Raw genomic sequence first — 286,933 nt, forward strand, 5'->3', positions numbered from 1 at the left:
ATAATTGAAAATATTTTACAATGGATTTATTTCCAGTTGGGTCTAAATCCTCCAGCAAACTCCAAATTTATTACGTCTGTCGTGTGTAAAATACCTTCTTTATACCTCATATCAGCTTCCTTTCAAACCAGATGGTACTTAGACTTTATGGCATACTACATTATAGTCACTTACCATCATACATATTGTGTTCTTCCATGGCTCTAAATGTTAAAGGACACCTTTTTGCCCTATTTGAAAGGAGGGAGAGAGTAAAAAACACATGTATTAGCAAAATTGCTGTCATTTACTTCATTACATCAAGGCTGAAATAACCAATCCATTATAAGGGAGATAATATATCATACATTATTTGCTTCTTGCTGTGGCAAGCCACTGGCTCAGCACATATAGTCTTATGGATTTGTGGAAACTACGTGGAAAACTGTAATGAATGTGCAGTTGTGATGAGCAAAATTAATGCTAATATTTACTGCTCTACACAACTGCTATATATCAACAGCTTCCCCCTCCCTCCCTTCCTATTTGCCCCCCTCTGTACATGCAGGCAAATGTTCCAGCTATTTAATTTCCATCCCAGCTATCACTCAGTAGCTTGTCAGCAGGGGCTCCAACCCTTTAGAGGACAGAAATGGAACAGGGGCCTGAGGGACCTTGGTTTGCCATGCCACTGTGACTTCCTCTTTAGCTGCTGTTGTGCCTGGGTGTGAAAAGAAGCTCCAGAAAGATGCTGCCTGCAAACTTCTCGCTCCACAAAACAGTTTAATCAAAATGTTTTGGGTCATGTGGAGGATGTCTGGCTGTGCAAAGCAACAGTGAAATTTGGCATCAAATGTTTTGAACTAACGTAACAACACCTTATACTGGTGTACATATATTATACTTCTCATTTTTGTATCCAGAAAGACATTAAAAAGTATATTTTATTGATAGATAGATAGATAGATAGATAGATAGATAGACAGACATACAGACAAATAGATATGGTATTATATTCTTTCAAAGCCACCTGGTTGCAACACACCATAATAAGACCCTTTATTTAAGTCCCTGCTCTGCTGATGTCAAGGTCAGAGTGAGGCATAAGCAGTCTGGATCAGCTGTGTCCTGCCCCACTTTGAGTGGGGACACAACAGGCTCTGTCCTTGCACTCCCAGGAGCTGTGGACGGCCCTTCTGCTACTTCATAAGAGAGTTCCTTTGGCAACTCCTGGAAAGGCAGAGATGGGCAGGGCAGCGTGACTAATGTCAAGACTTTCCATGTGTTCCCTGGTGTTCTTTCCATGCTACCTTTAGGTTCCTTTTGAAGTAAAGCAGAAATATCCACATGTCCAAACCTGGCTCTTCACAGTCACCTGTCTATCGATGCAACGGGGCATGCTTGAGCCTTAGTGCTTACAGTTTCTGAACTCATTAAATACATGTTCAGGAAGAGGATCCATAAAATTAATTTACCCGGAATGATGCATCAGTAGTCCCTATGGTGCAGACATCAGCCCCGTACTCTTATTTTTGCAGTGTGGACAGCAAGAGCACACTCCAGGATTAGTTCAGCTACTTCACATGCACATCCCAGGCAGTTGAGCCTGTGCTAAATCACCTGTCCTTGGGAAAGTCAGGGAGAAACACCGGTCACCTGGCCACCAGTGTAATTTGTTTCACATGTAGTACAACAAAATCATTGCTACTATTGCAGTGCACCATTATTTTCAGGGTCTGAAATGTTTTTCTGATCAAATTCTGTGGTTTTCCTGAATGCTGAGTTGCAGATGGTTTATTACTACCACTATCCTATTATTTTTAAATAATAATGCTGTATGCTCACTGGAAGTCGGGGTGGCAAACCTCCTATTAATTTGTCTCTCCACTTTTCAGCATTCCCATGTCACCCACTTTAGCTTAATGGGTGTTGTGTGATGCACCTTGGGGAGCAAAACCCCATAAACATGCAAACACTGTAACCTATTTCTAAAGAGGAGCAGCTGCACTATTACACTTGATTTCTCAAAACAGCCAGAAGATAATAGGTCCATATTTGCCCTGAGCTCTGTTTCTGTAACCCCTGTAAATTCAGTGCATTGCAGGTGCCTCACGGATAGGCAGATCCTTGTCTTGTTTTGCCCTGATCATTTTCAGAGCACTGGAGTGAGATTGAACCTGACTGGAAGCCTGGTGACACAGGTGGACTATGCAGGCTTTTTGTCTTAGAAGCATGAAGCAAAAATGACAGAGCAGGTACCTGGGTCCTTGAGAAATAGCTGTCATTTGCCCACAGCACTTGCCCTTCATCACCATAAAAAAATGTATTTCAGCATCTCAGTGATGCTTCCTTCTGGTGATCAAGATATGGGCATTTGTGTCTCAGCATTTCTGTATTTGATGGGAGTGCTTGAGAAGGAGCAAAACAAGTCATTTATGGCTCACTGGAGCAGTGACTGGTTGCAGCTTTTTTACAGTGTGACAACTGAATAATAGCATGTTTTCACATGGTGGCTCTGCGTGATGTCCTCAGCATCTTCATGCTATACTAGAGATTCCCTGTCCCAGGGAATGACATGTGAAACAGGGTAGTTATATGGTGTTTCATAACCACTGCCTTTGGCTAAGGATGTGCATGCAGTTAGGCTGGTCAGAAGGTTTTTAAGTACAAATAATTTTTAGCTAAAAAGGGACTAGAGGTAAACCAGCTTTTTCTTTCTTTTTGTATTTGTCTTGTGTATCTCACATGCAACAAAACAAGGTTTGTAAGCACCCGACTCAAATTCGTCTCTGAACTTTCTAATGTGAGCATCTGGAGCTGTGGGACTTACTTCTAGTGGCTCGGAGTCATAAAAATCTCATTTGATCCTATCAAAGCTGCAGAAGGCAAATATGGGTACAAGTGTTCCTCGGAGAATGCCTGGATAACTACAATATCCCTGCAATGCCTAACATGGAGCAGGCTCCTCATCTTACCAACGTGTCTCAATGTGAAAGGCATAAATATATCAGATGATGATAAAACCCCTGGGCAGGCTTTGTGAATGTGGTTCTGGCTGTGGTCTGGACTTCAAGGTTCAGCTTGAAAGATGTGGTTGCCAAAGCAGACAGTGAGCGAGGATCTAGGGAAAGTCTTACACATGTTCCTGATAGTTATCATGGCAAGGTTCCAGTCCGTGAGACATAAGGAACAGATTCAAATTTCCCTAAATAGCCTGTGATTTTCTGATGCTAAGAGCAAAAATGTCTCTTCTAGGAAAGAAGAAAGCCACAGTCCCACTCAGGAGCATGTAGGCTCTTCCAAAGCTAATTTATGATGAAGGTGTGGGAATTGTTAATTACTTCTGTGGAAACAAAACCACTGTTCCTGCTTCAGATCCATTCCTTCTTCCAGGCTCTTCCCCAGTTTTCACTTGTTCCTAATTTTCTCAAGAAATTTCCTTGAGGGGTAGCAATGTACCTTTCAGGCTGGGCTCAGTCTAAAGGTGAATATTTTGAGAACTCTCAGCAGAAGCAGCCTGGCTGTTTTTATGATATGTGGGTGCGAAGAGAAACCAGCTGTTCCTATTTGTTCCAGTTGCAGCTTCTCTGACCTCATAACTCAAGAAGAGCTGACGCTAGGAAATTTGAACCCAGCTTGTTTTATAGACCTTGGTGATGAAGGAGAAAACAGTTCGTGTCTGAAGAAAATCAATTCAATATTTCTAGAGTTGGGAGCAATTAGAATTGAAGGCCAAATTTTGCTTTGAAGTACTGCAGCACAGCCCTCCTGAAATGCCAGTCTGAGGCCAGAGCTCATCCTGGCACAGTTTGTACATATTGATGAAAATTTTAATTTTTCCTAAAATGTTAAACAGAGGTTGAAGGGAGGAATGTCAGATTTATTCTGCATGAAAGGCCCAGTTTCAGCTGTGATGCCAAACTCTGGGCCAAAGTATAAATAATGTTCATTCAGCAAGGAGTAAATATTTCAGCCATGTCAATGGGAGGTTTGTGCAATGATCAGAAAGAGGATTTTGCCATATACAAGCAATTAGCTTTTTCAGATAACATTTATTTATTCTGAACGTAGTTTTTACATCCAGTATTGCTCGCTAAGAAAACATGCCATCTTCCATTCTTACTTTATTCTGTTCCCTTTTTTCCTTCCTCTGTCTTTCTCTCTACTGCCTGTCTTGGACTACCTTCTTTGTTCTTCCTTCTTCCTTTCCTTCCTTAGAGCAATACTCTAAGGCTGCTGTCTGCAGAGTATCTTACCCATTCCAAGGAGTAATGAAGAGTTAATGCTGGCATTCAAGTGCCATTTTGGGGCTCTGACTCAACATGCTTGTAGCAGTAGAGAGAGACAAACTTTCAATTTTTTAGAAACCCAGAACACAGGTATGGATAATATCAAAATATTGAGGGATCAGTCACATAAGCCATTGAGTAAGTTTGAATCAGCCTTTGATTTGGGTTTTTCATTGGGTAACTTCTGTTGTTTCTGTCAAGATGAGCACCTGCATGAAATTCCACAGAAAATTCCATGAGATCTGCCCCTTCATCTTCAAATAAGCTTCTTGACCTAAGAAAAACCACTGTTGACTGCAAATCATTAAAAGGGAACAGACATCCCTTCAAATCCCTTAAACCCATAACATATTTACAGAAAGTGGATTTTTTCCAGCTACTGCCTTTATTGAATTGTCACATGATGTATCAGGCAAACTGCAAATGAACAGCTGCTATTAAATCAAGTCTTTCTACTCCTAAACTATCAGAAGACACCTCCACAAATGACCCAGCCATCCCCTGACACCTCATGACAAAATTCTCTGCTTAGTCTGACAGAGGTGTCCCTCAGCAAAGCCCTCCAGGTCTAGCTGGAGTCAATTTGTCAGCTAGGGCTCTGTTCCACCCGGTTCAAAAGGATTTTACCTCTTGTGGTTTGGAGGCAGAGCACTCCATTCTTACACCTCAGCTGAGTGTCAGTTATCATAACATATATTTGCTGTTAAGTAAATGTGATTGTGTCTTTACCTTGCATTAGGAGGCATCTTTTAAAATTGATTTTATATTCATAAGCTGCATGCCATGTGTACATGGTAGAAGATTCTGACTTATGTGGAGATAATGCCTCCAAATGAGTAACTTTGCTCAGGGACTGTAATAGAGACTGACAAGGAGACTCAAATGCCTGGATTTTTATCTCCTCTCTTAATGGAGATGATGCTGTGTGGACACTTCAGACCCACCTCAGGATGCTCCATCTGATTCACAGTACTGCCTTCCTTGGGCAGCCTGTGTCAGTAGCATTTTCTAACTTCCAGCAGATGAAAGACCTTGATATGTACACTGGAAAAGGAGGTAATACCAAAACTACAATAGATTGCATTTCTTTTCCAATTTGTTTATTGATAAAAACATGAACAAAAGATAAACATGAAATATAAATGTGTGTTAATTATAACTGGCACTGGTATGCCCAGACTTATTCCCTCACAACTGCTGCTGTAACAGCTATGCATGCGCCTGTGGGTGCATAGGGGCTGCCGAGAAAGCTCTTCAGCGTAATCATACACACATCACAAAAAAACATGTAAATGCATCCCATAGGAATGGGTTTGCATAGCTGCCACCAGCAGCTCCGAGTCTGTGAGTTTGGTTATGTTCATACCTGTGAACAAATGAATGAATGAATGGGTGAGTTGTTTGGGTTTTTTTAAACAGAGATTACAGTTATTTTGTCTTATCGTCTAAAAATACTGTTCCCTTTCTGCCATCCACTTGTGTCCTCCCTTTCCTTTCTTCCCTCTTGCAACCAGCTCATTTGTTTGAGGCCAGTGGCAGCACATTCTCAGGAGGGAAGTGTAGGGAAGAACATGCACTGACATGATCCTGTTAATGGACTGTGCCACCAAGATAAGACTGGAGCTCTGGAGGGGTTGGTCTGCACTGCTGGCTCTCAGGGCATGGTAATGATGGAGTGCTCCTGGCCTTGCAGCTGTCCAGCTGCAGAGCCAGCCCCTGGATGGCTCCAGCTTGGCAGTGTTCTTTGGGTTTCATTAGGGCCATACAACTCACATGAGCTCAGGGTCGGGTCTGTTGTTCTACAGAGCCTTCAAGACAGCTGAGAATGTGAGTTGCCTGGGCCAGGATCTGAAAATGAAGGGTTAGGTAGGACCTGCTCATCCCACATGCCCTGCTTGGAAAGCTAAATTAACCACTTCCATCCATCCATTCATCCATCCATGGAGAGCTGTGGCTTGAGAGCTGTGTTCAACTCGCTCTTTACCTCTTGGGAATAATTAACACCCTCTAGAGCTAAATAGCCTTCTTGGAATCACACAGGAAAAGTTTTAGCCTGCTGTAGAAAGAGATTTGAATCTTCATGAAAACTTAAAGGATTTTAAAGAATAATTTCTGCTGCAACCTGCTGGTTTCATCCCAGCTCGGCTTTCCCTGTGACTTTGTCCCATATGGGCTGCATGGCAGCAAGTGGGAAAGCCCTGATGCAATGTGCAACTGGTGCCAGAGCTTGTGATGCCCTCCATTTTTCACCAGACAGCTGTTTGGGAGCAACAAAGGGAGCAAGATTTAAAATGTTTCCCTTTCAGTGAGCAGTGAGGCACAGCAGCTCTCTGCGAAGTGACAGCCTGCCCTTGGGCACATGTCTTTCTCTGCCATTCCAGAAACAGTGGCAGAGCTCTCCAGCTGCACCCTCTCCCCTTCCTCCCCATCCCTCTCCTAGACTCACATCAAGCTCCATCTCAGGCAGCAAGACAGAGCTGTTCAGATAATTCAGTGCTACACAGACAGTCCTCATATCAGAAGGGTTTTGTTGAGGGAGGCCGTGCTCTTCCTGTGCCTCCAGAGATGCTGTATAGGTGACTGGGCAGTAAAGAATCAGCTAAAGTCTCCTGCTCAGATAAGAGCTTGGTGTCAGATGTTTTGCTTTCCACTAACTCCATATTAAAAAGTAAATCTCTCTTCTGTTTTCAGGGATCATTTTTAAACTAGTTTTTAAGTACTGTCATCATATACCCCTTTTAATCATTCTCTGCCAAGAGCACCTGCTCCAGAGGTGAAAGGGTGTTTCTGTCCAGCTGCTCCCAAGACCCCAAGTGAGTGAGCAGAGACTGCCCTGCCTCTGTTTCAATTCAGGGTTGGGCATTACACTGCTCCTTCTCCTCCTTGTCTTCTGGAAATATCACCTCTGGACTGACTCCAAACCTGAAATGTTTTAGCACTGTTAAATAATTATTGTGAGTTATATGTCTCTTAAAACCATGGGTTTATTAGGGAACCATAATTTTGGTCTGTGCCCTAGGTACATTCTTTCCTTCTACCCTCTTTCAGTCCTTTCTAAACTATTCCACATACATTTTTAACGTGTGCCAAAGATTTCACATAGGAAAACAGGGAAAGTTTGGAAACAGCACTGGATAAGTTAGGTAATATGATGTAATTTCAGGGAATAAGTCTGGATATTTTTTTCCTCCTGCATGGTACGTGCCACGTAGCTTGGAAGATCGGTTAGTGCCTTGGACACGTGCATGGTAGCTTGATGATTTTTCAAGGGATATGCTGAAAAAATGAAGTTAGCCAAGCCTGAACCCAGTGCAAAGAGTTACATAGACTTTGAACTTCAGTTAGTAACTAAACCCAAAGATGAATCTGACTGTAGAAATTAAAAATATGTCAGAAAAAAAGCCTGTAAAGCGCCCAAGGCGCTCCTGATAAATATGGAACATTTGTGTCTTACAAAATGTATTTTTTCATATTTACCAGTGTATGGATTTGTAGTGTTCAAAGCCCAAACAGTGAATGTTCTGTGATGGATGCACAATAAAACAGGACTAATTGGAAGCATTAATATAGACAGAGGCAGAAGCTGACATGGACCTCTGAGTAAGAGATGCTTTATATTGCTATAGCAAGTACAAAGTGCTTGCTTGTAATTTGCAAGTTCAAATCACACCACCTTCACAAACAAATCTTTGCAAACTGTTGCTGTGTCATTTTTTCCTCTTTTTGTTTTATGACATGTCTGGTAAATATCTTGGACCCAAGGTCATCTTCAGGAAATAGTTGTAATGCAATAGAAATATTGCTGAAGGTGCTGCTGTGTTTCTGGCAATGTAATTGACAGTGAGTGAGCATGCAGGAGCAGCTCCCAGCAGGGACACTTTGGAATAAATATACAATAAGGACGCACAGAGGAATGGTAATGTATTTCCATGAAGAGCTGTATTCTGTACATTCCCCCAAAGCTCTTCTGTGGTTTAGGCCTGTGAGAACAGAGGTACATGTCAATTTTGCTGCTCCCCCTGCTTTGTCTGCCTGCTCCCACCCTAGTCCCAGTTCAGTAAAGAGTGATCATGCATGACACTTCTGGCACGTGGGTGATGCCACGAGCATCAGATGGAAGCAGCTCTCACTTCAGTGCCTTTCTGAGGCAGCGCTCAAAACAAGAAGTCAGATTCTGATTGCATGAAGATACAGCCTTAGGCAGGTTTCTTGTTATCTTAGGGATTTCAGCCACTAACCTTGGTTCACACCAGATCACTTGTTTTTAGCCACTACATACATAGTGGCTAAAATAACTTACACATATATAAGCTACTATTTGTGAGTAATCTTGGGCTCAGCAGCTGTTTTACATGTCTTTGGTATGCAAGTACTTGAGTTTTATTTAAATCTCCTATTTGACTGAAACACTGATTTCCAACGAACAAGGTAAGGGGGAAGTTAAGCACCTCAGCACCCAAATGAGGTTGTGCTAAGCTTCAGATGGTCCACCCAGCACCCAGGTTTGAAGAGAACAAAAGATGAGCCTTTCCACTCCTTTGACTACTTCTTGCAATTTTTAATTGCCCTTAATCTTCATATTATTTCTTACTCCTAATTTGGTCACTGGTCTTCAACTCCCAACTGTGTTTTACTTCTTCAGGTCCATTTAGTGTTTCCTCTGCTCTCCTCTGAGAGTCATTTGTATGTTGAATAATCTTCTTAATTGCACAGGAGCAGTCCTGCATTTATGCTGCTCCAGCAGAAGCCACCATCAATCCCAGGGGAGTTTTCCTGAGACTGCTCTCTATGGTCCTGGAAATCGTACCTCAAGCAAGCCTTCTGTTATTTATTTCCATCCAGTCCTTTGAACTCATACTGACAGGGCTGAAACACTGCACTTAAAATTATGTCTTTTGTATAATGCTTCTTGATATTCATATTCCTTCCTCTTGGTATCCTGACCTTTGCTAAGGCTACTGCTAATATAGTCTCTAAGCCACGGTAGTTAATGCTAATGCAAGGACTAACTAATGTTCTCCTGCAGCTTTAACACTGATGTACCACACTTAGTGCTCTGTCTCCAAAACAGAATTATGTCCTGATACTGCACTTTACTGTGGGAGTGATTTTGCAGTTCGTGTACAATGACAGCTGAGAATGCTTTAAAAGAGAGAGAGGGAGAAAATGTAATAAAGCAAAAGTGTGACAAGGCACTTATGTCAGTATTGTCATTGCATTTCATGGGTATGTAATATCAGGGTGCCACACAGCTCTTCCAGCACCTGTCTGGTGAGGACTCAGAGTGTTGTTTAATTGTGCTTGAACAGGATGTTCTTTGTTTGTCAACATCTCCACTGTGCCCTAGTTTCAAAATTATGTTTTGCATATTAATAAATTAAGTCCAGACCAAGGAAAGCCTGGAAAAGAGCAGTGTAGGCAGTAAAAACGTGTTATTATCTATTTCAGAGATGAATTTGTCTTTCCAAACTCACCTCTGGGTATGTTTGCATTCACACTGTTTCTAAGGAAACAACTCACAGCCGTGTTGGAATTTTGTTGCCGATGTGCCAGCAAATCTCAAGCCCTCTCTGAGGCCCAAGCAGTCACACATATTAAGGGCAGTGCATTGAAGCCAGGTGCTACCACTGAGGTAGGCACTGACACTACCAGAAATCGAATGTCCCTGTTCCATGACTGGCATTTCTACATTTCCACCAGAAAAAGAATCAATAGCCTTCAAGAGCAGAGCAGCTGGGTCACGGGGCAGAGGCACATCTACCCTGTAAAGCATTAGGACAAGCACTTCAGGGCTTAGCTGTTGCCGTGCTTTCTCAGCATGGGACACCCATGTACTGTAAAGGCAGAGGTGTCTGAGCACATGGTGCTCTCCATAGCCACCCAAGGTTGCTGCACAGCTCTGCACAACCACTGTGCTCTTGGAGGGGCGATGGTGCAGGGGAGAGATAGGAGAGCAGCCGCCGTCTATTTTGCCTTCTGATGCCAGCTCACATCAGCAGTAGCTGAAAAATAAGCACTGTGCTTTGGGAACTGTGTTATAGCCTGACTGAAATGAAATTAGGCTCCCAGTGTAGTTTCTGGAGGGGGAAGGAGAGAGATAAGATGTCCACGTCATATCACCAACAACATAACTGATATTAACGAAGCAGAAGTCAAGGATGAATGAGCACTGAGGCTGAGCTAACTTTCACATCACAAGAAGATCCCTGAAGGGCTGTGTGCTGACAGGGCAACATGGAAAAGCTGGTACACTTAATCTCTTCACAAGGGCTGTTCTGTGAATAATCAGAAGTTGTTAGGGTTGTCAGTCCAATTTTCTTCCAAAATAGAATTAAGTGTGGAGGTGATGACATTTCAGAAATGGGTAAAGTAAATTCTTTCCTGAGTAAAAATAGAGGCAGGTGTAACTGGAAAGGAGAGACAAATAAAATATCTTACCTGTAAAGTTCTGTGTGAATAATGCTGCAGTAGGGGGCCTGTACATGACTGTTGCTATAATTTCCAACAGTTATTCTACGCTGATGGTGTCAAGTGCCAGCCCATCATGTGTAAGGCAGGATCACTTTAGTCCACTATGAACACTTAAATCCTTGAATTTAAATGATGCTTCAGACATGCAATATATTCCTGTGAAAAGACAAGACCAACACATGTTCAAAATTTTATTCCAAAGCAGCACACACGTAGCTGGTAGTGGATCTTTTATTTCTTTTTAATGCAAATGGAGATGTAAAAAGAGGCTATCCACACAGAAAAGTGAAACTTTTTACTTTGTTGTATAACTGCATTTATGCTGAATTGGAAATACAAATTGCAGAAGTGAATGAACTGCACAGTTGATAGAGCAGATTTTTATAAAGTGAGATCCACTTCCTAACTTCATTTGTATTTCCATTTGAATTACTCATCCCCTGACTAATCAAATACTCTGTGTCACCATGTCATCACACCCTTCTCTTCCTTGTGTATGATATTGCATATCTCCACCTCTTGAATCAAATTCAGAAGCAGTAACACTGAGTGAAATACAGGCAGTGGAGTCCTGCTCTCATTAGCAGAAATTATATCCAGCTCCTGCTGTGACCTTACTTATAAGTACATATGATTTACTACATTGGCTTGAACCATCATTCCTTCCAGACCAATACCCAGCTCCAAAGCAGGGCAAAAAAATCCATATCTTGATATCTGTGCAATCTTGCAGTTCACCTAATAGAGCAAAAGCCCCATTCTTTATTTCTGCAGCCAGCAGCTGATATTTTCAAGATGGGAATTTGATCTTCCCCTTCTATCTTTTTATGTCCTAAAGCAACATACAACTCTTGACATTCTGGAGTTCCAGGCATGCACCTCTGTTTTTTTCCTGGGCAGGGGCTTTGCTGACCCCCTCTGGCCATAAGCAGAGCTCCGTGGAGAGTGGCTCCCAGAGCATCCATGTGGCTCAGTGTGGATCAACCATGATGAGCATCCAGATTATTCTGAAATCAGCTTTAGCTGAAGCCAGGTTCTATTCAAGACTGTGAAGAGGCAATGCAAATATTTGTCCCAGAAGCCAAAGGAAAGCTGTCTGTAGGAAGGACGAATAGAAATGAAAAGTAAGAGCTCACTTCTTTCCCTAGTAACCTTACATCCACTCCAGAGGCCTTTCTAGCCTGTATAATCCAGCAGATAATAAAATCAGATAATAAAAACAGCATGTTACAGCCTTTCAGGCTGATTTATGTGCAACCTTACATTCTTGTGCTGTTCGCACAGGAGAAAATCTGGACATGGTAACTTTCACTCCCTGTTGTATCCCAAGTCCATCTTGGGAATAATTTTCATTTACATCTGACCCTTTGTATCCCCAAACTGGTCCCCAGTCCCCCATACCAGAAATGCTGACTCCCTTGATCCCATGCTGGTTTGCTTCTCACTTGCCTGAATGATAAACCAGGACTGTACATAATTTGTACAACCTGTCCCCTGCCCATTTACTCACTCTGAGGCAGTGTCCCTTTTCCTTCAACTGGAAATGATAAAAAAATCAGAATAAAGCTTTCCTCCTGGTAAATATAGTATTTACTTTCTAATTGTGTCTTACCTGCTCACATAACAAATCAGTGCAAGCTTCTCATTACCAGCTCTCATTGGAGATCAAGCACAAGGATAACCAGGCACTTGGAAATAATAATGTGTTTGAAGGGGGCATAAGTAATAAATCATTCAAATTACTTTCAGTGAACAGATGAAATGACAGAAACACCTTCAGGGTTTATAGAAGTTAGTCAGCCTGCGCATAACTACAGCATCCCTCCTGGCTGTAATATCAGTGTTTCTGTACCTGCAGTTGGAGAATTAAAGCACAGCTTTTGCAAGTAGAGGAGAAGGAAGTTCTGCACTGTTAAAGCAGAGGGATCCACAAGTGTGATGTTCTGCTCTTCCTCACCAGTTGTCATACAGTATGTTACAGTATTTGAAATCAGTCATGCATCAGGAGTTAGTGGGAAAGATAAACATAGGGTGGATAAAGGATAGATACACAGGGTCTGTTCCTTTAAATGTTGCCTTAGAAAAGACAGGTTGAAATGATTGTACTGTACCTGAGTCCAGAATAAGCATCCTTGATTGAAAGGCAAGTCAGTGTAAATTACTTAGAGCTGAAGGCTTAGTCCTAAAGAGATTAGGTTTGGAAAAGACATATCTTCTGGTGCTGGAATCAAATGGCTTGGACCTGGTTGCCTCCAACAGCAAGTGGAAGGATTTTGAAAGGAGTTCATCAGGCCCAAAAGCTCTGTGTTTTTTGGAAAAAGGCAAATGCATGAAGAAGTGGCTCCTACTTCCTCATGCTACCCACTACTTTCCAGTTCAGCAGGCACCAGACATCTTGCCTTGCAGGGGCCAGGAGCAGCGGATCCATAGTGTGCTGTTTCTTTGAGAGGCATCAGCACCAGTTTCAGCTGAATTAGTGTTTGCCCACTTACCCTCTAATATATGAAAGAAAAATGCTTCTTAATGCATTACCATGGAAAAACTGTCAGGCCCTGTTCTAGTCCACTCTTTGCCACCAATGTCGTGTTGTTCTGTAGAGCTTTTTGTTCACTTGGTGTTTGGTAAAAACTGATTCTGAATGTCCAAAGTAGTGGGATTTCATCTCCTGGAAAGTATCACAATACAGGGACTATATTTCACCTTTTCAAATATCGCTTTTATTTATCCCTTTGTGGTTTGCTTTATGATGATGCAATCTGAATAGGTAGAAGGATATGAGGTGGGATTCCTCTCACCTACTTTTCATCACCTGAAGGATGGACATCAAGTTAGAACTCATCATCCTCAATGTGACCTCTTTTGCTAATGCAGGAGAGGTGCCTCTCTGAGATACTGGTCAGCTCCTGGATGAAGTGAATTGCCTGCCAGAGCCATAGCTACCTTTGACAAAGCATGTAACTTTTATATATGTGAAGTTCCTCACTGTTTGGGGTGCTTTCAGAAATCTTTTTAGGATGGCTTTGAATCCTCCTATGGACACCCTGGCTTGAGTTAGCATCAGTGACACCAACTACATACTCTCTTTGGCAAGGTCCTATTTTAAGCTTTTCATCAGAGGCCACAGCTATTTGTGTCATTGTCAAAACTCTTCAAAAGGTCTGGTGACATCGATGGTAGGTCTCTTAGAAGCCAAAGGTTCTGCAGTAACATAAATAGGATCAGCAGCACTAAGTGCAGGTGAAAGAAAAGCCAGCTGCACATCCTTTCTGTCTCCCTTGGCAACAACATCCTGCCAACAAAAACTGCTGCCAAGTCAAGGCTGGAAAGGATGTGCATTTGCAAAGCTGGAGCTGGACAAGCTTTGTGTGAGGGGGGGAGCTGTCAGACCAAGGAACACTTATGTGCTTTTAAAATTATTTTTGGTTTGTTCCATGTGTTTTTGGACAAGGGAATGTGCAGAGACTCTGTCCTTATGAAGAGTTTTCATCTGAAATTCAAAATGACAGTCTCTGCAGTTTTGGACCATATGTTTCCATCCATGACAGCATGCAGGGAAGAAATCTGTGGTGAATTACTACTTACAGATGTGGCAAATCCCCCAGTAGAGGTTAAAATACATGGCATGGTTCTCTTGTTACGCCAGCTGCAGTTTCATGCTAAATCATTGTTTCAGCAGTAAGCTCTTAATCAGCCCCAAGTTCTATAAACTGCTAAGCAAGCTGATACTTTTAAGGACTTTTTTTATATATAATACACTAAATATCTTCATTTAGAAAACCCTTCAGACTGGAAACTTAAGGGCAAAAAGTGAACTGCAAATGGCTGGGAGAAAAGGAACATCATCACAGAAGCACAGAAATAAAAAGCAGACCTAAGATTTTTATTATTCATACCCTGGTTTTCCACATCCTTCATGAAATTATCATGCCTGTGAAGACAGACTTTGTGTAACTGTGGGTGAAATATGCTTGTGATACATGCACCTGCCTACTCTCCTGGTAGAGAATTTTGTCCCCAAAAATCAGCTGTCAGAGCCCCCATAGCTGCTAGTGCTGCCAGATCTCAACCCTGTTGTCACATCATCATTTCTTACAGATTTGGCCACAGTGTCAGAAAAGAAGTCTAGTGGCAGCACGCTTATTTCCGAGGCCTGAAAAAAAATTAGGATGTTCTCACCTGGTGTGGTAAGAGAGAAGAAAGAACTGGCTTTTATCTCTAGAATAATATTAGGAATTAATTTTGTGAGGAGCCCATGTAACAAACTGCTTGGGCTGTTGCAGCACCCTTGGATGCAACAGGAACTCTGAATCAAGAAGCTCCAACTTCTTGCCTTCATAACATTTTCCTGTGCCATTTGAGGGATTGGTATTTTGCTGCCCAGGACATATTTTTGTGCTCTCCAGGCAGCATGTTCTTCCAGACACCCAGCTATGCCAAAGAGACAGAGAGAGACTTTAAAAAAAAAATAAAAAAAAAATAAAATAGGAGAAATGGAAGAAGGGAGGCAGGATTATGGCTTCAGTAGTCACAGAATCTGTGGACTTCTTTATGGCCCATTCACCACTCAGAAGTTTAGAAATAAAATACAGAGTGTGCATTTTGATGCCAGGGAAGGAGAAGGAGAGAGGGTGGTCACTATTTCATTCCCTGTATTTTCCTCTGACAGGAATATTAATATCATTAGAGATAATTGAATAAGTGGAAAGTCTGGTGGAGGTGCAGAAGCAGGAGGTAGATCTGTAAAATCTATCCACATGCAAAAAGCTAAGCACTGCTCTGGAGGGAGGGCACTCTGCCTTGAAATAGGGACTGAACAGCCTCACAAGGGTATGCAGCTGGGGTGCTTGTTGCTGTTTTGTTCCCGGAAAACGAGAACTGCCAGCAATCCTCTGGCATCTGAATAGACTCGTGTCAGACAAACTGTATCTGGACTTGATGGGAAACCAAGCTGGAATACCAAACAGCCCTTCGATCTGCTGGCAGAGAGGGGGACTGGCTCAGTGAGTAATCTTTCCTTGCAGTTGCAAAGGTACTCCATAAAGGAGTGAGCCCTCTCGCTGCACAGCCCTGCAAGACACGCCTGCCTGGGCTGTCTCTGTCCTCATTCCTTCAAACCAGTTCCAACAATAACAGCAACTCCTGCGTGCAGCTGCCTCATTAGAGAGATGTATTTTTCCTTTTTCCACTGAGGGATGAAGCTTCCAAATCCTTGTGATGTGAGCAGGTGAGGATGTCTGCTGACAAGTCCAAATGATATTTTCAGGTAAGTGCTTACCTTGAAAGAGCAGCTAGAGTCAGGCTCTTTATTACCCTTTTCTCAGTAATTACTGCTGCCCTTATTGTCAGTAAGCCTTTTCACAAGCTTGAACAGCTCCAATATCCATATGTATTTAGCTGAGTAGGGGATCTAAATAATTTCTAAAGCACCTATCCCTGTAGTATCTGTGAGTCTCTAGTGCAGTGTGAGAACGAATTGGGAACTGCTTGCTCTGTGACTACTCTACACTGTTCTTTTTGTATCACCCATTGTCTAACTCTCTGGAGGGCCAGAAATTGATTTTGATTCACAGGCTCACCCTCTCAAAGTCTGTGGTGTAAGTGCATTTTAAAGCAGTATTAGTGGTCTGCAATGTTTTTGTATCTTTAAAGGACCGTGACTTCTTGCCACATGAAAACCATAACTGCTGTTGCTGTTGTTGCACAGGGAGTGTCAGCAAGAGCTGCTTAATTTGTGTTTGTACATGTGGTTTACAGAGCTTCTGTTGATGCTGTTTGATGTTACTGTAAATAGAGCTGTTACTCTGTGTGCCTCATTCCTTGCATTTTACCAAATGCTTGTGTGCTGAAGTTCAGGTTGATCTCTCATCTAATATCAGGAAAAATAGACAATAACTTGTCAGTTAATATCTGGGACTTCTGGCATGACAGATAGACTTTCAGGGAAGAGAAATTTTCTATGCAGAGTAACCTACTTTTTCTTCCCTCTCTTCTGCAACCAATCATGGAGATTAAATTTGCTTAACTCTTTGTTTGTACAAAGGCTGCTTTATTGTGAGTGAGAATTGTATTGCTTAGACAGACTACAAAGACATGACTGTAACAGAAGTAATAATACACACTTTGTACACAGTTTCCATCTTTTAAAGATTCATTTTGCTCCCTGTAACATTTTAGGTTTGTTGAGAGACACATGAGAAGTTATTAGTGTTGAGAAGAAAGCTTTTGTTGCAACAATAACATCATTGTTGCTTTGAAGAGGTTTTGCACAATCTTCTCTCGCTATTAGTAAGTCAGGACAGGAGCATGGAGAGGCTTCAGCATCCTGCACTGTGGCCACGTACACCCAAGCCCTGGGTCTGTAGATAATGGGTCCTTTGTAGGACAGCTCCCGTTGCTTTCCTTGCCCACGGCAGGCTGAAATAATGAGTCCAGCAGTAGGTCTCTGCACAGAAAGCTCTTCCTGACTTCCTAGAGCAAAAATGTTTGCCAAGTACTGCTCAAGCTGGCTCTGTTTGTCTTGCTGGAAGGTCCAAGGTAGCAGAGGCCAGAAGGGGTCAAACACCAGGCTGAGCTGGTTGTGCATGTTCATCTGCCGTAGAAAATGTAAATGTGCAGCTCAAAAGTTTCCACTGTATCTCTGGCAATTAGGACTTGATCCAAAGCTCGCTAAAGTCATTGGGAACCTTTCCATGGGCTTTAGAACAGGAGTTACATAAGTCTTTATTGTTTAAAAGGGGTGCCCCAGGGAGGTTGAACGCATGAGCTGACTCGACAGCCACATGCCTGCTCTGCCATGTCATGCAAAAAGGCTGTTCTCGAAGTGCCCATGAAGTGTCCCATGCAGCACCAGGCAGTGTTAACTCCTGAGTGAAACTTTCTAATGCTGTCCTGTGCCAGGACACTGGCTCCTAGTGGAGCCTCCCAAAGTCCAGAGATACAAGGAACATAAGCTGCTGAGGCCTGAATTGCTTATTTTTTATGTTAAGGAGGGACACAGTTCTGCCACTTCTGTGCAAATAAAAGGGTCACAAGGAATTTTCTAAGTGGTAGAACCCTAAGGATTTCATAGTTTAGGAAAGTGAAGTACTCCTAACCCCAGACTTTTCTGAGACTCACTGTAGACATAAACCGTAGTTTTTTTAAAACATTGGTGTAAAGGAACTACTTCATTTCCTCCACATACACAACTGTGCACACCATTTCTGAGCTCCTCATGTGAGTGTTCAGTGGGAAGAAGCACTGCAGGGAGATCCTGTTGAAATTTGAGCCATTTCACCATGTTGTCAGGAAGGAGTTATAATGGCTAAATGCACATCAGCACCCTCTGTGTACATTCTGCTGTCACTCTGCTGTGTTTCATCCTTGAGTTAATTCCTTATATACTTAATATACCCTTCCTGGTGCACTGTGCACTGTGCAAGACCACAGTTCACACCACAGAGATGTCAGGTCAATCAGCCTTCTTATTAGGGTTGAATGGATTTAATGTACCCATAAAATAAGGTTCCAAAAGTGTGAATTGGAGGTATAGCATTTAAAAGACAAACCAGTTTGACCTGTTCTGACCCTGTATCTTAGAAACGGCCCCTTATGAAAAAACTTAATGGTGTGCACTGACCTTTGAAAATATTATTTGCTATAAGTGCTTGCATCAGTCTGTATTATTATTATGCTAGCAGATCGTAAGGACTGCCAGCCCTTACTCCAAGGGGCTCATGCTCTAAGCAAAATCAGCTCTAAGATTCTTAGCCAGCCAAAAAAAAAAAAAAAGGATTTTAGCAAAGACTGCAGGACTGCACTTTAAACTAAACAAGAGCATTTGCTATCTCACCTGGGATATCAAAATTTGGCCAGGAGAACTTGATAGCAACCAGAAGGCTACCTTTCAGTGGAAGTGGAATTGAAGGTAAACTGAGGCACCAGGGAACATCTGGCATTGTACCCACCATGATCCTTCACTTAGTACGGGTGCATTTGTGAAGCACAGACAGAGGGAAGAGAAGGAAAGAACATCACAGGTGCTGGATAAGTCCATTTCTGTGACAAATGCCTCCTGCACCTTAGTACAGAATTTCAGAATATCATTTTCCTAGGCTTAAGCCGAAGTTGCCAATAAGGGCAGTCCAGTGTCAGGGAATTCAGTAAGAGCCCTGCTTTGTGAGACTTTGCATATCCTCAGTGATAGAAAAGTAAAAAGTGGGAGCTCTGGGCAATCAAGTCACTGCAAGTCCAGACAGAGTATGCTTGGGTGATGATGCAGAGCATCTAAAAATACCAATTCCAGCTTTACTTTTGTTTTCTGGCAAATTAATTCTACTTAAGAGGGCCAACAGAACCCACTGTGAAGTCCTTATCACCAGCTGTTTCTCTCTAAGTGTACAGCACTGGCTATTTTTACAATGATCTGCTAAGCTGAATATTTTTCCAGTAGTTAGGGGCACAGATTAGCTCTTGTGGTTGCTGAAGGAATTACTGTGGTCCATCCAACCAGCAGAAAAAAATGTCCTAAAATGCTGTAGCTTATAGGGCCACAGTGGCTCTGCAGAGACAGTTAAAGCAAGAGTGGCAGATGAGCAAAACTGGACTGCCACAACGTGAGATGGCCAAATGTCATGGGAGTTATTGTTTATTGTCAGATAAATTACTTTTGTTGTAGTATTTCCTATAAATATTTATTCATTCTTTGCCAGCCACCTAAAGGTACGAGCTAAATGTATCTGGTTTCCCATGCCTGATGTGTGGTGACCTGCTACCACAACAGACTGCCCCAGAGACACTATAAATCTTTATAGGAACAGGACTTAGATTTATCAGTATTTTAAGAAGTGGAGATGGTTATTTAGGTGGGTTTTCAGGAAAAGATCAGGTTTTCCAACCCCAGGCACAATATGCAGAAAAGCTGACAACTTCTTTAGTCCTTCAGGAATATCCTGGAGAAAACTATTAATCCAGTAGTGATGGGGTTTTTTTTGTATGTGAGGTGTGAGAGAAGGCAGTTACACAAAGATCATCCAAAAATTCTAACAAGCAATACAACTGTTACAATCCAGTATCTCATAATATCTGCCAATGCACTTTATCTTGTGTGCTCAGAACAGCAGGCCCAAAGTTTCCTGGATCATTATCTCCACACACCAAATCCAAAATAAATCGTCATCCTTTCCTCTTTGAATTTGTTCTGTGGCAGCAACTTGTCTTGGCATGAAATATTAGCCATATGGACACGAGAATATCTGCTTTGACCTTGACCTCAGAACAAGCACTGCCAAAAATGTGAGGATAACTCCTGCCTTTTATTTCCAAGAGTGATGCTCCATGGGTACAGCCTTTATGTTCTCCTCGTTGCGTCTCAGTGTACAGAATTCATGGGTTTTAATTTGAATAGGTGTTCTGCTGAGAGCATATTGTCTGTGGCTGGCTAGGAACTTGGAAGTAGTATCCCAGACAATGGTTTATTTGGCAGAGATATTTATTCCAGAAATTGAAAAAAAAGAAAGGAGAGCTAATTTTAGCATCAGGCAAGGAAGTGGAAAGTGTATTACTTGTAACTGGCTCTAACCATGTTATTTAGTCAGTGTTTTCATCTTCTAGATACTCTTCAAAGTAACAGGAGGCTGCTGGGGGCAAGATGAGCTGCATTTTTTGGTTGCAGAGCTCTGTGCTTCTCTGCCTCAGAAATGATGGGTAGTGGTCAAAGTAGAGAATTTAAGAGGAACAGATAGTGTTCGCTTGGTGAGTTTCTGCTACATGTGATCATGAATGGGTGTGAACAATACTCAGGATTCAGAATAAGCACATTTCACCACATTTACATTTGCCCAACATGAAACAGGATCAGGGCCAGCAGACACATAATCAGAGATCTTCTTTCACTTTCCTGAGTTCCTGTCTTCCTTTGGCCCATAACAGACATTCCCAAATAGTGTGGAACTAAATGGCATAACAACACTCATGGAGAAAGCTGGCCAACTAAGAAGGGTGGAGCAGGGGGCAGGAAGACACTCCACAGTCCTGGCTGGAAGTTGATCGTCACCCAGTTTGGAGTCCTGCAGTTTTGACAAACTCATCTCCCTGATTTGTTAAGACTGTGACATTTTTCACCTCGACTCTGCTGGTTGAAATTCACACTAGCACAGTGTTAATGGTGCCATCTGATGATGCTCAGTGGACTGTACAAAATGGATTTATTCCATGTGCTTCCTAGTGGGCAGAGATCCACATTACACTCGACAGCTTCAACATATGGAAATGGTGACATGTGATTGATGTGGTCCCTGCAGGTCACGCTAACTCACAGCGTATTAGCCCTGCATCCTGGGGAGGCTTATGGTACTGCAGCTGCCCACCTCCATTATCTGAACTAGGAATAAATGAAAGAATTGATGTTCCCAGTGGTGTGAATCTGGCACCTCATGAAATTAATGTGCAGTGCTGAGGGAGGTGGGAGGCAAAATTCACACAATCCAACCTCACAGCACATGTGAGCACAGAACAGGTTACAACCAAACCTCGGTTATGGGTGTGAAGGGTGGTTGTGTTAGATCACAATAATCACAATGTTTTTTAAAATGTCTGGAATAGCTGTGTTTTCTTGTTAATTTTTGACATTTGCCATGACTAGGTTTTCCAAAGTCTCTAAGTAAAGCACAGCATGTTATAACCCAGGTAGCCCTCTCATCAGACATCCCTTCTTGACCTAATTTTCAGCAAGGCCTAAGCAGCTGCTCTTTCAAAAAACAGATTGCTTAATGGCAGCCAAGAATGGAGGCAGCCAAATTGAGGATTTTACAGCCAAAGGAGTGAGCAGACTAAGGTTTCCCATAATGATATGGACATTCATCTGGACACCTCCTGGCTGCGATGAAAATGAGGACGTCTGTTGTTTCTGCCCCTGAAATATAGGATGCCTTTTAGCTTCTCCAGAGAAATTACCTGTCTGTGGCATTTTAAAGCTTCACATGAGTTGATACTGCAATCTCCTCTCTCTGCCACAGAAATTCCCTGTAACCTTGCTTATTGCTCTCATGGCCATGGGGTCACCACAGCTTCTGCAGATTTGTCTTTCCCTTCGTACTTTTGCAGAGAAGCAAACAAAGTTGGATTCTAACTCTTCTGTCCTTCTGCAGAATATGGAAGGTATTCCTTCCTGCCAGGCACACAAGCCATGCTGTCCTCATCCACCAGTTCCTCCCCAATATCTCACCCTCTTTCTGTGTTTTTTTTCTCAGGTGTTCTACTGATCTTGGCACTGACAGAAGAGCTGGTGTTTTCTGCTCAGGTACTGTCTCCCACTGTCTCCTCCTCTCAGGGCTTCCCGATGAATACTACAACTATCACAGCCATGGGAACAACACCTCACCACAAAGACCACCACAGGGCAGAGCCCCTTCCCACGTCTGCTCAAGCCATGTCCCACACCATCAGCCTGGTGGAGGAAGCCCCTTCCACCGGGAAAGAGAAAGAGAGTGGCCCTCGCATCGGCGAAAAGGAAACTTACCATTTGTACAACAAGAGTGCTTTGTACTCAGGACAGTCTCGCCCCAAGGGGAAAATATTCCAGGTTTTCAAAGGCAACTTCTCAGAGTCGACAGAGCCTTACCTAAAGACGACCCTGCACTCTCCCTTCCCTACCCTGAGGAGCCCTTTCACAGACCACCCGTTTCAGTCCCAGACCACAGCATCCAGTGATCCAAATGGAGTGGGGCTGGCAAGAACTACACACTCAGACCCTTCTCCCCACCACACCTCGGGAAGCCGTAGGGAAGCAGAGCGAGGGGATGGGACTGAGGCAGTAGTACAGGAGGCAGATTTTGCCACCACAACTGCTGGACCATCAACTGATCCTGAAGCAGTGTCGGTGCCTTTTAAACCCACACGCTATGGCGTGTGGGATATGCTGAGCAAAAACAACTCTTGGGTAACCTTGAATCTCAGTACAAATGTCCCTTTGTTTGCTGGCTCTGGATCTGCTACAGCAGCAGCTGGTCACTCAGTTCAGACCAGTTTTGACGTCAGTATCTCGTCCCCAGCAGTGGGAGACCTGGAGGGACTCACTCCAACGCAGCACGGCGCGGTGACCAATGCCATGGCACCAGGCAGTGCTCTCTCCTCAGTGCCTGCCACGAGGCTGTCCAGCTCTACTTCCACAGCTGGCTCCACTGCCACTGGGAACTTCCTGAATAGACTGGTTCCTGCCGGGACCTGGAAACCAGGTGTGCAAGGAAACATCTCCCATGTCACTGAGGGGGACAAGCCCCAGCACAGAGCAACCATCTGTCTCAGCAAGATGGACATTGCCTGGATCATTCTGGCTATCAGCGTCCCTATATCCTCATGTTGTAAGTTAATTGCCACTTTATTTTGCTTTCTCTTTCTTTAAGATTCAAATTTCAGCCCATGATTCAAGGACTAGCTGGAGACCTACCTAACACAGGCAGGTCATCTTGGAAGGATGAGATGCACAGGCATCACATTCACTGACCAAAGTGTTAGCATGACTAAAATGTTACAGTCAAAGCATACTTGCTCTATTGCTATTAAAAATCTTACAGGATGTCTCCCCATTTGAGGGTGTAACACTAGCCTGAACAACTCTACAACGTGAAGCAGCTTTGTGCCAAGATGTTTAAGACAGTGACCAAAAGTTGATCAAGGACAATGACTCTTATCTCAGAACTAGTATTTGCCACCCTGAAATTGGATTTTAAAAGCTCGCTGCTAACCCAAAGGATTAATAACATTTGTAATGACTAATAATTCAGGAAACACCAGTTTTCCAGCTCAATAAAATACTTCATTGCAGGCAGCGCATGAACTGTCAGATTTAAAGATCTGATAACCAAAATGCTGTTTTCCTCAATTTTGATTCCAATTTACAGTTGCCAAGGGAAGAGAAGGATTTGGAAGCCTTGGCCTTCAGACACTGCTGGAATCAGCCACCTGCAGGACCAGGGCAGGTTGAGTTTCCAGAGCTGGCTCAGAGTCTTGTTGTTTGACAAGTTTTTGTTACAGAAAACACACTAGAAATTATGAGCAAGCTTGTGAGTGTGTGCCAGGATGTCCCGTGCCTAGCTGGGTTGTATCAGCTATCAGAACATGTTGGTGGGACAACATATTCTCTGGAGTCTCACTGTCATGGGGTGTGATTATTCTGATCTATCTGGAGTGAAACAAAACCAAACATTTCCCAGCCTGTGCTCCCTGAGGAAACATAAAGGGGTAGCAGCCAACAATACTAGTATTAATGCTGTTGTTTACAGCTGTGAGCTGTACTGAGGACAAGGCCAGATGAGCTGCCTGAGCCAATCTCATACACAGCTTACTTCAGCCAAAAAGGACAGTGCTGCTCTCTCCTGCTCTTTCTGAGGTGCAGACACCTGATCCTGCCCCTCTCCTTCTGCCTGGATCTGACTTGTCACCTCCCTGAGGCACTTTCAGATTGTTAAAGTGGCCAAAAAATATTCATTTTTCTCTTTGGTCCTTTCTGTCCACTCAGTGAGCTGAATCAGCTCCCCAGAGTCAGATGAGCATGAGACCCAGAAAAGATGAGGCTGCAGGAATGCAAACCTGGAGAGGGGACCATACTAATCCTTTTAGCAGCTGCAGATTATTGGATTGGGTCAGCATATGTATTAGATTCACACCTATGGGATCAATTCTGCTATTGCCAATGTGGTTAAAAACCACAAGTGAGAACAAAGCTTAAGGTTAAAAGATGGACAATCAAAGAGAAACCAAAGCAGAATTTGCATATGCATTTCTGTGTAAGATGGAGAGAAGAAACTGGGACTTGCAAGCACATGGTCAGAAGCAGCAGTATTTGATGATTTGATAAACTATGCCTTATCTGCCCATCAATAGAACTACGGGATCAAAGAAATTCTTCTAAGAATTACATTTTGGTCCAATATCCAGAAAGAAATCTGAGCTTGATTGAAAGCATCTAAATACAAAATAACAAGTATAAAACCATACAACACAAGCATGGGAAGCATAGCCAGTGGGCAAATTGGTCTGTGTGGACAGAGTGATATATATGAAGTAAATAATAGTAACAATAACAATAGTAATAATAATATGAGAAATCTGACAGCAGGAGTACTAGCCCAGTATTCATTAAATAGAGGTGTTAGTGCTTTTCTTCTTTTCATTTGTGACATAATGGTACGTGTTCATGTGACTCTGCCTATTCTGGTTCTTGTATTCATAAGCTACATTTTTTTTAAAAAGTCAGATGCTCTTTTGAAAGTTATCTGTCTCAGCTCTAATACAACTGAGTGTTTAAACGATTCAAGTATTTAAGCCCTGCTTTCAAGAGCAGTTTCCTGAGCAAGGCCTTCACTGGGACTCTCCTTTTAAAATCCGGTGATCCTCGGATGCATTTCAGAGTTTAAATGAATGGCAGGCAGGCATTTAAATGGTATTTTTTAGTACCTAGGCAGTGGATTTGATCCCTGGGTCTCGCTGTTGAAGGCGTGCCGCACGCCGGAGGGATGCTTTGCTGTGCGTTGGGTGCGCGGTGCGGGCTGTCGAAGGGGACTGCCGCCACCTCCCGGGCACTGGCATGTGCTCCTCTCCTATGGCCTAGGGCGGGCTGACGCCGGGAGAAGGATGAAGAACAGATATTTGGGGTTCATGTCATCTTCAAACGGGGAAGGAGTTTTCCGAGGGAGGCTCTCATAGTTGTGGGCACACGGATTGAAAGAAAAAAAAATTGTCGTGCTCCTGCCTTGGGATGCTGAAAGGCTGTAGAGGCACAATCCCATGTTTCTAAATATCTGAGCTGCCTTAGGAGGGATCGAGCCATGGAGGAAGTCACTGAGGACCTCTGTCACGGGAGGTTGCAGCTGTAGGCTGGTGGCTCTGTGCTCAGGCTGGCACCTCAGGACTAGGCAGAAAGAAGGCATAGAAGTTAGCCATGCACCCTTGAAAGACATGGAAAGAGGTGAGGCAACCCAGAGCTGCAACCCACAAGGCTGCAGAGCTGCAAGAATCCAATTAACTCAGCTGCCTTGTCCTGCTAATGAGGGGTGCCCCTGAGCCTGTGCCAGCTCGCTGACCTCCGGGCTGTTTTTCCAGAGCCTTTGGCAGAGCTGTGCAGTGACCAGTGCATCTCTCCTCTGCCAGGAGCCCTTGTGTCTTTTCATATAATCTCTCCTCTCTGCAAGGAGTTACATGGAGGCTGAAAAAGCCTTCTTTCACAGCCTGTGCTACCCAAAAATCCTTGGAAGAGAAAACACATCACGATACTGCAGAGTTGTCTCTGTCCCTCTCTGATCCCTACATCCTGCTTGCTGTTACACCTTCTAGTAACAGACACCTGTTAAATGAAAACCTGTGGGCATTTAAGCTTCTATAGCAGGGGAAGTGACTTGCTAGAGAGCAACAGGAGCCTTTGATTCCTCATCCCCACTGAAAGACGTACTTGGGATGTTTAAATTCTTCTCACAGGGGACAGACTTTGCTGGAGTTTCCTTTCAGGCCCATTTCTGCTGTGGGGATTTTCACCAAAGAGAAGGAAGCAGCAGAGTGTTTGCTCAGCATCACTCTGCTCTGACATCTTAGCCCCACTGAGGACTGGCAAGTCCCACCAGCCATGCTGGTGGCACTTGAGCTCAGAGGATGTAGCACAAGCCTGAATATCTGTGCCTCAGGAACTTGCCTGCTTAAATAAGAACTGGGATTTAGCCTTCCACCCTTACAATACATGCTTCTTTACAAATGAACAGATTTCTGAGTCCTGCTGAAATCCCTGAAAGTGCTAGCCAGAAGAGTAATGCTTTGAGTAGGAATGCACAAGCCATGTCTGCTGCATGAACCTAGGGAAATCATTTCACCTTTTGGCAGCTCAGTTTCATGATATAAATAATGAGGGTAATATTGCTAATGCCATGGGAGGGCTGCAAAAATGAAGGATTCTGTATCATTCCCTTCCCAGAATGGCAAAATCATATATAGCAGTGATGTCATTATTTTCTTCATGTCACAGTTTGAGTTGGTTTTGCAGTGTCCTTCAGGCAGCCTTGAACATTTTTGTGCACATGCTGTTGTACATGTGTAGGTGCCTCTCTCTGCAATACAGAACATGACACAATATGAGCTCATTTTAAAACCCACCATTCCAGTCCTTGGGCTCCTGGTCCTTGCATCACTGTAACTACAGAATGACACAATAAAATGTGGAAGAACAGGAACTTGCACAAAAGTCAACTCATCCAGTCAGTTTTGCTGACACGGGAGAACACAAGAGGAAGGCTGAGCCTCTGAACACCTGCATCAGCAGAACTCAAAGAATATGTGAAGAATTGCCTTGGGCCTAAGCTCACTTAGCACACATTTCATGCACTGGAACACTTTCCAAAACTACCTCACTCACCTTCTCCATCACAAAACCTGTGCTTGCTTCCTGGTCTGAAGTGAGAGAAATCCCAAGCCCTGGGCCTAATCCCCAGCTGTGAACTCAGGCTGAGCTGGAGCGACTCCTGTCTCCAGGTGTTAGCAGCTGTAGTCAATAACCAAATCCATCCTGATACTTTTTCACAGCCAAGTATGTGCTGCTGCATATAGGAAACCAGGGAAATTGAAAGAAATACGGAAAAAGCACTTCTGGTCATTGAGAGAAGGGTTCTTTAAACTTAGTTTATGTTGCCATCTTCAGCCGTAGGGAGAAGTAAATGAAGATCCTTCACCCTGAATATTGCATGACTTTTAAGTGCTTAAAATTTCAGGTCTATTAACACCGTGTTTTGTGTAGCAGCTGGAAAGTAGGGGAAGGGAGTGCGCAGCCATGTAAGATTGGTAAAATATTTTAGTGAGCTGAAGGGAAAGACTGTCCAAAAACTGAAGGGAACAGTTATGATCTCATTACACTGCATTAATGAAGCTGGTATTGAATGTGGTATATAATCATAATGGGTTATATTAAAAAAAAACCCAGAAGATTAGAAAAGAGCCATGGAATGATTTAGGAGTGGAGAAATGCAACATAATTCCACTTGTGCCATGATGTAACACAAGAAGAGGCCAAAGCCTACTTGAGAGAGTATTTTGACAACGTAGTGAAAGTTTTTAATAAAAAAGGCAAAAGAGCATGGAGGAAGTGACGGTTGAAGGTGAAGGTATTTACACATGAGTAATGTAAACACATCCCCACAATGGAAATTAAACATTGAAACAAAATTTGTGGGAATGGGATAGGTATCTGGTCACTCTGTATCCTTAAATAATGATGAGTGTTTTCCTATGAGATGTGCTGAATCTTATAAATACAGATTATTTTAAAGGTAGCAGATGAAAATCTCCTAGTCTGCAGGGGCTATGTGGGTGATGGTGGTGATGGACATGTTCCCACCAGCCTAAAATCTTGTAAATCTATGAGAATCTTGTTTCTACCATTTGTGGGATGTTTTATGTGTTGTTTCATAGGTGAGGAAACAGATAATGCAGATGTAACTTGCCCTATGGCCAAAGAATGTCCAGTGCCAGAACTGGAGCTCATCACCAGCTCAGCCCTTGAACATGTGAAAAGATAGGAGTTAGAAATGCTTCCAAAAATCTCTGAACCTCCAGAGACCCCTGATATTTCCTAACACAGTGTCATACATACAAGGGGCTTCAGGCTGACACAGGGACAACACTGACATGTCCTTCTTATCGCTATTGACTTGAACATGGAGCAGGCAAAGGGAAGTGCGTTGAGCTTTTCTGACTCCCAGAAAGCTACCAGAGGATTCCTTGAAAACCACGGAAGAGTTAACCACATAATATACCAGGATAGATAAGCAATGTGCTGCAGCTACAAGTTCTTTCTTCAGCTCTGTTGTTGTCATTACTGCCATTTGTGCCTTCCAAACCATCTCTGCTCCCTGTGTATTTCATCCACTTAATGTGGTCTCCCTGGCCATCAGAGTTGTCTGTCCAGAAGAGTTTTTCTGTAATACAGGTAATTTAATAATGGGAATGAAAGGATATCTAGGAATACTGGTAAAGCTGTACCCTGGTCCTAGTGTTGTTCTGGAACTGGGAGGTGCTGTGTTGGCTACATTAATTTCACTAAAAGACGCCCAAAATGTGGCATGTTACATGGTAGATGTGGTACTTAATGCCATAGTTTAGTGGTGGATCTGGCAGAATTAAGTTAATGGTTGGACTCAACATTCCTAAAGGTATTTTCCAACCTAAGTGATTCTATGATTCTGTGAAAAAGGCAGTTCATATGAGATGAAGAGGGAATAGCCCCATTCCAGCCCTGCTGTCCTCACTCACCCTCTTAAATGAGATCTCTTCTGCTTTGAATTGGGGCAGCTTAGGTAGACATCCTTCTGCTAAAATACATATTTCTTGAAGCTCAGGAACCCATTTTCCATGCTCTTACATCCATATTTTTGTATTTGCACCACGGTTGGAGGCCAAGAGTGTAATTAAGAGAGGGAGAATTACTGCTGTATGTACCTGCACATGGCAAGGCGATTTCCTGCTGGAAGAAGCTGAGCTCTCTCTCAACTCAGTATCACCGGCTTGCCAGCCCCTAAATCCCAAATCCAATACTTCTCTGTCAGCAGCCACAGCATTTTATAAGCTGTATAACCTCAGACTTTCAAAAAAATACTTGCACAGAGTTTACTGGGGTTCTCATGTCCTCAGGTGCCTACAGAAATGCTCTGTGCCTTAGGGATGGATCTCTTGTTGCTGGAGCACTGAAAAGCTCCAAGGACTGTTGGCTCTCACCATCAGTGGTGGGGACTAAATGCAAGTCCTGCATCACTTCCTAATCTTCCCAAGCCTGCAGGCTGGGCTGGGACACAGAGAGAGCAGCAGCCGAAGTAGGGATAAAAGGTGCAGCCCTTCAGGAGGACAAGCATTTCCCCAGGCAGGGAGAGCAGTTCTGGGGGGCCATGAGGTGCAGCAGCAGGATTCAGACTATTGGGCTGTCAGCAAATGAAGTTGTTAGTGACAGAACTGCCTGAGCTGCAACACCTTGTTGTTGTTGTTTGGTTTTTTTTCTTAGTAGTTTATTCTCATTTTTTAGATAGAGCTCTAACCATTCACTTCTGTGTTGCTGTTTTTCTGCGGTAGATGGGATAAGAAATTAGACCCATGGCACATGGGTAGCTGCACTCTTTGTCAAAACATATATAGCAGCAGTGATCTCTCTGCAGTCTTTTCTTTCCTTGAGTTATTGTTCTAATATGTAATTTTACCTGTAGCTGAGGAAATAATACATTTTTCTGCTTTGTGAATATTTTCTCTCTTCTACCATGAGTGATACAGAAATTATAGAGAGAATTTACAACAGGGCATTTCCTATTTCACAAGTAAAAATCAAAGTGCATGTGCAGTTACCTGTCTGTATGAATCCAGTAGATTACAAACCCAACTGGTCAATGAATTCCAGAGGTGTAAGGGAAGCAGACAGAGCTCACACATTACAGCTCTGAGCAAACGCTTGCACATGCCCCAGCTTGTGCCTGAGTGAGAGCTAGTGGGAGCAGTAATTCTGTTGCTCTGGGTTTACCTGTCTCTCTTAAAGTTGCCAGGATTACCCATCTGAATCACAAGAGACGAATAAACTGAAAGCAATTCCAGAAAATAACACTCAGCCAGCTTTGTGTTTAGCTGCCTTCTGGGAGAGAATTACCTGGGTATTTCCAGGGCCCAGAGATGCCTGTGGCCCTGAGACCAAATAGGCTCTTGAGCATCAGGAGTTTCACTTGCTGGTCACTTTGTCTTGCCTAACTGCTCTACTTTAAATTCAGATATTTCAGATTGTAAAAGCTTAAGTGTCCTCTGCAGGTGAGAAAAAAAACCACTCTCAGACATTACCCAATGACCAGGGAAGTGTGGAGGAACAGGTTACCCTTATCAGTAGATTCCACATCCCACAGCTGATGGACACAGGCATGGAAACCCCAGATCTGGCATTAACACTGTCCTGGAAGTATAAGGTGTGTGAGACAGGTGCCACAGGGGATCTCCATGCCACCCTACTCCTGTCTCATCCTACTCAGGAACCCATCTGTTCTCTGGCTGGTTGCTGATGTGTTGGAACATGGTCATAAACCAAAATCCAAGTTACGAATGGCAGGCAACAAAGCCAGGGATCAGTGGCACTTCAGGACAGAAGCTTTTGTTATTGAAGACATGCAGCTGAAGGCACTGCAGGCATTTACGGATTTGCTCTTTGGCCTAGGACAGGTATCTCACTGCCCACTTGCTAATGTCCTCGTCACTGCAGCCTCTGAACACACCAGATGCAGAAAAGATCCCCACAGAAGCATAGTCCCTGAGGAATGCCATCTCCTCTAGAGGGTCTGTAAATCCCTGCTTAGATATTAAAATGCCATCAGTTACAGCAACAAAACTTTTCATTAATCAGGCAGCCACATCTTGAAGATTATACACTCATATCAAAAAGAAAGTAAAAAACGGCATATTCTGCCAAGCCCAAAGCCTCATCTGCTTGGCCCAGATTCTGACAAAATTGTGTGGAGTTTGTTAACAGAGAGCTAGGACTGGCTGAGACTGAAGTGTATAAGTGCAGGTCACCAGCCCTCTCCTTAAGTAACATAAAGTACAAATCCATGGTCCTGATGAGTCCTTATTGAAAGGAAATAACCAGATTTTTCACATTTGTATTGACAGCAGTTCTGCTGACAGTCTGCTGCATGAGAAGGAAGAAGAAGACATCTAACCCAGAGAACAATCTGAGCTATTGGAATAACGCTATTACCATGGACTACTTCAACAGGCATGCTGTAGAGTTACCAAGAGAGATCCAGTCACTGGAGACTTCAGAGGTACCTTGCTTGCAGAACTGGTGTCTGAAAACTGTAACTGAAGCCATGCTGGGAGGAGGGGAGAGGAAGTCATATTAATGAAGCCTTGGATTCCCTACACATGTTAGGGGAACAGCTTTTAGGGGAGGACTCACTCCTACACATGTATTAGATGGGATAAACATGTCAGCAAAACTGGATTGCCATCCTCTATCCAGCCACTGCAGATGTGTTCCATATTGCAGCATGGTGATGTGCATTAACCACCTCTAGGTGAATTTGCTCCTGGGTTTCTCTTCCTTGTGAACCTGCAGCCAATGTCAAGCCATACCATGATGGCTTAAGGCGAGCACTTTGGGCTGGCTCATTACTGACAGTCAGTTTACTGTGTATGTGCCACAAAGCATAAAAAAAAGGAGGCTGGTGGGAGTTAGTAACACAAAGAAATTTTGTACGTTTGTGTCTCAGGGGCTGCCAGTAACTTCTCAAATACCAATTCAGGGAATGAGTGTTCCCACTACAAAAATAATCAGAACATCAGTATATGGGGTTGTGTGATGGTGATGTACGCTCATCAGCCTTTACTTAAAAGGATCTGACTGGTTCAGTGGGATTATTCACACATGGGCAGGTGATCCTACAGATAGAAATATATTCCCTGGTGTCAGAAAGAGAGAATAATTCAGTTTAGTTCAAAGGTATTTAAAACCTAGAAGCAGTGGAGAGTCTGAGTTTATGCTGAAGTGATTTTCAGATCAGCTAGCTGACTAGCTCATGGGACTAAATAAAATAAAAAAAAGTTTAGAAAGGAACCCCTGAGATGTGATTAGACAGTCAGAGGCACTTCATTAACCCCATTTTGCTGGTAATTATGTTGCTCAAGCCAAGGCAGGACCTGGTCTAGCTTGCCCTGAATCAAATGTCAGACCTATTCACATACAGGATGGTCTTCAGAAGTTGAGTCATTTAAACCTGATCAGAGCATGACTGAACTGGGGCATGCCCGGGTGGCTTGGACTCATATATGTGGTTTTCTAACCTTAAAAAAGAAGTTGAAAATGCATCTTTGAGGAGTCAAGCCCAGCTCAGAGACAGGAAACACTTGCAATGAGTCAATAAAGTGAAAAAAACCCCAAGAAATGTGAAAGCTCCAAAGGGATTGGAAGTTTGTCGCAGCTGACTTGTGGGTCCCCAGGCTGAGAAAGAATCAGCAGACCCTCTGAGGAGCGTTTCACTCACAGCTCCTCCTGCCTGACAAAGGGAGAAACCAGCTCACCAAACGTGGCTCTCCAGAATCACAGCCCACAACATTCAGGCACCTTTGGGGCATTGGGAGGAGTGCCCTTTGTGCTCGTGGAGGGTGAAAGGTGTGAAGTGCTCAATCTGCTGCTCTGTTTTTCCCCTAGGACCACCTGTCCGAGCCGCGCTCTCCAGCCAATGGCGACTATCGCGACAGCGGGATGGTCCTGGTGAACCCCTTCTGTCAGGAAACGCTGTTCGTGGGACATGAGCAAGTCTCCGAAATATGACCCTGCAGCTGCCCCCGTACTGCGGTTTCATCTCTACTGTCTCCAAATTATAAATAAATATATATATATATTATAAATATAACCTTTGTGTAACCCTGAATTACAAGAAATGTTTTCAGCTTTTCTTTTGTCCCTCAGAATTGTCAGCCCCTTTTTTATAAGTGTGGTAAAACTTTGCAGAACAAACTGTGGCTTTATAAAATAAAGGTATTTCTAAGCAAAACACTGTCAGGTGGAATGTTCACTTTGCTCTCATTTACAAACTGCTAAATATGCATGGGCTGGAAAAATACTGAGTGAGGCTGCTCTGGGTGCAGGCAGCATGTGGTGAGTACAGCATCCTGCACCCTGCTCAGCTCAGCATAAGCATTTCTGCTCAGTGACTGTCCCTCCTTCTCCTTCAGAATGACTTCAGTCACTCCTTTCCTTCAGGCTGCTAAGCTAGAATGCAAACCAGACAGGACCAGCTTAGTTGCCAGAAGCAGTCTGTACAGCTCCTGTGCCAGTCTTGAATCATTTCTGTGACTCCAGTGCTGCCCGAGCACTAACTGGATGAGCCCTTTACTGTCCCACTTCCCGTCTGAGCTCCACAACTCTTCTATACAACCAAGGACAAGAATGGCCCTTTTTTCCTGGATAAGTGTTTTAGCCACACTATACATTGGACTCACAGCTGCTACGCTTCAGCCCAATAAGCCTAGAATTATTTCCTGAAGATCAAACAGCCTCAAAAGAGGGCATGTGGAGTGCTCCCTTCAAAGAAACAGAAAATTCCTTTGAATTTATCAAAAATCTTGTGATCTGGTTACTACGGACTGCCATCAATTGAATACTATGGCTTTGACCACATTGCCACTTCCCCACTGTTTTATTTGAGTGTTTATACTGCTGGTGCCACTGAATAAAGTTTCCTCATGCCCTCTTCTCTCTTTCCTTTCCCCCTTAGTAGGAAAAAGCAGCATTTCAGAGCAAAATGGCAATTCTGTCCTACCCTCTTAAGTGCTAGATTGCAGGCTCTAATAATGTTAGGGGAACAGTAAGGGTGAATGAAGCTTAAATGACGGATTAAAAATAGGTTGCTACAAGGCGAGACTAATATGGAACATGGAATGACTTGGCCCAAAACGATGCTCTCTCTTTGAGTAACCCAGAACTGTTACTGTGGGACCAATTCTCAGTTTGGCTTCTGAAATTGCTGCTTTTATCGTTCAGCAAGTGAAATGCCCCCTGTCCTCTGAAGTCTTGTCCTCCTTCTCCCCACCTCTGGCCACCAGTTCTGTTAGACAATTTTCTGCTTTCACTCCTCACTTCATCAGGAGCAGGCTGTGAGGGGCAGCTTAGCCCCTGCTCCAGCTGGCTGCTCCCTGCCACCGGCTGCTCGGGTTTAATGCTTGGCTGCATGAAAGTGAAGTTTCAGCAGCACAAGGTTAGTGCAGCATCATTAACCATATGCCTTGTTCAAGGTAAGCCACAGCTGGTACTAAAAAAGAGACAGCAGTGGCACATCTAGTCCTGCTATTCCCACTTCCCAGCAGTGTTCCAGTGGCTGCTGTTGGTCAGAGCAACATGACAACTTTACTAAATGATGGCTGGAGTTTGACCCAGACTTGGCTCAGGGAGCCATAGAGGCCTTGTTACTCCTCCTTTCTCCCCATCCCACACATGCACTTCTGCTGTGCCAAGGAACAAACCTGAATGTGGACTGCAGGCTTCCAGAAACTGGAAGATTGTAATGTTACAGGGACTCTCCTGGATATTTGTTTCTCTGCTCATCAGAGTAATGCAGGGCTTTCTCATGAAGTGATGGGGCAGGCAGGATGACAAGGCTGTGTATGGACATGGATGGGCACTTTGGGAATATATTTTTTCACTGCGGGATAAATGCTATGCATTTGTGATCCTCATGATCACTAAACAGCCTCCTAGAAACCACTGTTTGATAGGAGAGTAAAAATTCCCCGAGGGTATTGCCAAGAGCAAAAACAATCCCACAAGGATCTTTGTTTTTATTTCAGGAGGGAGGTGGACAGAGGGAACAGGGTTACAGAAAACTGAATTCAGTTCTTTGAAAAAAAAGACCGTATTATTACACTTGTTTTCTGTACATGGTATTACTTCCGCAAGGGAGATTCTCTAATTTGACACAGAGCAACTACACTGAAAATACTGTGTAAGAAACACTGGAGGGTGCTTCTCATTTAACCAGCACACCTTGGTAATCTAAAGGCAGATACCTAAACTAGCCAAAAGTATTTGCAAAGCTGAGAGATGCTGCACTGTTCCCAATCTTCACACAACCTGGAAATGGTGACCTGACTGTAAGCAGCCTTGCAATTCTCAAACTTAACAAAACAAGTGAAACAAGCTCCAGCCATCAACCCAGCAAGCCAGGATTAGGCACCAGTAGAAGACAGGGATTTCTGATTGTATCCTGTCTCGCCAAAGACTCACCACTGCCCCTGCACAAACCTACACTGCATTAGGGCAATGCCCAACATCAGCACATTACAATCGTGCCTACAAAGATGTGCACACGGTGATTCTACACTGGAACACCATCCTGGCTGTGAAGTATCCCTGTGGGTAGGTAGAAAAAGCCAGACCTAACATTGTACTGTGAAGGATCACACTGAATGAAACACATCCTACTTATTGCCTATAAACTACCCACCTGATCACTAGTAGCTAAAGAATAGTGACATGAAAGGCAGAGCAGGGAAAATCTCCCCCTTTCCCTGCAATAAGTCTCTAGGATTGCTTTACCCTTTTCCTTCAATTCACAGTTACAGTCACAGTCTCACTTTGTCACCATGTTACTCAGGCAAAGAAGTGAAACAGGCCCTTCTTGAACAGACAAAGTGCAGTTGATGATGTGAAGTTAAACTGACTGAGAAGGGGTGGACATGAGGGTGCTTGTTCTTCTAAAATCTGCTGGGATTGGGCAAATATGCCTTGGGTGGGTGGTGAAGCCAAATTGCAGAGAAATCCAGAAGCTGCAGCAGACTCAAGGGAGCATTTGATGCTGTGCAGTGGCAAAAGGCTGGCTTGGTTGGCCATGTACAGTTGTGGCCCAGTTGACCCCACGGAGGTTTGGGTTTTGCTAAGTTAGAAAATGTCTTTTGACGACATTTACTGTCTGCTGAAGTAGACTATGTCTGGAGCAAGCACTGATTTGAGAAGCCAACGCATTTGCAATGTATAACTGGATACCTGTGGCTGTAAGGGTAGGAAATCATCCGGGAGTCAGCGTAGAAAACACTGCTGGTATTTTAAAACGTACGTTGTACTGAATCCCCGTCCCGCTCTCCCCGTAAACACCATTGTGCTTTTCATCTGTCACATTTGCAGCAGCAGCAGCACGGAGATTTCCCCTGAAATGGGACTGCTGACCCAGCAGCCGCCGGACAATGTGCTCCCAGGCAGCACAAAGCCCCCCTTCCAGAAAGCCGTCGCACAAAGCCGAAATCCCGCGCGAGCCCCAACCTGCTGGGCTCGGCACATCCCTGCCGCCAGAGCGGGGCGAGGCGGCCGGGCTGAGCGGCGGTGCTCGGCAGGCTGGAGCGACAACATGCCCTTGCCGAGGCGCCGGTCGTCCTTCCTGGGGCAGCAGCCCTCTACCTCCACGGCGGAGAGCTCGGGGCCGCCCGGCCGCCGGGTGAGCGTCGGAGGTGGAGGGAGCCTGTCCAGACCCCCCGGCGTCTACGTGGGCACCGTCCCCACCGGCGGCGTCAGCAGCCTGGGCACCCGAGTGTCCCGTAGAGCCCTGGGCATCAGCAGCGTCTTCCTCCAGGGTCTCCGCAGCTCCGCCGCCGCCGTGTCCCTGGCCCCGGGGCTGGATAAGGGCAGGGCTCTCTCCTACGAAAGCCTGAATGGCTGCTTGGTGGAGTACATCGAGAAGGTGCGAGCTCTCGAGCAGGTCAACCAGGAGCTGGAGGAGCACATCAGAGTCTACCTGGACAAGAAGGCGGCCAGCGTGGGCAGCTGGGGAGCGCTGCGGGAGAACTGGGAGGCGATTTACCACCAGGTGAGCGCCGAAGCGCTGCCGGCAGCCGGGGAAGCGGAGGGAGGGACAGAGGGACAGAGGGACAGAGCTGCGAGGGCATCAGCAGCTCCGGGCGGCCGGGGACCAGGCTGCTCGTCAACGCCGTCTGATTGCAAGGCGCGGTGCCCTAGACAGAGGGTGTAAAATCTATCTTCATGATAATTAGCATTATCATGCCTATTAAGCAGAATTGTCTCAGGCGTCGTGCGCATGGGAGAGATTGAAATGCACCCCAAGGCACCGGAGACTGGGCTGATTAGAATGGGTGGGGTTTTTTTCCCTTCCCCCCCCCCCCCCCCCTTTATTTCTTTTAAATCTGAGGTTATTACACTGAGTATCAAAATTATTAAAAGAAACCTGCTAGGACTGAATTAGGTTATCTCTCAACATGATATGGTTACAAGTAAACGTTTTTTTTAATCAGCAATTCAGATTTTTACTTTATTCCCTTGTCAGCTTAATAACGTTTTCAAAAGCTCTATTTATTTAAAAATAATAATTACATGGCTACAAATGAGTGACTCCCTTCCTTTCGTTTGCCATCACCCCACCATCCCTTACTCACACCTTCTCCATACAGCACGAATGTTTATTGTGGGGGTGCAAAATGGTGTCTGCATTGACCTCATGGACAAGAAGGAGTTCCTTTTGCTGGACAGCAAGGCCTTGCAGGCTGATGGCCTGCTTGCAGCAGGCACAGGGCTCTGGTTGCTGAGGTATTGGGGCACCACACAAGTCTGGCTTCCCAGCTCCCAGCCAGTGGGAGCAGTCAGTATTCCAAAGAACTGGAGTGTGGCATCTCGAACACCTCTTCCCAGCAGCGCTTGTGCAGGCACAGAAGATACCATCACTGCGTCTTCAGAAAGCCTTAAAGTCAACTTTAAGTTGCCTGGGACAATTGTGTGTTTTAACTTGGGCTGGCCAGTCTTCTGCATTTTTAGGGCAGGTCTTCTCCCAGAAGGCTACAAACACTTCTTGAACTCTGAATGTGTTGGCATAAGGTGTTGTACAAAAACCGTGTCAGCAGAAACACTCAGTTAAGCACCAGCTTTTAAAGTTGCTACCTTTTATTATTTGTAAATTACTTTATTACTTCCTAAGGGAGCAGCTGCTGAAGTAAAGGAGTGCTCTGAATTCGGGGTACAAAAAGCCATCTGCTTGAACCTATTGTCTCACTGGAGAAGATGGGGACTTTGATAGGGGATAGGAAATTAATCCTTGGCAGCCACCATCCTGTGTTCTCCAAACCAGTGTCCCATTTCATAGCTGTAGACTTCACCTGTAAATCCTATTGGGATTTATGGTTAAGAACAAAAATATGGGACCACAGGTATTTTAGGAAGGACTGTTTGATTTTTCATTAGAATAAACCCCCAACATTACAGTGCAGATGAACCTGCTCATGTAATATTTTTTCATCCATATTGCTTTTCCTTTCTTTGTAGGCATCCTTGCCTCTACCTCTTTTTTTGTGAGCAAATAAGAGCATCTCATAATGAAATCTAGCCTATCAGGCTCTTCCTATATGAAAATCTGAAAAATAAAGCCATATAGTAATAGCATTTGTGAGCATCATAGAAGAGAAAAAGACTAGCATCATCTGTATCTATTTAAACTATCAAAACACATCAGAGAACACATAAAATTTTCTGAATTGCTTCAATTAAATCAATAAAATAGGCATCACTTAGTGGGTTTTGTCTTTCACGGATGTAATCCAAGCTGTTATGTACAATTCTGATTAATAGATTTCTTTGCTTTTTTTAAGCATTTAACCAAAAATGAAAGTAGGACCCTATCCAGCCCAAACACCAATTAACTGAATCATCCTGGGGCTAATTGGCAAAATTATGCCAGCATCAACATCAAAACCATCACATTTATTAAAATCATGTCAAAATCAGTTGCTGCAGAAACAGCTGAAATCATGCAAAGTCTGCACCCTCCTGCCACAACACATCCCAAATGGAAAAGTAAAAGACATTCAGGAGCAAGGTGTAGCAGAAATGAGAGACACCTGGCAGACACCTTCCCAGATGTAATTTTTGTAAATATATTCAGATTTTCTGCAGATGTCCACATCCACCTTGATTTCTTAAAGCATAGCATACCCCATTTTCAGCTTCTTGTAAAATCTGAGCACTCATTTTGACTCCTGGCCAGGCCCATGGGTCCAGCAGAGAGAGAGGTGCCCAGCAGCTGTAAAACCCCTTGGTGCCATTCGCATAAAGCAGCTATGAAAGTCTGGGGGGTAAAAAAACCCTCAAGCAGGCACCTGGTTTAGCACAAGCACCCACAATAGGAACAGTTTTTGAACAAGAAGCAGCAAAGAAAAATGCAGAGTTGGGAGGGAGTGTAAGCAGGAGCCCTTTCTTCTTGCCCTGCTAATGAGAAGACAAGGACAAGGCCACAAAGGACTCTCCTGGTCTCAGAATCACAAATGTGACAGGCTCATCTCTGCTGTGGCACAGGAGGGACCCCAGCAGACCTGAAGTCCTGTTTTCCTCCTGTCCTTCCTGGGATGTGCTCCACCATCTCAAATTTTGGGCAGTTGCATTGCCAGCAAAAACAGCTTGGTGCCAGCATATATCCCGAACACAGAGCTAAGGGAAAAAATATGTCAGCGAGTGACTCAGAGGGTGTGTGTGAGTGCAGGGTCCCTCAGGGAAAACCGCTCATGTTTCCTTGCAATTGTCAGAGCTCTGGCTGCAGCGGGGGATCACTGGCGGAGCTGAGTGATGGAAAGCCACTATCCAGCTCACAGGGTTAATTATCTGCCTGAGCAATTGGCTTTTAACAGAGCAGGTGGACACACACTAATGGGGATAGGCAAAAAGTGAGAAGAATTTTGCAGGAGAAGAGGGAAATGAGAAATCCTTGCCACAAGGAATTCATGTGACAGAATTACAATGCCATGACAGAAATACAAATTTTATCCTGTACATACTCTTCTTCTCCAGGCTTCATCCTTGTCTTCCTGGGGAAAATTCCATCTCTAATCAAATGTGTCTCTTCTGCAGAATAAGAGACTGTTTGCAATGGCAATTCCTTCCCAGGGAACAGAGCAACACCTGGGAGAAGTGGATGCTTGAAAAAATCTGAATGAGTTTACAGAGAGAAGAGGGTAGCTCAGCCTTCATGACTGTTCAATTACAGCTGCATGGGAGACACAGAGATTTATTTTATCTATGAGATGACACATAGTGCAGTTCAGATCACAGGAGTAAACACAAAAGCAGAAGAAGGAATCAACATCCTGGACCAATTTTATCACTGCTGTTACTGATCATGACATCCTGTTCTTGGTTGGGAGCATTTGAAAGACCTCTAGAGTTTTTCTATAGAGCTACTTTAATTTGTACTTGGCCTTTCTATCAGCATTTAATCAGTGTGAATATTAAGCCTGGAGAATACACAGGTCTAACAGCCTGAGAAACTGACATTTGGACTCGCACCCACTAATTTATTTGCTGCAGGGTCAGAAAAGCTGCTGAGTGTTACTTGTGACACACTCTAGCACAACACTGTGCGTGATCAGTGTCTGTAAATAGGTGAAATAGCACTCTGCTACTCATCTAAGGGTTAAACAAATTCACACAAAATGGCACAAAGCTTGATTAACTGCCCTACAGAGGATGGCAGTGAATTAGTTTCAATTATGTTCTCTCAGCCACCTCCAACAGCATAAATTTGGGCTGCCTTTACAGACAGCTCTGAGAGGGTGTGAGGTTTTCTCCTTGTGCTTGGGCAATATTACAGTTTTACAGATAATTTCTTTAAGAGCTATCTCCTGCTTTGAGAACCAGGCATTCTTTGATGCAGTCCTGTGTACTTTTAAAATATTTGATGCATACATGAAGTCGACTTTCCCTGGATGCACCAGGAATCAGCAAAGGAGCCATCAATATCAGTCTCTCTACAGGTATAATCTTTCCTGAGGCAATGTAACAAATGCTGCTCTTGCCGCTTTTGAGGTTTCCTCCTTCAGGCTCTGAGAAAGAGTTTGACATGGAAAGCATGACCAAGACCATTAAGAGTTTATTGCTTGGCAGTAGGCTGCAGGCTTATAGCCTGATTTTAGTAGTGAATTAAAACGTTTTGGAGGCAATGGTCTGGTATCAACTATTTCCTTGCATGAGTGGAAGGAAAGACTAGATTGACATCTTCTGATCTTTCCCCATGGAGGCATTTGCTTTACTGGAGTGAACTTAAAAGCCAGAGAAGTTTCCATTACATGAATAATTAAACCATGAGATTCATTATCACAGGCCACACCTGAGGCCATGAATTTAGTAGCAGTCAGAAAGGATTCAGACGTTTGTAAGAATAGCAAAAGTATACAAAACTACAGATAAAACACAGCTAAGCATTTGAAAGGCATAGTAAATCTTGCCCAGCCAAAGTTGGCTAAATCTCTGTTAGAAATCAGAAATTGCTAGTCACCAGGGATAAGGAGTAAATTCTCCCTGTAAATGTGTATATCACTTCACACTTTATCAAGTGTGGCATCTGCCCACTCCCTTGAAGCAGCTGTTTTATCCTTGATGCCAATTGTAACCCAGCAAATGGGCCAGCATGTTCATGCAGATTTTGATGAGACTTTTCTTCCAAAGAATTAATATTGCATTTTCATGTCCATAAAATCACAATGAAATCAAAGAAAGTTGTTGCTGCTTTGTAGTTAAGGTGTTTAATACCATGAATATTCACTGTTAATTCAAGAGCTGAAAAAAATCGTGATCAAAATGTGTATGTGCATCACAGAACCAGTTGTTGAAAGAAAACATGTGACTGAAAGAAGCTACTATTAGCAACAATATTTGCATTTTTTAACTCTTTCTATTTTGGCTCTTTGAATGCCACATGAGCATCAGTGACTTAAGCCTCCCAGAAGCTCTGTGAGGCAGGACAGTACTGCCTTCTGCTTTACAAGCAGAGGAGGCAATGTCTAAGTGCTTGCAGCATTGCAAGGCCTCTCATTCCCAATGGACACAAAGAAGGGTGTTTCCTAAACTGCTGCATCATGTGTTTTAGTACGTGTGTCAGCAAAGTGGCTACAAATCTCTCACTAATTCTGTGTGTTTGCATCCAGCTGTTGATTAATAGGAGAATTAAATCAAACAAAAGAGCCACTAGATGGAAGACTTAGATCTCTTCTTCTGGAGCCTAGAAAAGGGCTTTCACAGCTCATGCAAATCAGAGGGAATCTCTCAGGAAACATGGTGTGTACCATGTTAGATGGTGTTAGAAACTACTGTCTAATTACTTACTCTTCAAGTTCACTATCTGATTTAAAGGGTACACTGGTGTTTTCCAGGAGGGCTGAAAAGTTGACACCTGCTGGTTTCCACTGCAAGTCATCCCTGAAGTCTTTCAAACATTAGTTTGGGGTGTTTTTTATGCCTTTTTTACTTACATGGCAGAGTTCAGGGTTTTGTGTAGTTTTGGAAAGCCCTGGACTTTCTCACTGAGCTCTTGGCTTTAGCTGTTGGTCTATGAAGAGCAGAGTTGGGGTATTGACTGAATCCTCAGGAGTACAGTAAAGACATCCACTATGGGGCAGGTAAACGTCACCTCAAATGCCTCAAGAAATCCACAAAACCACTAATGAAAAACACTTTTAAAAAACAGTCTGTCTCCATATAGATGCAGAAATCCAGGCAGCAGCAGTTCACCAGCTATTGGCTGCTGCCTTTGTTGAAGCTCAAAAAGCCCTTTCACACTGGATTCAGCCTCTATTCATGTTTGCTGTTAACATGCGTCTGAGTGACACTGTGCAGCTCACAGTATTTAATGTTACTTTTGCTTGCAGGATGTTCCCAACTCACTCAGAGACATAAATTTTTGTCAGACTTTAGGTCAGATGTTGTAACTGTGTGATCCCTGCCAGAGGCAAATGGGTTTGTTTCAACAGAGCAGGGCAAATCACAAGGCAGCATTTCTGCTCCTTGGTTGAGTCAGGGAAAAAAAAGAAAGCTTCTGTGAAGATTTACATATGTATGAGTTGTCAGGAAGACAAAATAACTTTGGTAGGAAAAAAGAAAATAAAGAAAAATAAAAAGGTAGAAAAATCAAGCAATCAAGACTTCAGAGCTTTTGTCAATTAAGTCCCTCTAATTCTCTGCTGACTAAATACCAATTTTCCACCCTTCAGGAGAAACTCAAGTGTCCTGGTGCAAGGGAACCTGAGGACAGAAGAGCAGCATGTCTCCAGAGTCCCAGCTCTGCTCAGCTGCTCTGAAATGCCACAGATGCTCTGAAACTCCCCAGGGTTTGGGGAGTTAGGATAGTGCTGGTAAAATGGGGCTTTAAAAAAATCAGGGAGAAGGAAATAAGGGGTAGAACAATGAAGAGCAGCCAGTTCTGTATGCAAATGAGCACAAGAATTCTACTGTATTTATGTGCTGCACAGCAGGGCTGGCTGGTGTGTAGTGAGGGACCATCTCGTTGCCCACAACTGTGGCTTTTGTGACTCCTGTGCTTTTGCTGCACTTCCCAATTTTCCCATGCCAAAACTGGGGCTTCACCCCTGAGCAGCAGTATTTACATAACCTCTCTCCTCTGTCCAAGATGCTATTTTCATGAAGTGTGTTAGAACTGGATGTCTGAGATGGCCTATCCCTCTATCATATTTTTTGGAATTGGCCAAGAAATCCCACAGTTATTGAAGAAAAATAGGTTCCCTATGCAATGGGAACCAGCCACCAGTCCCAGCCACCTTCCCTGTTTTTTCCTAACTGTAGGTGAGAATTAAGAAAACCACTTTTTAAACTCTTGTTGCTCATCATATTGAAAAGATGTAGAGTGCTTTTAACTTCCTGATCATTATGGACATAATGGATAGTGAAAGAACAGGTTATTTCTCCACATTTCTCCTTATCAGATGCCTTCAGGTATTACATATTTGTTGGTCCAAACTTTTGTAAGACATTTGGAGCAGTAAGCTACTCTCTATGAGGGTAAATGTTAATTACCACCTAGAAATGCTTCAGACTTGCATCCTTCCTCCATTCCATCACCAAGCAGCCTCAGGGCAGGAGGGAACATAGGGCAACAATCCCACTTGAGATCCACTTGAGATAACTTGTCTGGATGCAGCCTTGATGTTTCTACATTGCATGGTGTGTTTCACCTTGGAGGAGAAGAATGTTTTGGGTGATTTGCAGTATTAGTTAGACTTAATTCTCTAAGGAAAGATTTTTCTGCTTCAAGAACTCTGCTGGCCATCTTAAAAACCTGATCTTATTCATAAGGTGATATAGTTTTAACTGCAAATCTTCATGGGTATCTCCTGAAAAGACCAAAGAAATGTTCTGTTTAGCTTTTCCAGAGTGACAGCATGGATCATGGGATGACTGGAACTTCCAGACAGTTACTTGCAAAGGTGATCACTTTAAGCTTGGTACTGAATTCTTCATGTCTTTGGTCACCTCCATAGCTCAGTGCCTGGGCAGTGGCTCCAGGGCAGGCAGTGGTCTTTTTTTCCTTTTTCTCATTTTATATAACCTTCCTGAATCACAACAAGCTGCTAAGTCACAAGCCTCTCAGGTTTACTTACCCCTCAAGTGCCTCTTGGACATTAAGAGATACATCCCAGAGCCATAACAATGATACCACGGTCTGATTTGCACAATCTTTCCAATCAGTGTAATAATCTTTGAAGGCTTCTCAGGTCTCATATCTATCGCAAGAACCTAGAGGATCCCATAGGAGAAGGAAAACGACGCTCTGGGAGCTGAGGAGGGCTTGCAGGCGGCATGAGCAACAAGTACTCCGTGGCTCCCTGAGGAGGACGACTTTGAAGAGGACTGCTGATATGGGAAGTAGAATAGGAACTGCATGAGTGCTGCTTAAATTGTATCTAGAAAATATAAGTGGGACTTAAATGATGAAAATACCTTGAGCGCAGCAATGAATTTTGCCCCTTGCAAAGAGCTGGTGATCAGAATAAATGTATTGCTACAAGAAGATGAGGGCTTAGGAGGAAAGAACAGTTTGAGGACAAATTATGGCCTACTTGCAGAGAATTTGTGAACTTATATGTACAAAAATAATTGATTAAGTTATCTGGAATGAGTCACTTGAACAGCCCTAGGATAAAGGATCATTTTCAGAATCAAAGCTGTACATTTGCTTAAGATATATGTGCTGAAGCTCTTCATTGGTTGAGCTCTGTTGTATCTTTCTTCTAGGTGGGTGAAGCAGTCCTTGAAAATGCTCGTCTTATGCTGCACACCGAGAACATTCAAGCCTGTGCTGAAGATTTTAAAGACAGGTAGTTCTGTTGTGGCACCCAGCTGGCCACTGGCCAGCTGGCCACTTTCTTTAAACTTTGCCTTTGTGAACACTTAATTTGTAGAGGTGTAATGGTAGGGAATAGAATGGGCTTTTTTTTAAAGTTCCATATTCATATTCAACACCTTGATATGGGAGAAAAATAATCACGGTGGTGATATTATTTTGGAAGATTTTGAAGATTCATAGTAACAAAAATGTGCACAAGCAAAATTACCTAAGCTACTCTTAACACAGATATTTATCTTAACTCAGACATTGGTCTTTCACTGAGAAGTCAGTGTTCATTCAAAACTGGGTTGACATTTTATAAATGTGAACTTCCGTGTGCTTTTTAGTTGTCATTTTCAGTACTTCAGTACCAAACCCAAGTATTTTTGGAAGTAACAATCATTCTGCTACAAAGAATGCCGCAAAGCAAAAACTGCACCACTACAGACATCAGGGTTGAAATGTTAGACAAGAAAACAGAAATGGGCTGTGCTGATTTTCTTTTTTTTACTGAACAAAATAAGTAATAAAAGAAGATTTTAAACACTGGCAAACTACTTTTTCTATTGTCTTTTTGTTTGAAAAACCTGATAGTAATGTGCATGAATGCATGAAGCTCTTAAGATTTTAGTCAGGAAACATGATCCTTCTAGCTTTTTTTGCTCATAATGGTCTCATTTATTTACAAATAGATTTTTGCAAGCTCTGACACAAAAAACCTACTTCAAACTAATTGAATTCTATATCTTATGGTTTTTATCATCCCTTAAACTTCTTTTTCTCTCTCTCTGGCATTATTTTATTTAATCATAAAACCAAAACGTGTTAATCATTCTTAAGTTTGTCTTTTATTTCATTAAGGTACAACTCTGAGATACTCATTTGGCTTCACATCCAGCAAGTTACAATCATATTTTATGTAGTTTCACGAAAGTACTGTTTAGAAGTGTCAGCCGACTTGGACAAGCAGTCTGCATAAGAAAAACAATGTTGAATCAATCTACTGCATAGTGAAAGCTCCTGGGATCAGCTGCCACTCTCCCAAGCTTTAAACTCCAGCAATGAAGGTGGCAATCAAGAAGCAAAGGGTTTATGAAGCAGGCTCCCAACAGTTCCCAACTAACCTGCCAGCCCCTCCTATCTAGCCTTCTTGGCCACCAGGTCCCCACGTTGGACAGGTTTGGCACAAATGTCTCCCACCCAAGGAGATTCACAATGAAATCTACATTTTCAGTGGAAAGCCTAAACCAAAAAGGTACAAACAGGAGCAATGCAGCAAGCAGTGTTGTGGAATAGAAACCGTTTTCCAAAATTTCCCTGCCATTACAGCCATGGTTTGGAAATAAGCTGTTTGTCAGCAATTCTAGCTGAAAAACCAACCACAGAAATTTCCAATTTATTTTGATACTACTGGGATTTGATCTTGGGGATGGGCCAGGGCCCTGGAACATTGACCAGACTTCCATCAGCAGGTCTGTTAGAAGTAATTCTTGATGATGGTTTTTATTTTAACCATTGCCCTAAAAGGTTTTTATGTAGACAAGTGACTAGGTATTCTCATTTTACAGCCATGACAACTGAAAAAAAAGCCACCCATGGTGATGCTGAATATAAATATCAGATCTAGCAAGAAACCACGAGCCTCTCCACACTTTTTCTGGAATCCTATCAGGTTGATAACCACCGTAGCACATACTTCTAACTTGGCCTGTTTTCTTACACTCTGAATTAATGACAGGGCACTTCAGGCAGTTAACTTCAAGTATTAAGAGACAAGGTGAAGCAAAGTATACTGTCTGTGTTTCTGTGCCTCTGTCTGGGACACATTCACTAATTAGCAAAAATAGTGTGATTCAATAAAAAAAGACAGTTCTTACTTGCTGAGCTGTGCTGTGTTGAAGTTTGGCTTATTTTTTTTCTCTGCAGGTATGAAAATGAGCAGCCATTCAGAAAGGCAGTGGAAGATGAAATTAATTCCCTATATAAAGTGATTGATGATGCTAATTTAACTAAAATGGACCTGGAGAGTCAGATAGAAAGCATGAAGGAAGAACTAACTTTGCTGTCAAAGAATCATGAAGAAGTAAGTCCAGACTCAGGACACTGCAAAGCCAATGTGTGCCTGTTTCATCTGGTTGGTATCATACATCTAGTGCAAAGCAAACATTAAAAACTCCACCTGCTGTATCTGGGTGGGGAGATTTTCCTGAAACCTACTCCTCTTTCTTCCTTCTCTTTTAACTTAGAGGACTAACCCCTGAGACACTGTTAACTTACATGTAGGTGTTAACCCTTTCTGGTTTGATAAATGTGACATGGAACAGATGCCATTCCTTCATTTCTTGTCAGACACCACATGATGGTCAAGGGGCTGCACAGTCATGTATGTGGGCATCTCAGCATTGAGATCTGATGGAAGGAGAAAGTGCATGTGCAGGGCACCAGCTCTGGTCCTGCAGCGCTAATGTTGAGAATTAACCAGGTTCTTATGAAAATACCCTGCTTGGCTTAGCAAGGTGCTTGGTTCCCAAAATTTAGTCTCTCTTGAGAAGCACAGCACTGAAACGAGTCACAGGGACAATGGCCTGAAGGAGTGGCCATCATCATCAAAGATACTGGCAAAAGCAGGTTTAATATGAGATGTGAAAGTGCAATTTAATTTTGATGGCAAGGTTCATTTTATTACTTACTATATAATGAAGATCACAAAGGAAAATTGGATTAGAATCAATCTAGAATGGTTTACATGGAAATCGGGAATGCAGAGGGTAAAGGTGCTAAACGATAAACATTCAAAAGAGTTAGGGAAGGCCATCATGAGGTTCAGAGCAGACCCCCTTGCTTTCTAAACTTCTGATGGAGATTAGGTGCAGCTGAGTACAAACTTTACCTCAGACTTGGTCAATGGTTTATAGCTAAAGGATTTATCAGCACCCAATCACTGACTAATTTAACATTTACAAAATGACCCAATAGGATTTCCTCTAAGCACAGCAGTAACTTAACTGTAGATCTGGGATACCAATATTCATACTATACTTGCTATGGGGTATTTAAACTAATTCACACATTCACAAGAACAGACATTAATAAGTGTGTAGAAAGGTGCCTGTTAAAAATTTCCCCCAAGTTCAGTGTAATACTCAAGTCAGATGCTTCTGCATCTCTCAACAGGTAAGGGCTGAGCCTTGAGAGTAGTGGGGCTATCTCAGGCCCCACCATCAGCACTTGGCAACAAGTATTGAGTACGGCAAGCTTGTTGTTAGCTCTGAGAGGTGTCCCAGTCAGAGGGAAATTGCTGCTCACAGCCCACTGCAGTCCAGGAGATCTCAAAGGGCCTCACTCAGGACTACTGTTTACAGAGTCCCAAGATGATTGGCTCCAGTCATCTGTCAACCTCCATCCTGGCTGTAATCCAAGGTGGTAATTACTGGAGTTTTCATCAGAAGTCTGGTAACAAAAATATTGTTCCACTTGAGTTATAATTCGGGGAAATAATATTCCAAGGTTAAGCTAGGATAGGTGATTATCTAGTCCCCTTCCTTTCTTAGGCAACAGAAGCTCCTAGGATCAGACAGTGTTTCAAGGGAAGCTTAATTGCCCAGGAGCCATTGACTGATTAAGGCTGAGGTCTCTAAAGAATTCCTGAAATCACAGAGGCTTGAACAGGTGGAGAGGATGCATCACCACAGACAGGCAGCCAGAAGAGAAGTCCATACTATGGAATTTGCAACACTTTCTCACTTACTCACTGCATTCACCAACACTATTTGCATGAGGGAGGTTTACTTCCTTCAGCAGGGATTTCAGGATTGAACACAAATCAGCATCTTTATTCATGGAGACTGGAATATGGAGCTGTTACTAATCCCTCATAAGGGACAGCATGCAACTGTGCTGGTGGCTCAAAAGTAAGATAGAGCTTAAATTGTGATTCAAAGGCTCACAAAACCAAGGTACTATCCTACCTGACATTTCTTACCAGTTGTTCCTCCAATAACAAGATTTCAACAACACTGGCTTGCCAAGGTGAGGTTGATCACCAGTCACCAGCTCCCTACTTGAACCAGTCTAATTTCAAGGCTGGCATTTTGCAGAAAATAACCAGTGGCTTCATCACCAGTGCATGGCAGGAGAAGATGGAAGTTTTTTTAGATAAGAGAGTAAAAAGAAAATAGATAGAAATAACCAAGATCCTCTTCAAACTTCCAAGTAACACAATGAGTGCTGTGAAACCAGAAAAGCTAGTGCTGCTGCTGTTCTCTGTCTGCAGCTATGGCATAATGAGAATACCACCTGTCCATCTTGATCCTCATGTAGCCAGCAAGGAGCACTTTCAGAGTGGAAAGATGCTCTTTTCTTTACCTTTTGGGAGTACCTGAGCATCTGCAGAACCACTTCAGCACAGGCCTGGTTTTCCCATAGCAGCAGCACCAGGGGTAGCTGCTTAAGAGAAGTCACAGAATAAACGCTAGAAGCAACTATTGCTGAGTTCTGGCACAATAAAGGCCCAAGGGATTTCCTGAACTAATTGAAACCTTTCTTTCCACTGGTGCTCCCACTAGCAAATCCATGCCATGTCCTTTTGAAGCATTTTGAGGTTTGCATTCTTGCAGGTTCATAATTCACATAATTTCCATCCATTTTTTCCAGTATTGTCACTGTCAGGGGCCCTTGCTTATAAATGTAATTCCCGGATGCTTTTACACTACGTTTTTTGGTTGTGGGTTGTTTTTTTTTTGTTTGATTATTTGGGTTTTTTGTTCATTTTGGTTTGGTTTGGGTTTGGTTTTTTGTTTGTTTGTTTTGGGTTTTTTGTACCAGTAACACATATAAACAGGTAGATATAAAAGGACTGAAGTGCCAGACAGTTAGGTACATGTAAAAAGCTCATTAATTCTTGTGTACATGAACAACTGATGTGCTACCTTTAGGTGTGCAATTCTAGACCTGCTAATTCTCTATTCGTTACATGCTTTTGGAGCACTTAAATGCAAAGAAGGAACAGAATGCTGCCACAGAGGAGAATCCTCTTCATCTAACATGTACATGCATAAAACACACACTTTTCTCACACAAGCTGCGAGGCTGTAGAGCTCCTGCTGCTTTGCACATTTTGTATCTTCCAGCAGATGCAGACCCATGGTGCTGCATGGTGCAGCAAGGGAAGAGTTTTGATACTCTATAAGTTGTTAGTTCCTTGGCCCAAAGTCCATACTGCAGCTTTATTGGCAATATATGTAGTGATTTTGGGTCCCAGCTGCACAGCGTACACATGTCAAGCACTGGCTGCTGGAGAAACTTGCCACTGTTGAGAGGGCTGCTCCAGGCAATGCCTTGGTACAGGGCTTCAGTCTCCTTCCACCAAGGGGAAAACTCTTCCAGTACCCTTGATCTGCAGGAAGAGACCTCAGGCAGAAGCAAGGCAAATCCACATCTGAAAAAGAAACCCTTCAGTGCACTAAATCATTAATGCAGAGATACCTTTTGGGACCAAACTGAATTACTCTCTCTGTTTGTGGCACCAAAAGAGCTCTTCCTTGAGCTTCTCTGAAGATACTATTCAATTGTCCAGTTCACTTTCTTTATGCTTGTTATTTTTGTTCAAGGATGTGAAGGTATTATACAAGCAGCTTGCTGGATCTCAGCTGGAAGAACTTGATGTTCCCCTGGGAAGTGGCTTGGATGACATTCTGGAAAAAATCAGAATCCACTGGGAGAGAGACATTGAAAAGAATCGTGCTGAGACAGGTGCCCTGCTCCGTACCAAGGTCAGCACTCTCTAACCCACTCCAACATCATACCATATCAAGCAAACACAAATTCTCTCTAATATTTTCCAATATCTTTGAGGGTTGGGTATTTTCTGGGGTTGTTTTGAAACAGAAAAGATGTTAAGAATCTAAAGTATTTTGGTCCAAGTCCAAAGGAGAATGCACTTATAAATATAAAGGCTTCTTGGGATGCACAGAGTTAGACATTGGTGCAAATAGCCTTGTTCATATCACAGGTATCTGTGAGAGCCTTTCAAGGGCTCTGAAATGTTGGCTAAGGAAAACAAACTTAATCAGTTGATACATTCTGTGTAGGATAAGCCACTGTTATTACCCTTCTTACTAGGACTGTTCCTCCACTTAATAATTTACAGGGGTCTATAAATAAGAAGGGCAAAACACATTGTCCTCTGCCCTATAGACTCCTTGTTGGTTTCTCTCCAATATTGTTTGCTTTGGCAGCAGTGGGAAAACTAGATATTAACTTTGAAATGAAAAGTGATGAGAATAGCCATTCCCTTTAAATAGGGATTTTTCTCTCCTGAGACTGTCTGAGACAGCCTTTTAATACAGCTTTTTCTCTGTCATGAAGGATCACTCATTTTCCGAAGTGTCTGGCTGAAGTAAGTATTTTTGCACAACTGAAGCATTAAGTTCAGTGGATTATCCTGAATGTCAGAAGCTATCTCATTCCGAGTTGGCTCTTACAGCAGAGCATGAGAATAAATCAGGAGAACAACGAAGATGGTGAAGGGCCTTGAGGGGAACCCTGGTGAGGAGTGCCTGAGGTCCCTTGGTTTGTTCAGTCTGGAGGAGACTGAGGGGAGACTTCATTGCAGTCTGCAACTTCTTTGTGAGGGGAAAAGGAGGGGCAGGCACTGATCTCTTCTCTGTGGTGACCAGTGACCCGTCACCGAGGGAATGGCCTGAAGTTGTGTCAGGGGATGTTTAGGTTGGATATCAGGAAAAGATTCTTCACCCAGATACTGGAACAGACTCCCCAAGGAAGTGTTCACAGTACCAGCCTGGCAGAGTTCAAGAAGCATTTGGACAATGCTCTCGGGCACATGGGCACTGTTGAGGATGGTGCTATGCAGAGCCAAGAGTTGGACTCGATGACCCTTGTGGGTTCCTTCCAACTCAGCATATTCTGTAATTCTGTGAAATCATAACTGCAGCAGCACTGTGGAAATACTTAGCAAAACCATATAAACATAACCCCCGGTTCCAAGGTAAAGAGCTGCCATGAGAAGGTGTAGGGGGTATCAAAAGCAAACAGTGAGAAAAAAACATCAAAACCAAAAAATATGTTTACAAACACATGTGCAAGCTCTGAGCTAATGTTCAAAATAAAGAAAAAAAAATCACGACAACAGTGATACCAAAAATGATAGAAAACATACCAGAAGGCAAACAGAGGGATTTACCTCAGCGGTCCCATCAAATTTGTGAGAATGCCAGACTTATTAAGCAAAGTTTTCTTAAAGTTAGTCTGTAAGGCCTGATTTTCAGCTCATACAATCCAGAGGAAGTGAGTGACACTAATAAACTACATGAGCCTGGAGAGTGCCTCCATACAAAGCACATGCAGCCCTGAAAAGCCAGGGCATCCTCAGCAGCCTCTTGAGCTTTCCCCAGAAAAATCTGTTCCTGACCCACTGCCAGGTTTCTGCAAAATGAGCTGATGGCACCAAATTCTTCAGTGTTTTCACTTGTCTGTCCCACTTGTTCCTCCTCCTTTTCCTCCTGTGCAAAAACATCCTTTCAACTTCTTTCTTCCTATTTCTTTCATACCTTCAATATCTGGTCTTTTAGCTGGTCAGAGATATCATTTGGAATGAAAATTGACGGCTCCTAGTAACTAGTCTATCATGTCTTTGATACCCAACCTACCCCTACTCAACCATCTTAGCCTAAGCTCTTACTAGTTTCAGTTGTTCCTGTTTGGGTTTGGTTTTTTAATGGAACAAAGTAACAGAATATCACAGATTTCTGGAATGATCAGTTTTGGTTCTGCACAATACATTCTGGTTCTGGTAACACATTCTAGGGAGGTTTTTTCCACAAATAAACCCAGATGATGCAGTTTTGTGTCCTTTATCTCCTACAGACACAGATCGATTCAGATTATTACTATGTGTACAGATGACAAGAATTTAGCTTTTATTAACTAAACTTGTGGTTTTATATCATCTTTTGTGGTTAAGTTGTACCATTTGGTTATCCACACAGTGAAAAACTTGCCCTGACTCTTTTGCGATATCACAGGAGGGAGAGCAGTTCCCTGCACTCCTTTGCTCTTCAATACCAGTTTTTTCAGTGTCTCTGTGAGGTTTTCCTTGGTACTGAATATTTTAATTTCCTTTTTCCTTCACCTACTCTCTAGTGTACCTGTGATGGGCTCAGACCAAGGTGTTTCAAATGATGTCCTAGCAAATGATGACTTAGACATGAAAGTAGTATTTTTTTTATTTTCTGACTAATTACCTTGCCTCATTTGCATTTTCTTGTCACTAGGTTAGCAGTCTTGGCTAGATTTTTCAAGGATATTTGGGCACCAAAACACACCAATTTAAATTCGTACCTGTGGGGTTTTACATGGGCCTTTTTTTAGATGAGTAACCTCAAAACTCAAGCCCATTGGTTTCACCTGTGCACTTTCTTGTCTGTTAGTGGTCAAAATCTTTCCCTGAATTGACACAAGTGATTCAAACCCTTGCAAGACATGCATGCTATTTAATATTTTTCCCTGGAAAGATGCTGTACTTACTGATGTGCTGTTCATTCATATAGTTTGATTCCACACATCCACCCCTGCTCATTGCTAATCTCTATGATTTTCTGTTATCCATAAATCCTTCTAGTTCATGCTTCATTCACAACACAGTAGACCTTGAGGCATCCAGCTATTAAGTTTCTGTCTTAATGGAACTAGATCTTAACTTTCCTCTTCATTTTCAGTCTCTTGACCAGCTGTTGATCCATGGAAATGTTCTGCCCTGAGCACACAATTACACAGCTTTCTCTGCTGTCCTCGTAAAAGGTTCTGAAAAATCTTGTGAATTATGCCAGTTGTTTCTCCCTTTTTTGCTACTTTGCTAAAACTTTACAGAACTCTCAAGAGCTTTTCAAAGTAACTTTCTTTCTTTAGATACCATGCTGGTCAAATCTGGGTGTTGGTGTTCCATTTCTAATCATTCTTTCATTATCTGTATTCCATGAAAAACAGACTAATGAGGGATTCTGCACTCATGCACAATGCTCGGCTTGGAACTTCACAAATATTTGAAATCCACAGATTCCTAGGAAACTCAAGCACCAACATGATAAAGACTTAGGAAGATGATTTCATCCTCCATTAATCCAGTTGTTTGTGGTCACCACATGTATAGTCTTTCCTTTATGGAGCATCTCAGGGATAGGAAAAATGTCCCCAGAAAAGAGGAATTGCCTAGTGAAGGGGACACAACAGACTACTTCTGCATTTCTCCACAGAAGAAACCCCAAATCTGAGACCAAGTGTCATGCTGAGCAGCACCCCACAAATGGACACTTGGGGCTGGTAATCCTGTAAATGAGGGTGGGAAAACCTTGTGTGTCCCAAAAGCTTTAGAGTGCATTCAGTGTCTGCTCACTTGCGGTGTCCTCCTCAATGTTTATGACCTGATGTGGCCATCTCCATCTACTCCATCTGCCTGTTCTATCATTCACACCACTAAGGTGAGGTTAGTAGCTTAAGGTAGCTTCTGGAAGGGTTTCAGTGCCACCTGCAGTGAGGTAGTACTTGTGTCATCAGCAGGATAAATGTGAAAGCCAGGCTTCAGGTAATGGGTGTAGGCTATAAATATAGAAGCTAAAGCACCTCACCTTCCCTGTGTATCTCTTTTAAAAGAGGCATTTGCAGTCCTCGTAGCCTATGAAGGTGCAGACTACACTCTCAACACCATTTAGGAGACACAACTTACTGAAAAGTGGTAGGTCCATGATCACTGATTCACCAGGAATAGTCAGGTAGAATTATGTGTCTCTGAAGCACAAGCCCCAACAAAGGATTTCCAGAAAACACAAGACCTGTGCAATTTGCTGGAAAGGACAGGTTTGGTGCTTGGATTGAAATTCAGCCCTCTGCAACAAAGGTTCTTAATTCTAAATTTCTGTTTAAGACTTAACTGGTATTTAAATGACCTTTTTCCACTGAGGTTATTTCATTCACAATGTACAAGGTTCAGGGTTCACATGGTAGTACAAAAAAACCCCCTATTTTTGGTGCATGGTCCTAGATTTTTTTAAAATTTGATCTTACTTTTAAAATAAAAGAATGCATAATCAGAAAAGTAGAACAGGGTCAAGATGAAGTTCCAGAGTGTGATGGAAGTATTTTGCATAGTTTAATTTTAGCATCAACCACAAGAAATGTAGGTTTTGACTGAAGAACTGTATTTTCTAGAGAGTCCAGAGCTCTGGGCTGAAAAACCTTGATCTCAGCCCTTATTAATCAGTACAGAAATTCTATTTTTACTAAGGTACCTTTTCCTTCACCTATTTTCAAGAAACCTGAACTAAACACATACAAAATCCCCTAAGCCACAAGAGCAGGAAATAGCATAATTAACATATTACTTAATTAACAGAATTTTTCTTATTGACCCCTGTGGTATGACTTGCTGTCTGACTCATAGAATCTGATGTGCAAAATTAAGGTGTGAGTACTTCTGAAGACACACAACTTCTAAAGAAATATCATAGTATGGCTATAAAATTAACAATTACAGCAATGTTTTCTCTTTAGAGATAATTTTAAGCACATAAGTATGAGTTCTGAACAGCTGTTGTTGACATGGATAACATAAATACGCTTATATGCATAAGCCATTTTACATTAAATGACTAGAAAATATGATGATTTTGACACTAAGAAGTATCCAGAATTGTTTAACCACGGGATTTAATACACAGGAATCAAACTTAGAGTCAGAATTGCCACAAACTGTGAAAATATTACTTCCAGTTTGGTATGCAAGGAAGCTAAACCGTAACTTGTGTAGGTTGTGACGACAGTCATGTTCTTTCACCAGCAACAGGCAGATATGATGGCTGCCGTGCGAACCCAGGAGGAAGAGCTGGTGGAGGGCCTCAGAACTGAGTTCCATGAAACTGCCTGCAAAATACAGAGCCTGCAAGCAGAAACTGAATCTTTGAGAACCTTGGTAAGGAATGCTGGGTTTTCAGTGGGTGTAGTCTCTGCAAACTCAACCTTCTGAGGGGAACATTCCTGTCTTGGGATGCAGATTAAGAATGAGTCCCATTTTCCACCAGATACTGTTTCCAGAGAAGCCAGACATTTCTGGGCTCCTCTTGATTGAAATGATGCTCTAAGTGTACCACATTTGACAACCAGGCTCCAAATTTCCATCTTCAGTATATTCATATTCAATCTCACTGAGATTGCTTGGTAGTGTAGTACTAGACACTGTGAGGAATATCTTGTAAAAGTACTTCAACTTTTGTAATGATAATACTTAATATCAAGGTGGCTAAAGAAAGGAATTCTCAAAATATATATAGTCAGTAGAGATATTGGCCAAACCTGAAAAAAAATCACTATGAAGCATATGGAAATTGACTAATTTATTGTCTGCTGTCCTGCCCTTGCAGAAGAGGGGTCTGGAGAATTCTTTATATGATGCCAAGCACTGGCACGACATCGAACTGCAGAACCTAGGCTCTGTCATTTCCAAGCTGGAGGCAGAGATGGGAGAAATCAAAGTAGAAACCGAGCAGCAGCAGAGGGATCGTGAAAATCTGCTGACTAGCAAACAACAGCTGGAGAAAGACATTGCTGCATATCACTGCCTCCTGGATGGAGAGCAAAGCAGGTACTTGTCCTTAAAAGGATGGAGAACATCCTCCCAGGGAATGGGCTGTGAGGTTGCTAGAAGTAGGAGGACTGGACTGCTTCTCATGTTTTATATGGCTGGGTAGTAGATGGTGAGGTTTGAAGAAACTGCCAAAAGGGAAGAACACACCAAATCCCATCAAACAGAGATTCCTAATTTATTGGAGATGGGTGATTTCCAGCACTACCACAAAAGGACATGGTTTGGGAACATGCCATGAGTTTCACTTCTCTGATGGTTTGAGATGTGATATTAAAAAGCTACTACCAGGAGCTACATTAGTGGCTGCAAAGCAGATGTGTTGTTGTTTCTTGATTTGAACACATTATGCCATCCCTCTCTCAATACAGTCCAAATATTATAGCTGTGATCCTGGGAAAACTCCTTTTCTAAGCTTGTAAGATCCCCCTGAAGTCCAAGGATGGAATCTGGAGCAGTGACTGCACCTTTTGTGAAGAAATGTGGTTCCAACTCTTAAGATTTTTTCCTCTGGGAATAACCTGTAAACACGTTTACAGTGGTTGGGTTGCTTGGCTAGGTTTTTCTGAGATCTTTAATCACCCTTAATCATGGAACCTCTGAGAGTCTGATCAACAGATTTTGACTTGCTCTTCTGCTCAGGCCAGGGAGAATTTTAAAAAAATCAAATCTTGCTGAAGCTGAGATTTTACCAGCTGAACTAAGGATATGACTTGGCTGAGCAATTTTCCTGTTTGCAGAAGTGACCAATTTTTATTCTTTTTTCTTTTTTTAGCTGATTATGAAACTCCCAGCCCACAGAAGACCATTGCCATTAAAGCAAAAGATGTCACTGCCAATTATATTCGTGGAAGCTAAAAACCCATCAAAGCAGCCTGCTTTATTCAGTTTGATTCAACAATCAAAGTAGGTTGTAGCTTGAACAACTTTATTAGACCCTCTTCATGTAATTGCTTTGCTTACAGATTTCAATTTACTCATGTTGTTAAAATTATAATAAAAATAAAGAATATCAGGCTTCTGTTTGAGTTTTTTATTTCCTTTCAGCATTTTTCATGATAGCTGAAGGGGGCTGGATTAAGAATATCAGGTCTCCATTTCCCACCAAATAAACTTTTTCTTCTCACAGTACAAATATATGAGGACTGAGCTACCCCTCCCCTGTGCACACAGCACCCACATGGAAATGAGGAGTGTGCTCTGTTGTGTCACAAGACCATCAGCTCAGTAGTGTGAAATCTAATTCAAACAACACCAAAGGAGTTAAGTGCACTGATAACTCAATGTGATTAATTTTGAAAAGTGTAAACCAGTTGAATCACTAATCCCAGCATCCCAACAGTACTTTATAAACACATTTTTAAGTCTAGACTAAACTTCTGAAAAAGCTGAAGGTGCAGGAGAGCAACAGCAGTTCTGGCTACATCAGAGTTACATCCTTTTACTGTATACTGAAAGTCCAAGCCAGGGTATCAGTTCGTGCAAATTTGATACTTTCTTATTTATTTATGTATTTTTATATTTTTATATGGTTGCTCTTTCTTAATATCAACATCCCTCCAAGGCAGGTCGGCCACACTTCTTTTGAATAGGAACACACATAGCATCAACCTGTTGGCTGACCTTAGGTTGTTTCCTGTATTTAGATGACACCATGAGGAAAAAGATTTGCTGTCTTTCACTTTTGACTTTGCTTTATATTTTAAACATTGATAACCTTATTGTATTGCATAATATGGTATGCACAGTATGGTCACATTAAATACCAAGATGGATCTTGCATTTTCAGAGAAACATAATGAACCTTAGCTCCTATCATACAAAATTTTAGGCAGATGGTTGGCTTTCCTTCTCAAGTTTCTGCACAGAGATGAAATTAACCATATGTGTTTGTTGGGTTGGGACTTCACAAGACCAACAGGTACACCAGGTGACAACACAGTTCATTAAATGGACTCAAAGACTACTGAGATACAGCACATATTAGAGAACACAATGGCATACAGCATATACAAGAGGTAGACTTTAGATATTTTGATTTTTAATTGAAACATTAGCTAAGAAAGATACTTAGATTTTAATGATAAAATCAAATACCCTCCAAATCCACTAAACTTGATCCACTGGTGAATTACAGGAATAGGGACACAAATGTTGTCATGCCTTTCCTTGTACATTCCCCCACACACGAAAAATCCTACCTGATGCAGCTGCTTGTTAAATGATCCTTCATTTAATCTGCAAAAAGTCCATCTGGCATGTACCACCTGCAAGATTTTGATAAATACTGGATTAAAAGATTACCCAACAACAATCAAAAAAAAAAAGGCAGATGATGGCAGATTCTGGTTTTTTCTCATATAATGTAGGCTCCTCAGAGCAGCAATAATACCTTCTTATACATCACTGCAGACAGAACCAAGATGAGACTCCATCAAGAACAGTGATGATAAGAGAAAATACACACAAACCGTGATACAAGAAATTAGATGGCACTTGCCCTTGGGTTGGGGCTAACTGCTTGGTGTCTAGGAATGATCACTTTTTGGCATTAACAAAACATAACCTCCCACTCATTCTTGACACAGAAGAGAATAATCTCCCTATGATTTAAAAATGAAGAGGGAATTTAAAAAACATAACAATATACAATCTGGATTCAGATCCATTTGCTATCTTCCAGTGATGCTTCACATATGAAAAACAACTGACTATCCCACTGTGAAGCTATTCTTTATAAATGTCACTCATGGAGATAAACCTGAAGAAATTCTGAGTCTACAGTTCTACTCAGACATGAAATAAAATTTTTTAAATTTTTTTATATGCCATGATCCACTATACTCCATAAAAATTAAATTAGGTTAATACTAAGATGATTATTCATTGGAATGTAAATAGTTTCTTTCAAAATCATCAAGGTATTTCAGTGTGGGGAAGTGTCAGGAAAAGGAGGAAGCATGAAAGCAAAATAATGAACTTCCAGCAGCTTTTCTCTTTATTCTTTGCAAAGACCAAAAACCACAGAAAAGATTATTTTTGCGAACAGTCCATCAGAAGTCAAATGTAGCACATCTGGCCCTTCTAAATCAAAGTGCTTTCATATTAAGCACTGAAGGTCTTGTGAAGAAATCTCTCTGCACTTTTACATAGACTCCTGTGAGTACCCAGCTGGCTGTGCAGCCCCTCCAGTCTACTAAAGGCTTTCACAACTTTTGTAAGCACTAAGGTTCATAAACTGATTCATCTTTATAAACCTGGCAGTTGTTTTATTAAATACAAATTAACATGTTTCCAACTGGTTTTCTTCAGAAAATCAGCACCAGAAAACAGATTTTATTATCTCCCACTGTACTATCTCTCACACCTATATTCCTGTGAAGAAATTTGTGGCATTTGCTGTTATGAACACTCATGATGCAGAGAGCACAGATAATACAATCTAACAGCCAGCTGCTGCACAAAAGGACATCTCTGCTCCCCATCATGTGCTATTGTATTCCCATTGCACCATCTTGTGCTAGCACCAACAGCTGTCTGATGTCTCAGGAGACGGCTCAAGATTCAAGATCAGCAGAAAATTAGCCCTGCAAAATGCTAGAAAACTTTCCTGCCAGTTGATTCCCTGAATCAGGCCACTGCAGGGACAGAAATGTACCAATGGCAGCATAGGGATGGGAGGGGGAGAGCAACTCATCCAGACCGTAAAGCACAGCCACACCCTTGGTGATAGCTAGTCACTAAGTCCGATGAGCTGTGCTATCAAACCATAGGTGTACTTTATACTCCTCCCAGCCAGACACAACTTCTTCTGCACCACAGCCTGAACCCACACTGCTGCATCCTCGGGCCAAGGACAGGATGCCAGCTCGATGTGAGTCCCTGCCTCATTTAAGATTTCACACTAAGAAGCAATATAGCACACCAGCTAGGCACTGGTATTCTAGCCTATCATTCTACTGTTTATATTTTAGTATAAGAACTATTATACTGATTCTGTGGTTAAAAGATTATTTTTAAGGTCACTTTCACTCTGGGATTGTCTAAAATTAAACAGTTTAACAAACCACCAGCCATTGCTGGCACCAGTGCCTGCATTCAGATGCCAATCAGTGGTGGAGAAAAGAGCATGATAAAACTCCCTTCTTGTTTTAGAGGTCTGAAACTACAGCAAACTCTGAGCTGAGAGGAAGGTTAAGCTCCTAAAGAGAAGTGGGCCCACAGTGTGACAAGGACTCCACCAGAATTCTTCTGCAAGCTGCTCTACACCTAAAGGCACCTTCTCCAATTTCCTTAAGCAGGCATCTGCTCAGGAATTACGGAATGTTTGTCTGCTTGTGCTCCACAAATGTCAAAGCAGTTTGCAGTGGTGTCACCTTCATGTCACAGAATGGAGATTACTGGGGACAAAGGAAGATGAAACACTGGGAAACTGGAAATGGAAGTCTGGTCCTAACTCTTGCATCACCCACAACTCACTCCAACTTTTCTTCCTTCAGTTTCTCCAAGCAAACAGTGGCTGCCGCATCAATTTCCCTACATGCAGTAGTGCTTCATGCCTCAGGCTTTATAAAATGCACCAAGATGCACAGGGAGCAGCATCATGGCAGGACTTGCCATCACTACAGAATGGAGAGGAGGCAGCCACTGTATGGGGAGGAGAGAGAGACAAAATCCTCAGAGTCCTGGGGGTAAATCCATACCTGAGCAGAGGCACTCTGAGTGCTGTCTTGCTAAAGGCAGGACATACAGGTCAGTAATGCACAATGCAGCAGGGAGGCATGTGCTGAGCTCATGCTCCTGGCATGGCAACATGGCATTCTGGATATATTCCTTGCATTGCAAACATCACTCCTTCCAGTCCGTGACCGTGAGCTATTCTTCAGCCAAGTGTCCTCTGTGCAAGTACTGAGGGATGTTGAATTTGAGAAAGGAAAAGAAAACCACAAAAAATGACCTTTTTTCTGCATCTAACTTTTTACACAATAAGAATCTTAATAGTAAAAGCTGATGAAATGCATTCACACAGAAATACAAATGCCATGTGTCAAACATTTTCACAATTTTATATAAAACTAGAGGTGGGAGGTAAATCCAAGCATAACTGCATAACTAATGCTTCCTTTAAAGCACCGAGACCTGTCTTTAAATCTGGATCTAAGCCTTCCGAGGCCTAAAACGTTGCTGCTATTTTCCATGATTTCTGCTGAGTCTGTTCCAGATTTAACAGATGAAATGCTTCTTGGTGCGCAGCTCCTGACAGGTATTAAGTTCCTAATCCAGAGCTGGGCATTGCAGCCTTACAGTACTGTGTTTGCAAGAGACAAGTGACGCAGATGCTAAAAGCTGCAAAAAGGCATCAGGTTCACATTCTCTAGCCTGATAATGGGGCTATCCATAATAATACAATGAAAATATTTTATGAGTTGCTGAAATTCAATAAATGATCAGCTTAGAATCAGGGACAGCACTGTGGTTAGCATTATTATTAGGTTATCTACCACAAAAGCTGAGGGACACAAACCACCTGCTTAGTTGCACGGTATTACCAGTGCAGAGCCTGCAATTCCCAGCATGGGGCAGTGCTGGAGGTACGCTGGCTTCCCAGGAAATAAAGAAGCACAAACACAAGGGAATGCAGTGCTTTAACAACAGGAATGTCAAACAATTCCACACCCAACCATTCCCTCTCACACCTTCCATTAGCTGAAGGGGACAGTAGGAAAGGAGCAGAGAAAAATAAGACTTTGCTACCAAATTTGCTCCCTACTTCAATGATTCCTATCACAAATGCAAAGTGTCACTGACCATATGACATTCTTGGTGCTATCAAATAAATTGTTGTGCTTGCAACTTTTAGGTCCCTAGGGCGTGCTCTGTGCAGGCTCCAATCCTCTAAGTATACAGGTAGTAAAAATACAAGGAGGACAGAGGGTGACACATAAAAAGAGAATTGTAACACAAAAGCAGAATGCTTGACTACAGTGACTCAGTCACTCACAGATACAAAACACTTCATGAAGACTTTGTGTATTTATCCTCTTTCTGCAACATCAATGGCACCTTGTCCATTTTTTCAAAGAACCTGAGAAATAAGGATGGAAAACACTAAATAACAGCATTGCCATAGACATAAGTTGAGACTGTCAACCTTCAGAGGGTGGAAAAACTCTTAATTTATATGCTAATACACACATATGTAATTATTTCAAGAGAAAATATGACAAAGCACAAAATTATACTAAATAACTCAAGAATACAAACATGCTGACTTTTATATAACTGTAATACAAACCAATACATATTTGATTCTCATTTGGGTAGTTCTCATTTGGGCTCACACTTTACCAGTAGGAACTTTTATCTCCTTTAGATGGCTGATGAAAGAAGTAAGTAATTGGAAACAGTGTTTCATGTAATTATTTATGACTCATGACAGGCTGAGGACGTTTTTCAAAATGTCCTGCCTCAAAGCTTTTGACGTGTTTTGAAGCCACTGTGAACTTTTGAAACACCCATGTTTTTTTCCAGAGTTAAAGGTCACTACAGTACCCAAAGTAAGAGGTAAGAATCTGCAAACACCAGCTGTGAAGTTTGTTTTACAGCATATACTCCCTAGGCTTCAATACCAGCCAAAAAAACAGCTAGGAAGTTCAGGCCATCACATCCAGACATCCTAGACAGTGTGATGTTTCAAGACTTACTTACTTAACCACACAGACCCAAGATGAAAGCTAAATTACTTCCTTGCATCCTTTGCAATGACAGTGTAAGTTCACAGGCCTTGCTGGGTGGGGGAGGCAATGCCTCTGTCCCTGCTGGGAATGAATGCCACCTCTCCTCAATGGTTGGGAGGAGCTGGGCTAGCCAAGCAGCCGCCTGAGCCTGTGGGACCAGTTGAGGACTGGGGCTGCTCCAGCAGTTCTCTCAGCCTCCTTGGACAGGATCCCAGCAGTGTTGAGGCCAAAGGGGCTGTCCCTGTTTCACTGTGAGGGAAACTGACAGAAAGGGCTTGCACCCAATGTGGAAAGCAGCCAAAGGCTTCCAGAGGAGCTACTGCTAGTCTCAATCACAGAACTGTTAGGATTGGAAGGGACCTCTGGAGATCACCCAGTCCAACCCTGCTGCCAAGTCAGGGTGAACTAGAGCAGGTTACACAGGAACACATCCAGGAAGGGTTTGAATGTCTCCAGAGAGGGAGACTCCACACCCTCCCTGGACAGCCTCTTCAGTGCTCTGTAATCCTCAACGTAAAGAAGCTCTTCCTCATGCTAAAGTGAAATTTCTCATCATTTAATATATGGCCATTGTTCCTTGTCCTGTTACTGGGCACTATGGAAAAGAGCCTGGAATTATCCTCTTGGCACCCGCCTTGGAGACATTTATGTAAATTTATGAGACCACCTCAGTGTCTTTAGATAGAACAGGCTCCGCTCCTGCAGTCTCTCACAAGAGAGATGCGCCAGTCCCCTCATCATCTTTGTGGCCGGCTACTGCCCCTCTCGAGCTCTTGTCCTGCTGAACCCAGAACTGGACACAGCAATCCAGACGCGGCCTCACTAGGGCTGAGCAGAGGGGCAGGATCACCTCCCTGGCCCTGCTGCCCCCACTCTTCCCGATGCGCCGCGGACAAGCACAGCCGCTGCGCAGGTTGCGGGCTCACTCCCACCGTGTCCCACCCACACGGATCCCGACTCTGCCCGCACGCGGATGGGCGAAGCGGAGGGGCCGGCGCGAGCCTGGCCCCGAGCGCGCGCGCACGCGCCGTCCCGCCCAGCTCGGCCAATCCGCGGCCGCTTCGCCGCCGCCTTCCCCGCGCCCGCCGCGCGCGTCCTCTCGCGCCGCAACGTCAGCGCCTTTCGTCCCCTTTTGGACACGCCCCCGAGCAGCCGGCGGCGCTCATTGGCCGCGGCGTGGCGGCGCGTGCGCCGTTAGGGGCGCGGCCCCGCCCCGTCTCCCCTCAGCTCCTCCGCTCCCCGCGGGCCGCGTCAGGCGTGGGGTGCGCGGGCCGCCGGGCGGGCCCGGGCAGCAGCCGCTGCAGCAGCCGCAGCCGGGCGGCCGCGCTCGCCGAGCAGCGGGAGGGCCGCACCGCTCACCTCTTGGCCCGGGCCGCCGCTGCCTTCCTTTCCCTGCCCGGCCGCCGCCATGGCGGAGACCGAGGAGCGAAGCCTGGACGACTTCTTCGCCAAGCGGGACAAGAAGAAGCGGAAGGAGAAGAGCAGCCGAAGTGCCGCTGCCGCCTCCAGTGCTTCCAACGCCGGCTCCAACGCGGCGAGCGCGGCCGCGGGGACCCCGCGACCGACTGAGGGCGGCGGCTCTGGGGCCGCTGCCGCCTCCGGCGCCGCCGGCGGCTCCTCGGCCAAGGCGGCGAGCAAGGTGCGGGCGGGGAAGCCGTGGGTTCCTGCCGGCAGGGGGCGCCGCCGCCGCCCGGCCATGCGGCGCCCGGGGCCGTGCGCGGCTGGCGGCGCTCCCGGCCCCGCCCCGGGGCCGCCGGGTGGGCGCTGCCGCCGCTGCTGCTGGTGGTGGGGTGGGGGGAGCCTTCGCCGGGAGCCCAGGCCCTGAGGGAGTCGAGAAAGCTGGGTCCCTTCCCGCTCCGCAGCTGCGGCTCAGCCCGGCACTCCCTCTCAGGTTTCTGGATATTGCGGCCGGAACCGGAGGCTTGCGTCAGGTGCCACCTGGAGCTGTGCAGCGTGGCATGTGGACCTTGGCGATAAGATTCCCCCAGAGTCCGCCGAGCTCTGTGTCTCGTTGCCAGGCAGGGTTTTGCTGCCAATATTTTTTTTTTTGGTAGTATATTACAGTGCAACGATGAGAATGCAGGATAAGCTTAAATGTCCGTAGTTGAGTTAGTAGCTCTGTGTTTCTTTCTCCGCCCTTGTTTTTCCTGTCCGCATTATAAGCGCTGAAGTAATGAAATTTAAACCGGAAGTAGCCATAAGAGCTCTAATGCTGTATATTTTTTAAGGAATTCTAAGAAATACGCTACTGTTTCCTCCTGATAGTTTTTAAAATGTGGACCTTGACACGTTATGTACCTTTGTTATATATTTGTCTGCTGTAGAAAGGACAAATAGGACCTCAAAAATTACTTGCACCTTTTGTCTCTATTTCTGGTTTGGTTTCTTTTTGCCTCTTGGTATTGTTTTCCTTCGGAAACTTCAGTAGTAATCTGAGGATGCATTCCCTGTCTTGCTGCTTCAAATCGACTCTTTATCTAGCTCTATGATACTGTATTCTCAAAGTATAAAAAGATGGCTTGTCAAAGGGTTTTTGGAAGTTAGATACATTGCTTCCTTCATGCTTACATAGAGGATCGGTGATTTAAAGATAAAATCTTGTGCTAGATTGATTACTAAAACCAGAAGCTGTTACAAGAGTTCTAATGCTGTATATTTCAAAATTAATTTCAAGAAATTCTCTCCTGTTTCCTATGGTTGCTCAGCGTGGGGAGCTTGACACGTGCAGTAGCTTTCTAAGTAGATCAAGGTCAGTGCTAATCTTTCAGCTGCTCTTCTGCTCACTTGCTTGCAAAATATCTGGCTTTGAAGCTAGTACTTGGATTAGAAACAAAAGTCATTAAATGTGAAAGGTATGTTAGCTTGGAAACTAATGTTTCCATGGAGATGAGGATATAAGAAATCCAAGAGATTTTAGAACTGTAAACTTCTGCTCTTCCAGAAGACTGAATCTTCAGCAGACAGTGCAGTTAACATGAGGTCATTTCCTACTTCTGCTGTTACTCTAAAGCCCATCAAAGTTTTTCTGCTGGAGATTGACTGTGTAGAAGATCCCAGCACAGGGCTCTAAAAGCAGCTTTATTCTCAGCAGTTCAATGGGAAGGGGGCTCTACCTTTGGCAGACCCTGCTCGCAAGGTCTTCTCATTTGGAGGAATATAACTGCATTTCATGTAGAGTGTAACAATTAGGTAAACTACTAGTAAGGCTGTGTGTGTCTTAAGGCTGGGACTGGGAACGTGGGAGGACTGCTTATCTGTTCTGGTCCATTTTTGGTCTACGTTAATAATCCCAGAATCTCCTGATGACACATAGGACAAAATTGCCTACACTTAGGTGAGTCCCTCTTTCCCCAGAAAACCTCCCATTTTCAAACCCTCAAGTGGTTCTCTTGAAAGATACACATATTTTGTGTACTAAGATTGCTGTGGTTTTGAAGCTGACCTTTATACTCTTACAAAAACGCAGCTCAGGAAACAAGACTGTAAGTGTGAATGTGAAAAAGTCAAAAAGTCAAGTGCACCATTATTAATTTTTGTCATAAATGCACTGTAAGCTATTCCAAATGCTCTTTTTTTGTCATGGAATAGGTGATGGAAAAGTTAATTTGAAGCTTTGTGTGCATTCGATCTGTTTTAAAAGCCTACTGTTAGCGAAAGGGAGAGGTCTTGCCCTTGTATTGCACTGGTCCTGACTGCACGGTCCTGTTCCATACTTCATGTTGTTCCTTGACCTCCTGATGTGTTTTTGCTGAAGTGATGTGGTTTTATTTCACTTGAATGACTTTTTGCTGGGACATTTCTTAGCTGTTCTAGTGAGTTAAAGTCAGCTCTCAAGTGCATTCCAGGTGACAAGACTAAGTTAGGGGATGAGGGCATACAATCCTTTCCCCTCTTGACAGCAGGGCACACAGTTTGGTTACTCCTGGAATGGTACCTTCACCCTCAGGTTTTTTTGTATTATCTTAGCTCTTCTTTTCTTTGGTTACAGAGAAAGTGGCAACTTATATTTTTCTTTTCTTACAGGAGGAGGATGATTGGAAAGAATTTGAGCAAAAGGAAGAAATTGATTATAGTGGTCTTAGAGTTCAGTCCATGCAAATAAGGTACTACTTTTTCTTCTTTATTTCTTAAGTATAATCCTTACCAATGTATAAAAGGGATCGGTTTTTTCTTCAGAGCTGCTTCCATGGGATCCGGTTAAAGAGAGTTTTGATATGTTTCTGATAGTACACAAGTTTGCTACTGGGTAATTTAACTTTGACTGGTCTCTGCCAATGTTCTCTATATTTTCTAAACTTCTGTTCCTACTCTAGATCTATCTGTTTTGCTTGAGACTCAGGATTTTTTATTGTAAATGCTTAACATTCCCTTCCATGAAGATAGTCAAGTAGGAATTTCTCAGAGTACTGCAGGATAGTAATTCCCACTGAATCATTTGACTGCTGTAAGGGTATCTGGCTCAGTCTACTCAGCGTCTTCAGTTGGGGAGCAAATTCCTGCACCATTGCATTTGTATTTCAAAAAACCAAAAACACCCTTGGTGAAAGTAGTGTCCCATGATAAGATCCCACAGGATTGTGTTTATGAATCTAATCTACGATTCCTTGTTCATTTTCTTCATTAGAGTTCTCCTGTTGTCTGGTGCAAAGTAAGTCTTCTTATGTCTCTCCTGGTCAAGAAAAAATATTTCATCAGGTCAGAAAAAGGTTTTTTTATGACCTCAGTTGTAAACTGAGAATGCCAGATAATCCTCGTTGTCTAGGTATCAATGTTCAAAATAATGATATTTTAAACTCAGCCTACCTGTAACCAGTGCAATAGATGTTTTCTTCACTGTTTGAGCAGGTCTGACACTTCTGAAATTATTTACTTCTTTGGACCACGGCATTCCTCCAATTCCTTTCAGTTAACTAGTCCTTTGGGCCATTTGCATGAATTTGTCCCACAAGCTGTCCATGGCATTGAAGTGTCACAGTGGATATTCATGTCTGATTAGAGAACCAGTGAGCTGCAGCTTCACTTGACTGCTGGTGCTGTTTGAATGAAAAGCCTCTACTTCGGTTTTCCAGACAAAGGCCAGAATTCCAAATACTTTTTGTACTGTGACAGATTTTCAGGCATGTGGAAGTTTCTGCCACAGATTTTTCTAACCATTCAATTAGTGGATTCATGGGAAGAGTGGAGAAGTAAATGGAAGAAAAACCCATTATAAATATCTATCTCTTGGAGGTCTCTTTGATGAAACAAAGACACAGTGTCTGGTGGGGATGGGATGCTCCCTGTGCTTGCTCTGTTGTAGTTAAGTCAGTAGACAATGCTTCTGATCGTCATTTAAAATAAGTTGTTTAGGCCCTTGGGACACCTTACTGTGGATTTTACTGTGTTTGGATGAACAGTGAAAGGCCATTTACAGGTATTTTTTTTCTGTTCTCTGACCCATTACTTAGACAGATCATGATTAGTAGGATTTGATGTATTTTGAACTTCTGAATTCACATGTTTCTGCTGTTGAGATCAGTGTCTTAAATCTTTTCAACAGCCTGTTCCATTTTAGCACATAGCTTTATGTAGTAGCTTTGGCCAGCAAATTTGTTTGGGTGTCTGACTACATCTATGCAAAATAAAATAGTCAAACAAAATACAGGCAAGCTTTTGCTTGGGTCTGTCTTTGAAAAAATCACATTTTTCTGTATTGTGCTTTTTTTTTATTGCCGGCTTTGAAAAAAGGTGTGAGTTTGTTTGTAGATTGTATATTACCCATACATATAAGGGTATTTCTTAGGGGGTTGCAGTTATAGGAAAAGTGAACTCAAGACTTGCTTTCTTTCACCACTACTCCACTATTTCTTCCTCTTGACTAAAGCATTTTATAGAAGCTGGACTTGAAGACCTTTCCTGCTTTATCTTCTCATCCCTTTCAAATGTATGATTATGATAGTAAGAAAAAAGCCTTTCTGCTCAAACTAAGATGCCAGCTTCTTTGATCATTTTGTTCAAGTTGAATTCTTTTTATTCTTTTAAGAGCTTTTATCCTTTTCAGTTGCCAAGTTATGTAGAAGCATGCCATAAATCGTTCAGATGGAATTGCTAGTACAGTGATTACAGGACTACCATAGTCCGATTTAATTTATTATCTTCAGCATGGCAGCCGTGAAATCTTGTCTTATGAGGATTATGTAATCTGTGGCAAGTCTTAAACCTCCATTTGTAAGGTGTTATCAATCATTTCTCTCTTACAGTGAAAAAGATGATGATGAAAGTGAAAAGAGAGAAGAACCTGGTGACAATTGGGAAGAGACTGGTGGTGGTGGTAGTGGTGTAGTAGACAGATCATCTGGTCCTTGGAACAAGTCAGCTCCTGCACCAGCCCCGGTTGTTGAACCGATTGGTAAATTTAACTCAGACTTGTTTTTTTCCAATCAGAAGTGCATCAGGTTGAATTAAGCTGCTCAGTGGGTAGAGCTCAAGGAATGTTTCCTGTTCAGGAACCCTTTAATGAACTAGTGGCTTGTTTGGCATGCCAGCCATCAAGGAAATCTTTATGCCAGGGGATCTGAGGAATAGATCTGTATCTGTCAGATACTTTAAAACAAACATTAAAGGGTTTCTTTATTTCCAGCTTCAAAATGGGGGAAACATCCTGGCTTTGCAGGAGATCCCTCTGTGAAATACGTGTTGGAAGTATTTCTGTTGATGTAAAAATGCTGCTTTAACACTTTAGTGGATGTTTGGCCAGTATCTTATCTATTGTGGCCATTAGTAGCACAATTTTCAAATCTGTTCTTAGAGTGTTGAGAACATGGCATTGCAAAAGATTCTTTTAACTAGGATAGGATTAAGTTTATTAAGTGCAGTTAATTAACATCGGTGAGATCACCGGAGATAAACTACTTAGTCATCCTCCGAGTTCAGAATATTGTTTCCCACTGAGAAATTAATTGGAAAATAGCCTATGTTCTTTCTTGTTTGTAAAGGAGGTAAACCTAATTAGTGTTATTCCATCTTAGATTTTTACCTTAAGTGCAAACTATTTGGCTAGTCCCCTCTGCATCTGGAGGAGTGTTTTAAATAAGATTTGGCACCTCTATAATTATGTGTTTAAGTCTGTTTTAAATGTTTTTAAACTGATGATGATAAATTGCAAATGAGAAACATGAAGTCCTCATTAGTAGTTAGGATTCCCTAAACTCTGTGAGTCAATACACTGGAGCCACATTTCAATTTGATTGACATCATGTGACACCTGATTTCCTGCCTTGTTTAAAATACTTGCTTCCAAAACTTAAAAGATGGAAAAAACATAGTTGTAAGTTTCTTTTTATTGCTTCTTTATGGAGTTTTGTTTGTGTGTTGGTTGGTTTTGGTTCTTTTCAGTTACGAATGCAGGCTTGTTCTCATGTGCGAATCTTGTTCCTTACCCTAGTTACAGAAACTCCAGAACCAGTGCAGACTGGTGGCGTGTACCGGCCGCCCGGTGCCAGGGAAGGTGGGCGGCCACGGAGAGCACAGCAAGGACCACCAGAGATCTACAGTGACACACAGTTCCCCTCACTGCAGTCCACCGCCAAGCTCGTAGACAGTAGAAAGTAAGTGCATTCCACTGATTCCGCAAGAGATTTCTGCCTTCTCTAAGTTCTTGCTTTGTCCTAGTGCTTAAGCCTGAATCTTTCCTTCGAGGAGAGAAATAACTAAGGGATGGTAAATGTCTTTTCTGACTCTATTCATGTGAAAAAACTTTAATTGAATGTAGCCCAGTGAGATAGCCGATAGTCAATTATGTTATCTTTGACAGCTGAAGGATTTCACTGAATATTTCTGCTGCTGACAGCACCTGCTTCTTTCAGACACTAGACTAGCCATGGTGAGGCTCTGTGTTACTTCCTTCAGCAGACAGACGTAGGAAGTCCTGAGCATGCAGCCTTCTTGTTAGCGATATGAAGGTGGTTTAACTGGAGGAGTGGGTTTTAATACAAATCAATACACTTGCTGTCTGAGCTGTGATTTACAGAGATAGCTCCCCCAGTTTTGCTGAAGTGTTTTGTATTTGTGGTGTTAAAGACTTCAGTCTCACCCTATTTTTGAATCCTGATCTTTCTATAACCTTATTCTCAGTAGAAGAGATGGCAAGGCCAATACCTAATTAATTTGGGGGATTTACAGTGTTTTTTGTTACCTTTTTTTTTCTTTTTTTGGGTTTTCTCCCTCCCGCTTCCTATGTTACTGTTTAATACAACTTAGGAGAAGATTTGTTTCCTCTAGGTATTTTTTGGTGTAGCAAAGGAGACATGCTGTTACTGATGTTTTGTGATTTGAATGGTGCGAATTGAACCAACATGAAATTCTGATTGAGTGTTCTAGAACGTTACTTCTGCTTTCTAGAACCTATTTTTCATAAATGCATGTAAATTTACTTTGAGAATGTTAATGCAAACTGTACTGGGTGATGAGCTTATTTTGGGGATAAGGTTTTAAAATATTTGCTTGGGAATGTTTAGGTGTTCTGTTAAACTCTAGATCTTGGTGTTTATTTTGTGTTCATAGTGTTTTTGTTGGGATGGGGTGGAAATGGACTAGAAATTCAGTTCACAAGTTAGTGATATTTACTGATTACATTTATTTTCCCATAGGGATAAAGAAATGGAGAAGAGCTTTGAAGTAGTAAAATACAAAACTAGAGGTAGGGATGAGGTCTCAAAAAACCAAGCACTTAAACTTCAGCTAGACAACCAGTATGCTGTGCTTGGGGATCAGTAGAGCTGCACACACATTACAATTAAGGAATGCTTTTTTGGTAACCCTTCTACTAAGGTAACTAAACTACAGCTAACAGCTATGATGAACATGCCACCTTATTTCTGCTGGATCTACTGCAGCAAGTGCAGACTACTTTGACATAAGTGATTGGTTCTCCTGCACTATGGAAGCGTAATATGTCGCAACTTCTCCATTGGATATGGGGCAAATTAATGTAAATGATTGAACGAGAGTCATCAGTGTGCTTTAATTGCTCAGAAAGATACCTACAGCCAGTGGTCATTTCAAAATCTTTTTATGTTCAGATACTGAGCCTTCGTAAAGGTTGACTACCTCAGACTTGATGCACTCATTGTGGACACCATGTGGATCACAACTTCTGGAAGAGAAGGTTACAGCTGTTTTAGTGGCCATCTGAAACTTGAAACCAGCTCTACTGGATTCCTGTCAGAAATCCTGCAGAAGTCAGCCATTTGGTTCCAATTTGCTATAACAAAGATTTAAGTGACCTTAATGACGAACCTGTTCGTTCCCCTTCTGAGGAATCCTGTCATGTGTAACCATAGCCTACTAGAGACTTACGGAGCGTCCCATACCACTCATACTGTCCAAGTACATCAGAGCTGTAGTTTGTTTACCTTTCTAGAGTGCTGTACAGAAGTTACTGCAAAACAAATTAAAACTCAGTCAATATCACATTTGAGGAATGATGGGTTTGAATGGTTTGTTTACATTAGCCATTTTCAAAGTTGTCTAAGTATTTTTTTTCTATTATCCACAAAAGAAATGCCTGCCTTGTTTCTGATATTGATTTGCAGTATATTTAAGCAGTGGTAAGATGTTGTAGTAAAATAGGATTTATTTTGGTTTTTTGTCATGAAGTTTGTCTTTCTCACCCTAAAGCACTAAGAGTTTTGATTTGACACAGAGGTATCCAGACTCCAGCTACAGTCTTCAGAATTTCTCCTCTAAAAATGAGACTTGTGGCAGTAGCGATACTAGATAAAAACTATCTTCTAGCAAAACCAGTTATTTGTTTGTTGGGAAGTGATGCTTATATGATAAAACCAGTAACTTAATATGCAGAGAGATAACTAAAGCTGGTAATCCTGATTTGTTTGGCTACTTCTGTGAAGCACGCAGCTCTCTGAGGTAGCAATCCTCCAAGTATAACTCATAAATGGTGTTTTTTCACAGTCAGAAAGTTTAGTAATGATGGAAGGCAGTGACTTCTTTAAGTTACATAATTTAGTGGAAGTAGGCAAAATGGCAGTGGTACACTAGGAATATAGGACATTGCCTGTAACTGTTTCAGTGAACCAAACCTGTCAAGTACCAGAAGTATTCTGCTGTAACTGTTTTTCTCTTCTCTGAATTTTTACACCAGAAGCAAAATTAAGTTCAATAGTGGTGTGCTCCTGTGTTGAGGTTTCTCAGAGCAAATGCCAAAAAATAGACCCAACATCCATAAAAGTTGCCAGTGGCAAGAAAAACAAGGGAACAAAACAAAGCTTGCTTATGTGTGTGGGAGTACTGTGTATGTGCAAAAGATAAGGATAGTTCAGGAATCACCCAGCTGGGTTCCCTTTGACTAATTGCTGACTTGCTTTAAATTTACTTCTCTGAGGTCACTGCACATTGTGCTGTTGACTTCAGTGGGGCTGGGGTTTCACCTGGTTCTTTTGTGCACAGACTAAAACTGGCCTTGCCCTTGCAGAGTTAACTGTCTATAAAAAATTCTGCTAGAAGCTGCTATTAAAAAGAGGGCTCAAGAGACTATTCCTAAAGCTGGAGACTTCATTTGGAAACAAAACCCCGCTCAAAGACTGATACCTTGGACTCTGAGCCATGTATCTTCCTTGAAGATCCATTGTTGCCACCAAAAGTGTTGTCACAATTTCTGTGGAATTCATGGTAAATGGACATGTCACTTGATGGGGTAGAGATGTGAAGTCTTAAAATGCTTTTCCTGATGCTCTAAAGAGATTGCGATCACTAATGCACATGAATAGAGTTTTAGTCTTCTGTGTGAAGGGTAGATGAGACTGTCCATTGTACCACCTTTATTTGAGGTTTTTGGGCATGAATTCTGGCAGTTCAAGAAAACCCTGTAAAAGTTTTAAATCAAATAAAATGGAAATATACATGGATTATGGAGTCTAGTGAGTCTTTACGTTTTAGTTTGAGCTCATGACCGTATAACAGCAGAGAAAACAGAGCATTTGGATCTCTTCAGGGATAGGCCATGGAGTGGACAGTTGTCCTTATGGTCAGGTGGGCTCTATTTCAGAGCTTATAGCAGTGCATATCAATAAAAATGTTTATTTATACATAGAAGTTTAGTTTGCTACTTGGCACAGTGTCTTCTTGCTCCCACCATAGAGGACTGGTTTGAGATTGTGAGTTGAGTATGAATGAAGCTTTGATATGTTTTTCACTTCAAAGTACCTCTGCTAAGTTGAAGAATGGGGAAGAAAAATCCAGCCTCTGGATGGCTGCTATCACTGGAGCCCATCGGGTACTGATAAATAAAGGCGTCCCTTTGGGGGCTTCTCTCAAGCATATCATTCCAGTTTCTTTCTGGAGGCATAAGGAAAAAAATCAGAAATGCAGCAGATTTCTGTAGTACGGAATGTTAGTTATAAAAGAAGTGTTTCTTGTGTTAAATATAGCTGCCAGCAACTATGAAAATACTAGTTGTCAGTATCTTGTACCAAATAATTGCTCTGCTTGCCTGAAATTTTGAAAGTCAGTCCTCTGTGGAAGCTCAGTATGCTTTGGAGCCTCTGAAGTCCAGCCTTCTGGTTTGTTGTTGCTTTCATTCGAGGTATGCTAAGAATGTCCTTTTCATTCCTTCAAAATGCTCTTTGAAGGCTGTTTCCATAAATGAAGGGTTGTCAGTTGTAGAAATGAGATTCTTGATGCTGGTCCATATAATGCAGTTGTGTGGTCCCTCAGAGACTCCCTGACCTGTGATATGCTTTTTGGTGGGTTGCTTGTTAATTCCCAATTTAAAGGTTCTGGTTTACTTTCTCTGGCTTACAATAAAATATAGCCATAAAGTTACCAGGTTGCTGGTAGAATGTGGAAATGCCCAATGCTTACTGGGAAAAGAACAGTTTGGGTTTGTTTCTCAGTGATACAGTCTGTATTTAAGGATGTTAAAATGCTAAAAACCAGGTAATTTTCATCAAGTTCGGCTTCCCAAATGCTTACTGTAGGTATCTGGAATCTGTATTTACTTGATGTGATGATAAATGTAGGAGAGGATCCGTTTTGCCCATGCGCATCTCTCCCAGTTTAGCTGTGTCATGTTTAATCTTGCTCACAAATGAAGAGGAATTGACAATTAAAAGTGACTGTCTCCTGTTACTTCAGTTTCGTATTTGTAGCTAGCTTTGCTGGTCATGTCTATAGCAACTTAGATACATTTTTAGTGGTACCAATTGTGCTAGAGGTCAGATACCACAGGGAGTAGGGCTTTTGGCATTTGTCTGCATCTGTTAGCTCTTGCAAACTTGACCACAGCCCATGGCTGAGATTTCTGTGTTGTTCAGGTCAAGTAAACAATATAAATTTGATTGGGCTGCACATCTTTGGAGATTGCTTATCTGAGCTTTTGCAATAGCTGTAACTTTTTGCCTTTCTAATTTCTGCCTGGTTTAGCAGTTTTAAACTTGCTTGTGGTTTTCTGTGAAATACTGTATCTAAAATGGATCAGGCATTAACGGGGCTTCATGTGCTTAAATAAGGTTGCTTACTTACAAGGTAGCAATATTATTTTTTCCAATATTGACATGTTTAGAAATTTATACCTGATTGGCCCAAGAAGCTAAATTACACCAAAACCACCTTGAGTATTATAAAATCTTTATGAAAAACTATGATCCAGGTTTTGTTGCTGGATTGTAACTTAGTTCCCAAATTCTCTCTCCGTCTTTTCAGTTTTTAATGTTACAATTTGTTTTTAATGATAAGTATGGGCTTTTATATAGTTTAAGAAAATAATGTGTACTTAAATTTCCTGCATATGAATTAGGTATGTACAGAGGGGTGAAAATCTGACATATATTTGCAGACAAACTCCAGAAAAAGTTAAAAAGACAGGTTGTCTGTATTGAGGTTAATACGAGAGCCTGCAAGCTCTGGCAGATGGAGGAAGAAATAACAGCAGAAAACAGAAATGAGGAGTCTAAGTCGTAACAATTGTGTATCTAAAGTTTGAATTCTCAAGCGTCACCTGTAGTTCTGCCATGTTCTGTTTGAAGTGAAATAGAGCAGGAAGGAAGATTAATAAGTAAATCAGGGAGAGTGGAAATTATGCAAATAAAACATAGGTGCTGTAAGAAGAGAGGGATTAGGAGAGCTGTTTTCTAAACGCTAGTTTTAAGTGCATAGCCTGAGGCAGGGAGTGGAGTGTCAGATGTTGGATAGTACAAATGCTGTGCATTCAGACACTGCTTGCACAAGTAACAGATTCATCTGACTTAAAATCAGCAAAACCGTTTCAAGTTCAGTACTTAGGGAAAACAGCACGTTTTTTCTTCCTTTCAACAAACTGGTAGAATGTGTTTGGAGAGAAGGTAGAGTTCTGCATTGCTATGAAGCTGATCTGTTGCCTAGGGAGACCTGAGGACAAATTTTAAGATGGCTCAACAATCCTCTTAGGAAATGAATTGTCTATTCAAGAAAATTATTTTTCACTTCTGCATGATTAATGGCTGAGACATTGTTTCAAATAGCTGTGAAGACTTTCTTTATTAAGTGACTTCTAAATGGTACATACATCATGGGTTTATTTTCAGTTGCTTGAGAGTATATGTTGATGCAGCAAGGTTAATGAAGTTCAGTGTTCACTTCAGCGAAGTTCTGCTTAGCCAGAATACAAATTCTAAAAACATACCACAATATTAATGAGTCACCAGGGACAGTAGTGTGTCTGGAATATTAGACTTGGAAGTGTCATCTGAAACAACAGTGTGCACTGAAAAGAAGCCAAGCCTATTTTGTAGCAAGAGCATGGGACCAAGAGAGTGAGATTTGGCCTTGGTTTTCTACTGAGCTGCTATGTTCAAGTAGTTTAGTTTCACTTTGCCTCAGTTTCCCCAGCTGTACCAAAATGACCAACAACCTACCTCACAGGGGTGTTGTGAGGCCAAAGCTGTACTTTATCAAGGGCTGGGGCTGATGGAAGGTTCTACAGAGGACTGAAAATCTCTATTAAAAGATCTCTATATTAGCTTTTATTATACTATTTTAATACTACTTTGGCAAAGGCTTATTTCTATGGAATGTAATACACATCCTATTTAAGTATTATGTAATTTGGCTAATTTTAGTATGTATGGATAAGGAAAAAGTTCAGGCTAAGCACTCAACTGGTATTTCCTCTCTCCAATTATCTGTGCAACCCAAATGGCATATTAATATGAGGCTCTCTGTTTTTATGTGGAACATATTAAAATCAATATTGCTATATTTTGTAAACCCCATGACTGAAATAAAATCCTGCTCACAGTTGATAGCCATTTCTTACATTGTGGCTGTTTTAAAGTTTGTTCAAATCATATGAACCAGAAACATTCACTCCTGATACCAAGTGGTATTTTGTCATAGGAATGTCTTTTTCTTATCCTCTCCACATGTAAACACTTTTTCCTGCTCTTTATTCTTTGTCTTACTTAAGTTGAAGTGGCATGCAGATACAAGGGAAATAGGGAGAGAGAATAATCTTCAAAACTTGTAAAATCTGGTATTAAGGTGAACTGTAGAGGAAGGGAACAAACAAAAGGGAAATAGTTCCCCATGGAGGAGGTTTTATGAAATAAACAAAGGAAAGAAATTATCAAAAACTAGGCATGAGTGGAGTAAGCAGCATAGGTAAGAGGAAGGAATACAGATACAGCAGAGACAGTTACCCTATTTATTATCTCCTGATTTATCAGTTAACTGCAGCTGAAGTAACATGAAGTAGTAACTTACAAATACGCCTTTGTCTGCTTTTGCTGGTGATTTCAAGGTTCATTGCTCAGCTTTTGCAATGAGGCTTCAAGTAGAATAGGAGAACATGATGGTGGCCCGCATGCAGACAAATGAGAGCTATGGTGGGTCCTGGACAGAGATGAGGCCCAGCAGTTACCTTCTCTTACTGATATTTTTATCATTGCAGCACCTCTAAGACAGTTGTTAATGCTCATCAGCAGTGACAGTTCTGTCAGAAATTACTGTTAAACTTCAAGAAACTCTGGCAGTTGCTTCAGAGATATTTACCTAGCTGAATAATAAGCACTAAGAATGACATGGGGCTTGTGGGAATACTTATAATGATGGTAACAAGTGATATTAAGGCCCATATATTGCTATGTGGCTTAAAATGACTTTCAAGTACATATCTTATATAGTGGGAAGGAGAATTGCTTCTAGGATGTGTATCATCTATCCCCCTCTTAACAAATAAACTACCTTACTTTTACTGTGTTTCCAGCTTCAAGGAGCTGCTTATACCATTCTCTTACTGCTTTCCTGCCTGTATTTTTCTAATGTGTCACTTTTTTTTTACGGTGCTGAAGAATCAGCAAATACTCGAGATTATCATCTCTAAGAAAAATAGATACTGTAATATTTTTCTGTATTGTTCTGTCTTTAATACAGCCTAACATCTTATTCGCTTTCTTGACTGCAACTACACAGTGAGCAGATGTCTTCATCAAGCTGCCCATGGTGATGCCTAGATCGTCCCCTTGAAAGATCACAACTAATTCAGACTCATGTCACAACTTCTACCAGAGCATGTATGAGTGGTTTAAAACCTTTCCAGTATTTATTGCCTTGGTTTTTCTTGTTGACAACTCACCTGCCCCTGATTTGCCAAGTTTACAGAGCCATTTAAGAGTATCCTGGCAATCACCATCAACCCACTAACTTCCATGGGGATTGGCTTTTGCCATTTGATGTACTGAAGTCTTCAGTTTCATGTATATAATCCACTCTTCTGGTCAGTGAGTAGCATGGCAAGCTCTTACTAATTTTTGCTCAATCTGATATGTTCTATTCCTTTTCATGTCTCCTGTCTTCTGTATTTAATCTCCATTCTAGCTCAGTTACAGCAATGAAGTCATCATGTTACATCTGTCTGCTTTATTTCAAGTAACTTGCCTACAGAAAACTTATTTAAAATACTGTTATAAGCTTCCTTTTTTAATCAAACCATTTATTCTGTATATCTTTCAGACTATGTACAACCATAGCAAAGTGATTCAAACCATAAAAACTGGCTGATGCAATACAACAAATCTATTGAAAGAAAGGCAAGATCTGTGTATGGCCTCCCAGAGTTTAACTTCACTCGTGTCAATGGAGTTATTTCTGTCACACAAGGTCAGTTTCATTTACGTTTGGTGTGACAGCCAGAATCAAGTACCATTGAACAAGCCCCATAGAAACTTGTTTTAAATTTCTGGGTTATTCTCTTTGTGCCAGAGATGAAGCAGATGCATTACTATTACTTAGTTTCTGATCAGCAACCACAGGTGCTCAGCCATGCTTAATCTAATATACCTGTAGTGGTATTTTACTGGATATTGAAACTGCATTGCAGTATTTGAGATGAAGCAACACTGGAGGGCAGGTTTAGTCTTTGTGGCTTGTTTCATCTCTTCATTCTTATCATCTTGTGCTTTAAAGAGCATGCAGCTGTAAATTATGTTGTCTTTAAGCGCTGACTGCATTTTCCAGTCATGTTATGTTTACAGATAAAAAGGATGTGTCATAAGGGCAGACTCAAGCCTGGTAAGATGTACAGCCTGGCCCTTGAGAGCCGCATTACCTCAGTTATCAGAGTACCGTGTCCTAGAGAGCAGCTGCCTTCCAGTGCTAATGATGATACTGGGTCGAGAGCAATAGACCTTGGATTTTGCATCCACATATCTGTATGTTAGGTGTTCTGTTACAGCAGTATTGTCAAAAAAACAGTTATGGCTGCTGGGAGTTGACTAAATTGGACAAGGAGAGTTGGGATTTATTTTACTTTTTGAGGGTGTGGTGGAAGGGGGAAGAGTGCCAATGAATCTGAGAGTTGTTAGAATGTAATGCTTCATAGCCTCTCCCCTGCCTCTGGAAGCCTCACCTCTGCTGCTACTCACCAAAGCCCTGTCTTGCCACTGTAGCTCTGTAATGTTATTACTAACTGCCCAGTAACCTTCAGGACTGACAAGTTCTTTGACCGTGCACTGTGTCTCTACTCTGGGAATTGGGTAAAAGGCAAAGTGGCTTTGGAAACTGGCATGACAGTGTTTACTAGGTAATGGGCTCGGCTCATTGTTTTTCCTGGAACTCAAAACTCAGCAAAAATCTCTTGATTTGACCTCTCTTTACCCTAGAGTATTCTGTCCTTCTTCTGTTCATCTATGTTATTACCATGCCAAGGATTTCTTAGTCAGGTGCCTGAATTATTTACCACTTTTTAAGAAAGCAGCAGGCAAGAACTCCAGATCTTGAATATGCTGCATTGCTTTTATGAGAGCTGTAGTTTCACAAACATTGCAAAACTGCCTAGCAAGTACATGCAGTCTCCTTGAGGAACTGAAACCTAGAGCCTCAGAGGCTACACAGGAGACAAATTCCTACTGAATACAGTAAAATGGAGGCAGTAGCACTGTTCACAGTACAACACAGCCCAGCTATGGAAAAGAGTAGGGTTGCGTGACTGGTAACGTTCTAGCTTAAACAAAAACTGTCTTGCCTGGACAGCAGGTCCTAACATTGTAAGAGGATCTCTGTGTAAATCAAAAGGAAAAAAACCAAACAAAACTGAATTTGTTTTCAACGATGTACCAGAATGCCTCAGCACCAGACTTAATGTGAAGAAAGGAAGATAACTGTGTGCTCAGTGTAGTGCAAAAGAAAGAATGATAAAATGGTTTGGCTGGGAGCCTATAGAGCACAGCAGAAACTATTTCAGCAAAGTAGAGTTCAATATGAGCTATTTCTGAGAATCCCTGTGTGGCCCCCACAGTTAACACAGGAACCTAATGGTGCCTGTATATTTGTATGTTAATATTCATAACTTAAGTTCAAAACCTAATTATATATATTTTTGTCAATAGATTTTTTTTAACCTGGTTTACCTATCATGGCTTCTGCATATGACAACTTCTAACTGTGCAGTGCACACACCTGTTGTCCTTTTGTCCCATGGTAGAATAATGGTATTCAAACTCTGTAAAGCACTTTCGTGATGTTTCCTGTGACGAAATCTGAAGAAAATAAATTTATCTTAACAGCACCAACTGCATTTTCATCTTCCGAGTTTGTCTTGCTTGTGTTGTGTTTCCCCCATGTGTGGCATACGGACAGAGGTGCGCTGGATGTTCAAGGCCCAGCGCAGAAGAGGAGGTGGCTCTGACTGCTTTCTGCTTCTGTTCCCCCAGCACTCCCTCAATGTCCTGCCTCACCCCTGGCTTTAAACCAGTGTCCACAAGGGCAGAGAACACTGGAGGAGAACATGTAGCACTCAGATCCCAGGTTACTGGTTTCACTTCAGGTTGGTGTGTGCCTTGATTTTAGCTACGCCCCCTTCTGCCCTGCACCATGATTCACAGTAGCTGCAGAAACTGTGTGGCTCCAAGCCTTCTTTTAAAGCTCAAGTTAAATGGGTCAGGGAGTGGGGTTTTATCTATAAAGTGAGAATACCAACACTACCCTTCTACAGCACCTGCTGGAGACTGGGAAGAAAAAGTCACAGGAACCTTAGGTCTTGCCTGATAGTAACAACTCTTTCAAATGCCTGCAATGCAAAGCAGCACTTCAGAGGTAGAATAGTGAAATACAGAGTTAATACACAGTTAATTCAAAATGTGATGTAAGGCATTAACAGCAGCATTATTTTCAGTATGCGGACTTGGAACAAGTTGGAGACAGACGGTTGATGTCCACAAATACCAAAAAACATCAAGCTGTTATGAAAAAAAACCCAAAGCAGGGTGGTAAGACTGTAGTCACTGCAGCTAACACAGCAGTCTTGTCACAGCCAAGCCTCCAGTGATAAGGGCACAGATTTCACTTCTTTCAGAGAATCAAATCCCTCACGTTCATTTGCAATCCTTCCTGACAATTCCTTCAGGTCATCCTGACAGCAGGTTGCAGAGCTCACTGACAGCAGACCCACTGCACTACAGTAAGAAATCAGAAGCACAAAGTAGAGCCTTGCACATAAAGACAAGCTGTTTTCCTGTTCTCTCTCACCTGGAGACCCCACAGCACAGGTGCCTTGTCCCTTCCCCAGGCAGCAAAAAAGTCAGTTCTGCCCAGCCCAGAGTGACTCTCCAGGTTGCACAGGGCTTAAATGCTTGTGGCTCAGTCTTGGATCTGCAACAAATCCTGATGCAAACCCTTTCTAGAAAACAGTATTCTGCAGCTATAAAATAAACATAAAATAGGCCCTGGTCTTCAAAACAAAAAAGAGGTAAATTAAATAGACTTCAGTGTTACATATTTTTCCAGACAACTCTGCTAGTCCTGTGCACCTGGATGCTGTGCTTTTCTGTTCAGACAGGCTGTAGTAATTTCAGCTGCTTAAATACAGCTCTTCAGGTTCCATGGGAACACTTTTGCCCGGACTAACACAGTGCGCTCACTTACATGAAGTTTAGTAAATACAAACCCAGACCCCACTGTTACTGAAAAGGTCAAAGACATTGTCAAATATTGTGGTTGTCTGACTAAGAACATTTCCAGCTGCCAGAAACTGAAGTCTTTGTCTGGCCCTGGTTCCTGTTACAGACTCAAACAGGGAACATGGTCAAGACAAATTTCACCTCTTGGGTAACAGAATTGCTTCTACAGTTGCTGAGCAGATGCATTAGCACATAGGATGGCAGCACCTGCCATCTATAATTTATTACAGCCTCTATTAGAACAAAAATTTACAAGCCAGTTCTTTTTGTCCAGTTTCCCTCCTCCCTTCCAATAAAAAATACCAAAATATGAAAAAATAATGTAAAAATCTAAGTCCATTTCTGCATGGAAAATGCATTGGAATTCTCATCATTTGGTATTTTCCCCCACAACACAGAGAGAGAAGATAAGCAATTTACAAATTATTTCTTAACAACTGTGTCCACAGACAAAATCACTAGTCTAGTGATGGGATAGTTTGGACATGTTGAAGTATGTTTTGGGTGAATTCTTGCCATAGTTTTAGATGCTACTGGTATCCAAAGCATCTCAGGACAAGTTAGAAGTGAAACTCAAAGCTTTTAATTTTTTGGGAAAGAATGAGAAAATATAAATATTTTAAAATGTACAAATTAAGATCAGAGAATATGCTTTAGTGTATTCTGGATCGCTTGACTCGGCTCATTTCTCCCAGTGCTTTTCTTTTCTGGGATAATCCAGTTCCAAGATCCGAGTTATTCTGAAGGCAGGACTCAGCTTCTGGTAGGCTGTAAGACTCCATAGGGGGAGGTGGATCCTTCAGTAAAGAAAGAAAAAAGAGTGGGTCAGCTCAAGAAGAGCAGCTTCTGAGAGAATAGAAACAGCTCATTCGTTGCCTAAACCTGAAAATACAAAACAAACATTACACGCCTACATTTTAAATACGTTTTGTGAGCAGCTCCCTACCCTGTAAGAGATCCCACTGTCAGCAACCAGAACAAGTCATGTCAGAGCATAAATCTGAGGTCTCAGATCAAAGCCCTCAGCACAGGCACTTTGTGGCCACAATTCATGGCAAAGGAGGCCTGACTGGTAGAGCAGCTGTCCCCTGCAGGGGGCTGGGGAGTGTGGCAGGTGGGAAGCCCTGGGTATGCCCACCTGGATGAGGTAGTCAGCGATGTACTCAGGTTTGAGGCAGTTCACTCCCTGGGCTGCTGCCTCTGCCACGTTAACCCTGGAGTCATCTGGCTTCAGCTTACTGAAGTCAGCAAAGAGGTGAGTTGCTTCTTTAAAGAGAGACACAGAATGGCCAGAAAACACCTAGAGACAAAACACGACCCAGGAAAGTTTAGTTGTGTTTCTTCCCCAAGACAAATGCAGTTCATGACCTTTAATTTCACTCATCAAACTAACAGAAACCAGTGGGAAATCAAATACCATTTACAGCTGCATTCTGCACCATTGCATACCTGTCCAAAAGGGTGATCCTTCCCATGAGAACACAGCACAGAAATTCTATCAATTCCCACCAGCAGTACTGACTTGTGTAACCTCAGAAAAGCTGCTCTGCCTGACCACTTGGCAAAGTGAAGATGACAAAGCTTTTTCCTCCCACCCTTTGACCATGTCTCAACTACCCCGCGTAAGCAAATTTTGTTCATTGAGACCTTTTATGCACATGAAAAATGCCCAGCACAGAGTTAAACGGAAATAAAAAAAAAAATAATTAAACAAACATGCATGTATTTCATTATTTTTTTCAACAACTACATACTTTTGCTCCTCCTGACTGAAGAAGGCGCCTGAATCCTGCTTCCTTGGTTTGATCAACATTCAGGATCACCTTCCAACCACTGAAAGCTCCCTAGATAAATGATAATTCTGTCAAGAGAATGCTGGTACTAAAAAAGTACAAAGATTTAATAGGTCTGTAATTTATCCCTTTCGAGAATATCCGTCAGATGAAGACTTGCAATTACCTAGTTTTGCCTTTAACTATGCATGCCAAAAAAAAAAATCCAGACCAGACAGCTACTAGGCCATAATCCGCAGCTTGCCAACCAGCCCTCTCTAGGAAAGGACACTATGCTTTCCAAAACACCAGACACTGCAAGAAATTTATCTTTAAAACCCCCCAGTTACTTGGAAACATTTTCCCCTGTTCCCCAGCATGCACTTGGTTACAGTAACAGCATAGAGGACCAACTGGTTGCCTCCTACAAACACTCAGTGTGATTTCCAGGTGGCAAAGGGCACAGAGGATTTGTTACAAGCATTCCTTTCAAAATGGTTACTGTAAAACACACACCAGATTTTTCCTGACATAATTGAAAGGATAATTCACCTTTCAATGAATCCTCAACTGCAGTGCCTGACCTGAGAGGAGCTGAAAGGCTTTGGGGAGTTCAAGTCTCGCTTCCAAAAATCTCAGTGAAAGACTATGAAACCAGTAACCAGTTTTGGTTTCCTAGCAGAACTGAGTTAGGTTAGCTCTCCAGTCAGAGCTCTGAAGAACACCTGAGGGACATTTACATATGTAAGTAGCCACATTCCAGCCTTGCAAAACATGAACACTGGTTCAGAGGAGACTTTTTAATATACCATCACATAAACTTTTTTTAAAAACAAAACTACTTAACTGGAATATATTAAGCCAAGACATTCTGTTCTTGGTAACAAGACATGTTACCTTCACCTGACAGTGAAGTTTTTAGTTTCTTGGTCACAATCCCTGTCCTGTCCATCCACATTATATAGCTTACATTACAGGAGTATCTATATACCTCAACAACACCTGTTTCTTGCCTCCCTTTGTGAATTTTTTTCCTCCACCTCATGGCTGCCAGTGCTAGTTTCTTCTGGTTTACATTGATTCCAGACAAAACATTAAGTACAGAGTTACTTCCCCACTCATAGTCTTCTTCCTGAAACAACCATAAGCTTGAATTACAAAGCAGTCTGGCCAACTTTACCAGCAGAAAATTAGATTTTAAAAACCCACACCAAACAGAAAATAAAAAACCTTGAAACAAATCCCATCTCGCTCCTGGCTAGATAAAATCCATATATATAGCTAAAGAGCTCTAGGTAAAATTAGAGATATGGCTCTTAACTGCAAATGTTTATCTAAATTAACTAGTGTTTTCTGTACACAACCTGATTCCTCTTGCAGTTACATGTGCAACAGAATTCAACAGCAGGACAAAGCAACTCACTGCACTGGATACCACTGACTATATTTCTGCAGTGTCTTCCAAAACAATTCAAGTCAATTTTAATACATAAGGATATAAAGCAGTCTTACAGGCATTACTTTAAAGTTATCCTGGTTAATGTAAAAGAACTGTATGACCCAGGAGAACTGCAAAATTACGTTAGGAAGGCATCAGAAAAGGTATAGTTCAAAAATATTTATGCACATGATTATAAAATCAAATTATTTTAAAATAATATGTGTTAATTTATTGAAAGAATCAAGATTTTATTCCTGGTTTAACAGGAGCCATGTAAATTTAGCTGGTAACAATGAGAATGTACCCAAAGTCACTCAAAGACTCAATTTTAAGAAGCAATTATAAAAAGCACAGGTATTTCATTTATCTTCTACCAGGAGTTTGGTGAAGGACTAGTTTTCAGACAAAGCTGGTCAAAAACTCAGATTTTGGATTCTCTAAAACTCCCATGGCTTGGGCACCCTAAACTAGCAATTGGTTTTGAGAAGTTGTCTTTTCCTAGTAGTGCAAAACAAAAATAAATGCAAAAAAATAAAATGCACTTATGTCCTAGGGATAGGGTCACATGCCTGAACAAAGCAGCCAGCTGCTCTACACGCCTCCAGGTAGGAACGATGAAGCACCCACTTTCCAGCAGCCATTGAAGCCAAGAATTTTTCATTCCGAAGAGGATGTCCCACAACAATGTGTGTGCAACTTGGATCAAAGTACTGTTTCTCAAGTACTATTCCACCTTAAAATGAGGAATGCATTGGATTCAAATTATCTAAGCTTCATTTACACCGACATTATTATCATTGAAATGACATGGGCAGAAGCTGCTAGGGAGGGAGAAGCAGTCAGGAAAGAGTGGCTCCATAAAAAGCCACAGCAACACAGACAGGAATGAGAGACACCAGAAGAGAGCCCATCCTGGGCACTCCCAACAGTAAAGAATGAGGCTGTTGTGTAGACAGCTAAAAGAAAACCATCAGAAAACAAAACCATTGCTATTTTATGGCAAAGCTGATTGCTCGCATAATAACAGTACTATATTCAAAGAATTGCTTACAAGCACAGAAAGCCATGAATTTGAGACCTCAAATCTGATAAGTCACTAACAGAAGCCCTTTCTTATCCCCAACAAGCCACAGCTGAGCAGACACATACAGACACATACTATTCTTTGCATTTCACAAATATCTGGTACCTAATTCCTCAATCAGATGGCAGTAATCAATTCTTTCTTGAGGATTAAGAGAGGACAGCTGAAATTTACGGAGTTTTTCTGTTTCTTCATGAGCCTTCTCATCTTCAGTAAAAATCTACAAATACAGTAACAGATTTTGAAACTATGACAGAACAATTAAGTTGACAGCTAACTATTTCTCTGCCAAATATTCTAGGTTATTTATATATTAAGTTTTCTTTTAGCTGGGAAAAGCAGAACCAAACTTGTCGGTCACTTGACGAAAAGCTTGGATCTTATCAAATGATCCTTAGGCTCCTGCTTGAACATCCTCCTGGTGCCCCCTTTCTTCAGGGCACAGCTGAACTAATTTGTCATAATAAGTAATCCTTCATTCATATCCATGGAATGCCAGGTTGAATACATGAAGAAATCACCACTGAACTATCACACTGCCTCATTCATTCACGTTCTATCAAGTTGGAATACTGTTTTCTTTGAGGGCCTTTCCACTAACATGACACATTATTCTTCTGAAGACACAGAGCTGCTGAAACTTTGAGTATCAAATGACATACTGCAGGTGAGACTATAAGCTCATTTCCCTTTCCAAGTTTACAATAAAATAGAATTTTAAACCAGGTTTTGACAGAAAAATAATTTCCCATTTGTACCTAAACATAAAATTCCAGATAGCACCAAAGAAACAAAGGCCTACATTTTTTTCCATCATCCTAACATGGCTGGAGGAGTTCCAAGTAGTACACATAGTAATTCTTCACTCCAAAGCCTGCCTTAGCATTCCAGCACTAATGAGACAAAAAGCTTTATTTGTCTAAACAAATGGGCTTTTTTTTTTTTTGGAAATATTATTTGTTCAAAAATCTCAAAGGAAGGGGGAGTATTAAAAAGAATAAAAAAAAGAGACTAGAACTGCACAAAAGTAACCCACCTCAAGATTTTAAATGCAGATCTGCACATTTTATATTTATCATCAAATTCAACATTTCTTGAAATATTACTGCATCTTTCAGAACACAAATCATTTTAAGTATTTTTCCATTTGACAAACCTTTTCTTTGGGCTCTGGTGCCACAGGAGGGTTAGCCAGGGGGAAAGCAATGCTGGGGGCCTGTGGAGTAGGGATCAAGTTATCCTTAATTGGTGTTTCAGGATCTCTACATATGGGATTCTTTAAACTTTCAATCACATCTCCATCCCCAGCCTCAGGAACAGCTGCGAAAGTGAAGTGGTGTTGTGTGACTTGCCTTTGGCAGAACATAACTATGTATAAAGTAAAAGATATAATAAAAATAAGAAGTTCCCACAATTGCTGCTACAACATGTACATTTATATTTCACCTGCCTTTCATAAAGATGCTCTTTATACCACTAACCACCAACAGCAATATTGCAATCACATCCCTGAATGACTTGCTTTTAAAAAAACACCTGAAAACCACAAATGACCCGATTTCTTTTGCTAAATTGCACTGATTTGATTGAACCAAAAATCAGCTGAATGGAATGATCTCATTTTCTTCAACATCCTCTAGGATAGTCAGTTTTCAGGAAGACTGCTGCCACAGAAATTCTACAAGTAGATTGAAGGAAGGAGTTGGTGGCAGCAGGGAGAGAGAAAACAAGGATTCCACTATCTCAGAAGAGAAAGAAAGCAAAACAGATGAAAAAACATTTGGTTTTGGCAGAAAAGTTATGTTGCTTCCTTAGTCCTAGCAAAAGACTTTAGAATTCAAGGACAGGGAACATAAATAATTTATCTTTGCTGAATCCTGACCCAAGCATGTCCATCAGCAACTTGACACATCTTGTTTTTTTGGGTCTGTGAATAAAACTTGTACCCCAATTTTCACCTATAAATATCTCCTATATATATAGTGTGTGTATATATATAGAGAGAGAGAGAGAGAAAGAAATAATATCTCACCTATAAATATCACTACAAAGGAAAAGATTTTTCTTATGGTATTGAATTCCACTATACTTACTGAAGGGTTACCTGGAAACCAGCTGTGGTTCAAAAAAACAAAAACCAAAAAAAAAAAAAAAAAATCAAAACAACTTGGAAAATTTTATGAAGTCTTTCAAGTTGTTGGCTTTTTTTGGAGCCACAGCCATTTATTTTTAGACAAGCGCTGCCTTTGTTTGACCACAGATAAATGGGAAAGCTTCTCTTTAACGAACAGCAATACATAACAGAGTTCAAAAATGTGACATTGTATTTTTGGCATTTGAGAAATGCCAACAATGCTCACATTTTTGTAAGTAGAACTCAAATACTACTGTATTTTAAAAGTCCCAAAGACCAAATGGATGCTATTGCACAGAACAAGGATATTGCTTTTGTAATTTTACCTATACCAGCCATCTCTGCATCAGGTACAGATCCTGTGAGGGCAGACTCATCCACATTCTTATTGGTGTTACTCTGACCTTGCTCAAGGTACTGAGAAGGACTATTAGGCCACTGAAGGTTGCTGACAAGTCTTGCTCTCTCTTCCCTTGCAGTAGGATCATCCCAAATTATCTGCTCACTCTGGGATGGCTCTGTGTTTGTATCTGCCAGTGCCTGGCGGGACTGCCTAAGGGAAAAACCACCAATACCTTACAGACTGATTTTACAGAAGACTTCCATTCTAGAAGGCAATGTGTTAACGATCACATCAATTGCAGCAGCCAAGTGACCTCATTATTAGAAATTATAGCTAGGAAAGAGGAAAATTTCAGTATAAAAGCTATTCTAGAACCCTGGCTTTATGAATCTAAGTGTCAGCATCGCTGAAAATGGGCACCCAAAATACCAGTAGATATTTTTATTATGTGCATATGAATAAGTTATTATAAAATCAGCGTACCTTACTCTTTACTAAGCCTACTTACTGGCAAGTAAGTACCAAGCTAACTGAATAATTTTGCAAAGGTTCCATTACTGTCTTACTGCACACCAGTGTTGATGGAGTTCAAATCCTATTCTCCATTTGGAGACAAAAGAAAAATAAAAAAGAAGAAACATTCACAGAGGTGCTTTGCAGTAATGCTGACTATTTCCTTATGACCTGTGTAAGCATTCATATACGCTTTCTTCAAAATCTGTAAGAACACTAAAGATTCTGGAGAGAAAGAAGCCAGTTGAAAACCTGAACATTAAAACCAATCATACTATTCTGCTAAAAAAAAAAAAAACCCAGCACCACAAAAAAAAAAAAAAAAAAACAAAAAACCAAAAAAAAAAAAAAAAAAAAAAAAAAAAAACAAAAAAACACCCTGGGGATTAAGAACATTCTGACTTTACCGAGCACAACCAGTTAAAGATTCTGAATTGCAGAAGAAGCAACTCAAGCACATCAGCAGAAACAGACAACACATCTGAAAACTCTGGAGACCTACTCAAATTTCAATGAATGTCTAAATATATGCAAGGAAGTACATAAAATACAAATGCATACCTTAGAGCTTCCAAGACCCTACTGCGGCCATTGCGCACAGACCGTGCACTATCAGGAGTGGCTGGAGAACCATCAAAACTGCCCCTGGAAAGGGATCCTCTTTGCCCTTGTGGTTTCACTAGTGACGTGGCAGACATGAGCTCCTGTAGCTGCCTTTGGAAGTTCTCCCTCATTTCTAGTGCTTGGGTTAAAACTTAGAGAGAAGAAACAAAACTCATAATATCACAACTCTTACACTGTAACAAGCAAAAAGTGAACAACTGCTCATTGTTTCAATGAAAACTGAAATTCCAGTCAACCTCCCTCCCCGACCAGGACAAAGACTATACATTAAAAAGTACTTGGGTAAGAATATCTAGGAAAACAACATAAGCCCTAAGTCACCTACTCTTAGACAAAAGGAAAGATCTCCATTCAGTTCACTTCTGAATCTCCTCACACAATCTAACTTAGATCCACAATTCTTCCAGAACACATTTATTTACATAACATATACTCCAAAACAAAACCCTGTCACATTAAGGATGAACTTCAGTGTTTTAAAACCAAAGAAATGGCAATTAAGTATCTTCCAATGAATGATCATGATTTTCTTGTAGGCTGTCAAGATCTTTAAAATAGAGAGGAAAACTCTTTCCTGACATCCAGCAACAATAAAAGCTAGCTGTACTTTACCAGGATATTAATATGATACCTAAAGTTTCCAGATCTTAGGATTCAGCACCTGGAAATGCAAAGACTCATACTAATAGCAAAGACTCATATTGATAGTTTGATAGTCCATAAATATTCTGAAAACAGTGATTTACATTTACCTCCTTTGGATTCACTTGCTACAATTTGTTCTTCCCCTACATTGACTGTTTTCTTTATTTCATCAGTAGTAATGTCATCTTCGTCACCATTTTCATGCACTGGAATAATCTAAAACCAATGAAGATAGGTAGATTTCTCAAACATCAGGGATTTTTTTTATCTTTTTAACCATGTGTGACACCTGTATAAATTCTGAAGATCATTAATCTTGCCTGACAGTAAATATAACCTTTGTGCTACTGCAGTAACAGTAGAACATTGAACAGTAGCACGGGTGACAACTCCTATTCTGCAGTCTTAATGTATGCTTAAGCAAGTTCACACCTTGGACCTCACTACCTAAAAGAAAAGACATCTATCTTTTCAAATCTGGAAAGCAAATCCTGAAATGCCTGTGTTTTCCTCCATCACCCTAGAAGATTAATATTACAAATGCAGAAAAACCTCAAGGAACATCTGCATCAGTTACTCTTAACCATTAGCTAAACCTGTTTCAGGACATTGCTGAATTAGTACCAATGTTTTTATTATTATAATATAACTATTTACTGAATTCAAATCACTTCAGAGAACACACATTCCTATCACACACCATACCTCATTTTCTTCTGCTGGTTTTCCGATTGAAACAGGTTTACTGGAAGAGGATGAGAGCCTGATGTCTTGCACTGCACTGATATCCAAGCTCATTTTGGGATTGTAAGTGTGAGGAAAGAGAGATTCAGGAAGCCGTTTACATTCTCGGGCACTCTGTAATAACATCAGTTAATAAGAGAAAGATGAGGAACTGACTGAGATAAAAGAAACTTCACACCTAAACGCAAATATAATAAAAACACTGTCAAAAGACATACTTCACACAAGGGGGAAAAGCGTGGTTGCCATTCTACGAAAAATGTAGCAGTTTAGAGTGGAAGAGAATTTATTTTCTCCTTATGGAGAAACAAGGTAAATGTACATTAGTGAAAAGGATCACTCAATTTATTAATTCAAAGCCGGATACAAAACATTGCTCCTTATATATGTTTAGTGCAAATGCATACAGAAAATCCACTGCCAAAAATAAATAAATAAATTTAACATAATTGGATTTAAGCCTCCATTTCCCTTTATTTTTAAATAGGGAATAAAACAAGCTTTATACCTCTAAAAGCCAATGTTCTGAAACAATATGTATACCCCGTTCTTTAACAGATTTGTACTCCTTATTGTTATCATTCTGTCCTCCCTTGTAGATGAAGTGTGTTACTGTTTCATCAAAGCACCATCTGGAAAAGAGAACAAAACACAACCTGAAGATGGAATTTCTATCAAAAAGTATCACAAATCCAGCTCAGAAGTTGTCCTGTCTCTTCTTCAAGTTAAAATAGTTCTGCTTATTTTGTTATGGCCCAATAAACATTGAGCCCACTTTCTCTGCCAGAAAAGACAGCATTCAGTTTCATGACAGCACAACTTCAACATGTTTGGAAAGCATTCCTTAAGAAAATAAAGCTAAATGGGATAAACATATAGAAAGTAGGGGTTTTGCTTTATGCTTTGTTTTGCTTTTATTTAAGCGGAATTTTAAAACAGTTTCTGAAAAGAATCTGTGATCCAGAATAAGAGCTTTCTCTTTTGTTGTCAGATTGAACTACAAATGAAATACTGATCCTTGAACATCAAAATAAACAAAAATGAGGCCTGTTAATTTTTAAACTCATAAAAACAAGTATTTGCTACCTAATCCAAGTATCTACAGCATTTCTAAGGTACCACCAAACATAAATGTAACTTTCTTCACACCATAAATAATAACACTTACATAAAAGTCAGTAACAAAACACAAAAATCAGATTTAGTGGAAGCAGAATTCTGTCTTAAATCAAAAATGTTAAGTTTGTAGTTTCTCTTCATGACAACCTGTTTTTCCTAAGCTGTTCTAAGAGCACTGACTTAGTCATGCTTACAATCTAGAACATAATTTGTTTTGAGCCAGGGAGAAACATACACTAATTCACATTAGATTCAGAATGTAAAATATAAAGCAAATGTTAAACCATCCAAAAGCTAAACTTCTTCAAGCCAAAGGAGAAACCACCTCCCACCTCCCCACCCCACCCCCCCCGCAATTCAAAAAGACTTCTGGAAGGTCTTTCTGAGATGGATTTACAAAGAACACAGGGATTAGGGATGTGGCAGAGAAAAACGGCCTTATTTCACATTACAAATGGATAACTTGTAATGTTGTTTAAGATGGTGAAAACTAATGTTTAGCTGTAGCAAAAAAGCATATTAGGATGCAAAGGCTCAAAGTTATTAGAAATCATATCAGTGCAAAAGCTTAGAAGCCACTGTATTGGCTGATACCTGTAGTCTGCTCCAAGAGAAGCTGCTACTGCATTCAGCTCCCTTTGCCTCTTACTAAGTTTTTTACTAACATATATAACAGCATCAGCTAGAGGCTTGGGCTCTTCTTCCTGGTCAAGCAGCAGGGATAAAAACAGGAGAGTCACAATTGGAAGGCTTCTGTATCAGTAACAGAAGTACTTTAGTACTTAGTGAAGCATGTAGTAAAATATATAGTGACAACAAAGGTAAGATAAACACACTTCCTCTATTTCTGATGCTCCCCTACCCATGCTCAAAACTCAGCATTATTATCACGCACTAGGAACGCCAGAAGATTCAGCCCCTCTCCCTAGAACATACTCTACTTCTTTCATCATGGGCTGAACACTGAAATTAAGGAATTATCAAACCTGATGCTACTGAAGTATTTCACTGTAGAGGAGGGAGAGAAGTAAGATTAAGGAGCTACAAAACAAGATGTAGCAGCATTCCCTTTCTACACGTCATTAGCTTTCTCCCCCTCCTCAACTGTAAACAGTGCACTAACATGGCAAGCAATACATAAATCATCCCTTTCTCCTACAACTTGTTTCCTCTCACTTGTCTTCTCCTACTAAGCACAGAGGAAGGCAGGAAAAGAAGACACATGCATTAATAAAGGACTCTGAACTATAGTCAAAGACAAAATATCTAACCCTGTTCAGCTGGAACCTGAGAATTTAACTGTGGTATCTCATTCCAATGCTACAGAGTCTAAATTGGTACATATTTATATGCCATGTTACTTAGCAACTGCTTAATATTCAAGACAGTAGTGCAGACAGTAGAAAAAGGTTTTAAAATTCTTGGCCTTCCATGAGGAAATTACTCTATTTTACATTCCTTTAACTGTCATTGAAGAACACAAACATATGAATTTGTATTCCAATAGATCACAAATAACAATTCACAAATTCCTTTGAAACTGAAATCACACAAGATAAAGCTTTTTCTTAGTTAAACCTATACTCCAGCAACTAAACCCCCAAATTTCCTACCACTTCTGGCTGTGCAGCAGCCAACTGAGGGCTGGCAGTAAGAGCTGCTGTATGCATTGTGCTGCTTGCCAGTGCCACTTTCAAGTTTCTGCCGATAACTTCAGAGAGAGGTGTGCTCAGTTTCCTGGTTCTTTGCTCAGGACCTTTAGGAGTTTCCAGAGCTTCCAGAGCATCCTACCAAAAAAAAAAAAAAAAAAAAAAAAAACAATTAACTTTCATGAACACCTTACATAATTTTCATTCAAGTGCAACTTTTACAAATACTTCTTGCTCCTAAACCAAGAGACCAAACTAGAGGAACAGCTATCAAGTATGACTGTAGTACCACTGCACAAAAGCTGTACAAGGCAAACCCAATCTTAGAGTCTGCAGAAGCAAAACAAGAAGAAAACAGTTTATTAATCTCTCTGTTCAGTGCCATCACTGAGAAATGCCCCTCAGTGGAAAAGCCAGTGACCTGACCCAGGTATTCCTACCCCCAACCAACTACTTTAATGTACTTGCATCTTGCCCCACAAGAGTTGCATATGAGTATGTAATTCTATCTGCACCTTTAAAATATCATTTCACACCGTCCTTTTTTTATATAGAAAGAGAAATTTTGGCATAGAATATCTTCCTTTTGAAAATTATCAGAGCCTTCACTTCATGAAGCAGAACTAGTTAAAAAGAACACTGGATTCTTCTATGTTTGCAGCATGTTTTGTCCTATTGTGGGCAGAGGGATTAAAAAATAAAACAGAAAACCACCCCACAAAAGAACAGACAACCCACAAACAATCTCCCAGAAAGCCTAACAACTCTACAGGAATTCAATGCACTGATCTTTCAGTTAAGGCCTGGAAAATTAAAAACAAATCTGAAGCCTTCCAAAGCACACCTGAGTCATTCAGGAGCTCTTCCAGTGCAGATAGTGATCAACTAAGAGACAGGACCTCCACTTGCATAACGAAGATTTGAGACCCCCATTTGATGCAAGCATGAAGCTGATTTTTTTATTTCACACATCAATATACATACCTTTTCAACAGCTAAAAATAGTACAACCACAAGATTGGTGTTTCTAAGTAACATTACTTAATCAAAGCTCTGCACTGACCTGTACAGACCAGCATAGTCATGTACAGTCTTGCATCATTTATCTTAAACAAAGCACACCTTTAGCTTCTCCATTCAGGGTTCTGTTTCAGGTTGCCAGGGCTTGTGGTCTACCAAAGTTAGTACATGAACTTCAGTCATGAGTTGATCAGTGCTCTGAACTGTGCTCTCCAGCTGTATTTCTACACTCTCTAACTGTCAGGGGAGGTTTTTTGCTGCCTTTTCTAGCCTACTGTAGCCTTCAGAATAAGACACTGAACCCATAACCCCATGCATTTTTCAGCTTGCAATAATAGATTTGTATTTGCTTTAAAGCTACTACATTAAAACATGCCATCAAAGTAGCATTTCATCAGAAAACGCAAACACTTGTTTCCAAATACCCGGAGCAATTTTAAGGTCCCTTGTCATATTTATCAGTCTTTAGATGCAAAGAAGACAGACTGGATACTGTCTGAGGTGTAGGCCACACAACTATATGATGCAATAAGCACAAAAAAGCTTTGCTAAGGACATTGCAGCACTTATTATTCAATGAATTTAGTCCACTTTAGGCCATTAACTAAACTATATAAATAAAGGAGACAGTTCTCCTGACTTTCTTCAAAAGGGAAAGTCTGTATGTGAAAAGCATGAAAATGGGTAAAAGCACAGGTTTCTGTGCTGTTTTAAGTTTATGCACATTTTCAACAGTACTGGCCAAACAGACAAAAAAGTCTGCAAAAATCACCTTTACATCAAAAGAAGGCTTGAACAACTTGTCTTCAGAAAGAAACTTTGATGGTGTGTCAAGATTTAAAGATGGTTCTTTCTGGAGTGGTCCCCCTTGTGCAACAGGAGTTGTCTTCCCAGTATGATGAGAGATGACAGCTTGGAAAGCTTTACTCTGGAACCTTTTGATATCAAGGGGGGTCACAGCTCCTTTTTTCCCAACTTCAAGAAGAGGAGTAGGCTGCTCCGAATCAGGAGATTTAACAGTTGCTGGTGTCTTGCTAAGCTGAGTAATGAAACTCTCTGTGTCTATAAAAGAAACAAAATATAAACAAGCAAACTGGTTTTTAATTTGAACATAGACCCCACACAATCTTAAACAACAACCATGAAGAACTGAAGAAAGGGGTATCAAATCATTGCAGACTAACAAGTCTGAAGTCCTAAGATGGATCTCTTATCAATTCCAATGAAAGCTACACAGCAGCATACATGTCAAAAAGGACAAAGTTGAGACACTGAGCTTGAATCCCAACTGAATGAAAACCACATGACCCCACTAATTCCACCAGATTTGTAGCAAACACACATCACTTCTGTAATCATAACTCAACAGCAGGAAAAAGTATTGTAGAATGTACAACCTGGTCTAATGGAAAGTGTCCCTGTCCATGGCAAAGAGTTGGAACTAGATGATCTTTAACATCCCTTCAAAACCAAACCATTCTACAAATCTATCTTAATATTTGGAAAAATATCCTTTAGCTCTAATATTTTGAAGATACTAGAAAGAAAAATTCATCACACCTGCCTTCTTTATGGTGAACAAACAGTGCAATGACACAGTCATATCCCCTAACTTGCTAAGAACCAACCTTCAGCCTCTGCATTTTCAACCAAGAACTTGCTTTCATCTGCTCTCTTTCCCATCCTCGCAGACTGCAAAAGCCAAGCCACAGTGACTGCTGGCAAATTCCATTTCTTTGCAGCTTCATACTTGGAGCCGTTTGGTTCTCTCACTACAAGATGGGTGCTGGCAAACATTCCCTTTTTGGCACTGGCTTTCCGCACAAAGAATTCTTGGACTCTACAGTCAGATTGATAAAACATTCATTTAGTCATAAACAACATTAATCTACGGCACGTTTATACTATTATAAATTGTATTCTCACAATAGAAAAAGAACCAATAAAAGTAGATATTTAAGGTAACTCACTTTGCATTTTACAGCCTAACCTGCAGACAAGAAAAAAACCCAAAAGTACCCCCTAAAAGACCTCCACAAACCCCCAAAACAACAACAAAAATGTTACACAGTAATGCTTCTATTACACAGCAATGCTACAGTTTTGCTTCTACCAATATTGAAAACAGTATTTTTCATACTCCAACAATCCTCCAGCAACATCTCATTTTAAAATCATACACTGGGCATAACATTCTTCAGCAGATTAATGGAACAAGCTTGCTTCTCTTCCAGAGTCAACAAGCATAATTTTCAAATGAAAACCAGTTTCCTTCATATTAGAGTTTTTCTCTTATCAGCAAGGACAAAATCTTGCAAAAAGATGCCAGGATTGAGAACTCATCAGCAGCGAATTTAGTTCAAACAGGCTCCAAACCAGATCAAATGATACTTACTCTAAGCTACACACAATTTTGCCATGTCATGACTAAACAAGTTTCTCTTAAAAGTTTTTCAAAGATCTTGCTGGATTCTAAGCAAATTTCATTACCATTTCTTAGGAGCTGGGAGAGCGAATGGTGTTTAGTCTTGTGAGGCTGAGCCAGATAGTACTGAAGTGGTCCCTTCCTAGACAACCAAAAAACAACTTGGAAGGCCGCATCTGAAAACCTTACTTTCACTGATCTGTTCAAGAACAGAGTAAAAAGCTGCTGAGACTCAGTTACTGGGAAATAAGAGTTAATAATAATTTCTGGTAGAAATTGGACTGTGTGAGTACTGACCATACTTCCTTAAAAGAGAGCAAAATGAAAGACCTATCTCATTGCTTGAGCACCAGGTTTTGTAAATAAATGGAATTCGAAAGAGCTTTAACTCAAATATTTATACAGAAGAAATTAAATGCATAATGGCAGCACAATGGCTCTTTCAGAACAAGATAAACTGTGACAGGAGAAGTACCTGGCTCCCAGCAGTCCTGCCAGATAAACAAGGGAATCTCTCTCTGCACCAGTGAACTGGCTAAAAGAAAGAACACAATCTTCCAGAGGGGTAGCTCCTTCCATTACCAGGACTGGGGTGAAAAGTGGATTGGATCGGAGATCTAAAAGGGCCTGCTGTTCCACACATGTGATCTTCAAGAAGGTGAAAGACATAAAAATGTAAATCAAGCCAAATAGTAACAAAGCCAAAAAGATTTCAGCAACTCTACAACAGCATTTATGGACTCAACAAGAGCAATCCTGCTTCCATCATCACACCCAAGACAAATTATTTCCCACTGGATCAGACAAATTCTTTTTTAGATTATATCTATTTTGTCAAGTTTGACATACTGAAGCATTATTCAGAACTTTTCAGTTACTAAAGTTCCAACCACACAGGTTCCCATAAAACTGGAGGTTTCCAGTTCAGTGCATGATCTGAGGGTCTTAAGAGATTTATTTCACAGGAAGTTACCTAATACTCAAAGTTACTAACAGCAGATAGTCTATACCATGTGCCTACTCTTGCCAAATACAGTTAGTATTCTTTGACTTTTAAGCTACGAAGACTTGCTCTTCTGCAACAAATTTTAAAAAAAGCTATAAAAAGCATGAAACAAACAAAAATATGAATCATTATTAGTCAACTAGCTCTTTCTACAGTTCATTTAGACATAATGCTGTCAGACCTCATAAGCCTGGGTCATGACAACGCCTATTTAAGTGTCCTGTGGAAAACAAAGTGAAACAGAGAAGACACCCTACAGATACAAAGGCTTTAATGAAGATTTTTGTTTAGCACATTTCAAATTAAATTAAGCTAATATCCCAGTATCTTCTTCATATTTAAGCTACTAATAACTGCATTCTGACAAGACAAACTTCTAATACAGATACCTGTTTATTTGGGAATTGAAAAAGTGTAAGTCCCTTACCAGCCATGTATTTGTGACGACATCACCGACAGTTGCCTTCACAGTGCACCCTAATAAAGGTACCACAGCATAGTCTGCAATGGTTCTGCTTTGTGGTGGCAGAACTTCCCCAGCATTCTCCTTTATAATGTCTGCAATGCAGGACTCATCCTCTTCACTAAAACCCAGAAGAAGAAATCTCTTCTTGAAAAATAAGGCTCCTTCAGCCAGTGCAGACGACTCTGCCAAAGACCCATTACAGACAGAAGGTAGATTCTCTCCTTGGGCGGTCGAGTTAGTAACATCACTGAAAGTTCTGGATGTTAGTTTTTCCACTTCATCTGAAAAGTTAAAGAAAACCAAAAAATAACCCAGCATAATAATTGTTTGACAAGAACATCAAAGACAACCCAAAACAGCTTCATGAAGAAATTACAGGATTGTACTGTTTTCAAATAGGTTTTAATTATTCTGCAAGCTCAAATGCTAATTATGAGCAGTTAAACTTTCTACAGTATGCTAAGCCTAAAACATACCTAGTGTAGAATAGTTATTTACATATTGAGAGAGGAAGTCATCTTCAGCAGCTTTCTGGTGCTTTATAATGTTCACAGTGTCTTTCTTCAAGAGACTGGCTTTTTGGGGAAAAATTGACTTTGTTCCAGGTTGTTCTAAAATTGGATTCTCCAACAGTTGGTAGTTTAGAGGGATATAGTGCTCCACTGGACATAGACAACCCTTACCAAATGACTCCAGCAACCACTTTGCTGTCACTATATAAGGCCTATAAAATAAAATGTTATACAAACGTTACAGCAGGTTTCAGACCAAAAAACCCAGTATATACACACACACAAACTCTAATACTAAACAAGCTTTGGGAAATATACAACCCTTAAAAGACCCATTCTTTCAGTCTGAGAACAGAACATTTAATAATTATTTTCTGTAACATAAATTATACCTTCCACTGCTGCATTACCAAGTTCTTCCTCCTTAATGTACCAATAAATACATATTAACACCTCTTTTCACCATTAAGAACATTTGCTTTTCTACTCACTGAGATCACCCATGGCTACCAAAAGATACAGTACTGAAAAGGCCATGTGGACATACTTATTACCACTAGCTGTAAGTCTTCTCATTTAAATCAAGAAGTACTTAATATTTAGAAATCAACATGTGATTCCAAAGAACCATACAATGGTTTGGAAGGAAATTTAAAGATCATCTAGTTCCAATCCCCCTGCCATGAGCAGGGGACACCTTGGACTAGACTAGACTGCTCAAAAGTCCATCCAACCTGGCCTTGGACACTTACAGGGATGGGGCACCACAGTTTCACTAGGCAACCAGAGAAACCTGACCACCCTCACAGTAAGGAATTTCTTTCTAATATCTAAACTAAACCTCCCCTCTTTCAGTTTAAGGCTATTCTTCCTTGTCCTGTCTCTGTATGTCCTTGCCAAAAGTTTCTCTCCACCTCCCTTGTAGAATCCCTTCAGGTACTGAAAGGCCACAATTAGGTCACCCAAAGCCTTCTCAACCTAATCTTCTCATCCCGTCCTCACAGGAGAGGTGTTCCATCCCTCTGACCATCTTGGTGGCCCTCTCCTGAACTCACTCAAACAGTTTGATGCATTTTCTGCACAGAGGTGGTGGGAGAGAGAAAACAAGGTGTTACACTAGTTTCTAGACCTTAAGCAATAAAGTTATCACAACCTGTGAGCTGTCTCATCCAAAAAGTGTTTCAGCTCATCATTATTTTCCCCCACAATGACATGAGTAACATCTTCATTAAGTTGATTAAATCGAACGCCACCACCACAATTAATAAGCCTTCTCATCTTGTCCAACTTCCTGCCACTGAAGCCACAGAGATAGATCTACAAAGAGAACAGAACAACAAATAGAACCTTAAAAATGTTAAAAAAAAACAAAAAAAAAAACCACCCAAGAAAAAACAAAGTAGAAGGTTTTGGTATAATTTGTTACAACTGCTGCAGAACACAGAAAGTAGTGCTGCAGCTTCTGAAAAGCAGCAAAAAAGTTAAGCATTTACACAGCTCCATTTATCTTAACAAATTAATATAGCAAAGCTTCAATATTTACCAGTGGAATGAACCCCTGAAATAACATAAACGAAAACAAAAAAAAAACAAACAAACCCACACACTAATTCTAGAACCCAATCACTCAAGTGTTTAAATACAGATGCCTATGAATATAAACTTTTATACTTCTACTACATATTTAATACAATTAAACTCACACAGATATGCAGACACACACACATACACACACAAAAGCACGTAAATAAATCAGGTACTTGCTGCTGACCACAGAAACAAATTACTCAAGCAGAAAGTGCCAGTGCTTCACCATAGTTGCTGTTGCACTATTAAAACTGAACATTTCAAAGTATCCACTGTTAAACATACTCGACACCCATCTAACAAATCTTCAGGGGCTTGAAAAGAACTCATGTCCAAGTTTTCCAGCTCATCAGAAAGAGGGTCCAGTCTGCTGCTCATAGCTGAACTACATGCAGTTTCATTAACACCACTCAAATTGATATTGGAAATGTGGCTGACATCCGAAAGAGTATGATCTTTAAAAAAAAACATAAAATAAAAATGAGGCATTAGATTTGGCTCAGCTCTCTATGCTGAAGAAAATACTAACTTTGCCACTTATGATTTTGTGCTGCTATAAGGAAATGTAAAGTTTGAAGAATGAAAAATACTAGGTAAGTAAAACTTTTGATAAACCAAGGAGTTTCTTTACACATAGATTGAGCATCATCTTACTAGACAGAGTGCTGATACATCTTCTGTTTAATTTCTAAAGCTTGGCACCTGTGACACAGCAGCCAATGAGACTTGTTTTCAAAGCTGTTATTCCAGTTTTGTGGCCACCTAGTAGAAATACTTTTAAAATTAAACAGGACTCTATTGTAGATAAATCAACCCTAATTTAAGAGGAGTCAGTATCAGGTGGATGCACATTAAAGCTGGCTGTATCCTTCAGGCTACCACATGTGCTTACAAAATACTTTTAACTATTTTTCTGTTATCAGCATGGAATAAATAAAAACAAGCATATAAAGAAAAATAAAATTGAAAAATATTAATAAAAAACACCCCTAAGACTGCTGTGAGATTAAACTCATTACATACACTTGTTTTAAACTGTATGAACAAATGTATGAACAGTTGTGCTTTTGTAGGACTTAAAGATAATACACCACTGGTTCTCAAGCAGACAATCGTACACCTAAAGCAAGTTTACTTTTTTAATGATCACCCAAACGTTTCAAGTCTACACATGCTGGAATATTCAATGTGCATAAAAGCAATCTACTATGTCTTAAGCTTAAGCTGAATCTAGAAACCAAACTGTCAAACCACTGTTTATAAAAGCAAGCACCTTACTCACCTCAAAATAGTTCCTCCTCCTCAATACAAATGTTTCCTACCTTACTGAAACACATTTTAAAATATAAATATCTTACTTACTAGGAGGCTTGCTGGTGTCATTTGTAGGTGTTGATGTACTGGGTGCATCACTCAGTTTTGATCCAGCCTCTATTTTATACATTGCCTCATCCTGACAGAAGCCTTTCTTGATGCTGTCAGAAAACCACTGCACAGATACACAGTGCACATTCCACTTTTTGGCACATTCATATTTCTGACCTACCAGACGTAAACAAAAATACCAAAAACAAAATCAAATAAAAAAGCACAATCTTTAAAAGACAAAAGCATCAAACAGTAATTGCTGAAAGATGGCTGGACATTAAGAAAATTTAGAAATTCAAATAACTAATTTTAATGGACAAATTATGTTAAAATTTGACTGTTGATAAGATGCTGTAACTAAGGTTAGAGTAGAAAAATCTCATGGATGGCTAACTCATGGTATGACAAGGCATTAAAGAAACAAAAAAAAAGGAAAAAGGCTTTAAAGCTTTCAAGGACACAAAAAACATCAAAACGTCCCAGCATATTTCACTGTAGGCAAAGAGAAGAAAATCAAGGAAAAAAGAAAATCCTTCCTTTTTTCTCACAATATAACTAAAATCTTTTCATCTTCCCAAGAGGAAGAAAAAGGAGCTTTCATTTTATCTTAGTAGGGAATTTGGAAGGCACAAAGAATAATCAGTTAAAAAAATATCAGGCCACAATCCAATTTCAATCATGGTACAAATTAAGTCCTTTTCTGCCCTCTCAAGAGAAGTTTTTCTTTTCTTTATACCCTCTAGGATTCTCCCTTTTCCTTTCTTTAAACACCATCTATATCTCTGTCTTTTTTTCCTCTTCTGTACTCTTTCTCACATCTTCACAGTGAAGCAAAGGTGCCCTGTGTTACTCTTTCCACCAACAGGGATTCCCTACAGAGAAGTAGTAAGAGCAACACTGAAGCACACACAGAGGCAGTTCAAGCTTCTGTGTTTACACACATTCACACTACTTCAACTCCAGAAGTGAAAACAGCATTTACTCTGTCAGTTTTACCTTTTGGCTCTTGAACTATGAGGTGAGTACACTCATTCATCTTGAGCTGCCCCGTGTACTGCCCACCGTGCTCAGCAGTGAGACGCTGCACTTCTTTCCTGTCAGAGCTGCTTAAGCCAGTGACACAAATTGTGCAGCCAAGGAACACAGGACAAGCGTAGTCTTCCATGTTAACATCAGTGTACCTTATTATGCTGCAGGAATGAAAGAGAAAGTAGTTATTTTGCAAGTAAAATCAACTAAAAAAAGAAATTAATCTGTACATAAGGATTACCATTAGCCAAAACAAAATCAGCTTTGTTTTTCTCATACCCTTGCTGAGACTTGTCCCACAATGTCTTAACCCAAGACGGAAGTAAAATAGGTTTCTTCAGGGATGCAGCTACCAAATATTTCTTGCTGCCAACTTCCCCAGCTATAAGATGAGTTACGGACAAGTTGAGGTCTCTGTATACACATCCACCCATCATTTGCACATATTTATGAATTTCTTCCTGGATGGGAAAAAAAAAAGAGAAAATTATCAGGGGAAAAAAAGAACCTAGGTGACAGTCATGTCCACCTTACATCAAAACCATGGATTTCAATTGTCCATGATTTCCCCTAAAAACTGTTCAAAAAATACTAAATAGATATATATGGAAGCCATAAAAATGTAACTAATTTCCATTTTATTTGCACTTATGATAAGCTGAACATAATACATACTCTAAATAAAAACACGACAATTATGCTGTATGAGCAAAATTTTGCAGATGGTTGACACTTTAGGCAGTATTAGAAAAAATGTACCAGAATAAATACAAAGTAAACTTATACAATCATATTTAAGGTGCATTAATATGCGAATAAACCACACACAGTCCACAAGCTACAGAAGACTTGATGGATCTAGACACAGGCACAATGAGATATATGCTCTGAGGTACACGCTGCCTTAGTAATGAGCCATAGAAAGCAAATATCAACGATAATCAGCTGAACAACCCATCCTTGGGAAGGCCTTACCCTCACGTCCTTCTCCAGGCTGGTACAGGACACCGTGACATCAGCCATGGTCATGTTGTACACGGGATACTCGGCTCTGGGGACACACCGCTGCGACTGCATGCAGTACAGAACTACCTGTGGTCCAACAATCCTACAGCCAAGCTGCAATAAGGTAAAAGGGAAAGCACAAAGAAAAATAAGCAGAGCATACATTGGCATCAGGAAAGCTTTCCTTGCCTCTGGATTCTGAGGAAGGCAGAGCCCTTGGTATGTCTTCTGTCTTCTCCTCTAGCACCTCCAGGTAGCTGACAGTATTGGTTTTACTTTCAGTTCTGGATTTTCTGTAACCCTTGTAGATTTTCTAGCCTCAGTAACAGCAGCTGATGTTATGCCTATGGCCAAAGAATTACAGCTAGCCTACCTTGTCCACTAGACAATTCCTTGCAGATCAAACCAAATCATGTTTATCAGGAGATAATTAGAGTAAGAACCAGTTCAGAGACTCCAGCAGGATCAGAACCAACCATACAGTTTATTTTTCCAAATGTTTGGAAATAATCATGATGCTTTGCTGGTCACCTTCTTCCCTAAACAGAGGATGAAGTTCACACTGCTACATTCAGTGAAGGAAAGAACATGCAGGATGCAAGTATGGACATGAGTGCTTCTAAAAAGGAAAGAACAGAGCTCAAAGTAAGCTCCTGGGTGACATACCTTTTTGAGATGACTGAAACCCACACCTCGGAAAGGGTCACAAATGTAAAGTGATTTATCATTTTCTTTTATACTGAGTACTGTTTCTTCTTCAAGGATCTGGAGATGTTCTTCTGACTGGAATTCTTTTATAGACTGCAGGTAAATGATGTGTACAACAACATTTATTTAATTAGCAAGTAATTAATAAAGAGGCAATCCTGTGCAAACTACACAAGCGCACATCCTTGAAACAGCTCACAACAAAAGTACCATGCAAACAGGTATTGGCAGAAGAAAGGACTAAAACACTTCATGGGTGTCTCCCTCATTCCCTTGAGTCTTCACAATATTCTGACTTAAATATTTGGCACAGAAGCCTTCAGGACCTGATCCTGTCATATGGTGCCTTTGGCTCCCACTAACCTCCCAAGGTGTAAAACAATGCACAACGCCCTTCCAAAGTCTGTGCTTAGATGAGTGACCACCACCCAGGCCTTCCAGGCTACATGTCCCTTTCCTACTTGTCACTGGGTTTTGAAATTGAAGCTATCTCATTAAATTCTCCAACAAAACTGCTCTTATTCGACAAGCTTTATTACACACCAAGCACCCCTGCTACAGAAACAGCTTTATTTCCAGGTGTACAGATGTAAGTCAGATCATTGCACGGCACAGCTTAGACACAGAAATCACACGCCAGTTCACCAAACTCACAGGTGACCAAACCCACTTACCTCAAGAGCTTTAGAAAAATACTGCGAACTCCCAGAAGACTTTATGAACTTCACAAAAAACGGCTCCTCGCTACTTCTCATCTTTCAACTAAGAGGCAAAACCAAGTGAACGTCCTGACATTCCCGCCGCAGTCCGGAAGCCCTCTCGCCCCTGTCCCTTTCCCCGCCGGGCACAGGCCCGGCACACGCCGCCCGGCCTCAGCGGCACCGACTTCAAACGGGGATGGAGGGGCGGGGACGGCCGGCCCCCAACCGAGAGGCCCTTTCCCCACCAAGAGGCCCGCACAGAAGGGCCCCTGCTGGACAGTGGGTGCCCGGCGCAGCCCGGTCCCCACAGACCCAGCCCCAGCGCAGCCCCTCACCCGCGCGGGAAAGCGGCGGTGCCGGCACTGCGCAGGCGCGAGGCGGGGTCTGCGCGGGGAGGCGGGGCCTGGGTGGGGCTTAGGGGGCGGGGGCTCGGCTGGTGGGGGCGGGGCGGGGGCGGGGCTCCGCTTGGCTGCACGCCCGCGCTCCGCCGGCAGGGGGCGCCGGGAGCGCGCGTGAGGGAGCGGGCGGGAGAGCGCTCGGCTGAGGGCGCGCGAGGCCGCAGGGGGAGGCAGGAGGGGAATTTAGGGAATGGCAGAGGGATAACGGGTTGGTAGAGACCTGGGTAAGGAAAGGGCATCTAGTGCCAGCCTCCCCTGCCGTGGGCAGGGACATGTCCCGCTGAATACCCTATACCCTATCCTGGCATTGAACACTGCCGGAGATGGGGCATCCACAACCGCTTTGTGCAATCTGCTCCTCACCATTGCCGCAGGGAAAAAAAAAATTCTTCCTAATATCTAACCTAAATTTGTCCTCTTTCAATTTGTTCTCATTACAGTTTGTCCTATCGCTGCAGTTCCTGAGGATGAGTACCTCTCTGGCTTCCCTGCAGGCCCCCTCCAGATATTTTTGGGGTTGAAAGGCCTGGTTTTTGGTAGGTGGGGGGCTGCTGGGGGGCTGCCTTCTTTGAACAGCTGCTAGACGCTTCCTCCATGGCCGGCACAGCCAACCCCTGGCAGCTCCAGAGGTGGACTGGGCCAATTAGAAATGGCAGTAATGCCTCTGTCATAATATATTCAGGAGAAAAGAAAACCAAAAAGTTGTTGTGCAGTGGTTACTGTGGTTAGAGGAGAGCAGAGTGAGTTGAGTTTTTTATCAACCATCATCCCCAAGACTTTCTCCACTGGGCTGCTCTCAGTTGCTTCTACACCCAACCTGGAGCTGTGTCTGGCTTTGCCATGACCCAAGTGTAGGACCTTGCACTTCACTTTCATTCTTGTAGTTTGTAGCTTCCAAGCTGTGGGCAAGAACACTGAATGCTCTCCTTCCAGAGCAGGCTCTGGAATCCTGTACCACGCTCTTGGCATCTGCCTGCATCATGACAGGGTGACCCTGCCTACGCATCCAATGGACCTCCATTCCATTCTTAGTGACCACAGTGGCTTGCTGCTCTTTGCATAATACTGATAATGCTTGTAGTGGGGGGAGTCATTCCGTTAGGAGATTTTCTTAGGAAAAGAGATCACAGCATCAATTAGGTTGGAAAAGACTTCTGAGATCATTGAGCCCATCCCATGACCCAACACCACCTTGTCAACCGGACTGTGACACCGAGAGCAATATCCAGTCTATCCTTCAACACGTCCAGGGACAGAGATACCACCACCTCCCTGGGAAGTTCATTCCAATACCTAATCACCCTTTTTGTGAAGAAATTAATCCTAAAAAAGTGTTTTGAATGAGGAAAGCACCAAAAGCCTACATGGAGTACTGCCTGTTTGTTGGCATCAAACTTTACAGTGAGACTTCACGATGGCACTGTAATCTTAAGAACTGAAGGGAAGTGTGTGCACAAGTCCATTGCAATTGTTAGATATTAGCTAGATGACCTAATAACTTAGGTCACTAAATACACTGGAATTCTTTTATGTGTTTATTAATTAAAAAAAAAACTAATATAAATGATCTAGGATCAGTATTAATTGTCTGAGATAGTTTTTTTCCTATTGGTAAATGTAAACAAAATCAAATGTAATGACAACCAAAGTAGCATGTTTGTTATTAGATTATTAGTGACAAGCAGTTAAGAGCACTGGAGTTACCTTGATGGTCCTGTGTTATTTCATTATGCTGGTACACTTAGCCCACTTGTAAAACTCTAATATTGTCTTGCCTGTTCTTTCAGTGTTACAAAGAGGAATTTATTTTCCTTTTCATTCTCCTGGGCTATTTTAAAAAATAAGGGGATGGAGATGGGAAAGGATCAAAAAGTCTAACAAAAACAGTTAACCAGCTTTAATGGATGGTATGATACAAAATATTATTACAGTTATTGGCAAAGTCCTTAATTGAATGTATCAGCAGTGCAACCAAATACTGTGTTTGCAATTGTCTCCTTGAATGTGGCCCACGGTTCATTACAGTAGCTGAAATGTGACTTGTTTTCATGTGCTGAAGTGTGATTCTTTTCCAGTAAAATGATGGAAACTCTTGATAAGCTGCCAATGCACTGGACCACGAATCTCACTTCTACCTCTTTCCTCCAGAAGCTGTTTGTTGCTTAGAAAGATCCATGATTAGAGGTCCATGCTGTAGAAGGATCAGAGCAGTTTTGACATGCCTCTCAGAAAGTTTATCAGTGTGCCCATGCACGTTTTGTTATTGTGCTTTGCTCCTGAAGGGCTGATGAAGATGCATTACTGTGTCTGGCATCAAAGCCTTCCAGAGAAAGTAGTTTCCTAAAGGAAAGGTGTTTTCAAGACCAAGCCGAAATTCTTGTTAAGAGCAAAATAAAATACAAAATTGTTTTCATAAATGAATTCTATAAGTAAAAAAAATTTAAAAATTAAAAAATAATATCCAGCCTAACTAGAATGTGTATTTGTCATTATGCTGATATATTTGCCCATTTTAAAAGCATATACAAAGTCTAGAAAGTAATTGATGCACAGGGCCTTAAAGAAGAGTATGCAGCTGAACATCTTGTAAATGAGAAGGTGTGGTATACTTCTATTACACTTCCCATGTGGATGTAGTTCCAAAATGGTGCTTAATATGGCAAAATAAATAACTCAAAACAAGCAGTTTGATAAGTCAAGATTTCCCTATTTCACTTCCTGCTTTAACAAGCACTTCCCACTGTAAAATTCCTTTGAGACTTTTTGAAACATTTTATTCTTTGAAAATATTATTTAAAAGGCTGTCTAGAGAATCTGGGGAACAGAAATTGCCCTTCTGGATAGGAATAGCAAACAGAACACTTTTGATTTCCAGTCTCCCAAGTTGTCCAATACCATATGTCTTAGGGGAAATAGAAGAACTGTTAGGAGAACTTGGCTGAAATTAATTAATACTGTGGTTATAGTATGTTCTTAGGCACCTGAATAACCCAATGTCTATTTCATGTTTTCTATGCCCAGGCTCTGAGTTTATGGAGAATCAGTCACATTTGACCACCAGTCTTACTAATTATGGAAGCTTTTGCTCTCTGTAAAACTTCTAAATGGCCAAAAACCCCTATTGTCAAAGCCCACCAAATGAGACCAGCTTCTAAAACAAAAGAGAGTTGCTCTATGCCTTTGACTCTGTAGAACAGGACGTGTTTTTACTTATTCAGATGTTTTGTTAACTTAAATGTTTGTAACATACACTTATCTCTAAAAATATCTGTGTCAATCCAGTTCAGAAATCAATATTACACCTCTAACACTGTTGTGGTTTGGCAGCCATTACGCCTGCATTCATTTTTTTTAAAAGTTTTTCTCTTGTGTAGGCTACAAAAATGGCAAGCAAAATCACTGCACTAAAAAGCTAAAATACTGTTGACTCACTCTTCACATTTGATCCAGCCTGGTTAAAGCTTCATTTGAAATACTTGAGTTTTCAAATACTGTTACCACACTGATTTCCTGAACAGCTATAGGAGATTAGTTTTTTAATGACAGATCAATTACATTATCTTTTTAGTATGAGTAGCATATAAAACAGCAGATAAGTAAAAGAGAGCCTTCAGAAGTATCAAACTCAAAAATCACTTAGGTATTAGACCCTAGTAGTTAGAACTATTATGAGAAAGATCTAAGTGGTTAGAACTCAACCATGCACAAAGGAAAATATACCATGAAATGTCAGAGTCCATTCTAAGTGTATAAAATTTTCCATTCCATGGAAATGCTGTATAACAGACCTTAGTAATTTAGCATTATTTACAGTATCTCTTTACAGAGATACACGACCAGACTAGTAAAAAATATAACTGAGAAGACTGAGTTTAAATGAGTGAGGTATCATGTGTAATGTACAGTAAAGAGATGTTTCTGAAGAACTAGTGTAACTTTATAAACTCTAGTTCACTTCAAAAATCTGTTACTTGCTAGCTCAGGCCCCCAGTCAGGCAACTACATCCTTTTCATGTATTTACAAATACCCAAGTCTGTGAGCAAATACAAACTTAGGTAAATACGGATTCTGTGATTTTTGGTGTTTTTGTTGTTGTTTTTTGTTGTTTTTGTTGTTGTTTGTTTTGTGTTGTTGTTGTTGTTTGTTTTGTGTTGTTGTTGTTGTTTGGTTGTTTGGTTGGGGTTTTTTTGCTGCCTTAGAGACGTTATCCAGGAGAGATTCAGCCGGCTTTCGTCACAGAGTTGATCATAAGTTCATCACAGAGTCTCACAATTCCATATTCAGTTTTTTCACTAGACACAACTTATAATGCAGCAGAAACTTCTTGTTCTCCAGTAGATTGTGTGTAGCTGGAGCTTGGTCGTTCAGCTGTGTCAGCATAGAAAACAGGACAGAATTTAGACAAGTGGACTGCAATCTGTTTTCGGAAAAAGCTGTGAAGGTATTTCCTAAATTTTTCTCCAGCAAAGGCATAAATTATAGGGTTGATACAACAATGGATCATTGAGATTGTTTCTGTCACTTGAATTGCTTTGTGCAGTTGACCATTCCCTTCACAAGTAGAGATAGAAAATGCACCTTGAAAATCACGCAAGAGAATGCAAATGTTGTATGGTGCCCAGAAAATAAAGTAGATAATCATGATAATAAAAATAAGCCTGACCGCTTTATGTTTCTTCTCATTCCTACATTGCAGTAACGTCTTTATAATTTGTGTGTAGCTGCAAATCATGATTAACATTGGAATAAGAAGTCCCAGGATATTCATTTTTAAGGTCAGGAACTGCTTCCATGTATTTCTCTGCTCTGATGGATAATGAGCACTACAAGTATAGCCTGAACTTTCCTTCTGAGTTTTGTGAAATACTACCCCAGGGACAGAAATAAGGGCAGCAACAGCCCAAGTGACAATGCTGGCGAGGATGCTGTAGCTAACTGTCCTGGCTTTCAAAGCAAACACTGCATGCACGATGGCCAGGTACCTGTCCAGAGTCAAAAGGATTATGAAAAAGATGCCACTGTAGAAGCCAAGGAGGTAGACACCTGACAGAATTCGACACATCGCCTCCCCAAAAATCCAGTCGTGAACTGCATAATAAGCCCAAAAAGGGAGAGAAAATACAAACAGCAGATCGGAGATTGCCAAGTTGAGCAGGTAGATGTCAGTCATACTCTTCAGCCTCTTGTATTTTACCAGGATAAGGACAACAAGCATGTTGCCTGTCAGGCCAAATATCACCACTAAAGAATAAAGAGGTGGCAAAAAAATTGCTGCAAAATGCTTTTCCTCAGTTGCAGGGCAAGGCGTCGAATCACTGTAGTCAAATTCTGTTGTCAGTGGCCAGTCGGTGAAGTCTGTGGTTTCGTTTCCCATGGTCTATTGGTCTGGAAAGGAGGAAAGGACATTAAAGTAGAGAAATCTCCAAGCTTTGCAGTGAAGAGAGTGAAACATACTGATATTTTCTTCTGAAAAGTTTTGCTGATGAGCACACAAGCATTACTTTGTCAAGAGAATAAAATTGCAGAGCTCCCAAGAAGCTCATCCATACCATTGTGGAGTCTCACTGCTTCATGTTGGAAGCGTGATGTGTGTCATTTCCCACGTGTAAATTGCCATGTGCATTTTTCCTCTTCAGTAGAGATTGTCAGCTGCCTGGCCTAACCAGAGACAGAGGAATGGTGGGTTGAATCCAAGCCATGGCTATTCTTGATTTAGGCACTGTGTGAGGGACTGGCCTTCCCTTGCAAGGAGTCAGGGCGTAGGAGGTGAGTGAGGGAGCAGACCTGTGAAAGCCCTCAGGCAAGTTCTGCCACACATTGGGAGCAGAGAAATCCTTGTGATTGTCACGTCAGCTCCTCACATCTCCAAAGCCTCCCCTTTTCCCCAAGTCCCTGTGGTAGGACTGTGAGCCAGATGCAGCAGCACAGATTTGTAACTTGATCTCTGAAAAGCTCAGAGAACTGTCTTCTCACTGACCCCCAGAGAACATGGAAGAATTCCTGTGTGTCCCATGAGAAGCTGGGCAGAGGATTTTGGGAAGACAGGTGTCAGAGGGGCCAAAGTGCTTTGCAGTCTCTCAGTGAGGAAATGCAATCAATGCCTTTGGTAGCCACTCAAAGAGAGCTGCTTGCTGTCTGGTTAAAGGGCTGCTCTTGCCTTCCTGTGCCATCATGACTGCTTTTATCAGACACTTCATGGCAGACAGGTGGCTGCCCATGGCACGGTGTTGGTTTTGAAATCTGTCTTTTTCTGGAAATGCTTTTAGAAATGCGTGCTTTCAGGCAAAGGCAACAGAGTGCTCCTGATGTAGAAGAGTTCAGGCAGTGTGTCTGGCCCAGCTTGCTGTGTGATCCCTGACTGCTCATGTGGTGCACCAGCATTCAGTCCTTTCCTGGACGGACTTTTCTCAGTGGTGTGGTCTGCCTTGTGTGATTGAAGGCATCCTTTGCAGAGACTACACTCTCAAAACCACCACCACCATTTCATTCTTTCTGCACTTGAGCTCTGCAAGTCTAAATGTCACAAGAAACTCAGCCCATGGCTGAAGTGACTGAGAGACAGGCTCCTGCATTGCTTTTTGGTATAAGTTCATAGTGGTCCATTCTGACTCAGAGCTTGTGAAATCCCCAGATCATCTCTTTGTGCCTGTAGTAAAACCTCTCAGGAGAAAGGACTCTTTTCTGGGGTAAAAACAGATTGACACAGATTGAGGACGCTGTAACTTTAAGCAAAGTGGCTGATTTAGCTAAAGCTATGATGAGGTCTTGGGGAAGGGGCTGCTAGGTCTGTGACCTTAAAAATGAGATTCTGCTGCCAGCTCCTGATGGAGAATCTTATTCTGCACAGTGGAGATATGCATCTGCCCCAGAAGAGGAAGTTTTGTTGGAGCAAATTCTGTACAAAAAGAAGCCTTGCACAAAAAACATGCTGCTTTTGCAAAACTTTTTCATGCTCTTTCCCCGAGTTTTGGCGTCTGGCTACCAGCTCTGCTCCTAAGAATAATAGTAACAACGACACCCATGTCTTTTGGAGAATGAGGAGCAAGAGAATATTAGCAAATTGTAATTGCTTGTGTCTCAGCTTTGCCCAGATACAAATTCTTGATGACAAATAAGTGCTGTCAACCTCTTCAAAGACTATCTTTTAGGAAACTCTGGTAAACTCTGTGAAATAGATTTTTTCCATAGTCATACTAACTATATAGTTATTACAATGCAGCAGTAATGGTTTTTTTGGTAAAGGAAGTGGCTGTGGCTGTTGTCAGTAAATAACTTGATTTTAAGGTAGCTAGGGGTTTATATTTCTTAAGAATTTTCAGGAACATTTTTTTAAAAAGTGAGTTTATAAAACACTCTTTTGTCTAAGACATTAAATTCTTTACTTCAACACATGATGAGACTTGGGCATTACCCAACTAAATATTTAAGATTTCCTTCAGTAAGATTTGCTAGATTCAGGTTGCATGCCCTGACACTACATTCCTGCACACAGCTAAATATCCTCATTTACAATGTGTCAGTCAGACATGCTGTATACTGGGACTATGGCATGAGTGCCAGATCCATCCAGCACTTCCTGTCTTGCTCATTTTGCACCTGTGGGATGGTGATGCATAAATATGGTTATGAAAAACAACTAAGTCATAAACCCAGAGTGGAATTTTTTGACTGATAGAATTCACAGCAAAATGCTGCCTTGATATTACTGTGATAATTCTTTATGTGACAGACCCTTCTTCCAGTTAACTGCTATCTCAATGCCTTCCCTCTTTTTCCTCTGCCTTCCTGGAATGACTACTACATCTTCCCTGCATCTTGACTTCTTCCTTAAAACCCTTTTTGCATGCTTAAGTTATGGCTTCCCCTTTAAGCAGCTGCTTCTGCTAACCAAGCCCCATTCCTCTAGCCCAGCCTTTGCTTCAGACGTCTCTCTGCAAAAGTATTTACTACTCTGAACTGTGTATGGTACCCAGCACATGCTGACAATGGAGACTCAAAATACTAATTTGGAAACCAGAAAAAAGAACTGTAAGCAGGTTTGTTCTTTATTCTATAATCTCGATGTTTTAGGAGACACTGTTGGCTACTGGCTAGAATATTTTACTAGGTTAATCAGTTCACCTAACTAGAGTAGGTTGTTCACATAACTAGAGGGATCTGTCTGGGCTCATGTTTCCTGATCATTAAAAAAGCCTTGAAAGGTAGTCAACAAAGATCTCTGAAGAAAGAATATTAAAAAAAAAAAGGTCTATATTATTTTCAACAAGCAATATTTCTAGAAACCTGCAATCTGCTATACAAATTCTGTTGCCGTGCATGAGACTAGAAGTCATGCATTTTTTAAAAGAAAAGCTCACCACAGAAAAGATGAGTAAACTCATGTTACTTTTTCATGCTGAGTTTTGGGTCACAGCTTTCTGTGTTTTAAGAGGCAAAGATTTTGTTAAAGTGAGTTTCAGTTCATTTGCATAGGCCCATAAAGTGGTAATAACTATAAGGCTGTGGCAATGGAGGTAAAATGCCAAGTTATGCTGCATGTAAACAGGATCCAATGAGTTATTGTCTAAAATGCACCATTAGTTTTTCTGTAGTCATCCTGTGACAAGCATAAGTACCCTTAAATGATTCAACATTCAAACAACTGTATTGTTTTGAAGTAACAGTTTTTAAATCCATATTTCCATCATTGCATGTCATTTTCAGAGACAAAATCAGGGATGCATACTCCATTACATTTCTTACTCAGGTCAATCACTAGAAATTTATTTATTTCCTTACCTGGATCATCTGCTCAAGTCTTTTAGTGATTTTGTTCTTTAAAACTAGTGTATTCCATTTAAAATATATTATGTGTTTTGCCAGGATAATTTTTAAAGATCAGTACACTTGCAGGATTCCACTAGTATGTTTTACTTCAGACATCATACTACCTAAGGAGCTGCTAAATTAAAAAAAAAAATAGAGGCAAAGATAACTTACCATGTATATTACGATGCAGGTGATGTCTTGTATTATTTCAACACGAAAAATGCTAAAATGACTTGTCCATTGTGAGGATTGATTGTCTGATTTTCCACAGTCTGTCACAAGACAAAAGTCAAATATACCTCTTCCTGTGTGAAGAATTATGTATCAATTTGAAAACTTCTAGCAAAAAGATATGTTCTCATTTAAAAAAAAAATGAAGGAGCAGTTCTCTGGTTCTCTTTTTTCTAAAAATGGATCATCAGATGTTACTTTTCAAGCTCTTGAGACGTGCAGATATGTTGAAATTATAGAGGATCCTCCTAGGAGTTGAAGTTTCACAACCCACAGCTGTAGTTTTTGAAAAAGACTTTATTTTTTTATTTATTTATTTATATTTATATATTTATCTTTTTCTTTTAGTTAACCTGTTTGAATCAAGAACAGTTTACATGCAGTTCATCCCCTTACATTTTTAGTCATTAAATATATTTTATGTTTTTCTGTCCTTTAACAAAATGTGGAGCCTTTGAATAAAGTTTATGTTTCTATTCAGAATTACCTGCACACTTCCTGTTGTCGTGCTCTGAGTTGCAGTCCGTATATTTCAGGATAGTTGATCAATCATATTTTTCTTTCACCTTGTCTTCTGTACTGGATTTTTTTATTATTTTAATCCATCTCATAAGACTATGACTTAGTCGGTGTAGTGAGTCCTTTTAGAACAGCACTGTTATTTATGTTTTGGAATTGAGCTTTAGAAAAGCTTGATAAGAGATCAGTTTTTATCAGTTTCCTTCCTCAGAGCTGATTCCTCTGAGTTTTATAGTTAAATTGAAGCTGCACTGTGAGCAGATTTCTAGGTCCTTCCTGGACATCAAAGAAATTACACAGGAGGTAGAAAAAATACAGAAAGCAAGAAAGGGATGGTGCCTTACCAAATTCCAGAGAGCCCCTTAGGGAGAACCCCTGAGAAGATACCTGGTAAACTACAACCACCTGCCTCACCTTGACATTTCTTGGTAGGGTTCTGGAGGATTTCCCATCAGTGAAGGCACTAAAGAGATGCCTTTTCTGCGCTCACTCCTTGGTATCCTTAAAAGATTTTAAAACCTGAAAAGCACAATTATGTCTTTGTTTGTATGCTGCCATTCCTTTAGAGAAGTCAAGGGAATAATGACTTCTGAGTTATTCCTCACATCTATGGGGAGACAGTAAAGAGTGAAAAGCTCATTCTCTTTTCTTTGTCAGCCCTTCTTTGCATGAGGGACTAATCTTTATTCCATAGTACAAATGGATTTTTCTCTTCCTTTCCTAATCAGCTGGTCAATGATCTCTTTAAAGGCTGGAGTCTCAGGGTCAAAATTAAAGGCCCCTGAAGGGTATTCTAAGAGTATGTTCACCCCGCCATTCTTGATGTTCTGACTATATTAAACCCCCTACACAGTCAGTGGAAATAGCTGCTTCTAATACTATTTCCACTACACAAGTTCCCAATGACTGCCTAACATTTCTTGGACAAAAATTTCTGCATTCATACTGAATTCTTATAATTCTGATCAAGGTGTTGTGTCAAATTATTTTTTCAATATATAATTTCTAAACAATCTACATACTAAAATTAATAGATATTTTAAGTATCTCTTCATGAAGCCTGCATTGGTTGATTATGTTACATGTTACTTAATCCACTGGAGATTCTAAACCCTTTCATAATTTTACACTATAGGAGTAGGGCAAAAACAGTCTCGAACCTGTTGCTGGACTTGCCTGCTTTTCATCAATCTTTATAATTCTGAAATATGCTTCTGCAAAACTTGCCCACAACATTTAGACTAACAATAACTACCACTATTACTTAAAACTAAGACCTGTGGTACACTGGTCTTTAGAAATTTTGTTCTCAGAAATTCATAGGGAATGACAGTGAAACACAGGTTACTGTGTTTGATATTGTTGATTATAGGTTTTAGTTCCCATAGCTCAGTCTGGTCAGCAAGAACAACGTGGCACGTTATTTACTGATGAAGAGTATTGCAGACCAACAGAGGGCCTCTGCCACTCACAGTTACAACAGCTGAATAAGGGGAATGCATTCGGTCTGCTCACCAGCTGCATCTTACAGCTGGATGACAGACACCCCAGAGAGAGTGCGAATTGCTGTGGCACTTGGCAGCCTAAGTACTGAGTTGTGTGACTTTATTGTCAGCACCTGCAGGATATCTACAATTAGCTCTACCCCAGCTGCAGATAAGCATAGCCACTGGGAGGCCAGATTTGGTCAGGTCTTGCATGTGGCTGTAGGCAAGCTCAATCCCATTGGTGCTGTTTGTGGGGCACTGGGTGATGTGCTGTTGATCAACGCTGTTAGGACAAGATCTTTCGTGCAGGAATTTATCTCCTATCCAGTCAGAAATTTCAGCACACCAATCTGCTATCTCACCTCCTCTTCCTTGCTGTCTCTGTCTTGTATGTGTGAACACAGGTATGGACAATGCAAGCAGCACATCCATTGTTGCAAGTCAGATTTTGTTCAGCTTTTCTCAATCCCTTGTCAAACATTTCTTTGAATAAGTGCACCACTTCTTGTCATGAGCACCAGTGGATTTTAAGAATCTTTACCTAAGCTGAACCTCATAATTTTACTGAGAAATTGAAGCTATTGTTCAGTAACAGAAGTAACAATTCAGTGGGTTGATATAGCTTTGAATTTTACCTACCACGGTTTTCATTCAGAGATGAGTATGAGTTATGTTCAGTGGTGTGATGCTCCTTCCCCCCATAAAGATATTCCTGGAATGGAGGTGAGCTACATTCCCTATTTGTGGGGTTCAAGTTGATGTACTCAGCAAGTGTGCAGCCATGTACTCTGTCAAGTCAAGCTGCATTTGTCAATCTCTTGTATGCAATGATTGATCTTTACAGTAATCAGCCCATTGCACTGAAGTGTCTGGTATCTGAGTGGTATGGCACTCCCAGAGAGATGCTGTGATTTATGTGAGATTTACACCAGTACCGAACTAGCTGCTAGGACACATACCAAAAACTCATGTACCACTGTGATACACAGGTGTCATCAAATATAATTATGGGTACAGAAACTTGAAAATTCAACTAAGCTTTTCCATTCAAGTCATTGAAAAGTTGCACCAACATGCAGAAGAAAGGGCTGGGAGGAAGAAGGAATCCTGAGACAGAATGACAAATACCTTTCTTAGGTATATACAATGTGATAGAGAACAACAGTCTTATTAAAAGTTGATAGTAAAGATTAATCCTTTTCATCTGGAGAAGAGGTCAAAGGAAAACAAGTGAACATGAACTAGATGATCTTGTTACTTGTTCTATCCACAACATTTGCGTCCAAACTAGAATAGTATTAGCATGTATTTTATTTCATCAGTAACAAGTGTTTTTGTCTTGAAGAGGCTGAAAACAGGCATCCAGCTCAAACCACTTTATTGCATAGGCTATTTTTTCTTATCAGCCATCTCTTTCAGGCTCTCAGGTTCTGGTGACTAATAATTTGAGCCACCATCAACCCAATCACATCTGTGAGGTGTATTCTTTTGGGGAGAACAGGGGAAAAGCACGATGTACCACACCCTCAGATTTCTATCGTAGGGACTAATGAAAAAAAAAACAAAGTACTTTACTCATAGGTGTAGAAGAACATAGGTTACAAAACCAAATTCTGGAAGACACAAGCATTTGTAAAGCCAATGAACATTTCTTGACATTGTTGTTTATTGTCAATAATATCAAAGGTTTGGGCCTTTTACACCTATTATTCTTAGACTGTTGTTTGTTTCTTCCTTGTAAATCTGGCACATACATCATTGTACATTGCAGCACATCCTATCTCTATTGTCATGGTATTATTTTTGTTTTGGCTTTCTCCAAGCTTCTCTTACTGACCTTTGTTTTCTTATGCAGTGAGGAAGAGAACATTATTTCCTTCTACTATTTTTATCCAGGTTTCTGATATATGCACTCCCAATTTATAGATAAAGTGTTGTCATTATGCAATAGATTTTACTTTTGGGCCACACTTATGCATGTCACAAAATTTCAACTCTCAGAATCTCATTTTTACATAAGCCTTTAATTCACACACCTTGGGTTTTTTTCAGGTACATTTATAGTACATAAATTCTAGATCTAGATTTCAGTGTTTTGGGGCTATCTCACCTGCATTGGATATGCTCCTCCTGTGTACCTGTAACTCCTGGACTTCTTATCAAGCAGGCTGGGAAAATCACACACCAAATTTCTTCCCAGTGAAAACTAGGTTATACAAAGGGTGAACAGTCTGTTTGATGACAAAGTATGTGCCAGTAAGGCAATAAATTAGCTTGAGAGATTTAGAAATTCACTGAAGTATAACAAAGAATAAATAAAAGAACTTAGGAAAAAATCAAACACACCAAAATTCACAACCTGAGAAGTAAGAACAGGAGAACACTCTAAATCAAGCTATAAAGAAAATAAAACTGTTGATAAAGCCAAAGAAGTTTTCTTAGTCATTAATAGAGTTAAATACCTGCCTATAGACTATGATTGCCTCTCACTCACAAAACCCCCTTCTTCACAGAGCATGCAGGGTAAAGGAAGAGTGCACTCTCTTAAATAGAGATCAGAGAATGCAAAGCCAAGGACTGCAGCTTTAGGTTGATACAAATGTGGGAAATGTCGATTTTTATTCAAAAAACTGAATAAAATATTGTTCAAAGTGTATTAAAATGAGCACCTGGCATTTTGGAGGTGTGCTAGCTTTGTGGATTCATGACCTAGCACCTGTCTCTGCCCAAATATGAAAGAATATTTCAACTGCATGTATGAATCAGCTTCTTGCATATCAGGTGAAAGAATCCATGGTCAGGACAACACCAGCTCCTAGAAACCAGAAAGTATTTTTGAGAGTCAAAGGCTAGATATAGTTTATAATAGTCCATACCTTATATTCATGTCCCTGCAAAGTATGTCCAGATGACTCTTTTACTTCCATCCATTTGGTTTCCATTCCATTCAAAAAGTCTGCTATCAGGATAGTTTATGTTGTTTGTGCTGTATGGGTAGCATCCTACTGGCACAACCCTGTAGGCTATTCTGGAGAGTTGAGCGTCACTTGGAGGTTTGTGCAGTTTTGCATATTGACTTATGTTTCTAAAAATGCTTCCCTCTTCTGTCTCAGTGTTGTGGTCCCATCTTCCCAGGATCAGTCATTCCAGACTTCAAACGCTCAAACCAAGATTGTTCTTATTGTCACCAGATGTACAATTCATCTTGGCAGTTATACAAACTTTGACAACCTTTGTTTTAAATCCTCCTATTCAATTTTTTTTAATAAAGTACAGCTCCTAGTAGGCAAATGTCACCAGAATATGGGTACAAAGCAATGCCCTTGTTCTGGCCTTGTTGTTATGCATATTCTAAATGCACCAGAATTTTTCAGGTTTTTTTTCCTCTGTTAGCTTAAATTTTTTTATTACCTAATTAGCGAGTAATGTTTCTGAGGCCCTAGTAACCACACTAAACACTTCCTAGTTAAGGCCAGTAGGCATCAGCATTTGAAAACAGCAGCAAAATTAAATTTCAAAATGAGTAGTATCTGCCTGTTATGCCATTTAACCAGATCAGCACCAGGTTATTCTCCTGGCACTTCTTCTTGTTTCTAATAAACTGCAACAAGATTCCATGTAAATTTGTCTGTATGTTCTTTGTATTTATACCTCCTGTAATTTTCACTGGTAAGATATTTGTTTATTTTGGAGCTTCATAATTGGAAGTCTCTCTTACCTAATCATTTTAAGGTTCTGCTTAAAGTATTTACCTCTGCTCTTCCCGTTAGTTTGGCTATTATTCCCTCATTCTTGTGACTACTTTTTCCTAGTTATCCATTTCCATTTTCTTCTCTTCCTTTATACCCCATTTTCATTTATCTTTTATAAAATATGTACACATAAGGTACATATTGTTGGGTTACCAAATAAGAGAGTCCTATGACAGGAGCATCCCTATACACCAGTTGCCAAATGTTTCACTGTTTCTGTTTGTCCATCATGTACTTACCACAGACAAGCCAATGACAGTGATTGTAAACCTGGTGGTTTCTTGTGAGCACTATTTAGCACTCACCAGTGCCACTTTTATCCCTTAGGGGAAAAAAAATAATATTCACTTTTGCCCCTTAGGAAATCTGCCTGACAGTTGGCAGAGTTATCTTTTGCTGTGTGGGACATTCCTCCCTACATGTTTCTGAACAAGCAGCAGTAGCCCCTCCTAACAGGAGGGTTGCACTCTATCCTGCTCAGTGCATAAATTAGACTGTGTGATTGGTTTTGGAGCTGTGTGCAGATACTTATCCATGGCATGTGGGCACCACACTATCTCTTCAGGTGCTCCATGCCAAAACTTTTGAACTTGAAAAACTTTTCACTTAGCTGTTCAACATTTTTTGTAAAGCAACAATTTATTTGTAGTATTCAAAAAGATCTTGTATTAAATCTGTTTGATGTTCTGGTGAGACTTGTATACTCTCTCAAATGCTTGCTTTTGTCCCCTCAATATCTCACTAGAGCAGCTCAGATGCCTCCCAGCCACTGCAGTGGCTCTTCCTTGTGTTAGTTTCTTCTCTGCTATAATCCTGGCATATTGACAAATTCTTGCCGTTTTCTTCACATACTAGTTCATCACATAGTTTGGGTGCATCTGCCTGTATCCCTAGCTCTTACATACACACTGTATCTTTATCTCAACGTTTTTTTCCACTGCCAACCTTGAGTTATGGAATATTTGTCTCCCGTATATAAAATTTCTGCCACTTCTCTGCTGAGATGACTTGCGTTCTCTTTCATGGGGTCTGTGAATCTTGTTAAACCTCCCCCAAGAGTATATCCATCCCACTGTGACCAGACTGCCTGAAGTCCTGCTAGCCTGATTTGAGGCTACCTGGCCTGTAGCTGTACCATGGTGCAGCCCTATCTGACTGCCACAAAACTGTCTAGAGTCCTGCATGTCTCAGTGCAAAGCTGCAGTGAAGAACCAAGGATAACCCTGCTTGGGGACATAAAAATAGGATAATGTTTAAGTTTAGATTATTTGTGTTCCTGTTGTCCCATGGTGGATAGATGAGAAGAGTGCTCAGGGGTGAGAAGAAGGTATGGATCATAGGCTGAATAAAAGGAATGGGCACAATTAAGTAGGGAGAATGGCAGGATGAAGTAGAAACATATTTCTACATTGAACTTTGAGAGCTTAAGTTCTTTACACATATATCTTGAGACAAGAGACTCACTGCTTGGCTGGAGTCACTCTATATGGTGCAAGGAGATCTGAAATTTGCTGCAGAAAATCTGTGGAGAATCCTATTTTTATCCCAATATTAACAGAGTGACATCTTTTATTGCTCTCCTTTATTCTCACTCTTTCCCTGTTTATAACACACATGACCCTATTTCTCTAAATCTCACTCATTTAAAATCTGTGGCCCTAGAATTTTTCCAAAGCTATTGTAGGTCTCTCTTCTGAAGTTTGCTGATGGATAAAAGCTGTGCCAGCTGCAGAACCTTCTGGACTAGGCAGACAGTTCTCTGTTTGTTTGGTTTGAAGTGTGGTATTGGAAATGCCCTGTGAGAGCATCTCCATTCTGAGAGCAAAGCCAATGCCCTTTTGCTTACAGAAGAGAATATGGGCTACAGAATATACACAGATTTCCAGCACTGATTTTATTAATTTCACTGCCTTAACATCAAAACAAGAAGACATTTAATTCCACAAAGTAAGGATTTACAATTAAGCACAGCAGGAGAAATATCACCGTTACAGCAGGAACTGTATTGCACTGAACTAATTTATGCTTTAAAATTATAAAGTTGCTTTCACATTGTTTCAGTAAAGAAAGTAGAAAAGAAAGGAAAACTATTATTTTTAAGCAAGAAAGTTTACTGTGAGGATAGCTTTTGGTCTTTTGTGTAGTCTATCTGTGGCTCTTAACCTCACAAGATTATAATAGCTGATGGGATAAGAGCTAACAACTAATAGAAGCAGTGCCTGGACATTTTAAGGCAAGAGGAAGAAGAGTATATGCACCATCTAGATTAAGGCATCTGATACCCAAATTAAGAGGCTGGCATTCTCAGGTTCCTTCCACAGTTAATCTTCCTCTGAGACTATTTAAATCCCGTAGCAGCTTCTAGCTCAGGCATTTCTTATTTTCAACTGACCACTGAGGGGCCTTGAAGAGATTTGCTGTTAATTTAGGCATCTGCATCATGTGCCTGACATTAAGTAGTGTGGAATTCCCTCTGGTGTCCTTGCTAGAGGTTAGTTGAACCTGCCCCTCCAGATTTCCATAAGCAAGTCCTTGCATGCATGAGCAGTAAGGAAATGGGGGGAAAAAACAGGACAGCTCACTTTCATAAGGAGTGCTCACCTGCACTTCTTTACAGTTTGAAGTAGGAAATTGCCTGCTGTGCTCCTCCTTCCTCTTCTTTGCTAACCCCATGTCCCTAGAATTCCTTTCTTTTACAGGGAAACTCTTAATAGTGGAATAATTGCATGGCTAAAGTACACCAGTAGGCCATTGTGTTCAGCCTTCAATCAGCATGCAGTTCTCATCGAGGTACCAGCTGCCTAGAGGCACTCTTCTCCTGGGAAGGCTGGAAGGCATGCCTTGTCTGGAATTGGTTGATTTTGCAGTTCTAAGGCCACTGGCTTCCTAGAAGCGTATCCCAAAAGTCAAACTTGGTGTGTGTGTGTGAAGAGCATGTTTTTCCCATGCAGGAGCCTAACCTGACACACTGGTGTCATGTGTTGCCATCTAAACTCTTCTGCACATGATTTAACTGTCCAGAACTAGGGGGCCCTGCTCTCAGTACTGTTCTCATATCCTCCAGAGCAGAAACTGTTTCTCATACAAAAACTTGCATAGCAAATACCAAGGTAATTTTCATCCTGGTCTTGCAGATCTTTGCTGAAGGGCCTTTATTGGTTTAGTGGTTTGTTTTTGTTCTTGGAGGGATATGACTTGTCAGAAACCAGCTCACACATTTTAGGAATGTATCACTGTCTTCTTGTGCAGTCAGTAAACTTGGTGTGTGCAGTTGCTTGAAAAATTGCACCCACAGAAATCACAATATTGCTGATTAAAAGCACACTTTGGAAAAAGTCAGCAACTGAATGGTGCTGTGGCAGACATAAAATTAAAAAGCAAAAAATTTAAAATGCTATAATTTAGTTATAGCTGTTGAAAGATTGTGTTTAAAAATGACGGCACTATTAGCAAAAAAGAAAAATTCTTGGGTTCAGTGGTCCCAGTAAGATCTTGTGAGATGACTTATTACCCCTTAGACTTCTGAATATTGTGTTCCTCCCTCAGTAAATCTCAGTGGATAGATTTTTGTAAAAAAGCATGATCACATTTGTCTGGGCCCTATTTAAATCTTGGTGTGACCCAGCTACGCAGTTAATGCTTCCTAAAGAACTCCTTGATTCTCTTAGTTTAGCAACAGAAAATGCTGTAATCCCAGGGAGCAGACTCCCTACAACAGTAGGGGGGGGTCATACAGTTTTCAGAAGTGGTTGACATAAAGATCTTAAATAATGTCAGGCACTCCTTAAGGCAAAGCAAATGATGCAAAATTTGCTAACTAATGTTCTGATGTATTTTTACAGTCCAGTAGAGATGTCGTGCTCTGCAGTGGATTGTGTGAATGTAGAACTGACTCTTTCCAATTTTTCACGATAAAGACCTGGACATTTTTTGCAAAGGTGAGGTGCGACATGCTTTCGGAAAAAGGTATGAAGATATGCCCTAAATTTTTCTCCCACAAATACATAGATCACAGGATTGATGCAACAGTGGATCATTGAGATTGTTTCTGTCACTTGAATTGCTTTCTCCAGTTGTCCTTTAAGTTCACAATTTGGGATGAAAAGTGAATTTTGAAATGTATGCAAAAAAGAAGAAATATGGAATGGTGTCCAGAAGATGAAGTAAAAAATCATGATTACAAAAATAAGTTTGACTGCCTTCTGTTTTTTCTCATTCTTAGATCTCAATAATGTTTTTAGAATTTGTGAGTAACTGAAGATCATAATGAGCATTGGAACAATAAGTCCAAGAATGTTCATCTTTAAATTAAAAGAATACTTCCAACTTACTGTGGAATCACTAGGATAATGAGCACTGCAAGTATTACGTGAACTTTCCTTCTGAGTTTTGTGAAATACTACCCCAGGGACAGAAATAAGGGCAGCAACAGCCCAAGTGACAACGCTGGCGAGGATGCTGTAGCTAACTGTCCTGGCTTTCAAAGCAAACACTGCATGCACGATGGCCAGGTACCTGTCCAGAGTCAAAAGGATTATGAAAAAGATGCCACTGTAGAAGCCAAGGAGGTAGACACCTGACAGAATTCGACACATCGCCTCCCCAAAAATCCAGTCGTGAACTGCATAATAAGCCCAAAAAGGGAGAGAAAATACAAACAGCAGATCGGAGATTGCCAAGTTGAGCAGGTAGATGTCAGTCATACTCTTCAGCCTCTTGTATTTTACCAGGATAAGGACAACAAGCATGTTGCCTGTCAGGCCAAATATCACCACTAAAGAATAAAGAGGTGGCAAAAAAATTGCTGCAAAATGCTTTTCCTCAGTTCCCATGCATGGTGTTGAATCACCATAGTCAAATTCTGTCATCAGTGGCCAGTCGGTGAAGTCTGTGGTTTCATTTCCCATGGTCTATTGGTCTGGAAAGGAAAAAAGGACATTAAACTAGAGGAATCGCCAAGCTTTGCAGTGAAGAGAATGAACCATGTTGATCTGATTTGCATTTTGCTGATGAGTTCACAAGCATTACTTTGTCAAGGTGTGAAAGAGAATAAAATTGCAGAGCTCCCAGGAAACCTATCTGTGGAGTCACACTGGTGCATGTTGGTAGTGTGCTGTGTGTCATTTCCCATATGTACATTGTCTTGTGTGTTTCCCCTCCTGGTATAGCCTGTCAGTTATAGCCTGACCCAGGGGGAGTGGAGGGATGAATTTAATGAGTTATGGGGAGTTTGGGGTTCTTGTGCTCATCAGTGGCTTTCCAGAGTAGTGCAGAAAGCCAGGAAGGTAGCCTGGAAAGAAAGCATCAGTGTCTGGCATGCACAGCATAGTCTTGCTTCTCCTTGGGATCTGGCCACCTGCTCATCATGCTGGTCAATCCTGTAGCCCTTACCCACGGAGGACCAGGCACTGGTCAGGTGTAAATGGTGCTTATAAAGGCACTGTGACATGGGTGAAAAACAGTGAGGGCATCTTCAGATTGCTTCAAGTGACATTCTGGAAGTCTTAATGCCTATGGGATTTAGGAGAGTACTAAACATACCCACCTGTGGGTGTTGAAGAGTGGAAAGGCAGCAGTGTTGGTCTGGGTTAAAATGGAAAACACTGGACCTTTTACAGAGCCTAGGGCAGGTGTAGGCAGAGGAAGTGTGCTGGTTTCAGATAGCTCTGGAATTCAATCAGTGCACGGTCCTGTAGACAGAACAGACAGACAAAGACCTTAGCAAATAATGCAAAAGATGAGAGTTGCTGTTGGAGTGGCCTCTAATATCTGTCTCTGTTGTGGCATCTTCCTCTCAGATGAAAGACCTCTCCACTACTGTTTAGGGATATAAGGAGTTTTGATTCCTTGTTTCAGTAGTTGTTTACAGCCCTTATTCAGCAGCTGCAAAGTTTAGATTGGTAGAGTGTCTTGGAGGGAGCACAAAGGAAAAAGGCAGATAGGGCCATAGCTAAGAGTGTGCACCAGAGTTCTTCATGTGATATTGTTCTTTACCCTTTGTCAGTCAGTGTTTCCAGTAAGGCAGCAATGAGGAAATGCAAGTGTTGTGCAAACTCTCTCTCCCTTCTGTTTTGGTTTAGGGACTGTTGGAAGGACTGGACTTCCCCTGTAAGAATGGGTATGGGTGCCAGCCCCTCAAATCTCCAAAGCCTCCCCTTTTCCCCAAGTCCCTGTGGTAGGACTGTGAGCCAGATGCAGCAGCACAGATTTGTAACTTGATCTCTGAAAAGCTCAGAGAACTGTCTTCTCACTGACCCCCAGAGAACATGGAAGAATTCCTGTGTGTCCCATGAGAAGCTGGGCAGAGGATTTTGGGAAGACAGGTGTCAGAGGGGCCAAAGTGCTTTGCAGTCTCTCAGTGAGGAAATGCAATCAATGCCTTTGGTAGCCACTCAAAGAGAGCTGCTTGCTGTCTGGTTAAAGGGCTGCTCTTGCCTTCCTGTGCCATCATGACTGCTTTTATCAGACACTTCATGGCAGACAGGTGGCTGCCCATGGCACGGTGTTGGTTTTGAAATCTGTCTTTTTCTGGAAATGCTTTTAGAAATGCGTGCTTTCAGGCAAAGGCAACAGAGTGCTCCTGATGTAGAAGAGTTCAGGCAGTGTGTCTGGCCCAGCTTGCTGTGTGATCCCTGACTGCTCATGTGGTGCACCAGCATTCAGTCCTTTCCTGGACGGACTTTTCTCAGTGGTGTGGTCTGCCTTGTGTGATTGAAGGCATCCTTTGCAGAGACTACACTCTCAAAACCACCACCACCATTTCATTCTTTCTGCACTTGAGCTCTGCAAGTCTAAATGTCACAAGAAATTCAGCCCATGGCTGAAGTGACTGAGAGACAGGCTCCTGCATTGCTTTTTAGAAGATAGTCAATTTAATTACATATTGGTCTGTTCTGAGCTGCAGCAGGTGAAATTTTTGAAGTGTCTTAAGGTCATGTCAGCTTATTTAGCTGTTTGAGAGAAGGGTGATTTCATTATATGTAATTAAAGAGCATTCAGAATCCAGAGGACATAGTTTTGATTTGGAGTTTTATCTTGGTGGATATATGTGTAATACAAATAATCTTCTTGAACAAATTTTGTTGATTACATGGTAGTAAAGCAATTTTTCATGTGTGTATATGCACATGTAAATATACGTATATGTACACTTATATATAGAATCATAATACTCTAGAATCGTAGAATCATTTAGAATCAGAAAAGACCTCCAATATCATTGAGTCCAAACATTAAATTAAGTCCGCCACTAAACCATGTCCCTAAGCATCACATCTACACAGCTTTTAAATACCTACAGGGATGGTGACTCAACCACTCCCCCAGGCAGCCTGTTCCAGAGCTTGATATCCCTTTCAGTGAAGACATTTTTCCTAATGTTTGATCTAAACCTCCCTTGGTGCCCTTAGCCTTGTAGAATCTTTGTATTTGTATAGAAAGAAAGTAACTTTTTTTTCTTCCCAGTTTGGAACTTATTTTGAGTTGTAAAATTGGCAGAAAATAATTGTGGGTGCAACAAAACTAAAGTTAACTGACTCCCAACAGATTTGTCTCCTTTGCTGTCCAAGTCTTGTGTCCTGTGAAGGGTTGACCCCAGCCAGCAGCTAAGGCCCCATCTGGTAAACCCACTCACTTCCCCACAGGAGGATCAGGGAGAGAATCAGAAGTGCTGAAGAAAGAAACACTTGCAGGTTAAGAAAAAGACAGCTGAGTAAGAGAATGAAACTGAAAAAAACCCTCAAGAGGTAATACAAGGACAAATACTTGCCACGTTCTACCAAGCAGACAGATGCAGTCTTTGAGTAAAAAAATTCCTTCTGTCCCTAGTTTTATTCCTGAGTGTGATGTTCTGTAACACAGAATGTCCTTTTGGTCAGTTTGGGTCATCTATCTCGACCCTGGTCACAAATCTAAAAGACATCACCATAAAGGCTGCTGGGAAGGAAAGTAAGTCCATCCCAGTCAGACCAAGTTCACCTTCCCACCACCAAAATTTAGCTCTTGCCCTATACAATTGACACTGACTCTGGCTAGAAAGACAGCATGTGCTGTGGTTGTTTTGTTTACTGGCTCTGACCTGATGGGAAATCTTGAAGTATTTGTATGGTCGTCCTTTTCAAAACAAGCACAAATATTAAAAATATTTTCTGAGGTGCTCTTAAAAAAATGCTTCTCCTTTGCACACTGGCAATGTTAATCACAAAGAACTCTTGAAAACTGACCTGAATAAAAATTATATTGGAAATTACTGGTTGCACTTGATTTTAATTTTTTTCCCATTTTCATTTTTTATGCAGAAAGAAGCATCTTCTGCAGAAGGTGTAGCCCTTGACAAGATGTCTGGTTTCGCCTCTTAAAGTATCTAGGTGTGAACTTTCAGAAATGAGTGTGTTATAGCAAAGAAATCTCCAGGTTTATCTCTGTTCTTGTGCTATTTAAACATAATTGGAGCAACTCTGATTTGAGAAAATGTATTTAATTATTTGATTTACTTACCTCTTTTTTTTTTCTGTCCACAAATACACATGAATATTCAGAAAGTCTTAATTATTTTCATTTTCTGTACTGCATGTGGCCATCAGTGCCCACTCTCCTGACCAGTCCCACTGTTTCCACATGCACAGGGTAATTTTGGTTGCTAACAGAAATTCTGAATGATTTTTGGAAAAGCAGGAAACATGTCATGCTGAAGGTAGACATATGAGAGGAACTTACTAATTTATGGTGTGTTTAACCATGTAAGAGTATCTAAATACATGAACAGTCTAGTAAGAGGCTACTGCTGTTTCCCCTTGGAGGACTGGTTATGTTCTGAGTTCCCAAAGAAGCTGGATACAGAAAGGTTTTACCAAGCAATGGGCCCTGGAAAAGAGCTCTTGCAAAGAATGTCAAGTTACATTTTAGATGAGAGAAAAATTGGTTTGCTGAATACTTGTAAACCCTGTGAGCCCAAATAAACGTAATTTCATTTTTTTTATGTTTTAACAAAGCTGCACTTAAGGCAACATCAGAGATTCTTGTAATGAAGGTGTAGCCCTGAAACATGTATTTGCAGATTTCCGTATTTTGGCTGCTTTGAGAGAAGCCTCACTAGCTCTTGAGCATTCACTGCTATCTACAGCATCACTTTGAGCTAGAAGGTGTCTAGGTGCTGGTAGGACTATCAGACATTTCCATGTCATTTCAAGCAAAGCAGCTCCTGAGTTGCTACAGTGATTTATTTAGGGATGACATTTGTCACAGCCCAATGAGTCTGCTGTGCTCTACAGGGGATTTGGACAAAGTTTCCCCTCAGAAACCAGAACTTGTAATAACTGCAAGATACAAGAGCATTTGTGCATGAATGGAGCTCATCTCAAAACTGAATGTCCTCCCAAAGTTCCCTTCACATTTTTGCAATTTAAGACAAGATTTCTCTTTTGAAGTGTATGAGTGGGTATCAGCACTACTGCCCCTGCCCTCTCTTCCTTTCATTAATGCCAGTATTTGGCACACAGAAAAATAAACTGCTTAATACTTGTAGTCAGCTTAGAAGTATGTGTCAGCAGCATCTGGGGCACTTTATGAAGAGAGAGAAGTGCAATGTAGCACTGAGTAATACTGAAACTTAAATAACAAAAAATAATACTGCTACATATTCTGATAGCAGGCTTTGCAAGAGGGGTACCCAGTGTTTCCTGCTAACAGCTCTACCTCTTTAACTTTGCCTTTGACTTTCTAGGAGGAGCAAAACTACAGAGAAATCTGTGCACAGACACCTGCACTTGCTTGGAGAGCAAGCATAAAAGTAAGAACTTTTCTTGAGTTACCAGGAAAGATGAAGGAAAAGATGGAAGTGTAAACGAAATACTCTATTAAGACTCTGAACTGAGAGTTTCCCTCAAAGACAGCTTTTCATGTGGTAGTGGCCACAGGATTTCTTTCTAGGATTTGACTTGATATAGAGCCCCTTCCAAAGTTAAACTTTGCCTGGGAAACCTCTTCCTCTTTTCTCACAGCTGAGCATTAGAAACATTCAGAATTACTTGCCTCCTAACTGATGGATTTTTTTCAACCCTACAAAATTTTGAAAGTAAAATATACTCTCAGCTGAAAAGAACAGGCTTAATTCTCTGTGAGGCCTCAGGATTTGATTGTTTACATGCTCCATCAAAACCAGAAACACAGTCTGGCAAAATTTCTGAGCTTTTCTACAGTTAAATAGAGCCAGTCTATGGGTCTCAAGAAGTAGGATGTGTTCTTACCTAAACAGAGGTACAGTAAAGGAATATCATAAGCACTGAAAATTAGCATTCTGAGAAAGAGCAATTTGAGGCAGGTATTAAATACCTTCCTCCAAATCATGGGTATATGTATACCTGGCTCTTCTTTTGTGTAAGCTAATTTCTGGGCTAGTATATCTGTTAGGGTTTTTTTGCTGTGGTTTGGTTTGGGTTTTTTTCCAGTATCTGATAAAACATTGAATTCAGAGTCATTCAAGCAGGGGTTGTGGTCACAACCATTCTGGGTGTGAACTCAAGTACAAAATGGAAGGCTAATATTTTGGAGGGGAGATTGCCAGCACATATCATAGGATCATTACTCCAAGGGTCTCTACACTGAGTTCAAGCCCCCTGCTCTGTTGCTGTCAAATGTTCCAGGCAAATGACAATGACAATTCTCCCATTAATGTACAAAAATGAAAAATAATTTATAGGCTATTGTAGCTTTTTTGGTAATATACAAGTGGCAAGTCTCATTTATCCAAGCAGAGAAACTCACCTTTTCTTGTACATGACTAAAAAAATTACAGTGTGGTACTGATGAATTTATTAATGTAAAACCTCATTAACAAAAATTGCAATCTGGGTATAAAACAAATAACTCATTGAGATATGGCTGAGATATGGAGTAAAGACTTTCTAATGTGGTGACTCAGAGACATTACATTAAAAAGAGTACCCAATATCCCTTTAAAACATTATAAGAAAAAAAACTTTTAACATACTGAATGTTTGAATAATATAGAGAAACCATGTGATAGGATAGGGATGCAGAACACCTGTCAACTGCATCTGACAGAGCAATATGTGACTTAGATATGGAGAGCTTAGGTTAAGTATGAAGGATTTAATGTCTGACCAATTTTTATCCTTAGCAGAATGCAACTTCAACCTATCAATATCCTGGAACTACTTCAAAACCAAGACCCAGTAAGTTTCTGGTACAAAAAAAAGAACATTATTTTCTATACCAATTGTCCAGTTGAATTCTCTACTTTGATATTTAGTCTTATCCCAAGCTGTAAGCTAGTCACAAGACCTAGTTGTTCCCAAAGATATTATCTCTGCTTCAATGCCAGCTCTACTCCTACTGTCATTAGATGTGTCATTGGGCACATCTACTCCCCACTTAGTGAATTTCTCTTACATATACACACATTTAGATGGAAAGATAAGGGAAGAAATCAGCTACTCACTGTTTCATCAAGCTGGTCTAACTGTGGGTTCTTCTTCTTCGTGAGCAAACATATATCTGAAAATAGGAAACAGCACTTCCTGTGACATATTGCACAAGGGGAGGTAAGGTTCTTCTTCTCTGAAAAAGCTTGGTTTCCAGGATGAGGTCAGAATTGGTGGATGAAGACTTCATGGGTGCCAGCTTGTGCTGCTCCAGCTGGAACTGCAGCAGTCAGTTTCTGAACTACTCCATCTCAACCAGGGTCAGTAAATATTTCTACCTGCTCTGGAAAGTTCTAATCTCAGTTCACTGTCTTCCAGTTTGAATTCATTGCACCTTGTCCTGTCACCCTATGCCCTTGTAAAAGGTTCCTCTCCTTTCTTGGAAACTTTCTTCAGACACTGGAAGGCTGCAATTAAATCATCCTGAAGTCTTCTCTTATTCAGGCTGAACAAACCAAATTTCCTCAGACTTTTCTCACAGGAAAAGTTCTCCATTTGACTGGTTGCCTTGGTGGACTCCTCTGGACTTGCTCCAATAATTTGATACCCTTCCTGGGCTGGGGATCCCAGATGCTGGATGCAGCAGTACAGGTGGGGTCTCACCAGAGCAGAGCAGAGCAGAGCAGAGCAGAGCAGAGCAGAGCAGAGCAGAGCAGAATCCCTTCCCTTGCCCTGCTGGCCATGCTGCTTTAAATGTAGCCCAGGACACATTTGGCTTTCTGGGCTGCAAATGCCCATTGCTGGGTCATGCCCAGCCTCTCATCCACCAGCACTCCCAAGTCCTTTTCCTCAGGGCTATTCAAGTCCTATTCCTCAGGGCTATCCCAATCTATTCATCTCCCACTCTGTGCTGATACCAGGGGTTGGCCTAACCCAGGTGCAGCACCTTGCACTTGGTCTTGTTAAACCTCACAGGTATCCCACGGACCCATTTCTCAAGCTTGTCCAGCTCTCCCAGGTGGCATACTGTCTTTCAGGTGTGTCAACAGCCCCACTCAGCTTGGTGTCATCTGCAAATTTGCTGAGGGTCCACTCAATCCCTTTGTCATTAAAAAAGATATTAAATAACACTTGGTCTCAGTACAGACTTCAGAGGGACACCAGCTGTCACTGATGTCCATCAGGACACTGAGCCATTGACAACTTCCCTCCAGACAGGACAGTCCAACCACTTGATAATCTGTCTAACAGTTCACCCATTGAATCCATCTCTCTCCAGCTTAGAGAGAAGGAAGTTGTGGGGACTTTTCAGAAGTCCAGATAAACAACATCCATAGCTCTTCCCTTGCCCACTCTTGCAGTCACTCCGACACAGAAGGCCACTGGGTTGGTCAGGCAGGACTTGCCCTTGGTGAAGCAGTTCTGGCTGTCCTGAATGTGGTCTCCACGTGCCCCAGCACAGCTCCCAGGAGGAGGGGTGAGGCTGACGAGTCAGTAGTTCCTAGGGTCATCCTTTCTACCCTTTTCAAAGATAGGTACAATTTTTCCCTTTTTCCAGTCACCTGGGACTTCACCTGACTGCCATGACTTTTCATGGAGTTATCTCCATGGAGATGATTTCATCATACTTTCTTTCATGATACTTCATGGAATATCATGGAGAGGGGCTTTGCAACTATTGTCAACAAATTTCCTCAGAACTCTGGGTTGCATCTCACTGGGTCCCATAGATCATTATAAAACAGGACTGATGAATAATATGGCCACTTTTCTGCTCCCTATGGAGTAATTTTCAATTTTATAGCAAACAGGGCTTCATTTTTCAAATTTGCACCCTTTTGGCAGCAGCTCTTGACCACTCTCTCTAGGACTACCAGGTGTTTTCCTATAGTATTCCTGAAAAGCTGTGAGACTGGCATGGGCTACAATTATAGCTGGATTTTTTTCATCTACTAAAAAATTTATTTCAGTAAACCCAGGGATATATAATTGATCACAGCTGTTACAGGGAGTATAAAAGAGACTTATAAAGCTGTTTCAGAAAGAGTGACTAAGCAAAGCTATAGGAAGAGGGATATGATGGCTGGAATCACATAAGGGAAGGGTCTGTGTAGATTTTGCTGTAAGTACAGAACAGCAAACCACTGAAAACTTTCAAGCCTGAGCAAAAAGTGCCTTCCCTACAGGGACACACTGGATAACAGGGAAACCCAAGACACATTGTAATTCTGTACCATCTCCCTCTGAGTTGCTGTCTGAATTTGAAATTCTTTTTTACTCTCAGGACGTCTCTTCCTACTCAATGTACAGGCTGCTAGTTCAGAAGTCTTGTTTGCATGTTTCATCTTTTGTGAACTGCTATGCCTGGTGAAGAAATTAATTGGCTTTCAGGATCAAAAATCCTGCCTAAAGAACTTATTTTCACTGCCTCATGAAAAAGAAGGGTGTCACCTGGAAAAGGGGCTTATCTCAGCTCTTAAGGGAGAAACTCCTTTGGAATCCATTGTCCAGGGTCTTTGAGTGGGTGTAATCTTCTGGAAATAGCAGAGGTAATACTTGACCTCTTATCTCCCTGTCTGGTGAAACTGGGGCTTCCTTCTGCCTTTCTCAGGGTCTTTCTGCAGTCATCAGGCTCCCAACCAGTTCTAGGAAAGATCACAGGAGAAGTCTTCCTTGGAAGACCTATGTGTTATTTTCATGACCTGCCGGGTAAACAGCAGTTTTGAGTTTGGCATAATGGGTTTGATGGATCCTTATGGTGGTGAATGAGTCATTCCTGACCAACCAGTGTATTCTAACTTGAGGACAAAAGCACCGTTTTGTACATATTGTTTGGAAAGAATTTTAATTCTTTGTGCCTCCAATCTGGGTGATTAGACTGAAGAAAAGTGGACAGTGTTTTCAGGCTGCCTGAGCCTCAGTTGCTCCAATCTTTGAAAATCAGGGATGGACTCTTTCCAAAATGGTGATGCAAATAATCTGAAGCTTCAAAAAGTTTGAGCAGGATTAAAATACAGGAGGAAAAAAAAAGACATATTCAAAAGAAAGAAAACATTTCATATCAGGTGCTTAATTTTAAGCACCTGTGACTACATTTTGAACTGCAGCTAAATTACTACTATCTTATAGAGGATAGAGTCTGTTACAAAGGACAGAACCCCCCTGAAAATGTCTTTTTCAGCCATGTTGAGACTCTGAAACAGTCCAGGGGAAAGAAATTCTATTCATTGGTCTAGAAGGCATGGCCTGTGAGAAGTGATTGTGAAAGGACTGGAGGATCTCTCAGACTTAATTACTATGATTTTACTCATAGTATCTTTCCTGTATGGATTTAATGGGTTATAAAAATTAACTAATTCATATAACTGCCTAGGAGATAAAAAGCAGAGGAAGCAGGGGGAGAAAAGTGTCCCAAAGTCGAAGACACTGACAGGAGAAGATTGCCATTTAAAATTAGGTTCTCCATCTCCATAAAAAAATAGAATGAACAGTAAGAAAAGAGTACATAAACTTCAGCCTGCTAATCCATGGAAATTTGATAAATAGGGAAGTGCTGCTTTACCAAAGGGAAGAATAAAAAAAAAAAAAAAAGAAAGAAGAACCTCTTCTGTAATAAAACAGTCTTGCTTCTTCTGGAGCTTTCTACAAGTTGTCATAACAGTACCACTGAGAGAACTAAAGCAGGGGAATCAAACCATGATGTGCTTCTATTACTCCATCAGTTGCTGAACATAAGAGGAAACTAGCTTTATGTGACAATAATAAAATATGTGTATACTGAAGTCTGTGGGGATACACTTAAAGGCACTGAAAGAGTTTTCCTTCTTTCCTGAAGAAGTATCTTTTCCTGTGGAGGGAAAGAGATGCTGGAGACAGTTCACTAATTGCAAAATATTGGAAATATTACCAACCAGATTACCTAAATAGAAATGACTGGTCTTCAGCTACATGCCAGTAAGACTATAGCAAAGATAAGTGATGGCCTTGCAGTTCATCTCATGGTCTAGGCTTTCCATGGGAGGAGAAATGCTGATTTCAGTCCCTGTGTTAAAGTATGTTCAAGAATTTCAGGCAAAGCAGGACAGCATGAGGGAAGGTGCATACCGAGGGAGTTACTTTGCTGTTACTCTAGTGTGCTTCAGCCTACCCATTGATGATGAAATTGAATGAAGTAGGTCTTTTGTGCTAAAAGAGGAATTCAGTAAGCAACTTAGTGATATTAAAATAACAACTTATCTGTTAGTAGGGAATTCTTTCCCAATTTCTTCAAACTGGAAGGTGTAAGCTGCAGCAACCATCTCTCCCACCCCTAGTTGTGTGATAATTGATAAAAGATTCATGTTAATCATAAAAGCATTGGGGTTTGTGTAAATCAGAATACTTAGGTCTGAAATGAAGCATGGACATTAGATAGAGAAAAATAGATATGATTAATTCATTCTATTTAAATCCCCCTGTTATGAATATTGAGGTTTTTAGAAAATTGTATTCAATACCAGTTTGTAAAACACGGGTTTCCCATGGCCTGAAAGGTATTGCAAAATCAGTTTTCCTGCCTTTGTATAATCAATTGCAACCTGAAAGATTTTGCAATACCAGATTTCCTGCCCTAGTGTAATCAATCCCAACCTATCTGTTAAGACCAGACCCCCCCACGTCTACTGTTCCTTATCTACCAAGACCACGTGGCTACTTGACAAACTGTCCGGAGACTACCAGGAAAACCATACTATAAAGAGGAGCTGCAAACCAAGGTTTGACGGAGTGTGGAGTGGGCAGTGACCCCTCACATTCCCCAGTGCTGCTTGCTCAGTCTATATCAAATAAAGCAATCTAAATTTTGCTAAATATTGAGACTTTGTTTCTCATTTATAACAGTTGGTAGATGGCTAGCTAGTCTAAGGGCTCCCTCTCTAGTCAAGGGACAGAGGTAAATATTTGCAGAGGGTGACACACTGTTTTAAGTTACTCCACCTTAGGCTGGAATGAATCACCTCATGGAGGGAGCACTCTTTAATGACATAAACAGCCTTAGGCAACAAGTTCAGGGTAGGCACCCAACCTGTGCATTGGTAAAACTGTTTCAGGTAACCTGAATGAAGCCTTCAGGGCTTTTGGTGATGAGAAACCATTTATTTTGGAAAAAACATCAAGTCAAATATTTTTATTTTGCTGTTTTTCAGGGCCAAGGTGATTTTTTAGCAGGTAAGCCTGATAATGCTGCCTACTTCCATTGCTGAAGGGGAATAGATCTAAGGTATATCTAAAGACCAGTCCAGGTGGCAATGCCAGAAGCTGGAACAGATTTGTTATGGCATTGTGAAGACTGTACCTAGCTCATGCCCATGAAAACTGCATGTGCTACCTATCATGGCACAGATGTAAGGCTGCAAAGCCTGTCTTCCTCTTCCCCTACGTCCTCATAACCATGCAGGTGCTCTAAAACTGTGTTTTAGGAGGGGTAGGAAGATGCACAAAAGTAAAACAAGTGCTTGTGCAAGTTTCCTCATTAGCTGCTCAGGTGTCACAGTGCTTCCTTACAGCTTTAGGGCACTTCACAGAACCTTGGAGGAGTAAGACTTGGCAACAGAGATGTAAGTAAACTCGGAGTTCTATATATTCTTAAGATATTCTGCATTACTCATGGAAGAACGACACAAGGACATATCAATGCAATCTAACCTTCACGTTAACCCTCCATACAAACATTGTGGTGCTCAGTACCCCATCACAATGGTTGGTTCAGTTTGCAGAAGGCACCCTCCCAGCTGAGGGACTGGTTATTTGGGGTTCTCTTTATTGCACTTCAACTACAGTGCAGGAGCAGGCTCTACTTAAAGCACACTACCCAGGCCCTTCTTGGATTGTAAAATTCTGTTTTTCCCTCATGATCATGTCTCTAGTTCTGTTTGCCTTCTTACCACATTTATGAGATGAAGCAGTACAATTATGTCCACTTTGCAAGCATCCACTAATTTGTGGAACCTGATTTGTAAACTGTTTTTCTCCATAGCAACATACTGTGCTGGGGCAGGGTTCTCATCTGCTGTAACTGCGGGTTCTTGATCTTCCTACTGATTCTTGGAACATGAGGATCACCACATCAGAGGCTATCTGTGAAAATCTTAGTGTAAGTAGAAAGGAAAGGTGCTTAATTTGTGTGTTAGAATTAGTCACTTTAGGGTGGGTGAAATAAAATCAGCTCTAAGTGTCTAAGTCCCTTGATGAAACTTGTGCCTGTCCTGTGATAAGCTTGCAGATTCCAGTAGTATTTGTGGCACAGGACTTGGCATCTCTGAAATGCAAGCCTTCCCTGATTTTGCTTCTCAGGTATCTGCAAGACTGCTCAGTGAAACTGAACCCAAAAGACACAAATCACTCCACATATTCTTCAGTCTTCCCAGAGACTGTCCTCACACCTGTGCACCTACCTGGGAGACCCTGCTGTGCTCGGAAAAACTCCCCATAGAGAATCCAGCAGCTTGAAACCAGCTAGGTAGCCACATCACACCAACTTACACACATAATTAATCTGATCTTAGTCATCTCCTGGCAAGTTTCATTTATGCGTGGAGACACCACTTCCTTTGTAACTTCTTTAGAGAAAACATACGAATATGCAGGGCTTCAGATAAGTCATCAAACCTTTTTTCACAGTTTACAGCAAACTAACCACACACAGAATATGTGGTACTACAGACTTCAAATTCTTCTCCATCCTCAACAGAAGAGGATGACTGTGGTACTTTCTGTACTGTGATAGATTTAATTTTATTGCATCCTCTTTATCTCTTTTTTCTATTAAGGCAGTACTAATTGATGTCTACTAATGGGAATGGAAGAGCTAGGTTACAGCTTTGTCACAAGGGAGATATTGCACACCTGCTCTGTCAGTTGAATGGTTGTAGATAGACAGTTTGTGCCACTGGGCAAAACAGTCTCACCAGGAGTGATAGGAAGCCAAGTCTATCTGTATTTTTAAACCTTTCAGATCATTTTGCAGAAGTAATTTTCCATTTAGCACATGCAAACTAACTTGTCATTCTTCTTGGAAAGATTGTGTAAATGTTAAGGTGAAAGCAAGCCACAATCAATTGATAAAAATTACTTCAATGAAAAAGCTGTGTGAGCAAGAGAATTTAAAGGAAAACTGATACTTCTGCCTCAGTTGTACTAAAGTATGCTAAGATAAATACCTACATGAAGACTTACATGAATCCTAGGGTAAAAAATGTATTTTCATTGCCTAAAGTGCACTTGGTTTCACCTGAAATCCCAAAACTTAACTATCACTAGCATGTTTGTTTGGAGAGTTAACCTTGTACACTGGTGCTCCACTTTACAAGACTTCATCAAGTCACACTGTATTTTCAATACTATTGGATTTTGCAGAAGTTCACTATTACTGTTTTTCATACCGTCCAGGGACCATTTCTTGTCTCCTAGTTGTTCATATGCTAAATGCATTAAATATTAAATACTTGCACTCACCAGCGCTCACCACTGGAATTTCCAACTTCTCTCCCTCTACACATTTCACTGAAAAGTCTGTCAGGGAAGCCTAAGCACAGACCCCCACCCCCCTCCACCCCCCCCAACCTGTGTTTTTTATTCTGAAATCAAGGAGTCTCTCCTGAGGTATAACCTAACATTTTCTCTTCCTGAGAAAGAATCTTAAAAAAATTAGGGCCAAAGACTCTGGACATGAGCCACAACCTGGAGAAGCTGTGTCAGAATGCTGTGACAAGTGAAAGCAGTTTGTCAGCTTGCTTGAGACTCAGTGTGAAGGAAGAGAGCAGGATGACTTTCTAGGGGGAGAGACAGACTGAGCAGCTGACACTGGAGTACACTGGGATGGATGAGAGAGGACACATGATTATCTTCTTCAGGCCAAGAGAAGGAAAGGAACTGCTGACAGAGAAAGAGAGAAAGCAAGCAGTTGGGCACAGGAGTCATCTAAGGGCCACCAGAATGGTGAGCAGACCTCTGAGATTTTTGGTTTTTTAAAGAAGTTTAAAGTTGGGCACATTTTGGAACTTAGTGGCATTATGAGATCATTTCAGCAGATATTGCAAACCACAGAGAGTTTTGTATCTCACTTCTGGGTTAATTTATTAATGCATTCGGTTTGCACTGGATAATGCATTTTGCTTATAAAGTATTTCTAATTAAGAGGAGCAAAACCCACACAAGGGGCACTTCTGAGGCAGAAGATGGTGTGAGGTATGTTTCTGTAGCCAAGGTTCTAGTGTAAGGACTACAAACATTTATAGTGTATGGCCACAAATGAGCAATGTAATTGATTTTGCCTATTCCAACTATCCTTTTTTATAACTTGAGCTTAAATATGAAGCTGAGTGTTGAGGGTTGGTTCTTTCCCTTTTCCCTCTGTGGAATTTTCCCCATTGTCATGCTAAGATACCTGTTGACTGGGCCCTGGTGACAAGGGGGAGGGGAGAGAAGAGGGAAACCCCTCGATATCCAAACATCCAGAAGAGCAGACAGAAGGCTCTGGCTCAGCCCATTTTCCCCGCGGAGTTCGGACGAGAAGGACGATCGCTGCCTCAGACCCATCCCTGCCATCCCAGCACCGGGAGCCATCCTCACTGCTGTCAGACCCTGCCCTGCTGCCTTCTCGCTTTAACCTGCCACCATCCAGCACTCTGCTGAGCACCGGAACCCACACCGTGAGCGGAGAGCTCTCTCTCCATCTCTCTCTCCCCCTGGGACAGCGCTGCCACCACCCCCAGCCCTCCTGCAGCTCTGCGGGACCCGCCCGCCCCCAGTACCGGGAACTGCAGCTCAGGGAAAAGGTGCCTGCAGCCAAAAAACACTGGGACTGAGTTACTGTTCTGTTTGTGGCTAATTTCATAGCTGTTGTTGTTCTTGTTTGTCTTGTTAGATATACTAGTAAAGAACTGTTATTCCTACCCCCATATCTTTGCCTGAGAGCTCCCTTAATTTCAGAATCATAATAATCTGTAGGAAGGAAGGATCACATTTTTCAGTTCAAAGGGAGGCTTCTGCTTTCCTTAGCAAACACCTGTCTTTCAAACCAGGACACTGAGGTAATACATACTTCATATCTGGATCTTTTCAACTCTGATGTCAAACCCTGGGAAATACTATGGAAATTCCCAATAGATGCTGTATCCTGCCATACTGAATTCAGTGGTGGATCTCAAACGTGTGACAGATTTCTCATGACCCTAGTCTGGGGGGTGAGCCACAAGGAGAATATCTGAAATTCAGTCTCACACCTTCTTAAGTTTGGGGCTGTCCTATGGTAAGTCAGTAGAACTGAGAAACACTGTGAAAACACTGAATTTGGCAATCACAGGTTGGAGAAAAGCCAGAAAGAATCACAAACAGCACCACAATACACATTATTATTTTGCTTTTTTATTATTATTTTTATTATTTTCATTATTATTTTGCTTATTTTTATTTGAGAGTCAGTCACTCCTTTGCTGTGCTTTGCACATTATTAGTATAGTCACTTACTTTAAAGGTCTGGGAGGTGTTTTTGAGGATGTGCAGATTTGGCCAAGAGGCCTTAGAGTAGGGTAAGGTCAGACCTGGATAAGGTCACAGTGGCACAGGCATCATGATACAAAAAGACAGAGAAAAATGAGACAGAGAAGTCTGAGAAACATGTTAGATGAAAATCAATAACTAGAAAGTTCAAGCCCTTCAGAACACACACTGTTCAAACCTAGGTAGGGACATGTTACTAAATGTGAAAAGTGGTATTCAGGAGTTTAACTGGCAATCTGATAGCAATGGTTTCACTAGAGCTTCATCTCTGGAGAAACAATAATTGCTTTATGTGTGCAACATCTCATTAGAAGATCTGTTCTACAAACAGCAATAATTTCCTTATTCCATTCTCCTCTGAGTAGTGATCACGTTTCCACTAATTTTGTGGAACAAGACTGAGCTATATATTTTGGCATATATATACACAGTATTACACCCACCCCCAGGAAATCCAGGTGATGTTAAATCTTACTGTTAATAGGTGCTTTTGCAGTGGTATTTGCAGCTGACAACAACTCAGCACATGAAAACTAACTGATCTATTTATGAGTAGATGGCAAAATTTCTTTTACCAATTTTACTGTGTGTCAGAACCCTTGAAACTGATGAAATAGTTGCATCTGCTATCTACTTTATTCCAAGATTATTACACTTGCAGAGAAAAGTAGATTGTCTTTGACAAGTTTCTGCCTAAAAAAATGTATAATTGAAGAAATGGCGTTACCAGATCATTATTATTATCATCCTGTGAATGTATCACTCTTTTCCAGAACTCTTTCAGTGCATCAAAGTGCAAAACTTTAGAACATTGTTTAGAGTCTCCATAGATTCTTTCCATCACATGTAAAAGTAGCATGAAGTCTTGTGGTCCAAACCATTAAAAGTAAAATTTCAGGTTTAGAGAAGAGGCACAATGCTTCTGGGTGTATTTTAAACAGAAATACTTTCATCCAAACTCCAAATTCTAGCCACAGGGGGAAGATACCTGACCTGAGATGCTGACCCATGTTTCTTTTCCACCATTAAGGTCCCCTTGAAAGTCCAAAGAACCCCACAGAAACGAACAGAGAGTTTTATTTCTAAATACAAGTTTTCTGAGAATATAATAATTGAGTTGCAGGGTATTTCTTATCCATTGAGGAATAAAAACTAGAAATGTTACTCATGCTATCAACAGTAAAAGAAAGGAGTATCTTGTATACCATATAGTTAATAGCAAGAACATTTTGGCACCAAGATTAATTATTTTTTAACTTTTAGGGAGGATGAAAACATGAAATTATATTTTCAGATGGAAAGGTAGAATTAGGAAAATATTTTAAATTTTTATTAGCCTAAAAAATAAAATCTTTGACAATATCCAGTCTGTGCTTTCCTTGACAACACATTTCAGGTGTTCTCTTACTTAACTTTTAAAAATGTGTTTGCAGTAGTACTACTTCAATGTAAATGTTATTTTTCCCCTGTGAATTTTTACTGGGATTTGGAGAACAAAGTTTCCTCAGCAGAAAAGTGGAGATAAGACTTATATTGCTGAAGAGCTTCAGGGTGCCTCTCAATTCCATCAGATGCAATTTATGTGATACCCACTCAAAAATAAACAAACTCAAACTTTCCTTATCCTAATTGAGGCTTGTGATCATTAGGCAGACTGTCAAGAACCAAGACAAAAAAGGTATAGCTAATGTTTATTCAAAGAAAGCATTTTTAAAATGGCAGAAGATGAAGACATTTGGGAAAAGAGATGGAACTTACTTTGCTTTGCTACAGGTCATTTTATGATTGTTACATTTAGCAGCAAGCACTGAAGGCACAGAGCTGGAGCTCCCGCAGCTCCAGAGGGGATGGGGGATGCAGATCCCCCGCTGGCTCTGAGGACAACGTTTTCAAGCATAGGAACCTCCGCGAGTGACCAGTATAGGGGACACCTGGAGCCATTGCTTTGTTATTTTTTGGAGGCAACACTACCAAAGGCTGCTCTGGGTGGCAGCAGTTCCAAGATTCCAGGGCTGTGCCCCAGGGACCAGCCCACAACAAACAGGGTCCTCAGCTGGGAGCTGAGGCAAAGGGGAAACTGTGACAGGGTCTGAGGTGATTCCCTCTTTGCAATATGAAGCAATCCCATGCCTGTCCATTTCCCCATTTTCCAGAGGGATTGTCCCAGGGATTTAGGGATTCAGTTTCCACAGGGCAGAGCATACTTGGGGGTGAGGCAGAAGCAATATTTTTGTCAGAGAAGAAAATAGATATTAGAGGAAGCAGCCTGCTTACTGAAGTGTATTAAAGGAGCTCTAAAACTTAATTTAAAAATATTCTATGACAAAGTGTGGTCACCATTTTACAAATGCACTGGTTCTCTTGGGAAACGAATGCCACAAGTTCTTATGTGGCAGTTCACAGCATATCCCAACAGGATACTGCATCTCCCAGGGGATGCTGCACACATGGTACAACCTCCAGGACCACAGCAGACCTTTGGCCAGCCCCTCACACCAGTAGAAGGTTGCTCAGGTGTGCTCACAGGACCCCTGCACAGTCAGACCAGCCAGAGAGCTGGGTGGGTGCCGAAAATGACTGCCCAGCCCCAGCACCTCCAGCAGGGCTGGAGAGGACATGACCACAGGACTGAAGGAGTCCTTTAAGATGGGCCTTGAATGTCACACCAGCGAAGGCGTAGATGATGGGGTTCAGGCAGCAGTGGATGAAGGAGATGGTTTCTGTCACCTGCAGGGCCAGCGCTATCTGGGAGCTCGCCTTGCAGTCATTGATGATGTGCAGGCTCTGCAGGGAGTCGAGGAACAGCGCAATGTTGAAAGGAGTCCAGAAAAGGAAGAAAACAATGACAATAATGAAGATCATCTTGATCGCCTTGACCTTGTTCCGGTTTTTGCATTTTTGCAGGTTTTTTAGTATCTGAGTGTAGCAGCAAACGAGGATGCTAAAGGGAATCAAGAGGCCCAAGATATTGGCTGCAAACTGAGAAGCAACCTTCCAGGTATTGTCACCTGGGGGGTATGTGGGGACACACTGCAAAGCCTGCTCGATCTGCAGCTCCTGGCTGAACATGATGTTGGGTACAGAAGCCAAGACAGCCACCAGCCACAGGATCAAGCTGATAATTACGCCACAAGTGGCTGTCCGTATCCTCATGGCATAGACAGCATGGACGATTGCTATGTACCTGTCTATGCTCATGAGGGTTATAAAGAAAATACTGCTATAAAAACCTGTGTAGTAAATGCCAGCCATTATCTTACACATGGCATTGCCAAAAATCCACTGGTCTGAAGCGTAGTGGGCTTGGAAAGGGAGGGGCAGAACGAAGAGGAGATCAGAGGCTGCGAGGTTCAGCAGGCAGACGTCAGTCATTGTTGTTAGCCTTTTCCTGGTCAGGAGAACCCAGAGGACCAAGGAGTTTCCCAGGAGGCAGAAAACAAACACAAGGCAGTAAAGAATTGGCAGAAAGAGGGATTTAAACCTGTGAAAGTTGTTCCCTTCATTACATGGCGCAGTGTTTTCATCGTATCCATAGTCATATTCTGTTGTGCCAAGGAATTGGCTGGTGGGATTCATCTCAGGTACCTGTGCAGGAAAGAGAAAGGGTTAAAAATGTCTGTCTGTCCTGGCACAGAACTCCCATGGAGGCTTCTGCTTCTGTCTGTTCTGTGTTGAGCCTTTGGGTCAGCCTCCAGGCAGAGGGGGACTACAAAATGCAGTCTTGGTCTCATTGGCTGGATGAGAACAGCTGTATCACCCAAAGGGGTGCCCTCCAGCCTGCTGATTGTTGCTATACACATGTAAGTGTGAGCACTGGGATGCTCTCTGTTTCCCTAAAACTGCTTTAGTGCCAGTTGAGGACCAGCCCCTCATCATTACAATGACAGGGAAAAATACAAGTCTCTGAACAGTCATAATGATAAAACAAACAAACAAACAAACAAAAAACCCAAAAGAAACAAAAAGCAACAACAACAACAAAAATTAATCCTACATCTGATCTAAGGATCTCAATTTTCTTTTGCTCCCTGGTGTGGGGAAGCTTTTTTGCCTGTAGCATCAAGACCCTCATAAAAAGTGTTTTGCCTAATGAATCCGTCACCAAGCAGCATGATCTCATTTTTAGCAGAGATGCTCAGGGTTAGGTACTAGCACAGCGTTCAGAGACATGCAAGCTACTTTTACATAGGTGGGTCCAGGATTGCATACAAAAAATTCTGCAGCAACAAGGGGTTCACAGGGATGCACAGCAACCCTTGCAGTACCAAGCTCTCAGCTGCCACCAACTTCCAAGGCAGCTGGCGGGCAGCTTGGCTGTGCCTTTTACTACAACACAGCAGCTTAGTGCTCCTGCCTGCTCTGTCCAACTTCAGTTTTCTAGTGCAGACAAAACCAAAACATTAGCGGGAGTGGTTCCTCTCTCTCATTTCTGAAGAATTGCAGTGAAGACAGCCTTAAAATAGTAAAATAATCTGACATGCTCTCCATGAATGAGCCAGTGCTTTAGCCAATTTTTTTATTGTTTCAGATGTCAGTTCATGACCCCTATAAAAACCTATAAAGATTGGGTTTCCAGACTTGATTTTAGGAAGTGATGATTTTTCAAAGGAGTTTGGTTTTTCACAGCTAAGACTTTAGAAAGTTTAGGCTGTGCTGCACCTGTGTTGCACCTGCTTACAGGTTGACCACATCTTGAAAGAGCTTCAAAGACACTGAGTTTCCAGGAAGGAAGAATAACTTGCAATAGTCATTACTGTTAAGATGAAGCAATAGCATGAATGGAAGTGATTAATTCTATAGAAGTAGATGATGTGTTCTCCTGAACTAAAGATTACTGCCTGGAGGTACAAGAAGAGAGAGAACAGTGAAAATTTTTTGTATTGATAGGAAGGAATCACAATTCACCCCTTGTTGTCTGGCTGTGCCATCTGTGGGGGGAACAGAAAAATCTGTATGTGCAGCCCAGAGGAGTGCCAGCATCCATCCTCTGCTCCAGGTAAGGATGCCCCTCATGCCTCTCTGACCTGCCTCAGAATTCCTTGGGGAACCAGAACTATTTCAGTTGGTATGCACAAGGCATAGAGAGCTGTTACAAATACAGCATTCAACCCCACAGAATTCCTTGTTCAGAAATAACAAATAATGAGAGAAAAGCCATGGTGCAGCCCATACCAACAGTGTAATTCTCTACTATATTGAGCTCTCAGCTGTAGCTAGGACAGCTACATTATTCATTTTAACTTTTTATAAGGCATAAATCTTCAAATATTTAGTTGTTAAGTCACTAGATAATGGCTCTTCTTGCAGCAGCAGATAAAGGCAGAAAATATTTCCTGCTAATGCTTTTGATGTGTGAAATTGACACATTGTGACTAACTGATGCAGCACTGGCTCTCTTAATTTTCTGTCAAGGACCTCTTAAAAGCAGTTCATAGATTCAACTACCAAACTGAAAAAATATTAAAAAAAATAATACAGTACTATAGATATATAGATCTATAAATACGTAGATAGAGTTGTAGACATATATAAATCTAGATTTACAGCTAAAAAGCACCTACTTCCAGCAAAATTCAAGTATTTTTCCTGGGCTGAACAGAGACCAGAGATGCTCTACATCAGACCACCCTTACACCATTAATGCCTTCAACAGCTCCCAACCAGGCCACAGCATTTTCCATTTTCCCTCTCTCCACAACACTCAGCAGAGCAGTCAAACTGAAAAAGCAGTTTTACAGAAGGTATCAAGGGAGAGGTGCCTGCTGCAGGTCCCCTGGTTGCCACAGTCAGCCCGGTAATAGCACACTGCATATGGATATATAATGTGGGTATATATATGAATACTTTACCTTTGACAGCAGGAAGCCTCTACTCTGTCAGATGGCCCTGGTCCCCTTCTCCTCGTCCCCTGCTGCTCAGGCTCAGGGGTTTCCAGGAGGTTTACTTCACCTTCACTTCAGAAGGCTGAGATTTGGTGATATGTGGTTGTCGAATGGGCAGCTGCAAGATACGGGATAAGCTTGGAGGCAAATAGAAGACTTTTTATCTGTGGTAAACAGGAAAAGAGTGAGAGGGCTATCAGGCACCTTCTGCGAAACAAAAATCAAATGCATCTCTTCTTTAACACAGTAATGGGTAGTAGCACTCCTTTTGATGTGTCTGCTAAACCCCCCTTCTTCACAGCCTCCCCTGATTTAAGTGAAAAATTTAGAAGTTCAAATGTCTTCATCACAGGAGACACCCTTATAAATTTACAGCTTTTTACAGAAGTTGATATATAATTTCTAAGCGATATTGTTTTAGTTTTAAATTTTCTTCGGCTAATAACAACTTGTATACTGCAGTCTGTTTATATACTTCCCCATTAAAAAACCATTAGCGTTTTGAGCAAAATAAAAACTCACAGCTACTGATACCACTTGGCCATAATTTTTTAATCAGTTCCTATTTAGTGGGGATATTCCAGTTTATTTGCTACATTGTTTATTTTTCAAGTTTATTTTAGTGACTTGAGGATAGAAAAGGACAAAATATTGAAACAAAGACAGGCTTGAATTTTTTTATTTTATTCAATTCCTTTAAATTACTTAGTGGAACACTAAAATTACTTCAGTGGAATACTAAAATTGCAAATTGGGGTGCTTTGCATTTGTCTCAGACAAATTATACACTTTTTATCCATTAATCTCAACAGGCACAATTCTCCTGACTTTTAAGAGTACAGGGTATACCAGAGGTTCATTCAAGAGGTCCCAGACAAGTACATGGCAGGTCCATAACACGATTCTTATTGAAGTTATTCACATGTTCTTTGGTTGCTGTTCCAGCCCAAAGTATCTTTGCAGGTTGCTGATTGCTGTTGCATAAGTGAGTAGTGAAAGAATCTCAAAGAGAAAAAAAGTTAAATACTGCAGGCAGAAAGATAAAGAAAAGTGAGAAAACAGGCTGGAGGAAAAAAGGAGTAAAGAAATTAAGGACCTGGAACTAGTGGGTAGCACAGTCAGAAAAAACCTGTCCCCTGAGCTGTTCAAAATACTAACAGTGACAAGGGCATAATCCTGCCTCCAAGTACCCAGTTGGTCTTGTTACACAAGAGAAACCAGCTCCTCTTTTTTTCAGAACTGATTTTTGAAAATTGTTGCATCAGGGCTTTATTTTATTGTATTCTCTAGGTACTAATTATATGATTAACAATATATCAATAGTATCTCCTGGTGTTACAGACACATATGTATGACATAATACAGCTTTATTCTATTTAGGTTTATTTAGATTTGTTTAGAAATCAATAAGCTTTCATTATTTCTTAGGAAAAAAACATGAATAAATTAAAGATGCCTCCCCTTCCATCATATGCTTTCTTGCATCAGTTTGGTTGATAAGTTATTAACACATTTGAAAAAAGAATAGTTTGACATGAAACCAATAAAAGAATAAAACATTTCTGCATTTTAAAACATTAGTGCATATTCTAAAATTGAAAAAATCTTGTATTTTTTCTTGAGTTATTTTCTGCTGCACAAATTATAATCTTGAAAAAATATTTCAGTTCATTCAAAATGCATATTTTTAATTGGGAAATCTCCCAGCTGTGTACTTTTACCAGCCACAATTCTGCACAGTCAGGCAAAGGGAGGCATGAAGCTGGGAGAGGTAGTAGGCTCCATGAGTTGGAGAACATTGAAGAAAGCAAGAAGATGCAGATGAACTAAAAGGTGAGGAAAAGAGCTTGCATTCAAGAGAAAAGCTAAAAGAGGAGTGAGCAGGCCTGGTGACTATGGAGGATGGTTGGGCTGGCTGCTGGGCAGATCAAGGAACATAGAAAGCAGCTTGGTAATAAGGAGAGAGAGGAAAAAATTGTGGTGGTGCCAGTGTTTTGGAGAAAACAGTAGAATTATGGAGTCTTATGTAACCCTTCCAAGAGTAGCTCTACTGTGTTTTGGGTGAAGTTATATACAGGTGTGAGTCCCTGGCCCCACCTGGCTTCCAGGAAGGTTTATGTGCCTGCAATTGCTTCTGAGGTGGTTGGTGTTCCTGACACACAGCCAGAACCTGAGCTTTTCTCAGCAGAGAAAGAGAATTCAAGAAAGGAGGATGTGATTTGTCAAAAGCAGTGAAAGGAATGGAGCAGATATGAGTTTAGGAAAGGTGCTGTTTCTGACTGGCAGGTGTGAGGGTGGGTGGGAGGCAAAACACACAGGGGTGAGCTTGAGAACTGAAGAGACGAGAATCATGACGTTGGCTGAAATGGAGAAAATTGCGATGAAAACTAATAGGAGATGCTTGTGCTGGGAGTCAGGGAAAACCCACACACAGGTTTTATTCTTCTCCCTATGCTGAGCCCTGCTGGCTTTCCTACAGGCAACCCAAGAGGGGCATGGGCAGACAGAACCCTGCTGGGCTGAAGGGTAGTAGAGATAAATAACCACCAGCATGTTCACAGATGTGGGGTGCTGCAAGATGCAGGTATGCTGAACTTTCCTTCAAAGCTCAGAGGAAGGTATCTGGTAGAGGGAGGAGGAGAGGCACACATTTCCAATTTCCTTCATAACATCTATGAGCCAGGCTGTAATGACTTGTATCCTTCATGACACTTTTTCTGAGTCTGTGAGCAGCAAACACCAAGCCCTGAGTTACACAGGAGCTACACAGTCAAACCTGAACTTCGTACCAAGCCAACACACCGCCCCTTGTAGTTCACATGAGGAGAATAACAAGAAAATGTGGTAAACCAGCAAGAGTGGTAAGATAGGAACACAGAAGTTAAAGGTCAGCTGTGCTCGAAAGTGCTAAACTCTAGCGGAAAGAGGCTGCTGAACTCTTGCAGCAGAGAGGCTGCAAGGTGGCAGGATGAGCAGTGCAAGGGCTCGGTGTGGTAAAGCAAGATCATGGAAAGGATATGTTTGCTACATACAGACAGCCCAGCGAAGACATGGCCAAGGAAATGGAGGATTGTCTCACTTAAAAGAGTACAGCCATATGACAGCAATATTTACCCCCTTGGGCTCAAGTGAGTTTGCTGCTGGGGCACTGGGGCTGTGGAGCAGGCTTGCTGTGGGAGGAGAGACAGTCAGCTGGTGTAAAATGGTCTTTGGTTAAATGTCTGATGGGGATGTATGACCCAGAGTCTCTCATAACCAGGGATAGCACAGCAGGCAGCAGGCAATCCCACCCCCCCCACCCACTCCCCCCCCCCAGGTTCTCAGGATGTTCCCAAGGTGCTGGGTGGGAGCTGAGGAGAAGCTAAACAAGTTCTTATATCTGTTTGTTAAGAACCTATCCAAAATCCACCCCAGAGCTTCCTTCTCCAGGAGCCCAGACTGATGCCCTGCAGTGTCCCTCCAGATCAATTTTAGCTAGTCCCTAATACCAGAGCTAGAGATACTCTCCATACTCCCGTGGGATTTCCTGTGAGAAAGAAATACCTTACAGCAAAACAGAGACAACTGGATGTGGGTATCTCTCGTGCTCCAGCCTAGGGCCATTTTGAGTCCATGTACCCACTCAGTACTCTGAGCCACAGAAGGGAAGAGCTGTATGGAATCACCACTTTGTGAAAAGGCTGGTGCAGGCAGTCCCCATTCAAGTTTAAAAATATAGCAAAACAATTGTTGTATGAGGAGCTTTCTGTTTTGTCTGCTCATGTTTTGGCAGTGGCTGTCAGGGTCAGCCTGCAGCAGACACCACAGCCTCAGACAGGTGGCAGGACTGGGCAGTCTCTAGTGTCTGTGCACCACACTGTTCATGCTTCCCTTTTAGCTGCCACCACAGCCATTCCTTTATCTGTACTCGAAGTTGAAGTTTCTGCTGTTTTATCTTCTGTCAGAAAAGTTGCTTCAGTGTGGAAAGAACTCCCATGTAACCCTTCATATAGCTGAAGACACTGCCAGCCCAAAAGTGATCAGCACATCAGAGTAATGCAGACTTCCACTCCTGCAAACTACTTGGAGCCCCAGGGTCAGGGAAGTGATGCTTCACTGAAGCCCTATGTTTCATGGAAAGACTGGCAAATGCTGCAACCAAAAGGAATCTTGCTATGAGACAAACAGTACACATCTCCACATCTCCAGCTCCTACATCCAGAAATATTCCTTGGCAGTGGAGACACTCCATGCACACCAGCTCAGCCTCTGACATCAGTCATAAAGGATTTCCTTATCCTGTGCCATCCCTGCAGTTCCTCATCCTGGGAGTGATGGTCAGATGAGCTGCTGCAAAACCCCTATGCCTGCTCTTGTAGGAACTTCTCTTTCTTCCTACAGATGGTCTAGATGAATTGAGTTTGAACACAGAAAGGAAACTGTAGTTGCCACAGAAGACACCACCAGCAAGAGCTTGCTTTGGCCTCAGGAGTGCTGGCCACAATTCCTGCTATCACTCTTTTTCATCTTTACGGTGGATGGGAGGCACCTTTCTGATACCACGGCACAGGCTCTGCTGTTGGGGTAGCAGACATTAGGAAAATATAGCAAAAAAAGCAGAATGAGAGAGCCTACCTGGTAGGGTGTTTTCCAAGAAAAGGCTAAGTATTTCCTGGATCTGCCCGCTAACATGCCACCCATCTAGAAAGAGGAAGACACATTTGCCTCAATGTGATGTTCATCTTCCACCTCTCTCAGAGCTGTTGGCAACCAGCCAAGCCAGGTGCTGTTTCCAAGATCACTTTCCTCTGCCTTTGCTCAACAGCAAAATAAAAGAAGTTTCTTAGTCAAAAGGAGGCCTTTCCCTTTCAGATCTGCCCTCACTTTACATCTCAGAGGGCTTACTGTGTCATATTGGAAGAGGGAAGAAATTAATTAGTTCAGCAGAGGAAAACAAACAGGATTAACTGCAATAAGGGTTATGGGATGTTTAGAGATGTTGGGCTGTTCAGCTAAAAAGTCTTGCAAAATGCCAGCAGTCTTCACTGCTGATGAGAAGAACAATGATGACAGCTCAGTTTTCCAGAAGATAGTAGTGGGAGGCCAGGGTGAGCACATCCTCTGCAGTGTGAGAGCAGCTTGGCAAGTAGTGTTTTGTTGACTGTCCCACCCCAGATTCCTCCTCCTGGCCATCTCTCTGTCGTGATGAACCTCTCCAAAATGTCTCTGCTGCCTGTATGGACCAGCAACTGTCCTTCCCCAGCTGCAGCATCCTCAGGGAATCCCTTGCACCCTTTCTTCCTCAGGGCAGCAGGGATGGGCAAGGGGGACACTGAGACCTGGATGTCCAGGGCTGGCAGTCACCTGTGAGGTACAAGAGAAAATGCCACACAGGAGCTATCTTTTGAGGAATCCTTGCCTGCTTTAGTCCTTTTAGCAATATTTGGGTCTGTCAGCATCAGCTATCTACGCACCATCTTAGCAGGACTGCATTATCTGAAAGAAAATTCATTTCATCAGACCACTGCCAGTGTAGAGGTAAACATCTATCATATGGCAGAATGGTTCATTTCCTTTTCTTGATGAGAACAACATATTTGTATGCCCAAGTACAAAGGGGGGTGGCGGAGTGTGTGAGACTTTGTGACCAGGTAAGATTCTGAGTGATGGGATTTTTTGACATCAAAAAAGTATATTTTTGTTGACAAAACTATCTCTGAAGGCACCAAGTTGTTTGGGGGAGGGATTTTCCCCCTGCAAATCAAGGGGAAAAGAAAGAACAATTGCAATACTTTATTCTGAGAAGTTCCAGACAGAACACTGCCATTTGTGATTTTCAAATGTGTCATTTTCAAATACAGCATTTTGTTTTATAAATAACCTCTTCTTCTCACCCTTTTTCCTCAAAATCAATCAGACTTTAAAGCATAAAAAACTTACCAGTAGAACTAAGATGCATCTGTTCTGCTGATAGCAGGCAGAAATTTTTGTTTTTCTTTTCAGCTTTATCAGCAAAACAATTGACACCCTCCACTAATATGTGGAGTTGTATTACCGTAAGAAAGTGCTTGTGTATGCAGACATGTACAAATGTGCACTGGAAAAACCTACTGGGCATTGTTCTGGCTCTCTCCTGCAGCAGATGTGCAGTGCAATAAAAAAGACTGTGAGCCAGAGAATCCTCCAAAAACTGTTGCTGGGTTCATGTAGGAGAAGCAGCTGGAGGTGTTTGGTGAGGCCAGGACCATCTCACTCTGCTCCACGCTCTGCTTTTCACTGCCGGCACCAAAGCCACAAGGATTATAGCTCTGACAGCTGCAGCCTTGCACAATCGTTTGGCTTCACCCAAGCAGAAATCAGTGCGTTGCAAAACCCCCAGCACAGTAACTCATTCATAGCTGTGTCAGCAGTGAGTGGAATTTTCTCACCCAAGCGTTATGACAGGGTAATTGTGGGACACAAAGGAGTAAACAAATACATCTCCTGCATATGAAGTCTTTGAGAACAAAAATCTTCTCCGTCTCTTACTTGATGCTTTTTTTTTTCCCCTCACCCTGGAGCACTTAGGTTTTTAAACTTTTGCTGTCCTAAACCTTTGGCTCACCAGAGCACAGTCACCTTTTGGATTTGCATCTGACAGTGCTTTGGCTAAGGGTGGAGAGCGGAGAAGGCTGCAAGTAAGAATCAACTACAACAGAGAAATCACAGAAGATGGGGCTGTATGGGACACTGGGAGATCATCCATCTCCTGTCTTGATGGCAGGGGCAGTGTCTCACTGTTACTCTTGCTATGCAATAATTCCAGCTGCTCCTACAGACCCTGCCTTCCCCCAGCTTCTCCTTATGAACCATCCTAGTGTTTCTCCAGGTTCACTCCTAGTAAATTTGTCTTCATCCAGAACCCTCCTGGTATAATTTGAGCCAGTTAATTACCTTAGCCATGGAAGAACAAATATTTCTAGCTATTTTAAAATATGGTAAGACAATGTTTTCTTTCAATCTTAACAGCTCACAATTCATGTTTTTTTCTCTGAAGTCATGCTTTCTAAACTGTTAATTGTAGTTGCTGTTCTTCTTTGGCAACTGTCCAATTTTTCTTCATCTTTTTTTGCATTGCAGTGCCCCAAACCGGCAAAGCAGACTGGAAGAGTCACCTGTCTGGGGTAGCTGTTTCCTTCTGCAGTCACGTAGCACTGGTGATTCACAATTCTTTCGTGCTAGATTTCAGCACCCAGATGCTTTCTTCAAAAATGCTGCCTTCCCCAGAAGTGCTGCCTTCCCCAGAAGTGCTGCCTTCTCCATGCTGTGTTTGTGGCCTCAGCTGACCCTGCCTCAAGGGAGAAGTGGTGACTGCCGCTCATTGCTGCCAGGCTTTTTCATCTGTCCAGGTAAATTTAAGCAGCCATCCTGTCCCCCAGTACATTTGTACCCCCTCCCAATATGATAGTATGGGTAAAAGTAGCAAAATCATGCACCAGAACTTCATCCAGAGCAGCAAAGTGTAGCAAATGCTGGTTTGTGCAAGGGCAGGGTGCAGTCCTGGATGCAGGATCCTTCTGAGCAGCTCTCCTGTCCAGTGGCAACCACTCAGGAGTTTGTCTTAGCACTTGTGCACCCACATAAAGCCTGTTTGAGGTGCTCAGAAAGCTTGCTAGCTCTGAGGTATGGGATACCACTGCTTTGCCAGGTGGCATGAGCCTGTAACAGGCTGATTTGACGTATGTGCTTCTTGGCAAGTCTGTATCAGTCCCTACTCTTTTTATTTTCCTGCAACCTGCTTATTCCTCCCAGTGCTTCCCAGCAACTGTAATTGCACTGACTGGCACATTATTCCAAGGGTCCCTGTGCTGGCTGGCTGCCCAGAGCTCACCAAGACACTTTGGCACTGGCCACATTGGCTCAGAGCAAAGGTGGCCACCACCACCACCACCACCACTGCTGGGTGGCCCTGCACCAGTAGCACCCAGTTGCAGCTGCCCCACCCTGGCCAGCCCAGCCAGGGCACAGCTCAGATCCCAGCGCTGGGCCAGGCAGTGCCTGCCAGAGACCACTGAAAAGCACAAACAGCTGCACCATTTCTGCCTCTCAGCTGGCCTCAGACCATGTCAGCCCAGTGGCTGTGAGGAGCCAGGAGGACTCAGGGTGGGAAACTCCCCATGTGGGTACCAGGGCCCATGTCTGCCTCCATTTATACTGCAGGACCCTCCCCTGGGTAAAAACTCCTAACGATTATCAGATTTTTTTTAAAGGAAAAAGGTAAAACACATGAAATCATGCCCTTAAACCAGGAAAGTCTGTGTAGCTTAAAACAGGGTTGATGACTTGGGGACCCTGGGTTCAAACCTGCCCCGTGCCACTGGCAGGCTGCTCACAGCAAGAAAGCATCATGCACTGAAATCTGGGCATCTGGCATTTCCCATCTTGACCACAGTGGCTACAATCTGTGCAGGCATCCGTGTGGCATTGTCCTGTGTCCTTCAGGCCTCTGACCTTGCCAGGGGCACAAAAAGAGGCTTTGTTGGGGTAACACACACGCATGCTGCTGCAGTATGAGAAGAGGTGTGAGGAGAGTTGGCAACACTGCTGGTAAATCTTTATCTGAGTCACTGGTAAACAGGAAGCTGCTGAATAGTTTTACTATTTTTCTTAGTTTTTTAGGTTTTTTCGTCTGATTTTCATAGCTATTCTTTTTCACTTACTTCATCTCAGGAAACACATTTTTCTGCCACCTTTTGCAGGAAATGTGCAAGATACCAAGTGCTGAAAACCTCAAGGTTTGCTGAGCCCTCTCTGCGAGAGGTGATGAGTCAAAGGGCCTGGCAATGAGGGCATCAGAATGTCTTTGGCAAAAGTTGGAAGTGTAAGGATCAAGCTCACAATGATAAACATGAGGCTGAAAGAGTCTGACAATGCAGAATGCAGACACGTACATGTTTTTGTGCTATGTTCAAGCTGTGTGGGCTTTTCACTGATATCAGAGAGAGAATTTCAAACATTTGTGGTCAAGATGTCTAGGGGCGAAAGTCTGTAGTGCGGTGTGGTGCCAGGCTCTTGGGAACTCATTTTCCACCCCAAAGACCCACCCTGCTGTCCATGTGAGGCACATCCACCATCCACACCACTGCAAACAAGCAACACAAGGCCAGCTGCTGTGCTGGATTCATGAGCCAGAGTATGTTGGGGGAGAGGGAAGGCCCTTGTACTCAGAGTCCAGACCCACCATGAGCAAGCAGGGCAAGCTGTTCTACTGTGCATCAGATACCCCTCTCTTGTCTTGAGCTGAAGGCATCAGTGCAGGTACAAAACCTGCTTGCACGGTACTGCTCAGGAGAACAAGCAAATAATTAATTCCATGCTGCTTACAAGGAGGCATGCCAAGGTTTGTCAGCAGCACCCTGGGGCTGCAAATGGTTCGGCTGACCATGCACTGACTGAAAGGAGTTTGCTTTCTGCATTCACCTTCTTACCCTCTCCTCACCACAGCAGTGAGGAAGACCCTTTAAGCTAGGCAGGGTAAAACAGATACTCACCACCTACACTATCCCTTTCTCCTGTGGGCTGGGGATGGACATGCTCAGTTCAAAAAATAACAAATCCAGCAAGAAGCTGGGTTGAATAGGAGAACGGTGAGTCACTTTCCAGTATACAGATATAGGGTTCAGGTTTCCTTCTTGAAACCAAACTTCAGTTTTATTTTTTTCTGGTGTGGGTTTCAAATGAGTGGGATAAAGCAGATTAATTTTTCCACTGCATAGTTAAAACCTCTATTTCCTTTTACAATGCATAAATTTCCTTTTGCTGACTCTTTTCTGATAAGCTCAATCAATTCCAAGGACCAATAATTCAAGACTTCCTACCTTGTAAGTTGGTAGGCAGGAGAGTAAAATGTCAAAAGTTTCATTAGCCTTTTGAGGGTCTTTCTGAGCAGGAGCTAACTCAGACTTAATTCACAGACAAGAAAAACGGTAACGTGCCCATATTTCTTGGACAAAAGAATGTCTAAGAAATCCCAAAGTCAAGAGCTGAGTCACAGTGCTTTAGGCACTCTTTGAAAAAAAAAAAAAAAAAAAAAGAAAGCTCTTGAATGAATCTCAAATAATGTTCAAAACAAAACAATAGTGGTTTGGATGTATATGTTTCCTTAATCCAAAATGCTGTCTGTTTACTTTACCTTTATTCTATCAAATATGTGCAAAGTGAGTGATTCCAAACTTGGAAAACTCTTCCCAGTGTCATCTTTCTTTAAAGAAAAGCCCAGCGTGTACATGGGGGCAGTCAGCACTGGGAAATCTTTGCACCTCACTTTGTCAATGATAGCTAAGCTGAGATAAAGTAAGCTTGTCTTTTTGACTATTTAGGACTTTTATCGGCAAAATGGGTTTGAAGATGGAACAAACCAACCCTTGTTTGTTCTTGCTATGGCTCATTTCACCCTGGAAAATCAAAAGCAAATTTAAAACAGAAGTTCTTCTCTGTAGCATAATATAATAGATCCACTGTCCAAGGCAACAAAGCGAAATCACATTATTAAAAAAATATAGGCACAACATTTTGGGGTTTTCTTCGCTATTTGAAATGTGAATAGGTTTGTGAAAAGACATCAAACAGCAGCTGACCACATAAACCAAGGGAGGTTAACACTTAATGTACTTCCTAGTAAGGTATGCTATTCAAGAGTATGAGTGTTCTCCCATTGTGATTTTATTAATACTCTAGCTGTTTAGGTTGGTACAAAACACACCTCTGCACAAAAGAAAGAAGTGACTGCACAGGAAAATTACACAACTGTCTCCAGAGTCTCTAGAAACCTGTTACAAAATAACATCATTAAATCACTGAGGATGTTAAAAACTCAGCCCTGGGAATATCTGCAAGTCTGACATCCAGTCTTGCCTTTAATACAGAGGTGGTTTTTAGTTAATCTTATGTCTAGAATCCTAAGCGATGGTCTGTCATAAAGTGCTGGTGGCTAACAAGATCACAAAAGTGGTCTTCATAAGTGTTGAACAATCCTATCAGAACTAGCATTCAGCACCCTCCATCCTGCTGATCCCAAGGGTGCTAGGTGATCCTCCAAGAAACTCTTCAGGAAAAAAATTCACACAACCAATACAAAAATAATGGAGAAACTTGAAAAGGATTCTGAGAGGTTGGTCTAGCAAAATAGCCATAACTCCAATTAGCACAGCTCCAGCTTCAGTGTGGCTGTGCTGTCCTGAAGCATTCCAAGGGGCACAGCACGGAGGTTCTGCCTGCTCTGGCTGAAAATCTATCTTATCCAAAAAGCAAGGGCATCCAACCTTCCAGGAAACAAAAAGTTTTCAGTAGCATCAGCAAAGTGACTGGCTCACTTGCAGTGCAGTGCAGGGCTGAGCCACAGGCTGTGGGGAAGAGGCAGCTGGGCAGGCAGCTGCTTCCTACTGCTGCCCTGGCATCCACTCCAGCTCCTTCATGGCTACTGAGTGCACACTGCACTGCAGGGAAGAGGCTTACCTGTGGTGTGAGAACACAGGGCAGGGAATTGCTGCATGCAGAGAGAAAATCCTGCTGTCATAAAAAGCAGACAAGTCTGCTGGTAGTGAGGGACACACATCTTAGACTTCATTTGAAGTGTTTTCAGAAAAGTACTCAGGAGATAAAGGACCAGCCCTTTGGCCATCACCAAAGTGTGAATACATAGCACCTGAGCCGAAAACATCCCCAGCATGCTTGTGTTTCACATCGTCTGCCCTAGGCACTGGATTACCAAAGGTGAGAAGGCACTGCAGAGCTGACAGATGCACCAGGTTATCCAGAGCCATGGGTGCAAAAATACAGGAATCAGCCAGGCAAAAAGTGACCAACTTGCAACATAGCCTCTTCCAAGACAGTGAAAAGGCAGCTGCAGGAGCAGCATTAGGTTACTTGGAGTCCAAAAAACAGCAGAGGACCCTCAGAATGAAAACAGGCTGTTCTAAAAATAAAATACCACCACTGGTCACCCCCCTTGTAACTAAGTGCAAGGGTTTGGAAAAGTTTTCCTCAGTGCTTGGTAGGTAAAGCAAATTGCCATGCCTTTGAGCATTACCTACCTCTCAGCTTGGCTTTGCTTCAGCGTCCTCCTCCTCCTCGGCCAACAGCACGCGCTTTAGCAGGAGCCGTGCAGGAGCCTGTGAGGCAGCAGCTATCAGTGCTGCAGTGTGCTTAGCAGTTGCTGGCTCCTGAGGCTGTAGGGATGCCCAGATGGAGCTGGAAGCTGGCATGAGGACAGCACCGGCTGCCTTTGGGCATTGAGGTTCCTCCCCTAAGCAAATAGATACAGTCCAGTTTTCTGGAAAGAGTGTTTCTGTATGTTTCAATATATGCAAGCTGTTGTCTCCCTGACTGCTGCAGCTGTTGCCCAGCTTCTCTGTCTCTAATTGTGAATGTGGTCCTAGAGTGCCTACAGATTTCACGGTATATGATTAAAACAGGCAAAATGCTCCATGTTGGAGTAATGCCGGAGCAGGAAGTGCAGTGTGAGCTCCTCAGTTCGGACAACTACACGTTAGGGGTTTCTGCACTTTCACAGCCTCTTTCCCTGTGTCCCATCTACTCTGAGTAGTCCTTTCATCTCTGCTGGACCCCACCACAGTATATCAGGGGCAGCCTCGAGCAGAGGATGGCAAGGGGTATAAAGGAGGGATACAGACAGCTGTTTGGCAGCTGTTCCAGGGCTCACCAGCCCGTGGCAAAATGCAGCCCGGTAGTGTCTCTGCTGCCCACAGCCCTCCAGCAAGGCATGTCTCCACAACATGGGCTGACGGCCCACTGAGTGCAGCCATTCCTCTGCCTGCCCCTCACTCCTGCACACAGCTGCTTGTCTGCCTTTGCTGGCACGGATTCAGCAATGGAGCATGATCCTGTGGAGAGATCTAGGGAGGCCACAGGCAGCCAGGGACCGGGCAGAACAGTCAGTGCAGCACTGAGAAGGAAACAGACAGCAGGCAATGAGGATGAACATCTTACCAAACTTGAGCCAATCTTTCTTTATTTTGTGCCCTCAGATGCTCCAGTGCCTCTTCCTCTTCTGCTGCACCACACTGACCTAAGGAATCAAGCTCTGTTGCCTGCATTGCCAGCTGGGTGTGGAGCTGTCCTTCTGCAACTAGCAAACTCTAAACCTTACCTGCTGTAAACAGAAAACAGGATCTGGGCCCCCAGCACCTAGCTGGTTCCCCTTTGTGCAAAACCAGTTTGGCTGCGTGCCCCAGCTGCCACTTTTGGCACAGCAGCTGTGCAGCTGTTTGGCTCAGCAGAGCTGCTGGCAGGACTCCCACACGCCTCTGCTCAGCTACCAGCTCTTGCCAGTTCCTCCTCACATGCCCTCCAGAAAACAGGGCAAAACCACCACAACACACATGCTTTCTCCCATTGCCCTGTAGCTCGCCAAAGCTATGTGGGCAAAGTGCTGTGAGAATCAGACCTGCTCATCAGAGGACAGGGAACCTGACCCAGGTCACGGTAACCAAGGGTACAGACAATCGTGTAAGCACCTAAACTCCCCCCATCCATCTTAGTGCAAGTTTTCTGTCTTCCCACCTTGTACTTCACTCTCAACTGCTCATTCTGCAGTGTTATTTTTGATACCCTTAAGACATGCTATTTTCTCAAAAAAAAAAAAAAAAAAAAAGAAAGCTGAAGTGTCTCAGGAAGAGATGAGTTAGGGAAATCTTTACAGGATCCAGACACAACCCCAAAAAACAAAAAAACCCCAACAGGATGTGAGGGTTCCAGCTCTGATCCTGGCAGTCCAAATTAACTAAAGAAGGAAGAGATGGGACAACCTCGGTCAGCTACAGCAAAGCTTGTGCTCTAGCATTATTCTTTTTTTGGATAAGTTTCCAGAGAGCCAAAAAACCTAGTTTTCTGAGGCAGCTGGGTCCTGACTCCAAAGCCCACCCTATTTAAATATCCTAATTGTCATCATGGGGATGTTTGTGTTGTGGCACACAGTGCAACAAGGAGCAGAGGTTGCAAAACAACTTGTATGAAAAAGAGGGCCAGAGCTAAAATTGCAAGGGGAACACTGGGAAGAGAAAGATGCATGAAGGTCCAGATTGTCCCTGCCTAGATTTTCCTGCCTGGTTTTAATTTTTCAAGAGTAAAATTAAGAATAAATATTTTTAATCATTATGATGGCTCCAATTCCACAACAGAATGCCAGGTCACCTTTGCATATTTTTCCTCCCTTTTCATTTTTCATTTTTCTCAATGCAGCTCAGCAGGACAATGGCCAAATTTAGTCCCACAAGTGCAGTTCCACTCAGCACAGCAGGGCTAGTGCACAAAACACTGGCTTTGGTGCTCCAGTGGTGTTTCATACTAACTTTGGTAAAAGTGCAGGAAGTAAACAAAAATGTACAAGTCCCTGCTCCAGAAACACATGGTGATGTTTTGACAAAGTTTCTGGAAAAGGGGAGTATGGTGTTTTGTCTTCAAGACAGTTTAAAAGCAGGTTTTAGAGAAACGTGCATACAAAAGGTTATACTGAAGCTGACATAAATGTGGCTTATGTTAATTTAGCTTGCTTTGATGGGAGGAAGGCACAAAGCTGGTACAGAAATACATAAATAGATGTAACTTGATTTAACTGAGATTTCATTTACATGGTTTGTAGTGCTTTAGCTAGATCAGCTTGTGATCATCAATTTTATGTATGGCCAAGCAAAGATTCTTAACTTCTGTTCCCAGCAGCTCAAATGCCTCCCTCCAGCCCCCTGTGCTAAAGCAACAAAATGGGGTGCTCAGTCATTGCTGGCAGAGACAGGCACTAGTTTTAAACCCACTTTCCTTTAAACCTGCTTAAGCTGTGCCACCTGACTTCTGCACAGCTTCATCAGAGATGTGAACATATATTTCATCCCACCAGGGGATGCAGAACCTGCCCCTAGGGTTGACCAAGACCAGTCTCTCGCATATAATGCTCCATCCACTCTCCTCTGATGGAATGTGAAAGCCCCCAAGAGCCAGAGCAGCTAAAATCTCACCTGGAGACTTTGGAGTGTTGGAGAAGCCATTTTAGTGGTGTTTTCTTCAGAAAACTTTATTTTTGGCTTTATCTTTGGTTGGCTCTTTGTAGCAGGAGATATAAACCTGATGCCATTTTAAGGAGTTTTTCAAGCTTGTTCACTCTCTGCTTCAGCTGTACTGGGATTGAGAAGTCTGGTTTTACTAGGAGAGGTCCCTGACTCCCTAGGGTCAATGCTTTCCTCAGCTCTGAAGTGAAAATAAACTGAGAACCTTAACAAACATGTTTTCTTCAAAGTGCTCCTTTGCCATTTAAGGTAGAGAGATATTAAATAAATCTACACTCAGGAAAACTACTTCCACAATTAGTCATATTTCAAAGGCCAGGTGTCAGAAGATCTCCACACTAAGCTGTAGAACACTTCAGGAAAACAGAAGAGTCAAATCTGTAGTGTGCAGTGGCACAACCAGTGTTTCCCTATCTTTTTTGCCTGTATTTAAACTTCTGAATTTCATTTACATCTGATAAGAATATGCAAGACAGGGTGCAAATTTTGTCACTTTTCCCTTTCCATTATTAAAAAAAAAAAAAGACATTGCTCTTTCAGCATAAAAGAACGCAGTTATACCCTGTTGCTTGGACACCTCCAGGGACAGACTCATAAAATCCTAGATGAAGGGTTGAAACAAAAATACCAACATTTCAAATAGTGTTTTGTCTGCATTACAAATTCAGATCTGCCACTAGAGGTAACTAGAAGTTCACATAAAGTATTTCATCAATTTTTCTAATTTCTCCTCCAGTTGAACTCCATTTGACTGCAGCATGGTCATTCACTTGCTATCTTGGAAGTATCAGTGAAGCCAAGGGACTGTCCTTTTGTGGCAGAAAAAGCCTCAATGACTGCAGTTTTGATGTAGTCCCTTTGTCTCTTTCTGCTGTTTTCTGCATGTTTCTATCACCTGCTTTCTGGAGCTGTTTAAAACCATTTTAGAGAATAATTTAAGAATAGGTTTAATAATTTTAAAGAATGACTTAAGAATAATTTAGTTTTTTATTATAAGAAGAATTTAAGAGTATTTTAAGAATTTTAATGTTAGTCAGCAATGTGGATACATCCAGGTTGAAGCCAAGATAGGACAAAATATCAGGGTATTTTTGAGAAAGGGAACATTGAAACCTATTTACCATGTTATCACATTATGGGATTTTTATCAGACAAAGTGTGAAAGTGGCTGTTGGTGGGGGAACTGCGATGAAAAAAACTTGCCATTTTCTTATTTAAAATTCAAGCAAAAACACAACATTTTTGCCCACCAGACTTGGGCATATGGTACTCCCATACCAGTCTCCTTCTCTTTGGAAAAAACTATAAAGCTTCTAGAAACAATTTGTCATTCTTTTTTCTCAGGGGCAAGCTGGGGACCAGGACAGTGAGGCTCAAGGATGCATGTCCTGGATGCAAGGGCACCTTGCACCTCCCATGGGGCCAGGGTGGTCTTCGCCTGGTCTAAGAAGGGGCCCTGCCCTGGAGAGGTGCCAGTGCAGCCTGGGCAGGCAGAGGGGATGGGGCAGCACCCAGTCTGAGTCGGCAGCATCAGCCACTGCCCAGTCACAGCTGTCAGCCCTGTCAGCCCTGTGCATGCCTGAGTCATTTCCAGCAGCCTTTGGGAAGTGGGGAGCAGTTGGGAAACAGCTTCATCTGGAAAATTAAAAAAAAATAGTAAATAGAAAAAAAAAAAAGGAAAAAAAAAGGAAAACGTTGTGAAAAGTTGACATCCAAGACTTCACCCTCTAAATGCAAGGTCTGCCCTTCTTCATGTTCTGCTCTTTTGGTTTTTCTTGAAAATATTGCTTGCACATTGAGAAACAAGAAAACCGCTGGGTAATTAGAATGCACTTCTGCCTCCCCCCACTAAATATTTGGTCCCAAACAGATGGATGTTTTTCTTACTTTTTCACTAAGAACAAACCTCAAATATTTTCATTTCCAGTGTATCTGAAAGTACACTATTGCTACTGAGGTTTTAGTCTGGCTTCATAAACTGAACAAAAATTATCCATGCATATGCATGCAGTGCTAAGAGCCACTCATGTAGTTTCCAGAAGAGACTGGGCCACCTGGGGAAAACCACAGGTCCCAGAAATATCCCAGCCAGGTGGTTTAAAGGCAGCAGGGAGGGAGAAGGTGAGACAGCAGTAAGACAGCCAGCTCCATGCTGCCATGATGGAGTTCCAGACTGGATGGGAGATAAAGTCCTGCAGAGGGTCATCAAGAGTGACTGAAGGGAGTAGGAGAGTGGAGAGGGAGGCAAAAGAAAGATCTTGTCCTAACAGCATTGACAGACAGCACACCACCCAAGTGCCCTGCAAACAGGACAAGGGGTCTGGAGTAACCGGCAGCCACATGCAAAACCTCATGAAATCTGGCTTCCCAGTAGCCCTGCTTATCAGCAGCTGGTGTAGGGGTGGGTGTATCTGCCTGCTGAAGAGCAGATGTTCATCTAATCCCTCCTCTCGAGGAGGGTTAAGTCTGTCAGGTCCCTTACCAGGGATCTCTCTGGCTGCAGAGGGAAGGCAGGGCTTACCCTGTTCAAACCTGCCACCTATGGCTAACCATGGCAAACACATGCAGCCTGCACCCTGCTTCCCTCTGCAGTCACTGCAGGAACAATGGGCCTAGAGTTTGTGTCAAATCTGCTGGTCCTGCAGATGGTAATGCAAAAACCAGACAAGTCTCTACAGATTTACTTACTGAACAAAAAAAACAGATAATATCTATAATTATGCAGTCGAACTTAGATGCACACCCTTAATCTGGATAGAGAAGTGCAGTGCTGCTGCTGAAGGGCATGAACAGGGTGAGCTGCTGCCAAGCAGGATGGATACTAAAGCTAACATCCCAATCATCATTCTGGATCTTAGGGTGCCTCCCACAATGTGCATGTACTCTAGGGAACTGTGTTATACCTGAAGTCACAGACACATAATAGGGTTAGAGGTGAAAAGAGCATCTAAGTTCCAACCCCCCTGCCATGAACAGGGACACCTCCCACTAGACCAACACAGTCTCAACCAGTCTGGCCTTGAACACTGCCAGGCATGGGGCCTTCATAGCTTCTCTGGACAACTTGTTTCAGTGCCTCAACATCCCCATAGTGAAGAATTTCTTTCTACTATCTAAGTCAACCAGACTTTACCTGCACCAACATCTTGTATCTTTCAGTGGAACAAGAGATATTGGTGGGAAAAGCAACAATGGGGTGGATGAAGCTGAGATATTTGATATCTCAATCACAGAAGAAAACCTGAAGGGGAAGGACTGACTGAAGCTCCTCTACCAGCGGACAAGCTCTCCAAGCACCTTGGTTTCTCTCTCTGTGTCAGGTCTGGTCTTTAAGAAACTCTTTCTACAAACTTCACTTTGCTCACATCAACCACAGAGTTTCTGCTGACAATTTTATATACCATGGGTGGCAGCATCTTGCATAGGGCTCAGCAGAAGCTGGCCTTTTTGGTGATGTGGGAAATTCCAAAGTAAGGGAGAACTGCATTTTGTTTCAGGAAAAGAAGAGGTAGTGTGCGACAAAAAGGAACAAAACACAGGCATTACTCAGAAATAATGCAGGTTTCAATTTTGGCTGAGATAGGAATGCACATTTAGATTTGAGGTCTAAACTTCAGTGATCTCTAGCTTTCAGAGATGAGCAGGGAGTTTGGTGATGCAGGATCCCAACCGCAGTCAGGGCAGATTTGCACAAGAACTGACACAAAGCTCAGGAGCAGTTCACAAAGTCTGCTTGTTGCATTTCACACAGCCATGACTACACAGGGCTTTGGCTACACCTTCCAAGACAGAAAGCCTGCTGCAGAGCCCCAGGACCGAGTGCTTTGCATTGCCCACATCCTTTGTGCTTGGCTGTCTCTTGCCCACAGTGAAGAAGCAGCCTCAGCAGGTACACCAGGTGGTTTTCCAAATGCATGTTTGATTCCACTGCACTGCACAGCCCCACAAGAGCCTGCTGGAAGATCAGGGCTGAGGCTTGCTCTTTACAACTCAGTCAGCTCAGCTGCTGGAGAAAAGGTACTGGCATGTACAAAAGTAGCTCTGGTCACTTGGGTGGTGGCTAAAATACATTGCAAAGTTCAAGAGATTTGTCTCCGTGCCTTAAAGCCTTTGCAGGGGAACTTGAAAGCACTGAGACACCATGGGGCTGCTTCTTAGGATTGAGTGGGAGGGATAGATGGGATCACATCCCAGTTTTGAAGAAGGAAATGTGTTTGTTAATTCTCTGTCCTGAGTAGATTATTTGTGTTATCCATTATTAACTAGCCTGAATTTCCTTATTGTCCACAATATATTTAAAGTATATTTTAAGCAAGGAATAATTTGAAAAGGGAAACGGTCCAAGGAGACAATTTTTCTACTTTATTTCACCTTTATGCAGGCCTGGAGACTCATGCTAACAGCTCTTCATTGCATTACTGCCTTCAGCTTCTTGCCTTTTGGTTTTCTGGCCTTTAATTTGTGGGAAGGAGCTGGCCACAATTTCCAGCTTACAAACTTGATTTTCCTTGGAAGACACAACAATGGTTGTTTAATGTGGTTTGGGCATAATAACAGTAAAGAAGAAGAATATGCTTCTGCCACGTGAATCGAGCAGGAGAAGTGGCCTGAGTGATTGGAGCTACCTTGGTGTAAGTGTAGTGCAACCCAGGAGCTGGGGAGCAGTTTTGGAAGAGCATGCCAGCCCTTGTTGCATAAAGTATTTTTTGCCCTCACTGCACTTACTGCAAGATCTTGCCAAAGGACAGATGTCTGGAGATGTTATGAAATGGCTCAGGAGCTGGAATATTAAGATTTTGTCTCGGTTCAACAGTGCTTGACACCCAGAGTCCCTAATGCTACCCCTTGCTGGGGAATATGGGCTACAGCTGACTTTCTGCTAAAGAACCCCTTATCTGGGTGGACTTGCTGCTGCTGGCCACCTGCTTACTCATACTCTGGTGCTGAAATACGTGTGTACAAGCAACATGGTGTGGCAGATGGGAATGTGCAGATGTCTTCTGCAAAGCACTTTGAGATGCCTCTTGTAACAACAGTGAACATTAAATATAAACAAATGAGCAAAATGCTAGAGAAAAAGATGTGGGCATGTGAGACCAAGCCAGGTCTAGCAGGATCTTAAGAATTTCTGGGCTCAGACTGAGTATTTCAGCCAATGGTATTTCAGCGCAAACTTTTGAAAGAGCAGCTGTGCTCACAGGGGTAGCCAAATGCAAGGATTTCTCTGAAGAGCCTGTTGAGAAGAAAACATGCTCTGACTCTGTCTGCCAGGAGATGGATTTCACCTGGTGGCACAGAACCAGGTGTGAACTGCAGTTACTGCAGGATCAGCTCAAGAAGTCCTTGCTGCTGCAATTGTTCTGGGGGAAATGGGGGAAGATACTTGAAGAGATGAACCATGCCTGGGTTGTGCCTCTAGCCTCTGAGCAGGAGTGGCACAACAGGAGGAAGTGCTGGGGTTTGGGGAAGTAGTGACTAAATCAGGACAGGAATATTCTCGGTTGTGGTCAATTGTTTCTGGTGCAAGCTATTAATTGCCTCATTGTTAACATAAACAGTGTTCTGAATGTACTATGTTTTGGAGTTGTTTATCAAACATGACTTGTTTAGCTTTGACTCATCAGACAAAGAATGTTGGGAAACTCACTGTCTTCTGGAAATGTCCTTGCACAAGGAGATTCCTCAACTCTGTCTTCTGTAGAAAACATAATTTTAATTATGAAAAACTTTGTTTTCCCCAGTCAGTTCTGTTTCCCCAAAATCTGACTAAGCCACCACCTTACTGAACTACTTCCCGACCACCATTTGAGATACCATCAGGTTATCAACCCAATAAAGCCTCAGGCCATTCTCCCTTGCAATTTTTTGCTTCTCCATTGAAATTTTTTGGTTTTCTTAAAAGCTGTTATGGTCCTGACCACCCTGCATCATGCATGTCTTTTCTCTGACTCCAAATTTAACCCAAAGAACAGCCCCAGCCTTTGGTTCTCTGCAGAAATAGATGGACACCAGGGGCAAAGAGAGCATATACATACTATATATATGCAACCTGTATATAATCTTCTCCAAAACTCACAGGAAATGAGTGGTCAGTGGTGAGCAGAGCGGTTTCTTTTGTCTTTCTTTATTATTTGATCTGGTTTTCTAGTATCACCCTCTTCACAGGCTGCAACACCGGGTGGCAATTTTGGCAGCCAAGTAATTCAGATGTGTGGCAGCAGAAGGGGCAGCAGAACAGCAGCGAGGTGTGCTCGTTATGCCACTCCATAGCAGTGGCAGCGCTTCAGATCTGCAGTGTCAAGAGATTTGTGCCAGGGTTTGCCTCATCCAAACCTTTGTCAGAACACAGAGCAGCTGCAACTCTGAGAAAAAGCAGGGACAACAGAGCAGCCAACAAATTTGTCCCAGTGACAGGCAAAAGCCATACTATGTCTTTCCTCATGCTGGGGCACATTGTCCCTCTGGGCACAGAAGGCTGCTTGTATATCAGGTTTTAGTCTTCATGCGACCTGTAGCATGTCCATTCAAGAGAGCAGGTAGCAATTCACACCAGCAGAGGAGGGATCATCATACAGCCAGTAGAGAGGGGGATACAGAGGTCCTTCATACACTGACTTGTCTGCAGCTGTTCTTCTTCAGTCATGCTTTGGCATGCACATGAAAAGGCTGCTTCAGCTGTGTTTCACACGGGGGGGAGACACGTGCAAGAGCTCCCAGCCAGGGCAGGAGGACAGGGCAGGGCAGTCCACTAGGAGTGGCAGAGGTACACAGGTTGCTACCCAGCTGGGTCTGGGTGCCAAGGAACCATCCAGGATCAGGATAGGGAGTAGCTGATGCCAGTGAGTACAAGAGGGGTGAATAAGAGAAACTGAAGCTCTCTGATGTTCTGCAAAGCATAATGGATGCGATGAAGGGAAAGGAAAATAAAACTGCATAGAAAGTGCTGAGAAGACAGCACTGTGATGGTTAATGAAAAATTCAACATGAGCCACTAGTATATACTCACAGCCCAGAAAGCCAAATGAATCCTGGGCTTCATCAAAAGAAGCATGGCCAGTATGTCAAGAAAGGTGATTCTGTCCCTCTACTCCAGCCCACCTGAGTGCTGAGTACAGTTCTGGTGTCCCTGACGAAAGAAGGATATGGAAGTGTTGGAGCAAGTCCAGATGAAACCACAAAATTGATAAGGGGATTTGAGCACCTGTTCTATGAGGACAGGCTGAGAAAGTTGGAGCTGTTCAGCCTGGGGAAGAGGAGGTTGCATGGAGACCTCATGGTGACCTTCCAGTGTCTGAAAGGGGCCTACAGGGAAGGCAGATAGGGACTCTTCATCAGGAGCTGCAGTGATAGGGCAGGGAGAAATGGGGACAAACTGAAAGAGGGGAAATTTAGGTTAGATATTAGGAAGAAATTTTTTATTCTGAGAGGGGTGAGACACTGGCACAGGTTGCCCAGGAAGGTTGTGGATGCCCCAACCCTGACAGTGTTCAAGGTCAGGTTGGATGGGGCATTGAGCAACCTGGTCTAGTGGGAGGTGTCACTGCCTGAGGCAGGAGGGTTGGGACTAGATGATCTTTAAGGTCCCTTCCAAACCCTTTTCATTCTCTGATTCTATGTTGTTTGCTTCCTTACACTACACCCAGACCTTCACTTTGTGCAAACATGGCTCAGTGGGTAGTTTTTTCTCTCTTTATATTCTTTCTCCCTTTGGCTAAAGCTTTGCAAGTGTCTGGGACTTCAGCATCAGAATGGCTTCGTAAGTGGGAATGGTCTGATACGAGTGAGCCCATTTAATAGCCAATAAAAACAGATTGTGCCTGCACTGCCAGGGACAAGGACAGACTCTGTGACAAAGCTGTGCTCCTTGCAGTGACACTGCTCATCCACCTTTTCAGAAAACACACCTCCCTCTGCCTGTACACACAGATGCTGAGGCTGCCTGACATCATTTCCCCCCAGGCCTCATCCCAGGCCTGCAGTCAGGAGCTCAGGAGCAGGGCAGCACCCCCTTGCTCATACTGGTTGCATCAATGGCTGTCAGCACAGTTTCCATCTGTTTCAGCATCATTTCTGCAGCAATAGGCCCAGCAGGAACACTGGAAATCCCACCCAAAATGTAGTACACAAATTCTTTAGACATATGGGTTATAATCCTCTTGGGAAAAAAAAATAAAACAAAGAAAGGGTGATATAGCTTAAATCACTAGAATGGAATTTTGTAGAAAAATACAACCCTATTCTTCATGTTGCCTCTGAGCCATAAAAATGAAGTTTATGTGGAGGCTTGAATTTTGCTAAGCTTTAGAGAAAGACATGAGGTTATTTCTCCCAAAATTGTGATGTGCTCCTTTGTCTTAATAGTCATCTTTGTTTTTTGCCTATAGGCAAATCCGTGAGAGATTAGAGTCAGCTTCTTTACACACTTTTTACTTATTCAGCTCTAAGATTGCTATTTATAGTGAAGTGGCTGGTGAGATCTTTCAAGGACAGACCCATCTTCCAGTATACCATCAGGAGGATATGGGTACATCTGCACACTGAGATGAGGAGGGGTCAACATTTTGCTGGCAGCAGAAACCTGCAGATATGTTCTGCTTTATCAAGAAAAAAAAAAAAAGAAGTGGTTTTGCTTGGTTTCGACTGCCAAGAAACTCAGCTACTAAGAAACAAAGTGATACTCCTTTTCATGGCCAAACATGGAGCATTTATGTTCTCCATGGAGCAGATGGAAAAGTGGTATGTCACATCACTGCTGTTTGGCAAAGATAAGTGGGCTGGTGTTTGGGGCCTGTCAGGAGTGCTGGTATTAAGAAAAATCAGAATTACATGTCAGACACAGAGATCAGTGCAAACTCTTTGCTTGCAAGGAAGGCATTTAAACTCTCAGTTGTCTACACTGTAGAAAAAAGTTGACGATTTCTCCACTCAAAAAAATCCCAGAAAACTCCCGCTTTCTGTTTCATCACAGATAATTGTTATCAAAAAGGCTATTTTTTATCATCCAGCAGAATTGCTTACTCATCCCATCCCTGCATGAACTACCAGGAAAACCATGGCCAAACCCTGCCTTGCTGCAAGCAGGGAGCGATGATCTCCTTTGCACCATCCTGCCAAATTAAGGGGCTGGATTTCTCCTTGCCCTAGGGGAGAATAGAGAACACCCAGAGCTGCAATCCTGCTGGCACAAAGCCTCTTGCAGGAAACCATAGGCAGGATACCAGCCACCTCCACTTCCACACAAACCTCTTTGGCCAAGGTAGCTCTTGCCTGTGCTCTGTTGGACAGCTGCTGCACAGCTGCCAGCACCACATCCTTTCTGACCAGCCTTAGCACAATAAAACTGCAAATTTGCTAATGGTAGACTGAATCCCCTCACCCAGATCATCAATAAAGACATTGAACAGGACTGGGTCCAACACAGATCCTTGGGGGACACCACAAGTGACTGGATGTGGCACCATTCACCATGACTCTCAGGGCCTGGCCATCCAGCCAGTTCCTAACCCAGCAAAGGGTGCTTCTGTCTAAGCTGTGGGCTGTCAACTTAGTATGGAAATTTGAACTCAAGCGTATGTTTCAGGGTGGGTTCCAGACTCTTCATTTGCGATGTTTCTGCTTCCTTTTCACCTGTGCCACCAGGTGAAATCCATCTCCTGGCAGAAAGAGTCAGTGCATGCTTTCCTCTCAATAGACCTTTCAGAGAAAAAAATCCTTTCCATTGGCTAGCCCTGTTCCTTTCAAAGGTTTGGGCTGAAACATTCAGACCATGGTTATCACAGGGCCGATGGACAGGACTGAGAGGCAGAGCTCAGGGAGAACAAGAGGCCTCCAAGGTTCTGGGCTGAATGTGAATGTTGTCAAAACAGTATTGTTTCTTCCTTGTGAAATCCATGGGGCACAAGTGGAAGCCTTGATCAGAAAATGATCCCAAGCAACAGAAGGTTTTCCTTTAAAAATAGGGTAAGAGATTCCTTGATGAGCTGGGCTTACCGAGGATTTGCAAAACTGAACTGGACAAGGGAATTCCTACTGACTTTTCACTTTACCTGGACCTTTTGCTTTATCCATGTCCTGGAAGAGTTACCACATGCAAATGTCCTCTAAGGCAGACAAAAAGTTCATCCACCAGCACAGACCGCACTGTCCAGAGTACACCTGTGCTTTGGTCCAAGTCTACCTGCCAGTTTTGACTTCCAGGACTTTCATGTCCGTATCCTATGTGTGACTCCAAGTGTGTGCTCCAAGGCAGATGTCAGTCATAGTTAGGAAAGGAGAAATGTATATTGTGTTTTAATTTCCTTAAATAAATTAATGCTCCACAAACCTGTTTGAAAAACTAAAGCCTATTCCTGTCAGAAAAGGTCACATTTAGGATTTTTTCTTCCTAGCTCAATCTGGAACAAGAGATCGGCTAAGGAAGCAGCTACCAGATAAATTTAGTTTAGGGGAACAGAAATTTATTTTATGTGTCAATGTTTGTTGCCTGTATAAGCCAGCCTCCAAAAACATTTATTTTTATCTTCCTGAGGAAAATAAACACCAAAAAACCCAAAAAAAAAAACAAACAAAAAAAAACAAAACAAAAAGAAAACACCCCAAGCTGTGAAGAACTTTGAGAACAAGTTGTGAAGCCCAGAGGATTTTTTAATAAAGTGAATAAAAAATGCCATCAGTGCATGCCTTATGGTTGGGGGCTTCCCTCTACTGTACACCCCTTGTCTTTTCCAATTAAAATGAGATTAACCTCAGCTTGTCTGTGTAAATGTCAGGAACCTTCTTAAAGGGGGCTGTCTCAGCTGCCTCTGCCTGGGAAGGAGGCTGGTAGAGCATAGAGTGGGGGCTGATGTGGCTCCTGCCAGTGCTTCTTTCCCTCTCCACTGACTGCAAAGTGAGCTGACAACTCCTCCCAGCTGCTCTTTCAAGTGCTCAGTTTGAAAATGAAATAAACTGATGAACAATATGTACCTTCAGCTGACAGAAATTTAATTGAATTTTCAGAGAAAAGGAAAATTGAACTGGAGGTCACTAGTACTATGATTTCCCCATTACTGTATTTGAATCCTTTTACATGATGCTCCAAGACAAAGCAAAGATCTACTAGAAAAATAAGGCTTCTGAGAAGCAGTTTTTTCTGGACAAAAGTGAAATTAATGTTGAATTCCTTGCTGAGTGCTTTTCAGAAGGGCAGGAATGACTTTAAACTGTATGATGTGTTTTTCCTCTGTTCCTATTTGTTCTGGAAACTGAAATTAAGGTAATTTCTATCTTTCAACCAACTTCTGCTCTCACATGTATCATTATATATACATTGAAAATAGTTATATAATTTGTGTTTCTTGTGTGATACTGACACATTTTTTACCTGCTGATTCAATCACATTATTTTTTATCTCCTTTGCATATATCTTAACTGAAAATCCATACACATCTTTTTTTACTTGTAGAGTTGAAGGGGGGGAAGGTAAAATACAGTAGAACAAAAATACAGGTTTTAATTTAAGGAGTTTTGAGGTAAAAAGGAAAAGATCAAAGTGCCTTAGGTTCATGAATGGTTCTCCTTACCATCACTGATCTGATGGAGGGCTTCTCAGATGGTAGAAACATAATATCAGAGCATATAATCCTGAGCAACCATCCAAAAGGTCTAATGCTTTGTAGGCTGGAGCCTCCATCTGTAATTTCATGGAGCCTGCACCAGGTAAGATGGTATATGATATAGAACTTGTTTTGTGAAATGTAGCATTATCCAAGAGCTACCTTTGCAGCATTAAAAATTAACCAGGAACAAGCTACCTCACAGAAGCATTTTCTTACATTCTCTGGAAATGCTGGACGCGAAATCAGAGAGAGGACACCTGTCCCCATGTAACCAAGCATTCCTCTGTCTCCTCCCAAAATGCAAGACAGAGTCTTTTGAGTCAGGTGGGCAAGATAGCAAGACATATAGAAATTTGGAGATGGAAATAGCAAGAGTAACTAACAGGGCCTCCAATCACAGCTATCTGCCAGCAGGAATCAAGTGGCTGTACACTCAGCATCAGTGTCCTTGGGGAAGATGGAGAAAAATACAGACTATTTGGACTGCATAAACTATTTACCATCTCCTATCTTTTGAACTATGAAGAAAATAGATGTGTTGGTACACTTTTTTATTTTGGCACTTAATTGTTATCTGAAATAATCTCAAAACACCTTTGCAAAATGGTGCTTTCTGCCTTGCAAGTATTGCTCGGCTCCTGACAGCAAGCAGGATGGCGAGCAAAGCTTCCCAGCAGACACCGGCTCTCAAACCACTGCCTACCCTGCAACAGGAGTATGAAGAGCAGAACAGCATAATGTGATGAGGGGCAAGACATGTGCAGGTCAGAATATTTCTCAGGAAGAGTCAGGGATCAGGTCTGAGGGCTTTGTGAGAAGGTTCCTGTCTCAGGGGCCAGCAGCAATTGTGGCAGAGACCAGGAGCTGCCCAGGAACAGCCCTGCTGGCTGTGTAGCTCCTGGCCTGTGGGCAGACCTGCTCTGGGGCTTGCTGTCACTGAATGTTCAGAGGGAAAGGAGAGAGAAAGTGGTGAAGACACTGGTTAGTGCTGTACTCTTATCCCTGGAGAACCTTGATTATTGACAAAGAGGCTTCTCTGCTCCCTTAGGACAGCTGCTAAGGAGCAGGATACACCAGCCTGAGCTGAAACAGGACACAGTGATAATTAGGACCTCAATCCAAACTATTCATTACTTAAGTATTGTCTGTACTACCATGTAAAACCAGAGAGGATGACTGCCTTTGCAAGGACTTACCCTGCATGCCTGAAAACTGCAGCATTGTACAAACTGAGGGCCACAAACATCTTTCCAGTTAGAACTGTCACTCTGGTGGTAAATGTTCCAGGGCCACTTGTTGTCACAAACTAGCTGATTACAACCCACTGGATGATGGTGCCTGTCCTGTGCTGCCTGTGCCATTTTCTGTCTGACCTGAACTACCTACCCCCATGCATGGCATTGAATTCTGGCAGCCAGAAATGCTCCCCGACATGTTTTCATGGTGTGGACATAGCTCTCCTGTCCTCCAAAGGCAGCATGTCTTTGTCTGGGTGTAGCAGGCAGATTCTGCCTTCATTAATTAAAAAAGGAAAATGTCACTAGCACAATTTTGGCCCAAGCCGTGGAGTTTCTTTCTTGCAATTGTACTTTGAAGGAACTCAGTGGCAGGTCTCCCACTGATTTCAGTCAAAACAGGATCCAAACATGGTGTTGCAGATAAGTCTTCTTCTAGGATAAAGGGAATTTAGACTTTAAACCACTGGCCCAGAGGCATTACTGATTTTTCTGTACCTATTTTTAAGTTTAATTTCATAAAGAAATTAGGCTACTGTGACCTGACTGTATGCCATCTTCTCAGTCCAACTAACTTTTGATGCTGTTGTCCAGTTTCTACTCATCATGCACCTAGGATTAAATTCCTGCCTGCATATTGACAGACAGGCAGCACTCCCAGGAAAGGACTGTGATGTGATCTCTGCTCCTGCTGCATCCCTGAGAACCATCAGAGCACAGAGGTGCACAGAGCACCCAGCATGATGATGCTTCTGCCACAGCTTCGAGATGTTTAGATATCAACAAACCTCAAGACAAAAATCGGAAAGAAACCTGGCTTTTCCTTCTCTTGTTGCAACTGGTACTGCTCAGCTTTCTAGGCTTATGCAGTGCTAAACTTGGGTGAAAAAGAATCATCTATACAGTGAAGTGCTTAGGAGCTGGATACCACTCCATAAAACTGAAAAACAGTAGCATATTTGAAAGTCTTGGCACCTGAGATATTTACATCATAAAACAATGCACATTCGTGTAGTAGAAACTTAGTAATTGACAGTTGTCACCAAACATTTTGGTTCAGAAACATCCGAGTTTCTGACTTCTTAAGTATTTAAGATTTCAGTGCTTTGAAGTAAGACTTTGGTGTGTACCTGTTCATGTTCTAGTCATAAGAAGAAATGAGTCCTTTGTGTCCCCAAGCCAGGAAAAATAACTAGTTTCACTGCTGCTTTTTCTGTCTTAAAACAGAAGCCTCCACAGTGGGAGTTCAGTTATTGAGTTGATTTTCACAAAAAATTTCACTAGATTTGTTGCTGTCCTTTGAAGTAGCTGCTGGAGAACAGCACAAGATCTGCACAGACAATGGATGAAGGATATTTAGATGGTAATTACTCATATGAATACCCTCATGAAACCAACATCTGTGAAATGGGTGACTATTTCACATTTAACATCTATCTCACTGCTGTCCTCTACAGTCTGGTATTTTTTCTCAGTCTGCTAGGAAACACTTTGGTGTTATGGATCCTATTGAAATGTGAAAACCTTACATCTTTAACAAACATCTTCATCATGAATCTCTGTATCTCTGATTTAGTTTTCTCCTGCATGCTGCCTTTTTGGGTAGTGGACCAGTCCTTTGGATGGATTTTTGGTGAGTTCCTTTGCAAAGCATCAAATGCTGTTTTCTCCATTGGCTACTACAGCGGTGTTTTCTTTTTGACTCTCATGACTATCCTGAGGTACTTGTTTGTGGTGAACCCCCTTTCAACTCTGAGATCCCAGACACAGTGCTGTGGTGTTCTGGTGTCCTTGGCTGTTTGGACTGTTAGCATATTAATTGTGGTTCCTGAGGTGATTCACACCACAGTGCAAGAAGACTTGGAAGAGTACAGGTTCTGTGATTATGCTGATGGGAACTGGAAAAAGGTGGACATTTATGTGAGAAATGTACTCTTCCTGCTTTCCTTTGGAATCATCATATTCTGTTATGTCAAGATACTCATAATCCTGCTTAGAGCAAGATCTCGCAGAAAGCACAGAACTGTGAGACTCATCCTCATTATTGTGGTGGCTTTTTTCCTGTGCTGGGCACCCTACAACATCCTCAGCTTTCTGACTACTTTTCCATCACCCACCTGTCAGTATGAGAAAGACTCCAACCTTGCCTTTCACATCAGTCGTAAAATTGCTTTCTCCCACTGCTGCCTCAACCCTGTGCTCTATGTATTTGTTGGAGTCAAGTTCAAGAAGCATTTGGAACAGTTATGCAGTCTGTGTTTACACTGCAGCAATGGCCAAGCCTCCAGCACCAGGATCTGCTATGAAGGAAAATTCCAGCATGAAGGGGCATCCGTCTACTGAAGCAAGACCTAACTATTAGGACTAATCCTGAATGAACTTTCAGATTTTGCATGCCATGGACAGCCTCTAATTCTTACAGGTACTCCCCTGAGAAAGACACACAAATTTACTTCTTGCAAGCATGCTGCGTATGGAAAATAGCAAAATATATTTGTAGTGGGATGAAGAGATAAGAATGCCAAGAAATTACTCCATTGGCCTGAAAATCTTAAGTTCACAATTTTTTGCACAGTGAGATGGATTTTCTCTCATTTATAGTCCATTTTAAAAAGAAAAGAAAATACTTTTTCTTTTGGGCATTAAAACATCAGGTTTTAGCATAAAAGTTGTTGCCTATCTCTTTCTTACCTGACTGAAAATACTTGGATTGTATATATCAATGGACTCATAGGTATTTTTGTAAATTTTAATGCTTTTCAGTGTTTATCAGTGTTTATCAGTTTACTCATTGGTCTTTCTTTGTAGGGGGGTTGATGTCTGTGGATTAACTGTCATGACAATAGCTACTAGACCTCAGAGTTTCTGAAGTTCTCTGGGCAAATGTTCTTTCATCTTTTGGTAGATAAATATATATAAAACTAGCTTCGTGTAAAAGTAGTCTTTCAGGTCTGAAATGGAAACTTTGGGAGAGCCCTAGAAGGAGCACAAGCTGTTAAACAGATACTTCACTAGGATATCAGTTTTCCTTCTGTTGCTGCTCTTTGCCACAGGATTCCTCCAGTCTTTGAATATAATTTCAGATGACTGCAGCAGATCAACAACTCATCTCCTGAGGAGAGTGGGAGCATATTTGCCTCTAATTGCTCTTATTTTCCTTTTTCTCCCTTTGCCATGGTGCTGAGAACACTTACACTTTATAGTGCAAGAACAAATGGCTTTCTAAACAGCAGGATAAAAATTGCTTGCTTTATTTGTAAAATTGATGTTTGGGTGGTTTTTTTTCTTTAAAATAAAACTGATATTCTTCTTCATTCTAGCTCAATAGGTATTTTTTTCCCCAGGCAGTATAACATACAGTGCATATTCCAGTGTAGTTGAAAGACAAAGTCCCTGGAAAGCAGAATATTTAATTTCCCAACATTTATATAGAGAGACAAGGTACTTTTGCATTGGCAGCAAGCAGTGATTTAGCAAAGTTTCTAAGCAACACTTGGCTTTTTGTGCATCTGTCTTAAAATGTCTATGCTGTTTCCACACTATTTCATTTGATCTCTAAAGATTATCTGGAGCAGACAACAGATTCTTCACAGCTGTTGTGTAGTTTACAAAAAGCAGAAACTCAGATAGGCCCACAATACAATATCCTATTTCTGATTATACTCAGAAGCAATAATACTATAGGAAAAGTGTAAGAATGGGGTGAGCATATAGGACATAGATTCATACACTCTTCCTAGGGCTTGCTTATAGTTTCTAGTTTGTGCTTGGTTTAGTTGTCAAAAGAAAGCATTCGTATCACATCTCTTATCATCAGATGCACCTTTGAACAGATCAGTCCTGGTATCTCACTTACCACAGTCACTGCCTAAAATGTAAAAAAAAAATTAAAATGGGACTCACTAATTCTGTAGGGTTCCAATTCACTTGTGTTCAGACAAACCATGAAAAGATAGAAGTTGTAATTTTTTCTGGCCATGGTGGAGACCAGCCTTTGGCTATTGGTTCCTGACAAGAAACATTTGAAATTAATCTGGCTTCAAAAAACTTTGGGCTAGGGACTGAATACTGTCAATTACTGAAGAGATGACTTATTGAAGGACAAATTAGTCCAATATCTTCTATTCTGGTAAACCAGGACCACTTCATAAGTGCCAGCAAATCTCCACAAGAGGAAAATACTGTGACCATGACTACCAAGAAGGTTTTATACACCTACATAACTTCAACCAGCTGTCATTCAACTCACTGTCCTAGAGCCACATGACTGTGAAGTCTTTACTGTTCATATATTTAACATCTGTCTAAAATGAAGTGGAGAGTTGTAATAGAAGCACAAAGACTGAAATGATCCTGCTCTGCCAAGTTTTTAGCAAATTTTTAAAATCTGTTTGTAACTTCAGCATATTTTGTTACAGTCTATCTGAATATGTAAAACGAATTCTTGATATTAACCAACTGTATTGCTGCCATAGCCAAAAAAACTCAGAATGTAGATATGCTACCTCATGATATAATGAAGTAGTACTAATAAACATTCATAAATTCAATGGAATTCTACCCTGTGACTATTGTTCTCAGCCTCTGATGACCACCTATTAAGGTATTTTCAATTGAAGAAGTAATTGTGAATTTTCATAGGTTAATTTAGCATGGAAGAAACTTCTGGAGGTGATCCACTGCTCTGTGCTGCTCACAGAGGTCTTATCTTCCTGGTCAGACAAGGTCACTCAGGGCTTTCTTTATCTGGTCAAACTGATAATCTGTAAGAACTCCTCCAAGTCCTTGCTGCAATGCTTAATAACTCTTATGGTGGATGTTTTTGCTTCTACACAAACAAAATTTCTTTTGCTGCAACCTGGTGATGCTGCTTTTTCCTTGCCTTCACTGTGTCTTCACATTAGAGAATGGAAAATAGGCATCAGATCTCCCCTAAACCTTGCTTATTCGTGGGGCTAAACATATCCCAGCCAAGTTAGCGTCCTCATACATCATGTGCTCCAACTCCCTGTCCATCTTCGTGATCCTCCATAGGGCTGACTTCAGTCAGATGGTGTGTCTTTCTTACCTTGGTGGCCCCAAAATTAGATATGCTACTGCAGATGTGACCACAAAAATGTCAGGCAGAGGGCAATAAAGTTTCCCTCAGCCTGATGGCAGTACAGGTCCATAAACAGTCCTCACTGCTGCAAGGGCATTTGCATGTGCTGTGTTCAACTCTTTGTCCACTCGAAATCCAAGATCTTTTCTGGCAAAGCGGACCTCTAACCACATGTTTAAGGAAACACCCTATTTCCACTAAAATCAATGAAAATTTTGCTTCTGAACATAACCAGGGCAAGAATCAGACTCATAAATGTGTGCAATTTTGGCAAAGCACAGCCTGCACTTCTTAACTGCCAGAAGTGTTTTCACTGAGAGTCAGGGTACCTTCATATTCTCAATGTTTTGAAATATTGAGTTCATTGAAATCAGAAAAAAAAAATCTATTTTATCTTCTCCTTATGTTTACTCTACAGCTGAAAATGCCCTTGCTCATCCAGAGAAGCAAAATACTGAGACAAAGAAAAGTGTGAGGAGTGGAATACTGTCTCCATATTCAGGAGCTGCTCAGGTAACAAAACCAAAACACTTGTTTCATTCCTCCAAATAATACTGCTTTCTTCCAACAAAGAGAAGCAAAGAGGGTATGGTCTTTATCCTTGTACCACCCATGTAGATGTGTATAAGACTTTTTTTCATTTAAACTGCACAATCCAGAGCCTATGTCTTGGCTCTCCCACATTGTTGCTGGTACAGCTGAACCACCACCAAAGCAGATAAAATTCTTGCTACCTACTTTGTCCACACAGGAGTGAAATGCAGCCAGTTCAGATTAGTGATAGTTCCTAAATCTGATGTGCTCTGGTGCAAGACAGTCTCAGAAGCTTACCTGATACTTAGCAGAATATTCATCCAAGTTCCTCAGCCACTTTGTCTAAAATGCCGTATTTGCTTCTAGATGTTTTCCAGAGCTTTGTTGGTTCTTTTTATGTTGCCTAGTCCCAGCTTTATACCTACTGACAATTATTTGCCCACCTATTCAAAACAGAATGCAAACAAATGCAAAAAGTGCTTCCAAAGCTTTCTCCCCACAATCATAGAAGGTTTCTGATGATGAACAGCAGCCTGTTGTTCAGCCTAGCTACAATGGTATGTTAATCCACTGAGGGTGACCAGGGAAACTGGGAGTTAGCTACCCTCATAAAATACCTCAGGTGCTAGTGGAAGCACAGCCCTTCCAGTCATTATATAACATCAATTAACTCTTGCAAAAACTTTAAAGAAAACATGTAGCACATATAACAATAGTGTCAGGTAGATGGAAGGAAGGCATTATATGGACATATACTCAGAGATCATAATAAAATATTCATCTACCATGCGCAGGAGACCACTAAACATCAATTCAGTACTTTTAGTTGATTAAGTTGGCTACCAGTATTACACAGTGAGAAGACTTTTCCCAGAAAAGGCTTTCCTTTGGTGGATGACTAACATTGTCTTTCCTGACTAGTAAAATTGAAAATAATTCTGATCCAGCCCACCATGGCTTATGAAGAAGTTAGTCAATAAATTTTATCAGAGTAAACATGCAGGAAAGCACATGCAGGGAGCAGACAATATGGGTTTTTTTTCTAATGCAGCTTCCAAAAAGGAAAGATCTAACATCTTCTACTACTAAGAAATGAGGAAATATGGAAAATTCTAAGGAAGTGTTGGTCAACTATGGACCTAGCTGGAAAGAGCTTGTTTTTCTCTGAAGAAATCGACGTGCACATCAACAGACAATAATTCAATAATTAACATCAATAATTAAATATTTTTTGTTACTACATAATTAAAAAGAAGAACAATCCATTCTAATTAATTATTTGTGAGTGAAAAATAGAATTCCACACAGACTTTTTGAAATTTTGTAAAATAAAACCTATTACAGTGAAATTATATGTGATTTGATTTACAATTATTTGTGTCTGATGACCATGAGGTTACTTTTGGAAGACACCCCGCTGCCTAGAGATCAATGGAAAACAAACCCTCATTTTCAGCAGATGCTCCTGGCACTGCTGCATGATTCTGTAAAGCATGCCAAGAAAAGTAAGCCCGAAGGTTGCTTCCAAAGAGTATAAGACATCCCACTGCATTTCACAAGTCATGTGCCTGCAACATGCATAGCCCTATAACCTGCATTTCTGAGGGCACAAAAATGCTTTCAAGCTATTCAAAAAACATATATTAGATGAAAATGAATCACCAAAACTTAAGGTCACTTAGTCATTCTTATGTGCGAAGGATGATGGTGACATGTCAGTGACCACGTACTACACATATTTTCTCAAGACTTGAAAATTTGATGCTTTGATCTTCAGCATAAGGTGATGTTTCTGACGCTTACAAAGTCACAAGCATTGTGGCGAGAACTGATGACAAACTGCTTGCTCACAAGTTTAATTTAAAATAGTTTCTTTACCAAAGCAATGTGGGAAAAAAAGCAAAGGAAGATTTTAAAAGGAAGTTTGCACTTTAAGTGCAAAACAAGCATAGCCTATTTCAGGCACTGAGAAAACAATGTTCTTTCAGAGAATCATATGCGTTTTGGGAGGATAAAAACCTGAAAAGAGGAAACAGCCTACTTGTAGAAGGGGCATGGTGCTGGAAGTGTTAGAAACCCTCTGCTCCTGTACCCCCCACAGGCTGTCTCAGGAAGCAACCTCTTGTTCCAGTTTCACACCTGCTTTCTCCCAGTCTCTTACCTTATGTGGACATACTAATCTCTCCCTATGTCTTTCACAGAGTCACAGAACCAATCAGGTTGGAAAAGACCTATGAGATAGAGTCCAACACATGACCAAACAAACACCAGTGTGCCAACCAGACCATGGCACTGAGTGCCACATCCAGTCCTTTAACACTTCCAGGGAAGGGGACTCCACTTCCTCCTTGGACAGCCCATTCCAATATCTAATCACCCATTCTGTGAAGAAATTCCTCCTAATGTTCAACCTAAACTTTCCCTAGCACAGCTTGAGACTTTCTCCTCTCATCCCTTCAGTTTAGGGATGAGGATTTTCCTTTCATCAACTGGCAGGAGTAGAGAAGGGAAATGTGCTGCATACTGGATTTATCATGCCTTTCACATTTGCCTCAGTTGTCTGTGCAAAGAGCTTGATGAACTGATGTGTAAACGAGAAAGAAAAAAAAAAGTAAACCCCGCATATAGAATAGTCCTAAACACAACAGCCAGTACCATATTAAAGAGTATTAAAACAAACAACAAAATTTTATTTATTTTTTTTCAGTGGTGCCCAGCAACAGGCAAAGGAGCAATGGTCATAAGCCAAAACACACAGGAAAGTTTCACCTCAGCGTGAGGAAAAATTTTACATTAAGGGTGGCAGAGCATTGAACAGGCTGCCCAGGGAGGCCAAGGAGTGTCCCTCTCTGCAGACATTCCAAACCCTCGTGGACGCGTTTCTGTGTCACCTGTTCGAGGTGACCCTGCCTTGGCAGGGGGATTGGATCAGGCGTCTCCAGAGTCCAGCCCAACCCCAGCGACTCCGTGGTTCTGTAAAAAGCGACCTTGCGTGCTGGCACCAAAAACACCAGCCTCCCCGAAAGGAAACCACCCCAACGCTGTAGCCGAAAGAGGCGATTTCTCGCCCAAAGCCGCTTCGAACCCCTGAGCTTTCCCCTCGGGTCTCTGTCCCCGCCACCTCCGCCCCCCCGCCCTGCAGCCGCACACCGCCCCGGGCGTGGGGCGGCCCCTCCGCGGCCTCACGGGAGTTGTAGTCGGGCCGGGAGAGCCGCAGCCTCACCCCGGGCCGCCTCTGCACGACATGGCGGCGGCGGCCGCGCAGGTACCGAGAGACCCCTCCCGCACACCCCAGAGGGAGCGCGGCGGGGCCGGGGGCGGGGAGGCGGCGGCGGGCGGAGGGAGCTGACGGGGAGAGGGGGAAGTGACTTCGTCGGCTTCCACTTGTTGCCTCGCCGAGCTCGGCTTCGAGGGGAGGAGCCCCGGCCGGGAGAGAGTTGCCGGGCGCCTTGGGGGGTGCCCGGGTCGGCTCAGCGGCGGGATGAGCGCGGGCATGGCAGGGGCGCATCAGCCCGGGATGGGCTGGATGCTGGCTGTCATCGCCTGGGAGCCCCCACGAGCGGGGGTTCCCCGTCCCTCAGGGCCACCGTCTAGACCCAATCCCCTGAAGTGTCATCATGTCCCCCGGTGAGCGCTGACTTTAGGCCGACATCAGCACTGCCCTGTTTTCGGCGCTCCGGCAGCTGCAGGGGGAGCGGAGTCGCCCTGCTGGAAACCAAACACCCGCCCGTGTCCGTGCCCTCACCCCGCTGTAAAGTGCTGACCGGCAAATATTTTCCGCGGCCCTAATCCCACTTTGCCCTTGTGTCGGCAAATCTCCGGCGGGTGGATAGGGAGAGAGTTTTGCTGGCACACGGGGCGGCTGGGGCTGTCTCCAGAGCAGATGCCGGGTTTGCAGCCGGCCCTCCTCCGGCTTATGTTGATCCCGGTAATCCAGAGTGAGCAAGGAGAAGGAAAAACTCAAGGTTTTAGTGAAATGGTTGTCTGCCGCCTTTGGACACTGGATTCCACGCGGGCAGAGGTGCTGCGGCGGTGAATCGGGCTGTGGAGGGGTTGTGCCGTGTTCTGGAAGCTGGTGAATCCCCTGCTGCTGCTGCTGCCCGAGCACAGGGCCCTGTTTTCTGTCCGGGTCGCTGCATCCAGCCTGCTGCTGGTTTTTGCAAGGTTGGTTTGGCACACAGAGTTGGTCAGCTGCAGACTTCACTCTCCTCGTTCCGCCTGTCATTTGAAACCAAGCTTCAAGTTTTAAATTTCAAGTTGGAACAGAAGGAGAGGTACCAGGCCTTTGTCTCTTTAATGTTGAAGAGTGAAAGTGGATGATTTTATCCAGCTCTCACTTCATATCCTCTTTGAAGGCAAGCTAGGATGAAACTTTCAGGGTAAAATATGTTCTCTGTCTTGTCAGTAACATGGCGACGCCATGCAGTAGTGTGTTTTATGTTTTCCAGATTTTATGGTGTGCAAGGCAGTTTCTTGGAGTCTTCCAGTGATTCCTGTGGGAGTGCTTGAATTTAAAAATTGTTCTCGACGTTCCAAATAGTGTTTCCCAACATTTACGTTTAGGAGACTGCACTGCTGTTAAAAAGTTGTATCTTAAGATACTGTGGTGCAAAACAACTGATAGTCAGTTTTGCTCTGGTTGTTGTAGAATACATATGTATATCTGTAGTATATGTATTTGACAGCCTTTGTTATAAATCTGGTCTCACTGCTACTTCTTAAGAACCTGTTCGTTATGGAGCCTGATTTTCATGTCTCTTATGTGCACCATTTGATAACAGTGAAATAATGTATTTCTTTTGCAGTCCCTCTGTCCACTGCTAGAGGGTTACATAAATAGAATAGGAATTTATCCTAATATCCTGGAGGCTAGGTTCCTTTAAAACTTGTTTGGTAGGTGATCAAAACCTAAAGAAACAACTAGGGAGAGAAAACTAGTCAAGATGTAGTCTCTAATGTTGCAGAAATTATGCAGTAGACCCAAGGAAAAGTAATGATGAAAGTTTTTTATTCCAGATTGTTATTTGTTTTTCTTAGTTGATCACATTTAAAAATTAACAGTTGTTTATTTGTCACATAAATACCAAACTCTTCTACTATTCCTTACATGTTTTTGAGATTATTAGACCTAAGGGAACTGTTAGAGCCCTAAGTGTTTTTATTGTTACACATTATCATTTTAATATATTTATTTATTTGTATGTTAATTCATTAACATACATTTCATGGTATGAAATTATTTGGTTTTGCTAATGCAAGGACATTTTAGCAGCTTGTATCTAGTCGAGTTCATATTTTGATGTAGTAATTCTGTTTTGTCCATGGAGAGGCGGCTGTTTGTGTCCAAAAATTCTCTAATAGTAATAATTTAAAATCCTTTGCCCAAATGTATTCTGAAGAAGGTTTTACAATCTGTTAACAATGGTAGAAAGAGTACAACTTTTTATGCAAAGTGCCTGGATCTCAGTTCAGGCACAGGACCTTGACTTGTATGCCCTTCCTTTGGTTTAATACTTTTGCCCATGTTGGTATTCTGTGTTGGTTAACCCCTGAATGAGTCCTGCTGGGAAGAAGGATGAAGACAGGAACAGTCTTGCTACTGCTACAAGCCAGTTTAGGTTTCGAAAGTGCACTGGTTGGATCAGGATATTGTAAATAACTGGGCTTATGCCAAGTCTGCGTCATCTGTTGAGCGTATCTCCTCCCAGCCACCCACATCACACAGGCCTCTCCTCCCAGTGCTTCTAAATCTTTGGGATTTGAAACTCTGAAATTTCACCTCTCCCCCCCACCCCAAATGGTGACCTTCACTGGAAAACTCACATGAAAAAAAGGGAGAGAGGAAATACTCCATGCTTCCTGCTACAGAGAGAGGAAAACAAGAACTCTTTCTGTTGACTCTGGGCAGCATGACTCACTCAGTGACCTGTCAGTTCAGGTTGTCTCAGCATGGTTTTTGCTTGCCTCGCCCTCTATTTGGTCTACATGTGTGTGGTCAAAACCTGTAATTTTCAGTGTTGCATGTTGATATTTCATTGGGAACTGCATATAGGAGTTATTCTGGGGAGCTGCTGGCTGGAGGGAGAGCACACAAAGTGCTACAAGTGGGCAAGGCTCAACACCCATCTGCCAGACTTCCCAAAACCATTAGCTGGAGGAAACCTTTTCCAGTACTTCTAAAACCTCAGCTTGGAGGGACAGTGTGCAACAGTAGATATAGAGGTAAAAAGTATTGCTAAAGAAAGGTTCCATTAAAGCCAGGATGTAATGATTGTTGCTTTTAACTATCCTGAAATCTCAGATGTGGCTGAGATACTTTAGTCAGGCCAGGCTTGCTGGGGAAATTAACAAGGCTCAGAGACCAACTTTGGAGACCTGAAAAATATGAGATGTTTTGAAGTCCCCAAGCTTGTACAATGAGTGAGTTGAGTGTCGTGAATCGTCAAATGCTCCTCTGCAGCTGGAAGTCCTCTGGTGTTTCCATTTCTGTAGGTGTTTCCATTTCTGTAGGTATCTACGGGGTGCTTCTCAGAGTAGCACCCGAGTGTCATGTGCCTGGCTTGAAGAATGTGTAAGACATTTAAATAGTTGTATGAGTTGTAGAGAGAAAGAACAGATTTTGTGGCAGAGAGGAACACAGGGAGAATTGTTTAGGAGAGTGAGAGCATGAAGGGGGAAAAAAACCTCTTCACTTTTGAATGAATTCTGTCTTTTCAGCTCACCATTGAGACAGTAGGGGTACCTTCTCCCAGGGGGAGTGAAATGGGATGGGAGGAGCCGTGGAGAACCAAGTCTCTGGGAGAATTATGGTTGGGTTAATTGATAGATGTTATTAAACAAGGTATGGCATTCCTGATGTGTCCTAAGGGAAAAGAGCAGACAAGTTTATTAAAAGCGATACTTGTAAAATTCCTGTTATCAGAAGAGAGCTCTTCTCTTTGTAAACTGACTGCTTCCTCAAACAGGGAAGTTCTGTCATCATAAGATAGGGCTGAGACAAGGTTGTCTTTGTGAGATATGTACTAGCTCATCCCTGTGGTGTTGTTTGCAGAAAGTGGTCATTTGAGTTCATGTTTTTCAACAGTTATTGATGTGAAGGAATATCAGAGACAAAACACTATTTTCCAAGCTGGGAATCTATGTCCCTGGTCTGATGCATCTGTTCTGTTTGGCAAAGTACAGTGTAAGGTTTTAAAAGGTTTCAGGCCAGGTGTTAGAGTGGAGATCCAGTTCAGTAGGTGCAGCATTAAAAAAATTTGTTAGGGTGCCAGTTTTGTCCACTCAAGGTTAAAAATTAACTCTGTCTCATGGAGTTCTTATTGTGCCACTGTATACTCTTGTCTGTTGCCTGTTTTTGGTCTTTTTCTAAAAAGAGGTTGCAAATATAAGGAATAGGGGTGGAATGTAGGTCAATTGTCCATAGAATAAGGAAGATTGCACAAAAGAACTTTTAAAATCGTCTGATTCTTTTGTGTCAGTCCCTTCTGTCCAGTTAGGGGTTCAAGCAGTATTTTATGAATGTCATTAGTTTGTGTTCTTATGCTGTAAAATGCAAATATACTTAGAGCACAAGAGCCTTTCCACATAAGGTTTTACTGTAAGGAGTCTTTAACTATAAAAATACTCATTCTCTGCCAAGCATTTGTGAAATGGGAATGTTTTTGTGCACTTCATCTAGTTACCTTCTTCTGCTATATTATAACACTCTGAGAATTTGTTTTTCTGAACATGTGTTTTCTGTGAGATGTCTTTCATTGCTAATTGTTATTGTTCCCAAACCGTGTTTTTGTCACTGAAATGTGAAGGTCTGTTCATGTAGAAAATGAAGGGGAATTATTGATTTAAAAGGAAAATTTCACATCTTGAAATGGAAACCCTGGCTGTCTTTCAGGCTGTGCCTGTCTTTTGCTTTTAATTTCCTATTTAATATAGTCCAGTGTGTGTTTTTATCAGTCACATATCTTTGTATGCATTGTTAAACACAAAGGGTTGAGTTGCCTTGTAAAAGGCACGTGTGTGCATGACAGAAGAATCATGCTGTCTCTTTTATACCTCAAACCTTTACTTCCAGCAAATAGTTCTTCAGCTTTATGGATGTGTAGCTCTATGTGCCTGCACTGTAAAAAATGAGAAAAACTGCAGCACAACTGTGAACTTCACTGGGGCTCTATGTTTGCTGCAACAACAAAGTACGAAGTAGTTTTTTCAGGCAATTACTGATATGAAATTATTTAACTAGATCAGTGCTGTTACTGTCCTGAGACTTAGGTACTTTCTTTTCCCACTTCTTTACCATGAGGTTTCATTCAGTGTCTTTTGTCAGTGTGTCCTTGTAGCCAACTGGATGACCAGGTAGGTTGTTTGAGTTTTTTTTCCCACCATGTACCTTGCAGTTATCAGTCTGTATCTGCTTTTTTAGAGCATACACGTTCACCCTACAGAAAGGAATAATGCAATTAAAGTTGTGACTCACAAACATAGGATTTGTCTCAGTGTTACTCACTTGCCTGTTTTATTTCATATAGAGTGTTAGAAAAGGCGTAGGGTTGTGGGCACGAAATAGTTAAAGGTCTTGTGATACCATTTGGGGCCATGTGATTAAGTGTCCTTGTTTGGAATGACTAGACCAGAGTAATCATATTAACAAGATATTTTTCCATAAGCAGTAGAAAATAGTGGATCTTGGTTTCCAGTGAATATTTTTTGCAAATCTGATTTACTGTTTATCTGCATTACACCAAGTCTGTAGTGTGAGCTCTGCTCTTACTGCACACTGAAAACACACTTGGGTGAGGAGTGGATTCTCTGGTATCAGGCTGTAGCGGAGGTTTCGCTGTAGCATTTTTAACAATGCAGAGACACTGCTCAGGGACATCCTCTCTGCTTCCTGTTTCATCGTACATGGAGAAGTGTAATATTTTGAAGATGGCTACCTTCTGTCAAGGCTGGCTAAAATTGACCAATTAACAGAAAAATAAAAAGCTAGCTGCTGGAGATGCAGACATGATGTAGAAAATGAAGATAAATTTTATAGACTCAGATTAAATGTAGGTCATTGTAGCTACTTCACTAACCAGTTTAATTAGAGTCATTATACTTTGTTGCCTGTTTTATATGTGTCTCACTCCCCTTCAGGTAAATCTTTCCTTTTCCTGTATGTGGACTATTTCCTTTCTGCTTCTTTCTTTAGTCTACAGGATATCCTCCTCTGTAAAGAAGATTGCCACCCCCACACTAGAATTTATGCCAGCAGGGAAGGCAGGAACCACCTTCAGAGATCAGCAGGCAGGGCCCAGGAGAACAAGGAGGGACTGGTGGCACGTCCTGTCTTACCTCCTCTGTGCCAGGTCCTTAGTGTAGCTGCACTGTTGTCATTGCAGCTCAGCAGTTCTGGACAAGTTAATGCCATCAGCCTTAGACCAGTGCTGTTATGTAAGAGGTAACAATGCATCATCTAAAAAGCTCTCAACCCACAGCAGGTCAGTCATGCCTGAGGAATGTGTCATGCTCTTTTCAAAAAGCAAATATTTACAGGTGTGCATAGTAGGATAGGAAATGCTGGATGAACAGGGAATTCTGGAGGGACTAAAGAATTCTGGGCAAAATGTTCTGTGATCCCGAAGGACTAGATCGGGTGTTTAAAGAAGCTCTTCCTATTTTGAAACCTTGGGAAACCAGTTAAGATACATTATCGGTTTTCTTTGCCATAGGAAGTGAGAGCTCTGTGCCTTTCTGTGGAATGAACTGTGTTTTCTAAGAGGTGCCAGAGGTGTTCTCTGGTGTCCCCTTCCCATGGAGGGGAGAAGAACCTTTTGCCCCATTTTGTAGAGGAGAAGGCAAGTAGAAGTTGTTGCAGCACATTTACCCTATGCCATAGCCCAGGACAAAAGACCCCCTTCACTTCTGGGAAGGGAAGGGGATAAATGCATGTATCATCTGTGGGAGCTGAGGCGTGGAAGGGGGAAGCTCTGAGACCTTGCTCCAGGTATTGAGAAAAGAGGGAGTAGGCAGAGGAGTGAGCTGTGCAGCTTCATGTCTCCAGCTGAGTTATGGGTTTTTTTCAGGGTTCTCGCATTCTACCTAGGAGATCCAAACAGGAGTAAAAAAAAGATGCATATATTGGTCTGCTTTGGCACAGCAAGATCAACCCACTGGGAGCACAGAGCCTTCTCTTGCACTGTGCCAGTGAGCTGTTTTGCACCCAGCAGTCATTTATATGTGGCTTCTGGGCATACACACTGATTTAAACAGTATTAATGGGGATGGGGAAACTCTGAACTGCTTTAGTCCTCTTCCACTGAATGTGTGGAAGAATTCCCACCCTGCTGGGAATTAGCAGTTGACCAGGTCCCCTGCTGTGCCTGGCTACCATAGGATGCCCAGTGTCCCACTCCCTGCTTGGTTTTGCAAAATAAAGGTTCAATTCCCAACTTGCTACTCTCCTAGGCTCTCTGTAGATGCCTGCAGTTGGCCTGGTCGCTGTTTTCCTGGCATGCCTCTTGCAAAGCCTTTGTGTCTCTGGAGCCTTGAATGGGAGCTTACTCTGGCCTCTGGGAAGCACAGGCAGGATCCCTTTCTTGGTCCTTGCTCTTTTCCCTCTTTGTGTGAGGAAACACAGTTGGTTTGGCGACAATTTTTGGCTTCCGCACAGTCTTATCACTTAATCTCCTTTCTGTAACAGTTGCCAAACTGGTCTGATACAGCTGATATTACTGCTGGTGCTTAGAAAAGGAAACATTGACTCACTGAGTTTGTTACTCTTGCTTTTTTCAGTGGTACCCAAACTCGGCAAGTCGCCAAGAAGTGTGGTACTTTGTATGGTCTCTGGGTAGCATCGAGATCGAAATCTTGGGCATGTCACATTGTTGATTTAAGGTAAAAAATTGTGTTTGGCACCACAGGTCAGGTGGTGTGTGCTGTTCTGGTCTTCTGTCCCTGAAGCAGCTGGTTGCAGTGAGGATTTTTTAGGCCAAGGCCTTTCCCCAGACAGCAAATGGTCCACTTGACACTTGTGTCAGAACATAACAACTAACATCAAAACATGGAAATAAGCATGTAACAAAGCACAGGTATGCAGAGAAACACACAAGTAAGCCCAGTTTCAGCCTTCTCTTTATACTTAATGTGCTTCTGTCTCTCTGGCTTTGTTAATGTTTGCTTTGTTTCAGACAGAAAAGAATATGGGATCACATTGGGATCACTTCCTAGCAATACCTTATTACACAGGGTAGGAACGATGATCTGTTTGATTAATTCAGACACCTACTTCTGTCGTGCCAATTTAGCTCTTTTGGAAGTGAAAGAATGGAAAGAGAAAGGAGATATAATAATGTAACCTAATCACATGAGATTCAAAAGTTTGTAAGATATTAATTACAATTTAATTTCACTGTAGCTCAGCTTGAATTATAACAAAAGCACTAATGTGTGACAACAATATTTCTAAAGATTCAGTACTTTGGGTGTTGTTTTTGCTTGAAACTTTGGCTGTATCTCTGCAGAGAGAATTCTGAACAACTTTTGGACAGGATGCTTAGTAAGTTCCCTATGTAGCTTCTGTGTGGCTTTTTTCTTTGAATGATTGTTCCCAGATTAGCCTTGGAAAGGTTGCATCCCCAGGCATGGTTGTTATAGGAAAGCGTTTGAGGCTTTGAATTAATTTTCCCTTAAGAAAGATTTTCTCTGAGTGAGTATAACTCATCCTAAGCAAAGACGGTGATGCAAGGTGTGTTGATCCAGCCAGGGATGCTGTAACAGAGCTTAAAATAAAGTGGTGTCATCTTATGTGTCTGAGGAACAGTGGGTTCTGAGAAGAGGTTGAAAGGTGTTCCTTGTGCTAAAATCATGCTCCAGTACTAAAGATTTTGATAGCTCTTGCACATTAAAAATATGCTCCGGTGTCAGAGAGTCAAGCATGCATCATTTTTGAGTCCTTGGCCCGTGCCTATTCTGTGTCTTGAAATTCTTTCTGAAATGAAAATGTTGTCTTATCTTCTTACTCTAGAGCCTGTAGGGAAGATCTGGCAGAGGGCTTGGGGAGGGAAAATCACATGTCAGTGGGACTTCCCTCAGGGTCACAAGGTAGATTGAGTGAAATGCCAGCCAGAGCTGCGCTGTACTACCAGTGGTGTTGTAACTCCAGCCGGAGAAAATTGCTGAGGTTTGCTTAGTAGTTTTGAAAGAAAAAAGAAGAAAAAAGAACAAATAACTGAAATGGAAAGTGATAAGTAGAAGAAAACATTAAGGAGATTCCTGGAAAAGGGTTGGCCTTGGAATTCATTACTCAGTAGGATCTAAAATGCCAAAGTACTTCTCTTATACTAATTTGAGCTGATAAAGACTTTCATTTTATTTTTTACTTTTACAATTGCAGGTGTCACAGAGAAAAATAATCAGTGTCAACCCAATGGTCACCAAGGATATGAACTCTGCTGTTTTTGTCTAGATGGATGAAAAGGTTAACAGCCCAGAAGGGGAGTTCTTTTTGTTTCCAAGATGGCAGCAACTAGTGGTGAAAGCCAGCTGCAGCGGATTATCAGAGACTTGCAAGGTACAGTGAGTGAGTGCCATGCTGACAGATATATTCTGGAGGCTGGACTGCATCCTCCAGGTTTTAGATAACACAGAGTAGGAGTTGTGTTTTCAATTGTGTAATTCTTTCCTGCAGCATTGTAGCAACATAATTCAAGGTGTGCAGTGCGACTGGGTTTTTTTGTGATACAAGTACTATACCTTCTACAGGACACTGAATTCTTAAATCCTGTAAATTTAAACATACAAGAGAAGAAATAAGTTTTACAATTTAGAGAGATCTGTGTGGTGTGCATTGTGAACTAGTACTTCATCATCATGTATAGAGCTGTGCTGCTACAAGACTTCATGTGAAGTAAGGATAAAGGGCCTAAACCTCAGCCTTCCTCAATAGGAAGCTGGTGTGGAGTTGATGCTAATGTGGGAAGGGAAAAAGCCAGGAGGCCAAACCTGGCCAGGAAAGGAGACCCAGAGGAAGGGTGCTGGAGGATTACACCTGCTGTTCTCACTGCAGTGGAACCTGTCTTCCACTAGAAGTACTCAACCTCATTTTCAACAGTTCTATTGCAGGCAGAATTGTATCAAATTCGTAACAGTTTTTCTGCTCCCTTTCTGTCCTAATCAGCTGCCTATACCAAGATTCTGATATTTCTCCTTTAAATTTTTATTAAATAAAAGGTATATGCCCCAAAGCTGAAAATCTAGATGTTCCTGTAACAGCAAAAAAAGGAAATCTATGTGACTGCTAACAAGAAGAAATTTTAATTTGCAAAGGGTTATTGAGTGGAACTGGGAACTGAAGCTCATTCAGTCGCCTGAAATAAGTGTAAGACCAAGGGGAAAGGAATCTCAAAAATCAGTAATTTCTGATGCTGAGAAATGCATCCTTTTGGGGCTAGTGTTCGGGGGGGCAATAGAGTGTATTTTGGCTTGAGATTTCCTCACCCACTATGGGTGTATGTTTCAGGGAAGAGGAGTTGCTGTATGCTTATTTTTTATATAAATTACTTTTTCATTTCTGTTTGTAGCCATCACAAGCTGAACTTTCCTGAATAAAGCATGGAGAAGATAAATGTGCTGACTGAATGACTGTTCTCATGTTACTGATCCCCTTTAGCTGATTACATGCTTTGTCCTTTCTAATCAGAATTCTGTTTGTCCTGTGGCAATAACTTAATGTGCACATGAGACAGCAAAAAGTTATTTCTCTTCCCTGAAGAGAATTGCAATTAGCAATTTTCTGTTAGCAGGTTTTGCTAAGTGTCAGAAGTACTAGGTGTGTAGAAGAAATAATCCATACAACAGATTGACACAGTTTGAACTCCTGTTTTCTTATAGGTAGTCTCAAATTGCAGTCTTATCAGTAATGTTTTTTACAAGACATTTCAGCTAAAAGAAAATGTCTCCACATGCAGAATGTCCATGAAGAAAGCATTTATTTAGTTGTTTATGGATTCAGTGCTATATGTTCTTTGCATTAGTTAACTATGTTGGTGTCTTGTTTTAAAGATGCAGTGACTGAATTAAGTAAAGAATTTAAAGAAGGAGGTGAACCTATTACAGACGACAGTGTCAACTTGCAAAAATTCTCCTACAAGCTTGAGTACCTTTTACAGGTAAAAAGTGATTTGTGTCATTTGTAATCCACCAGCAAAACTTGGCCTTATTTTCTCTTGCTGACTGTTCAGTATGTGTGGTTTAACTCAAATAATCATAAATATCCAGTTGAGTCTCTCTTTGTATTTTATTTTGGTGTGTATATTAGAGGACTGAAATATGTGCTGCCTATTATACTTCAAGTGAAAATAAGTGTAATCAAAATGCTGTGCTGGAAGTTTGACTGAGGAATGTAAGGCATTTCTTTATTGATCTGAAAGATCTGAGCTTGATTTTAAAGATATATCTTGCTAAATTGTCCTGAAAAAAACTGTGGTAATTATATCTTGACATTTCAATGCAAAATAAACGCTGGATGTGAGTAATTTATAGAATTTTCCAGAATTTTGCTTTGGAAAGTGGTTTTTTATTGTATGGAAGGCTTAAGGCAAAAGGCTGATTTTTAATCTTAAGTGCTGCTTTTTGTCCACCCTTAGGGTTTAAGTCAAAGAGGACACTACTGGGCAAACTGAAATTCAGTTTGCTTAGTGTGGTGTCCCCATATAATGTAGTCATGTCACTGATTGCAACAAATGCTGATTTACAACAAATGCTAATCTAGCCTTAATCTAGGCAAGGGAGTTTTAATAAGGTTGAAGAGCAGAAACTGAAAAATCCTTTGGGATTTGAGTAGTCCAAGTTGCAGCCCATACCCTTGCTGCATTGCTGCTCTGAACATGATTTAGCTAGAGCAGGTTTTTCTGGTACATACACGTGTATTACTGCCACACTTAATTGCAGGTCTCTCAGCAACTGGTTGTTAGTGTCTTGTTCTTGAACAGCTGCTGAATCTGCTGCCAGTCTTTGTCTCAGGAGTTTTGAATGGATGTCTGTATTTATAGAGACCCAGAACATAACTATCTCTTACTGTCATTTAAGTAGCTTTTGCAACTGCTGGATTGCATCAGTACAGTGCAGTGTCTCTTTCCTTTGTGAATGCATAGGCTAAAGCTAAGAGGAGTCATGAAAGAACATGCTGCTGGGAGAAGATCAGGATTCCAAGTAGCTATATATTTCTATTTAAATTTTTCTCATTGTATTTTGTTTTCCTGGCTTCAGTTTGACCAGAAAGAAAAAAGCACATTGCTGGGGAACAGAAAAGACTACTGGGATTATTTTTGTGACTGTCTGGCAAAAATCAAAGGAGCTAATGATGGAATCCGCTTTGTCAAGTCTATTACAGAAGTAAGTATATCAGTTAAGAGTATGTGGTATATCAGATTATGTGGTTTATGTTTTACCATGTTTTTTCAGAGAGCAGTAGAAACAAACAAAAAAATACACTGCTTGTTATATATAGGAAAAAACGTGGGGATTTATTTTTCTAATTTTCACGTAAAGTATGAAAATGCAACATGACCTTTTTTACTAGGGCACTTTATTATGTAGGATTAGAAAGCCTAATTTCTGTTTCAAAGACCACTTTCACAAGTGAATGGACTGGTTTGTCTATGGTTGTGCCCAGCCCTTTCATAAACTTAGTGCCATTTTCTCTAAAAATAAATGAAAAATTAAGTTAAGGGTAGAGCATGCCATCTCCAGCAAAACTTATGGCAGGATCTGGCTCTAAGTGTAAGATTAAAGGTTCACTATATTTGACTTCTCATAAGACTTTTTTAACTGGTCCATAGAGTTGAGGTCCGTATCAGTTGAGACTGATAGCAGCAATGTAGTCTTTTGTCTGAACTCTGTTCCTCTGTGTGAAAGGCTGAGGATGATTGTCATTATTCCCTTGGGTAAGCAGTCAAGAATGCCACAAAAAGCTTTGTACCTGTTAGATTTAGATTAGTAATAAAAGCTTAGGCTTGTAAAAAACATATCTTCAGCTCAATGCATGGGTGAAATGAAAACTGTGAGAAGCTTTCTGTGTTGATCCTGTCTGAGTCTTAAGAATCATTTGAAGATTTTCCTAGCGGGTAGAAGAGGCGGTGGTGTGGTGGTGCTGACCAGCATTGTCCTGATGCCCACTTCCATTATCTGTGAGCAGTGCAAACTTGCATTGACAAGTTACTCTTTACAGCAGACTTTCCTATTCTCTTGGGAATTTTTCCACAGCAGCTCTAGGTAATGTTGTTTTGATCCATCTGAAAGAGATCCATGGTACTGTAGCAGAGTCAGGCTCTGGATTCCCTACCTTTCTTTCTTCTCAGCCTTGACAATGTTGAATTTTGCTGTTCCAAGGTGAACAGTCCAAGGAAGGGCTCTGGTTTGTTTTACCTGTGGGAAGGAAAAAAGGGGAGAGGCACAGGAATTTGGGTTGGATTTCCCACTACAGGACAGCTGGAGAAGTAAGGACAGTAGCTGCTGCTGCCAGAAAAATCCTTTTGGATTTTTTATAGAAAATAGATGGTGGCCCCTAAATTCTCAGTAGCAGGAGCCACTCAGATTTTTCTGCAAAAGTGGCTATGTTGTACTCTTCAGCAGTCTGTTGCCTGTGGTATCACCTGCATATTGCCACATGTAAAGACTGGTCTGCATTTTCCCTTCTTCAGTACCCCTGTCTGTTAAATTGTTAGCTGATCTGTTAGTATCAGAAATTATTACTATTATTTTCTGCTTCAATTTATGTGCAGCCATAGTAATTAGCTGGTGGAAAGCTTCTGTTATCTTTATTAACTTGTGATTTAGAAATATAAACTCTTAAAGAAAGAATTAGTGGTCTGTTTTCAGGTAACTGAGCTGGCAGACTTGGGCCCAGAAATTAAATGACACATGGCACAAACATATGTTTGTTATTTCCCTTCATTACAAGTAGAAATCAGCAGCAAATTTTTGAAACTGGCTGGATAGAACATAAAGGTTTCCAAATGTCCCTTGTTTGCTTACTGAACAATACTAGTTGACTTTCAAACGTGGAAATGAACAAAAAGGAAAGAGTAATAGCAGTTAACTTGAAGAACGGTCAAACATTCAGCAGCATAAATGTCTCTTCTGCTCTGCTTGCAGTGCTTCTAATATTAGGATGCACTATATGCTAGAGAGGTGGAGCAAGGAAGTAAATAATACCCTGGAAACAGTTATCTGATAATTAAACAGAGGGCCTTATTCTTGGGAGCAGTAAGTGAGCAATGAGTTCTGGTCATTCCCCTTTCCCTTTCAAAAGGTGATTACACTGAATACATATCTTTTCAAATCTTTACAGCCATTTTCTGCACCTTAGCTACAGTGTTTCCTGTCAACATGCAAACATTGTCAATGCCATACACTGCCTCCCTGATTTCTAGCAGGGCTCCAGCAAGAGGTGGCATGGTTTGGTTTCCTAGTGAAATAGTCTTTAGGTACTTGTGGCTGCATATATGTAAATATTTTCCTCTGGTTCTTATAATGTACATTTTTTCTGGTCTCTCCATATTGCTTATGGAAAATATCCCAATTTAAATTGATTAACCAATGGGAGTAAGGATAGAATTAATTTTGTGGGTTTGAGGGTTTTTTTGTGTGTGGTTTTTTTGTTTACATCTGTTTTTTGGGGGTTTGTTTGGTTTTTTTTGTTTTGGTTTGGTTTTGGTTTTGTTTTTTTTTTTTTTTGGACAGTTCTTAAATATTCACTAAATGTGCCTAGTTAGGAAAAAACACTTGTAAGCTTCTGTGAACAGAGTAGGGATAGCATATCCCTGAAGAAATGCTCAGATATCTGCAGGGTAAATGAGGGTGAAAACCAAGTGGTAAATTAAATTTGCTGTTTCTGGGATGCTTAGGGACAGTGGTACTTTGCACTTTGTATCTTGTAGAATTCAAACCAAAAATCAGTAAAAAGTGTTGGTTTCTATGCTTCACATTTCATTCAGGTTCCATTTATAAGGAACATTTCTGTGTGTCGTGGGTTACTGAGCTAAATGAAGAGCCTATGTTCCTTCAGAGCAGAAGCCCAGTAACAGCAAAAACAGGGAAGCTGAGGGTACTGCTCTCACTTCACCATAGTGGAATACTGATGGGTTGGAAAGAAAGCTTGTGTGCCTTTGAGCCTTCTTTCACACTGAGCTTTCAAGCAAAGTTTACAATAACCTACTAACTTGTTCCTCAGCCTCTTTCATATTTGGTTTCTATTATAAATCATAAATGTCTTTGCTTTGTTAGTTGGATGAGCAGTTGGATGAGAAATTCTTCCATCAAGCTCCTTTTCCATTTCTAAATTGATTACTGACTTTGATGGAAAGAAGAAATGAAACACAATTATTCAGTGTTTCACTGGTTTGCATGACAGAAAATGGTTCAGATGAACAAATAAAGTACCAATTTTTCAAGCCAATGGCTGTAAAAAAAATCAGTACTGAACTTTGTGAGCCCCCTTATGTTGATTTAACAGCTGTCTTCATAAAAAGATCTGTTAATTTTGGTCATGCAGCTGTTCTTGGTCTGAAGAAAGAATTAGATTTTAATCAACGGCTAAGTATTAAGAAAGGCTTTTGGCATTGTCTGGGGTTACCGTGTCCATGGGGATGCATGTTTGTATATGTGTACATCTTTGTTCTATGACTAAATCTGTCCTAAAGCTCTTCCAGCTGTGGCCATACACATCTTCAGTAACTTAAGCGGTCACTTCTGCCTTTGCTGGGCACATTGAGATTTGCCTTATATTTTGAATTGTCCTTAACATAGTCTGTGCTCAGATACTCAATATATCAGATTATTCATTGGTTCCTGTGGTGCCTTTTGTATTATTATAAAGTGGACAGCAGCCTGCTGTAGAAACAAAGATTCCACCCAATGACAGACTTAGGAAAAAATGTTCCTCAGTGGCAGTTCTTACTGGCTTCCTTTACAACTTTTTCCTTTACAGTGGCTTATTGTGAGTATTTTTGTGTTGTTCTGAGGGCTGTTCTGGTCATGTCTCTGCATGATCACAAATGGTGTTTAACTTTCTTTTCTTGTGGTTTCTCCCTTCCAGCTACGAACCTCTCTTGGAAAAGGAAGAGCATTTCTTCGCTATTCCCTGGTTCACCAAAGGCTAGCAGACACCTTGCAGCAATGTTTTATGAACACCAAAGTGACCAGGTGAATAGCAAAGTGCTTTTTTAACTAATGGGTGTTCACTTAGTGTGATCAAGCAACATGAGCTAGAAGCCACTGAAAGAAATTGAAATGCTTCCAAACGATTGGCTTAGAGAGCTGGTAATAGGATATGAAGGATCATAGACCTTTTGGCCTGGGTCACTGGTTCATACCTATCTTGGGCTTGTGAAGACTGAAAGTTTTTACAGCTTAATATGTGTGGAGTGGGTTGTGCTGATGCTTTTGTATCTCAGTTTCAAAGGTGATGTATTTATAAGTGTTGAAGGTCCTGGGTTTGATGTGCTATTTGTCAGGAGAGAGATTTAATTTGGATATGTTTCACAAAGTCCCAGAAAGCATTTGTATATATCTGTGGGTGGTCACACAAAGGCACAACGTGCCCTTGGCCAAAAAATTCCAAAGATACTGTGTATGTGGTTGGAGGAACACTACTAGGGCTTAAAGAAAAAGCCAGCTATTTTCACAATGTATTTAACTCTGGATGCTGCTTTCAGTTCCTCATTTCTGATATATTAAATGTGTGCTTTACGTATTTACTCTGTGATTATCCAGTGAATAACAAATATTTTGTATTGTCAGTGATTTGCCCAAGCACTAGAGGAAAAAATATTTTGTGCAGAGACTCCTTTAAAGATATTTATGTGGAATTAATTAAATTTGTTTAATTTCATTTCCATTGAAGGGATGGGATATTATTTGGTGGGTCTGGTTGTTTCCATCTGTGTTTAGTGTACTGTATCATAATTTTTCTGAGACGGAGTGAATAATGATGTAGGGGGTTTTATTGTTTTTAAGAGAAGCTGCTGCTTCCCTTTTGCTTATGAATGAGTATTACTTCCCTTTTGTTTGTGTTCAAGTGACTGGTACTATGCAAGAAGTCCATTTTTGAATTCCAAAATGAGTTCTGACATTGTGGGTCAACTCTATGAGCTCACTGATGTTCAGTTTGACTTGGCATCAAGAGGCTATGATTTAGATGCTGCTTGGCCAGCGTTTGCCAGGTAAGATGGAGCTACATTGTGATTTTGTATTAACAAGTATGAAAAACACCTGTTTCCTAAAGAATCTGTAGAAGCTTCTGCTTTTGAGGGTAGGAATACTTGTGTTTGAGCAGGTATATGCTTTTTTCCCATGTAATTAATCCATGACAAAATTGTTCTGTTTCCTCCTTCAGTATAGTGAGCACCAGCAATCAGAGATGATGTTCTGTAATATGGCACTTCCAGTAGATGCAGTTTAGGCCCAAATCCCAAGCTGTTCTCATCTATACATGCACAAAAAGAAATCTTCTTAGCTTCCTCTATTTCAAGAGCTGAGACATGTAGTGACTGCACAGCCAAGCAATGTGCTTCACTTGCAGCCGTGGTGATCCCACCGAGAAGTGGGGGATAACAAAAACTACCAGGTCTGGTCCAGATCCATTTGTGTCAATGGGGGCTTCCTAGGGCCCTTTGCTGCCACCATCTGGTTGATCCGCCACCACACAGCAATGCAATTCCTTAGCGCAAGACTGCCTTGGTTCTTGTTGATGAGGGAAGTGACGGCTACCAGCCCCATCACCTTTTATAGATGCCTTGGATAGCCCTATCTTATTTTTCATCAACTTCAGTGGTTGCTGGCTGAGGCAGCAGGTGAATTTATGTCCTTTTTAATGTGGTAGTTACCACTAGATAAATCTTACATATACAAGTAGAAAGACATCTATATGTGCTTAGACTTACCTTAGATATTGTTTCTCTGTGTGATCAACAGAAGGACTCTGTCCTCACTTGGATCTTCAGCATATTTATGGAAGCCCCCAAGTCGCAGTTCCAGCATGAGCAGTTTAGTGAGCAATTATTTGCAGGTAAGCAAATTGCAAATAAATGTTTATATGTCATGATAGGTCTTTGGTTGACATAGTTTCAGAGAACTTAATGTTTATATGAAAATTATGAGTCTTATAATCTGAACTGCAAAAAACATTTTTAATTAAAAGTAAAGGGAATTGTCTGTCAGATGCTTCAGCTTAACATACAAATCTTGTAGAAAGATCTATCTTGCAGAAGATTACCTGCCGATAGGTATGTTTTTATTTATCTTTTTGGAAAATGAGCCCCATTTCCTACAAGTTGATATCTTGTAGTGCTATGAAGGCAGCACACAATGTTACTGTACTGAACTTGCTCTCATTTGAACGCATCATTTAAATGAATGTTAATGCTGCTTAAACTTTCTGATTTTCCCCTTCTGTTCATTTAGGCTCAAGAGTTTCCTTCCAGCCCTGATGTAAATAACTCACTAAATGTTGAACACCTTGAGGGCTACGAAGAGATGCGTTTAGAACTTGACCAGGCTGAGCTGAAGCAGAGGGAGCTCCAAGATCGTATTCACCAGCTAGAAATTGAAAACCAGGAGCTCCAGGCAGCTGTCAGCCTTCAAAAAGAACAAGTGCAGGTAGAAAAGGAGAAGAGCAATAACTACAGTGAGGAGAACTCCCGGCTGACAAAGATGATCACAGAATTACAGAAGCAGTGTGAGATCTCACACTCCACTCAGAGCACTGTCCATCACCTGCAGAAGTGCCTACATTCACTGGAACTGGGTGCAATGGAGCAGCAGAAGGAGCACTCAACAAAGGTAGAACAGCTGTTGACCAGCAAGGAAGATTGTGCCTCAAAATTGCAGGTTTCGAATCAGGAGCTGGAGACCTCTAGGGCTTTGATTGCTGCGAAGGATCTTTGCATTGATGAGCTCAAAGCCAAGCTGAGTTCCATAGAACAGAAGGACCTCAACCTCCTTGCAAAAGTTGATGCTGCCTTGGATGAAAAGGGACAGCAAGCCACAGCCCAGTATGACTTTGCCCTCCAGATACGGGCACTGTTAGAGAAGCTTCAGGAGATGGAAAAGGAAAAGGCAGATATGCAAAAACTCAGTGATGAACATGCATCTCAGCTGAAAGCAGCAAGGGAGGAGCTGCTCATGAAAGAACAGGCACAGAAGGAACTGGAATCCAGATATAGTAGTCTCACTGCTAACTCCAAAGAAGAGAGTAAAAAGCTGATTGGGAGCCTGGAGACCATGGCAAAGGAAAAGGATGCACTTCAGAAGGCCCTGACTTTGAAAGGAAAGGAGATGGCTGAGCTGCAGACCCAGGTAATGGGGTCGCTAGCTCAGGTGGGTTCACTGGAAAAAACTCTTGAGGAAGTCAGGAAGGAAAAAGAAAAACTTGAGGAGGAGTATGGTAGGAGGGAAGGAGCACTGAAGCAGGAATTCCAGTCGCAAGCAGAGCAACTTGAACTACAGGAGGGTCGCTTAACAAAGGTGAGTCAGACTGTGTGTAGCCTTCAGGAGCAAAACCAGAAACTCTTGTCTGTGAAGGAGCATCTTGGGCAGAAAGTCAAGGAGCTGGAGGAGCAGATGGAGCAGCAAAACTCTGCACTGAGTGAATTGGATGAGGAGAGCAGGAAGCTGAAAGCAGAGAAGGAGAATTTGCAGCAATCTAAGAAGAAGATGGAAGAGAAGCTGAAAAACCTGGAAGCTTCTAAAGCTTCCTTAGAAGTTGAAGTAGCCAGGTTGAGAGCCTCTGAGAAACAATTTCAGAGTGAGATAGATGATGCCCTGGTGTCAGTTGATGAAAAAGAGAAGAAGCTTCGGGGTGAGAACAAACAGCTGGATGAAGACTTGCAGAATGCCAGGAGGCAAAGCCAAATTCTAGAGGAGAGGCTGGAGGCTCTGCACTCAGAATATGAAGAACTAAAGCAAAGAGAAGAGACCTCCAAGGAGTCTTATGCCTCACTTGAAGCACAGCTGAAGAGTGCCAAACAGCATAGTTTACAAATGGAAAAAGGCTTGGACACCTTAAAGGAAAGCAGAGAGTGTATCCAGTCACAGCTCATGGAGAAGGAAGTAGAACTGCAGGGCATGGAGAGCCAATGTCAGCAGCTAAGAGCAGAAGCTGAAAGATACAGGAAGAAAGCAGAAGCTCTTGAGATGGAAAAGCTCGGTGTTGAAAAGACATGCCTTCATCAGACAAAACTTATAGAATCTCTCACATCAGAAAAGGAATCAGTGAGAAAAGAGCAACTACAGCAAGCAGCGTCCCTGGAGAAGGAGGCAAAAGAACTGGCCTTCAGACTGACCATGAGTGAAGAGCAGCTGGAGGTCAACCGAGGTGAAGTGTCCAGGCTGCAGGCAGAGGTCCTTGATCTGAGAGTCAAGCTTCAGCAGGCCACTGATGAGAGAGAGAGGATGAGAGGCAAGCTGGCAGTCACTGAGGATGTCCTGAGTGAGCAGAAGATGCTTGTCCAGCAGCTGAAAGAGCAGACCGAGTCTCTCAACAGAAACCATCTTCAAGAACTGGTGCAATGTAAAGAAAGGGAAGAAAAGTTGGAGAAAGAGCAGGAGAGAACAGCCCATCAAAAAGCTGAGCTGGAAAATAATTTGTTGAACCTAAAGGAAGAGCTGTCTAAGGTTAAGCGGTATTTGGAAAATGCTAGAGTGGAAAACGAAGAAAATAAAGATCTCCTCCACAGAACCAACACTGATATGGCTGAACTTGGTATTCAGATTTGTGCCTTGACCTCTGAAAAGGTGGATGCAGAAGAGCAGTTGGCCCAGGCCACAGAAAGGTTCAAAGAACTGGAAGAACATGCAGCAGAGCAACAGGAGAAGCTGAATCTTGACATCTCTGATCTCAGAGAGGAGAACAAGAGCCTGCAAGAGAAATTAGAGGAGGCTCAAATGTGTGCTGCAGCTGTCCCAGGTCTGCAATTGCAGCTGGAGACACTAAAGAAACAGGCACAGAGTTTCCAAGAGACCAGCCAAGAAGAGCTGTCTGCAATAAAATTTCAAATGAGCACTGAGATTCTAAATTATCAGAAAAAATTCAAGGTAAATTGATGTAATTATTATAACTGAGGGAGATGCTTTACCATCTGCTGCAGCAATTACTGCATGAAATCCTAAGGTTTGTGTGGGTCAGGCTGAGACTAACATGCAACTAGCTTTAGCCTGGGAATCTGAAAATGTCTCTGTGCTCATGACCGAGGCCTATCTGAGGTAAAATAACTCTTCAGAGTTTTATGGACATGTATAGTGGAGAGGCCAAGTGATACAGAAAAGGAAGTCAGTACTCATGAGGGTGGTGATTTCTTACATTGGCACTGAAAGTGGCATGTGCTGTCCCTCTGGTCACAGCTGTGGTTGTTTCCTTTTTTTGTAGGAACATTTCAAGACCTGTTCCTCACACCTACAACACTGCTTCTCCTGAGAACTGATTCTGATGAAAGGGAACTCAGACTGAGACCAGTTGCTTTTGCATTTAATTCCCTCATGTATTTTTGCTTTCAGCTGCTCAAGGTAGCAGCTGGGAAGATCAAAGTTTTGCTTCCAAAAAAGCACGAGTCAGCCCTGTGCATGTGAAACAGCACACCTAAAGGCTGAAGATTTCATTGTGTTTGCTTTGCCATTCTCATAAAATGTCTAAGATTGGTGGTTGATCAGAGACTTATGCCATTGCATGGGTTTGACCTTTTTCTTGAGAATTGCAACAGTCACATAGGCAAAGTCACAGTAAAACACTGCTAATGTGCCACCATAAAGTGAGTTTGCTTGATTCCAAAATTTCAGTCTCTTTTTAGCTGTCTTTCATGAGCCAGTGGTGCTGCGTTTATCCCATGCATGGCAGTAAGAGCACTCATAATTCACAGGTGGGAATTTTGTAGGTGAAGGGGTGGCTGCTGGAGAATTATTAACTACTGGCTCAATCTCTCTGCCAGGCTGTCAGTGAGGAGTGTGGGAAAGTAAGAGAGCAACTTGAGGAGCAGAAGCGACAACAGCATGCAGCAGAGGAAGAGATTACAGAATTACAAGTAGGTGCTTGATCTGAATTAAAACCAGTGGTGTTTGTGTCAACAGGTATTAGTGTTACAAGTGGGAAGGCAAGAAACATTTCTGATGACTGGCTGTGAGTCTGAGAATGCTTGTATAAAATCAGGTGCTGCAGACAAAATACTGGGCAGCTGATAGACACTGAAGCAAATATTCTGAAAAGCATGATGTCACTTAGGATTTGTCCTGCCTTGAATGCTGGCCATGTTTTATGTAAGACCTGGCTGTGTGTTCTCTTCTTAAATGGAGACGATTTTAAGATGTGTCTTTCTCAGGCCCTGCATTCCCATACAGCCACGTGTGTAAATCCATCTATTTGCAGATGGCAAAAGGCACTGAATTACAGAATTAATGTGGCTGAGAAAGAACCCAGCCAGAAAAAACAGAATTTTTGCAATAAGTTTAGCAAACATTTGAGTTAGAAGGGTCATACTGAGTTTTAAGGAACCCAGAATGAAGAAAGTTAAGGTTACTGGATGTGGCCTTGCCTGCTAGGAGAAAAATGTACCTTTAGATGCAATTAGGTGTGTTCCCTGAGGACACCAAGTTTGGCAGACTTCTCTGGAGAGTCTAGCTGTGAAATAAGTTGGGTTGTTTTCAATTGTCCTTCATATTCTATGTGGGTTTTAATAAACGATATTTTCCTCCTATTTGATTTTTCTTTTTTGAAGCTTTTAGGTGGTGACAAAGCTTTCAGGGTGTATTTTTTGCCATTATTTATGAGAGATTTTTCTCGATAAGGAGGCAAAAACTCAACTGACATGTACTAACAAGAATTACGGGCTTAACACTGTCTTACTTTAGCATGTATCTCTTATTCAGTGTGACAGAAGTAATCAGTCACTCGTACACAACTAATTACTGCCTGCTTATACAATAATATCTTAATTGGTCGTTTGGCTGTAACTGATTCTTTTAAACTTTGTTAGCTGTCTTGGTAATTGTCCTGTTCATGGTAAAATCTTGTTTTTATATGTAAGGAAATACAGTCATTCATTTTACTAGGCTGCAAACACGAGTTTGTGTAGAAAGCTGGATGAAGCAAGAGAACAGCTATCAGAATCAGAATCTGCTCGGCTGCAGAAGGAAGAGGAAGTGACTTCTCTTAGAGAACTCTTGGAAAGGTGAGTTTGGGTTTTTTATAGAAGCCGTTAATTTGTAGGCCAAGCAAGGGGACAATAGTCAAAACGTGTTGAAAATTGCCATGGCTTATGAAGCACCATATGTCACAGGGTTAATATAGAACAAATAGCATATGGGCAGTGGCAGGGAATATCAGATTGACACTTCAGATGAGAAACATGGAAATTATCCAGCACACATGAATGCACGGTTTAGTTTTTACTGTATTGTTAATTTAGCTGATATAAATTAATGAAAGACATTTTTATAACCTCTTTTTACCTTATAGGTTAAGCACAAAATTAAAACAATATTGGGGTTTTTTTGTAAGGAATGAACAGGCTGTATTTTTGGTCAGTTTGTTTTTTGTCTCCTCTTTGTGAAGTTTCAGGGAGTCAGTAAGAATGATCTGAATGGGACCACATCCTGCATCTTTGTCAGGTTTCATATCAGCTTTAATAATCTAACTCAGGATGTGCTTTTGAGGTGTGTAGCGTGGGCTGCCTGTGTGGTGTGGATAAACTGGTGTCAGAAATAGATCTTGTGTGAGGCGTGGGCTTACACAGTGTAATAGGTTAACCATAACCTATGTATTTTTGTATCTTTGTGCTGCTATCATCTGTATTATTCCTAGTTGGTAGCCATCATAAGCTTTACTATAAGCAGGGCATCCAAGAAATTGCTGGTTGCTGGCTGTGTTCACTAGATAATGGATCTATATGCATTTTCAGTGATGCAGAAAACTGGGGAGATTCTGTCTACCTCTAAAAAATACACACAGTGAGAAAAATTTCACTGAAACTATCTGTTTATCAGGGTGGAGATGCCTTTCCTTTCTCAGGGAAGACTTGAATATACATGAGCTAAAAATGATTCATAATTGCCTTTGTATTTGATCAGGATCCAAAAAGAGGCTGATGAAGCAAAAGAGAAGATCCTGGATTACACTGAGAAGCTCAGCAAGGTGGCAGCAGACAAAGATAGCAGTGACCAGAAGTTAATTGCTGAACTGGATGACCTGACAAGAACAAAGCAGTTCCTTGAAGAACGTTTGATAGAACTGATCAGGTTGGCATCAAAATAAACAGCAAGCAGAAATTAAAATCCTTGCATAGGATGTTCAGGGATACTTCTTAGGTCATCCAGGCAAATATTCCCAAATTGAAGATACAAGTAAAGGCCAAATCCATTAGCAGTTGAAATTTTGCATTTCCATAATGTAGTAAAAAATTGTAACACTTAAAAATATCTCCTTATTTTGATTTCTGTTTTGAAAAAATATGTAGGTCTCTGCATGGCATACGTTCTTCTCCCTGTCTTTGCAGAAGCTTCAATAGGTTTTCTGATCTGTCTTTACATCTGAAAGCTCCTCAGAATTTTAGGAGCAAAAGAATTTTTACTGTGAAACTTTCACCAGCATTCCAGTTGAGGTTGGTTAACCGTAAGTCAACACTGACAACTTCTAAGAGCTTTTCTTTCTTTTAACTGTGTCACTGCAGAGATAAGGATGCTTTGTGGCAAAAATCCGATGCTCTGGAGTTCCAGCAGAAGCTTAGTGCAGAGCAGAGGTGGCAGGGGGACACAGAAGTTAATCACTGTCTGGACTGCCAGAGAGAGTTCTCATGGATGGTGCGCCGACACCACTGCAGGTCAGTTGTTGAGCTGTATTGCACTGTTCAAAAGTAAAACTCAGTATGATTAACTACATGGAGGAAATACTTCTTAATGCTCACAGTTCAGTGATCAAAACTGTTGATACATGACATTGTAGAGGCTAAAAGAACACATGAGCTTACAAGGGGATAAGACCTTATTGGAACAATCCCTTAACATGTATTAAGACAAAGATTTGGATGCAACTCTGACTTGGGGAGTCTGTTAGTTTCACATTTCTGGAAACAAAAATAAACACACCCTATATAGTGTGTTTCTTTGAAGGACTGTGCACTTCTCTGTTCTTGCTGTAAACAGTATTAACTAAGATGGCTTTGCTACTGTGATGGAAGTATTCCAGAACAAGTTTCAACATGCTGTGCAATTATAAATTTGTTTATTTACACTAGGTATGGTCAGAGATAATTGACTATTGCAGAGCAATGTTGTTTTTTTTTAAGTGGTTATTAAATTATTTCCCCTGCAGTTAGTATTAGTTATCCAATCTAGATTTATTAACAAGTATTTAAATGGATAATGACATGTTTGGTTTGGCTCTTTACTGTTCCTTATCCTCATGACCTGATTTATCATGTAAGCAGAGAAGGAAGCACTGGAACTGTTTCCATTTCACATGAATGTAAACAGTATTCTATAGGGATTAGTGTATGGTGAAGTCATTTTGAGTAACAACTTCCAAATTGCTCATTTCTGCTAAGGTCTCTGAAAGCTGCTTATGTCTTCACCCAGTAATAATTTAAATTATTAAGAAGAACAAAACCATTAAAATTTCCTGAGTAACAGTCATCTCTGATGGATACTTTTCTTCCTTAACATCTCAACACGTTCATTAAAAAGTAGTTGACAAGTTTAGTACTGTGAGACTTCAGAGTGGAGAGGGCAGGAGGGATGAATGTACACATATGTGTCCAACACTGGATGTTTTTCCTTTCTGAAGGAAAGAGAGGACGTTATGAAGCAGAGACATACAGATGTGTTTTAAAAGTCCTCATAATCAAATCGAGTTTTGTTCTACCTGTCTGTGAGATCTGGCCTGTGTAGTATTAAGTTCATTTTCTTCTTATGTACTTAATATAAATATTATTTATTTTCATTGTGTATTTGGAGACATTTGATTAGTTGGGTTTTTTTTTGTATTTTTAGTTTTTTCTGTTTTACCTATTAATTAAGGTAGCTAAGTGTGAATGTGAATTTCTGTCCTGTGCTTGTCAAGACTTGCTTCACTTCAGAAAGGAACACAGTCTGTTATGAGTTCTGCCAATGGGTGTAGCTTTCATGCTTTTGCAGAAAACAAGACCATTATGAGAGAGGCCCAAACTCTGTCATGGATATATGTTCCAGCTGTATGTGGTACTTTTCTAACACCTTTGGTTTTGAATAATTTCTAGAATGTGTGGCCGCATTTTCTGCTACTACTGCTGCAACAACTACATGGTGACCAAGCTTGGTGGAAAAAAGGAGCGTTGCTGCAGAGCTTGCTTTAATAAGCCTAGAGTCATTGTGGACAGTACAGATGACTCTGGATCCAGTGCCAACCAGGAAGGATCGCCAGCTTCATTGGAATCACCTGTGTCACCATCTGAGAGGGCTTTTGGTTAGTGTATGGTTTGCATGCTGTGGAGAAATAAGTATGGTTTTTCGACACTCTCCAAGAAATCACATGGTCACCTCCTGCTCCAATGACCTGCAGGAGGTCATGGAGTGTTTTCATGGTGGGACTGATCTCATCTTTGAATTTGATTGGTATTGAGAGAAATGTTCATGTATATTAAATGAATGTCAGACCAAGATTTTCCATTAGTTCTAATAGCTATTTAATGCTTCTGTAAAGGAAGAGGAATTTCCCAGGCTTCCCCTTAAGGGTTTTGCTTGTTTGTTTTCCAGACAAGCAGCTAATAGTGTTTATGATTTTTCTGTTTTTTGTTTTTGTTTTTTTTTTTGGCACAGTTGCAAGTGAGCCCTCTAAACCACCAGATGATGCAGCTTTTGATATAATCACTGATGAGGAGCTGTGCCAAGTACAGGAATCAGACTCTCTCCACAATGAAAGTCAGATGGAGAGAGACTCTCTGGATCAAAGCGTGACAGATCTGTGAGTAAACACTGCTTCTCAAAGAGGGGCCTCTTTGGGATTTGTGTTAGAATTTTTTTCTTTTTGTCCCCCCATTTAGTGGGAGTAGTCAAACTCTCTGTAAAGTGAAGACCTCTGTTCAAAGGCCACATGTTCATTAGAACAACACAAGATAATTTTGGTCTATTTGCACAGTCAGCATTCAATTTAGTAAATCTAAACCACTCCATGCTCTCTCTCCATCTGCTTCACCACATCACAGGGGACTAGTCCCAGCTCTGTGCTGTCAGCAGGCCAGCTGTCACCACTAAAGTCAGCATTCAGGCTTTCTGTGTCTGTTGACTTCCTTACTACCGTAGAGATGACAGCTTACAGAAAAGAACAATTGCATAGCCACATCTGACACAAGTTTGTTTGTTACTTTCATAGGAAAATGGGAGTGAGTGCAGATTTCTGTAATTTTTTTAACATTTATTTTTACATTAATTACCAATGAAAAGGATTTAAGGCCATCTGAATATCCAAATACTTGGTTTGCAAATTGCATTGTAGTATTACAGTTTAATTTGTATCCATTTTCAGGCAAAGTATTGTTTTACTGTTGTTCAGATATTTTCAAATGTTTTACAAAAATTCTGTTCTTTAAAATTACACTGCTTTTTGAGAAGAAAAAACAAAAAAAGAACAATTTCACCTAAATTATGTACTTGCTTTGCTTCCAAGCAGAAAAATATGATAAATCTAAATGATAAACTGAAAATAGTCACAGAGTAAATAGTCTGCTGCTGTGAAAGCAGAACTAGACTCCTTTGCACTCAGCAGACACATTTCTGGTATAAACCACAATGACTTGCAGTTTGGCTTGAAGACAGACAGTACAGACTTGTTTATTTGGTAAAAAAACTTTTCAAAACTCTACATATTTGTTTCTTGGTAAATACCTTAAATGCATTCTGCCTACTTTGTATACAGTTAACAATGACAATATATTCCTGCTTATCATGTGCTGGGCAGACATGAATGAATTGAGCTTCACAGTACTCCTGTGAATTTAGTATTGCCTTTGTTTTGGACAAGGACAATTAGTGCCGGGGATTTATGGTTAATTGTTTTATGAAGAAAGAAGTGAAGTGTTCTACTTCTTTTAATTCATGCTATCTGCAGCAGGTATATTACAGGTGAGTTACTCTGGAGAAAACAACCAGGAGAAGATAAGTAAGTGTGGGTCACCATTTGTTTTAATTTGAGATTGGCCTAAATTCATCTTGTTGACAAAGTATTCAGGCAGAAAAGAAGGATTGCCACTAACAAAGGGATACTATATTTGAAGAGCACCCATGGACCAACTTACTTGCACCATGTAAACTTTTAAAGGTTGTCCTACTTCCCTTGTTGTCAGATTATAAGCAGGATACCCAGGAAACAGTGCTTTATCCTCTGTTGCTTCCTGTTAGCAGTTTCAAGAGCAGGTGGGAGAGTTCTACTGTGGTTGTACTTTGAACTTGAGACATTCTGTGCAGAGAACACAAATGACACCTGCCCTTTTCCATGACACCTGTAATGTTTGGAAGGTCTCACTAGCCTGAGCATTGGAGTAGAGATTGGCCTTCTTGCATCACAGATGACTTGAGCATCTCGTGTTGATTGTGGGTTTGTGTTATGGGAGGGATCTAGAAATTGGTATGTGAGTCAGATGATGGTGCGGTGCCTGTGGTGCATGTTAAAGAAAAATAGCAGGGCACAGTGTTGATTGTGACAGCACTTTGGTTTTCTAACTTGTTTCTGTGGTGAGAACTACACGTGTACCCAAAGCCTGAGTGTCATTTAGCACAGGAGCAGGAAGTGCAGCACTTTGGTTGTTTGTGAGTAAATGTGTCAGAGTCACTGTATTGAATATGAGCGAAGGTTCTGCCAACCCTCTGTCCTATCTTTGACAGCATCCCATGAGAGATGTACTGAAAATTTTCCACTGTGTTTTCTCCCACAGTTCAAGGACCTGCAGTTCAGTGACTTTCTGAGCTGCGGGTTTGACTGCTGCAGATTTTTGGTGGTACTGTGCTGACCACCTTGAACTTCATGTAGATTTACCATCTTTATTATTTTTCTTTCTAAAATGTCCAGCTAAATGAGGCCTTATTTCTAGGTGGAAACTTCACATAGCCTCCATTGGCATTCCAGTAATGTTCTCTGTGCATGAAATTGAATATTTTGAGTAGAATTTGCTTAGATATAGTGTCTGGGGAACACACAAAGGATCAAAGAATGTGGTTGCTAGATGCTGGACTTAGGAAGGAATACAAATAAGTCAGTTTACAGGCTAAGCTTCTTTATTGAGATCTGCTGAAAATAATCTAAGCTATTTTGGTTTTGCCAGAGATTTGAACCATCTGGTGGAACTCTAAAAATGAAGGAGATGAGCAGCCAGAAGAGGAAAGAGAAGGGAGGTTTGCTGTTCAAGTAGAAGATCTGCGATTGACATGGTCTCTTGGCATAGTTTCTTGTGATCCCACTCTGGTTGACAGCAGACTGACCACACCTAGAATACTAGGTGTAAGTCCTTGCTGGACTGAAAATATAAGTTTGTCCTCAAAGCAGTGAATTATCTTAAAGGGCATTCCTGTTCCTATTTGTCCCCCTTTTGGTGCCTACTGTACTTTTACTCTATTTTTCACTTGGTCTCTTCACTTAGCCCTGCCACTGTTGTTCTTTCCTTGAAGTGACGTGAAACAATTGCAACAAAATTAATTCATAACAACAAATTTTGAGAGGCTGCCTAATTAAAACTCACTTTGGTCATCAACTGCAGAGGTGTGTGGCAGGATAAGAGAGATGATTCTACTAGCATAACTCCAGCTGACCTTGAAGTAGCTCTTTCCTAGAGGTTAGGATTAAGCTTTTGCAATAAATAAAAGCAATTGCTTTAGCCTTTCAGGTTTGTTATGTATATTTGGACCAAACCGATCAAAATCTTGAATGTGAGAAGCTGAGATTGTGTGATTGTGATACGTCCTGCTACTTCAAGGTTCATGGATTTTCTTTTGAAGTGCTGTATTTTTAAACTCTTATTCTAAAGCATTCACATTTTCATATTGTATTCTAAAACAAAGGGCCACAGGATAAACCAAGTGCACTATGTTTCCATTTTTATGTGTTGTAGGCATAACATGCCTGCAATAAATGTTGCAGCAGCAAAATCAAGATCATAGACAGCAGAAGAGTGAAAAAACCCCAAAGTTGCTACTAGTCTGATACAGGAACAAAGAGTTTGTTCACACCTTGGTAGTGGTAGAAAGAACATCTCAGCCTGTCCGCATAGCGGTTGCTTTGCTTTGGATTCTATTTTTTTCTTAACGACTCATAATACTCTTTGCTGACCTAAGCCACTGGGCAGGGTGTGGTGTAGCCGAAAGGGGGAAGTGAATGTGGTCTGAAGCATTCCCTGCCCAGTGCAGAACCAGCCAGGAAGGAGAGGGCACAGGAACCCCTCTTGCTATCCTATGCTGGCAAAGCTTGCATTGCAGTTGTGTGTTGAGATGGCATCTTTACACATGTACTCACACCACATTCCTTCATAGCTTTGTTCATAAAGATATTTCACTGTGGGAGAAGCAAGAGATTGTGTAGTAAGGAAAGGATTGCCTAAGCAGCTGTTTCCTAAGGGGTAAAGTGGTGAGATGGGCACACTGCTGCCAAAAAGGGTCAGGTTCCTCTGAGCTGCAGTGGTCTGATAGGAAGGCCTGGATATTAGTGGGGAATAAAAGAGCACCCAGAGTGTGTGGGGTTTTTTGCAAGAATGGTTTGAAGCAGTTAAAACTGGTATTTCAAAGCTGTAATGCAAAGGACTTTGACCCTTTGGGCCAGACCCAACACTGCCTTTATTGCAAGCAGCCCACAGCTGCATGAAGTCTTCCCTTTGCTCCTCTGCAACAGCCCTTCTTTCTTTTCCCTATTCCAGTCTCCACACCTTTTCTACTACTTTCTGCAAGAGCTTTTGCACACTTTTCTTCCCCTTGCCCATCTTTTTGCCTCCAACTGGGAAGGGAAAAGACCAGAGGTAGAAAGAGAGAACTGGTGGAACAAGGCTGAAGAACAACTAAGGAACCCACAGCTTCATGAACAAGGGAACCAAGGTGCCAGGAAAAACAGACTGGAAAGATGTTATGATGCAAAAAATGTGTAGGGAATCAGAGTTTGCATCTACAGAAACACTGCTCAGTGTTGGAACCCATGTGTGTGATATGATATCCCTGGTGTTTGCAAGGGGCCTGGTAATCCGGCAACATGAGCTCTGTTATCAGGTACAAGATGAAAAGATGTATATAGGACATTTAGACTGTGAACCTGATATTAGATGAATGGCAGATGAAAATGCTGCTTTATTGCAGAAATTTTAGATGAATGCTAAAGATTTTGTGTACAGACCTTGTCCTAGATGGAAAAAATCCCCCCATACATCCAAAGAAACCCAACCACACATGAAACCCAATATGAAGATTACAATATATATGTTGTTAATCCAGGAATTCTCATTAAATGAATGGGCTGAATGAAAATATGTAATGTATTTGAAACAAATCAGAAAAGCTTTCATTAACAAACACCATTCATAGAAAACCAGCAGGCCAGATGTTTGGGAGTCAGGAAATCCAAGCTACCTTTATGTCATGAAAAGTGGAGTTGTATCTCATTGTTTTTTATACTTTTTGAAAGTCTTCTGCACTGTTAACTCAGTTACCAGCTTGGACTAAAAAATCAAGAAGCAATGAAGTATCATGATGAAAATAAGTTAGCTCTAAGCTGATTGCAGTGTTTTTACTAATGCTATTGCATTTCCTCTTTCACTCAGGCTCCCTACATTAGTATTTACAAACAAAACAAACAAAAAAAAGGAGCTGAAAAATAGTTGCCAGATCTTCTAGTTTTATAGTGGGTACATATTTGTGGCATCTGCACTATATAAAGCAGTAAAAGTTTTAGAGTCTTCCTCTTCAGTAGTTTGCCACTGTTGAGCTGTAACTTGTTATTTGGCACATCATGATTTTTTAATAATTTTGTGTTAATACTTCCTGATTTTCTTCCCATGAAGAAATAGAGGGTTAAGACAGCCATAAAAACAAGCAAGAGCTTTTGTTATGGTAATTGCATATTCAAAGGTGCTGTTCTGTTTAAAGTTCCACTCTATGATCTTTATGAATCTGTAGAAAGTATAGGGTATCTGGGTAAGAATACACAGGACAACTATAGGAAATGTTTTTATAGATTTGTTCTTTAGAAGACTTTTAGCACACAGTATGGTTTTAATAATTAGTGAGCAGCAGATGATCACGGCTAGCATGGGAAAAAAATAAGCAAGAGTCACTTGGATCACTTCAAGAACCAGTTCTGTGCGATAGTTTGGTATTCTTCCTGACATACTGCCTTATCAAAATTAACACCCCCTAAAAAACAAAGTATGGTGCAGCAAATGCTTGTGAGATCAGCCAGATCAAGACAGAGATTAATTTGCTCAGTGTCATTTGTTTGGTTTGACACATAGGCTTTGGTGGCAAAAGTAACAGCAATAAGCTGGTCGAAGGTGATAGACATTAGAGTTAACATTGAAGTGTATATAATATAATATGACATGCCACAGTGCCTGAAGTCCACTCCTGAGCAGCAGAGTATGCCCAGAGTGGCAGCATCCAAAGAAGAACCCAGTCAGCTATAGCCATATTCAGCAGAAGTACTGTCAGTTTCTGCCAGAATCTTCAGTTTCATGTAGAAACTTAGTATGACAAAGACCAATGCATTTCTGGCTAGGCTAAGGATAAAAACAACAAAATATATATGTAGCAGGAAGACTCTTATTAATATGGAAATTCTCATTTTTGTTTCCACAGGGTTCAGTGATGGAGAAGTTATAATAAAACTTAGCAGTATCTGTAGTTGCCATGTTGCCTTCTCTTTAAAGGCAGCCTGGAAGGAGACATATTGAGATTTTTTTTTACTCAGCATATAATTAAATCCTAATGCATCCAGGAGACAGACAAAATCCTAAGTACTAACAGATAAGAGTTGTAGTAAAGCATCCATGACAGACAAAAGCAAATCTATTTATTTGCTGAAGAGGATTGTCTTGACAGTTAAGACCCAAATGCAACAGCTGGTGGATTTGAATACATCATCTGTTACCAGATTTATACTGATGGGGACTCAAAAGCATACTCAAAAGACAATTACAAAGAGGCTTCTGAAAACAGTATAAGGATTAAACTTTCTAATACATCAGTGATTCAGTCCTTGGACTGAGGGTTTCTGGGGAACCCCATGAGAGAAATAGAATTTGTTTTTCCAAATTTACCATTTAGGCTTAGGTCACAGGCTCTGAACATCAGAATTGTTTGACTTGGGTTGGACTCGTCCCAAAAGGCAGAGCTTGAGTCTCAATGAGTACTTCAGAACTTGTGCTTCAGTTAAGCCTCATCTTGTTCTTTAGATGTCAGTCACATCATCAGATGGCAGTACTTCTTCCTTTCCCCATTTTAAGTGACTTACTGAAACACAGGATTTTTGACTGAAACACAGAGGATTTTTGTTAATGTACTACATTTGTATTACTCACAGAGGGAGGACTGACCAATTCTCTGTCAGCCCCTTCCATCATACTCCTTCTCAAGTGTTGATGAGGTTTTGCAGTGTCAGCTTTCCAAGTTAAGGAGAGGCTTAACTCCTTAAGTTTCTCCTTAACTCAACAGCCTTGCAATCAAGGCTGTTGCCAGCACATAAAAGTAACAGCCCTAAGACTGGCAATCTTTGCAAGCTGTTTACCTGGTAAATTAAGTCTTTTGTGAGATAGGTTTATTGGCTTTTTAAAGATTTAGCCCAAAAGCTAAATGCCCTCTTTCGTGAGCTACAAAAAAACATGTTTCTGTGAGATTAATCCTACTACAAGATATTACTCAGCATAACATTAGGAGAACTCACCTCTGAATACTTAAACTAGGCTGAAGGCCCTCACCCAGTGAGTTCTAATATACAGTAGTTCGAGTGTCCCTTGGCTCTGCAAGAGGGAAACACTATTGAGAGAAATGAGCCCATAAAGGCAGATCTCTGCAGCAACCTGTACAACCATAGCTGGAGTGCTTCTGAGACTCTGACTTACAGAGCAGTGAGCTTGTATCTCTGACTACTTGAGTTTGGTACCTGCAAATGGGTATCAAGAAAAACAGCACCAAATTTGACTTATTTCTGCAGCATCATATATTGAAAGAACACTACTGACACAAGAAATGTATGGCTGTGTAATGCTCTTTAAAAACTGAGTTCTCATCTGTGCTTCATTGCATGTGATAGCAATTTCTCTGCCTCTAAGAATCAAACTGGGAGCAAGGTGCTAAATATTCACAAACTGTTCTTGTCAAACAGGGGAGCAATAAGTTGTGATAACCACCTGCTTTTATCAGTTATTTTCAGATGCAGAATAAGATTTGAGGATGACACAGCAGTGACTAAGATGTGTGGTAATATATGGGTTGTATTATGGGGAGTGGACTGTAGGGAGTGGGCTGAGAGAGTAGCTGTTACTCCTGGATGGGTCAGTCTGAAGAACATTTGACTGTAAAGCTGTGAAGGACCTTGGGTGCAGAAACCACCCTGGCTGCAGGAGCAGCCATTGTGGAGGTGCAGTCTGGGAGGGGTGGGCTGGGCAGCAGCTCTGCTCAAAGGACCAGGGGCTCCTGGTGGATACTGGTGTAAACTCAGGCCAGAAACTGCTTCTGCTATCTCTCTCCTATAATTCTGCCTCAGTTTCCCTTAATAGCCTCTAAAGAACTGTGTGAAAAGAAAATTCAAAGGTATCTTAACTAATGTTATCCACAGAGGTGGCTGTAGCTGTGGTGACCTACAGGCTGCAGTATTTGGGCTATACTGGCAGCAGCTTGTCAGTATTTTTCTTGTTGATTTTCAGTTGTCTATTTTGCTGCCTCCTTCTGGAAAGGGACTTGAAAGCACCCTGGTAATCCCTAAGTACTTGTTCTGAACATTTTGCAAATGCAGTGTTTGAAAGCTGTCTTCATCTCAGAGCCTTTGCCAAACCTCTTTCCTATGACAATACAAAAAAAAAAATTTGCACATTGTCCCCTGTAGCACAGAAATATTCCTTTGTCATGATTGTTCCCCTAGCTTACTTTTCTGTGTTGTCTCTTGACTTCAACGTAGAGTGTGACCAGTTTTAAGGTTGGGGAGTCCTTTTGTATTGTTTGTTGGTTGTTTTTCTTTGTTTCATACAGGATGTAGCATAGCTAAGTTATGCGTACTTTTTTGAGAAATAGCTGGGATTTCCTTTATAGCAGAAAGCTGCTCACCCATAGCACCTAGTGATAGATCTTCAAGTCCTTTCATCTTTTTTTGTGTAGTTTTGCAGATTTCCCATCTCAACTTACACCAGGGTTTGCCCTTAACACTTCCATCCCTTTCCCACTCATACACCTTCATGCAAGACACTGTCTTGCACCCTGTTAAAAACTCAGTGAGCTCTGTATTCCCCTTGCTCCATCCCAAATCATGCCTTTTTTCTTGCCCCTGTCAAGGGCTGTCTGTGGTATCCTTCTTTCCAATCCTTTACTGTCCTCTTTCTATTTTTTCTGCCATTTGTTGGGTTGGAGAGGAAGGCTAATAACTAAGTTAGGGTGCCTGGGGTGGGTCTGACCTGCTCGATAACAGCAGGCCCAGGGAATCACTGGTGCACTTCAGCATAATGCCTTTGATTGTTTCTTTGCATTTTCAGATGTGTTTGCTGGGCTAAGCAGCTGTTAGGGGCTCTGTACAGCCTCCAGTCTCCGTTTCAGGTTTCTGCCTTTCACACAATTCGGTAAGACTCACACCTGGATGACAGAAGTTCTCTCCAGAAATCACTGCGCTGCTGACAGGCAGATGGATTTTGGGATTTCACTGCTCAGCCACATGAAGACACCTCAGACATAGCTACAGCTATTTGATCTCAGGTGTTTATGAAACAGAAAATTGCCAAGTCCAGATTTGAACCAGCTTTTTTCAGGCTTTAATTCTAGAAGTGACTTCTAACTTTTAACTCCCCAAGCCATTTATGATGTTGGCTGCAGTATTTTTAGTGTAATTTGTAAGAAATGCTTTCCATGTATGCACAGTGGACCAGACCATCCACCTTAGGGATGGGGACCAACAGGAGGTGCCTGAGGAAGTGCATAAGAACAAGACAAGCATGAAGCAATAATTCTTCAAAATGCTCTATCATCTTCCAGTTATCTGTGTCTTGAGGCTTTGCTGAATCAGAGCTGTTCTCTTGCTGTAGTGTCTTTTCCATGTTTCAGTTCTTTCTGCTTTTAGCCCCACTTCATTTCACTTTTGAAAAGAAAAATAAGGGAAACGATACAGACTGTTTAAATATATATACCAGAGGGTGCATATTCATAATCTGGGGACCTGGCAAGATGCAGGAACATCCTTAGTGCTGACACAGAGGGTGTATGGGTCATGCAAGAACAAATTCTCCTGTCAGGGGAAAAATGCTCCAGTTAAGTCATGGTACTGTTTCTTATATTATAGCCTACCAGACTGTAGTTTAAACTGTTAGACTCAGGGAGATATCATAAAGAGAAGGAGGATTTTCTTTGTGATTATAAGGCAGTTTGGTTTAATACACAAATTAGGAGATTTAGCATTCCCTTTGCCTTAGATGTGTGGTGAATGTATTGGGTGGAACAGCTAAGTGTAAGCTAACCACCTAACCATGTACTGGGTTGCAGCAGCAGGAATAAGGAAAATTGTGTATTAGAGGAGAACACGGAGTATATATTGGTCCTGGGATTTAATTTACATTTCAGGTTTCCAAATGAGAGGTAAAATTAATGGATTAAATTAAGAACTCTAATGGCATTGTGTAGTAAATCACGGAGTTTTACACTTCTGGAAAGCCTTTAATTGTGTAGTTCTCTTGCTCTGCATGAATTCAAGGCTGTGAAATTAAAGCTGTGTAGCTAACCTGGTGGGATGGGAGACTTATGTGGATTGCAGCATGAAACAGGTTGCTGTTCTCACTGTGCAAGCAAAATATACGTGTAGGTTTAAAAGCTATAGTTTAGGGGTTTTTGTTTGCTTTTGTGGGGGTTTTTTTGTTTGCTTGTTTTGGTTTTTTTGTTTGTTTGTTTGTTTTTGTTTGGATTTTGTTTGATAGTTTTTTTGTTGTTGTTTTTTGGTTTGGTTTGGTTTGTTTTTCTTTTCCCAGAATCAGTTTCCTTATCTGGTTGTATAAAGATAGTTAACTGTGAAATTATTTGTATCAATAAGTATTTGTACAGATGTTGTACTAACCTTCATGGACCAACACGTAGTAAGTACTTCATTCCTGCATTCCTAGTGTCTGATTACAGCTCAGGTTTTGGCACTTAATTGCAGCTTTGAGTCTCCCATGCACATCCCAGCTGTCTCTTTAGGGTATTAACAGTAGTGGTGTGACTCTGAAGAAGTCAAGAGTTATTCAAGAGACTGCAAGAATAAAAGAACAGAATATTGAGATAACAGTTCAGTAAAGGTATGGACAGTAGGTGGAGTTTATTGTGCAGTCATAACAGTACATTTGTCCTGTTTCCAAATAATAATGTCACTGCACTAAACTGACATGTAATTGCATGTGTTGACAGTATATTCAGATGCTGCTTGTCAGATACCTGAAGGAGCTATTTTCTCCTGCTCTTCTGCTCAGCAGTGCTGCTTGTAGAGCAATGTCCCATTGAGTAGGCTGCTATACACCATTGGATTAAAAGAAAATGCTAAAATGTGCATTGGTTTTGAGAATTGGTCTACAGCAAATGTGTCAATTATGCTCTCTTGGGGCATTACTGCACTTGGTGGTTCAGAAGCACATATGGTATTACATTTTATTAGATTCCATTGTTTTTTGGGAGGAACCAACCAGCTGGTTCCCTGTTCTATGGGAACAACAGCTTAATTGTCTCAAACTGCTGGAATGCAGAGAAATAAAACAAGAATCAGTCAGAGAATCTCTAACTTGGAAACTATCAGAGTTTGTTTCCTGACTCTCAAACTCATCCTTCTCTCTGTGTCCAGCTCTGTAATTAATACCTGATGCTCACCCAGAGCATACACCTTTTTTGAGGTAAGGAGTGGATAGCAGATCAAAACATTTCTGTTTTAGGAAGGCATCAGCATGCAGATCGTATTTGATCACATACTACTCCGAGTCATGATGTTCCTTCTTTCCCTTGTTCTAGAAACAGCACGTGTAATTCTTCAACCTTCGATGAATCTGAAGACTGGCAAGTTGCTCAAGATGCTGAGATATGCTTGTTGAAGTCAGGAGAAATTATGTAAGCAGAACAATTTCATAGCTATAGGTGAAAGCATAAAGGCTGAGCTCAGCTATCAGCTATGTGAGCACAAGCCTTACAGGCTCCTGGAGGAGCTGCTCACTTGTGTGTCTCACAGTAGAATTTGGTCTGAGGAAGATGAGAGGATGTAACTCAACCATGCAGAACAGCAGCAATGAGCCCGGTCCTCTCTCTTCAGTCCTAGAAAACTTCAGTACAGCTGGGGAATAAAAGGAAAGATGTAGGTCCACATAACATGAGAAAACATTTCCTATTTTTATTGCAGGAATCACTGTCAACACAAAGAGGGTTTAGAGAGAAGGCTGTGCAGTTTTAAGAGTCTCTAAAAGAATCTGCAAGGGCAAGTCAGGGATTGCAGGTCTAATTGGACCTTTGCCAAAGGAAGGGAATTCATGGCCTTTTGGAGCATGTATCTGTTATTTATTGGTGGCTTCCCAGAATCTGTTTTGCCTACTCTGGTTGATACATGCCATAGCATAAAATATTCATCTAAGCCTCACTCAGCGCAAGTTCTATGTGTACTGTGTGCGCGCAATTCTCTGCATGTGTGTTCTGAAATTCCTAGTTACATGTAGTAGTGATACAGCACGTCACTTGCACAGCCAAGAAGGGAATCCAGTGTGTGGAAATGCACATGACTTAGAGCAATTCACCTTTGCTCACTGTTCCCTTAAACCTAGCTTTGAAATTTTTCCTTAGTCATGGGAAAGGTTTTAAACTTGACTGCAATGAGATAAATCAGTCCATGTTTCAACCTTGTTGCCGCTGTTCAGAGATCCAGGTAAACAAAGCAGTAACTAGAATCATAGCTGGGCTGTAAGAAAAACCAAGAATGATATTTAGTTTATTAAAATCAAAGGTCATGAGACACAATAGGACTGTGATTTACTCTGATCGTATTGATTTGCAAACAGTTTGTTTGGCCTGAAGAGTGACAGATGAAATAAGTTTTAGTTAGGGTAACATAGGTGAGATCTCACAGATATTAGAAATTACAGGTTTCCTCTAAAGAAAGTAACCAATGTTCTTCTTCAGGGTCTCACTGTTCACAATCTTAAATAGACACCAGAATGAAGTCAGCTTATCTAATGCTGTAGGACTCTGCATCATCTGGATTCTAAGAATTTCCTTTTTAACTGAAGTACTTTGAGTCAGTTTTTTTGCAGCATGGTTGGGTAAAACAGACCCAGATGTGGCATTAAGCCCTTCAGAACAGAGCTGCTGTTCACGTTCCATCCACCTGTCCCCTCAGTACTCCTGATCCCTCTGTTTCCTGTGCAAATTTTTATATTCACCTAGGAAGTTGAATAAACCAGGTAATTTACTTTTTGTTTAAAAAGAACAGTAGAGGGCAGCACTCCTTTCTTATTTGTAGTAACTCTAAAAATCTTGATTCCAGCCCTGGTTTTCTTTAGTTGAATGAAGTAAATAAGTGAACAAAATCCACTCATGCCAGAGCAGTGTAGCTTAATATCAGTCAGCTTTTTTGTAGTTTTTACCTTCATCTGAGGCTGAATTTTCATGCATTTTATGGACCTGTCCCAAATATTCTGTGGAGTCTACCTGAAATAGATGGAAATTAAAAATCAATGAGTAGTGGTTTTGTCTACTTAGATCTCTTCAAGTACTTGTATATTTCTCCCTCACAGGATGAAATTACCCCTTACAGTAGAAGAGATCATGAATTTTGGAGAAAGCAACAGAGAGCTGTTCATCAAATCCAGCACCTACAGTATCATTCCCATCACTGTTACAGAGATGGGATTAACAATTAGCTGGATCTTCTCATCAGACCCCAAAAGCATATCCTTCAGCGTTGTCTACCAAGAGTCTGAAGACACACCGTTGGATCAGTGCAAAGTAAGGCCTTTGTCTCCCTACTACTTTAGAGGTTGTAGTAATCCAGCCTACAGGAATTGACAAGTCTTGCTAGGAAGTCTTTCACCAGAATACCAGTTGCTATTGCATTAAGGATTTGTTTCTCCAGTTAAGCTGCAGTTTTGCTCAAGGCAAAGCTATATCTTTAATATTGCCTGCAAAAGTTGAGTTGAAAAGCCCTGTAGCTTTTATTGGTTGCATCTGAAACTCACCCAGCATTATTAAGCAAAATTAAACATCCAAGTCTGCAAAATTCTCTTTTTTTCAATTTCACTTAGTTGGTAAAATCTTTAAGACTGGCTTTTCCAGGCTCTTGAGCAGAAGTCACAGGGAAACAGATAAATTTTTTTGTTTACCTACAGTCCTTACAATGAAGCATATACTTAAGTGCCTTGATGATGTGCAAAATCTGTCAGTGCCCAAGGTACCTAGTTTTATATGTGCCATCCATATTTCATGAGGATTACAGATTTAATGAATCGATTTTACTCAACTAATTGCAAAGTTTTGCTGAAGACAAGGCAGCTGTTGGTTTAATCCACTGTGGAAGGGTGAACTCTGGCTGTGATTTACTTGGGGAATAAGACATTTATATAGCTTGTGTTAATTCACTGCACAGTTATTAACTCCATGTAAAATATCTCTTTTTCTTAATCTGAAAGCTGCATGAGGTGTGAATGCTGCTTTTTTCTTGATATATTTCTTTGGTAAAAAACTTTTGTGTTTTTTAGGGTCATCCTTGATCTATGTCAGCTGCTCTTCTGACAGCTGTGCTAGGGTTTTACAGAAAAACACACATAGAAGCACAAATACACACACTTTTGCTTTAAGCTCAGATAAACAATTAAGATTTGCTGAGAAAGCTTATTTTATAACACAGGGAGTATAAAAACATATATTAAAAATATATTTAGCTAAATCCTGCTCTTGGATTTAATGTGCCACTTGCTAAAGTTTCTTAGATTAACATTTAAAAGTTCAGGATTTGATTCTATCTCTAAAGCAAGGATGAATAGTCATAGGTTAGTGTTGTAGAGATATAATCAAAGGAAAACAGATGTCTCACTTTGATATTTTAGTTTGGGTGAGTTTTTAATGCTAATCAGTTAGAGTAATTAGTTTTGCAGGCATAGAAGCACTTTGGGAGTTTCAAGGTGGCTGAAATCAAGGTTTTTGGAAAGAAAATGACAATTTATAGGGCAAATAGCAAACTTAATTTTGATTTGTATTGAATTACAGGTTCTTATTCCTATGACTCGCTGCAACTCTCATAAGGAAACTATCAGAGGACAGGTGAAAGTCAGAAACGCTGGAATCTACACCCTGATATTTGACAACACATTCTCTAGGTAGGTCTTAGCCAGGCAAAAAAGGTGAAACAAGTTTGGTTTTACAGACTGGAACTGATCAGATGTACCACTATTCTGCCATCCAGAAGTAAGTATAAGAATTTTTTCTTTGCTTGCCAAGAGGTCTTCAAGACTGAGTTTTGGTTCTTGTTCTTGTTTGGGATTTTTTTCTACCTCCACAGCAGAATTCCACTCTTCTTTCTGAACCTCTGGGAGGGTTGACAGAAGTAAGCAAGTCATTTGTAACTCATTCCAAGACAGTTTAGTCAGGATTGTCATCTTTTTGACAACAAACCTGATGGCCCTTACACAGGCATACTTTTTTTTGACAACAGGAAATTTTTTGCCCAAGTGTAAACTGCAAGACTGAATACCCTTTTAAGGCTTCCATTCTTGTTGGCTTCAACTAACGTGATCTTTTTGCTCTTTCTTTCCTTGACAGGTTTATCTCAAAAAGAGTGTTTTATCACTTGGCTGTTGAGCGACCTGTCATCTATGATGGAAGTGATTTTCCATAGCCTTTACTATACTGTGTATTTTTAATTAAATTTTTAAGAGATGCTATTATTTATGTAAATGTGTAAGCATTAGGATTACCACTGTGCTTGAAGACTTTGAAACTATGCAATAGTTCTAATGCACTTAAGAGGAGATGTGTACACTAAAAACAGAAGCCTTTTCAGGAACACTAATGGTTCTGTGCTATGTACAGATTGCTGAAAAGCCATGTTGTTTGGTTTAACAGGTCAATAATAACCAATTTTTTTCAGTGGGGAGAAAGAATAAATGTGGGCGTGTCTAAATGCAAACTGAAATTCTTTGCTGAAAATTGAGCTATTTTTCTTCCAAAAATACCCTTCAAAAGGAAATTTAAGAAAAATGCCTATTTTTGACCTCTTCACTGAGGTGTAAACATAATCATCTCCGTTCTGCTGTACTGCTCTTACAGTCAGAGCAGCAATTATGCAATACTTCAGTCTTCACAGGCAAATACTGTAATCCATCTAGAATTTTTTTATCTTTTCCAAGTTTTATAAGCTGCATACCATAGGAGTTCTATACATTTTGTGCTAAGATGTGGTAAGTCTTAACTGGCTTTTTCCAATGCTTTTTCACTGAATACCAGTTACAAAGTAATAATCACAAAGCAGCAACTCCTTTCACTTAGGCTCACCATACTCTGTACCTTGGCCTATGGAACCCAGTTCCTATGGTAAGCACCAGTGGCAGAATGTGGAACATCCTCTGTGGAATAAAGTACTGCTCACTGTTGATATTGGGAAGAGGAGCATTCCTTTTTCCTGCCTTAGCACCTTAGTCATCAGCATTGACAGGAAAGCACAGTTTCTAAGATCACCAGCATCTCTCTCTCTCCAGAACACATGGAAGGCAGCAATAATGTTTGAACTGGTCTCAAAATGTCCATCCAAAATGGAATGCATATCCAGGCCTGGCAAGCTCTCCACCCAGTCTTGTTAGTGTATTCTGTCCCTTTCCTAAGCCTTGCAGTTGCCCTATCCAGCTGCTAACTTTGCATCTCAGATTTGGGGGCTGTTAACACTGCCTTTTAAAGGAAGACTGGGTTCTCACTTTTACAAAATTTCTATGCAAACCATCTGCTTTCTGTATAGAATTTCAGCTTTTTGTCAAAATACCTAAAAGTGGATTTTTCTATATAAAAAAATCCCCTGTCTTCCAATAGAATGGTGAAACATTTGGCAGGAGAAAGAGGAAAATCTCTTTCTCCCAACCAGTGCTTCTCATAATTTAAGTGTGTCTGATTTGTCATGTTACTGTACTGCCAAGGAAACCTCAGACCTGGAGGGTTTTAGTGCAGCAGTTGGTAGAAGACCAGCACAACGTATGAGGAACCCTGCAGAGACTTGGTGGAAGCTATAGCTGGCATACAGGCATCATGGTGGGAGACAGAAAATAAAGCATGAGGGGAAAGAAGAATAAAGGGCAATTGTAAACTGAAGCAAATGGTTTGGGGAGAGGAAAGGGGCAAGCTTGTAGACGTAAAAGCAAGGAAAGGGAATTGGAGGAATGAGCTGAGCTAGGGAAGGTGGTCAGGAGAGACCGGGTTTCTCATCATCATCAATTGTTCCAGTTGTTAACAATATATAATACAGTGATCTTGAAAAAGATTGTGAAAGAATGACTACTTTTCATGGAGCACCTAGGATTTAGGTCTCTGGCTCATCGATAGCGTTCCCTTGCCTTCAGCGGCCTTTTGCCCCATGGTAGTGGTGTGCTCCCAACCCTCTGCCAGGCTGTGGTCATTGGAAGGTGCAAGCTCCTGAAGGCAATGGTGCAGGTAAGCCCTGGCCTGGTGGTATGCATGAAAATGAGATGGAAGCGACACTGATGTAGGCAATAAAAAGCAATAAATGGCTCAGATCCATTCATGAATTACAGCATATTTCAGTCTTGAAGCTATGTTTTATATTTAATTAGGCAAGAAGTGATTATTTATTGCTTAAAAATGGAGTACTGTGTACCATATGCTATGCAATTTCGCTGAACTGTTACTGAAGTCTGATGCAGTTTTCTCTTAAGCTTTTAGGTGTGTTTTTTAAAAACATTTTGCTGTTATTTACTTAGAATACTAATTTTATTGGGATATCTTTCTTAAAATGCCAAATGTAAGGTAAAGGGACACTGTCAAGTATCTTCAGCCAAAATATGACATCTCTCTGTTAAAAAATATTTGAAGTCTCTCTACAAAAAATAATTTGACAGCCTTGCCTCTTGGTTTCCTCTCCATATCCACTTCTCAACATTTTTTTATCCTGTCACAAATACTTATAAACCCCTGTTCATGTAGCTCTTAAAATAATTGTCTCCATGCAATAAGCCAGATGTTTCCCTGGAGTTCCCTGACATAGTCCTGAGACTGGCTGAAGCCTATGTTTGGGAGAAGGGGAGTAAATCCACTGGATTGTACTCATTTAGCATTTCTCTATGGCTCCTTTTCTTCAGGTTTTCCTGCCCTTTGAGAGTAATTTAATGGCTTTTTTTGTTGTCTCTCTCTGAAAGAGGACTAAGAGTAGGAGTCAGAACCTCTAGTTTAAAGATGAAAAGAAAGTGTTTGCTTCTGACCAAAGACAGTACTTAAGGAGAAAAAGTTTCAAATGATGAAATATCAGGCTGGTAAGGTTGCAAGTGGACAGGAATACAGCTGTTCAAAGAAGCTTCCTAGTAGCAGTAATCCCATCATAACAGGTGGAAGAGGCTGTGCAGAGACAGCAAAGAACCTGACATTAGTAGAGATCTTTCATTTAAATGTCCTAGACAGTTCATTACTGGAATCATGGAAACCCAATAAAGGACTTTGAACAAGGGTAGGCTTGTGCAAGAGATTATTTCATTCAAGCACCTCATTCTTGCATTCATAAAATGCTTGTTCATGTGAGCTATGCCAGCAATGCTGAAAAATCTCCTTATTTACAGGTGCTCAGGTGATCTGTTGAACTGGGCTTTTTATTATCTACAGGAATGCAATTAAGAGAAAAATCTTTTTAATTGATAATGAGATTAATTGAAGGAGATGTCACATTCATAATACAAAGAGTGGTCAGCATAAGCAATTCGATGTTTTTCTGGGTGCTGGAAAGGGTAAAGAGATATGGAGGGTAAGAATTTTTGTTAAAAAGACGTTTATGCAAAGGAAAGACTGGTTTCTTCAAGAAAATGACAGTGTTCCTTTATTCAACATTACTTAATGTTTCTTTATGAAAAAAAGCAGTATTGCACAAGAGTGTACCATGTTACAAAATAGCAAAGCTACAAAAGCCTGACTTCTTCCCTAAAGCTGAAATTGCACTATAGTTTTAATTATGCTCAATCACTGAGGTTGTAACTTGTTCAGAAGCATCTTTTGGTCTTATCTGCCAAAGAATTGCAAGCCCTGTTCACATCAAACTTACTGCTACAGATATGGAAAAAATCATGTATACCAGTGTCTGTTACAGTTACAGAAATGTAAATGGTTGTGTTGGAATGTTTTTCTTGATGCTTTTTCCCCCTTTTTTAACCTCAGGAATTTAAGAGTAAAATTCTTTATCATTGTGAATGTTTGTCCTTTTTTTGCCTTGTAGAGACAGCTTTGTGTGGAAGATAAATCTGATGATTGTATAATCTACTTGGGGTTTTTATGAAATTTATATTGTGCCATCCCCTCATTTCAAAGCTACAGTTACCAATAGAAGTTTCAGAGCATCTCCAGAGGCATCTGTAGTCCTGGCTCCTCTAGGAGAGGCTCCAGCAAAGCCTAATCTGGAGTATGAAGGAGCTGCAAAGACTGAGTTTTACATATAGTCAGTACATGTGTAAGTGACCATACCTTGCTGTACCTCAGCTCTGCAGGGAAATGCTGCAGCCATTGAAAGTCTTTGTGTCCATCTCCAGTAATGCATTTTTATCTGTACTGGGTAACTACACCCTCCCTTGGTAGGGGAAAGGCTCTCCCAACCCTGCTTCTGCCTTATATTTCTTGGTCTGTGCCTCAAGAACACCAAGGCACCACAAGGCCTCGGCATACACAGGATAGCTTTTTTTCTGTGGAAGAAAACATGGTCATTTCTTCAGACCATGTGAAGCTGCTGCCAGGTTGTGGTATCCTCTGCATCAGTCCTTGAAGTATCACAGGGATGCTTTGAAGTCCAAATATAGTAGTAATTCCTGTACTTCCACACCCTTCCATCACTTCCTTGCTCTCTGGAAGATGTGCTTCTGTAAAGACATCTCTGTTTCAGGCAGAGTAGGCATCAGGTAGGCAGGCTAGCCTGCAGACAGTAGAAGTTTCTCACGGGCTCTCCCAGCTTCCTCCCCTTGTACCATGAGCAGGCTGGTGCCACACTACATGACTGCCGGCATTACTGTGACAATGCAGCACTTGGGGCAGGGATGAGTCCAGCTGCCTCTTCAAAGAAGAACAACAGCATGAGAGACTATAGCCCAAAACTGGGAGCATCTAGGAAAAAATGCCCTCAAAGAGAAGGGAGGGGACCCAAGCTATGGAAAATCTCGGGCCTCTCCCAGGACTTTCAGCAACTGCTCAGTGCCCATCCTGCTAGAGCTGTGTGTAAAGCATGAGAAGAGTCCCCTGGGACTGCTCATGGGACAGGGGAGGCAATACACTTTGGCTGTGAGGAAACCTCCCATCCTGGAAGAGAGCATCGGGTGAAGGCTGGGAACACCCTAGCCAGGCACAAGAGAGATTGTGGTAGGATAAATCCAAGTAAAATATCAGGGCAGAGGGATAGAGGAGCCCAAGAAGGGTTTGACCACAAAGAGCTGTGCTGCTGGCAGACAGAGGCCCCCAGCAGATGTAAGAGGGAGTAATGGCAGAAAACACCTCCATGACTGAGTCCCTGCTGTGTGCTGAGCAACAAGAAGAGTTGGTGATGAGGCTGCAGCCAGAGGGATGCAGGGAGGCAGCTTCCCCCGGAGTTTGTGTGGTGAGAGCAGCTTGGGGAACCACCAAGAGCTGCTGGACTGCAGGCAGCTGTGGTGGAACTAACTCCAAGAGGGAAAACTTCTCCCAGAGATGTTGGTCCCCAGCTTCCCCTGGTAAAGTGATGGGAGCAGCCTGACTCAGAGCAGGTTGTGCATGACCCAGGAACAACCCCGTTAACCCAACCGCTGCAAGTTCATTGCTGTTTCACCAACCTCAGCAGGTTCCCCTGCTGATCGAGTGTGAATATTTCCCACTGTGTTTCAGGACTGAAGAAGCTTTACTTTCTGTGAGTTGGCCACAAAGTTCAAGTTCCTGGGGCTGGTGAGCTATAGTGCAGGGAAGAGGAGCTTGCAGTAGCTAAGGTTTGCACACTTGTTTGCATAACTCAAGCGCTCTTTGGGGGCCAGGAGAACCCTCTGTGTAAGAGCACCATCACCCCCAGCCTCAGGAAGGGGTAATAGGGCTGAGCTGCTGTGGAGAAGCATCTGTCCCCAGTGTGCTCCCTCCTCCCCTTCCCTCAGATAGCTGCCCTGCCTCCCCATACTGCACCTCAGCCCTTGCCTCAGGAGCCTAAACCTGCTCTGGTGCCTGAGGGGTTCTCAGCTGCAGTTTCCACATCACAAGGGTCAGATATTTGAAATAAACCCTCTAAGCAAAGTTTTCCTTTGGCCTCTTTTGAGAGGCATAAATGATGTGATTGCAGATAGGTTATGTGTATGGATCTGAACTGGGAAGGATGTGTGGGCAAGAAACAACCAGTTCATCCCCTTGGTGTTTGTGGCAGTGCCTTTATTTAATTTTGGCTTCTGTTTGCTTAGCACAAATCACAACCACCCCTGCCACACCCTTCTTACACATATAGTAAAAAATATGTACATCTTTGACCATTTTTCTTCCTAAGGAAGAGGTAAAAACAAAAAAATCCTAATAAATGTACATGAAAATTGAACATCATATGCTCAGGTATACCCTACTAGCTAGAAAAGCAGCATCAAACTTTGCAGAAAGCTTTTGTTTACCAACATGGTTTAATAATAAATGCACAATGAAAACCCTTTTTCCCTGGAAGAGCAAAGTACCAGAAGACAAACCAGGTTAAATGATATTATTTAAAACAAAGCCTCCTGAGCCACTACATCCTGCAACTGAAGAGTGGGAGATGCAGGCTGCGGTCAGGTGAGGCCATGTCCCTGTGAGGCGATGAGCAAGGGGGAACAGACAAATGATGCCCTGTGGGGTCAGGTTTTGGGGTGCATTACAGCACACCACTTCTGGGAATGGCAGCCTCCACAAACTGATGTCTCATTCCAAATTTCATTAGGTTTGACATTTAACTACTAACTGTCTTGTTGGCCCTAGGTTAAATATATTTTCCAAAGATATTGGTGCATAACTGGCAGTCAGATGAACCATGGGTTGGGTTTTTGTGTGCTGGTTTATAATAGCTTTGCACCATACAGCAAATATCCCTGGGACAGATGGCTCAATGTCTCTGAAGCCCTTAATTTTTTATTGTGAGTGGTGATTTGTTTCCAGTATCAAAACAGGAGCCATCATACCTGACATCACACAGCTAAAATACAGGAGAAAGACAGATCACATTCTGCAATGTTCCCTTTATGTACATGAACAACTGGCTTTTCTTTGCAAGAAGAACCACCTATGCAGCCAAAGAGAGCTGCATTTACCCAGGCACAGAGAGCAGCATTTGCTCACTGCAACAAACCACTGTCAGAGCTAAAGGGCATTCTTCTTTACCTGGGATGGGATCTGATGTAGGAATCTGGCAGGGCTCCCAAGTTAGGCCACCTTCATAGGGGAACCTGGTAGGAGAGCAAATGAAGGCTGAACCCCCTCCTGCTGCTTCCTATGGACAGAATGTTTCATCTGCACTTGTTGTTGCCATAGCTGGGTTTATGACCCACTATGAGACTTGTTGTGGTCTTATGACTGTGGTCTGAGCTGCAGATGGAGTAGCTGTCACAAAGATAGTTTTTGACCTCTATCAGTTCTGCTTATAGCAAGTATGGTTCCATTTTGCTCCCATCTGCAAAAGGTTTCCTGTTCTCTCAGCCAGCAACCCTCATTTGGGTTCTACATGTAAGGACACGCCCCCAACCCTTTCTGCTCCCTCTGGGATAATCTTTGGGGTATACAGATGGTTTCCAAAGAGCTTGGTGTGCTTCTCTGGAGAGGAGAAGGTGAGGACTAACTTACAGGATGACTTTGCAAGGAGGGGACATAGCAGAGGAGGTCCAGTGAGTGTTGAGGATCAGGGAGTTCCTGATCCGCCGCCCCCCCAGCATGGCAAAGGACCAGTTGGAGCTGTTCTCCTGGCTGTCACAGGCAGTGGAGTGCTCCTGGCCCCTGCTCCAGCAGCAGCCACAGCTTTGCATCATCCTGCCCAACTCCATCCTGAACCGCTCACCAGCAAAAAAATAGAGGAAGGGGTTGAGACAGCTGTGGAGGAAGGCAATGCTCTGGGTGACCTGCAGTGCGATGTCCAGCTGGTTGGCAGCCTTACAACTGTGCACCACCCCGTTGTAGGCGTTGATGGCTTTGACCAGCAAAACAATATTGTACGGGAACTGAGAGAGGAGGAAAGCGGTGATGATCATGGTGATGATCTTCAGCGACTTCTGTTTTTGGGATCTTTTGGCTTGTAGGAGGGTGTTGATAATAAGGGTGTAACAAATCACCATGACAAAGAGAGGGATGAAGAATCCTATGATAACTTTCAAGGCCAGGACTGTAACTCTGAAGATCACGCTGACATTTGATGGGTACATAATTTTGCAAACTGTTACGTCACCCACCTGTGTGCTCTGGCTGTAAATGATTTCTGGGACGCAGAGGCTCACAGATGTCAGCCAGACAGCCAGGCACATGAGCCTGCTGCGCAGGAGCCACCTTCGCTTACAAGTTCTAGCTTTCATCGCTTGGACTATAGTGATGTACCTTTCAAAGCTGATGCAGGTTAGAAGCAAGCTGCAGCCATAGAAGTTGATCTTGTACATGCTGTTGACAACTTTGCACATGAAGTCCTTAAAAATCCATCCATCAGAAGCAGCCTTGGCCCAGAAGGGGAAGGTGAAAAGGAGCAGGAGGTCAGCAATGGCCAGGTGCAGCAGGTACCGATCCATCATGCTCCTCCTGAAGTGGTATTTGCAATAGACAAGCAGCACCAAGGTGTTCCCCACTGTGCCCACAGTGAAGATGAGCCAGAAAAACACTGGCAGGAAGGCTTGAGCAAACTGCCTGACCTGCCCCTTATTGCACACGAAGTCTGTGCTGTTCACTGGGTTTTCACACAGGGACAGCAGCATGCTGTCATTCCTGTAGTAATCCAGGTTACTCTTGCCAGGATGTGTGACCTGCAATAGGACATCTAGTAAAGTTGTGTTGAGAAGCTCAGTAAAGCACACATTTGCCTCTCTCCACCAGAAGCAATTGAAGATGCTTAACTCAATTTAAATGAGAAACTGGAAAGGCTGCCTGTGAAACAGGTAATTTCAGATTGCTTGAAGTATGCAGCACAGCAGAGATTTATAAAAATGACCCATTGAGTGAGAAACTTACAAAAGAGCAGTTGACCACCTCCAGCCAACTTCAGCTGTTAAAATGACAGGTGGTGAAAACATTATCTATGTCAGATAATTAAAAATATGGTTTGCTTGGCTTCAAATACATAACAATAGGCAAAATACCCATCTTGGAAACAGGCTGAGAAGTCTTTGTGTTACTGCTATGCTGGGATGGTACCAGTGGCTTGAAAGAGGTAGAAAACTGATGGAGAAAAAGTGGGGGGGAGGAAAAGGAGATGAACAGTAACATAGCTGTATACTCACTACACTTGCAGCTGCCATCTTCAGCCAGATCACTCCTCAGTCCTGAAGGAAGCTCTGTAGCCTGGAGAGGAAAGATGGGGAAAACAACTGCTTTGAAACAACCATGAAGCAGGACTGTGACTCTCTTCCTTGTACTTCTTCTTCTTCTACCTTTAATAAAAACCTCAACTCAGAAACAACTCTGGCCGGAAGATGAACAAACCAAATAGAAATTGATGTCATTGATTTGAATTATTTAGTTACTTCCATTTGAAAAATTTACATTTAGCTTACATTAGGTCTTCAGCTTCTCTATGGCACTGTGCTGATTAAGTCCTTTTATGCACTGCAATTTCATTTCTAACAAGCTGCAGACTCCCCACTGTGCACATATAAAAAGTAATCTAAAAGCACTGTATCTTGCAAAAGATTAATGAAAAAAATTGAAATGTTCCTCTTAAATTATCTAGTAACTAAGAAGGAAAAGTACCTGGCTTAAGTAGTGCTTTGCAGTCTTAAATATTTGCATCATGTGCAGCAAGTGATTAATCTCTGCCTGCAACTTCTCTTTCTTATCTGTGAGTTTAGGCACAGTGTTCATTGCTGTTGGCCTGCAGAGCTGATCACTAAGCCCCAGTAAAAAATAAAATATTGGGCTTTTTCTGCTGCAGATTGCTTTTCTACTCGGTCCACCATCACAAAAGGTGGCTGAGCCTGGTAGGCTCGATGCAAGACAAATGCACCTAAGTATACCACATGTTCTGCACCAGTTTGTCCACAATAATGCCTGGGGATGAAGCCTGGTGACAACACAAGGTGGGTCTGTGCTATTGAGGCCCTTCAACTAGCACAGACCTTTCCTCCAGACCCCTTCAAAAGCAGCTCATGTAACCAAGAGGTCGCCTTGCAGAGACCACAGCAGAAGCAGATGGAGCCAAACCTCCTCCATGGGGAAATGGCCCATGTTCATGCTCTGACTTCCCTCTGATTGCTCACTGTGGGCTGACTAAAAGCACTGTGGCTGGCAACAGGCAGTCGGTGAGCTCCTGATTTCTCCCCAGAACTCATTTCTAATGTGTCATTGTAGCATATGGTGAAGGGAGCAGAGCTCTGTATCCCCAGGGAGCTTTTTTATGTTATTGTCTTCTAGCTGTCAGACCTACCTTAAATTGCAAACAAAAAGATCATTGTAACTGGGCCAGTTTGGTGGGGGGGAAATAAAAGTGATCTGTAATTCAGTCTATTTTCCATGGAGGCTGCTCATGGGAAAGAGAGACATGAATAGCGAATGAGTGAGGGGACTCATCAGCACAGTTGCTGCAGGGGGGTTTAGCCTGGATTTAGCACCCAGGAGTCACACTCTGCATGTCATGTTTGTTCTTTACACCACAATTAATCTTTCTGTAGGCTGAGGTGAGTGTGTACTCCTAGGACCTCAGCCTGATTAAACCTGCCACAGACTGTTTACTCTGTGGTTTTCATGTTTCAGGTGGCTCAAACACAGGTAGCAATCTTTTTCTTTTATTTTCATTTTGGGTTTTTTCTCCAGGTAAGCTCTTTTGATACCAAAAGGGCAATGTCTCATACCATCAATTTTCTGCTCATGTGCATCATCTAGCACAGGGCAAATCAGAGGTTGCTCCTAGTCTGTGTGCTCTCACTGGGGAGAAAAAATACCCTCGAACAAGAACTGTGTGCCTTTGGGCAGCTTCCAGTGTCTTTTTGGGAGGCTGGGACAGGAATGAAGAGCGAGGGCTAGTCCTGCCTGCTCCAGGTTGACCCACAGTCACAGCTTTCCACTGCTGCCTGCCAAGGCTGCCAGCAGGCAGGAGCCAAGATTACAGGGTCTGTCTCATGCCCCGCAACACCTGGTGCTTTGCAAACAACACCAAAATGAAGCAAAACAAAAGCATGCCACCTTCAGAAGGAAAGGCCAGGCTATTCCTCCTGCAGAAAGTGGAGAGACCCAGGGCAGGATGGCAGGCAGTCCCATAAAGTCCTTACTGGTGGTGCATCTTTATGTGACAACCATCCAGAAGAGTGTGGCAGGCAAGAGTTTGAGAAGGAAGGCAGTGAGAAGTGGTTAATAAAAGTATGAACTTGCAAATCTTATGTCTTCTTTCCAGTAAGCTGGCATGCAAATAATGCTGATTTAAGTTCCTCTCTCTTCAGGAAGTCTGAACACCACGGGGTTTGGTTTTAATGATGGTGTTCAGCTGTGACCATTGCTCATTGGACTCACACTTCAAGGAAATTTCCAAATCACAGTTCAGGCTCAGTTCCAGCTATGGAGAAAACAGTGATTCTGGCTAGGTTTTGGGTTGGGCTCTGCTGTTACTTGGCACCATGCTCATGTCAGCTGCAAAGCATCTCCTTCCAAGGGGAAGGAGCCCAGGATCCTCCACACTCAACTGCAAAATCTCCCCTAAGGTGTCTGCGTATCTAATAACTGTTGTAATTTTGAAACTCTTCATGAAACAGGCATAAGTCTTTATGATGATACCACTGTACAGGACTTGGCCTCTCCTACCTCCTGGGCTGTCCTATAGAAAAATAGAAGAGAGGGTGTAGATCTCAGCCAAACCCCAGGGCACCTGCTAAGGAATGCACATATGAAAGCACAGGCATAGTCTCTGGGATTAGGGATTTACTCTGAGCTTGCAAATGGCTGCCTGACAGTGGATCCATGGTAATTGTCCTTTATTCAAGCTAGTTTGGTCCTTGGTATAATGCAAGTTGATTCATCATTGGGAGAGCTACATTAACTGCAGTAGGGTAAAGGCATGCCCATGAGCAAAGCCTCTGATGCAAAGGATCTTCACATCCTTTGGTCCCTCCTTCATGAATCTGAGCCCTCATATTCAGGATTTGAGTGATTTTAATCAGACTTAGTTTAATTCTTCCTGGAAGCAAAATAGTAAGTCTAATTTAACCCACGACTTTGCAGAGCCAGTCTCACTGTACGAAAAACCCCCAGGGTAGATAAACCTCCAGACCAGAACATGGGCAGCTGTTCATCCTGTTCATTACTTTCCTGCCACATGACATTTGGTAAGTGAGTGCTGCTGACAACATCAGCTTTTTTGCCATCAAGAATGGGAACCAAAGCAGACTAGTGTGAATGCTAGTCCTCTCACCAAATTTCTGCCAAACTGGTTCCTGGTTCCTGATTTGAATCCTCACTCAATGCCATCCGCAGTCAAACCCTTTCAAGCAAAACCAGAGACAGGCACTCAGTTCTTGCAATACCAGCATGCATTATGAGACAACTTGTGATTTCCCTTCAACTCATATTGATGCAAAACTAAGCATCTCTGTTTTCCTTACAAATATATAGCTTTCATGTTCATCAAGAGATCTTGCAAGTGAAACACTGCTTTTTGTTTTGTTTAAAGTGAGAAAATTAAGACCACCAGCATTTCTTCTACATCGTCTTTTTAACTTTGGGGTGCTTAAGAACAATTTGGGGATGATTTTTAAAGCTCTTTGTTTATTGCAGGTACTATAGGCAGAGAAGTACTTAGCTTGATGTGTTGATCAGATGCTGGAAAGATTTTGCAGAAACAGAACAAAACTTAGGGTTATATCCTCAGCTGAGCCTGACCAAGAAGTTTCCTTTTTTCACATGAAAACTGCACCGTGTTTGCAGTAAATCTATCTTTTAACATAACTATTTTCCTTTTCTTGGGTGAAAGGAGGACATTAAGCTGCTTCATTCAGAGCAGGCTGTTTGAGAGGTTCAATAACTCCTCAGATGGTCTGTTTAGAGGAGAGGCTGTGGCTGCAATTCACTCTATATCCTCTGTGAGGAGGATATTTGCAGTCAGTGAGATCAGTGCCTCTGATTGCAATTCCAGACAGGTTACTTACTTATGTAGATTACACACAAGGGTCCCTGGGGATTTCCATAATGAGCAAACAAAAGGGTCTTCTTGTTACAGCATGGGAACACACCCATTAAATTTTTCCTTCTCTTCAGAAAGGTGGAGAGTTAAAGTAAAAAAAAACAGCTTGAAAACTCTCTGAAAGGCCCTGACAGTTAGAACATCCACGACAAAAATGCATCAGACCCGGCCTGCACAGGTAAACTCCTAACAACAGCTTAAATAACAGGTTTGGCTGTAAGGATGGATTGCAAATGCAGAGCTTGAAGGAAAAAAAATATTATTTACAGTACCCTAAGTGTAGCAACACTTTTCCTCCACAAAAATAAGACAGGTTTAAAGTCTAGGTACTGAAGATACACAGTTATCCAATTTCTACCAAAAAAAAAAAAAAAAAAATATATATATATACACACACACGTATTTCTGTGAACCCAATTCCTATTTGCTAGAAAGAAATGTTTTAGCAGTTCCTGTGCAGAGCCATGTCACCAGCAGCTCCTTTTACAGAGCACTTGGCAAATGGGGACAGACAAACCAGAGCCCAAAGGCTGGTGTTAAACTTTCTCCTTCCTGTCAGGTCTTCATATTCCTGTGCTGCGTATCCTTAATTAAATTGGGAACTGTGTGTGCCTGCTTGCCTAGTTTGGAGTACCCATTTTAGAGTAAATGTTCTTTTGGCTGCATCTGTTCTCAAGGGATATAAAAACTTTACAGATCTCAGGTCCAACTCCAGTTTTAGGAGAACCACAGGCTTTGTTACTTATGCTGTAGGCTGGTTCATACTGTGACTTTTAACTCCTGAGTTAAGTCCCTGCAGAAGTGTGCAGGGCAAAGAGATGAAACGAGGCTTGCCATGGGATGAGCAAAGGAATGGCACACCAAAGACTGAGAGACTGTGCACCAGTGAGATCCTTAGTTGGCTACACGAGGCACTGGGTACAAAGAACTGCATTTGAAATGCTTCTACACATAGCATGAGGAACAAGCAAGAGAAGCTTAGAAGCCTTGGCTCAGCCCCAGTGATGCACAGTCACTGCCATAAGTGAGCCTCCAGGTAAGGATTAAAGGACAAACAAATAAAGTGGGTGTGATTGTGGGAGTCTACTATAGGCCACCCAGCCAGGATGACAACACTAACAAATTAGTCTTTAAGCAACTAAGAAGTACCTGTAAATCAAAGTAGCTGATAAAACAGGTCCATAAGATTCCTGAAATACCTATACAGCTTGGTACAGGTACTACCAGACCTGACTGGGAAAGCTGCCTTCCTATTTGTTGCTTGTTAACAGAGAGGGACTTGCTGGCAAAGTGATGATTTGTGACTTTCTTTGCCAGAGGAGTCATGAAAGAATTAAGTTTAAAATCTCTGCTGACAGGAAGAAAAGTGCCAGCAAAACTTCTACTCTGGATATGAAGTGAATAAAATTTGGGGCGCTCTGGGAACTAGTTAGTGGGTCCCTTGGGAAAATGCCTCTTTCTGCCTTTCTGCCCAGCCAAGGCAGCTGTTCTCTCATTCTTCTGGGAAGCTGGGGCAAGTCCTTGGCCTTGGACCAGCCAGAGTGCATGTAGTGCTGCAGATGATGGTCTGACTACTGGAGGTAAAGGCCAGAATCAGCTTTCTGTCCTGGCATCTTTGGTGTGGGAGAAATCTTTGAAGATGTGCTCAGCATTGGAGGTTTGTAGAGGAGATGAATCCCTCTGCAGACACCCTTCTGAGGCCCCCCTGGCACATTATCTGAGATAAGAAAAACTACTTACTTAGAATGAGTCATGCTAGAAAAAATGTAAGCTCTTCCTCTTATTTTTTTAGAGTATTATTGGTTAGGTTTGATTCTTTATAATTGGTTGTCCCAAACAAAGAAAGATAATGCTGTTGGCCAAAATGTGTTAACCCTGTTTTTAATTGGTTCACTTGTGATCCCCCCAAACCCTACATGTGTGATCCCTCATCTTTGGATTTGTAGCCTGACCCCTTCACGGACGATAATAAAGCCTGTGGAAAAAGTCTGAGCTGCTCTCCCGGTTTTTTTATGCCGGCTGGAAAGTAAGGTTTCTGTGAGAAACTATAAAGCTAAGTGCCTGAAAGGCCAGCGCTCACAAACCTTGTAACTTTCCCCTGCCCACCAACAGCAGGGCAGGGGGGACAAGAAAAAGTAAAAAGTTACATGGGTTGTCCCTTGATTTCAGTGCAGGGCCCCCGAAGGAGGATGACAGTGCTTAAACAGGGACGGAGAGGGCCCAGGCTTCCTGTCAGGATGATGGGCTGCCCAGGGGAGGTAAAGGTCAGCAAGACCTTTCCGTCTTGGAAACTTCTGGGTGGGAGATATCCTTGGATGTATTTAGTATCGGAGGTTGCATCCAGAAGTCTCCTGTGAGCTCCTTGCGCTGCACGGCAATGCTCTAACTCGGGAAGCAGCGGACCCAGCCGCAGGTCCTCAGGCACACAGGATGGGCTGCCCAGGGGGGCGGCGAGGGAAGAGGAGGCCGAGCTCGGGGGGGTGGAGCGCCGGTGCCGCGGTGCCGGTGGGGAGGAGGAGGAGGAGGAGGGATGCCCGTCCTGCGCCGGCCGTTTCCCGGCGGAGCCGTCAGCTGACGCCGCCGTTTCCTGGCTGCCGCCCGCCATGCTGCGGCTCCTGCTCCCACTGGCCGCCCTGGCCGCGCTCCTGCGGGCGGCGGTGAGTGCCCGCCTCACCTCCGCCAGGGACTCCCGGGGGCAGCGGGGGCGGCTCTGAGGGGCGCGGGGGGCCGGCGTGGCCGAGGGAGGGCCGGCAGGGACCTCCTCCCGCCGCTGGAAGAAGGCGCTTCGCCTCGATCCTTTTTTAAGTCGTGAGCGATTTAGGGCTCGTGGGCGACCCACAGGGCGCGGGTGCCGGGCTTGTGGCTGCGCCGAGGGGGAGATCCCGGAGCCGGGGCGGGGACGGGTCCGTGCCCTTCTCCAGGGCAGGCCGGCCCGCTGGAGCTGAGGAAGGGCGGGCGGTGATGGCCGCTGTGGCCGCCCGGCCGGAGCGGCTGCCGGCGCCGGGACTCCCTGCGCGCCCAGGAATCGTGGAGGCCTCGCTGAGCAACCCGGGGCCGTGGGGAAACCGGTACCGACAGTGCTGGTAGATCCCGTGGGAAAACCTGCTCATCCTGTGGCGTGTGAGATGAGGGAAAGGGGTTTTTCCTGTTCTCTATAGATTCTGATGTAGCCGCCTTGTCGCGGGGGACACAATACCGCAGCCTAAGGACGAATCCTCAGGCTCCGCAGTTTGCGTGGTTTATGTCTCGAATTGGAGGTAGTGTCACTATTACCTTGGTAGATGTTGTAGTTGGATGGGGCACAGGTGCTTAAAGATATATGAAAAGTAGAACAACATCACGTGAGACCTTCTGGAGGGGAAGACTGACACACACAGTTAGTGTGGTCTCTGAGGGGTGAGACTGTGGCTGAGCCTTCCAAAATTTTGAAGGTAGCAGGCAAGAAGAATGGAGAGCAAATACTCTTCAAACTTGGTAGTATTAACACTTTTGAGGGACTTAATAGTATCAGTTTCAAACAGATAGACTACTGTAAAAATACATAGTTTTGAGAATTTGCTGCCATGGGAGGTTATAGAACCAACAGTACTTAAGAGATAAAAGGAAAAAAAAAAATAAATGCCAAATTTAAATACATCAGGTTCATAAACAACATCCAGAAATTACTGTGCAAGGATTTGCCATCTAACATCCCTAGTGTAGCAGCTTTGTCAGCTGAAGGAGTTTGAGGGAGCAGACCACAGATTCTGGCCAGGGTCCTCTCATTTCTTTAAACAGCATTTCCTATTGCTGTTGTCCAGAGTATTGCATGGTATCTACAGGACCTGTGGACTTGAATTAGTAGGGCATTTCTTACCTTATGCTCTTATCTTCCTAGCTCTGTGTGTTTTCTGTAGAAACGTGTAAAATAGCGCTATTTCTTAAGAGTAGGTTAGTAACAACTGAAAGGGCTTGAGGAGCTGAGGCTGGCAGGCACGATTTCCCTTATCAGCCCACAGTTCCCTGACACAAGCAGTGAGGGAAGGGGTCTTTTTAAAACTTGGTCCAGTCCTCAGAGTAGATCTGGGTCCTGTCATCACAGATGTGCTAATGTTCTTTTAAATTAGCTTGAGAGGGCATATGCAGCAGATAAGCAACCTGGCAAACTGGGGTTCACAGGCTTCTGGGCTCAGGCTCACTCCTGAGCTCTACAGTACTGCTTTTATGCCCTAGTTCTGAGATATTTTTGGCTCTAATAATTTCTTGCTTTCTCTGTCTAAGTGTGGATTGAGAGACAGGAAGTGTTTTGAAAATAAGTATGCTATTATGGGACTATTATGTCATGGACTCTATTTTATGTTATGAAAGACTGTGCAATCTTTTTTTAATCTATGATAAAATAGGTTTCTTCTCAATAGAAATGTGCAATCTGAGCATCAATAGAAACACTGTGACTGAGCAAAATACAGAGCAAACGAGGGAATTCTGCCATTCAAACATAATTGATGATTGTTTGTTTTCAGTCTGTGAGCAGAAATGCATTAGATTCTGTGCTTCCCTCTAAAGAAACAGGGTGTGGTATTTTGATCCCTTTTCAACTTGGTTGCATCCTGTTAGACAAGGATATACTAGAATGGGTGTTGAGTTTTAAAAAACTACGTGTAGTGGAAGTGAGCTGGAAGTGAGTAGTAAAACACAGTGTGGGTTTCACTGATCCTACTGATTTTCAGGGCTTTGGAGAAATCTGATTCACAATGGCAGGCAAGGATAGCTGCTGTTCATCTTCAGTTTCTGGGATCACAGTTGCATCTGTTCCAGTGGGGATTTCACTGCTACTGGTGTAGTATGTGTTAGCAGAACCTCTTGCATTTGGTAAGAATGATGTAGGGTGATGCCTGCTTTTCAGATGGAGCCAGCTGATTGGCAAGAAGAACAGAAGTCATATATTAAGTTAATATCAAAAGCAGCTTAGTCCCAGCACATTTATGGGATTTACAAATGCTATAGTGGTTGTGCCAGGACTCATTGCATCCCTGTCGTGATGTATTGCCATCTACTATTAGGAAATCTCGATGAGAAAAAAGCATTTAAAAGAAAATGCAGTGTGGGGGAGAAATGGTTGAGGGAGGCAGACAGGGAGCTTGGAAGGGAACTTTCAGTGTCCAGTCTTTTCTGTTGTCTGATTTACTCCACTTCAGGACATCTCCTCTGTGTCTTTATGACAGTGATTCTGCATGATCCAGGATCTTGTGTATGTAGAGTAGCAGTTCTTTATTTCAGACTGGGAAAAAGGGAATGTGTGTAATATTTTAAAGCGGCTTATACTGGTTCCTGGTTGCAGGCTTCGTTGACCCAAGGCATCCCTTCATAACCACATTATTGACTACTGGAGACTTCTGCAGAACAGAAGGGAACAGTCAGGAAGCAAAGATGATCTCCTTCAAGCAACTGCCCATTGAAGCAAAGGCTGCAGTGGCTGCAGGAGTGGTTTTCTTCTCCATGATGCTATCACGGAGTTACCTGGCGGAAAAACTCGATTTCAGGACACAGCGCTGGCTTCTAAGGCTGCAAATGGCACTATTTGCTAATACACTCATGTTGATGGGGTCTCTTCATGTTTGGAGAAGTACAGTCACCACATTCGCCAGGTCTTCACCTGCCAGCTCCTTCTGTTTCATGCTGTGGAAAATAGCTGTGTTCATGTTTCTAGCTTTGGCTCATTCAAGCTTCTTTACATTGCTATTTCTTGTTGCAGAAGAGCCCTATTTCTTTTCTTTAGCTGCCTACACTTGCTTGGGGGCTTATATTATTCTCATCTTTTTCCTCTTCACTCTAGGCTCTGTAGAGCAGGCCTACAAGTTCTTGGCTGGGAAAGGCGCTAAGGCAGGCACTGGCAACAAGAACAGAACAGCACTGAAACCAGTTCTGGCAGTCTTGCTGACTGTTGTGCTGACTGTTATTGGGCTGTTAAATGCTTCCCAGCCTCCTACTGTGAATTCAGTAGAGATTCCAGTTCACAACCTGCCCTCAATAATGAATAACCTTAAAGTGGTGTTGCTTTCAGATATCCATCTGGGGCCTACAGTTGGGAAGACCAAGCTTGCCATGATAGTGAGAATGGTTAAGGCTTTAAAACCAGATATCACTGTGATTGTTGGGGACCTATCTGATGCTGAGGCAAAGATTATACGACCTGCTGTTGAGCCTCTTGGAGAACTTGATTCCCCCTTGGGGACTTACTTTGTCACAGGAAACCATGAGTACTACACCTCAGATGTTAGCAACTGGTTTGAGCTGCTAAAATCGTTTAACATCCAGCCATTGCATAACGAGAATGTGAAGATCGTTTCACCAAAGAGCAATTCCGACTGGTTCTGCCTGGCTGGCGTGGATGATATTGAAGCAGATGTGTTGCGCTATTCGGGACACGGCATGGATTTGAAAAAAGCTCTCAGAGGTTGTAGCAGTGAGCATGCAATAGTGCTCTTAGCTCATCAGCCAATTGCTGCAAAGTGGGCCCTTCAGGAGAGACCAGACATAAATTTAATTCTCTCTGGCCATACTCACGGAGGTCAGATTTTCCCTCTAAATGCTGGAGCTTATCTTCTGAATCCATTCTTTGTTGGCTTGTACCAAGTTGGGCAGAATACCTTCGTCTATGTCAGCCCAGGGACGATGTACTATGGAATACCTATGAGGCTGGGCAGCAGAGCTGAAATAACAGAGATCATTCTACGTTCTCCTTGAGGACTTTTCCATTTGACAGACATTTTTTTTTTTTTTTTTATGCCGGTGTATTGGCTCTTCTACTATGGAAGCAAATCCTTTTTCAGGGAAGCCAGAGAAGATGTGTTTGGCTTCAGCACATTATCTTAAGTTTGAGGAGAAAACACTAGCTGTATCTTGGGCCTGTGAAACAAAATTGGAACTTGTTAAATTACTGAAGAAATTAGGTCTTAGAGTTGATTATTGTTGAGGTTCTCTATTTACAGATAACCCTGATGTCATGGAGATAATGTGTGTCTTGTGCATGTCCTTTGTTTTGTCCTGCAGCTACTTCATGTTCCACTATTTGGTACCCATCAGGCAGCTGCCTTATCAAATCTCAGGCAGGTGAAGTTCTGAGCTTGTGCAGTGAACTCACTTAAGCGTTTATGTTTTTTTTTTCAGAAAGGCCTGCAGGAGCGTACACTGAGTATGTAAACTCTAGGAGGCTTATGCTAGAGTTGTTATGGGAAAGGAATAGTTTAATTGTTTAGTTTTTTTGTATTTTTTTTTAATTGAGGCTGGATATCTTTATCCTGTTAGCTGTCTGCAGCATTTACCAGGGCTTCTAGTCTGTGCTTCTTACTAGTACTATAAGTAGTCAGGCATCAGTTCTGAAATTCAGTTTTGTCCACTTATAAAGTTGGTGAGACTGACACCAAAAGGTACAAGTAGCTGTCTTTCTTAGGCATTTTCCCCAGAATAGGTAGGCATCCAGTAAGTGCTTACTGAAAATAGCTCCAATAAAAGTGAATGAGGAAGATTCCAGCATTGACTTGTTGCTGTCTGAGCATATAGTACCTCCTTTTATAAAGCACTAATTCCAAAGCTGAAATACTCAGTGTGTTTTGTCTTCATTCAGTATTTTTTCTTTCTGCCTAATTTCTCCTCCATCATTTTTCTCTTGCAAGAGTAAGTAGATGCTATTTGAAAACAATGCAAATAAGTTAATGCTTGGAATTGGTTAAAAGCTTTAAGTAAATTATGTCCTCTTTTAATGAGACTAAGCTCTACAGCAGGTGACTTTGCCTAAGAGCATTTTCTTCTCACTGTCCTGGTTGTCTGATGAGCACATAGCAGAGTAACTGCTACAGGACAATGAGGGATGGAGGATTTCTTCCCATCTTTCAGAGAAGGGCTTATCATAAATTAACATAATTATGGGAAATTTGAAGTATTGGAGAATAACTGATACAAACATTCTTGTTTCTATATCTTTGTGTTCATGTAAGAAAGCCAGCATGTAAAATAATGTGACTTTTGTCCAGGCTGATGAAACACTACTTCTGTACATCTTCTCTCTCCTGCTCTCTCACCTCATTGTTGCTGCATGAAACAATTGGCACCTGAGAATCCTGCCTCTGTAGTCCGCAGCTGTATCTGCAGGGTCTCCCTTGGTCTGCCCTTCTGGCCACCAGTGCCTGTGTTCCTCTCAGGCAGACCCAAAGCATGGGGCAAAAGAAAGCAGTTCTTATCCAGGAGACTGAGGATGGAAGACCAGAGCTGTGGTGTTCAGTCTTTTCCTGCCTTCCTGTGTGATCCTGAACCAACCATAAACATTTGGTTTTGTTCTTCAGCTTCTGTGCTGATATTGAAGGAGATAGATGGGGGTGTGTTTGAAAAGTACTGTAGTCATTGTAAAGTTGAGGGTTTTTGTAAGTTTAACTTTGATTTGTTCACTCCAGACATCCCCCAGCCAGAGTTTCTAATTCCTATGCCGGTTTTGTATCCTGCTCCTCTATACAAACATCTTACATTTTTACTCAGGACTAATGAGAAATACTGTAAATGTGTCACAAAGGTTAACGGAATTGTTGGAGAAGTCAGTCCTCTTTCAGTCTGAAAACTGAATATCTTACCAGCCATGCTCTCTGCTTGCCAAGTTAGTTAATTTATGCTTCCCACCACTTGTAATTTTGTAAACTTTTTTTTTTATGATAATGTGATAATATCTGCTTAAGTATCCTGAATGTATTCAACACTGCCCACTGTCCATGTGGGATCCATCTGAGGGTTTTTGCAGTCAGTGACAGTGTCAGATGGTCTTATGAGGAAGGAATTTTGGTAGCCTGTAACCCTCTGGTTGCTTGTCAACATGCCTTCAGTTCAGAGCTCTGTTCTGTGTTTAGTGGTGCAGAGTATTCTTGCCTGGCCAGTAGTCCAGGAGGATTTTTATATTTTTTGCACTGAATTTTCTTACCATGTTAAGAAGGCTAATTGTTAAGCCAGTTTAGATCATGTCAGTTTGTCAGTGAGTTGCTAGTATTGTTTACTTTCTATTTTTCCCTGCCCTTTTTATTTATTTCTTCACTACTTTGTATGTGCCTCTCCTGGAAGATAATTATGTATTCTTTCAAAAGCAAGTATGCATCCTTTTAGGAGTGGTCATATTGTCATTTCATAAATTTTTTGAGTTCTGATGTAATTTAGTTCTTGCCCATTTTTTTGTATCTCTTCCTCTAAAAGGTTGTTTGCTTGGTGATTACTTATTACTTAAAGTGTTTTCTTTCTATGCTATAAGGCTTCAAAGCCTTTTATTATTTTGCTTTTTAATTATGAATGGAAAGTATCCTAAGATCAACTTTCTGTTTGATAAAAGGAATGAACCATTTCTATAATCTCTGTAATCAGCAGTTGCTGTCCTTCAAGGTTCTTTTTATACTTTTTTCAGTTTGATTTGAACATGCACAATGCAGGCCTGTGTTCAGTATTTCAGATGAAGAAAAATTGCTGTGCTGCTTATTTTTGAATTTTTATTTTTTTTTGGTAAATTTTATGTGTGTGTGTGTTATATATTTAATCTGAAGAATTTAACTAAATGAATATATATTTCATCCTATAAAAGGCCAGTTCATTGGGGGCTGAGGACAAGTTAATTAATGTCAGAATTAATAGGAGAATATAATAGTTTCATCACTTTGTGAAAATTATTATATAATTACTATGAATGGATTGGAAAATACATAAATTGTGTTATAACAAATGGTTTAAATGTTGGGATTTAATAAAACTTTATTCTTATAATCAAGCATGAGGCCTCTAATGACCTTTTATTTTGTACCAGTATTCATTGTAGCAGTTCGTGCTGAACAGCTTTAACACACTCATTTTATTTACCAACAAGAAGCTACCAACAATAAACCTGGCTAGTTTTGAAAATTCTTACACCTGCACTGCTAAATGAGGCACGGTGGAAAGTGGGAAAGGCAAGGCAGCTATTGCATTTGCCTAAAGCCTGCAGAGAAAAGGCCCACTGACAGGGCAGAGAAAGGTTACTAAGAGAATTTTTTGTATGAAACAGAAGAAAATGAGTGATTTGTGGTTGTCAATTTTTATACTTAAGATTTGAGGTTGAGAAAGAGGTGTTCTGTGATTAGTCTAAGAGAGGCTAAAAATCTTCAGAGATGGAGGATTTGTACCCATATTTGTTTGCTTTCTAAATAAGAAAAAATACCAAAGCTGTTTTGTAGATTTGGAGAAAGAGATTTTTGCCACTGATAAACAGTGTTCTGTGTGTTGAAGATGGGGGAAACAATCTTATGTCGAGAGACATGCATGCTATAAAATGTTGAAATAACATTAAGAATGCAAAAATAAACTCTTGATTTCAGAAAGGACAAATTCTTTAGTTGTGCTCTTTTCCATGTGAGTATACTCTGAGGATGTGAAGTGCAACATGATACCATTGCCTATAAGAGTCTGACTTTTCAGCTGGGCACTGATATGTTTTAGTATGAAGGTACTGGGACTCCAGACAGTGCTGTTAGTGTGTGTTGCTTACCAAAGGAGCAGATCCACTTACCCCACCTTCTAGGGAGACAAAGTGGGAACAAATTCCCTGCATATTCACAGCAGTGACTATACATTATTGGCAGAGCCAGACATAAATTCATGAGGACAACTCTCTTGTTTTTATTGGAAGCCCTGGATTATCCACTGACAATGAAGTAATGCTGAGGAACTGACCATGAGGGGAATCTGTTTACAATGAATGATGAATGAGGTGAATTGGAGGTGTTCTGGTAGCTTTCTCCCTCTCCTCACCCACATAGTAACACTGTGTCAGGAAGTGTGTGTGTTTGGAAGGTGATTTACAGCTATGGTCACAGCTTTAAAAACCTGACTTCTAAAGGGTAACTGGTTCAATGATAACCACTTTCATAATTAATTCCTCCTTTTAATTTTCTTAAAATAGCCACGGCTTTCTGCCAGAAGTGTCTGTCCCTGAAGGCATGTAAACAGTTTTTTCAACGTTCATCATCTCAACAGGTCTCTGCCATGAATGGAGCAAGTGTCTTTTCCATAGGCCTCTTGATGTGGTTAGTCTGAATGAGGAGGCTAAAATTGTCCTACAGAGGGACCCCACAGCAATTTATTTTGTGTCCCCTTATTTCCAAGGATAGTGGCCTTTTAAGGTGTAAGGTGCTTCTATCCATAGTGGTGCTTTCTTTTTTTGGTTTCTTCTTTTTTGTGTTACTGCATTTGGTTTATGACTTCCATGTCTTCCATGACTTCCTAGTCATGATTATTTTGAAGCACTCAGCTCTGTATTAGTGCTGTGACTTGTCACAGAGCCCGAGTGTAAAAACATTTGAAGAATGTGAAACATCTGCTTGGTGTCTCTAAGGGTGAATAGTTTCTTTCACAGGTACACACAGAGCAGTTCCATTCTAGTGCAGCATGCCTAGCTATCAAGATGCATGTAATAATGAGAGATCAGGAAAAAGCTACATACATTTAAATTGAATGGGAAGTAAGCAGCTGTACATACCTGTGCATCCTGTGCAGCAATAGTTTGCTTGAGGTCTAACGTCCTGGAGTTACTGCAGCATCATAATTTCTTATGGAGAATCCCAACCTTTGAGTTGTACTTTTTCCAGAGCAGTTGGTTTGTATTTCCAAATTGTGTGTGGTCCTGATTTTGGAGAGGCCTGACATGCCCACGCCTTTGTTGAGTCAAGATTTATTTATCTTAATAAAGTTAAGTAATCTTAAGAATGGGTCCATGTTTGTGGAAACAGAGCATTAAGGGCCTCTGCTGTGCAGCACTTGGCAGCCCCTTGCTTTTCCTTGCCAGCTCCTTGCTGTATCTTCTCATATCTGTTTTTAGATGTCTGCCACTCAATTTTACTTGTTCACTGTTGGCAGAATGCTTTGAATTGTTACATGTATCTAGGACATTTTCCACAATGTATTCTAAGTTTTCTATAAAATAATGCCTTTGTGGCAGATGGAACGTGCTGTTGTCTTCCTCCTTGGAGTTTATAGTCTGTAAATGATTGTAGTGTTAGCTCAGTTGCTCTGTTTAATGACAATCCAGGGATTGTCCATGCATATTGACTTAGCAATTTCGTCCCCCATTTTTCAGGAGGGAGTGTGTTTTCTTTGAACTGTATCTGCTAGTTTCCGTGTTCTTTTATCATATGACACATTGCACTGGCTCCCTTTTGCTGATTTGTTGTGCTAAGACTCAGGTGGGCTATGGATAGCTAGAGGAAAATAATTCACCGTCTCTTATCTTAGGTCCATCGTATCTTCTATTGTAGACAACCCACAGATGTATAGCCTGTTCTGTGTGTTTTTCAAGGCAGAATAAAATTACTCTGTGTCTTTTTTTGTTTTGTTTTTGTGTGCAGAATGTACCTGGGAGGACTTTTGGGATTGATTATGATTCCAACTGCTTTGTTAAGGATGGGAAACCTTTCCGTTACATCTCCGGTAGCATTCACTACTCGCGGGTGCCCTCGTATTACTGGAAAGACCGCCTGTTGAAGATGAAGATGGCAGGGCTTGATGCCATTCAAACGTGAGTAGCTGTTGACTTTCCCAGTAGTTTGTGGTCCTGGGAGCTGTATGAGAAGTCATTCAGAGGAATGCTGTAATTGTTACTGTTTTATTATTTTTCCAGTAATAGGTGAGGAAGCTCTGGAGAAATGAAAGGTGGTACAGGATGACCTTTTAACCACATAAATGGGGGCAGCTGGGCAGGTTTTAACCAGCAGTCTGTTTCCCTGATGATAGGCAAGGCCTCTTTCTTCACAACCCAGGGTGCAAATGTGACCTGAAATAAATTCTTGGACTGTGAACTTTGGCAGCTGTGGAACAATTGTACACTCTCTGCCTCTGCCAGGGACATTGTACTCTGGTCAAAAGGCGGACTAGGTGAGAAGAGACAATAACCTGTTAATACAGCCTGGGTTGGTTTCAGCCTTGAAAATATTGGTGAAGTCTGAATTAATATTTAAAAACTATTTCAAGCTATTTCACCAGGAGCATTTATATTTGGATAAATGGATGGGGAGCTAGGCATACTTCTTTAAAAAAAAAATTTGAAACAGCTTTCAGTTTCATGTGTATGTGTGTACAAAACTCTTAGTCCATTTTTCTTGTCTTTTCTACCTGGCTATGTACTTAATTCAACAGATGAGGCACAGAAGAGATGATTAAAAAAAAAAAATCAGCTTACTCTTATTTTTGCCATAGATTCCTTGACAAAGAAAGTGGTGGAAATGTGTAAGGCACAGTCTTTCAGGCACTGATTGCAATTCCCAAATAGGTTTGTTTTCTTAAGTCATTGCAAGGCTTAAAGCTTCTCTTTGAAACCACCTGCTTTTGTGCTATAAAAAGTGCAGGTTCTGACAGTACAGAGCCTGCAGGCTCAGTGGGAGGTTTGTACCACATCTCCTTTCTCACCCTTGAAATCTGTATTGTTGTTAGACCTGCAAGTTGCATGGTTGCTTTGTGAACTTGGAGGTGAGATGGCGTTAGTATGTGAAGAACAGACAGCAGGGAAAGGAAAAAAAAGTTGATTTTTTCCAAATGTAGGGTTCTCTTTTTTCATATTTTAAGACTGTTTCCTGTGTTGCAATGACACAGTCACTCTCTGGTGAGTGTTTTTTTGTGTTTTTGTTGTTTTGTATTAAAGAATCAAGTTCTGTCTTTGCCTACATTATTAAGAGCAATGGAATTAAGTAATGCACTTGCTCAGGACCAGATTGCTGGATTTGCCCACGTAATTACTTTTTGCTGAAATAAAAGTAATTTAAAGTGGACCTGAAAATTATACCCTTTGGTGTCTGGCTTGAAGGTCAGCCTGAGTGCAGACAGTGGCTCTGTGACTTCTGTCATCCATAGTGTCTCATACTTCCCTTATGTCTCTGATTAATTTTCCTCCTCCTCCCAGCACCCATGTGCCCTTTGTTAATTTCCAGTTTCTTCAAACAGTCCCTTTTTATTTTTTTAATTGCCTTTTAATTTCTCTGCTGCATCACTGGCATTTTGAGATATGAGTATTTTTTTTCCATTGCTCTCATCACCATTGTTAATTGCTGCAGGGCCAGTTTGGGTTTTTTCTTGTTGCTTTCTCCCTCTTCATTTCTGATCTCCTAATAACAAAGTGGGTTGTTTCCTTCTTTCTTTTCTACTTTTTTCCCTTGTTGAGATCTCTTACTCTGCTTTACTGTTTTGCATTAGTGTCTTTCTGCTGTGCAGGAAGGAGTGAAGATTTGTTTTGCTGGTGCCAGCTGATGTCTGTTGGTCTTGGGAGAGCTGAGCTGTGTCTGTTTTGGCACAAAAGGTGCTGTGCAGCTGGCACGTGGTTATGGCACCTGTGGTTTTAGGTGTTGTTGCTGGCTCACATCATAACACTTTCTTTAGTCTCCTTTTGTTTTCCTAAGAGCAGACTGAGATTATTTGACTTTCTCTCCTATTATTGCTCGCCTCTGGATTTTTTCTCCTATGGTGAAAGATAAATCTAGAAGTGTACTTTAGAAGTAGAAAGTGTTCCTGTGCCTTGCATTTTCTACAAGAATCAAATCCATGCATCTTTCCATTAGACACTAATCACTCTCTCCTTCTCTCCTGATGCTAAAAAAGCACCTCACCAACCAAAAACCCCTTTTGTTTTTCTGTGAAGTTCACCAATAATCAAGTCTTACTGCTCTTGATTATTCGAGCTAAAAGCTATAAATACTCGTATTACCCCCAAAGAAATAATATGTGGTGTTGTGTGATTTTGGTAAAAAAATGGAAATTGGTCTGTGTGATTGGGTTTTTGTTTTCTCTTTTTCTGCATACTCTTTCCTGGATCAGTAATACTACTAGCAAGGGACAGAGATACAAATTGTGTGAAATCATTCCAGAATGAATGGGCAGCAGCACTGCCAGACTTTCTGGCAGAATGTGGTAGTTGGACTCCTGATCTTGAGGCCTTCTCTGAAGACTGTGTCTGTCAACTGGAAATGAGTGCTGGCTGACAAAGGCATCCGGAAAGCACGGGAAAGTTGGGGTTTCTTTTGCACGGAGCAGATAAACAATTAGCCACTAGATGGAGCTGAAGATATACATAGGATTTACTGATCAGTGGTGATGCTTCCTGGGAGAATACGCAGTAACTTTGCAGGCTCATAGAAAATTAAAGAATGTTGAGCATTTTCTTCGTTTTACTCTATTTGTTGACTAATGAGCAAAAAGGTGTAAACCTGTACAAAGTCCTTCTATGAAGGAACTGCTGTTTAGAATGTGGAACATTTAAAAATTAAACACAAATTACTGTTTCTAGAAACTCATATATGAGTAATTTGACTAGCATGCTCATTTATGAGATTAGTACAGTTTATTTAATTTTACACTATTAAAAAAATCCCACTGTCTATTACAGAGAGAATTACTTTGTACATTAAGGAAGTTGAAGTGTCATTTTTTGCCTGTTGATAATCTCTGAAATAGGAGAGGAAAGTTATGACTTCCAAAGAAAGGAAGGTTATAGCATGAAGCTTAGAAATTGTGTGTATGTGGAAAGTAAACCCAAATACAGAAAATATACCTCATTTTGAGTTTGAAAAGGGAAGAGAGTTTTTTTTTTATAAATTCCTTATTCTGTAGCTAAAGCAGTACAGGATTAACAACTGACTGTAAATTTTGGCAATGGTATGTAACAATTATACTCATTAAAGATAACAATTTCAAAGTAAAATGATTTCATTTGAGACCATCACTAGCTGTAGAAAGTATATTGCAGGATTAGAGTGTCTTAGTAACAATTTTTAGACCAGTGTTTAAAATAAATTTAAGTCATGATTCATTATATAAAACAGCAGTTTCAAATAAGTTTTTTTCATATTCCTCTTCCCTTTTTCTCTGCTAGAATCTGGTTTTTTCCCAGTGTTGTGGTCAAGCATGTGATATAAATGAAAACTGTTTCTGGAAGAATTTTTCTATCTTATTCCATCTTGAGCATAAGGGAGCTGGAGAAACCATTTCATCCTCACCTCAGACAGTACTGAGTGTGTTTAAACCATAATTCGTGTTTCTGAACAAGTTCATAAAACTCTTCAATGAGTACATTGCTTTGACTCCATCCTGGCACACAAATTTTAAACTTTATCTCTTCAAACAGAGGCTTAAAGTTTTGGCATTCAAGATGCTATAATAGTCATAAAGTTTGAAAGATTATAATTTTTGTATTTGATGTTCATGTACATGTCTGTCTCTGTATGGCCGTTTTAGTAGTGTACTCATGAGAGGTTTCCTGTTTTTCTTCCTCATTGAAAGCATTCTTTCCCTCTTGGGTAGTTTTTACAAAATTAAATATGGAATGTGCTAACAAACACAGGCAGTAAGAAGACTGTTGCCTGAGAGGATCTTTGCTTGACTAGACAGAGTTTGGTGAATTATAGAAATTTTAGAAGAATGAGTTTTCATGTTCCCTTGAATCCTCGCTCAGGTTGTGCTCATCCCTAATTTTAGTCTGGCTGTGCTAGACTGCTGCTTGGTACCATGGCAAACAAAACAGAGTTGTCAAGCAGGGATCATCAGCTACAACAATACTACATGGTATTTGGTAGGTTACTGTTTCTTTGTTGTCTTGCAACCAAGTATATATTTTTTTTTTTTTATTTCTGTGAGATGTTCTGTGCTGACATTGTGATCTCCTAAGTCTTGGGGGTAGGAGAGACGTGTTCTTTCCAGTGGTGATCTACTTGTTTGGCACCTTTATTGCTCAGTTGAAATTAAGCTTTACTTTGTCCAAACTCTTGGGTACCTTAACATCTCTCAACTTAATTGTTCTTTCAGTGGTGGTTTTCTAGAACTTGAATTGTTCCTGATCAATGAAAACTTTCAGGACCTAGATCCAGTGTCATTTGAGGCTTAGGTGTTTTTCAAGTTCTTTCTAATGGCAGCAGCACAGACCTGTCGGCGTGGTTGGTGTTGCCTGTGCAAGCTGGGTGATCCATTCATGAAGGGTCGTGTGCTGTTTTGGGCAAGCTCATTTCTGACCTCCTCCTTCATGAGTGGTTTACCACATTCATCTCTTCATCAACCTCCCACCACTATGCAGCTGCTATCTGCCTTGTCAGCTTCAAAGCTGTTTATTTAATTTTGGAACAGACATCATAGTTTTAAAACGGTACTACCAGAATCTGTTCTTGCTCTGACAGGGACTCCTGTAGGCATAACCCAAATTTCAGTATTAATTTAAATGCTTTCTGCCATATGAAATACCTGACAGAAGAAAGGCTGTAGAATTACTCCTGTCTTTTACTGATCTGAAGGATCATCGGCGTTGCTGATCTCTGGGGCGTGTAGTGCAAATAGTTGTTTAGTCTCAGTTTCCTAATGGAAGGTGATTTTCTGATTTTCTGTCTTAATAGGTATGTCCCATGGAACTACCACGAACCCCAGATGGGAACCTATAACTTTTCTGGTGGCAGAGATCTAGAGTATTTCCTGCAGCTTGCAAATGACACTGGATTACTTGTTATCCTGAGAGCTGGACCTTACATCTGTGCAGAATGGGACATGGTATACAAACTTTTGTAACAGCTCACTTCTAGGGTAAATCTAGTGCAAGTATTTCTTAAAAGTAGACAGACTTAATTGGTGTACCCTTGGACAAGAGTCTTGGTTTAGTGTGTTAAAATCCATGCATCCTAAGTGACTTCTTACAATACAAACTTACTTTGTGTTTGGTTTTTTTCATTAGGAATTACTACTTTCTTGTAGAAAATCAGTTGTCCTCTCTCAGTATATGCCTTAATAAAAGGCTAAATTATTCATAGGTTTTCTAAAAATGTTGCTGAAGTGTTTCCCTTTCTTTTCCCAGGGAGGTCTTCCTGCATGGCTGTTGGAAAAGAAATCTATTGTGCTCAGGTCTTCTGATTCAGGTAGAGGCATCCAAAAAGGCTATTAAAATGCACTGTAATGGCAAGGCAACTTTCTGTTTGAGGCCATTACTAGATAATTGATATTTCAGCTCAAGTTTTCTTTTAAGTAAAATCTTCAGTACTTTCTTAGAAGTGTGTGTTCAAAAAGTGTGTAGAACAAAGTTTGGGGAAAGTTTCTGAGGTATTGTCAAGTTGGTGCCAAGAGGGGAATTATTGTCACCATTGAGAAAAAGACAGGTAGCTTCAGCTTTGAGGTTTTTAGGTTTGCCACAGCCAATCATAATGGGGATCTTTCTTGGCTGGTCAGTGTGCAGTCCAGAATGAGTTGCAGCATTCTCATGTATTCCTGGTAATGGACCAGACATGTAAGGATAAGATGAGACAGGAGATTAATGTGTTTATTGGAGTGCATGTAGGGGATGAATATATAGATATCATATCCAACTTAAGTTCTGCTGATTATGGTGAAATTATCTGTTTTAAAAAAATAGTACATAGATCATCAGTTGAATTTGTCTTCATGTTGATATGTATTAGGACAACCTGTGAGGCATAATGAAGTCCCTTTGATAATTTTCCAAGTTTATCAGTATTTAAATGTTTTATTTTTTAGTAAACTGTTCTGGAAACATTTATGAACAAGTAGAAGAGCACATTTGTTAAAGTATAAGAGCAATCTGTTCATTAAATGCTGTTCATAATTTACATGATTAGAACACTACGTAAAGACAACCCATATCTAATTTAAACAAAAGCAGAAAAAGGCAGAAAAGCTGTGAAACATTTATACTTTGTGTATCACAGATTACCTGGAAGCAGTAGAGAGATGGATGGGTGTCCTTTTACCAAAGATGAGGCCTTATCTCTATCAAAACGGAGGTCCAATCATCATGGTGCAGGTATCTTTCTGAAAATCAGATTAACCCAAGCAGCATGAATGCTTATACTGCTCTTGCAGATACTCTATAGGTCTGGGGTGGTGGTGTCACAAGTATTTCTTAACTTTCAGGTAGCTGCAGGATTCTGATGAAATACCTTATCCTAAAGAACTGAATCCACTGTTTCTAGAACTCAGAGAGCATTCATCTGCTCTGTCAAAGTTGTTTCCCACAGTTATATAAAGCAATAGAGGGAACTTACATAGCTTTTTAGAGCTGAGGTTCATGGCAATTCTCACATAATGCCAAAATAGATAACATTTACCTGAAACAATCTGTCAGGAAAAAGGGGAATAAGAATACCCTTAGAAGCAAAAGCAGTATGGAGTAACCCTAATTTAGCACCTAACTTAAGCTGTAAATGTTTCAGGACACAATTTTGTGTGTTTGTGGTGGGTAGCTTCTGTCCTAAACTCCCTCTAGATGTGTGGGAGTGATTATCCTATATTTTTAGTCTTTGATCATAACAAAGCTTTATTTCAATTTCTTTAAACTCCCTGACTGGCACAGAATGAGATAAGAAACCATTCTTGTAATATACCCAAGATAATTTTGTTGAATAGTGTGTTTTGTCTGTTGAGCAGAAGCACTGGGCAAAATTATTCTTTGGCAGAAATATGACGCTTTTAACAGGATTTTCAGAAATAATCTTCATGATTGGAACCTATTGGATCTGAAGCTGAAAAGTTCATCTACTTGGAAAAAGGGGCAAAATGTGTACCTCTCAGTAGTAGCAGAGTTGTCCTCCCTTAAGTCATTGTGAGTCCATTGCAGCTCCATGTGAGTCCATGTGAGCCCTTCGTAGAGGTCTCTGTTCTGAATTTCCGGTTTTGATGCAGTTTTGATCATTTCACAACCTGTTCTATGGTTCTATTGGTCTGCTCAGGAGGTGGGTTATAGATCTCAAATTTTAATAGAGACTGTATTATGATCACTGTAGCTAAGTAGATACTTTGGGGGGTTGGAATTTTGCAGGGAAATGGCTTAGCTCTGCACAGAAATAGTTCCACTAAAATACAGGTGAGAGGAATGAGCCCTGTCTTCTCCTTCTCCTTACATCTGGAGCTAAACCTCTGTTTTGTTATCAGATGTAGACTGAATTGGCTATGGCTTTACTGACTTGCTTTTACTCTGCAGGTAGAGAATGAGTATGGGAGCTACTTCGCTTGCGACTACAACTACCTGCGCTTCCTTCTGAAGCTATTTCGCCTGCATCTTGGGGATGAGGTGGTGCTCTTCACAACTGATGGTGCAAGCCAGTTTCACTTGAAATGTGGGGCTCTCCAGGGTCTTTATGCAACAGTGGACTTTGCTCCAGGTTGGAGACTGCTGTTTGATTCAAAAAATTCTGAATTCTGTGTGTCTGTGGCAGGACGAACTGGCTTGACAGCTTACCAGACCTGCCTGCTTTGGTTAAATGGGGTAACAGGCATTTATGTGTATTTGATGTGCTTTTAAACATACAAGAATCACCCATGAGCACACAGCTAGAAAATCATAATCACTTCCTTGCTTCTTAAAATCATGGGTAACCAATTCACGCTGCTCATAGTGCATATCTCCTAAAATTACCAATAATAGTTGGCATTGATTCCTTGTATTTTTTTAATATTCTTTTTTGGTGTTGGGGTTTTGTAATGTCTTCTGTCTGTCCTGGGACCAGCCATCACAATACATTTTCTTTAAGCCAGAGGTTATTAGAAAAAAAAATACTGTTGAAGATCATCATTAGAAATGTGCACACTGCTACAGTTTGCTGTGATATAGGCCTGAAGAATGGCTAAGCATCAATAGTGTGATCAGAGAGTACCCTTTTGATAGGAGAATTAAGGATTTAAATGTTTGTATACTGCATAAACTTGACAAAATAGGCTTAAGGCACAAGAAACAAACTCCAAGACAGATATTTTTCATATTTTTTATTGTGCAGGCTCTTCTTTACATTATTCTCTACAGCCAAATGTGTGCTTAGTAAGGATCTGTTTCCTTGCAAGTTGAATGAAATTGTGAATGTCTTCATGTGTATCCTTTATGCAATGGTGAGCCACTCACCAGAGTGGTTGTTCCCAGCCACTGTGGCTTGAGCCACTAGGAATGATCAAAAGTGAAATATCTCTTTAGAGATTGCCTGGCTTCTGTTCTTCCCCGTAGCCTTGGTAACGTAACCTCAGACTTAGACTTGCCAATGATCCATAGCAATTCTGACACATCTGAGACTTCTTTGTGCCAGGTAGTCATTTCTGAGAAAAGCTGGGTTTTCAAAAGATGTATCTCAAAAGCAAAGACATGCACACAAGCATGCATATGTGCATGTATATATTTAAAATAAGTTTTGCAAGTTAAACATCAGAATCAAAAGTACTGATTCCTGTGTTTGCTGGAGTAGCTTTCTTGTCGTGATTTTTGCTAGGCTGGAAGGGAGATAAGACATCAATTTCAGTAAAATTATGGACACAGTCATGGATATAGCAACTCAATTTTATTTCTTTCTGTTTGCAGGTGGCAATGTCACAGCAGCATTCTTAGCTCAAAGGAGCAGTGAACCTAAAGGCCCTTTGGTATGTCTTTTCACTTAAATTTTTTGTATCATTTCTAATCTCGAAGTTGTTAGTCAGAGAGGGGTTGACAGCAGTGCATTGAACAATTTTAGGCATCTGTTGACAAGACATAATTTCCAAGTCAGAAAAAGTGAATAGAGGAGCTTCTCTGTGTGTTTGTCAAATCCAAATTAACTGCTGCTCTGCAAATGCTATTTTAGTCTCAAAAAGTATTGATATTGTTTCAGTAGTTTTACCTTGCTAAGACAAGTGTTTCCAAAGCAGTGCAAACACTAAGGATGGTTAGATGAGTTAGTCCGATATGTGTGTAGGTGGAAGTTAAAAGCAAAATTAAAAGGGCAGATTAGAAGTTGCTTCCTGTTTTCATCTACCCTGGAGGTTTCACATATGGTGTAGGATGTGAGAGCACTGGAAGCCATTTCGGCAAAGAAAGAAGGCCCACTGAGGATACGAGATTATCTCTGTGCTAAAGAGTTGTTTAGAAAGCAGTTTGAAATATTTTTTTAATTACATGCAATTTGTGTATGCTATTCTGCAGAGAATATGTTGATTCCATCATTTACTTGAATGCCAAGCATCTGAAACACATCCTTCTTGATAGATTCCCAGGAAATCCATATTCTGATGCTTAAATAATTGTTTTCAAAGTGTCCCTGTAAAATTATTGAAACAATTCCTTTGACCTGTAGTCTGCTGAAAAGGACTGATTTAGTATGTACTTTGCTGTATTTATAGTAGTTTAAAAATGGCTTAAATTAGTCAAGATACCTTTTTTTCCTTTCCCTCTTACAGTTAGGAACCTTAATTCACAGTGCATTCTGTTCTTGTTTCCTCTTCATGTTTTCCCTTCCTCTTTTGCCCTTCCTCCTTTCAGGTTAATTCTGAGTTTTATACTGGATGGTTGGATCACTGGGGGCACCGTCATTCTGTTGTGCCCGCACAAACTATAGCTAAAACACTTAATGAAATCCTGGAATGTGGTGCTAACGTTAACCTGTAAGTGTGTGTTCAGTAGAGCTTAATTTTGGGGGGATTTCTTTTCCCAGTTCAGCAAAACCTGATTTTTTCTCTTTTTAGGTACATGTTTATAGGTGGGACTAACTTTGCCTATTGGAATGGTAAGAAATTATTTAAACTATACTAGTGGTGGGGGGAGCTGTTTATGAATTAGATATTAACGTATTTTGTGAAAAAAGGAACTGTGCCTACTTGCGCATGGCAAAAGACATGACTGCACTAGCTGTCCTTTGTTTTTTGCCAACATGTACTAAACCCACATGGTATTTGTCTTTGCCAAGGCTACTTCTGCTTCACTCAGACCCGTGAAACAGTTGAAACACAGATAAATGTGTTTCTCTTTAGAATATTTCACAGAGTGATGTAAGCTCACAAGGATATTGTCCTCCATCAGGAACAGTTTTTTATGCCAAATCCCAAACATCAAGGCACTGAATCTGAAAATGTAGCAGAGTCTGGCTGTAGCGAGAAAGAATTCTGAAAGTTGATACCTCTGGACAAAAACCGTCTCTTCTGCTGTTTGTATTGGTTTTTTTTTTTTCCACTTCCCACAGGTGCTAATATGCCTTATATGCCTCAGCCCACTAGTTATGACTATGATGCTCCCCTGAGTGAGGCAGGAGATCTGACAGAAAAGTATTTTGCTTTGAGAAAAGTTATTGGCATGGTGAGTGTTCTCAGGACATTTTTAGAATGGTTCTTTGAAACCTCCCAAACTCTCTTGTTCTTGTGTTGGTGTAAATTACTCCTTAATTTACTATTTTTGCAGTTGGGGGAAGTGAAATGGAACAAGACAATTAGGCCAACCTAACTGCTTCTCCTTACAAAAAGCAAAAGATGTTGCACCTCTCTCTACCTGTTCTTTCTGTCCCAATGGCTTCCTTCTTCATTTCAGAGGAGATGATACTGGTGTAGGTCTGAGGCAGACATGGTTCAGCTCTCCTTTGTTTGCTATATTTGTTTTCTCTCAAGGTCAGTAAGGTGAATCAGCTCACTCAGTCGGATGAGATCCAGTGCTGCCACAAGGGGAGCAGAGGAAGGTGGGAAGGGTTTGGCTGGGAGTAGAGATGGAGGAGGAGTGTACAGAGCCTTTTCCTTGCAGTATCAGTCAGCCATTCAGTCTGCTTAGACTTATGACCTGATGTGTGCTGCAGCCTAGTGCTTTGACTGTCTAGCCCAAGCTTCATGTTGAGGTTTTCAGTCTCTTTGAGAAAGACCAGGCTTACTCAAAGAACACATCTTGGTTTTGTGTTTTTACAAACTGCAGCTAGTGGGTGGGACCAGCTTTGCCTTGCTGTAAAAATGCACAATGTCTCCACAAACTGGAGATTGAAGTAAAACATAAGCCTGTGTCTGGGTTTTGAATAACCTTGCATTGGAGACTATTCAGATGAGGCTTAAAAACAGGTTCCATGTGAATCCCAAGGCTCAGGCTTGTAGTCACTGTCCTGTTGCATACCAGCAACGTTCCTATTCACAAGAAGACATTTTTATTCTGAGAGTAGGTCTCCCAAAAGTGTACCACACTTTCTCTAGGGTTGAGAGTGCCTTTATCTCTGTAATTGTGGAAGGCCTGCTGTGGATTTTTTTTTCTTTTTCACCTTTATCCCTAAGGCTGATGCGATAAATTGATGGAATAATTTTTATGACCTTTCCAAGGGGAGTTTCCTGTCTTGATACAGTTTTTCTCACCAGAGAAATCCACAAACCACTTAACTTTGAGTTGTTTTCTTCAAGGTGCAAGATCACTGTGTGAGATCTAAGTAGTATTCTAGTGCAGTGAGAAAGCCTTGATAAGATGTGTAATGTTCATTATAACCTCAGGTGTATTGGGTCATTTTTTAGGTGTGGTTGGTTTGTTTCTTACTTTGCATGTCCATAGATTTTCAGTGAAGTTTTCCTATCACTGCTGTGCATTCTAAACCCACAACAATTGATCTACTCAGTTGCAGTTTGAGGTGGAAGCTAATGAAAGACAATAAAGTTGCCTGTAACAAACAACTATGTTCACCATGTTAGCTGTGCTACAAGGATAATGTTAAAGTCTTTCTTTACAGTTTCCATTAGTTAAAAAATGTAATGAAGCATTTCAGTCTACAATTTCTTTCAATTGCTGACAGCATTCTCTTAATTTTTACTATTTGGGCTGAAATTTCCTGCTTTTGACTTCCCTCTTGGGTGAATGCAACTTTTTACTTTAAACCTGGATATCTTGATTGTTTTCCAATATAAAGGAGAAGAAATTAACTTCTTACTGGAAATGTAAATCAGGCTTTCATCCATCCATAACTGAGACTTGACAGGATAGCATTGGAAATTATACTGCTGTGGTCTGTTTAAAAAAATACCCGCCCCCCCCCCCCCCCCCCCAGCTAAACCAAACCCCTTTCAGCCACTAATCAAATTTATTTTGAAAATAACCTGACAAGGTAAGCACTCCAAAGTCACCAAATTTGTAGATGGAGACACTCTTCACAAAGCTGGTCTTTTGTGCATGGTTATTAAAATGTAGGCTTGGATTGCTTGTTCACATGGTTATCTCATCTGCAGAAGTTTTTTCTCTAATATGCAGATAGGCTATGTCTAGTTAATGAAAGAACAGATGGGGAGAGTGGCTATTAAGTAATGGCAGGAGAAGGAGAAGGAGATAATGGCAAGGAGAAAAGAAGGCACAGAGAGGAGAAGGCCAGGGTACTGGGCAGAAAGCCACTGTCTGGTCTGCCATGCCTCAAAGGTGTCTGGGAAAGTGGTGAGTGGAGTCCCTTCATCCCTTCTCTGCTCATTTCAGGTGATTCTTCTTAAAAGTGTAAGACAAGAAGAAACCAGAAATAGATGGGTGATCAGAGCATTTCTTTGTCATGTTTCCCTGTGACTGATTGGACAGTTGTCTAGAACAGGAACAGGGAAGCTAAAGATGGGACCTCAGGGGTTACTGCAGCTGTGGTTTCCAGGTCTCAAAAGATCCCAGCCTAGGCATAATGGAATAGCAGGAGGTGGTGGTGGAATATCATAACACTGAAAGGAAAGGCACAAGAGGCTAATAATTCCTATGAGGAAGTGTTGCTGATGAAGGGTCAGGTGGAAATATTGTCCTACAAACTTGGAAAGGTTCACTCAAGCTCCCATGAACTGGGGAGAGAACTGTGGAAAAGCTGTGGAAGACAGTAACTCAGGCTGTAGCCACAGGAGGGCTCCAAGGGCATTGGGAATTTTGGTAGTTCCCTTTGTTCATTATGCTTTTTACCTTTACCTAGTGTTGAATAGTTGTTAAAAGTTGTTCAAGTCAGATTTTTTCTTTTTAAAAAAACAAATGTCCATCTTAAGAGTAGATGCAGCTGTAACCTTTAGGGAGGTTAATTTACTTTAAGCCAAGGTTATAATTTTCTAGGTTGTGAAGTGTAAAGCAAGAACTAAGTTAAAGCAAGTATTTAAAGTATTTAACTTGTGTGTGTTTTTTCTTCTTCTCTTTCTAGTATAAGCAGTTACCAGAAGGTCTCATCCCTCCAACAACACCCAAATTTGCATACGGGAAGGTTCGCTTGCAGAAGGTAAATTAATCTGTAATACACTGTTTATCTTTTCATAATGCTCTCTCTTTGCTTTTTATAGAAAATGTTTATGAGGGTGTCACAACAAGCTCTAGATATCCTACAAAATAAAGAGGAAAACCTTGAAAGCAAACTTTGAGGAAGGAGGGAGCAGAGCTTGGGAGTAAGGAATCATGCCCATATTAGAAAATGATGAAATGCATCTTACCTGGTTGTAAAAAGGTAGTGTTTACAATGTGCAGCATGTGCCTGAAGCTTTGCTAAATGGAAATTAATATATTATTAACACAAAAGATTCATAGTTATTAAAGATAATTCATGTATCAGTAATGTAGATGGGGGAATGTTACCATGAGATTTAAAACAAAGAGAGTTTTGGTTGCTGGTCATTCCTGTAAAGTGGAAGGAAAAGTAGGATATGTGTATTTTAAATGCTTCTAGGCATTTAAATTTTAAATGTGGAACATTTTTGATAAATTTGAAGATTTTATTGATAAAGTTTCTGACAAGATCTATAGCTGATGAGAGAAATTAAATCCATTTCCTGCTGAGGGAAAAGTACACAGAACTAAGCATGCAGAACCCGGCCTTGTTTTGTCCTGTCTGACAATGGTAGCATAGTTGGTCAGCTTACAAGTATCTGGGATTTGACCACAGCACCATCATTTTAGGACCAAGGACAATTTTTTGTGAGATATGTTTGAGAATTAAGTTCCTGCAGTGAGTGAAGTAGATTGTTTAATGGGCAACAAAGAGACAGCAGGTATGAACTGGGCTATATTCTTTCTGCTGGGCACAGACAAGTTTTGAGATGGAGGATTACTGCATTGATGTACTAGATACAGTAACTCCTAATGCTTTGATTTTATACTTTGTAGCTTCAATTTGGCAGTTATTTTTCCAGTTAGTGATGTATTTCATCTCTGCAGCTGAAGCATTGCAAAATTTAGTAGTGATAAGATTTTGCAGGCATCTTCAAGTCATTCCGCTCAAGAGGTGGGCAGAACTATTTTTTGCATAAAAGTGGTTCACCTGTGAAATTGAAAGAGATCTGTATCACTTTCAACAACCTCTGAGTGTCTTCTTGGCATATGAGATTTCACTGAACTGGCAGTTCAGTGTGACTAATTATAGGCTCTTATCGCTACACCCACCACCATGGCTGTTGTCTTTGGTTGCAAGCATTTGCAGCCCAGTTATCAGATGTTGACTCTCCCATCTTCTCATGAGTCTTGGCTCTCAGATAAGGCTGTCCAGTTTCACTAGAATAAAGAACTTTCTCTTTCATGCCTTCAAGAAATGAACTCTCACAAAAGAGTCAGATGACCAAACTTGCTCAACTACTGCATCTTTGACCTGACCTGCACCTTCTACATTGTAATTTTTTTAGAGGAAGTGGTTCACTCTCCAAGCACCAGTTTTAGGAATGCAAATGGCATGTGTAGGCTGCCAGATGTAAGGTTCCTCTCATGCTTGTACATGTACTGCCATCTGCACTGAGAGCCTCTGGAACTCTCTTCTGTGAAGAAGACTGCCTTTTGCTCTGTGATCCAGAGCTTGACTTCCACAGCAGTTTGTTGCTGGGCTACCCTGCAACACAAGACAAGTTTCCAGTCACAGAGGGTTTGTACTGTGCCAGCCCAAAGCCACCTTCCCAACTCCATTTTAACCCCATCTGGAACCAGTTCCAATGCACCTTGTTGTGTGGAGAAGCCTTAATGTATTTTTGGTAAATATCAGAGAGGGAGTATTCTAAATAATAGCACTTAGCTTTGGTAACAGTAAACTTCCTAGCTATGTCATTTGCAGTGACAGTCAGTGCTAACACAGGTGCTGTCTGGATCTTCACTCTGCTGCTGTACAGCAGTCAGTCTGCCCTGGAGAGCATTGAATCTACTCCAGTGAACCAACTCCCTTGCAGGGAGAAAGGATGCAGAAAGGATGAGAGAAAGGAGACTCTGGATTTTCAGGGCTCATGTGATGTACTTTACAGAGGTAAATGTAACCAGAGCAGACTGTTCTCTATCTTTTTTTTCCTCAAGATATTCCATGGCAGTTCAGTCCTTAAGTACCAACTCCCTTGATGAGGCAATTGTTCGTTTTGAGCTATTGATTTATTTTAAAAAATACTCCTGGCTGGGAAAAATACAGTTTATTAAAAGATGCTGGAAACACTGACATTGCTATATAAGAGCAAAGGCAGGAAAGCAGGTGATAAGGAAAAAATCTTGTTGCATAGATGCAAAAGAGAAGTGTTGAAGATGGGGAATGAGGACAAGCAAAGACAGAACTGCAATAGATGTGCTCCAGAAGTGTGAACAAGATGATAAGTTTTAAGGATTTAAGCCTCAGAACTTGTGAAGCAGTCTTTTCAGAGGGAAATAAATGAATCTTAGTTCCTGCAATGTGTCCACGTGGCTATGCAGGCTTGTTAGGTGGTTTCTGATCACCACTTGGAGGGCCCTGAGAAGTGCTTGGTCACAAGGAAGTGTTTGCCCTAGCACAGCAGCCTGCAGACTTATAAGTTCTGGAGAAGTACTCAGTTCCTAGGATGTGGAGAGCTCAAGAAATAGCAAGTAGCAGGCAGTGCTGGTGTGTGTTGGGGCTAGAAAGTGGTTAAGCAAACAGGATGCTGCCTGTAGTTGATATTTCTGTTGGAGTATTCCCTTTCTTTTTTCTTTCATGCTTGACCTTACACTTGGGTTTTGAAGACTTTGCTTTGGAGGATTAAAGGAGTTTGTTTTTTTTTTTCTTTTTGCAGTAATTTGTTGTTTTACAGGTTGTTTTTAAAAATTCCTGACAATATTTGTAATTTTAAAGTTTACTGTTAAATTTCTCTTGTGGTACTGATTGTCCATTAAATAGCAGTCAACAGGAGTTTCCAGCAAGACCAGATCTTGTCTTGGTGGTTTTTTTGTATGTACCACCGAAGACTGAAAAGCTGAACAAAAATAAACTACTGAAGTTTCAAAGAAACAAGCTTCTACGAATCCTTAAGTGAATCGTACATGATTGACCCATATGCAGAATAGAAGCCCCTTTGGTAGCAGAGACTGAAAAAAAAGTCTTAATGGGTACATGTACAAGCTACTAATACTTAGGTCAGCAAGGCACAAAGCAGCTTCACTGCCATTTAGTAGCTGATTCAAGTGAGACCATATCTTAATGTTGCTTGTATTTATTTCTGGTTTTGCTGTCCACCTTGGGCTAATACTGTTAATGCCCACAGGACTGTTAAATTCTGTAAACTACCTTTGTCGGTGTTTGTGTATCTCTTGCTTCACAGCTCTTGTTGAAGACCTGGTAGCTAAATCTCTCCTGTGGCCTGGCAAGTCCTGCATATTGCTGTAACATTACTGGCTCCCTTGGGGGAGCGCAAGATAAGGAGTGGACCATGTATGCGGTCTGGAATATTTGTGAAATTTTACTATATGAAAGATGATTGCTATTTTAGGTACAACTTTTAAATTGAAAACACAAGAGCAAGTTACTTTCATCAAAATTTTGCAAGCCATGTTTGACCAGCAGTCTTCTTGCACAAGTGAATGTGCTTAGCTGTGGGCTAGTGAGGGTGACCCAACCTCCAGATAGTGTTGGTGTAACCTTTTATACACTTGTGGTGTCCTTTTATTTACTTTTTCCTAGTTAGAGTTAAGACAAGCTCATTTCAGAAGTCTGTTTAGATCTGTGTCTACATTACTGTTGTGGTTTAATCCTGATAGGCGGCTGAGCACCATGCAGCCAGTCACTCTCTCCCCCAGTGAGGTGGGGGAGAGAATCAGGAAGGTAGAGGTGTGAAAACTTGTGGGTTGAGATAAGGACAGTTCAGCAGGTAAAACAAAAACTCCACTCATAAATAAAGCAAAATAAGGAGTTCATTCACTACTGTCTTTGCAGAGGGAGGCGCTCAGCCTTCACCAGAGAAGCAGGGCTCCATCATAAAATCATTAATGTTGGAAAAAACCTCTAAGGTTACTGAGTCCAAGCATTTACCCAGCCACTACTGTGTTCTTCACTAAACCATGTTCCAGAGTGCCACATCACACACCTTTTGAACAATGCATGTGTGTTGGTTACTTGGCAAGGTAAATGCTGTCACACCAAACATCTCCCCTTCCTGCTTTTTCCTCCAGCTTTTGCTGAGCATGACACCAGTAGTATAGGATATCCCTTTAGTCAGTGGGGTCAGCTGTCCTGGCTGTGTTCCCTCCCAGCTTCTTGTGCATCCCCAGCTTACTCTCTGTTGAGAGAAGCAAAAAAGTTCTTGACTCTGTAAGCCCTGCTCAGCAATGACCAAAATATCCCTGTGTTATCAGCAGTCTTAGCAAGAATCCCAAACACAGCCCCATGCTAACTACTGTAAGGAAAATTAACTGTATTCCAACCAAAACTGCAGATGTAATTATGTCTACATAGAGAATTCATGCTGGCTTCTGTTGCATCACTGCAAAATGCTGTATGTTCATTTTAATATTTCAGTACAACTTTCATGTAAGTTTTGTAAAAATTCAATATTCCTGTTGTTGAAGTACCTTCAGAAATTGTACTACTGAGTACTCTTACAGTATAGTTTTACTTTATTTTAAAAACCTGCTTTTTTCTTTTTTATTAAGCATTTGAATGTAAATCTGGTATATGAGAGGTATTTGAATGTCTAATGTGTATTAACCACTGAACAGTGATGATAATTCTGCTGAAACAGACTGACATGAAAAATGTCATGTAATTGATTTTTTTGAGCTTGTAAGACACTGGGCACCTTGTGTGCATTTTGACTAATCTTAAATCGATAGTGGTGTTTGAGAGAGAATCATAGATGGGTAGAATATTCCATAATGGGAATAAAAGGCAATTTAATTGTACACATCTAAGTCCTTATTCAGCAAGGTATTTATGTGTGTGACTAGCCTAAACCTTGCTCCCAGTTTCATTAAAACCAGTCCAGCTATTTACATATGACTACTTAATTACAGCCTTAGAGTTTCTAAAATAATTTAAGACTAAATAGGATACATTCATCTTGGATGGCTCTTGATGGAATTAAACTTAGCTCAGAATGATTCCAGAGTAACTTAGTGGGAATCAATTGAATCAATGGCATTTTCCCTACCTTGATTCTAAGTATAATTGAGCAAAATTTAGGTCATATATTGCGTTGTATTAATCATGCAGAGCAGCTGTGTTTGTTTATACAACTTTTGTGAGAAACTCCTGGTGTAGTTCTTAGTTAAATAATAAAGGGTCACTTTTATTTTTATGAATGTGTAGCAAAATTAGACCATCTGTTTTTATTAAAACACTGCTCTACATGTGGCATGTTTCTTTCAGAGTTCATCAGTTGTCTTTGCTATATTGTATTTTAAATGTGTCTGCAAGGATGGTGTAAAGATTTATTTTAATTTTCATGGAACTACCTGACTTGATAGCTCGATGTGCAAGCTGTTATATTTGGACTGAAACTTACTGACCTTCATATATCTGCAGGCAAGCACTGTGTTGGAGGTTCTTGATGGACTGTCACCTTCTGGACCAGTGAGAAGCACTTACCCATTGACCTTTGTTGAGCTAAAGCAGGTGAGGATTCCTTCAGTAGGCAATTTGCAGTAATTTTGTGGAGTTTATTTGAATACCCCTTTGTGGTCTTACTCTTCTTATGTCATGTCTTACACTTTATCTAGCACACAAGTAATAGTATAAAGGTATAGAGGAATTTTGCATTGGAGGCCTTTTCATATTCTACTACTGTTTTGCTCTTGTTTTGCATCTGAGGTTTTCTTCCTGTGGATGTAGGTGTCTGTGCTGTCTAGGCTTTCACCTTTATTTTTCTCCTCTCTGAAGTATTAATTTGCAGGTCTTAAGAGACTTTTTCTTGTTTATCATCTTCATAGCCCTCTGCTATATCTGCTCCAGTAGTTCTGTGTTGGACAACACAGAACTGGACACAACACTCCAGATGTGGCCTCACCAGGGCTGAGGAGAGGGACAGGATCATCTCCGTTGACCTGCTGTCCATGCTCTTCCTAATGCCCCCAGGATACCCTTGGCCTTCTTGGCTGCCAGGGCACTGCTGGCTCAGGGACAGCTTGTTGTTCACCAGGATCCCCCAGATCCTTCTCCACAGAGCTGCTTCCCAGAAGATCAGCCACCAGCCTGTGCTGTTGCATGGAGTTATTATTCCCCAAGTGCAGGGCCCTGTGCACTTTCCTTTTTTTGAAGTTCATTAGTTACCTCTCCACCCACCTCTTCAGCCTGTTAAGGTCTCTGGAATGAGACCTCTCTTTTTTCCATTCCGGATGGGGAACTTAGTGAAAATTATTCCAAAATGTTCCTGATGTAAACTATGAAGTATTTAATGGATAATTAGATAATACTGACTTGATGAATAGATCAGTTTATGGGCACTGGGTGAGAAGTGAACTTTAAAGTTTTTTATATAAAGTTATAAAGGGATTTTCACCAGTTTACCTAAAGGTCAAAGTAAACTGTAATCTGAAATGGTATCTGTGATAGTTGCTGTCTGAAGTGAATAAAAGTTAGCATTTCAGTTCAGGCATGTAGGCAGAAATGTGGGATATTTTTAATTCATTACCTGAATTGAAACTACAGAATGACTTAGTTCATGAATCTGTTGTTTTTTTTTTTCTCTTCTCTTTTCTTTTCCTAGTATTTTGGGTATGTACTGTATAGAACTACACTTCCAAAGAACTGTGTGGAGCCAACACCACTGTCTTCACCTTTAAATGGAGTCCATGATCGTGCCTATGTCTCTGTCAATGGGGTAAAACCATTGTTTGCTGGTCTTAATTTTTGCCATCAGTGGCCTTCATGGAAGTCAAGGATGCAGACTGGTTTGTTTTTTTCCCCCCCTTTCTCCAGATCACCAAAGCAACCCTGATCTTACTTAATCACATGAGGAAAATAAGGAAGTATATACTTGATTCATACCAGATGTTCAGATTAGTATTTCAGAAAACATGACTGTTTATTGTCTTGCCATTTTTTGACATATTTGAATGTTGATACATATTCATGACTGAGGAGAATGGATTTACTTGCAGGTTTATGGAATATGTTACTTATAAATATACTTGGTGGCTTTCTGCAGTATTTGCAAAGTTCTCTTTATTAGTATTCTCTTTTTTCTTCCTTTGAGGGTGGAAGAAGGAGGAAGCCAGAGCCTACATCTTCTTACCTTATGAAACTGAATCCTAACCACAAAAAAAAAAAGAAAAAAAAAGTTTATTGTATAGAATGTGAACTTTGTCTTTCTTTCCATAAGCAGAGATTTAGCCTTGCTTAATCATAATTAATATAAATTCATGTATTTTACAGTCAATTTTTAGTTAATATTTAACCCATATTGACTCTCAACACCTTTGTGTCCAGATCAAGCTCATCTTCCCTTGTGTTGTGGAATAGGAATTAATAAAACTAAATATTGGTGCACACATAATTGGAAGATGAAGCCAGTGATTAAATCACTGATATTGCCAAAATCTTTTCAGTCACTGGACTAAATTTGGGAGCTTGGTTTTTGTGAATCAGGTGCATCAAAGCCCACTGTCACATCCAGTTGTTATACTGAAATGTGAATGATGATGTCGAAGCCTTTTAGGTGTGCATGTGCTTAAAGGCATGGGGCAGAGAGGAAAGGGGTTTTCTTTACTCTTTTTTTTCCTTTGTCACTTTTAATTTCTTCATGCAAGTTGAAAAAACAAATAACAGTGCTTTTTTTGGTTTTCAGTGGTTGTTGTTTTTTTCTTGTTATAATTCATATAGGTACCTCAGGGTGTCCTTGAAAGAGACAAATCACTTAAGATAAATATAACTGGGCAGGCTGGAGCAGATCTGGACATCTTGGTAGAGAATATGGGCCGAGTCAACTTTGGTAGATACAATAATGACTTTAAGGTGAGTAAAATCTATTCAGTTATTATGTTGTGATGGCTTTTCATCTTTTCCACAGGTTAAAATGAAGGTAATGAATTAGGAAGAGCAAAAAGGTCAGGATTATTCAGCTGTAACTTTACCTAAAATATAACTAGTCAGTAGTTTCCATCTGAGTTTTTCCAGTCACCAAAATCAATGTGAAATGAAAAGCTGGTAGACATCTTTTAAACTTTGTTTGTTCACTTACATTGTCAGCCAAAGTGTTACCCACAAGATTTTCCGGTTCACTTGAGTTTGTAGATAACAATATTAAAATTGTTTCTATAAACTCCAAAAATGAGTTGGAAATTGGTCCAGAACTTGATTGTGCTTTGAGGCTTGTGAATCCTGGGATTGCTTTTGGAGACTGGGGGAATGTATGTACCTATGTATGTGTATATAGATACACCTTTATATCTTTCTCTTGTCTCATTTCATTTGTCAGCAGTGTAGCCTTTCAGTGCTCTGAGTGTGGCTGGGAAAGGCTGTCCATGAGCACTGCAAAAGTGCCAGTTCACCCAGACTGACCTGGTGTTAGAGATAATTATCTGAGAGTTTCCCTGTGCTTCTGGGTGTGTGATACACTTTGGGACTGTCATCTCCATGCATGGGTGGCTGGGTGGGGTTAATGTGTGCCCACAAAGCCATGTATCCATTCCTCCACCAACAGGTAAGGGGGAGAAAATACAATGGAGTGTTTGTGGTTCAAGATAAGGACAAAGGGATCACTCAAAAACTACTGTCATGCTCAAAACAACCTCAACTTAGGGAACGCAATTTATTCTTAAGTATGTCATCACAGAGATGCTCCAAGAATCACTGATGGGCTCAGCAGTGTGTCTGTTTCAGAGTCAGCTGGAACTGTCTTTGTCTAACATGGGGCAGCTTTTGGATCTTCTCAGAAAAACTCCCACTGCAGCTCTGCCTGCTAACAAACCCTTGACATATGAACCCCATACTATGGAGGTACCACTAATGTAGCACTAGGAGGGGCAGGAGAAAAATCTAAAACTTTTCTGGTTTTAGACTTAATGGGATCCCCAGTGCTGTGTGGTAGTCGATAAAAGACAGGAGTGCTGTAGAGGTCAGTATTGTATTATGTTTGTGCTGTGTACAGTTCACAGCATGCCTTTTTGATTTTTGGTATTTTAAGGATGCAGTAGATAGCAGTAGTGCCAACTGTGTTTGTACTGTCTCTTCTAGGTACTTTGTTTTTGTCTGAGTGGCTGGAGAAGGAAGCTGATACCCCATTGTTTTGCCTTCATGTTGAAGCAGCAGAAACATTGCTTTTATTTATTTATTTATTTACTTATTAACAGGCCATATGATAAGGAAACCTATATGCTTAGTGCTAAATTAAGGTACAAGAATAGAGGTTTAGGGGTTTGATTTAAGAGGTGCTCAGTTGCTGTGGTTGAGCTGAAATTCACCCTTATACCTTTTAACAATTTAAGAGTGAAGGCAGTTTTAAGAGATGTCCATGGTGAAAATTATCCTCTAAAAGCAGGGTCTTTCTGTGTAGAAAAGGGAACTTTCCTTGGGTATCTTTGGACTGTGCATTGCTTCTTTCTACAGAATCCATCAATCATGCTCTCCTTCATGTTGATTTTGAAAACTGGGTTTTAAAAATTAATGTGCTTTTGAAAATCCAGTTAGGGCAGGAGGTTCCTGCCTTGTGAAGCCTTGCATTTCTTAGCAAAGAGGATAGGTTTTCAGGGTTTTGTTTGGCTGGAGTTATTATCACTTTTTTGAGCTTGAAATGGAGCTAGGCATATAACATTTGGGTAGGAATCTTGAAAGGATTTTGGTTTTAAAACATCCTGTTGATCTAAGTCATGTTGTTAAAGGACAAGGAAGGAAGAGTGTGGTTTCTGGTTTTCTACGTCTTCTCACATGCACACTGCCACCTGTGTCTCAGTTTTACTTGGAAAATTTATATCCACATCTTGGTACACTGAGTCACTAGCCCAGACACTTACTTGCACAATCGCAGACAAAGTGGTATTTACTCCCTGCAGATCTTCTCCAGATAAGGATCATTGAATGTGTATTCTTATGCAGACCTAAGTGAGAATGTTTAGTAGACACTTAATATAATTTGAAAAAATCACACTGTTCCAAGTGCCTACAGATGAGCTTAGGGAGGCAGGCTAGAAGATTCAGCCTAAAGTTATGTTGCATTATTTCAGTTGATTGCTAGACAGAGTAGTATCTAGGTTATATAGAAAAGTTTGATCACTTAATTTTTGACACTTGTAGATATTTTATTTTGACCTAATCAAAATAAGCTCCTGTTCTGTAAAATGGACATTAGGTAAAGGAAGAAAAAAATGCTTAGTGCTCGTACAGATGGTGAGCCTTTTGGAGACAGTGCAATGCTTATGAGATATTGCAGCAGACACAGAATATAGTATCAGCTCTCCAAACCCATAGGAACTGTGGTGTTGCTTGTTCCTGTTTGAGGTGTGATTGTAGCATACCTTGTGTTGCACTGAAAACCAGTTTCTATGCAGCATCTATTCAAGCAGTTAAAACCAGCTCCTTGCATTGCACTGAAACCCCACTTTAGGAACTATTCGTGCAGGGGTAACGTGATGTTCTTTTCTTTCTTGTTAAATTATGACTTTGCCTGACTTTGGTATTCGATGTGCAAGTACCCCACTGTACTGTGAATGTGGTCCCATAGAAATGAGATGGGATTCCGTGGGCTTGAAGCTGACTGTAAACTGAAAGTATTTCACTGAATTGGGCATGTGGATTGATTTTATGATATACTGTATCTTATCTGGAGAAGATTTGTGGGAAGTAAGTACTGCTTTCTGTGCTATTAGGCAAGTTAATGTCTTGGGTTAGTGACTCAGTGTTACCAAATTACAGTATCTCAGGCTTAATGATATTTAATGTTGCTTGTCCTTTTTATTTAGCCTTGGGTTCTGGAATCATGTTCATGTTAAAACAAATCAGAAATTTTCACAGTTACAGGAAAAGAATTTGAAAAAACCTTTATGTATCAATGAAAGCCTAAAACTTTGAAGAGGAACCGATCTTTCAGAGAGAATAAATTAAGCCCTTTATTTTTAAGCAAAGCTTATAACTTGGTGAAGACCAGATGCTTGTTTTTTTCATTCACAGATTGGCATCCAGCTGTTACTTTGATTCAGTTTTTATTAGTGACTGATTTATAGTTGCAGCCAAATAGATTCAATAACGTGAGCTTATTATGCATCTGTGTTGTTTTGTCCTTCTTCCTCCTAGGGTCTAGTTTCAAATTTAACTCTTGCTCAAGATATACTTGTCGGATGGGAAATCTATCCTCTGGACATAGATGGAGCAATGAACTCTGACATTATTTATCTTGATCACCCGAGGAGATCTGCTGTCAAAGCACTGAGTTGCGAAGTACCTACATTTTACACTGGTACTCTTTCAATTCCTGGTGGGATTCCAGACTGGCCACAAGACACTTATGTCAGTTTTCCTGGTTGGACCAAGGTAAGAGTTTTTGCTGTAAAAACAAAGTCCACTTAGAAAGTTACTGAAAATTCTATGGACAATCAAAATCCACCTCTCTTAGATGGGCAGAAATTGATCATAGTAGTGGATGTCTCAAATTTATTTAAATTACTAAGAAATAGATTCTTTGCTATAAGTAAATCTGGAGATGAAACATTAAGAAAAGGGAAACATACTCAAAAGATACATGGTGTTGATCTAGAAAGTGGACCATCACAAAAAAAACCCAAAAAAACAAACCACCAAAATCCAAATCAAAGCAACTGGACCAATCCACCCAAGTTTTCCAACTGTGAGAAAGATTAACTGTCAATGTGTTTAGAAGTGTTGCATTTGGTTGTGTGGAGGTTTTTGGGATCATATTTGAGTTGCTGTGTGAGGAACTATGGATCCTGTTGCAAAGCATAAAGAGTGTTGGACTCTGTGGCTGTTGGTGTGCCACAGGTATGTCTCTAATGCATGGAAAAGGTTACCTGTACCTGGGCTGAGTGGATCAGGGAGCACTGCTGTGAGAAGCCTGTGGGCAGATCTCTGCCAATGGGAATTTCTCACAGGGCTGGAGTGTAGCTAGAGCAGGAAGGACTGTTGTTTTCACAGTGCCATGTTTGAAACCACCAGCATGCAGGATGAGTGACGAGCAGCTCAGCTACCTGGTGGGAGGCACCGGGAGCAGAGTGTGCACACTGAAGTGCTACTCCTGTTGGAAGCCTAAGCATTTTATTCCAGGCTTTAGGAAAGTGTCTGTGTCAGTGTTAGGTAGCAAGATTGTTCTTTTCTGAAACAATTAATTTGCTGCTATTAAAATAAAGTGGGAGAAGGAGCTGCTGTTGATCTGTCTCCACTGCCAGTGTTGTAGTGGTTAAAGCACTTCACAATATGCAGAAGGCTGTGATTCATTGCATGCTTTTGGTATTGCTTACATTGAGCTTGGATGAGGAAGTCTGACTTAGTCCCTATATACGTGCATGTCACACAGTTGCTGAATAAAATTCAAAATACAGCTTTTTTCATGGCAACTGAAATCTTAGACCTTTATAGTAAATTCTGTGACCCTATCAGTCATAAATCTTCATGAAGTGAGGTGGCTGTACCTTCCAGTTGACAAACTCAAAATGGCAAGGTAGTCCAGTAATTCTTAGGTACTGGTAGAAATCTTTTCCTCTGATCTATGGAAGCCTCTGTTTTACATACCTTGTATACTCTGTAAGGCAGTCCTGGGGAGGTATTCTAGATGAACTTAAGTTTGGCTGTTGAATTTATCCTTCGAACTTTATATGGATTGGATGAGTGTTTTAACTAAGATACCTGGAAACTGAGACTTCCAGATAACTTCAGAGATGAGTAAATGCCTTTAAGGTAGAGGGCCTTAAAGGGTATAAATTCCACTCAGGTCCCACTGTATGTCGGCCTTAGTTTCTTGCATGGCACTGTGAAAATTGCCTAAGTGTGGAGTGGGATTCTTAGCAGGGGTTAAAACTCACCTATCTGAGTAGCTGAAAAACCACAGAAGCAGCACTTATCAAGAAAACTTAAAGTCCTAATGATCCTGCCTTTGCAAATGCAAGGAATATAGCATGAGGGACAGTCTGGAAGGAAAGGTGAAGTATTAACAGTCATGACCTATGTTGTAGCTTGCTTGCCTTCAGTGCTTTTTAAACCCTTCAGTAGTAACAAAACTTACTCCACCCTCACATGAAGAATCATGATGCCCTTAAGCATATGTGCCACTGAGTGAATATTTAGATTTATTGGACAGTTTTTTTTCTTCAAAGGAAAAGCGGATTTGGAGTCAGGACTGTTCTTGTTTTCTGTGGAATCAGAGGCTATCATTGCTAAAGGAAATCTTACTAGTGAAGATGAAGTTCCTCCCTCTTTTATTTTGTCTAGGGCATGTTTATTAGTAGATATGTCATAATTTGCTTGTTTAGTGCATACAAATTCCTGAGTGTGGAGTCTTTAGAAACTTCAGTGTTAATACAGTTTGGAGTTAAGAAATTTAAGTTCTTAGCTTTACTGGAAGAAGGAGTTGCAACCAGTGACTGATTCAGATCAGAAACAGAGACCTGTCTAATCATATCTCCTGCATCAGAACTCTAGTGCAGTTGATGCCCACAGTAAGCACCTACTTCCCACAGGTTACTGTCATTCTCTGTGAGACGAAGACTACTGTCTAGTGGGTGCACTCACTCATCCATCTGGTGTGTGGGGAGTTTGCATTCATGCCATGATTTCTTCTAAACCTACTACAGAAAGTAATGAGCTTAAAGAAACTTGGTTTTTTTAAAAAAAGCATTTGAGGTCAAGGTTTATTAACATTTTGGCAGAACAGTGCAAGATAAGATCTTCTACCATTGACATGGATACAGAGGTGAAATAACTCAACTGCATTTGCAGTTTACTAACTCCTTAAAAAGTTTTTCTCTTGTGAGTTTCATAGAATTTGTTTTCATAAGTACCTGAAAAAGGAAACACTGGAAAAATACCACTAAAGCAATACTTGTTATATTGCATTTGTGCTTTTGTAAATCATGTAAAAATATTCTGATTTCAGCTATCCCGACTTTAGAAATCACTGAATACAGTAAAAATCATACTTTCCACTGATTCAGACAATTTTATTATGTTTGTCAGTGTCCATCCATTCCATGAGTCTGGTTTTCTTCATGTTTTGATTGCTAAAGATGAAAGGAAGAGGGAAAAACACAGATGTAGTTATCTGTTCTCATCCCTTTTTTTTTTTTTTGACACTGAACTGTTGTTTGATATACAGTGAAAGGATACTTTGGAGGAGTAAAAGCAAATTATTTATGCAAATCAGCAGTATATCTTCCCTCTGTCTTGCTTAAGAACCAAGACTTAAGCTCAACTCAGTAGGAGTCAGTTTACAGTTTTACTAAACATTCTGTAGCCTGCTCATTTATAGACTTTGTAAACACCTGCTTTTATGTCACTTCAGTGTGTCTAAAGATAAATAAGTGTTTTGACTTTTTTTCCTGTTTTCCTTGCCCATTTTTAAAAAAAAAAAATTGAATTTAAGGTATTTATGATGGTAGGGGTTCTGACCACCTCAACTATAAAAATAAATTTTAAGAATTTGTATGCCACAATTTCATTGTACTTAAAATAATAATAGCAGATCCCAAGGCTTTTAATGGCTGTGTGTAACTACAACAGTACTTTCTTGCAGTGTGATTTCACAAGTACTTTTGTCAACTAAGCTATTACAAGTAAAAGAGACATCTGAATTTCATGTGTCTAGCCAAGCTGTATCTTGCGCTCAAAATCACAGTGCAGGGGCTACCAAGGTAGTGTAATCTTCTACAGAGAACTGTAACAGCATTAGGATCTGCTTTTTTCTTCCGTGGCTTCATTCCCCTTTTACCAATTGGCTTCAAGCAAATACAGTTTTCAGATTTGTTTTGCTCTTAAACTTGGGTTAAAAACAGTGCAAGGAGCCTACAGTTGTTTTTCTAATTATTGTCATATTTGGAATTACTGCAATATTTTACCACTTTCTTTTTAAATATTAGTGATGGCTTTAACTGCTCAGGGAATTCAAGGCAATTGTCATTAGCATTTTCTTGTACAGATTTTCTATCCTTGTGTTCAATCAAACTGAACTGTGAAGGGAGTTCAGTTACTATATCAAGAATGTTCTGCTTAAGTATTTTGTCATTTCATCTCTGACAGATTATTAAAATGTTGTTATTTTTTCTTTCTCTCTTAACAGGGGCAAATTTGGATCAATGGCTTTAATCTTGGTCGCTACTGGCCAGCCCGCGGTCCTCAGCTGACCCTTTATGTTCCAAGGAATGTACTTGTTGCATCAGCACCAAACAACATAACGGTGTTGGAGCTGGAGCATTCTCCTTGCAGCACCCAGGCGTGCGAAATAGAATTTGTAGATGAACCTAATATCAATGCAACCCTACAGCATGAAACTGATAAACCCCCACTCTTTGTTAGAGAACTATGGATGAAGCATCTATAATGATTTGAGTATTTCTTTGTCTTCCCCCCTTCACCCTTTGCTTCCCTTTCCCTCAAACCACACTGATTAACACTGAGTCTTCAATAAAGGGAAGGTGTTTAGGTGAGGCAACTTCTTAAATTCCTCAAAGATTTTTTTTTTAAAATCTCTCAGCTATATATTGAATTTATTTCTAAAAATAAAAGCTGGAGTTTTGAAATTTGCCTTGGACTTTGAAATTGAACTCAACTGGAAGGTAATGTTTCCATCAGCCTAGTAAAAATGTAGTCCTTGTACTCTTCTTACATTGTAGTAAACTTCCTATGCTTTTATTTTTTACCATGTCTTTCAACTGGAGAGGAGCCTACAAAAGGGGTGTGCAGCCCCCACTACTTTGCTGGTTTCACTTAAATGGACTGGTAAGTCAGAGCTGCCAAATAGACAAGACACTTTCAGCTTCCTTAGTCACCTTCTTAGAGTACCAACATCGTTTTAGTTTCATTTGGCTTATTGCCAGCATTGAGTGAACCTAATTTTTTGGGGGGAAATTTCAGTTGATTTCTTACAGGATTGGTGAGAAAAACTGTGGAAGAGGGCACTCAAATGCCAGCTGGTCCAAACAGCAGTAACATGGAGTCTGCATCTGTCCCCTTTTTGAAGGCAAATTTACTGCTTCCCTATTGGTATCTCTGAAGACTTAAAGTAAATTCATAAGTACAAGGACATATGAAATTTAGGCTGCTCTGACTAACCTGCCTGCTGAATGTGGTTTTGAAATTATGAATTTTTCATTTTTTTTTTTTTGTTTGGGTTGGGTTTTTTGTTTTGTTTGTTTGCTTTGTTTTATTTCATTTCTTTCCCTAGTGGTCATGGAGCACCTGCTTTTCACAGGCCAGCCCCTTGGAAGTGGAATGCTTTAAATTAAAAATTTTATATCTCTTTTAGTCATTAATTCACATCACCTGTTTTGTTCCAGTAAACTGTTGGTCTTTGTAAGTGCCTGATATTTGCAAAGATGCACAATCTCCATCAATACATCTGACTTTCTGCAGACAGAATCTTGGTTTTGATTCTTGTGATTTTGATTTCAGTCATGCAAATTCCATGGTGATATTTAAACAACAGAAGATGACGGAAACAAGTATTTTCATAATCTCTGATTTCTTCCTTTGATTTTGTCTGACATTATTAAAATGGTTCTTTAAATATTAAATTTTTCCTCCATTTGAGAAGGAAAAAAAGAATGATAAAATTATGAGCATTAAGGGAGAAATGAGTCTATAAAGTTATTCTTGTTGATGTCTTGTTTATTTTCTCTGTTATGAAGATCTGTACAAAGGAAAATGAAGTAGCTGTAATGGGCTGAGTGTACACTGGAGATGCCACCCTTTTCTGAGATGGCCAGTGCAAAATCCTGGCTATTTCTTCTGGTGAGGACCAAAACTGTCTCTGAAGAAGAGAGTGTAAAAGAGCACCACCCACTTCAGTCTACTCCAAATGTTTCATGTGTTTGATGGGCTTTCAAAGGAGACAAATGTGTCTCATCCAAGACAGAGAGGTTCTGCTCTTAAATTCTGTCATGAAATGTCAATTCCAGGGACTGTGGGCTGGGTGTTCAGTACCTAGATATACTTGATTCTTGGAATGGTCTGCTCTGACCTCAGATTTTTTTCTTTCTTGGCACCGTCCCTATGGAGAACCTGGAATGTGCTCTGCATGCAGTTAATTATGAAATATTAGTTACGTCAGAGCTAGGCCTTGAAAGTAAGAGATGAAACAGAATTGGTTTTTAACTAATTATGGGTTTTGTGGCTTGGAGTGTGCAGAGTGACAGTCCTATTCATGTATAATTTAAGCTCAATGCTGTAACAGCTGGGAGTATTTTTATTTGTATGGTGGTAAGTGCTGTGAGGGTAGTGGAATTCTTGATTCTCATTCTAACTTCAGTTTACATCATACTTGTGAAAACATAGCGTGATCTGTGAGACTTCACTTTCCACCATAACTGTAATATTACCAGCAGAAAGGCTTTGCATCAAGATTTACAAACATGCATCTGATTAGTTCTAAGAATAACAATAACAACGTGGAAAGAATGTGTTTAAAGTTTTTCAGGTAGGGCTCTAGATAGCTTCTTGAACGTGCCTGCCTATTTACTGCTTTCAGTGAAGTGGTCTCCTGTCTACAGAAAAGAGCTGAAAGTTGTGGCCCTGATTCCTAATCCTCTTCCACCTACATGGAAACACTGCTGGAGATGTTATTTGAATATGCAGAAGGGAGCTCCCTGTGACGAAGGACCTTCCTTCAGAGTACAGCTCTAGCAGGAGTAACTTGTTGCCAGTTGTTTCTGCTTTACCCAAGAATGTGTCTGCAGGTGCTGTAGCTGAGTGTTCTGCCCTGCCTCTGCCCACACTGGGGCACTGTGCCCACACCACATGCCTGGGACCTAAGTTAGGTTTCCTAGCCTTGGCATGGAGTCCTGTGGGACTGAGTGTGATACAAAACAGGACAGTGTGGCATTTTCTCCTTTGCAGCCTCAGGCAGATCAGTTACTTTAACCTATCCTCAAATATAGTTCTGCCATGTCCGAGGTGGAAAAGTATTTAGAATGAAATCTTCTGACTGAGGGCAAATGAGTGAGAGGAGAGGGGCCATAAGGAGTTACGTGGCCAACGTTGGGCAAGGCAGTGGTGGGTCTACTTTCAATTTTGTTTTGAAAGGCAAAGTTTGAAAGCATTGTCAGACCCCTGGCTAGTATCTGTGGTGTAGTTGTATGAACTATTCCAAGTGCTGGAATTCAGCGGGATGGTCTCTCTGGTGGAGCCAGCTACCTCTTGAAGGCCTGGCATGAAGGAGTATTCCTAATGCTAAAACTGTGGGTCTTCAAATCTTTCCTGGTGCATCTCCTTGGAAATTTGATTTGCTTACACAGGAGCTGAGTAATGAGCACAATGTTCTCTGATTTTGGTGGACAGTACAAGTATGGTATTTGGTGAGAATTAGTTCATAAAAGACAAGTTTTCCGCAGATCCCCTCTGGAAGGTACAAAGATGCTTGCAATTCTGTAAGGGGATGCCCTTTGAAATCTAACTAAAGAGTAGCTGTAGTGGCTCAGGGTAGCACAGGTGGGTTTGTTTTTTTTTTCAGTTCTGCAGTGTGGTTTGTAAACTTAGTCTGTAATCCTGCCTATGCATGAATGAAAACCTTTACATATGATTATTTGCGGTTAATGAGCAAATAGAATAACAAGAACTGGCAGTGTGCTATATAGTAGAATTCTATTTCCTCACTTATGACACTCTTTTGTAAGTGTTAATCAACATTTTCTGGTCCCAGAATGACAGGATTGAGACTTGACCTAGTCCTTCTTTAGACTTTGTGTGCCTTTGTTAATTCTCTGGTGCAGACAGCTCTCCAATCTCCTGCTATCCAATCTCCTTGGGAGCTCCAGAGTGCCTGATGTTTTCTTTTGCAATTTTTTTGATGAAATAATAATTTTTTGTTTTCATAGTTTGAAAGCTTGCATGAGTGACTAGAAATAATCCTTCTGCCTGGACAGCAAGCACTATCCACCTGACAGATATGTGTGAGGTGTTCAGAAACTGCAATTACAGGAGGATAATCCTGTGGTTTGCAATGTACTCTGAAGGAGGTGATGCTGTTGTTGTACAGGCTGAGAAGGTGACAACATTTTAACAGATAATACAGGATGAAAGGTTTGTGAGAGATTATCTAGCCCTACATCTCTCTACCCTAAGGCAACATCATTTGTATCTTAAATATTCTCAGTGCATTTCTTTAACCTAGCCTTCAAGATTTCTTGTGATGTACACTCCAGTCTTTCCTGGGCAAGTTATTCCAGTGTTTACTATTGGGAAACTTTTCAGCAGTAACTGAAGCCGTCATTGCTGTATGCAAGCCAGTTGCCACTTTCACTGTCCACAGCCAACATAAAGTGTGTATTTGTGCTCTGAAGCTGTTTTGTGCCCTCTCTGTTACTTTCTTACCTGTCTTTAAACTGGATTTAGAGAAATTTTAGGAGGTGCAGGGTAACACAGAGAAGATTTAGCAAGGATGTGAAAGGGCAACCAGCTTCTGAATGACTTGGTCCAGGTGCTAGAGCATCTCTTTCTTATAGAAATTGCTGAGTTGCAAGAAAGTTGTCTTGCAGGCTGGGACTTAAAGGCATAGCAGTTAACCTCAAAATCCTGACTGGGAGATCATGTAACAGAAGAAACTGGAAACTGCAGAAGAATAGGGTCTGTTTTAGTGGTGCTTCTTCTATGAGAAGGCAAAACTAGGCAGAAATAGATTATCCTAGAACTTGGTGCCATGGGCTGAATGTGAAAATGTTGGAAAAGTACACAAGGATCTTTCTTATGCTTTTGCTGAATAAAATGTGTATGTTTAAAAATCCTTTTTCAGAAGATACTCCCTGTTGCTTGTTATATTATCATATATTGGAGTAGTGACCTTCCCCTGCTTTGGGGGAAATCTTGAAGCTCTGTGTTAACTCAAGACATTTCACAGAACCAGCTCTTATTTCAGGTAATGCAGTCCTTTTTGACTAGGGTATATGGTGTGGCCAAGGAATTTGGGATATATTTAAGATTTCCTGTTTTGGGCTTTACCACATACACCTGTCCCTCAGGAGGCAAGCATATACAGAACTCCAAAACCAGAGTCTTAGGAAGTCCCACATTTAACTTCACCCAGTTAGAATGGGAAGCACAGTCTTGTTCCTGCGAGTCCCCAGCACACTTTGATGGCAGACCCTGTGTCAGGATCATGGTGAGATTGCTGTCTGGCACTTTGGTGTTGTGCTTACAGCTGCATGATCGTAATTTAGCCTTTTAAAAATCTTTTGGAAGAGAGGGGAAAAAAAACAGCTCCCTAATGAAACCGAGAATTTAGTTTGAAACTCCAACTGCAGCTGCCTTTGTTAAGTAGAATGGATCTGTTGAATACCAGTGTAAATTCAGTAGGAAATTGCAGCCACTATCTATGGTCTGAAAGGCTTTTCCTGTTTAAGTTTCCTTATTCCCTGTAAGTATATGCACTATTTTTATTAAACTTGGTGCTTCTGTAGGGCTCATGTTTCTATACTAATATTAACTGAGAATTTTCAGTGTTTGTAAATGTGGGCCTGAGCACAGATCTGGGCCAGTGTGGGCAGATGCCTAGCAACTCATCCCTCTGATGTTGTAGCTAAGAAATTCTTACCTATTTCCTGTTTCATTCTTCCTGAACTT

At 41.4% G+C, this 286,933-nt stretch overlaps 12 protein-coding genes and 1 long non-coding RNA gene across 22 annotated transcripts; 7 read left to right on the forward strand and 6 right to left on the reverse strand.

Annotated features, from left to right (window-relative positions):
- The first annotated feature begins 21,763 nt into the window (after positions 1-21,763).
- TMEM108 (transmembrane protein 108) lies at positions 21,764-33,042 on the forward strand. Its single transcript, XM_062496773.1, has 4 exons — positions 21,764-21,875; positions 21,968-23,077; positions 31,380-31,534; positions 32,920-33,042. The coding sequence occupies exons 1-4, from the start codon at positions 21,764-21,766 to the stop codon at positions 33,040-33,042; spliced, it is 1,500 nt and encodes a 499-aa protein (XP_062352757.1).
- Positions 33,043-36,595: 3,553 nt separating this feature from the next.
- Positions 36,596-57,126, forward strand: BFSP2 (beaded filament structural protein 2). The gene is made up of 6 exons (XM_062509327.1): positions 36,596-37,066; positions 45,277-45,359; positions 47,297-47,453; positions 50,980-51,141; positions 56,220-56,351; positions 56,800-57,126. Exons 1-6 carry the CDS (start codon positions 36,611-36,613, stop codon positions 57,124-57,126), a joined length of 1,317 nt encoding a protein of 438 aa, XP_062365311.1. The 5' UTR covers positions 36,596-36,610.
- On the reverse strand, positions 57,012-65,253 carry LOC134053997 (uncharacterized). The gene is made up of 3 exons (XR_009933996.1): positions 65,117-65,253; positions 59,222-59,287; positions 57,012-57,148 (listed from the first exon to the last, which is right to left on the reverse strand). It is a non-coding gene; the product is annotated as an uncharacterized LOC134053997 (long non-coding RNA).
- Positions 65,021-81,803, forward strand: CDV3 (CDV3 homolog). 8 transcript variants are annotated; one of them, XR_009933994.1, is made up of 6 exons: positions 65,021-65,396; positions 67,781-67,860; positions 69,997-70,145; positions 71,181-71,343; positions 79,163-79,505; positions 79,742-81,803. XR_009933994.1 is itself a non-coding variant. In XM_062509339.1 (6 exons), exons 1-6 carry the CDS (start codon positions 65,166-65,168, stop codon positions 72,509-72,511), a joined length of 753 nt encoding a protein of 250 aa, XP_062365323.1. In that variant the 5' UTR covers positions 65,021-65,165; the 3' UTR covers positions 72,512-72,803. The 8 variants fall into 8 exon arrangements, 6 of the variants coding, with proteins under 6 accessions (XP_062365323.1, XP_062365331.1, XP_062365318.1 ...); XR_009933995.1 differs by lacking the exon at positions 79,742-81,803 and having other exon boundaries at positions 79,163-79,302; positions 79,384-79,403; XM_062509339.1 differs by lacking the exons at positions 79,163-79,505; positions 79,742-81,803 and adding exons at positions 68,600-68,602; positions 72,385-72,803.
- Positions 81,804-83,776: 1,973 nt separating this feature from the next.
- On the reverse strand, positions 83,777-107,264 carry TOPBP1 (DNA topoisomerase II binding protein 1). Its single transcript, XM_062509403.1, has 27 exons — positions 107,053-107,264; positions 106,337-106,471; positions 105,641-105,784; positions 104,945-105,126; positions 104,633-104,826; positions 103,631-103,810; positions 102,554-102,723; positions 101,835-101,998; positions 100,646-100,893; positions 100,131-100,444; positions 99,173-99,345; positions 97,901-98,112; positions 97,045-97,328; positions 95,217-95,390; positions 94,198-94,307; positions 92,993-93,116; positions 92,446-92,598; positions 91,848-91,956; positions 91,033-91,225; positions 89,942-90,168; positions 88,638-88,801; positions 87,587-87,701; positions 86,967-87,130; positions 85,948-86,088; positions 84,939-85,028; positions 84,323-84,484; positions 83,777-83,981 (listed from the first exon to the last, which is right to left on the reverse strand). The coding sequence occupies exons 1-27, from the start codon at positions 107,131-107,133 to the stop codon at positions 83,838-83,840; spliced, it is 4,551 nt and encodes a 1,516-aa protein (XP_062365387.1). The 5' UTR covers positions 107,134-107,264; the 3' UTR covers positions 83,777-83,837.
- A 4,517-nt stretch (positions 107,265-111,781) lies between these two features.
- LOC134046381 (C-C chemokine receptor type 5-like) lies at positions 111,782-116,502 on the reverse strand. Its single transcript, XM_062496788.1, has 2 exons — positions 116,458-116,502; positions 111,782-112,863 (listed from the first exon to the last, which is right to left on the reverse strand). Exon 2 carries the CDS (start codon positions 112,850-112,852, stop codon positions 111,782-111,784), a length of 1,071 nt encoding a protein of 356 aa, XP_062352772.1. The 5' UTR covers positions 112,853-112,863; positions 116,458-116,502.
- Positions 116,503-126,111: 9,609 nt separating this feature from the next.
- Positions 126,112-127,206, reverse strand: LOC134046386 (C-C chemokine receptor type 5-like). The gene has a single exon (XM_062496801.1). The coding sequence runs from the start codon at positions 127,180-127,182 to the stop codon at positions 126,112-126,114; it is 1,071 nt and encodes a 356-aa protein (XP_062352785.1). The 5' UTR covers positions 127,183-127,206.
- An 18,507-nt stretch (positions 127,207-145,713) lies between these two features.
- Positions 145,714-146,769, reverse strand: LOC134046392 (C-C chemokine receptor type 8-like). The gene has a single exon (XM_062496814.1). It carries the CDS (start codon positions 146,767-146,769, stop codon positions 145,714-145,716), a length of 1,056 nt encoding a protein of 351 aa, XP_062352798.1.
- A 31,515-nt stretch (positions 146,770-178,284) lies between these two features.
- XCR1 (X-C motif chemokine receptor 1) lies at positions 178,285-179,286 on the forward strand. Its single transcript, XM_062496830.1, has one exon. The coding sequence runs from the start codon at positions 178,285-178,287 to the stop codon at positions 179,284-179,286; it is 1,002 nt and encodes a 333-aa protein (XP_062352814.1).
- Positions 179,287-186,658: 7,372 nt separating this feature from the next.
- On the forward strand, positions 186,659-231,181 carry FYCO1 (FYVE and coiled-coil domain autophagy adaptor 1). 3 transcript variants are annotated; one of them, XM_062509417.1, is made up of 19 exons: positions 186,659-186,742; positions 194,952-195,128; positions 196,619-196,725; positions 197,825-197,950; positions 201,654-201,760; positions 202,636-202,779; positions 203,531-203,624; positions 204,020-206,650; positions 207,538-207,630; positions 208,655-208,773; positions 209,672-209,839; positions 210,271-210,420; positions 211,834-212,039; positions 212,393-212,537; positions 221,281-221,364; positions 223,763-223,858; positions 225,529-225,739; positions 226,997-227,106; positions 227,549-231,181. In XM_062509417.1, exons 2-19 carry the CDS (start codon positions 195,074-195,076, stop codon positions 227,622-227,624), a joined length of 4,722 nt encoding a protein of 1,573 aa, XP_062365401.1. In that variant the 5' UTR covers positions 186,659-186,742; positions 194,952-195,073; the 3' UTR covers positions 227,625-231,181. The 3 variants fall into 3 exon arrangements, with proteins under 3 accessions (XP_062365401.1, XP_062365418.1, XP_062365410.1); XM_062509434.1 differs by having other exon boundaries at positions 204,020-204,913; XM_062509426.1 differs by lacking the exon at positions 221,281-221,364.
- A 3,599-nt stretch (positions 231,182-234,780) lies between these two features.
- Positions 234,781-242,904, reverse strand: CCR9 (C-C motif chemokine receptor 9). Its single transcript, XM_062503643.1, has 2 exons — positions 242,575-242,904; positions 234,781-235,941 (listed from the first exon to the last, which is right to left on the reverse strand). Exons 1-2 carry the CDS (start codon positions 242,902-242,904, stop codon positions 234,781-234,783), a joined length of 1,491 nt encoding a protein of 496 aa, XP_062359627.1.
- GLB1 (galactosidase beta 1) lies at positions 242,903-281,775 on the forward strand. The gene is made up of 16 exons (XM_062496857.1): positions 242,903-242,956; positions 252,680-252,849; positions 257,696-257,846; positions 258,148-258,208; positions 259,013-259,107; positions 260,284-260,464; positions 261,646-261,704; positions 262,579-262,700; positions 262,782-262,822; positions 263,276-263,388; positions 266,195-266,269; positions 271,754-271,843; positions 272,934-273,047; positions 274,049-274,180; positions 277,454-277,690; positions 281,442-281,775. Exons 1-16 carry the CDS (start codon positions 242,903-242,905, stop codon positions 281,700-281,702), a joined length of 1,956 nt encoding a protein of 651 aa, XP_062352841.1. The 3' UTR covers positions 281,703-281,775.
- TMPPE (transmembrane protein with metallophosphoesterase domain) lies at positions 245,694-248,078 on the forward strand. Its single transcript, XM_062496843.1, has one exon. It carries the CDS (start codon positions 245,709-245,711, stop codon positions 247,023-247,025), a length of 1,317 nt encoding a protein of 438 aa, XP_062352827.1. The 5' UTR covers positions 245,694-245,708; the 3' UTR covers positions 247,026-248,078.
- Positions 281,776-286,933: the final 5,158 nt, after the last annotated feature.

The sequence above is a fragment of the Cinclus cinclus genome, chromosome 1, assembly GCF_963662255.1.
Source record: "Cinclus cinclus chromosome 1, bCinCin1.1, whole genome shotgun sequence".
NCBI lineage: Eukaryota > Metazoa > Chordata > Aves > Passeriformes > Cinclidae > Cinclus > Cinclus cinclus.

Coding starts and splice junctions, on each gene's coding strand:
- TMEM108 (XM_062496773.1), top strand. CDS start 21,764: ATGGCCATGGGGTCACCACAGCTTCTGCAGATTTGTCTTTCCCTTCGT. Junction 21,876..21,967: donor CCTTCTGCAGAATATGGAAG/GTATTCCTTCCT, acceptor TTTTTTTCTCAG/GTGTTCTACTGATCTTGGCA. Junction 23,078..31,379: donor CGTCCCTATATCCTCATGTT/GTAAGTTAATTG, acceptor TTGTATTGACAG/CAGTTCTGCTGACAGTCTGC.
- BFSP2 (XM_062509327.1), top strand. CDS start 36,611: ATGCCCTTGCCGAGGCGCCGGTCGTCCTTCCTGGGGCAGCAGCCCTCT. Junction 47,454..50,979: donor TGTCAAAGAATCATGAAGAA/GTAAGTCCAGAC, acceptor TTTTTGTTCAAG/GATGTGAAGGTATTATACAA. Junction 51,142..56,219: donor GTGCCCTGCTCCGTACCAAG/GTCAGCACTCTC, acceptor TTCTTTCACCAG/CAACAGGCAGATATGATGGC.
- CDV3 (XM_062509339.1), top strand. CDS start 65,166: ATGGCGGAGACCGAGGAGCGAAGCCTGGACGACTTCTTCGCCAAGCGG. Junction 65,397..67,780: donor CGGCCAAGGCGGCGAGCAAG/GTGCGGGCGGGG, acceptor CTTTTCTTACAG/GAGGAGGATGATTGGAAAGA. Junction 71,344..72,384: donor AAGCTCGTAGACAGTAGAAA/GTAAGTGCATTC, acceptor ATTTTCCCATAG/GGATAAAGAAATGGAGAAGA.
- TOPBP1 (XM_062509403.1), bottom strand. CDS start 107,133: ATGAGAAGTAGCGAGGAGCCGTTTTTTGTGAAGTTCATAAAGTCTTCT. Junction 104,827..104,944: donor TGGGACAAGTCTCAGCAAGG/GTATGAGAAAAA, acceptor TCATTCCTGCAG/CATAATAAGGTACACTGATG. Junction 85,029..85,947: donor AAGAAACAGGTGTTGTTGAG/GTATATAGATAC, acceptor TCATTTATCTAG/GGAGCTTTCAGTGGTTGGAA.
- LOC134046381 (XM_062496788.1), bottom strand. CDS start 112,852: ATGGGAAACGAAACCACAGACTTCACCGACTGGCCACTGACAACAGAA.
- LOC134046386 (XM_062496801.1), bottom strand. CDS start 127,182: ATGGGAAATGAAACCACAGACTTCACCGACTGGCCACTGATGACAGAA.
- LOC134046392 (XM_062496814.1), bottom strand. CDS start 146,769: ATGAATCCCACCAGCCAATTCCTTGGCACAACAGAATATGACTATGGA.
- XCR1 (XM_062496830.1), top strand. CDS start 178,285: ATGGATGAAGGATATTTAGATGGTAATTACTCATATGAATACCCTCAT.
- FYCO1 (XM_062509417.1), top strand. CDS start 195,074: ATGGCAGCAACTAGTGGTGAAAGCCAGCTGCAGCGGATTATCAGAGAC. Junction 203,625..204,019: donor TAGTGAGCAATTATTTGCAG/GTAAGCAAATTG, acceptor CTGTTCATTTAG/GCTCAAGAGTTTCCTTCCAG. Junction 209,840..210,270: donor CGTTTGATAGAACTGATCAG/GTTGGCATCAAA, acceptor GTGTCACTGCAG/AGATAAGGATGCTTTGTGGC.
- GLB1 (XM_062496857.1), top strand. CDS start 242,903: ATGCTGCGGCTCCTGCTCCCACTGGCCGCCCTGGCCGCGCTCCTGCGG. Junction 257,847..258,147: donor TCTGTGCAGAATGGGACATG/GTATACAAACTT, acceptor TTCTTTTCCCAG/GGAGGTCTTCCTGCATGGCT. Junction 277,691..281,441: donor GTTTTCCTGGTTGGACCAAG/GTAAGAGTTTTT, acceptor CTCTCTTAACAG/GGGCAAATTTGGATCAATGG.
- CCR9 (XM_062503643.1), bottom strand. CDS start 242,904: ATGGCGGGCGGCAGCCAGGAAACGGCGGCGTCAGCTGACGGCTCCGCC. Junction 235,942..242,574: donor GAAGTTTCCAAGACGGAAAG/GTCTTGCTGACC, acceptor GTCCTATTGCAG/GTCACACATCCTGGCAAGAG.
- TMPPE (XM_062496843.1), top strand. CDS start 245,709: ATGATCTCCTTCAAGCAACTGCCCATTGAAGCAAAGGCTGCAGTGGCT.